The sequence below is a fragment of the Trichomycterus rosablanca genome, chromosome 7, assembly GCF_030014385.1.
Source record: "Trichomycterus rosablanca isolate fTriRos1 chromosome 7, fTriRos1.hap1, whole genome shotgun sequence".
In the NCBI taxonomy this organism is placed as follows: Eukaryota; Metazoa; Chordata; class Actinopteri; order Siluriformes; family Trichomycteridae; genus Trichomycterus; species Trichomycterus rosablanca.
Genome location: NC_085994.1, coordinates 28,719,914 through 28,973,541, shown reverse-complemented (window position 1 = coordinate 28,973,541; position 253,628 = coordinate 28,719,914). Strand labels below are relative to the sequence as shown.

General features: G+C 38.5%; 4 protein-coding genes across 5 annotated transcripts; 1 reads left to right on the top strand and 3 right to left on the bottom strand.

Moving 5' to 3' along the window:
- Positions 1–14,734: 14,734 nt before the first annotated feature.
- On the bottom strand, positions 14,735–38,117 carry LOC134318337 (transketolase-like). The gene is made up of 14 exons (XM_062999202.1): positions 37,947–38,117; positions 32,079–32,196; positions 30,946–31,059; positions 28,035–28,132; positions 27,203–27,394; positions 26,663–26,781; positions 24,500–24,696; positions 23,084–23,248; positions 21,891–22,047; positions 19,584–19,714; positions 19,385–19,468; positions 17,928–18,021; positions 16,853–16,975; positions 14,735–16,365 (listed from the first exon to the last, which is right to left on the bottom strand). The coding sequence occupies exons 1-14, from the start codon at positions 38,051–38,053 to the stop codon at positions 16,178–16,180; spliced, it is 1,887 nt and encodes a 628-aa protein (XP_062855272.1). The 5' UTR covers positions 38,054–38,117; the 3' UTR covers positions 14,735–16,177.
- A 5,133-nt stretch (positions 38,118–43,250) lies between these two features.
- dcp1a (decapping mRNA 1A) lies at positions 43,251–57,997 on the bottom strand. Of its 2 annotated transcripts, none has more exons than XM_062999199.1 (10): positions 57,860–57,997; positions 57,269–57,309; positions 55,789–55,916; positions 53,033–53,099; positions 52,319–52,448; positions 50,836–50,940; positions 47,589–48,029; positions 46,444–46,503; positions 45,459–45,659; positions 43,251–44,262 (listed from the first exon to the last, which is right to left on the bottom strand). In XM_062999199.1, the coding sequence occupies exons 1-10, from the start codon at positions 57,989–57,991 to the stop codon at positions 44,182–44,184; spliced, it is 1,386 nt and encodes a 461-aa protein (XP_062855269.1). In that variant the 5' UTR covers positions 57,992–57,997; the 3' UTR covers positions 43,251–44,181. The 2 variants fall into 2 exon arrangements, with proteins under 2 accessions (XP_062855269.1, XP_062855270.1); XM_062999200.1 differs by lacking the exon at positions 57,860–57,997 and adding an exon at positions 57,489–57,546.
- A 7,637-nt stretch (positions 57,998–65,634) lies between these two features.
- On the top strand, positions 65,635–193,599 carry cacna1db (calcium channel, voltage-dependent, L type, alpha 1D subunit, b). The gene is made up of 49 exons (XM_062999201.1): positions 65,635–65,764; positions 68,509–68,857; positions 71,855–71,960; positions 103,953–104,092; positions 108,960–109,099; positions 111,640–111,792; positions 113,438–113,634; positions 121,723–121,826; positions 124,458–124,627; positions 131,564–131,651; positions 134,931–134,957; positions 135,242–135,402; positions 135,684–135,909; positions 136,302–136,509; positions 142,759–142,879; positions 143,602–143,716; positions 145,424–145,484; positions 146,977–147,031; positions 147,126–147,252; positions 147,360–147,489; positions 150,769–150,828; positions 156,857–156,963; positions 157,939–158,026; positions 158,881–158,988; positions 159,110–159,162; positions 159,826–159,972; positions 160,058–160,259; positions 161,348–161,506; positions 162,308–162,418; positions 164,336–164,413; positions 165,295–165,297; positions 166,209–166,295; positions 168,171–168,299; positions 169,024–169,089; positions 169,269–169,360; positions 173,638–173,797; positions 174,022–174,149; positions 174,232–174,328; positions 175,196–175,298; positions 176,033–176,134; positions 177,222–177,355; positions 177,522–177,638; positions 181,887–182,275; positions 182,567–182,593; positions 184,492–184,635; positions 186,468–186,628; positions 188,930–189,048; positions 190,143–190,451; positions 190,706–193,599. Exons 1-49 carry the CDS (start codon positions 65,737–65,739, stop codon positions 190,991–190,993), a joined length of 6,474 nt encoding a protein of 2,157 aa, XP_062855271.1. The 5' UTR covers positions 65,635–65,736; the 3' UTR covers positions 190,994–193,599.
- Positions 193,600–200,659: 7,060 nt separating this feature from the next.
- On the bottom strand, positions 200,660–231,269 carry chdh (choline dehydrogenase). Its single transcript, XM_062998562.1, has 8 exons — positions 231,222–231,269; positions 228,112–228,973; positions 226,669–226,820; positions 221,774–221,903; positions 219,473–219,607; positions 218,460–218,602; positions 216,409–216,511; positions 200,660–202,142 (listed from the first exon to the last, which is right to left on the bottom strand). The coding sequence occupies exons 2-8, from the start codon at positions 228,827–228,829 to the stop codon at positions 201,724–201,726; spliced, it is 1,800 nt and encodes a 599-aa protein (XP_062854632.1). The 5' UTR covers positions 228,830–228,973; positions 231,222–231,269; the 3' UTR covers positions 200,660–201,723.
- Between the last annotated feature and the right edge of the window lie 22,359 nt (positions 231,270–253,628).

The following is a 253,628-nucleotide window of genomic DNA, read 5'->3' as shown; positions in this document are numbered from 1 at the left end:
TCCACCACCTAAATAATACCTGCTCTGTGGTGGTCCTGTGGGGGTCCTGACCATTAAAGAACAGGGTGAAAGCAGGCTAAAACAGTATGTAGAGAAACAGATGGACTACAGTCAGTAAGTGTAGAACTACAAAGTGCTTCTATATGGTAAGTGGAGCTGATAAAATGGACAGTGAATGTAGAAACAAGGAGGTGGTTTTAATGTTATGGCTGATTAGTGTATAGAGGTCTGTAGTGCCATTGCTATGTTGTGTGGTGCATTTGTTGTATGTAGTGCATTTCTTATTTTATAAAACATATTTAAAACATTTTATTTATGTAAAGATCACATTGAAAAATCCATTTTTAAATCATTATTTTAAACAATATGATTTAGCAAATTGCATGTAGTTCATTAACAGTTCTGTGGTGGGAAATATTTCATGCAGTGAGTATCAATCACAATTAAGTAAACAGTTAAGCTAAGCTATGCTCAAAAACCATCAGACTCCTCTTTGTGGCTCTTATAACAGCCTGTCTGTAAAAAAATGGACCCATACTGTCAAAAGAGCATTTGGGTGGTCAGACGAGAAGGTCCAAGTCTCAACTGTCATTCCGGTTAATCCTGGGCTCAGAGTAGTACAACCCCTGGCAAAAATTATGGAATCACCACTCTTGGAAGATGTTCTGTCAATTGTTTAATTTTGTAGAAAAAAAATAAATCACAGACATGCCACAAAACTATCATTTTTCAAAATGTCAACCTTCTGGCATTAAGAAACAATAAAAAAAAGAAACAAATATAATAGTTGTGGTCAGTCACAATTGCTTTTTTTTAGATCAAGTAGAGGAAAAAAATATGGAATCACTCAAATCTGAGGAAAAAAATATGGAATCACTGTAATTTGCAGTTTAAAAACAAAACATCTGCAGCAGATTAGATTTGCTAATTATTCTTCAGTTTAAAAAGAGTGCTTACACCTCGGAGAGCTGTTGCACAAAGCAGATTGTCATGAATCATGGTTCCAACACAAGATATGTCAGTTGAAACAAATGAGAGGATTATAAAACTCCTTCAAGAAGATAAATCATTGTGGAATGTCGCAAAAGATGTTGGTTGTTCCCAGTAAGCTGTGTTTAAAATCTGGACCAAGTACAAACAAAATGGGAAGGTTGTAAAAGGGAAGCACTGGTAGACCAAGTAAGACATCAAAGCATCAAGATAGAAAACTTAAAGCAATATGTCTTGAAAACAGAAAATGCGCAACAAAACAAATGAGAAACAAGTGGCCGGAAAGTGGAGTCAATGTCTGTGACTGAACTGTAAGAAATCACCTAAAAGAAATGGGATTTACATACAGAAAAGCCAAACAAAAGCCACCATTAACACCTAAAAAGAAAAGAACAAGGTTAAAGTAGGCTAAAGAAAAGCAATCGTGGACTGTGGGTGACTGGATAAAAGTGATCTTCAGTGATGAATCGCGAATCTGCATTGGGCAAGGTGATGATGCTGGAACTTTTGTTTGGTGTCTGTCCAATGAAATTTATGAAGATAACTGCCTAAAGAAAACATGTTAATTTCCACAGTTGTTGATGATATGGGCCTGCATGTCGGGTAAAGGCACAGGGGAGATGGTCTTCAATAAATGCCAAAGTCCACATTGAAATTTTGGACGCTTTTCTTATTCCATCAGTTGAAAGGATGTTTGGTGATGATGACTTCATTTTTCAAGATGATAATGCATCTTGCCATAGGGCAAAGGACGTGAAAACTTTCCTTCAAGAAAACATATAATGTCAATGGCATGGCCTGCAAATAGTCCGGATCTCAATCCATTTGAAAATCTCTGGTGGAAATTGAAGAAAATGGTCAATGACAAGGTTCCAACCTGCAAAGCTGATCTGGCAACAGCAAGAGACAGTTGAAGGCAGATTGATGAAGAATACTGTTTGTCATTAGTTAACTCCATGCCTCAGAGAGTTTAAACCATTATAAAAGCCAGAGGTGGTGCAACAAAGTAATAATGGTGCAGTGTTTTCTAATGATTCCATAATTTTTTCCTCAGATTTGAGTGATTCCATATTTTTTTCCTCTACTTGATCTAAAAAAAAGCAATTGTGACTGACCACAACTATTATATTTGTTTCTTTTTTTATTGTTTCTTAATGCCAGAGGGTTGACAGTTTGAGAAATGATAGTTTTGTGGCATGTCTGTGATTTATTTTTTTTCTACAAAATTAAACAATTGAAAGAACATCTTCCAAGAGTGGTGATTCCATAATTTTTGCCAGGGGTTGTAGCTCTTGACTGTAGGTCAGTGGAGGTCCTCCACACTAAACTTATCAATCCATGTCTTTACAGACCTCTCTTTGTGCGCAGGAGCACAGCCATATTGAAACAGAACAGGGCCTTCCCCAGACCGAGGCCACAAAATGAACTGTTATACACAATTATTTTACACACCAGAAGTCTGGGTGCTGCACAGATCCAGGATCCTGAGGACCAGGCTTTGATCCTTGACTTGGTCACGATTTTTGGACAGCATGTTCTGTTCGTCACTGGCTCTGGCACACTGAAGCGTTACCACGTGGAATCAGTGTTGTCAACTCCTCAGTAAGGAAAGTAGCTATTGGCTGTCCTAAAATTCGCTAGAAGTCGCTAAATGACGTCATCGCCTAATTTGCATAGGATCCATTTGCGTGTAATTGACGCTGTAGAAGAGGAATAACGTCGTGGGAGAGACAAAAAGTGGGTAAAAACACCCTAAATATGTTTAGAACTACAAATGAACATTCTTCTTTTGATTCGTGGTTTGTATTTCTTTTTTAAGACAACACTGAGCTACTCTGAGCAGGGTTGCCAGATTGCGACAGTAATTTTCTGCCAAAATGCATGAAAAAACGCCCAAAGCACAGGATAAGCAGATGGTGTTTAGCATTTCACAAAAAATAAACCAGTTAAACCATCATGACCTACAAATTGATATCTTAAAATGTACAGATCAGTAATTATACATTATAAAGAACAAATTATTTTTGCTTGCATGTATTTGAAGTAGCCTACCAAGTTTGTAAAATGCATTATTTATGATAGGACACACAAACCTTTGCAAGTAAATAAAAATAAACTTGCAAGCAATGAAAGTTTAACCTCTCATACATGAGAGGTTGTATGTACGAGACTTGCTTTCCTTCATATTCAACTCAAATCACTTGTCTAACATATGAATCAGTGTATTGATGGGCGTGGCAACAGTGTCTTGGACTGGAAAGAATAACCTGTCAATCAAACTTTTGACAAAGGGTTGGATGTGGTGGAAGAAGGTAGACCTATTTATATTCCACCTGCTTTAGAAAGCAATAGTTTTTTTATTTACATTTTGCCTTGCCAAATTCCAACAAAATCCGCCCATTTAGGTGGAAAACCGCCCAATCTGGCAACACTGATTGTGATATTGACGGCAGCACCCGCTGCTCGCTGAGGACAGTAACTGCAGAATAATATGTGTTTTCACGTTCGAGTCTCCAAAAGTCTCCAATAACACCAGAAAAAGTCGCTAGATTTGTCGCTAGTCGCTTTTTAAAAAAAAAGTCGCTAGAGGGGTCTGAAAACTCGCTAAATATAGCGACAAAGTCGCTAAGTTGGCAACACTGCGTGGAATCCTCATTTCTGATTTTGCACTGTGCTCTTGACCAGAAGGGGGAGCAAAAGCTTCAGATTTAATACTGTGACGAACTCAGATGGCGCCGATATGAGTACGTGTCGCGCTACAGCATGGGATCCTGGGATTTTGAGTCCGATCCTCACTTCCGGTCACTTTCTGTGGGGAGCTTACGTGTTTTTTCAGTCCACATGTGTTTACTGTAAATTTCAGTCTTAATTACAACTGTAAGGATCCACAGACACATTATTTAAATGCCTTCTCATGTTCGACGTGCTTGTTCCATGAATAGATATCAGTTTTTTGTACTGACAATCTGATTGCAATTGATTTACTAAATGAAAATGCATCCAAATATCACTTGTCTTCCGTGCACTCATCTTCTGTAAATAAATCCTTCTCTCTTAATTCTCTTGGCACCTCACACTGCTCTTGTCAGTGACAAGTTGACACTTTTTTTCTAAGTGTTATCTTGATCATGGGGGATAGGGACAAGGAGGGGGGAGAGGGGGGTGGACTCACCTACCAATCAGATGGGTATATTATTGGGTCAAGGGTTCAAGAGGGATGGTCAACAACAAATGGCCATGGTAACTTGACCCAGTCAGGCAGCCACAGTGGCACCAAAACAAACTGTCAATAAATTACCATGGGGGCCATGATACTCCTTAATTAAGTGGTACAGTCCTAAAGTAGCCTGTAAGCATTTGCATTTTAATAATAATATAACTAAATTTTGTTGTTGTTTTGCTTACAAGAAAATATGCTGCATTACTAATCTACTACTACTGATAATAATAATAATAATTCATAATAATAATAATAATAATAATAATAATAGCATGTGCACAAAATCAGCCACATAACGAACACCAGTGTGTTTAACCGCTTGTTTAACTCACCCTGTGTACTTAGCAGCAGCCAGTCAGAGGACTCATAGGATCCAGGTTAACTGAGATCTCGGATTCGGGATTCCTGATTCAGTACAAAGATTTGAATCGGTGGTTCAGGGTGGTCTATTTTTATTTCATATTTTATTTACAGTAACTGTTTTATCATAGGAACTACTACCTCAGTTTTAGAGTGAGACTGAACGAGGAATATTGCTTTGATAACCAGAATCTATTCATACACTCACTCACTCACTTTCTTAACCGCTCATCCAATTATGGTCCCGGTGGTGGGGTTGGGGGTGCTGGAGCCTATCCCAGCTTTTCAATGGGTGCAAGGCACACAGTAACACCCTGGATGGGGCACAAGTCCATCGCAGGGCGCACACACATATATACACACACCCATTCACCTATAGGGCATTTCAGTGTCTCCAATTAACCTGACTGCATGTTTTTGGAATGTGGGAGGAAACTGGAGCTCTCAGCGGGAAAACCCACGCAGACACAGGGAGAACATGCAAACTGCACAGAAAGGACCCGGACCGCCCCAGCTGGGGATCAAACCCAGGACCTTCTTGCTGTGAGGCGACAGTGCTACCCACTGACCCACCGTGCCGCCTTCTATTCATACAGAAAAATTCTAAAATAGCCAGAAGTACTGTATGTGGCCACTAGACTTTGAGCTTGTTGGACATCCAGTTCCAAATGCATTACATGAATAGTTGCCCCCACGTCTTCTGCATAATGTTTAATGGAAATACTTGAATATGAGACAGCAGCTGTTTCAGGGTTCATTCAAACACTCACCTGCAAACTTGGAACAGAGAAATAAAGTTTAATGCTTGACAGGAAGTGGTACAAGTCTTTGGATGGCTACTGGTATACTGGCACTCACCCAGGGAATGTGAGAGACTTAGCAATGTCTAATTCACATGTGCTTGCATAGCTAAATGGTGAACCTAAATAATTAACACACATGAAATATGCACAAGACATAAGAGATGAGAGAGTTTGTGAGTTGATGTGAGTGTATGCCTGGCTTTTAGTGGCATGCATTTATGGATTGTAGCTAATGCAGGGTAATGTGCACAGTGAAGTAAACTGATGGTGAATGAGTGTGGCTGTGGACACTGCTCTTTGCCTCTGTGAATAGAGTACGCATGACCTTATTTGGCTTGTTGGCTCCATTAGCCTTCAGGATTCTGTAAATGTGCTTAGTCACTCTGTCTGTAGTTACTTTGGCTCTTAGCTTGATTTCTACAACCAAGCTGATTAAATGCTCCCTACCAGTAACAAAAGCCTGCTCCAAACAAAAGCACACCTCCCTACATGCCTGTAGTGGTAAGATGGAAACAAGCCAAGTGAGAGGAACTGAACTGACATGGAATTGAATTTTACAAGTTTGCTTTTTTAACCTACAAACTTTAAGGATAGAAATAAGGTACAATGTTAGTCAGTAACAGACATACAGATTAGTTGTGTATTAAATGAAAAATCAAATATACGAGTGGTCAAACATTATGTTTAAACTTACGGCATTTAGCAAACTGGAAAATGATTTATTATGAGGGCATGAATTGCAGGAGTGTTTTAGGGAGCTGTGAAAAGTGACATTTGCAGTTCTGTAGTGACTAGTGTCAAGTGACTATCATGCTCAAGCATTATTGCAATATGTCTTATATTAATGCAATAACACTGTTTTTTCATTGTCCCAGTTTGGATCCTCTCAATTACTGTGTACCCGTGTGACCCCTGCCATTCACATTACACCCAGGCTAACACTTTGTGTGTACAAAGGACCACACTTTACTCTTGTATTCCTCCAGTAACATGACCTCACTGTAGGAGTTGAGGTTGCAGTAGGATGGACGTGACTCTCCATTTGGCCTTCCCTCCTCTAGACACTGCCAATTGAGACCTTTGAGACCCTGACTCAGGACTCGCTTCTTGGCATTGATGGGCTAGCTTATTAGATGGGCCACCCAAGCTAGCCATTGTTCTGGATAGCCAGTTATTATTTTTGGCTTGTGTTGCTTACCTGATACAATAATGCAGGTTCTTCTTCTGCATCATCAGAAGAATTTGACCATTCCCTCGAAAGCCACACAAATTCTTGTCCAGTTCTTTTTTTAAATCTCTAGTCTTCAACCCTTTCTTGCAGATCTTACCCTTATCAGACCTTTGCAACTGATTCAAAATGCACACTTGATTCTCATTCAACCAAAGTACTGCCACATCTGTTGATGTCAGCATTAAATATAAAACAATACACCTACACCTACCTATAATTACTTGTCAAACCCTGTTCAGTACCTTGTACCTTTCGGGTCAGAAGGGAGAGCTCAGGAAAGACAGGTATTAAGACTCTTTTCTGTGCTAGCGCCCAAGTTGTTCTGATATGAGTGTATCGAAAGTAACACTGTTAGAGGCTGGTATTTTAAAGGCCAGTATTTTTTTAACAGTATTTAATGAGTATTTACTGAGATGTTTAAAAATTCCTAAAACACTGTTGCACCTGCTACACTCATAACAGGACAACACACACTACCATGTGTACAATAACAGAGACATAACCAAGAATAACTGAAGCTGTAATTGCTGCCAATGAAATTTTTTTTAAATAAATTGTTTGAGTTTTGAGTAATAAATGAGTTTTGAATAATTTTTGAATTGATTTCAACTGTAGAAACATTTTTACATCATCATTATAGGTGATTAAGTGTAGACTGATAGGTAAAAAGGGCAATTATGAATGTGTTACCCAAACCACTAGCTTGTATATGGGTGAAAGACAAATAGGGTGTTCCAAGTACCAAAAAAATAAAATGGTTAAATTGTATAAGTTTTTCATTTAATATTGTGCACAAATGTGTCACCTATGTAAATATGTATTTTTTTTCTCAGCATTTGGCTTATTTGATAATTTTAGTGTTGTTGACACACAACAAGGGCACAAAAATGTCATTCAGTGCAACGACTAATTTATGACAAAATACACACACAAGGAACAATCTTTTCAAGCCATTTCAAATTTATAAGTTTAGTATATCTCTTACAAAAGATTTAAAACCTCAGAAGAAACTGTACGTACTCTGTTTTGAATTTTCTGTGCATTGTTTGTACTCTAATGCGTCTTGGGATTTTGTTTATTTGTATACAAGATGTTTTTGCTACACATTCTATTCTATTTGAAACCTAATCAAACTCTGTTTTCTATGAAGCAGGCCTGGATTCTCTTGCATTCACATGAAAAAAATATATAATAATTACTTATTACAGTTATTTTAAGCAAATGTTTTTGTTGCACTGTATGATGATTTTATGTTGCACTGAATGACATATTCCAAATTATCCTGTTACATCAGAATATTCATGACTTAATTTGTTTTTAAGTTCTTTATTGATTAAAGTAGCAGTAGTAGAATGAAAATATGCCACACCAGTGGCAAGTATGTGTTATAATATTACTACATCATGAAAAAAGTAAGGCAATGAAAAACATAGCTAATGAAGCCATCATAACAACTTGTAAGGCACCAGAACACAAAAAAAAGTTGCTGCAGTAAATCTAAATTCATTCAGCAGTAAAAAACATTTGAAGTCGCATTTTATTTCATGAACTGAACAAATGTTTTCCAGTCTTTTGTTGTTAACCTCGAGGTTCTTGCTGTACATGGCTTTGGTGCTGCGATTATGATTTTGACATCAGACTTAAGGTAGTAAATTTCATCAGGTGGATTTGGCCACACAAAATAATTTCTGTTTCAATTTTGTAGCATGCAGCTAACTTGCACCTCATCTCCTACAGACAGCAGTACCTGCCCAACGAATGGCAGGTCATCGTACTTGACAATAACAAAATCTCAGGGACCACTTCATCAAAAAGATAATTATTTAATTATATAATTATTAATAATTATTAATATTCATTGTAATTACTGCTCTTATTAAGGAAGACTAGAATGGAAAAAAGTGGTTTTAATATTTAAAAATAATTTTAAAACATTATAAAGTCAGTATAACAATGTCATTGTCAATTTAGTGCAACAGCGAAATTCTGTTTTACTTTAGCACATTTTACAGTTATCCCAGTGGTTAGCAAAAGCTAACATTGACCTTAGCTCAAAGACATTTCTACACATATTCACATTTAAATGTTAATAACCTTGTTTGTTTACAAGAGTAACCGTAATATTACGTTTTCTGTGTTGTACTGAATGACACTCAGTTTTGTTCTTTAATGTACTGTGTCAGTAAAAAGACATTTTTATCAAATAATGTTAAAATGCATTGACCTCGTGTGTGTGCTGAAGGGTCCCCAGGAGTCTTCTTTTGTTGTTATAATTGGTCACATGACTGCAGTAGCTTGATTGCATATTAAAATAAGGCTTTTTATTATTGTTGTACTGAATGACAACTGAAGATTGGGAAAATGGGGACTGAAAGTATCCTGAATATTATTAATATAAAAAACACATCTGATTGAATATTATTTAAAATGTCACACATGACATTTGTACAATTATGCCAAAGCAGTAAATTTTAAGTTTTACTTAAGATTAATTAGTTTTTTCTTAATGTTTTATTACTTAAAGAGGTAGGGGGACCGTTGCACTGAATGACATTTTGGGGGTTTCAAGGGTTATTTTTTCAAAAATCATACATTTTCCGTAAAAATTACTTTAGGTTTCAGTAAAGATGTACAAATGGAGTAGATTGAAGGTGTATCCACTTATATTAATATAATTGTATATTATTTATCAAGTGGGGACACTAAAAAGTTACGTCTCGTCTTTGACCCATATACAGTAGTTTTAGTTCAAATTACCCTTAATGATTTATGTTCTATTAACCTGGTTTTGTGGTTCTGTTTGATAATACATTGGCCAATAATCAAAAAGCGAAACATGTAGACTATAGCTTTGCAAACAAAACCATAATAGATACATAATTATTAAGCAATATATACAAACACAAAAGTGGGGCCAGCTGTAGCCTAGTGGTTAAGGTACTGGACCAGTGATCAGTGGGTTGCTGGTTCAAGCCCCACTACTGCCAGGTTGCTGCTGTTGGGCCCTTGAGCAAGGCCCTTAACCCTCAATTGCTTAGACTGTATACTGTAACTGTAATGTAAGTCGCTTTGGATAAAGGCGTCTGCTAAATGCTGAAAATGTAAATGTAAACACAACAATTGCTACTAAATCCAATAAACATATTTCCAATTTTGACAATGATGCAATCAAAACTAAGCAATTGATTTAAGTACTTTACATTTACATTTTCTGCATTTAGCAGACGCTCTTGTCCAGAGCGACTTACAGAAGTGCTTCCATAGTGAAGATTTCATTTCTCAAGTTTAAGTAAACAACAGTCGAAGAACACAAATCTGCTGAAACCTGTTAGAACCAAAGTGTATTTTTTTTTTTTTTTTTTTTCTTTGGAAATGGAAATTTTTTTTTAGTAAATAAGTACAAGTCAGCTTAAGTGTTTAGTAAAAAGGTGGGTTTTTAATCCTTTTTTAAAGACAGCAAGAGATTCTTATCATCATTATCGCCATGGTGATGGTGGACGCTGGCGCATTTGGCTGCCGCTACCGTTACCGTATTTTATTGTATTTTATTGTATTTTATTGTATTTTATTGTATTTTATTGTATTTTATTGTATTTTTATCGTTTTTCGTTTTCATCTTTTTACACACCTTGTGGCTCTATTTCTTTTATGTTACTTTTGATACTTTTATTTGTTTTTTGATACTTTTTGTTCTTTCTACTGTACATCGCGTCTGCGGCCGGTGGTGAACGGTTGATGAGTTTTCCTGGGATCGGCACAATGTTGAACTATTCCGTTGACCAGCTGAGGAAGTTCAACAATTGCACTACTCCATCGTGTATTTCAGTCATCAAACAGCTTGGACTCCTTCGCCGGCCTCGTTATATTCACAGGGGCTCCCGGAGAAAGCTTGTTTATTTTCGAAACGGTAACGCTATTCCATCCTTCTGGTCAGCCGTGCGCACTGCCGCTCCGCAAACACATCTTCAGAGCACTGCTGCCTTGCACACTAGTAGCGGTGTAGTCTCCATGACAACGCTGTCCACGGAGTGGGATGGGAAACGCGGAGTGGACTTTGCAAATCTCCATTCTCTTCCTCGTTCCTCACAGCCAACTACACAACAATACCACTTGAAAATGGCATTGCTTAATGTTCGTTCACTCAACACAAAAAGTACTGTACTCAGTGAATTTATATCTGACAGTGAACTAGACTTTTTCTGTCTCACTGAAACTTGGCATAAACCCTTGGATTATTTTACGTTAAATCAGACCACGCCAATGGGATACTCGTATATTGATGAACCTCGTATGGAAGGGCGAGGTGGTGGTGTTGCTGCAGTCTATAGGGATGATATTAAAATAACCACTTTGTCTTTTCCTGCTGCTCTTTCTTTTGAACACCTGGCTTTCAAGTTGTCAGGGCCTACTCCTCTGGTCACTGCTGTAGTTTATCGTCCGCCAAAGCCAAACGCTTCCTTTCTCTCTGATTTTTCAGATTTTTTAACCCAGCTTAGTGCCCTCTCATCCTCTGTACTGCTTATGGGTGATTTTAACATCCATATTGATGACAACAACTGTAAATTTGCCAGGGAATTTTTGGAATTGTTACAGTGTTTTAATTTCACACAACATATAAATTTTCCAACTCATAAAAAAGGTCATACTCTTGACCTTGTCTGCTCTACTGGTGTCCTAGTTCATCAGCTGTCCAGCCATGACCTTACTGTCTCTGATCATTTGACAATCATCATGGACATTGAGGTCACTAAGCCCATCACTAGAGCTAAACATAAAATATCCTTCAGGAATCTTCAATATATCTCTCCCTCTGCTTTCTCAGATTCTCTTGTTAAAAAGATGTCTGTCTGTCCTGTACTGTCTAGTAATTCATCTGACCTTGTCGATTACTATAATGACATACTCGCCTCATGTCTTGATGAGCTGGCTCCTTTGAGAACCAAATTTGTTTCATTTAGTCATTCTGCACCATGGTACACAATTGAGCTTCACCAAATGAAATCCCGTAAACGCCAGCTTAAAAGACTTTATAAGAAAACCGGTCTAACAGTACATTATCAGATTTATTCTGATTATCTTCAACATTACAAAGACGCTCTTACGGCAGCCCGATCCACTTACTATTCCGAACTCATACATGCTGGATCAACAAATCCTAAGACTCTCTTTTCCACAATAAATAAACTTCTCAAACCAGTTGACAATACTACCAATTCCTTTACAGTTGACAAGTGTAACTCTTACCTCTCATTTTTTCAAACAAAAGTTGAGAATATCCAAAATTTTCTGACAGTTTCCCCTGTCATCTCTGTTTCTCCGCCTGTCTCACCTCAATTTATTACCCAGCCTCTGTCTCAGTTCTAACCTGTGTCTCATTTGGACCTATCTGAGATCTTGACAGGGATGCGAAGCTCCACTTGTGTTTTGGATCCTGCTCCATCAAAACTTGTTAAGGGTTGTTTTCCAGTTATCTCATCACTTATCACAGAGATAATCAATTCCTCTCTTAGTTCTGGCTCAGTCCCTCAATCACTCAAATTGGCTGCTGTGACTCCCCTACTTAAAAAACCTTGGACTTGACTCTAACATTTTGAGTAACTTTCGGCCCATTTCCAATCTTCCATTTCTGTCGAAAATACTGGAACGTGTTGTTGCCTCACAGCTCAAAGATCACCTAAATTCCAATAATCTATTTGAATAATTTCAGTCTGGTTTCCGCCCCCAGCACAGCACTGAGTCAGCCCTCCTCAAAGTCACAAATGACCTTCTTCTTTCCTCAGACTCTGGACAAATTAATATTCTCGTCCTCCTTGATCTTACTGCAGCTTTTGACACCATTAATCACTCCATTCTTCTGTCCCGCCTTGAATCCTCTGTCAACATCACTGGTACTGCCCTTTTGTGGTTAAGGTCATATCTCGTAAACAGACAACAGTTTGTTAATATCAACAATTGTAGTTCTGCCATTGCTCCACTGTCCCAAGGTGTTCCCCAAGGCTCAGTGTTAGGTCCCCTTTTGTTTATTCTTTATATGCTCCCCCTTGGTGACATCATACGTCGGCATGGTTTACATTTCCACTGCTATGCTGATGATATTCAGCTTTACATCTCCTCCAAATCCATTAATACTGAGCTTCACTCCACTCTGACAAATTGCATCACTGAAATGAAATTGTGGATGAAAGCTAATTTCCTCAAATTAAACTGTGAAAAATCTGATATGATCATCGTAGGTCCTACATCCCTGGCAAAAACCACAAAAAATTTTCAAATTACCATTGATAATGACACTTTGTCTCCGTCTTCTAACATCCGAAATCTTGGTGTAATTTTTGATAGCAACCTCTCTTTTGACCTCCATGTAAATCACATCACCAAAACTGCTTTCTTTCATCTAAAAAACATAGCACGTCTACGCCCATCACTCTCCTTTTCTGCCGCCGAAATCTTGATTCATGCTTTTATTACATCCAGAATTGATTATTGCAATAGCATCCTTTATGGTACATCTAACAAAATCCTAAAAAAACTTCAGTATATCCAGAATTCAGCTGCTCGCCTCCTTACTCATACTCGCTCCCGTGATCATATTACACCTGTTCTCCAAAAACTTCATTGGCTTCCCGTTGCTCAACGCATTCAATTCAAAATTCTTCTATTCACTCACAAAGCTCTCCAAAGTCAGGCCCCATCCTACCTCACCGACCTGCTCCATCAGCACATTCCCTCCTGTAGCCTTCGCTCTTCTGAGGCTAACCTACTGTCCATACCCTCTAGGACCAAGCACCGGACCTGGGGTGACAGGGCCTTTTCCATAGCTGCTCCATCTTTATGGAATGCTCTCCCCAAACACCTACGAGATTGTCCTGACCTGTCCAAATTCAAGTCACTTCTCAAAACTCATCTATTCAGAGTGGCATTTAACTTGTAACAACACGAAATAAATGCTTTTATTTTTGCTATTCTTTTTAATAGTTTTTATACTTAGATCACGACAGAAATGTGAAGTCCTAGATCCTAAAACTTGTAAAGTTTTCAGTTTCCTGATTGCATGTGAATCTGTCCTGTTTCTGTCTAATTTTAAGAAATTGTTCTATATTTGTTGTTCTCTCTCATAATTTAGCTCATTTTTAATTAACTGTCTTATGCTGCTCTCTTTGTTTTTATCTTAATTATTCTTGATGTTGATGTACTATTTAGATTTTGTACTATGATTTGTATGGTGTATGTATTTGTTTTGATTATTTGTATTATGTAAAGCGTCTTTGAGTATCTTGAAAAGCGCTATATAAATAAAATGTATTATTATTATTATTATTATTATTATTCAGATGTTCGGACAGACAGAACAGAGAAGAGCCTTTAAACATAAAGGCAGCTAAAAAAGTACATGGACACTTCAGCTCTATAAATTTCCTGTAAATAAAGGACTGATTCACTAATCAACCTATCTTTACCTACTATGTTAAAACAAAATGTGTTTTGCCTGGTGAGCAACACTATCCTGTTAACAACCAATAACATGCATGTCAGATGAATTTGATTAAAACAAAAGTTCTCAATATTGTAAGAAAGAAATGCTGTCAAAGCAGCCGTAAATGTTCCTTTTGTTTATATAAGTAACATTATTCCCTCATTTGAATGCATCCAGTAGCCTAGTGTTGACTACAGGTTAAAATACGAGGGTTCTTAAAAAGGTTTCTGAACTTTTTTTAAACTCTATTTATGAAGAATTTCAAAAACAAATTTTCTACAGTCACCTTCCAATGGATTTTTCCCAGCGTTGTACCAACTTTTTAATGCCAACAGAAAAAAATGTTTTGGGTTGAGCACATAGCCACTGATGCACCGCTGCTTTTACATCATCATCACATACAAATCTTCTTCCCCTTAAAGCTTCTCTGAATGGTCCAAAAAGATAAAGATCAGATGGTGCTAAATCCGGACTATAAGCTCTTTCTCAGTCTCTCAGACACGACCAAATACTACTCCCACCTTCATCATTTTCAAACAAAATATAAAAGTGCAAAAACTTTTTGAACATCCCTCGTATTTGCTTAAGGCCATTGAAATATAGAAATTTTCATGTCTATATTTCTTAGCATTAACAAATTAAACTGAATTCTAATGCAGAGTTTTGGAAGCACCAGAGTACTGTCTTTATTGCTTTGACAGAAAAATAGAACAAAGTGCACAATACAAAGATTTAATTGGAATGTTTGGTTTAACATTAGGTTCCTTTATAAAAGCCTGGCTCTATTGAGCTTGCATAGTTATACATCAATAGGTAAAGTGACCAGATTCAGAATTTTCTTAAGTTTAATCCTTTATCAATACTATTCATAATACTTAATACTATTATTATTACTATAAGTGACAAAATGACTTTTATGCTACAGAACCTTTGGAAGCATTAAGTTATCTTACCATAATATTAAACTCTTAATAAAACAAAACTCATTTCTCATGGGAGACAAATCAAGTTCACACTGTAAAGTAATGCTCAGCTTGGTCAAGGCATAAAAATATTCTGGTTAAGTAAAAAGGTTTCAAGGTGACTGAACACAGGGGTTTAATCTTAAAATTATTTTTAAACTTCTATTTTAATAGTATTTTTGCAATTATCTGATGATGAAAACAACTTTTTTTTTTTTACATTTTCAAGAGCAAAAGTTTCAAAAAAAGAGGACACCCAGTCACAAGATAGATGAATACAATTAGATGAACAATGAATGAGACTTTAAGAAGCCTGAAGACCCAAGCAGGATGTTCTGGAGAAGTACAATCCAAAAGTCGGAATAGACTTGGTGTCACTTAATAATAATTACTATCATCATAACCCCACAATATGGAAACATTATCAAAGAAAATACGTTACATCATAGGCTGCTCCTGATCCTACAAAAATATTTAATTCAATTGGCTATTAAGCCACTTGTCAGAATTGTTGGATTTAGTGATTTCCACCAAATATTTGTATTTTATAATGAATCTCTCACTGCACTAAACAGTTGATAGCAGACATCCTTTGCCCCCCAAATAAATTTATCAAAATGTACCAAATAAGCCGCTCAGGTGGCGCAGCGGTAAAAACACACGCTGTTCACCAGAGCTGGGATCTCGAATACATTGTATCGAATCTTGGCTCTGCCTGCCAGCTGAGGCTGAGCGGCCACATGAACAAAGATTGGCCTGTTGTTCAGATAGGGGCGGGATTAAACCTCTGCTGGCTGGTTGGTGGCGCCTGCACGGAGTTGGGAAAGGAGTGTGGTAGAGGGTGATAGATATAAGTGCTTTATCCCAAACCAATTAGCGATAAACTATATAGGATGTACTAATTTGTACACCACTAATGGTTTGGAACACAGCCAAGCTGTTCTATCTGTAGTTATTTTACTGCACTCTAGATTGTACATGTACTGAATATAGCAATTACTACATTAAAATCCTGGTAGCTGTACTGAATGAATGACTACTGATGATGAAACCTAATTGTAATTATAATATAAATATAATTATACCCCACGTCCAGTCACCTTGACTTACTGCTACTAGACAGAGGTTTTTGGAGAGCTATTTTTTGTTAGTGGTAACGTTGACCATCTTCCTCACAGCCTCTTTAATAGCATCACGGTCGATGTTGAACAGTTTGAGCAGCTCGTTGGGTTTCCCGCTGCGTGGCACATGAGATACAGCAAGACGCTGCACTTTAAAATCATGCTCATTTACCACAGCTGAACAAACTGCTTCTCCCAGACCACCTGCACAATCACAAACATACGTTTGATCAGTAATATTTAAAAGAAGGATTTAAATTCATTTACAACATACTTTATAAAGCAGCCTATTCTTCTATTATTCTTAATGCATAAATGCATGTGCATGGACAGTAAGATCAGATTTTGCTTACTGATGTTCACAGTGACCATTTGATTCAATATAAAAAATGTACTGACCAGTGCTTTTTTAAAATAAAAGCACCTTATATGACACAAAATCTAGTACCATAGCTACCTTGTAAACACACAGTCAGGCTCTTGGTACTTTTTACTAGCTTTAAAAGCTGTGTCCCAATTGGTCAGTGGATAAAAATTGCTCAAAATTAAAAAAAAAAAAAAAAAAAAAAAAAAAAAAACACAAGTGCTAATAAATTTAAATATAAATTCATAAAAATTGACATAATATGCTAATAAAATTGCTAATATTATGTATTTTGTGTTGTATTTATTAGCCATTTAAAAGACGCACCCTCATAGTAGTGGTCCTCTACAGTGAGGATTTTACCCCCTGTTGCCTTTGCATTTTCAATGATTGTCTTTGAGTCCAGGGGTTTAATGGTGAATGGGTCAATCACTCGGACATTGATGCCCTCTGTGAAGAGAAAATCTTAAGATTAGTAATAACACCTACCAAGTAATAATTAATAATAATAAGTATGGCAAACAGTAACAAAGAATTGTTTATATTCATTCTAGACTGGTTAATAAGTGAATATAGTAGGTTCAGAAAGTATTCAGACCCCTTAATTTTTTAAGTCATGAAGTCCAAAGAACTGTGTGGATATCCAGCATTGTATTGTGTCAAGCCAAAAACCAGAAGTATAAAAAAATCAAGTGTTCTTAGTGGCGACAATAATTTTGAACTGGAAGACGTTAAGCACAGCCTTATCTAAATTGGGCAGGTTGGCAAATAGGAGGGTAAAAATAAAACCCAACAATGACTCAAAAAAGCTCCAAATGTTTTGTGCAGAGATGGAAGAACCTGTTGGAGGAACAACCATTTCTTTAGCAGCCTTTATGGCAAGACAGAAACCACTGTTGAGTAAAAGGCAGCAGTATGACAGCCTGCTTAGATTATCTTGTCTGTTGGGATGAAGATTTTTTTGTGCAGCAAAGCCAGCACTAAGACAATAAATGTAAGCCTATTAATGTCCTTGACTTGAAGTCATCCATGAAGAGACCTGAAGACAGCAAATCACAAACTTTGGCCATCTGACAATCTGATGGCGCTTGACAGGATCTGCCATGCAAATGGGATATAATTTGCACAGATGTAGATGTTTAACTTTTAGTTTTAATTAACATTAAAAAAATATTTAAGAACATGTTTTCACTTCCATTCACTGCCATTATGGGTGATCAAGTGAAGACTGATGTGTAAAAATGACAATCCATTTCCAGTCTAAAAAAAATTGACAAAACAATTATGGGTAAAAAAGAATATTTTCTGAATCCAGGGTATATACACCACACACACAGGCACAACATTAAGTAGGAGAAGATCCATTAAGTATATTCAATGTCCCACAGTTCGTATTCTGTACCTTTTTTCAGCTGTTCGGCTGCAAATAGTGCTTCATGCAGAGTTACACCTGCTCCAATCACAGTGACGAGGTCCTTGCTGGTCTTAATTACAACCTGCATAAAAACAATAAATGTAAGTTTATCAAGCCAGTTGTACATTGTATTAGTATTGACAAATTATCGACAAACCGCATATTTTTATGTGTAGTTGTCATTTAACTGACATGCAAAATGACCAATCAAAGACCTTTTTGCATGGTGTGTACGGTGGTGGCATGGAAGTGAAGTGCTACTTAAAAAAATGCAAAACAACCAGATCCAGGCTGTTTGTCATCCATGTAATTGAGTTAATACGTTTTCTTTAGTGAAGAAAAGCTTTAACACTTTTTGCTCTGTGGCAAGATGCATTATCATCCAAATCTATTTTTATTGATCAAAATGTTATTGTACATTTGTGCATTGACTGTTGAGAATATGATTACCACCTCACCTGGTCCTTTACCTAACATGGAACCCCATATTTGAGTGCAGACATTTGACTGTTTTCTTTAGGCAATCACTTTCTTAACCGCTTATCCAATTAGGGTTGCGGGGCGGTGCTGGAGCTTATCCCAGCTTTTCAATGGGCGCAAGGCACCCTGGACAGGGCGCCAGTCCATCGCAGGGCAGACACACACACACACACACATACACACACCCATTCACCTATAGGGCAATTCAGTGTCTCCAATTAACCTGACTGCATGTCTTTGGACTGTGGGAGGAAACCAGAGTTTTCAATTGGAATTGGAAATATTCAACCCCCCCTCACCCCCTATAATAGTAAAACACACTATTATGGTGATGTGCTCAATGACAATTTACAAAAAGAAAGAATATGTATTATCACATGCAAGCACTTTTGATAAGATGGTTTGACATCACTTTGAATAAAAAACATCTAGTTTTCTCAACAAATGTCCACATGCACAATTATTAACCTCCAGCCTCAGTACTAGGTGAAACAACCTTTTACATTGATAAACTCTAAAAGCGATTTTAGTAAGTGCTTACAAACTTCTGACACCTTTATTGTACAATGTTTACCCATTCTTCTTGTGCAAATTCTTCCAGCTCATTAAGGTTTGATTAATTTAAATCTGGAAAGTGAGAGAACCACTCCAGGATATTCCAGGACTGGTTCCTTAACCAAGTTTTGACTTGGTTGACCTTAGTTTCATCTAAGACAGCAGAACATTCCTCATAAACCCTTCTAACGAGTGCTTCCATCATTTTTTACAAGGGGTTGTATTTGAGCTGCCATTGGTAAACTAATAGAATACATTTCTGTGGACAAATCTTTAGAGTGCAGACAGAACATGGTACAAACAAACCCAGTTTTGCTCAAGAGCTGCCAAGCACTGGATTAAAATTGAGTAGCAGACCTGTGCAGACCTCCACTATGTAGGATTTTCAACATAAAATTTGTTGCACATACCTTCGCCTGGCCTACACGGAATTCTTCATTGCTGTTGTAGATGGTGGCATTTTCTGGGCGACTAGTTCTGATAAAACAAAGACCCTATAAAATAAACAAGCAGTTTAGCAAAAATACCATCTTTGCAGAGCATACTGGGAATTTATGGTGAATATAGTGATACATAATGTATTCTAGCCTCCTGGAGGATTACGGGTACCTTTGTGTTTGCAGCCAGCTCCACAGCTTTTTCAGTGGACACACTATCACTAGGGTAAAACACAGTAGCTGTGGGAATAGCTCTGAACATTGCCAAATCCTCCAGTCCCATCTGAGAGGCTCCATCCTCTCCTAGGAAATCAACAAACATGCTAATTTAAAGAAATCTTACAAGGGATGAAGTAAAAAGCAAACAAGTCCACAGTGTTGTACTCATGCAGGATGGCATGCTCTGTACCTGACGAAGAAAAATCAGGAGCCCTCGCACCACTTCCATGTGACACAGAGAGAAGGAAGTTAGGGAGAGAGTGAATACCATAGAGTGCAAGCATGAAGAAATGAGGAAGAGACTGGTATGAGGAAACTAAATAGAAGAAACTAAATAAGAGAAGAAGAAGTGAAACAAGAGATGGTCCAGACCGTTAAAGGGATGTATCGAATACTAATGCTAACAAAATTTCACACATGGTTAACAGCAAAAAAATTATATGAGACCATTTATCAGTGTCCACACTATATAGGCAAAAGTATGTGGACACACTTTCTAATTATGAAGTTTAGGTGTTTTAGCTGAACCCATGGCTAGCAGGTGTATACAATTTATTATATGCTTCCAACTTTGTGACAACAGCGTGGACAAGGATCTTTTAAGTTCTAACAAGACTGTGAAAAGTGAGGTCCATAAAGACATAGCTTGACAAGTTTGGCACAAAGGAACTCCAACAATGTGTAGAGGGGATCTGACCGACATTTACATGTACATTTTCAGCATTTAGCAGACGCCTTTATCCAAAGCGACTTACAATTGAGACAGTATACATTGCAAGCAATTGAGGGTTGAGGGCCCAACAGTGGTAAGCTGGCAGATGTGGTGCTTGAACCAGCGACCTTCTGGTTACTAGTCCTAACTCCATATTAATGGTTATAGAAAAATATGTCCAAAAGCTCATTGTCAGGTGTGTACATACTGTTGTCTATAAAATAGTGCATTCAAATAAAGTGCATTATTTATGTAAGGTTGCCTGGAAGTTTGAATCATTATTACTGTATACTGCATGCACTAAAATAAGTTCCTCTTTATTAATACGATTTTGTATTTTTACAAACACTTACATCTTACGGATCCAAAAACAGGGTTCTGGTGTTTGTAGGTTTATTAATTCAATGTTTGTAGGATGAGCTGACAACTAAATGTAACAACTAATATTTATAAAGTAGTTCAAGATATATATTGTGGCAGCTGTAGCTCATATAACATTTCATCATTTATTTTTATCTTCAAAGTTGCCAGTTTATACGTAGTCACCTTAGGTATGTAATTTTCCAATTTTTTCTAAAACGAGATTTCAAGCCAGATAGAAAGTTAGGTGGTAGAAAACAGGTAAATATGGTTGGTTTTTGATAATAGTTTTTGGTGTTGTCAAAAGGAAAACTATACAGTAAATCAAAAATAAAAATTCAGTAAGTATTCAATGATATTATTGTGTAGTGGGTTTGATTTTGAATGGATATTACTGCAATTTTACTCATCAATCTACAATAAATCAGCAAAATGAAAGTTAAAACATATTTTTAGACAGCTCTTATTTACAAGTATTCAGACCCTTTGTTTGCATCCTGTTTTATTTAATTACGCTTAAGACATGTTAATAACGCAACTTAACCAAAGTCAACAAAATTAAAAGACCTTGTAAGAGCTATTCCTAGGAAAACCAGGAGACCTCTGAGGCCTAAACTGCATTCTAGGAATTCCTATAATTTGCATAAACTACAGACAAATCAAGATAAGCATGTGTCAAGGACAAGTCTGACCCCTTTGAAGTATTAGAATCAGGTGTTTTAGTCACACCTATAGCTAACCATGTATAAAATTGATTACGTATATACATGTTATTTTTCAAACTTTACACTTACGCCCATGGTTTTGGAGTATTTGGAGTAGGATGTCCAACAATGGTCAGGTGTCCACAGACTTGTTCATATAGTGTATACTAACATATACATGAATGAAGATGAATTCTATGCTTTTTAATTTTCCAAGAAAAAAATAAATGTCATTTTCAGCTTATTTGTGAGCAATGGTAATTAAATAAAAACTGTAATTGTGCATTAAAATGTTTGTTCCCGGTAAATGAGTTAACTTAAATTCACTTTTTACTAGTGGAACTTAACCAGGAATGTCCATACTTTTGCATAAGACTGTCTTCAAAACCTGCCTCTCACAGATCTTGTAATAATTATTTAAATAAAAAATGTGTTCTATAGATCCATATAACTATGGTTATAGCTGAGGTTGGTGGACACTAACCGATAGATACACCGCAGTGTGAGCCACAAAGGTTGATGTTGCTCTCTGAGATGACGGCCATGCGGAGCTGGTCATAGGCTCTGGTGAAGAACGTGGCAAATGTGGAAGCAAAAACAACATTGCGATCCCGAGTGGCACAGCCTACAGCAACACTTATCTGAAATATAATAACAAATATATGAATTACTTTAGACAAAGGCCAGATTCCCTATTTCCATGCATTTTTGCACCTATTATCAGACATGCACTGGTTGTACCAGTCATAGTTATATAACACCTCTAAGAGATGATCTGGTAATGAGTAAAACAACTGTATTACACAAACATGTTAATTTACATCATGCATTTTGTCAAGAAAACACCACACACACACACAAGGCACTTTAGCAAGATATGATACTGTAAGACCTCAGCTAAACTTCCTTTTTTTAAAAGTTCCTGTTTTGTTTCTTCACAATCTCTACCAGATATATTACTCCATCTGTGAAACTCCATCATTTCTGCAGTTATTGAGTAACACTTTATTGAGAAAAACTATATGTACAAAAGTATGTGGACACTATGGGCCTGTTGAATATCCTTTTTCAAAAACATGGGCATTAATACTGAGATTACCCTAATTCCTTTGCAGTGGGGTTTGTGTTCTTTCAGTCAAAAACTTATGTAAGGCCAGATATTGGAGTGGTAAAAGAAAGCCTGACTACCAATCATTCTTTAATTCATCCCAAATTTGTTTAATGGGGTTGAGATCAGGGCTTTGTGCAGGCCACTTCAGTTTATCAACACCAAATTCTTCAAACCATTTTTATAGACCTTGATTTGTAACTGGGGCAAAGCAAAGTAATGCTAGAGCAATGCTAAAGTAATGATTTATTTTATATAAATGTCATATTAAAAATTCAGTTATTAGAGGGAGTGTTCAAATAGTATAATCATATCTGCATTTTGTTGTACATTTGGGCTTGATACATGCCATAAAGTGTCTAAAGTTTCAGTAAACCATGCTACCCAGAGTGATGAGTTCCTGTTATATAAACGTTCTGAAGAATGCCATGACTTAATAAGAAAATAAAAACTACAAAAATTATTCACAATGTAATTAACACAACCACTAAAGATTTACGTGTAACTTGTGGAACACTTTAGTAAAATGTTTTGACTCACAAACTGAATTTAAAAAGACAATGAAGTACCATGTTCTGCTCGGCGATGTAGCACTCCACATAACGGTTTGGAAATTCCTTCCTGAAGATCTCAGAGAAAGTGGAGTTCTTTGTGTCTCCATCCATTACCACAACACGCTCACTGGAATGGCCAAGTTTTGCCAGGGCCAATCCATATGCTTTTCTTGTAGCAATCTGAAAAACAGTACTTTTAATGACTTTAATGATAATTCCACCAACAACCTGTTTGATATACACTATCAAAAATTAAATCCTTAGTGTGAAAATCCACTATATAAAATCGAGATGTTGGCACTCAGCTGAGCCACCTAGCCAGCTAGACTTTTTAAAGAGGTCTTAATTAATTTTGCATGGTGTCAATATTGGCTCATTTTTCTTCTTTCAAGCTCTAACAAGTTAGATGAGAAGCAGCCGAGTGCAATAATTTTAAGGTAATACCACAGATGTTTGATGGGATTAATATTAGGACTCTGATTGGGCTACTCAGTGACATTAACTATTTTTATTTACCATCACAGTGGTAGCCTAGTGGGTAGTGGGGACAGTGGTAGCCTAGTGGGTAGAGCTTTGGGCTATCAACCGAAAGATTGGCGGTTCAAATCCAGGCCCTGCTATGCAGCCACTGTTGGGTCGTTGAACAAGGCCCTTAACCCTGTCTGCTTCAGGGGCGCCGTACGATGGCTGACCCTGCGCTCTGACCCCAGCTTCCAAACAAGCTGGGATATGCGAAGAAAGAATTTCATTGTACTGTACACCTGTATATGTATATATGACAAATAAAGTATATCATCTTCTTGCTTTGGATTATTTTTATGCTGAAGGACAAACTTTTAAGACCGTAAAACAAAGTAACTTAACCACATGGCCATTGACCACAATGGGTTAATAAACTACCTTTTAGTGGCCCTGAAACCTCTTTCAGGAGAGAATCAGCCCATGAGAGATAAAGGTAAAATTAAATTTAGGCCAACTGTCTTGCTTTTAACCCTTGCATAGTATGTGGACCCTGCTAGACAGTATCCTACTGCAAGAAAACTTTATGTAGTGCATCTATCATTCCTGATCAAATTGCCAGTTCCTGCTGGTAAGAACTATTCTTATAACATGATGCAACCACTAGCAAACTTTACAGTGGGAATGGTGTAACCTGATGAATGTGCCTTGTTAAAATTACTGCCACACATACTACTTAGAATTTAATCCTAAACATTACCCTTTACTCCTATTGGACCAATTTTATAGAACATCTTGGATATGGTTGATCCAATACATAAACTGCAGTTATAGCCACTAATTGTCACAGTAGCCTACTTAACAAATACTCTTCTATTTTCATTGACCAAGTTTTGAGGGACAGGCTATTACATGACTAACCAATCATGCTACTGGACAACCAGGCTTTAAAGTAAATTTCCCCAAAAATACCTTTTCTCCAATTTTGTAGCTGGGAGCGCTGGGCATGCTGATGTTTTTTAGGCTAACTGATGGCGCATCCTCACTCGGAAGCTGAGGGCACAGTTGCTTGCTGCTACTTGTAATATGGCTCTGTAGCTCCTTTATAATGCTCTCAGCCATGTCCTTGGACAGGGGCTTACCATGCCAGCCCATCTCATTCTCTGTCCCTAAAGCACAGATATATATGCTGTAAAACACAAATATTCATTTGCAAAACACAAATGTGCATTCATTTGCCACTATATAAATGTAAAATCTTTAAAAGAATACAATTACTGACTCTCAAACCTATCAATTAATTAAAAGGGACCACCATAAGATCACCCATTGACCATATATTATTTGAGTGATGGATTATTCTCAGCACTGCAATGACACTAACATGAGTGTACCGTACTGGTGCAGCAGTGTTGCTGGGATTTTTAATCACTGTTAAATCTTACTAGGCTTTTTATTAGGAACACATACCGTGTCAGCACATGTTCTAGGTGTACAGTTATAAAAGAGAGACATTTTCTTTTATATACACAATGTATGACAATCCTCCTCAGTGGACATTTTTGGTCACAGGTTGGTGTTATCTTTAAATTTTTGGTTAAAGATTTATACTAATCCAAGTACTGACACTGTGGTGTTTAAAAATCCCCAAAACACTCCTGCAGCAGATACTCACCTGATATATGTATACCAGTACAACACACACTACCATATTATTACACTGTGTCACTGTAGTGCTGAGAGTGGACAAGCACCTAAATAACATCTGGTAAGTGGGGTTTTTATGCAGCCTCTTCATTAATAAATGGGTGGTACAGAGCAACAAGTGGTCTACTGTCATACAGTATATACACCGATCAGCCATAACATTAAAACCACCTCCTTGTTTCTACACTCACCTACCATATAGGAGCACTTTGTAGTTCTACAATTACTGACTGTAGTCCATCTGTTTCTCTGCATGCTTTGTTAGCCCCCTTCCATGCTGTTCTTCAATGGTCAGGACTCTCCCAGGACCACTACAGAGTAGGTATTATTTAGGTGTTGGATCATTCTCAGCACTGCAGTGACACTGACATGGTGGTGGTTTGTTAGTGTGTGTTGAGTGGATAAGACACAGCAATGCTGATGGAGTTTTTAAACACCTCACTGTCACTGCTGGACTGAGAATAGTCCATCAACCAAAAATATCCAGCCAACAGCGCCCTGTGGGCAGCGTCCTGTGACCACTGAAGGTCTAGAAGATGACCAACTCAAACAGCAGCAATAGATGAGCGATTGTCTCTGACTTTACATCTACAAGGTGGACCAACTAGGTAGGAGTGTTTAATAGAGTGGACAGTGAGTGGACACGGTATTTAAAAACTCCAGCAGCGCTGCTGTGTCTGATCCACTCATACCAGCACAACACACACTAACACACCACCACTATGTCATTGTCAGTGCAGTGCTGAGAATGATGCACCACCTAAATAATATCTGCTCTTTAGTGGTCCTGGGAGAGTCCTGACCATTGAAGAACAGGGTGAAAGGGGGCTAAAAAGTATGTAGAAAAATAGATGGACTACAGTCAATAATTGTAGAACTACAAAGTGCTTTTATATGGTAAGTGGAGCTGATAAAATGGACAGTGAGTGTAGAAACAAGGAGGTGGTTTTAATGTTATGGCTGATCAAGTTCATCTGTATGGAAAGTGTGGCTTATAAAATAATCAATTAATGCATACTAGAAAATCTAATAAACTAAACAGTAAGTGTATGTTGCACAGTTTAAAATGTCAAATAACTACATGAAGGTTTATGCATTGCTGATTGTTGGTGAAATTTAGCTGTTGGTTTGTAATAATTCGAAGGAAGACGAGTTTACAAAATTTTCTTCCAAATTAAGATTTATTGCAAATTATTTTACTACTTGGATGATCTATGGTAAAGCACTTTGAGGGAATTATGATAATTTAAATGCTTATTGTAAGTATCCACTAGATATGTTCTGCAATTCCATCTCATCCATTATTTCCAAATAAAAGTACAATTCAGTAATCATTATCTCTTGAATAGAGTGTACAGTGCATATACTTTGCCCCATGTTTATAGATGTGTGTTTGTGTGTGTGTGTGTGTGTGTGTGTGTGTAATACCTGGAATGCCCTTGCCCTTTATGGTGTGAGCAATAATGGCAGTGGGTTGGTTGCGAGGCTGGCACAGAACCTTACACAGTTCCTCCACACTGTGGCCATCCACTACGACAGCATGCCACCTAAACACACAAAGTATAATTATGTTAAAATTTGAATGAGCTGCAGCCATCCAGGACTGGAGCTGTCCAGCTTTTCCACTTTTTCCTCCAAATCCCTATTGCAATGTCTACCAGCCGGCCACTATACGACATGTGTGCATTTGCCAGCTGCTACTTTTCACAGGCCAGTTGTGAACTTTCAGACAATCTCTCTCATACCACAGACAGTCATGCTATGCCCCATGTACATCCTCTCCCACTCATTTAAGCAGCAGCAGAAGAGGAATCCCCATTTAACATCTTCAGACATAATACACTTAATTATTTACAAAAGATTAGATTCCTCTAACATTTTCAGTTTAAGGTTATCTACCCATCCTTACCAAGGGAGTCAATAACTTTGAAGCTGACTGTACATAAAATAAAACCTCATATGCCTTACCCAAAGGCCTCACAGCGTTTCTTGTATGTCTCCACCTGGTGCTGTAGGGGTGTGGGGTCACTCTGTCCCAATCGGTTAATGTCCAGAATGGCAACCAAGTTGTCCAAGTGATAAAGGGAGGCAAAGGCCATGGCCTCCCATACTGAGCCCTCTGACATCTCACCATCACCCAGCAAACAGTACACATGGTAACTACAACCAGAAAAAAATAAACAAAAGATGATACACATACACAGAGTTTCTTGTATTAGTTTTGCTTGCGTGTTACTCTTGCAGGAAATCCACAAAATGTTGAGTCTGAAAACAGCCACATGCACTCACAGTTAGTGTTGAGAGGATTGAATCGGTTTTCGAAATTAGCAGACATTTTTTACATAATCAAATACATAAACGCAGGTGAATGGAGTTCATAAACAACAAACTCATATAGTGATGTGCCACCCAAGGGCCCTAGGTCTTAAATAACTTAGATGCTTGTCTGGGTCATTGATGGGCTATTGGAGACATTTTGGGGCCAGCTACTTATAGAGAGATTTGCAACTGCTTTAAGTCCCCCAATAGTTAATACATTTATAACATCAGGTATAAAAGAAATAATATAAATTATATGCTTCCAACTTTGTAAAAACAGTTAATTTACAAACAGTATTTGTACAAACAAAAATCTGTGATCTGTTCATTCTCTTAATATTTGTACAAAAGTACGAAGCTAAATATTTGAAAACATTTTGAAAAGGGCATAAATTAAAGTTTAAAAAATCTCTTTTGCCAGAGAAGTACATATTCTAATTATTCAGCCAATTATTGTGTATTGATGTGCAGTATAATGTACCTGGCTTTGTCAAAGTATTTTCCAGTGTACGCCATCCCACATGCAGCCCCGAGTCCTTGTCCAAGAGAACCTGTGGCCACATCCACAAACTGTTGTTTCTGTACAAACACACACGCACACATGGTGAAAACCTTTAACAGTATATGCACTGTCTTAGGGGAGCTTTGGGTTATTAGTCAGAAGACGTTTGGTTCAAATACAGGCCCTGCTATGCAGCCACTGTTGGGCCCTGGAACAAGGTCCTTAACCCTGTCTGCTCCAGGGGCGCTGTACAATGGCTGAACCTGCGCTCTGACCCAGCTTCCAAACAAGCTGGAATATGCAGACAATGAATTTAATTGTACTGTACATGTGTACATGTAAATATATAAATAATAAATATGACAAATAAAGGCATTTTTATATAATTTGAGTTTTGCACCTAAGGACTATTCATGGCTAAATGATAAATGCACTGTTTTATTAATTTATTCTTTTATATTTTTCTCTTCATTTTCAGATCTGCTCCAATACTGATCAGAGTTGCCGTGGACAGGGCACCAAATGCTAAGCGGAACGCATGAATGTTCTCTGAAGGCACCCATTTACCCACTCCATTACAACTAGATGCAACTGAGAGCATACTATATACCATTTATCTACCCAGAGGACATTTACACAGACACAAGGGGAACATGCCTGTCCTTGAAAGTAAAAATTTGAAAAAACCTGAAATGATTAGCAATTTAAAATTACAGCTAAAAGTAAAAGTGTGTGCTAAAGTGTGTGTTCATGCAACTGGTGCCAAGATAACAGTGTCAGATGGGGTGATGTTAAGCATACAGGCACTGGACTCTGGAGTGATGGAAATGTATTCTGTAAAGTGATGAATCTTGCTTCTCTATCTGGCAGTCTGATGGACGAGTCTGGGTTTGGCGAATGTCAGGAAAACATTACCTGCCTGACTGCACTGTACAAACTGTAAAGAGGTTGTTTATCAGGGGTTGGACTAGGCCCCTTAGTTCCAGTGAAAGGAAATCCTAGTGCTTTAATATATCAAGATATTTTGGACAATTGTATGCTTCCAACTTTGTGGGCATAGTTTGTTTCAGCATGACTGTGCCCCAGAGCACAAAGCAAGGTCCATAAAAGCATGGTTGGTGAGTTTAATGTGAAAGAACTTGACTGGCCCACACAGAGCCCTGGTGCCCTGTTAACCTTTGGGATGATCTAGAACAAAAATCTTAAGCCAGGACCTCTCGTCCAACATCAGTGTCTGACCTCACAACTGCTCTTCTGAATGAATGGGCAAAATATCCCACAGACACACTCCAAAATCTTGCAAAAAGCCTTTACAGAAGAGTGAAAGCTGTTATAGCTGTAAAGGGGGGGGGGAGGGGGACTAACTCCATAGTAAAGTCTATGAATTTAGAATGTTATAAAATATCCTGTAGGTGTAATGTGATGTCCTAATACTTTTGTTCATATGCTAAATCTAAAGTAGGATTGTATAATTACTGTTTACTGGGCTATGATTAGTGTTAAGTTAAAAAAAACATCATCCAAAAATTCTAACAACAGAGAAATGTGCACCTTTTACGCTAGCCCACCACCGCTGAGATCCAGGATCGAATCTCAGTGGTGCTATCGGCTGGCAGGGTGTCTAGACCAGTGTTTCTCAACCTTTTTTCAGTCACGGCACCCTTTAAAAGTATGCCAAATCTCAAGTCACCCCAGTCAAAAATGTATTAAAAAACTTACACTCTGCATCCCTCGGACTGCTAACACACACGCACACACACCATAAGGTGTCATTTAGGGAGGGAGGGGTAAACGTGACTTACTTTTAATGGGAAACCTGAGCCTGGGATGATGCACACAATCGCCCTATTCTGGCAGGGATGGATGAGAGGCAGACTCGGAGCTCCTGGTCCAGAGCCCTCAGTCGCTCCCTGTACTTGTTCTTGATGTAAGTTAGGCTCGAAAAGCTCAGTTCGCGCCATGAACGAATCAGATTTAACATAATTAAACAAGTTTATAGTTTATTTCTCAATTATTTGTCATTATATTAAGAGCACTGCTTCTTTTCTGCATGTTCTCTCTGTAGCTCGGTTACGGCTCTCTCAACTCAAACTCAAAAGAAGCTTTATTGGCATGACAAATAAAGACATTCGTATTGCCAAAGCAAGTTAGAGAGAAATAATAAAAATAACAGTAAGAAAGAACAAATATATACAAAACAGTTACATGTGCAAAAAAATATAAAACAGGATAAAATATTAATAAAAACAGTGCAAAATAATAACAATAAAAATTATAATATTTACAGTAATGAGGTAGTAATAACGATCAGTTTGTGTGTGTGTGTGTGTGTGTCTCTCGCTCTCTCTCTCTCTGTGTGTGTGTCTCGCTCGCTCTCCGCTCTCCGTTTTCGGATTTGAATTTCGACAATAAACAGCTCTTATTATTATGACTGAATGATTCCCTCTACTGATGTGAAGCTGAATGCGTGGATTACAACCGATAAGAACTGGGCAGAAATCTAAAAAAATATATAGTGGCTCCCAGAGGCGCGACTCGGTTCCTTTGGTTCATTTTAAAGAGCCGTTCAATAGAATCGGATCGTTCGCGAACGACCCATCATTATCAGAATATTTTTGACGGCACCCCTGACGAAGCCAGACGGCACCCCGGTTGAGAAAGGCTGGTCTAGACAGTCGTGATTGGCTATGTCCCCTAGGGGGGAGGTGATCGAAGCTCTGCAATGGATTGATGCCCTGTCCAGGGTATTCCTGCCTTAAACCCAGTGTACCTAAGGGATCCAGACCTACCACAACCGTAGAATTTTGACAGCACATAACAAAAAGTCTTTCAGAAAAAAAAAGAAAACACTTTTAGGTATGTTTGTTCATGTGTATTCATATGCACTTACTGGCACTGGGTGGCCCTCCAGAATAGAGTCAATCTTTCGAAGATTAAGCAACTCACTCTCTTTCAGGTAACCTGCCTCCGCCCAGGCCGCATAAAGCACTGGAGCAGCATGACCCTAAGACACAAAATTACACAGTTAACACAGATATGCATACATAAAATATACACACCAAACATCTGTCAAAGGTTTAACACTGAAGAACAAGGATTAAATAATTACTTTTTTATGGAGTAAACAGACAATTATTGTAGAGCCTAATAAAACATGTACCTAACATTATTGTAAAGTGGCCACAATTTAAACATTATGTGAAAGGTGTAGGCAGTAAAAGACATGCTTTAAAATTATGGTGTCTCAATAAAACAGTGCACTCTGTGTCATTTGTGTAATTTACACTGGAATTATATTTAATAGCAAAAATCAATAATTTCTGGAAATATTTGGCCACTTGCACTATCCTGAAGCTGGCCAAGGAGAGCTGCAGTCTACCACCTACCCCCTCCAAACCGTGTGCAGTCACTGGCCGCCTCATTACACCAGCCAAAAGTAGATTCTCACACTGAGGGACAAGCTGTTCCTTGTGTGTATCTCCATGACCATGATGATGCCTTGACCTGACATCAAAGGTCACTGACCTGTCTGTTAAGCATTGGGCCAGCCTGGTTGCACAGCTGAGATTTAAACTTGAGAGCTTGAACTCTTTGCAGTGGTAAGCTTACATATTAGATTGAAATTTATCACAGATTTAACATCCATATTTGTGGGTATAAAAAATAGTATAGTATAGTACATTAACTAAATCACAACTTGACAAAACACACTGTGTGCAGTCAGAACAAACATCTGATCTCACATGTACTATTATTATTATATCATTATTTGTTTATTTGACAAACTCAATTATGGTACACTCTTGGAATAATTATCTTATTTAGAGTTTAGGGCTCAATGAATGGTGCAGCCTCATAATAGGTGGATGTTTATCTGCTTTCATATTTGCACTATTATTAGAAAGACCCAATTACAAGGCTGTAAAATTGCAATAGGTGTGGCAGAAACCCCCATACACATACTTTTGCCATGCATTGTATGTTAGCCACAGCACTGCTTTGTGGATCTTGTGTGATTGATACCTTAGACAGGACGAATCGGTCGTTGTTGGGATTGCGTGGGTCATCTGTTTTGTATTTCATAGTGTGGAAAAAGAGCACAGACATGATCTCTGCTGCACTGCAACATGATGTCGGATGTCTAGCGAATAGAAAACATGCAAACATTACATACGCACACCAACCTCCTTTACACTCAACAGGCATTGCTTTAACATTTTGGTCCATGTCAACATGATTGCATTACACATAATTAGTCTGTCACGGTTTAGATGTCTCTAGATATGGTGTTCTACTCTACCATATCCAACATCCAGACATTCACATCCAGGAAAATTATGGATGCCAAAACGTGCACATGGTCAGCAGCAACACCTTTGGAATAATAAATGAAATGGCCAAGTCAGAATACAGACTATATCATTTATTTATTTACTTTACTATTTTATTCATGCATTTTCTCCCTTTTTCTCCCAATTTTAGCATAGCCAATTAGTCTTCCGCTGCTGAGGACCACGGTTGTGCCTAAGAAGGGTATATTTGCCTGACACATGCTTCCAGCAACAAGTGCACAGTCCTCCATTTTTTTTGTATGTTTTTTTCCCCATCCAGCAGACTTAGTGGCTAATTTTGTCTGCTGCAGGCACTGCCAATTGTGCCTGATAGGGGGCACCAAGCCAACCAGTAGAAAAGCTAAAATTTGAACTTACAAAGTTTAGAATCCCAACACTGGTGTGTTAGTGAAAAATCCCGCTGTGCCACATGAGCGCCCCTAAGTGCAGGCTTTACGGTAACTAAAATGCTGTAACCATAAATCAGGCTTTTATGGCAGAGTGGCAAGACAAAAGCCACTTTTGAGTAAAAGGTATACAACAGCCTGCTTGGAGTTTGCTAAATGGCATCATAACACTCCGGCAAAACAATGAAAAAGATTCTCTTGTCTGATGAGACAAGAATTAAAATCTTAGGGCAAAACAGCACTATCTATGACAAAAAAACACACAGTTACTGTCTATCAACAGGCTAAAATCATCCCAAAACGAAACAGTGTGGTAGCAGCATCCTACTATGTGGGTGGTTCTCAGAGGCTGGAACAGGGAAACTGTTAAGAACTAAGTGACTGATGAATGCAGCCAAGTACAGAAACATTCTTGAAGAAAAACTCTTTAATGGGCAACAGTACACATTTTAATATGACAGTAAAAACAACACCAGGGCAAGCATCTCAATGTCCTTTTGTGGCTCAGCGAAAGCCCAGATTTAAACCCAATTGACCATCTGTGGAGAAACCTAAAGATGGTAGCTCACTGACACTTGATAAAGGATGAGAGGATCTGCCATAACAATGCAGGTGTGCAAAATTTGTAAAGTCGTATCCAAAAATACACACAGTTTGTGTGTGTGTGTGTGTCCCAGAGGCGCGACTCGGTTCCTCTGGTTCATTTTTAAGAGCCGTTCAATAGAATCGGATCGTTCGCGAACGACCCATCATTATCAGAATATTTTTGACGGCACCCCTGACGAAGCCAGACGGCACCCCGGTTGAGAAAGGCTGGGTTAAACCATGCATGTATTACTAAGGTGCTCTGAGAACACTTTAGGTTTGTAGATTTAGGTTTGTAGATTTAGGTTTGTAGAAGATATCAAATTATTTGGATTTTTAAGAAGGCAAGGTACCTCATTCTAGTGATTCAATATCATACCTCTCAATGTAAACCTGGGAATGTCAAAGATTAGGACAAAAGTAAAAAAATAAAAATAAAAATTTTTTAAAAATTCAACACATGAAACCAATGTTTCACTGACTGAGTTTATACAACCCCTGGCAAAAATTATGGAATCACCACTCTTGGAAGATGTTCTTTCAATTGTTTAATTTTGTAGAAAACAAATAAATCACAGACATGCCACAAAACTATCATTTCTCAAACTGTCAACCCTCTGGCATTAAGAAACAATAAAAAAAGAAACAAATATAATAGTTGTGGGCAGTCACAATTGCTTTTTTTTTTAGATCAAGTAGAGGAAAAAAATATGGAATCACTCAAATCTGAGGAAAAAATTATGGAATCATTAGAAAACACTGCACCATTATTACTTTGTTGCACCACCTCTGGCTTTTATAATGGTTTAAACTCTATGAGGCATGGAGTTAACTAATGACAAACAGTATTCTTCATCAATCTGCCTTCAACTGTCTCTTGCTGTTGCCAGATCAGCTTTGCAGGTTGGAACCTTGTCATTGACCATTTTCTTCAATTTTCACCAGAGATTTTCAAATGGATTGAGATCCGGACTATTTGCAGGCCATGCCATTGACATTATATGTTTTCTTGAAGGAAAGTTTTCACGTCCTTTGCCCTATGGCAAGATGCATTATCATCTTGAAAAATGAAGTCATCATCACCAAACATCCTTTCAACTGATGGAATAAGAAAAGCGTCCAAAATTTCAATGTGGACTTTGGCATTTATTGAAGACCATCTCCCCTGTGCCTTTACCCGACATGCAGGCCCATATCATCAACAACTGTGGAAATTAACATGTTTTCTTTAGGCAGTTATCTTCATAAATTTCATTGGACAGACACCAAACAAAAGTTCCAGCATCATCACCTTGCCCAATGCAGATTCGCGATTCATCACTGAAGATCACTTTTATCCAGTCACCCACAGTCCACGATTGCTTTTCTTTAGCCTACTTTAACCTTGTTCTTTTCTTTTTAGGTGTTAATGGTGGCTTTTGTTTGGCTTTTCTGTATGTAAATCCCATTTCTTTTAGGTGATTTCTTACAGTTCAGTCACAGACATTGAATCCACTTTCCGGCCACTTGTTTCTCATTTGTTTTGTTGTGCATTTTCTGTTTTCAAGACATATTGCTTTGTTTTCTATCTTGATGCTTTGATGTCTTACTTGGTCTACCAGTATGCTTCCCTTTTACAACCTTCCCATTTTGTTTGTACTTGGTCCAGATTTTAAACACAGCTTACTGGGAACAACCAACATCTTTTGCGACATTCCACAATGATTTATCTTCTTGAAGGAGTTTTATAATCCTCTCATTTGTTTCAACTGACATATCTTGTGTTGGAACCATGATTCATGACAATCTGCTTTGTGCAACAGCTCTCCGAGGTGTGAGCACTCTTTTTAAACTGAAGAATAATTAGCAAATCTAATCTGCTGCAGATGTTTTGTTTTTAAACTGCAAATTACAGAGTGATTCCATAATTTTTTCCTCAGATTTGAGTGATTCCATATTTTTTTCCTCTACTTGATCTAAAAAAAGCAATTGTGACTGACCACAACTATTATATTTGTTTCTTTTTTTTATTGTTTCTTAATGCCAGAAGGTTGACATTTTGAGAAATGATAGTTTTGTGGCATGTCTGTGATTTATTTTTTTTCTACAAAATTAAACAATTGACAGAACATCTTCCAAGAGTGGTGATTCCATAATTTTTGCCAGGGGTTGTAGTACACAATATGGTTTAAACTTCTCTGTAAAAGGGGCTCCTCGTGTCCAAACTTTACTATGTTTCCTGTCACTCATTTTCCTCACCTTTCCAGCGTGTAATGTCTGGCTGTGTAAACACTGAGTTCTCTCTCTCTCTCTCTCTCTCTCTCTCTCTCTCTCTCTCTCCCTCCTGTTCGTGTGCTCGCTGTGTGTGTTTGTGTGTGCAACCCCTCCCCTCCTGCTCAGTGTAAACACACAAACGCCACCACGTATCTTGACCAATCACGTGCGGCTTTGACAGAAAAAACCCCCCGGAAAAAAACGAATCGGCTCCCAATGAGGAGCCGGATCCCGTCGTTCACTTTAAAGAGCCGACTCTTAGAGCCGGATCGTTCGCGACCGACCCATCACTAACAAAAACTAGGAATGAGTGCGAGATGGAGAAAGGGTCGAAAAAGCGTTAAGGAGAAAAAAGCCTGTGATAAAACACAGAAAAAGCTGCAAGCAGATGCAGAAAAGTGCAGGAAACTGGACAACCTGTTTGGCAGTGAGGAACTACAGCATAGCCAAAGAGCAGAAAAGGAAAAGTTAGTGTTCAGTGACTCTGCTTCGTTAGTAACGCCGTTTAAGAAGAGACTGTGGGCCCATCTCAAATGTCGCCTATGCCCTACTTAGGGTACTTCCTAACAGTACAAAACATTTCTTTTAACAGTCACTGAATGATTAATAAGTAGTTATCTACTACTTTTTAATAATACCAGGGACTTTAAACCAGCCGTTTTAAGGACGATTTTTGTAAAAGTTCTATGATGTCATGTCCAAGTGCACTACATAGGGCGGTGGATATAATTTGAGACGGTACCATTAGTCTCTGCTCTTCAGAAAAAGTAAACACTATCTTGTCCTCTATAATACAGAAAGGAAAATACAGCTGTTCAGGACATTTTTAGAGTGATTATATACTGTAGCTCACATGGTTAATTTCCCTTGTCAACATGTAAAGTATTTACACATGCGATTTATTTCTTTGCTCATCGGAGCAATGCACTAATTTGGAACAAACGTGAATCACGTGTGAATAAAAGTGCGAAAAAAGCATATTTACCAGTGTTAAAGGTTAAATGAAAGAAAGGTTTAATTTTATTTCTTGCGGTTTAATGAAACAGGATGGGGAAATCCAATAGAACCATTTGAGAAATTGTAAATTTTATGTGTGATAGATGGAAAGTGTTGGAAATATATATATAATTGTTTGTAGTTATTTTTTTATTATTTAAATTTTTATTATAGTGAGTTAATAACTTTAGTGGTAAGATAGATGAAAACTATTAATATCAATCATCTAACATTTGAGTAGGGGGTGATATGTGTGGCGCGATGTGCTTGTAGTGGGCTGGTGAAGAAAAAAGTCCAGGGCTGAATTTTGTTCCCAGTCCAGCCCTGCTTAGGGACAAAGAATACTAATTGCAAGTAGAATTCTTCCTTAATACAATACTTCATCTACTTAACAGTCTGTGGTCTGTGGTAGACTGTTAAGCAACAACAGTTTTCTTAACAGTTAGTATTCCCAAACCCATATAACTATATCAGAGAACTAGAACAGTGGGTATGAGGCAGGAAAACACTGGACACAAATTCACTTACACCTAAGGACAATTTAGAAAAGCCAATTCAAATGTTGTTTTTGTAAAGTGTGATAAGCCAACTAAATTTGATTTGATATAATGTTAAAATCGCCAAATCCTTTTCATGTAATTTTAGAAGAATTCCCCTTGTTCACTATATGTTAGTGTGATGCAGCACCAATCTGCCATCTATTTTAACTAGTGTGGCGGATCGATACACCTAATCCTGAGACCATGTTTCTGCGCATGCGCTCTGGGCTTTTGACAGGTTGCAGACGGTCGAGTTTAGACTCGCTGCAGACAAGCTCCGCACGAGTGGGCGTTTTACCTTCTGCTTTGTGATACTAAGTGTTTAAATTATATAAATTATATACTTTGAAAATCTTAAAACCCAAATGCGGTAGCTGTGTTTTATTTCAGTGTATATAAAGAACTGCAATATGAGATATGAAAGACGGCTGTAACTCTTTTATGTTCATTCGAAGAGAAATATATGTAACTACAAAAAAACACAAAACTTGATTTGTAATTTGTATAAACAGACTTAATTTAATTGGGGAGAACACGTTACGTTACAAAAAATAGGTGATAATGTGCAGCTATGCCAGTGCAATTGCCCCCGTCTCACTCTCGCCACTAACAGTGCTTAAAGACCAACCTAAAACTTAAATAAAATTAAGCTGTTTACACAAAAATGTAATCAAAATAGATATTCAATTATAACATCACTATGAAATCATAGCACAATTTGCAAACATAATAACCCAATGTTATATGTAGTGTGCCAGAATTATTTTCTGTACTTCTTACCCGCTGCCAGCTGCAGTGGTAGCTTTAATGGAGTTAATCCTGAGCCGGTTGGCGATGTTCCTCAGCGCTTGTAGTGTTTGCTGGTCGGGTTTATGATACTGGTCCATATTTTTGGGCTGTCAGACTGCACAGTGAGAGCTTACAAATGAACCTACAGTTGAGCTGTGGACCACTGTAATAGCAATACTGAAAGAACGACTCTATATCGCCACCTACTGTATCAGTATGACATGAGCATTCCGCCGCTTGTGCCAGTTGCAGTGCATTGAGAGGAATTAAGAGGAATACAAAGTGAGCGCTGGTTGTTCAAACTTAATATAATAATGCACGAACCAACCAGATCTGATTTCGTTTTAAACCAGTAAAATATAGAATATAAAAAGACAGTAATGTGCGCGTACCCGTGGTCCCACTTTCCTGTGTTTGGGTGTGCCAGTGTTTGTTCCTGACAGAGGCGGAGTGGAGAAAGAGACATGTCAAATTTAACCTGAGTCATCATGAACACAGTGCCCCAAATGACTCCGGCATTTTGCAATTCAATCATTACGCAAAACAGGGACCCATGGACCTGTTCTTACATAGAGATTAAAGCTAAAGGCTGGTAAATCACTTTGTTATAATGTTTTGCACTCCTGAAGCACGGATTTAAGGTGCCCAATAAAGATTTTAGTGGTCCAAATGCCATAGGCCACTGGTTGCTTCAAGCCCCAGAGTGTTGTGTCCCTGATACAAATGTGATCCTATGTGGTGTGTAGCTGGGGGACCACCACAACAAGAAATCACTGTCATAATAAAATAGGTTTTACCACCTACTCAGGTTTGCGGTTGGTGCAATTCACTGTGCGAAACCTAGGAAACACCCTGGACAGGTTGCCAGTCCATGATAGGGCAAACACACTCTCACACACTCTGACCTAGAGCAATTTTGTATCTCCAATTAAGCTGATCGCATGTCTTTGGACTGTGGGAGAAAACTGGAGTTCCCGGAGGAAACCCACACATGGTGAGAACATGCAAACTCCAAACTAAAAGGACCTGGACTGCTCCAAAAGGGAATCAAGCCCAGAACCTACTGGGCTATCCAACGAGCCACCCTGCCGCTCAAGCAGTTTAAAAAAAGCCACTCAGACTTTTCATTGTTTATTGTTTGATACTTTTTGTATGGTGAATAAGTGATTTTTGAATAAGTGACACAATAATTAACACTGTAACAATATCTGTTTATTGTTTCCTCGTTTCAACATGTAATGTTACAGCTTTTTAAAGTAAGTGGGTTATGGGTTATGTAAACTGTTTCATTTTTCTACGTATAACTTTTCTTTATTCACTGTCCACTTGGGAACCATATCAAAATGGAAAGGTCATGTGACAATACCAGACTTGGCTTCATTATGTTATCCAAATTAAAGATAAATTCTTTATGTGAGCCCAGATCTGTGATGGCAGCCAACCTTTTCCATACTATTAGAAACGTTGATCCAAAACACTGGCTATTTTGAAAAAATTGTTTTCAACAATCTAACAACTACACTTTTGATATACAAATAATAATAATAATACATTTAATTTGTAACGCACTTTACATTTGTGTACATACTAGTACTGTGTTAATACTGGGCTCTTGTGTGGCACAGCAGTAAAATATGCTAGCCCACTACTGCTGAGATCAAGGGATCTGGGGTTTGAGGCATATGCATGAACATAATTGGCTAATTTCCAAGGAGTGCCAGGATCAAATAAGGAGAATTGCATCAGGAAGGGTATCCAGTGTATAAACCTGTGCCAAGCCTGGTTTGCTGACCAGATCTGCTTTGAGGTACTCAAAAGAAAAAAAATATACAAATGCATGGTACCAAGTTTTGTTTTGCCACCATTTTAACCTACCTGTTCAAGATAAAACAGTTCCAGACAATTATTCCTGTTTTATCAAAACCAGATCCATCAGGTTCAGTGTTGCTCCATTTTGGACTTTGAGTAGCGTGCATAGGTTATGTTTTTTCCTGCTCCTGCACACCTGATCTAACTTATTAATTAACAAGCAGAAAGCAGCCAGAAAAACAGGGTATAGGATAATCATAGATCAAAATTGAGAAACATTGGTCTGGCAGAGTGCCAGATAATTACATATGATTTATTACAGCAGAGAATGTTTCCAGTTCAGGAGTCCAATGCTGGTGTGCTTTACCTCACTCCAGCCAACACTTGGTATCTGGTGACTATAGTCTTGTGTGCAGCTGCTCATCCATTCAAACCCAATCCATTATTTTTTTAACAAACAGTTGTGCTGACACTGCATCCAGAGGCACTTTGGAACTGTGCAAACATGATCTTTGACTGCAGCTTTACAACCAAATACATATTTACATATACTAATTCATTTCATGCTATAAACATGTTATGTTCAAATAAAAAATTACAGAAGAGCAGAAGTTACTGAAGAGATTTATTTCACATTAAATTAGTTGAATAGGCCCACCATGAACAGATTGATGGTAAATGACTTTCTAGATCTTTTTGTGTTCACAACTAGGATGGTGCAGCGTTTGCCATTTTTTTTGCTAATTTTGCAATGGCTCAATTTTTTTTACAAGCTATCAAAGCTTCAAATAGTACATGTAATCTGACAATACTGCCAACACAAAAGGAACCAAATGATAGCCATTGATGTACAATGCATGTCACATCACTATAGAACTTAAGGAAAACAAAGAGCCTCAAAGCTGCTCATGGCTGATTCAGTAACATCTCCATCATGAGAATGAAAAGAAATCAGAATTATTGGTTACACTTTTGTTCATTTTAAGCTTTAGGTGCTATTTTAGGTAAAAATACAACACAATGTGGTTCATTGTCAGTAAATGTTACACTTCAGCTCAACAATCAGCCAGAAAACAAGAAAATAGTCAAGACAGTGCTGTAATAAAATATTTGCAGTCTGTAAACTTTCTTATATAAGCTTGATATAGCATAACCAAACCAAAAGAATATGTAGGGCATAGCTTAGGCATTTTGAATATTGTTACACCACAATGATGACATACCCCTACAGGTTTGTTAAATAATCCATTTGGTATTTAGGTTATTATTAAATTCATGTTTATTTAGATCCAGTTATTAAAATCTCATATGATCTTGCACTTGCATTTATAAATCTGTAAATTTATGCCAATCTAATGCTGGCAGCTAAAATTATATTTGAGAAGTGAAATAACTGAAGACCAATGTTTGTAAATGTATAATTAAAGAATTGTATATTACTAAACAGTGACTTGTATTTTCCAGTGCAAATAAAGCATACTGCATTATACACTGTTGTAAACATCAGAGCCCAAGATGCTGCAAACACTAGCTTACATTATCCCATTAAGGCAGGAATACTTAGCTTTTTGCTTCAACTATTACTTGTAGATTCAGCCCACTGTTTACATTTAAATAGGAAGACAAAATGATTCTTGGGATTAGTTGCACCAGCAGGACTTTACCAAGTCATTTTTAGAGGCTAAATGTGTCATACCTGAAACATTTTTTGCAGATCTTTGCACCAACCATGTTAGCCTAATTAATATATATATATATATTAAGCAGTCTGTACAAATTCCTATTAACAGGTAAGACAAACAACAAAATGAAACAACACCAAGTGACATGGAAACAAAACAGATAAATATCCATTGTCTAAATTCATGCTGACGTACCAGTATTATTAATCAGGTTATGATCACCAGCAATAGGAGGAAAATTGGAAAAGTTAGATCCACAAGGAATTTAAGCAAAGCAGATGAGACAAAAGAAGAAAACGTTTTTTGTTCTTAATAATCGATATGAATAAAAAGCTAAGGTTCTGCATATTTTATTTCAAACTCGCAAATTACAATGCTAAAACAAAATTCCTGTATGTGCAAATATTAGAATTTACTTATTATTTAAATGCTTGTTTGTTTGTTTATTGGGATTTTATCATCATGTTTTACACTTTGGTTACATTCATGACAGGAACGGTAGTTACTCATTAAACAATGTTCTTCAGTTCACAAGGTTTTATTGAACACAGTCCTGGACAATTTTGTATCTCCAATTCACCTCACTTGCATGTCTTTGGACTGTGGGAGGAAACTGGAGCACCCGGAGGAAACCCACGCAGACAGAGGGAGAACATGCAAACTTCACACAGAAAGGATCCGGGCCGCCCAACCTGGGGATCGAACCCAGGACCTTCTTTCTGTAAGGCTACCCACTGAGCCAATTTAAATGCTTGTCAGTTACCCTTGAATCTGGATATACTAGAAAATGCCACAAATAATCGAGTTAGTGCTCCCAAGACAAAATCTAGATTACATGTGATGTGACTTATTTTTAATTATTATTATAATTGTAAATCATTTTAAATAAAGTTCACTGTCCAACCAGAACCAAATTTGATCACAGACCCTGCAAAAATACTTTATTAAATAAAGACCATTAAGTGAATGGATGACAAATAAACACAACACAATTTATAACCAGCACACTCAAGTCCAAAATTACATTTACATGCAATTTCTTTCTTCCTCCCCTCCTAAAAAAAGTGTCCCAATTATTCACTATTAAAAAATACCAGTGTTGGTCTGTGATATTTCTTTAATTGGGGAAAATTGACCTATTTTGTCAGCTAGAGCATATAACCATATTAAATACTTTCAAAATGCCAAAAGGATGCTTTGGAAAAGTTTCTTGTGCACATAGTTATAGGGGGTGAATTAGTTTACTCTTTACACTGGGAACTTATTAGCATAAAAAAAGAAATTAAAAAGAGCACAGGTAATCCCACAGGCCAAAATATAAGTATAAATATGCCACAACTTTTGCATTGCCGTCAATTTAAAAAAAAATCTAATCTAATACATTCATTTATGCTGGCCCTTTGGTCTTTACTAGAACATTGTGATTTTGTGTACATACATCTGTTAACTGTTCATAGTTTTTCCTTACCATCTAGTACCATCCATGTTAGAATTAATGTAACCTAAACTATTCTGCTTTTTTATGTCTAACATGCAGTGTAAACTGTCTTGGCTTCTCTTTCTTGAAACTAACTGACTCAAAAATCTACATTTTAAACGATGAACAGATAACTGCTTGATTGTACAAGTGGGTGTGAATCCTTTGTACATTAAGATAATAAAATGTGTAAAGCATAGTGGAAAGTTTGTTAGAACTAGGTGAAGAAAATGAAGATACTGTACCCCACTTTTAGGCGTTCAAACCAGCTACGCATAAACCACAACACTTACTTCCTAAAGTAAAGAAAAAACCATAAGCAAAATATAGAATGTATGGGCTCTTTTCTGAGGGCTTTATTTAAATGTACACGATAAAAAAAAAAAAAGTTGGAACATACCATTGCCGTTCCCAGTACGGTAGACGTACTAAACAGATGAAGGAGCACTAGAGCAACAAACTCACTTAACCCAGGTTATATTTATATCCGTCTGATTATACACAGTTCATTACAAATTGAGATGTGTAAAATGTTATTACAGACATATTCCTAAGAATATTATAGTCAGAATTTGACTCTCAGATGATTGATGCAAAGATCTTAGATTTATGCCCAGAAAAAACAACAACTTGTGAGCAGGTATAGGTCTGTTGGTGCGATCGGCCCCAGAAATTTGACTAACCATGTTAAAAGTAGAGCAGTTACATTTAGCTATTTCCTAATATCAGAAAAAGCTCTTTAATGTCAAATCTTTAATATCTATTACTTTCCCTGTAACCATTTGCGAGATAAATCCAAATACCTAAACCATTGACATTAGTTCACAACATAGCATTTGCTTATATTAATGTTATAAGTAGTAATAAGAAGCTAAAGAGAGAATAAGTGAGAGATGGGAAATGACCTTGAAGTGATGAAAAAGCTAAAAATCATAAAGAGGACTGGACAGGGCAGGACAGAAAATGACACTGGTAAAGGAAGACAAAAACTGAGCCAGGTTCCCCTGACACAGACCAACAAAAGCTTCATTTGCACATCATCTGCGGTGAGGAATAGTTGGGGCAATAAACTGGCAGTGCATTAATCATCCCGAGGCTCATTTCCAGCAGTGCAGCTCTCTTAGACAGGACAGGTGTGAGCAAGAGAACCAGTGCAGTTTGAACAATAGCAGTGGTTCTGTCCTAAATGCAGTTCCTGTAGAGTTTGCCCTCTGGGCCAATTAGAGAAGCGATCAGTCCAGGAATAAGCAGTCCGTGGCTATAGCTTGACATTGTTGAGGTCTTTGGAAAGGGTCTGCATGTAGGCCTCGTGGATAGTGCTGAGAAAGCGGGCATCATTCTTTAGGAGACACAACAAAAAGAAAACAAAATATTATTTATTCTAACATTTATACCTCTGAAACAATCACAATTCCAATGTAATTTGTTAAATTACAGAACTAGTTAAAATTAGAGGTCTCTATGCTCTCAATGAATTCTCAACTCTGATTGGTTGAGACAGTTTGTGTAATTCCAGCTGACAAAGTTAATTACTGGGTTATACAGTGCATTCAGTAATTATTCAACCTCATTGCATTTTTTCCAAAAATTAACTTAAAACTAAAAACTGAAATATCTTATTCTTAGTGGTATTCACACTTGCTGTAGCACTCCAAGTTATGGTCAGGTGCATCCTGTTTGCTTTAATTATACTTGAAAGGTGTGTAAAACTCAATTGAAGCCCGTCTGTTGCAATCTGAATCGACTGGACATAGTTTGCAAAGGTCTAGAACAGCCCACAATTTAAACTGCATTCAAAGTCATAAAGTTCAAGGAACTCTCTGTGGATCTCTGTAATCAAATTGTGGCAAGACAATTCACAGCAAGGATCTAAGAATCTAGGGCTCTGGCTATTCCCAGGACCACAGCGGCATCAATAACTTTGGAATGGAAGAAGCATGGCGCAAACATGACACTTCTTGGAGTTAGCCGTCTGGACAAATTGGGCATCAGGGCACATAGGGCCTTGGTCAAGAAAGAAAGAATCGTAAAACTCTAAAAAGAGCTCCAAAGTCATGCTTAAAGTTAAAACAACACTGTAGTGGCTTAAAACCCACACTAAAAAGGGGATCTTCAAGAAAATGTATTTCCAATACGTTGAAATTAGTGCATGTAAATTGATAAATAGCTTAGTAGGTTTTAATAGGCTAAGAAAGCAAAACACTTCTTCCTTATTTAAAGTACCAGAACCAATGTAAATAAAATTCAATAATTACAGCCCAATAATTTTGAGTTTATGGGAGGTAAATTGATTTTAGCATTAGAGGAGGTAAAGTAAAAAGAGAAAGGTACAAATTGGTGAGAAATCAACTATTTAAAGCACAACTCAAAGCTGCCTTTTAACATCTATTTTAAGTTAAAAAAAAAAAAAAAAAAATTCATGTGTGATAATCTAATAAAGCAAAATAGTTTGTTGCTAAACAATGTGCAAAATCTGCAACTATCTAAACAACAAGCCCTGATTACTACTCAGTGTTTAAGTGTAAGTGTGTATACCTTTATCAAATGTATAAGTACGTCTTGTAGCTGTGACTTGCTGTACACTGGTGTTGGCATTTCTCCACCACTCATGGAGGCAGGAGGAGACGGAGGAGCAGCAGGGTTTCTCTGTATTTCTGTTGCCTTTGTGGTGGACTGCTGGAAAACACTGGGGGAAAGAAGCAAGGAGAGCTCCTGCCCTGGCACCACTAGTCCTGCCTTTATTGTCAAAAAAATGAGACAAATACTTGTTTAACAAAAGGTGAATTTCTTTTAGCCCTATTTACTCATCTTCTGTGAAATGGAAGACACAAAGAAGGAAATGGGATACTCATAATGAAACACAAGCTGTGATAAGACTGCACCAACCTGATGTTTAATCTTACCACTAATGCTCTGTTTACTAATTAATTGCAAATATTTCATTAAATAAACAGCTAGTGAATAACAACACCTAAAAATCTATATCTGGTTTAAGCTGTCTTTTTATTTTATATTGAGATTGCTTAAATGGTATTTCATCATGAGTGCATGTAGCAAAGCACAGAAACTTTTGTGCTCCATATCATAGAAGTTAGTTATCCTTGGAACAGAGTAGAAGCCATGGCTTCATTTACTCTAATTTATCTGGCTTTGATGAGTGAAAAGAGATAGATAGATAGATAGATAGAAAATATAGAATATAGCTATATTCCAAATACAATATTAACCTTTTTATATAATGAATCAGTAATGTTGGTAAGGGATTTTACAGAATAATTCACAGGTGTCTCACTTTCTTGTACAGTTGGAAAAAATAAGTTATAGTGGCTGTGTGTGTGGACATGCCAAATGCACGATTAAGACCCTACACCTAAAGTAATGTGATGTTAAAAGGACTTAAGGGGACTAAGCAATGTCATCTCCCTTGAGCAGTACTTTGCTGATTTAACTATCAGCCAGATTAATAACATATTATATGGCTGCATGTAAACGTGGCTATTGTGCGAGTGCATTTACTTACTGGAATGGGTTTGACGAGACTCTGGGCCTGTGGTTGTGAAAAAGTATCTGTTTCTTTAGTCTACAGCAAGACAGCATAAGCATGAGACAAAGAAAGATACAGAAAAAGTTCATATTAAACAAATAATAAATGAATGTAATCGGAATACAAGAGAACAAACTCAACTTTTCCATCATAGCAAAGCTTTAATGACCCTCTATTTTTATTTAAACAAAAATACAGGAAAAAATTAACACAAAATAAAAAACTGAACAAAATATTGGTTAAAGTCAGTATTTTATGTGACCTCCCTTGACTCTAAGCACATCTTGAACTCTTTTGGGGAGACCGTCCTAAAGTTTTCTAAAGTAAACTTTTGGTATATTATACCAGGCTTCTTTTAACACAAGAATTCTTCTTCAGATGTCTTTTTCTTTTCAGGTGATCCCATATTGCCTCTGTAATATTTAGGTCTGTTCTCTGTGGAGGGTAGTCCATGACCATGACTGCAGTTTTTTCACTGCATTAAAAGTGTGCTTGGGATAACTATCATGCTGAAAAATAAAACCATTACCAATCAGGTGCTTTCCAGAAGAAATGGCATGATGAATCTAATTCATGATCCCATCACCTCAGACAATACCGCCAACACCACTGTTGGAAATGCAGTCCCAAACTGATACGGACTGTCCACCATGTTTCACTAAAAGCTGCAAGCACCTACTCCTCCCTCTCTCCCGAACTCTTCTTCTCACATATTGTCGACATTCAGTAGAACATTTTCAAACTTGGATTGGTCACTCCATAGTACTCTTGTTCACTGATCTTTAATCCAGTACTTGTGAGTTTAGCATATCTAAGCAATTTCTTTCCATAAAAGTGGTTTCCTGGACTGCTACCCTTCCAAAAAGACCATTTGAGATTAAGCTTCTTAAAACTGAATTTACAGTAATGATTAATGCAATGTGTATGTAATTTAAGTGTATGTACTAGTACTGGCAATGATTATTGATACCAGTTATCTTAAAGATATGACAAATAAAACTAACACTTTATTGGAAAAATCTATAGCCTAAATGCTCAGTTTACTAAAATCCTACATCACTTGCATAATAGTTTGAAACATGGTTAAACTGTAAAAAAAAAAAGTTGAGTCAACACCATACCTGTGCAGATGTTGCATTTATGCTAGTGAAAGCTGTCGGCACTTTGGGTGTAGGTTCTCGAAAACTCTGTGGTGTAACCAGTGCACTCGGCAGGAAGCCTGGCACTGCCACTGGCTTGGGTATTCCATGGCTGTCGTTTTTGAGCGGGTTTATGTAAGGAGGTGGAGGCTGAGGACCAGTCTGCCCACAATGCCCACCAAGTGCTTGAACACTCTCAGACCCACTTGAAGCCATTAGCACAGGAGAAATGGAGTGCTGAGGGAGGAGAGGATTAGCCGAGAGACGTGATGTGAGAAGGGGCTCCAGGGGGAGGGAAGGAGGACCATAGCTCATTCCACGGAGAAAACTGTCACTCGGGGATGGCTCAGGAGTTGGGTCTTTGGGTAAGGAGCTACCGAACAGTTCCTCCACAGTAATCTGCTTCACAACACCATGGGTTTGCTGTAGACACAGAGCATGATAAACAGGTTAAATGTGAAAATGTAGAGTGTGCCCACTTTTTATTTCTTTAAAGTTGTTTCCACATCCCACACTAATTACCATGGTTTTTATATTTTGCCCAACCAATACGGTTAACTGGGTAAAATAAGCTATTCAGAAATGATTGGCCTTGATCTTGGTTGTATAAAAGATGACAGACAATCTGTGTATGTAAATGCTGAAGTATAAATAAGGCCTTTTATTACCATTCAGAAGAGACTGTTTAATGCAATGGCAATGACAAAAATCCCAGACAAAACAGGACCAATTACATCACTGTGTTAGTGACACTCAGGAATTGAATGGCCTTTGACTGAAATCATAAGAATTCAAATAGAGGCATAAACTACTTGGTCCTATTTGGTTGAGTGGAGGAATATACAGTGGGGCCAAAAAGTATTTAGTCAGCCACTGATTGTGCAAGTTCTCCTACTTAGAAAGATGAGAGAGGTCTGTAATTTTCATCATAGGTACACTTCAACTATGAGAGACAAAATTAGAAAAATAAATCCAGGAAATCACATTGTAGGATTTTTAAAGAATTTATTTGTAAATATGGTGGAAAATAAGTATTTGGTCAATAACAAAAGTTCAACTCAATACTTTGTAACATAACCTTTGTTGGCAATGACAGAGGTCAAACGTTTCCTGAAAGTCTTCACCAGGTTTGCACACACTGTAGCTGGTATTTTGGCCCATTCCTCCATGCAGATCTCCTCTAGAGCAGTGATGTTTTGGGGCTGTCGCTGGGCAACACGGACTTTCAACTCCCTCCACAAATTTTCTATGGGGTTGAGGTCTGGAGACTGGCTAGGCCACTCCAGGACCTTGAAATGCTTTTTACGGAGCCACTTCTTCGTTGCCCGAGCGGTGTGTTTGGGATCATTGTCATGCTGGAAGACCCAGCCACGTTCCATCTTCAATGCTCTCACTGATGGAAGGAGGTTTTGGCTAAAAATCTCACGATACATGGCCCCGTTCATTCTTCCCTCAGTCGTCCTGTCCCCTTTGCAGAAAAACAGCCCCAAAGCATGATGTTTCCACCCCCATGCTTCACAGTAGGTATGGTGTTCTTGGGATGCAACTCAGCCTCCAAACACGACGAGTTGAGTTTTTACCAAAAAGTTCCATTTTGGTTTTATCTGACCACATGATATTCTCCCAATCCTCTTCTGGATCATCCATATGCTCTCTGGCAAACTTCAGACGGGCCTGGACATGTACTGGCTTAAGCAGGGGGACACGCCTGGCACTGCAGGATTTGAGTCACTCTCGGCGTAGTGTGTTACTGATGGTAGCCTTTGTTACTTTGGTCCCAGCTCTCTGCAGGTCATTCATCAGGTCCCTCTGTGTAGTTCTGGGATTTTTGCTCACCGTTCTTATGATAATTTTGACCCCACGGGATGAGATCTTGCGTGGGGCCCCAGATCGAGGGAGATTATCAATGGTCTTGTATGTCTTTTCTTACAATTGCTCCCACAGTTGATTTATTCACACCAACCTGTTTGCCTATTGTAGATTCACTCTTCCCAGCCTGGTGCAGGTCTACAATTTTCTTCCTGGTGTCCTTTGACAGCTCTTTGGTCTTGGCCATGGTTGAGTTTGGAGTCTGACTGTTTGAGGCAGTGGACAGGTGTCTTTTATACAGATAATGAGGTCAAACAGGTGCCATTAATACAGGTAACGAGTGGAGGACAGAAGAGCTTCTTAAAGAAGAAGTTACAGGTCTGTGAGAGCCAGAAATCTTGCTTGTTTGTGGGTGACCAAATACTTATTTTCCACCATAATTTACAAATAAATTCTTTAAAAATCCTACAATGTGATTTCCTGGATTTTTCTTTTTCTCATTTTGTCTCTCATATTTGAAGTGTACCTATGATGAAAATTACAGACCTCTCATCTTTCTAAGCAGGAGAACTTGCACAATCAGTGGCTGACTAAATACTTTTTGGCCCCACTGTAGTTAAGTTCTTATTATACACTGATGTCACTGGCCCAGCTGTCACTGGCTTTTTTCCTTACTAATGGTTTAAGAAAACAAATGCAATAAAATTTTTCCAATGTTACACAATAGCCAAATATGACTGTTCCCCTTAACCTTAGCCAGAATTATACTTGCTATTAATTATGCAAATTGTGAACACCCAGGCATGTGTTAGTTTAAGTTTTATATTAAACATTTAAATCTTTTTATTAATATATAAGAATACTATTTAAGTGAATTTTCCTGGTTCTCAGCTTTTTTCCAAACCATTAACTGCAGCAAATGTGCAGTGACGAGCAAATGGTAGCACAGGTCTCAGAGGGCATTTTCTGAAGTTATTGCTAATTTTCTGATCAATGATTTTCTGTTAGGACCATTAAAAATTCTGGGTTAGGCCCATGAGTACACAGTGCCTATAATTTTTTGGGAGATTTTGTGTCTTTGCTAAAAAGAACATGACACATGCATGAGTTATTTACCAAAGTTTGTCATATAATAGGATTTAATTAGGACATCAGCAGATGTTTATTTTTCATTGAACACTTCAGGATCTAGGATTCACTCAGATTTTCCATTCTATATTTATTTTATTTTAAATCCTCCCGCCCCCACCGGTCCATGAAATTATATCTTATATGAAACCAGTCCGTGGTGCAAAAAAGGTTGGGAACTGCTGCCCTAGAGTACATTTCTTTTAATTCACAGAGGGCATGAATGTCACTGCTTCTACATTAAAAAATACAAATGAAAAAGCTGGAAATAGGGGTATAATTAGAGTGGTACCTTTTCTTGTGGAGCAGCAATAACTATAGGCTTTGTGTTCTCCACTTTAACTGCTGGAGCTTTAGTAACCTCTGAGCTTACTTGTAAATCTGATTCTGATTGACTCTATACAGAGAAAAACACAAAATAGGCACATTAGAAAATGTAACTGTTTAAAATTCATAAAAGACATAAAAGCAGGCTATGTTTACACTGCAGGATTGAGTGCTCAGTTCTGATCTTATGCTTACATTTTCTCCTGAACTAGTCACATCTAGTCATTTCCACACAGAAACAGAGCTGTATCAAGTACAGAAAGTCATGCTATGCTGTGTCTTTGTCACCTGACCAGGTTTGGTAGCACTGCTGAGATTCAAACTCAAAAACGATTTAATATAACATCATGGGTCATAATGCCATCATGTGATCTGCTTAATAATTAGTACTTTTTGGTATATTGCACTGTCTCTATTTTTTGCCCTGAAAGGCACCTTCAGTGGTAGATAGATGTTAGCATAAGAATTATGACTGTTCTGCAAGTATGTTTAATGTGTTGTGACACCCTCCTTTTAGCAGTATTAAAATCATCTGCACCACAGCAGTTCTTCTGTTGGTCCATACCAGGCTCCATAGCCTTCATCTCCTCTGCCGTAACATTTAAAATCTCTGACTGTGACATGCACGTCATGTCGTGTTATGTTATACACTGCCATTTGCAATTAATGTGTTCATAACATTTTGCCTCATCAATTTATATTTGAAATATATATCTTTATATACAGTAGATCGAGTAAGTATTTGGATCCCTTGACTTTTTTTGCATCCTATGCTGTGAATGTCATTTTACCCATCAATCTACACTTAATTATTCATGATAAAGTGTCAAACATGTTGTTAGAGCATTTCAAAAATTAATGAAACAGAAGCATTTAGAGCTTTACATCTTCTTGGACATGTCTCTACAAGCTTTGCACACCTGGATTTGTGTCTCTCCACATGTTTGATGGGGTTTAAGTCTGGGCTTTTACTCAACATGGCTTTTACTCGAAATTGGCAGATCGACAGATAGTTCCTTAGACTTTATGACTTGTTTTAAGTTCTGACAATGCAGGGTAAATAACAGATCCTTCCAAACTACTGTACATCTAATCAATTCAGATTGCAACAGTTGGACTTAAATGGAGTTCTAGACTCATCCCAAGTGTTAAACCAAACAGGATGCACCTGAGCACAACTATGGCAAAGGTCTGAATACTTTTCTTAATGTGGGCCTATTAATTATGGGTGAAAAAAAGTCACAGCAAGTCTGAATGCTGTCTAAATCCAATGGACGATATTTATATTCACAGCCTAACCTACTCCAGCTTAAAGTTTATGTGTGAAAACAACCTTTAGTAAAACATTAAAAATAACTGTCTCAGCTCTGTGTCCTCTCTCATTTATGCTTTCTGATCCTAAATGAACTATATGACCATTAATTAGAAATAGGATGTCACTGGTTTACCCTGTTGTACTCTTCTTTAGCTTTGCTGAGCAGCTCCAGGATATCCATTGGTCTTGTTTCCACACAACCATTTGTTCTGCCCTGATTTGGAGAGGTCTGCTGAGCGCTCAATGCCTTCTGTTTGACTATTCTGAAATACATAAAAACACATGCAAAAACTCAGAATAAAAAAAAAACAAAAGTGTTTGTAAATTTGTGATTGCTGACTTTCACCATTAAATGGGAGTGGTGTATATCATAAATATTTACAATATAAACTAATCAACTGCTGGTGTATTAATATACAGTATTTTAAAATTCAAATACTTCAAATAACTGGTAAACATCCATCATATTGAGGGACCATGACTAAATTTTTTAACCCACACTTAGCTTACAGACTACCAAGCTTTCTCTCATTTTCAAATCTATCAAATCTTGAAATAAATAGAACAAATAAATAATATTCAAAAAAGAAAATCAGCTAATTTGTAGCTTTTATAGCCAGACCAGTATGAGTGCCTTATACCCAGATGGCACATGTGTGTAATCCTGGTCTGTATGGTAACGAGGGCCCATGGCAACAAGCTGTTGCTAGGTTCCCGTGTGGGTTTCTCAGTGAGGGCTAGCAGATGAAGGCTGCTTTTATCCAGCACCTCTATTCACATGGAAGGTCATGTCAAATTTGACCTGAATTCTAAACAGCACCGAGATTTTTAAACATCTGATACTTACTGTACCATCAGCTGAGCTATACGCTGACAGTCTGCCTTGTCATAGAACCAGATACTGTAGATGCCCACTAAAAAGACAAAATGAAAAACTGTCAGAGCCACTGATGTAGTATGTCTGTATCTTTCATTACACTTTTATTTGAAATGCATTATTATGTACATCTCAACAGTCTGACTGACTCAACAGCTGATCATTCTCCAGCTGATCTTTGCACACTGATAACCCCGATAACCTCTCCAAAATAAATTCTTATTGGCACTTTCTTTTGGAGTGATGAAAAGTACAGAATTGTGCTCTGCCTTTTTTTACTCTGACAGCGCTGAAAAATTCTCCTTGCACATGATGCTTTTAGAAAGTACACTGCTTAACATGTCACTTTGCAGCTTTGCTGTACTTCACCCCTACTCCACCACTTTTTTTTGGTCATATTTGGTCCCTCCACTTAACAAGCATCTTTACTGACTGTCCGAGTATCTCAAGTGACCATGAAACTATCTGGATATCTTAATTTAAAAAAAAAAAAAATAAAGAGCTGGATTAAAGCTTGCTATCTCTAACCTCAGGCTCTCATGCCAGGATAAAAACAGAATGGAATTTTCGTGCCATGTTTCTCATGGAGGAAAATGGATCACACCTCAGGTGACTGCACTGAAAGGATGCGTCTGCTCAGGGTGGCCTCAAAACCTCACCATGACCTCAGTCATAGAGGGAAGGCTGTCTTTTAGAGAATGCTTGGGAGATGTTTCAGTGGTTCAAAAGGAGTCTTAAGTTCAAATTGGCTTCAAATATAATATTTCCTGTCAATTAAACTACAGCATTAAACTAGACTAGCAGCAGATTAAAAAATCTGGTCAACATTTTAAAAATTCAGTTGTGTATGAGTCAGTAAAAAGATTTAATTACAGAGAATGGAGGGCCTTAAGTATCTAATGTTTTGTAACAAACTGTAACATTACATTCTCAACAACTTACTCAACAGTAGCCAACATTTTAAAACAGAGTTGGGCAATACAACCATAAATAGTATAGAAATGTTTATATATAAAGTTTAGATAGATTTGAACTGTAAACTGTCAAGTCAGTGCTATTTATCTCAAACTGACATTAAAGACATGATCAATATCATTTAATAATTGCAAGCACACTTGATCTTGAGTGGATATAGTTATTATAGAAAAATTTCAAAACTACCTTCACTAGGAATATATGTTAACTGGGTTAAAAGAGCATTTGCAAGGTCAGACACTAATGCAGGACAAAAAAGGTCTAGCTTGCAATCAATGTACTGATTAATTCCAAAGATGCTCAGTGGGGTTTAGGTCAGGACGCTGGAGTTATGAGAGTTCTTCTACACACAACCCACAACCCTTTAAAGCTTTATGTTTTTATGGCCTTACTGTGTTCACAAAGGTACAGTCCTGCATGTACAGGAAATTTCCCAAAAGTAAACTGCATAGTTTACAAAGCTGAATTTAATTCACCAAAGCAAAACACCCAACCAAAATCATCTCTTCAAGGCCTCGTCAGTTTACATTACAGTGGTGTAGAACCCATAAACAAATAGCAAAACCTGTACGTGAGAAGGTAACTACTGATTTGGTTAAGTGGATAGCTAAAAACTGCCACCTAATTAATATAGCAGAAAATGAAGGACTTAGAGAAAGGACTTAGCACCTCCAAGTGAAATTAAAATTCAGCAATGCAACTTATTCTAAATAAAGTTTAACTTTCAAGAAAGATTCAAGGAGTTTCAAGAAAGTTGTACTTTAAAAGGCACCTAATAGATGAGAAAATTAGAGAAAACAAAAGTAAACTGCATAGTTTACAAAGTTGAATTTAATTAACTAAATTTAATTTTAATTAATTTAATTAACTAAAGCAAAACACCCAACCGAAACCAACTCTTCTGGGCCTCATCAGTTTATATTACAGTGGTGTAGAACCCATAAACAAATAGCAAAACCTGTAAGTGAGAAGGTAACTACTGATTTGCTTAGGTGGATAGCTAAATCTGCCTCCTAAATAATGTAGTACAAAATGATGAACTGAGAGTAATCATTAAAATTACATCAGTAGACACCTCTTATAATCTATCCTTAGGAAGAACAGTTTAAAAAAATGCACACATGCTTAAGCAAGCAAAGTGTGTCGCTGTCACAGGGGACCACTGGACTTCTGTGAGCAATTACAGCTACTCGGGTGTAAGTGATAAAGAATGGAAAGGGAACAAAAGTATCTGAACTTAAATAGAATTCCGTTACATTACAGTCATAATGTGCATATTTATATGCGTGTATGCAAGTATATAAACAAACTTCTACAACAGAACAAGGCCTTCCCAAATTGTTCCCACAAAGTTGGAAGCATACGATTGTCCAAAAATGTCTTGGTATACTAAAGCAGTAGGATTTCCCTTCAGTTAAAGAAGCCAGTTTGTGTGCTGATGTTAATGTCAGAGGATACTGGAAACTCTGCAGTTAGAAAGTCAGCAGAGCATTGCTGACTTTTAGGCATCACGTGCCTCAACACTTGGCACCCCCACGTGACGTTAAAATTCTAATTAATATTCTAACAAACACTGCACAAGGGAGGCAACAATTTGGGTGAGTTGATTGATTGATTGATTTACTTTATTGATCCCCGAGGGGAAATTGCGGTTGGCAGGTTAATGAATAATAAACACCTTCTAAGACAATCTAAGACAACGAATTTTAAATATATGAATCTGGATGTCAATCAATAAGTCAAAAACTTACAACTGGCATTCCTGTATAGAAGAAAAGGATCCTGAAGCTGAAATTCTAAATCTTTGTTGATTGGCTCCACCAGGTTTTCCGTGCTCAAACGGTTCATGATGGTAAAACCATGATGAGGTGATGCAGACCTGTGCAAATGATAGTTTTAGCAACCTTAAATTACATTCATACACACAAGACTACCAAAAAAATTGGGACAGGGCAAAACAAGAATTAAACGATTATAGAATACTCTCTGTCGTGAAACATTTCACAATAAGCAGGTAATTTGGCAAAAGTTGAGGGAACCATGATTGGGTATAACAGGAGGATTCACCGAAGGCTCAGTCTTCTTAAGGTTGCAAACATTTTAAGTCTTTCACTATCTCTCGTACATACGAAGGAAAATCATTCAGGAGATCCAAAAAGTCTTAGTCTGTGTAGAGCAAGGCTAAAAGACATTGCTGAATGTGCATGATCTTCGACGGCACTGCATGAGAAACATTCATGCTACTTTAATAATTAAAGCCACATGGGCTTGGAAGTCTTCTACTTTAAAAAGCTGTCACTTGCCACAGTCAGCTGCTGCATCAAGCAATGTGACTGGGAAGTCCACAATAAAAAATATACACATAATTTCTATGAAGAAACACTGTTTTTTTTCTGGACCCAAGCTTATCTGAGATGGACCAAACAACAGTAGAAACATGTCCTACAGCCAGAGGAGTCCATGTTTCAGGTTGTTTTATAGAAAAAAAAATTCTATATTTGTTTATATCAACTAAGTAACAATTAATTTGGTCAGTAAAAACATTAGACATTTTACTTTTGTTTGTTACATAAAAGTTTAGAAGACATTTTTATCGCATTTTATACAATGCCTTAACCTAATTTTGTGCCTATTCAGTCAAAATAACATATTTAAGGTCCGGCTTTGATGTTTGGCAAGATGGCCTGGGACACTTGACATTTGGATGGCTTTCCTTCCTTCACACCACACTCCTGAAAGCAAATGCACACGAGTGCGCAGTCATGCAGGAACCGGAAAGGAACCTTCAATAACTGTTGCCACAAAGTTGTGTGCTTATGATTACGTTTATATACATTATTTTACACACCTATTCGCAATGGGTGTGGCTAAAACACCTTTACTTCATAATTAGTAGGAATGTTCACTCATTTTGGCCATACAATGTACGTAGTTAACCAAGACAAACTATTTAGCGTTTGTCAATCACTGCAGTACAACTACTGACTGACATTCCATTAATTATAAGTGGTTAGAAAAACGACATTTGATTGTATTCCATCTCATAAGTGAGTTAGTGCGCACTAAACTTATAAAGATGTAAATTTGATTGAAACTGTTTCTTGTGGAAGACTTATAATGAAGAATTATTTAACAACCATTTTAGTTTTATTAAACTGGATATAATTTAGTTTATTAAGATTAATTGTACGGTACACTGTAACTTTATCTTACTTGTCTGTGTATATTTACCTTTCATAGACAAATAACGTTCCTTCAATTTCCGTTTTTTCCTAAAACAAAACAAAAATACCCAACAAATCAAACATTAATTTTATAGCATAATAATGAAATCTTTGTGTGTATAACTAGTATTTATTTTACGACCCATTGATAAACCAGACAGTGATACGGTTAAATAGCAAAGCATTTCATTTCAACCAGATAAAACACTATTTGCTTATTTAGTTACCTAGACAATACAAATACAAATATTTTTAAATAAATATACGACTCTAAGAATGCTTTACTGAACAGTAACAGTAGTGTTTATAAAGTCGTGCTGATGTCGCTGTTCAGCTTAGCTTAGCGTTTACTGTTTACAAATTCTACAGTTCGTGTAGCAGTAAACATGCTGTTATTCTAAATGACTACTCCTCGGTCATCAAGGGTCCTATATATCGTAAACAAGCCACTATGTCACACCCTAAGTAGTTTACTAATGTAGTGTGTAAGGATTAATTTGGGACTAAGCCATGTACTTAATAGCATGCCTGCTAGCAGCAAAACAGTGAGGAGAATTCCGCACATAGGGTTTAAAATGAGGTAGGAATTCAGACTCACCCATTCGTTAGCTTTGGAGTTAAACTTGTAAAGAGCGACCTGTCCGGTCAGATCGAGCAGTTTGATAATGTAGGGATCATACTGCTGAAGAGCCGCCAGGCTCATTTGATGACCAGCTTTGTTTGCAGACATCTTCGCTCTTCACTAACACTGCCAACACGGAAACTATTCTGAGCACACGACCGAGTCATTATTCTCTCCGGGTTGTAGCTAGTTAACGTAAAGACAGTTCCGCAGGCTTGTTTTTCACCAGGCTTTGCAATGGACGTTATTTTTACTTGTACATCAAGTTTCATTTTATTTAAGATTAAGGTAAAGTCTCCTATATGTGTTCTGTTACGCTGGTTTTAGAACTGGAGAATTCGAGGGCCGTAAAGACTTATTTAAACTTATTAAAGCATTAAGTGATCCTCCTGTCTTGGTGGCATAAGCATACTGTCAGGGATCAGCAAAAGAGTTTTAACGAGTACACACACACACAGCTAAAATATTCAGTGATGAGTATAGAATTAAATAAAAATATACTACAAATCATTCTGAGTTTAAATAGAAAACCAAGCTTCTGACAAATGCTAAGTGGAACATCTTATTGCCTTGATAACAAGCGATTTTGGTAAGTGCTAGTAAGTAAAAGCTTGGGCAAACACCTTCAGCTCATTGAGGTTTTATGGCTTCTGTGCTGCAACTGCTTTCTTTAAATCCCACTGAGTACGTCATTCCAGGATATTCCAGGACTGATTCCTTTAACCAAGCTTTGGTTGACTTAGAAGTGTGTTTCCACCACATCATTACTGACCCATCTTCATGCTTGACCATAGGGATGGTATTGTTCTGTTAATAAGCCTTGCCTTATTTTTGCCAGACAAACCACTGATTCACATGGCCAGTTCCAGTTTTAATACTCTGTACAATTGTGTCCCAGAATTCAAACTTTACTGGTGTATTTTGTGAATGTGTATATTGGGATATTAGAGAACTGTATTCTGCCATCAAGGCAATGTCTTTTTCGAAGCATGCTCATTTCAGCAAGGCAGTGCCCAGTCCTCATTTTTCATGTACTGCAATAGTAGGGTTTTGTAGACACAGAGTGCAAGTGTTTGACTGGCCTGCCTGCATAGAAAAATCAAACAATGGCGACCACTGATGGTTAAACAGTTAACGTCTTGTATCAAGCAAGAATGGGCAAAAATTCTACTTGCAAAACTCTGAAAACTTTAGTTCTCAAATGATTAAAAAGTATAATTAAATAGTAAAGGTGATTTAACACAGTGGTAAACATGCCTCTGTCCTAACATTTTTAATTTGTTTATATTTACAAAATACACTTAATAAAAATCATTGCAAAATATTTACTTTGCACTTACTTTGCTCCAAACCTTTTTAAAGAGATTAATTTGAAATTAACCCACCTTTTGTATCTGTATCTGTAACTTTTTCAAAAAGTGTCTACTTTTCCACTTTCAAAAAGTTGAGTGTATGTGAATTTGTGGCACATGGGGGCCAAACACACTACTGAGTCACATTATGAGTTGCCATGAATAAATTCGGGCAAATTGGACCTTTTGGATTTTTGTTTAAAAAGTAAACTTGAATCTTACATTTGATATTTAGGTGTCCCCTTATTTTTTAAGCAGTGTAAATACGTAACATATGTTGTACTTTGAATTGTATTTCTTTAAGAAGGTCTATAATGAAATAATTAAGATAGAAAACACTTTTAGATTTGACTGTAGATTTATACAAAAGCCTACCACAAGATGTCACTATAAAATTATAACCTAGGTTCAATACTAACCTCGAGTCGCTGGACTAGGTACTTAAGGTACTGGACTAGTAAGCAGATTGTCGCAGATGGTCCCTGGTTCAAACCCCACCACTGCAAGGTTGCCACTGTTGGGCTCTTGAGCAAGGCCCTTAACCCTCAGTTGCTTAGACTGTAAGTCGCTTTGGATTTATTAAAAATCATCTAATCAGCATAACAAAAGTGTCTATACCACTTTAGACACTTAAGGGCCTTCAAACTGCCCTCCAAAGTGCTGCACAACTTTTACACCTGCACCATTAAAAACACTCTTAAGGGTTGTGCTATCAGCTGAGCACATCATCTGGACCAGGCTCCCTGATCTGCAATCCATCTGAAGCAAACAATGCTGGTCCAAGACCAGGAAGATAATAAACTCATGTGACCACTTTATTACTCATGTGACCAGGCAGTTGTAAAAAAGCATTTCACTAGTAGTTGTAGCATGGGACATTGTATGTGACAAATAAACATAGATTATTTGACAATTCAAGTGAGAGTACATAAATAGATTTTCATAGATTCTTTATTCTTCAACAAAGATTGTCCAAAAAAATTGCAAAATAACATCAGTTTTACTACTGGTCCCATACTTTTATACTTTAGACTATAATGTAGTCATGTGTAATACTAAAGGTTTTCCTTTATATTTAGTGTGAGTTTAATAGTTAGCACTTGTATGAGACAGACGGCTGAAGCCCTGTGGCACTGTCCAGGGTGTTCCTGCCTTGCGCCTAGTGTTTCCTGGAGCGCCCCTGCCATGACTCTTGCCAGGATAAAGCGGTTGATGAAAATAAAATAAAACAAGTTTGTTCATCTGAATAGTTAAATACAAAAAATCTAAAGTAGTAAATACCTTAATTATTTTTAAATACTAAAACCACAAAAATAAAGCTGGTATTTTATATATTGGACATGTTTTGGCACTAAAGATGATTTAACTTAGGGTTCAAGTGTTTTTACTCAATTTTACTTTTTTAGGTCTCTAGTGTTGGTAAAGGGGATACACCAAGTTGCACATGACATATAAATAATGGATTTCCATAGTTTAGGTTTGGGAGAGTGTGTAATGCCCTCAATAAATTGGTGCCCTGTACAGCTTGTATTACTGCATTGCTCCCAGTATTTTATGTCCCATCTTGACTTTGACCAGGATAAAGTGGTAAGTAAAAATGAATAAATAAAAATGAGTAAAAATGAATAAATTACTTAGAAACTAAAATACATGAAATATTATTATAAAACAGTATTATTATAAATGAGTGCTCAGCTGCAAATTATGCTAGCCCACTAATACAAGGATCAAGGGTTTAAATCCCTAGCAGTGCTATCGGCCAGCTATTGATACTCCATTGGCCGTGCTATCGATACTCCATTTGCTGGCACCTTGACCAGATAGTAGGAGTCGTGACAAGAAGGTAGATTCCCGTTCTACCTCCACTCCCTGAGACACTGTCAGTAGTGACTATTCAGAGCCATACCAGGTGCTTTGCACTACCAAGACTTAATCTTGTGAGCGCAAGCCTTTTTTATCCATGAATAATTTTAATTATCACTTTGCATGTTCCTTAGCTTCTTGTTAATAATACCTCGTAAGGGTTTCCACTATTAGTCCATGTCTTTTTTGTAAGTAAAAATAGCAGGTTAACATGAAATAAGTGTAGAGCTGTGTGTTAATGTAAGTGATGTTGATTGACACATGTTCCACTCAGCTTGTTGTTACAATCTCCCTTTTTAATGACCCCAGTAACTAAGTCCACCTACATAAGAGTATCTGCCTCCTTTTGAAAGACCCTCCCATCTAGAGGTCTATGGTGTGCAAAGATACAGTACAGTTTACTAATGGGGTAATTGCATGAGAACTGTAGCTTTCTGTGTGCTAGTCGAATGCAGGTTTAACACACAATATCCAGCCTATATGGATCTATAGAATTATACTGTATTAATTGCATTTTATCCTTTTATTTTTAGTAAGTCTGTTATAATTGTGACAAATTGACTAAGCTATCAGATAATTTACATAGAGAAAAATCTGGGATGAAATAGGTCAATGACAGCCGGTAGTGAGGATTATTATTGGCAGATTATCACACTGTCACTAGTGTACCTGTTAGAGTAGATGATTCATGCATGTAGGCTACATCTCCACATGAGCTGTTCTATAAATTACATAGCATAATGTGGGAAAACTAATGTCATGCTTTGGTTACAAATCAACACCAAATGAATGGCATTTATACATTGGACACCAGGACATAGAGGTAAGAGTTTGACTTATGTATCATTTTGTTTACCTGAATTTTAATGTAGACATGTAGTTAATAATCAGAAAGTTTAAATAATTACCAGTTGATAATTATTAGATTATTAGACATTTAACACTCTTCCAATTCTTCAAATTGGGCAGCTACAGATTTGTTTATTCATCTTAACGATAAAAAAGTTTAAAAACACTTGCCTCATTGCGGCAGGTATTGACTAGATAGGATAAATCCAATATGCCTTATGCTTAACCAATATTATGGCTTAAAGGACACAAACAAAAATGAAACTACAAAATAATTGGTGGCTACAGAAATAAATGAGAAAAGAATCCAAATAAAATCTGCAGCATAAAGTGCAGATGTGATAGAACAAAGCATTCGTGGAGTAGGGGATATCACTTACCACACACTCACCTAGAAAAGAAAAGTGGAAATCTTAAGTGACCATCTTAGGCTCTCCTCATAACATGCTACATCAGCAACATGCTACCAGCACAGAGAAAAGTAGGAAAGGGGTGAAAACTGAGTTACCACACTTGCTACTCAGTCCAACAGTGCGTGTGAACTAAGTTTTCAGAAAAAAAACAGATCAAAGAAAAAATAACTCAGTATATGCAGGCAGTAACATGGAGTTGATTAAGGTTGCCTCCGCTGGTGATCCATCTGTCATAATCCATTTTTGCGATAATGCCACATAATATAAAACTACAATGAAGCTCTGCAAACCCACCTTTGTGGCAACATCCTTAATTTTCTTTGTTTCAAATTTTCCTGGCTTTAAAAGTTAAAATGGCATTCTGGTGCTAGATACACTAAAAATTTACCTGGTTTAACACATGTGGACTGCCTTAGTAAATCACTTATCACCAAATGTAATTCATTGATAGACAGAGGTCAAAAATCTATTGTTATTATCAGAGAGGTTATCAGACCTTATTAGTGTAGGTCTTAAGTAAACACACTAATCTCGAGCTTCATGGTAGCTTTTTTGCTAGAAATTCTTATCTGGAAGTCTCAGGCCTTAATTTAGAAGAGATAGTTTGCTAGACATTTGTGCTTTTTTAACCTAGTAACCTAAAAATAAACGTACCAGAACATGCTCCTATAAAAGAAGCATTTTGGTTACCAACCCTTTAAGTTATGGTTGGTACCACAATGAATGGAGTAATTGTTTTCCACCAAAGACCCTTTTATAAAACAATGGGGATAGGGAAATACGTTTTTTTGTGCCTGATCTCTTCATAATAATATAAATACATTATGTATGATATTATATTACCTACTTATTTTTTTTACATAACCACATTATCATTGCATGAAAATAAAGTTTAATCTGGCAGCTTTTGCATTCCAAACATCCAAGGGGGGTTGACTGTCTAACCATATATTCAGATAAAATAAACTATGACTGGTTAAAATATTTTGCTATGTTTTAAAAGTTGACATTTTAAAAATAAGTACAGCTTTATAGTATCCCACTCATTAAAATCAATGTCAAATGGCACTGTGTGACAAACAAACTGAAAGGACAATAAAATGTTTTTATCATATTATGTTAGGAAACGATTGAGCAGGAAAACAAGTGCCAATTGTGGTATATTGTAAAACAACAACAATTTGTTTTAAACTTCAGTTAGATTAAACATTTAGAATTATTATCTTTTAATGTGTATAATGCAACACATGACAGCTGGTAGATTAGGACATACACAGTAACATGAGTGTGTGGAATCCTGTTTTCTCTTTCATGTAGAACAGGGGTCATCAAACTACGGCCCGCGGCCCGTATACGGCCCGATGCTTTCATTTGACCGGCCCCTTTAACCACAGTAGCAATACATGTTGTCTGGCCCCTGTTCATCTTTAAACTCACAGTATTATAGCGGAAAAAAAATAACAGAAAAAAAACAAAAAACGGCCACCTGGAGTCTCCGTAGATTATACGGCAGCGATCCAACGGGTGGCGCTCCAAGCATGGTGGGTTCGGCGAGAGGAGTGATTGTGCGTATCGTGATTGTGTGAATATAATTTCCATGTATAGTACATTACTTAAAATAGTGTTCAACCAAGTTTGTACTTTTTCTTTTCAGTGGCGTATTAATATGGAATGATGTGAGGTGGTGACAGGTGCGCTTATATCGGTGATTTTACAGCGGCTTCGAACGCGGCTCAGCCAATCAGATTTTAGGACCGGAACTATCCGTTTTATATATTATTTTATACAACCCCATCAACGTGTAATATGCCAATAACAATATGATTTTTTTTCATGGGAACGGATTAATCATTTTCCCTTTATTTCTAATGGGAAGAATTTGTTTGGTATACGTCCTGTTTGGTATGAATCCAAGGATCTGGAACGGATTAAGGACGTATACCGAGGTACCACTGTACCTGTGAGCAGACTTTATCGAAGTTTAAACACCTTAAATCTCCAACCAGATTCAGACTCATTCATCAACACTTATTACCTATTATGACTGGCAGTAACAAATATGGAACCTGATGCTTACTGTCTCGTCAGGCAAAAGCAGACTCACAGTTCACACTGATTTTTGGGGAAACACTGTATGAGTTGGGATAATGGAAATGATTAAAATAAATAAAATGTCTGCATTATCATTATGAAGTAAAATTATACTACAGTTATACACAGCAGACAATACATCCAGTATACATAGTAAATAGCTTTTTTTGGGGTGTGTTTACTGTTTCATCTGCGGTCCGGGCCCCCGAAACACTGAAGAACAGTAATCCGGCCCTTAAGTTAAAAAGTTTGAGGACCCCTGATGTAGAAGGTAAATTGGCTATTCCAAATGTCCACTAAGTGTATGGCTAGAGGTGTGAAACCCTGAAACTGATAGTGCAGTGTGTTAAAATGACCTTAACAGTTCAGGCTTTCTGGCATCAGGTTTGGTCAGTTTTTATCCAAGATCTTTTCAGTACTGTGCACCTTTAATGTTACTACCACCTCATTTTACAGTTAGGATGTTCTTACCTAGCTGACCCAAATACAACTTGCAGCCACACACACTGAGAATTCTTAAATATTTTAAGGAAGGCCTTTTATTGTAATTCCTCTGTAAAAGCTTTTCGGTGTAAAATCTCTCGTTTGTTCATGCCTCTGTCTATCCAGTATCTTTTGATTTGCCTTCCTTGAGGTTTTAGCTACAAGCTTACAGATAAACTTCATTCACTGTACAGTATAACGGGATTAAAGATTGTGCGTGGGGAGACGGCGGCGCTGTGGTTCACTCATCGTCTCTCAGGAATAACTGTTGCCAGGGCCGGCGCTAGGGGGGGGCTGAGGGGGGCATTGCCCCCCCAAATTGTGTCTTTGCCCCCCCAAGCAAAGCAGTCCAGAACCGGGGCTAGGGGGGGGCTGAGGGGGGCATTGCCCCCCCAAATTGTGTCTTTGCCCCCCCAAGCAAAGCAGTCCAGAACCGGGGCTGACTGTTGCTCATCGCTTTACAAATTACTCATTATGTACTTGTGCTTCTTATAGAATATTTTTAATCCACTGCAGTGAATTGAAATACGTATTTCAAAGAGTATGAGTTCAAAGAGGATAAATAAAGGTAAAAGTCAAGCTTTAACGCTGTTTGTGAATTATCAGTAGAAGCGCGGATGTGAGGAGAACTGCAGCACCCGGATGTTACAGCCACAAGCGCTCCATGGCGCTCAGGGAACAAACTGCGCTAAGCACTTTCTAACGCATCAATTCATGGCTTGAACAGTGTGATTAAACTCGAGTTTACTGGTTCCTGTGGAAGAACTGGCTCATAAAAAGGACTTTCAATGTGGAGGAAGGCATGGACGAGCCAGAGGAATCGACTGAAGGTAATGTTAAAGGGACTCCGGTGCGCGGCTGGTTGTGATAATGGAGCGCTCAAATCATTTCACTTGTTTCTCAAATAGCAAACGATAAATAAACACATATGCCATAACATAATAGTTACGTATAATGCCTTTATTAACGCTTTTAGTGTACAAATAATTAATTTAGAGTGATCAAAGAATTAAAATAATGCCCTTTGAAACAATATAGGATTAGAACAGCCATAGTGATGTCGATATTTCATTTTCGATATTATAGGTGATGCAACAATAGTAAACTAAACTCACACGAGGTGATATTAGTGGCAGTAAAACAGTTTGGAAAATCTTATTTCTGTTTATTTAAGTCTTGTATTTTGCACTGCTTTTATCTCCTAAGGGAATGTATTGAGTTACATTTATTTCAGTCTGCACGCTGAGGCATCAGACATTGTACACAAATGCTTGCAAGTGGTTGAGTGTTTTATGTCCAGGTTATTATCAGATAGAAACAGATTTGATGATGTTATTTATGCAGTATGTTGTTTGCTGTCCCATTGCTGGGGCATGAATGTGTCAGCTGTATGGGTAAAAATACTCAAATGTAGCAGTAAATGTGAGATAGGGCAATTCTGTATTTCAATATCAGTTGCTAAAAGTTTACATGCACATGAAATAAACATGTATGTCATGGCAGTCCTGGAACTAATAATTTATTTACCCTTCTTGAGATTGAATGATGAGCACGTAGTTCTTTGCTCCCATAAACTCCTTTCATAAGTACATTGTTGGTGTTCTGAAAATGTACAAACAGCACGCCTAATATCTGGGTATATTACCCTTAGATTTTATTAACCTTGATCATCTGCTTTTGATAGCCATCAGTAAGTATCTGACCCAACTCCATAAAAGTTTATCATAAAGCTTTACTTTGCAAAATAGGCAAAGTTAATTTGAATTTGCTTTACAGACTTTACAGACTTGACTTTTCATATATTCTAGGTAGGGTTAGGTTTAGAATTTAGCCCTTCTAAAACCAGTTTTGACATTTCACCCAATTTCAATCTCAACCCAACTAAAATGTCATTTGTATTAATTCATGCCCTAACATAATATTATAAGTTGTCAGCAAAGCAAGTTTCTAATTTATAATTGTTATACCAATTATATTAATTAGCCAATGTCTTAGCCAAATACTTGACTTTTGTGCAGCTGCATATTTGACTGTCCTGTTTTAAATGTCATTGTTATTTCTTCTATGTCTCCCACACAAGTACATGCTAAATTGCATCATTAATAAGTGAATCTATGGTGTGTGAGCTCTCATGGGCACAGAAACGCAAAGGTACAGTGCTTAATCTACTGGAGGATCAGACCTCTTATAATACAGAACTACTGCCATCTAAAAGCAATGTTTGCCAGAAAAACCTGTAAGGAGAAACACTTTAAGCTGCTCACTGAGTCTTGTTTACTGGACAGAGCACTAACAACCCAGACAAAAAATATACTTGTCTAAGGCATCATGGCCACAGATTTGCCCACTCCTGTTTATATCACCAACATTTCTTTGAAAAGGAACCGCAGAATGACTTACATTTCTGATTGTTGTATCATTTTTAGTGTGAAGCATCATTTCAGTTTTACAGTGCTGCTGTTTGCCTGTGTTGTCAAGGAGATCTACATTGTCTAAACATTTCTTTCGAGATGATATTAATAGTCTTTCAACATGCTCTGTGTGTGCCAAGTACATTTTATACAAAATGTTACTGATTTCATTTACATCATAAAGTGTACCTGAGTGAAAGCTTGATATTCTGCATGCTGTGGTGTCCACACAGAAGTAGTGTTTAATTACTGCATAATTAAAACGACTCTCTCTGCACCTAAAAGACAATATTAAGCATTAGGTTGTGATTATTATACCTGGTGTGAAAAGAGAATGTGTAATAACTCTTTAAAGACACAGTATGTCATTTAGCCTTACATTCTGAAGCAGCAGCTGGCAGATCAAATGACCTAGATTGTGCTTTGCCACATGACAGGTTATTGATTCTCTGTATCTCTCAATTTAGTTTAACATGCTTTATTGGGATAAATGCTTAAAATACAATAGTACCATTACATGTTGGATATTTCCCGTTATAAAGATAAAACTATTTATATGATTTATAATGGCTTTAATTGTTACCAATGATGGACACAAGTAAATGTGTAGATGTCAAATAAATGTGTTGCCACATTTAACCACATATGTAATCAGAACTGTACAGCTAAAATGCCACAGGCCAAGGTATTTTTGCATAAAAATGTGAACGATTTTACATTCTATTTCACACATTTCTATGAAGCATGTGCTAGCTGCTTTGTTGAATTTAAAATATGCTGTCAAACAAAATTGTGTTGTGTAATCTGACATTTTTACTAGGCATGTAGGGGCGGCACGGGGTGTCCATAGCACTGTCACCTCACAGCAAGAAGGTCCTGGGTTCGAGCCCCAGGTGGGGCGGTCCGAGTCCTTTCTGTGTGGAGTTTGCATGTTCTCTCTGTGTCTGCGTGGGTATCCTCCAGGAGCTCTAGTATCCTCCCACAGTCCAAAGACATGCAAGTGAGGTGAATTGGAGATACTAAATTGTCCATGACTGTGTTTGACATCAAACTTAAACTGATGAATCTTGTGTTACGAGTGACTACCATTTCTGTCATGAATGTAACCAAAGTGTGTAAAACAAGACGTAAAAATCCTAAAATATGTTTTCTTTAATCCTTAGGGGCAAGCTATGCTATCGACACAAGGGCTCCTCCTCCTGTTGATGCTCCTCCCCCTTGGCTTGGAAGCTCCTCCTGCTCCAGTCACTCACTCCCTCAGTCTGGTGCCCTGTCCTGGCAAGCTGCAATCCATGCTGCAAGGCATGCCAAGGGTGATTGCACCCAGAACGTGAGTGGGAATTTGGCATTGGACACCGTTCCTGTGGGTTCGCTGTCACAGAAGAAGAGGCAGCAGTATGCTAAGAGTAAGAAGCAGGGCAGTGCCACCAACAGCAGGCCCCCAAGGGCACTTTTCTGCCTCACTCTTAATAACCCTATACGCAGGGCGTGCATCAGTCTAGTGGAGTGGAAGTATCCTTTCATCAGGATCAGAAAGTTCTGTAAATCTAAATATGTCATCAAAGTGTATAGTTTTTATTCTTTTTTAATATATTTATGTATTTTTATCTAATTCTCCAAATGTATTTGCATCAAATGACCCGGAGGTATCTATTCTCTACTGCTACTGCTCGTTTTTAACATATGGCCTCATCAACATACAGTGGGGCCAAAAAGTATTTAGTCAGCCACTGATTGTGCAAGTTCTCCTACTTAGAAAGATGAGAGAGGTCTGTAATTTTCATCATAGGTACACTTCAACTATGAGAGACAAAATGAGAGAAAAAAATCCAGGAAATCACATTGTAGGATTTTTAAAGAATTTATTTGTAAATTGTGGTGGAAAATAAGTATTTGGTCAATAACAAAAGTTCAACTCAATACTTTGTAACATAACCTTTGTTGGCAATGACAGAGGTCAAACGTTTCCTGTAAGTCTTCACCAGGATTGCACACACTGTAGCTGGTATTTTGGCCCATTCCTCCATGCAGATCTCCTCTAGAGCAGTGATGTTTTGGGGCTGTCGCTGGGCAACACGGACTTTCAACTCCCTCCACAAATTTTCTATGGGGTTGAGGTCTGGAGACTGGCTAGGCCACTCCAGGACCTTGAAATGCTTTTTACGGAGCCACTCCTTCGTTGCCCGAGCGGCGTGTTTGGGATCATTGTCATGCTGGAAGACCCAGCCACGTTCCATCTTCAATGCTCTCACTGATGGAAGGAGGTTTTGGCTTAAAATCTCACGATATATGGCCCCGTTCATTCTTCCCTTAACACGGATCAGTCGTCCTGTCCCCTTTGCAGAAAAACAGCCCCAAAGCATGATGTTTCCACCCCCATGCTTCACAGTAGGTATGGTGTTCTTGGGATACAACTCAGCATTCTTCTTCCTCCAAACACGACGAGTTGAGTTTTTACCAAAAAGTTCCATTTTGGTTTCATCTGACCACATGATATTCTCCCAGTCCTCTTCTGGATCATCCATATGCTCTCTGGCAAACTTCAGACGGGTCTGGACATGTACTGGCTTAAGCAGGGGGACTCGCCTGGCACTGCAGGATTTGAGTCCCTCTCGGCGTAGTGTGTTACTGATGGTAGCCTTTGTTACTTTGGTCCCAGCTCTCTGCAGGTCATTCATCAGCTCCCTCCGTGTAGTTCTGGGATTTTTGCTCACCGTTCTCATGATCATTTTGACCCCACAGGATGAGATCTTGCGTGGGGCCCCAGATCGAGGGAGATTATCAATGGTCTTGTATGTCTTCCATTTTCTTACAGTTGCTCCCACAGTTGATTTATTCACACCAACCTGCTTGCCTATTGTAGATTCACTCTTCCCAGCCTGGTGCAGGTCTACAATTTTCTTCCTGGTGTCCTTCGACAGCTCTTTGGTCTTGGTTGAGTTTGGAGTCTGACTGTTTGAGGCTGTGGACAGGTGTCTTTTATACAGATAACGAGGTCAAACAGGTGCCATTAATACAGGTAACGAGTGGAGGACAGAAGAGCTTCTTAAGGAAGAAGTTACAGGTCTGTGAGAGCCAGAAATTTTGCTTGTTTGTGGGTGACCAAATACTTATTTTCCACCATAATTTACAAATAAATTCTTTAAAAATCCTACAATGTGATTTCCTGGATTTATTTTTTCTCATTTTGTCTCTCATAGTTGAAGTGTACCTATGATGAAAATTACAGACCTCTCTCATCTTTCTAAGTAGGAGAACTTGCACAATCAGTGGCTGACTAAATACTTTTTGGCCCCACTGTATGTGCTATAGCCAAGCGCTTCTTTTTACCTGCGTGAGGCATGTTCACATAGGGATCAGTATCATGTATGGAGAATCATGCACTGATTTCCATTATTCCTCTTCACTGCACAGTTAGCAAAGACCATAACCCTTCGGTTCACCCTTCCTCAGACATAGTCAGTCATGTCTGTGTAGGCGCCCATCTGGCCGAGAGTTCGAGATCTCACAGTGGTGTGTATACTTTAAATGAATTATATGCACAAACAAGTGATAATAATAAAGAAAGCATACACCGTACATGTGTGTATTAGCTTGACTTCACCATTACATTTCTGGGTTAAGTTTTTCGCTTCTGGATATACACATTTTCAATAAATCTGGGTAAGTTAAACAGACAAAGCTTTTATAATAAACAAAAATGAAGTATGAAAAACTTAGGCCATGATAGCTGAAGGTTTGCATGTTAAAAATGTGTATACAGATTTACTATCTGGTTTTGTATACGAATAGCAAATACATTGAGTCTAGTCTAGTCTAACAAAAACATATAGACATGTACATTGCCATTCATTTTGCGTAGTCCTTTTGATTAAACACATTTTAAAAGCACAAGTGCATGTTTACAATCCAACTTACACTATAATCATCAGTTTATGTAACAAATGATGTGTAAATACATTATATAAACAATCATACAACAGTAACACTATTTTAAAAGAGAAAGTCTTTTTTGCGACAGACTCTCTATTCTTAAACCGTCCTCTGTAGTTATTGAGAACATTATCAATATCATTTTGCAGTTACTCTTTGTTAGAAGAATGCTTTTATTTGTCATTTATACATATACAGGTGTACAGTACAACAAAATTCCTTTTTCGCATATCCAAACTTGTTTAGAAGCTGGGGTCAGAGCGCAGGGTCAGCCATTGTACGGCACGACTGGAGCAGAGAGGGTTAAGGGCCTTGCTCATAGGCCCAATAGTGGCTGCATGGTAGAGCTGGGATTCAAACTCTCAACCTTTCAGTTCTTTCAGCTCTAACTCTTCAAACTCTCAACCTTTCAGCTCTACCCACTAGGCTACCACTAACCTGCAGTGCACCTATTAACTGGACAAGGCAAATCTTCAGGGTCTTAGCAAACGAGGGCCTAATTTTTTTATGAATGAACACTGTTAAGCATACATATCATAGTTACTTCTGATTTTTCCTTAACCCTGTGGTTTTCAGACCTTTTGATGTCTTTATATTGCTCTCTATTTTTGCCAATTGTGTGGCCTTAGCTATTTACATCCCATTTCCTGAAGATGATTCCAATTCAACTAATCATGACCTGGTAAGCACCAGATTTTTTGTGTGTTTTTTTCTGCCAGCTAGTTTGTAAAAATGTTTAAGCACTTCCAGCATAGATTCAAAAATAGCTGTAATACCTTTCGCCATTAATTATGTGGTTTGTATTTACTTAGGTATTTTATAATTGTCTTGTTCTTTAAGGCTTTGACTGGTTGCTAAATGTGCTTTGCAGGGTTGTACTCATTGTGTTATGACATTGTTTTTGTCTGTGCATTGCTGTTAAATAGCTTGTATTCATTAGATGACATTTCTTGCTTACACTTCCATTACAATCTACGTAATGTTGTAAATAAGAAGTCTCACAAGTCATTATTTACCTGTATTTGTTAGTGATCATAGTTATGGTGTTAGACTAACAGTTACATTCCAGTATTCCAGTGTTGTATTTACAATCTACTCTTCATCGCAAAGGTGGCCAGTATAAACAATTCTGCAGGAGTGTGTTCTGTGTTATAAGCACAATACCAAAATATTTTCCCTATTTTTGGGAAGTTTCAAGTTCAGATCCCAGTGAAAAAGTATCATTTTCTCTGATTTCTTGGTGGAAAAGCAGTTCATGTTTTGTTAAGCGCACTGACCCTAATCATAGTTAACATTTTTTGGATGAATTGCAAGTTTGGACACCTCTGGCCAAATTCCATGTTTAAAGACATGCAGTCAGACCAATTTGACATAGTAAATTAGGTGTGAATGTGTGTGTGCGCGGGTGTTTTATGCATTTCACCCAGTGAACTGTACCCACCATGACTCTGAAGTAGATAAAGAGGTGGTAAAACAGACAATGAAAATTGAATGAATGAATTAAGTGTTGCAAATAAATAGCAATGACAAAAATGACACTAAAATGCCCCCACAATTACCAGAAGACTGTATTTTGAGAAGCTGTTCTGTTTCCTTTGTACATACATACTGTATTCAAGTAAAAGTAGTGTACGTGGGAAGCTTTCTCACATCCACAAACATAGGCATCACAGCTTTTGTCATTGGCTCATGACTGATTACATGTCTGCTCTCACACTGGTATTAGTGGTGGAGGCCGTGTTTGTGTATGTGTATAAGTGTATTTGTGTGTGTGTGTGCACAATGTACTGCATCTGTGTGTACCTACAACTTATGAGTCTGATGTGGGTCAATTAAACTTAATCAGTTCCTATTCTTATTTTATTCCATTAATCAGTGTAAATAATGATTACTACTAAAATGCTGTCAATGTTGTTGTTTTTTATCAAGGGGGATTAGCATCTGCTCTTGGCTTACACAAACAGTTACATCATCCATATATTAAAGACAGATTAAATATCTTGATGTGGTCTGTGTATGTGGCACTTCTGCTGGGTTTTGATGCTGCTCTTACTGCTGGCTAATGGATTAAACCCTGCTGTGGATTAGCAGTCAGTCAAAGGGAGGGGGTAGTGCAGAGGTTAATATGTGTCATAGGGCTGTCGGCTAGTTTATTGGTGCAACACCTTAATGTGTACATGCTGTTCTTAGTGTGGTCTTTCTTATTTACTTAAATATTCATCACTGAACCACTGTGTCACAATCAAGGACACAGATACTAAGGTGCTCTTAACAAAATTTGAATTGCCTTTATAAAAGAAGACAGTGATCCTATGCCTATGGCAGCCAAGCACTATTTTGTAAAGCTTATATTTGAAATGAATTTATTTGTGTTAGTAAAATACATATTTTTAGTTGCCAGGTCAATCTATGCTGTAATGGAGCTCATGACAAACAATGACTTAAATATCCAACAGTGTGCTACCACATTTTACACAGCTGAAATATGCCAACCCTTTTACCAATGGGTCGGACTGCATCTGAGAAAAAGAAGCAGAATCATGTTCTTTTTTGGTGCAATTCATGTTCATTTACACATTAGTAATACAAAAACAGATGTTTGGAAAGTTTATTACCATTCTTAAAATCCTTAATCAACTATTTAAAGGATTTATGTAGTCAGAAATCAATAATATTTTATATAAATAATATCAGTACCATTTAAAATGTAGTTCACATATTTGCTGTAAGAGCTTTACTGTTAAGCTTATAATATAAGGAAAAATAATGACTAAAATAGTAAGTGGATACATTAAAATAACTAAACACAAAAGAAAGCAAGCCATACACTGCATAGAACCATAACTGGAGAGAAGACAGAAAACATAGCCGATAGTGTAGTTGGAGTAGAGACGGTTGTACTCCACACTACTCCACACTCCAGACGATTGCCAAGAAAGAACTCAGAGAGAGGCTTTCGCCCCACAGGGACATAAACATAACTGACCCCAGCAAACGATACGAAACGCACGTGGCCATGTAATTGCCTTGCAGCGAGTGACAAGCTAAGCTCTTGAAAAAGAACAAAGACAGGGAAGTTGGGAACAGTGGCTGAGTTGAGCAAAAGAGCTGGGCAGATACAAACCTAGCGAATCAGTCTTATAAATAAAGCAGGTAGTAAGAGAAGCCAGGGAAAAGCTGGACAATAAGGCCAGTTTGCAGTCCTGCAGCAAAATAAAGCTGAGACACAAAGGCTACAGATTAATGGAACCAGCAATGTTAGTCATCTGAGCCTCCAACAAATAAAGTGTAGTGTATTAAAACTTTTACACATACTTTTAAACAGCTGCAATATTTGAATAATTACCTATCAACCACTATATTCTAATAGATTTACTTTAAAAAAATAAGAAGTTTTGATAATAAAATAAAGTTTTGTGATGTTAAAGAAAAAATCTGATACAAATAATGTTGCCAACAAAAATGACCACTTCAGGTGCCTGTTAACTCCAGATTGTATGTGATCATAATGGGTTATGTGCCTACACTAAGTTCTAAAAGCTTTCTTCATCATATCCATTCTGTGCATGTCAGTGCACATAACATGAGTTTTTCTATTATTTCTTCCTTATATACTGTATATATACAGTGTATCACAAAAGTGAGTACACCCCTCACATTTCTGCAAATATTTTATTATATCTTTTCATGGGACAACACTATAGAAATAAAACTTGGATATAACTTAGAGTAGTCAGTGTACAGCTTGTATAGCAGTGTAGATTTACTGTCTTCTGAAAATAACTCAACACACAGCCATTAATGTCTAAATGGCTGGCAACATAAGTGAGTACACCCCACAGTGAACATGTCCAAATTGTGCCCAAATGTGTCGTTGTCCCTCCCTGGTGTCATGTGTCAAGGTCCCAGGTGTAAATAGGGAGCAGGGCTGTTAAATTTGGTGTTTTGGGTACAATTCTCTCATACTGGCCACTGGATATTCAACATGGCACCTCATGGCAAAGAACTCTCTGAGGATGTGAGAAATAGAATTGTTGCTCTCCACAAAGATGGCCTGGGCTATAAGAAGATTGCTAACACCCTGAAACTGAGCTACAGCATGGTGGCCAAGGTCATACAGCGGTTTTCCAGGACAGGTTCCACTCGGAACAGGCTTCGCCATAGTTTTCAGAACTTTGTGTAAGTGGCAACTGGTTTAAAACTCAAGCTCTGAGAAAGCAGGCATCTATGGCCAGCTGTAGCCTAGTGGTTAAGGTACTGGAGCAGTGATCAGAGGGTTGCTTGTTCAAGCCCCACCTCTGCCAGGTTGCTGCTGTTGGGCCCTTGAGCAAGGCCCTTAACCCTCAATTGCTCAGACTATATACTGAAACTGTACTGTAAGTCGCTTTGGATAAAGGCGTCTGCTAAATGCTGAAAATGTAAATGTAAATATGACAAGTTTTGTAGCCGAAGTGTTTATGGTTTATGACAAAACCTGAAAACCCAAAACTCTCTGCAGTGTTGAGATGACTACAGGGGGATGGACAGTGATGGAAAAGTGAAAAAATAGAAATCATACAGACTGTATAAAATATTTCACTGAATTTCAGTGTGGTAATGTAATAGGATGCCACAGTTGCATCTTTTTTTTCCTCTCAGATATTTCAAATGTTTGCTGTATTTTTTGAAAGTGGAAGCATTTAGGAACTACACCAACTCAGCATACTGGCAGACTATGTAAAGTCACAGCGTGGGGTCCTAGTGCCGAGTCGCATAGTGGATTAAACATGTGCGGCATTTAGCAAACGCTTTTATCCAAAGTGACTTACAATTACCAATGAATACAATTCAAGCCAATTGAGGGTTAAGGGTCCTGCTCAGGGGGCCAACAGTGGCAACTTGGCGATTACCTCATGATTACTAGTCCAGTACCTTAACCTCTGAGCTACCACCGTCCCATAAAAGTCACCAGCACTCTGCTGACTCAGTAACCAGGTTTCAAACGTCCTCGAGTTTTGTGGCATGGTTTTCTATTGCTGAGTAGCTGCATGCAGACCGTACATCACCAAGCACAATGCCAAGTGTTGGATGGAGTGGTGTAAAACACCCACCACAAGACTTTCAAGCAGTGGAAACATGTTCTTTGGAGGGACAAATCATGCCTCTCTATCTGGCAGTCTTATTAACGCGTCTGGGTTTGGCAAATGCCAAGAGAATGTTAACTGTCTGACTGCATTGTGCCAACTGGAAAGTTGGTAGAGAAGGGATAGTGTCATGGGGTGGTTTTTAATTTCAATGGGGAAAATCATAATGCTTACCAAGACATTTTGGACAATTATTTGTTTCCAACTGTGTGGGAACAGTTCCAGCATGACTGTGCTTCAGTGCACAAAGCAACATCCATAAAGGCATAATTGGATAAGTTTGGTATAAAAGAGCTTTTTTAAAATCATTTTTTATATTTCTCTTTTTCTCACACCGTATGAGAGCTTTGTAGACCATTTGTAGGCTTTTTGAATGGGCATGTAGTGATCAACACTCATTTACTCGGACACTGACACACACACAATTTCATTGTTGACTTGTCTGGGACTTTATAAAGCAGAAGCGGTGGCTTTTGTTAATAGGTCAATAGGTTGTTAATGTCAATCTGAAAATACATAGAAGAAAATTGTTTAATAAATCACAACTGTATTTGGGCACCATAAAAGATCTTAAATATGTTTGTATGTATTTTGTTAACTTACACTATATGCCCAAAAATGTAAAAACCAGACACATGAGCTTTCTGGACATCTAATTCTCAAACAATCAGCTTTAATAGGAAATATTTTAAAAAGAGATTTACATATTTTTAGGCTAAAAGTCTCACAAACTTGAGCTAGAAATAAATCCACCCACACACACACACACACACACACACACACAGGAACAACTTATTAGAAGCTCCAATGAGCAAAAAGCCATTAACATCTGGCTACAGAGCTGCATTACCTGAGTGTGGTTTTCTGGTTCCTATATAACACTCCATTGTCATCTACTTGTTTTTCCATGCTATTTGCTGAATTCTCTGATCATGCTTGTGTGTTTAAGACGTCAGCAGAGGCCCATTACACTGCATGAGTGTGGATCCATGCGTGTACGGATCCGTGCATGTGTGTCCATGCGTGTGTTTGCATTAGATCAAAAGTCAACAGCTTTTCGTCACACGTGTATCAAGAGTGTCTGGCCTGAAGAGATGTCAACAGTGCCTGACCTCACAGGTGTAAGCACTGGTGTGGTGAGTGTGTGTGTGTGTGTGTGTGTGTGTGTTAGTGTGCATTTATGTTTGGGTTGAGTCAGTTGTTAACACTGGTGATGATGGGAAACAGATGGGAAACAATTTGTTTTAAATAAAAAAATGTAAATAAAAAAATAATAATAATAATGATATGTACACCACATATGCCAAAAGTCTGTTGATACCCTAATTATTGAGTTTAAGTATTTCAGTCATGCCCATTGCTTAGAGCCCATAAATTAAATTAATTAAAATATTCTTCTGACTTTGTGGCAGTAGTTTGGGGAAGGCCCTTTTCTTTTCCAGCATTACCTGGCCTCTGCAAAAACTGAAGTCTATAAAGACATGCTTTGATATGCCTGGTGCAGTGGTCTGCACAGAGCCCTGACCATAACCCCTTTTGGAATGAATTGGAATGTTGATTGTGAGCCAGACATTCTCAGCCAACATTATAACATGACCACACAAATCCCTTTTTTACTGAATGGGCATAAATATGTACAGACAGATACTCCAACATCATGTGGAAAGTCATTCTATATTAATTCCATACTAATTCCCATGTTTCTGAAATGGCCACATGTTCACATATTTTTGCCCATATGGTTTACATCAGTTTGCACATCCATCCACTGCCTACAACATCCAGACATTTACAACTGTTTAAGTGACATGATAATCCAGCTTCCCATTCATTCTACAGTTTATCCATCCATCTGTCTATTCACATATCTGTTGCTTTTCAGTTGATATAAGCTTTGCTATGTGGAGTTGAACTAAAAATGTACCACAGTAAACACAGGCTGGCATTTATTTGTGTACTGTACTGCTGATAATGCACTTTAAGTGAAAAATCTAATATTCTCCAAGAATAAATTTAACTTTAAATTAAATTTAGCAAACTTTTTTTTACTTGTTTTTGTCCTTTTCATTGCTTGATTCCTTCATTTCTTATTTCTTAATTCTTATTATTTATTTTGTGTTACTCAATACATATACTTATTGTAAACTTTCTGTTTGTGACCTTTTTCTTACAATTTACAGAATTCTGTCTAAACTCTGTGGTTTGTGCACAACAAAGTTGCCAACCATGTACAACTTGGGGAGTTGTGGTATACAGAGTTCAATGGAAGAGATACTTTGTTCCTACTTATATCAGTAAATACATAATGTGGGAGCTGTCAGGTGGCACAGAAGTCTGTTACGTCAGCCCACCATCGCTGAGATTCTGGGTTTGAATAGCAGAGATGAAATCAGCTAGTGTCTACACAGACATGGTTGGCCTGCCTTACGTCCATTTTCAAGGTGAAACTGAATTGGTTGGATATCTAAACTTCTAACCATGTTAAATTGATTTATTTTGTATATGTTCTAAACTGAATTAGATCAAATCAGCAGTGTATCAAAAATATATTTGATTTGCTTCTATTGTTCTGTCATCTAAAAGGGATTTTAAAGATTCCCATAGATTGTACAGAGTTTTAAAAGTAAAAAAAAGCAAATTAAAGAACATTTTAAAGAAAATCCAGAGATATTTTATTTGGGAGTCCAGTGTTTGAGGCTAGGAGTAATCTTAGTCTTTAACCTAAACTAAATATACTCATGAGTACAGCTTGGTGTCTTTTCTCTCTAATTACATTTCTTTTTTTTTTTTTCAAATATGCCCAATTTGGACAACTTGGGAAGGTTCAAGGTTGTGCAAATATTTTTTATTTCAAAATTATTGAGGCCTTGGGTATTTGTGAGAGAGAACGAATGAAAAATTTCAGTTTTTGAATTTTAATACAAATTTAATAAAAATTCTAAAATGTTTTTACGTCATTATGGTGATTTAGATTGATGGGTAAAATTGGCAGTTGCATCCATTTAAAATTTAAATCCCTACTGACATGTGACATACATCTTGTATTATTCATTTGATTTGAAAGCCTGCATGGAGGAGCGTGTACATATATTGTGGATTTGTATGTGGCTTTATTTGTGTGTGTGAAGAGAAAAAAAAACATGTGGACACTCGGCCATGAGCTATTGGCATCCCTTTTCAAAACCATACATACCAACAGAAAGTCATGTTTATTACCTGCTTTGCCATCTGTGTTTCATGTATCCTAAGGCATGTAGATGCTTATTATTTCAAAACAATACCTCCAAAATGGTGCCTCAGTGATGTCACAGACACTAAACACACGAGACTGACAAAGATCGATAGTAACAAAGTGCTAGGAGAGCTAACAGGACACAAGTGACAGTTTCTTTGGTTTCACAAGTGGCAGGAAACAAGTGACTTTAGTGTCTTACACAATTATTAGAGTCAGTAATTCTTGGAGCAACCAAGAAAACTCTTAGTTTCTTACCTCTTAGTGTACAGATAACTGGAACAACATAAACAAAGGAAAACAATGCACATAACCAACATAGGAACAAGAAGCAGGAAGAAACAGGGACAAAGAAACTAAGCAGGGAGTTAGACAAGTGAACAAGGACACGTAGAACTAACCCTATGCTATACTAATGCTAATGCTTACTACATGGAAACAAGAAGGGTCCTAAATTAACCTTAAGCTGTAACCAACAGGAAGTACTAATCCCTATGCTATGCTAATGGATAATGCTAAAACTACTAAGAAACTAGAATAAGATCTCTAAACTAAACTAATCTACCAAGAAGATTAAAAAAACAGGAAGAGCAAAACTATGCTAATGCTATGCTACTTCTAACATTTTTTCTATAGAAACTAAAAAGAGGTCCTTAATCTAATCTACCCAAATACACAGTTAAAAGACATATGCACAATAAAAGACCAAAGTCTAGACTAATAGGAGCAAAAGCAGGAAACAGACCAACACAGTTAGAACTACCCATGAGAAAAATACAAACTGTGATGCACTGTGTGTTCTGACACCTTTCTATCAGAACCAGCATTAACTTTTTCAGCAATTTGAGCTACAGTAGCTACAGTCAGCCTTTCACTCCTCACATGCATCAGTGAGCCTTGGCCGCCCATGACCCTGTTGCTGGTTTACCACTGTTCCTTCCTTGGACCACTTTTGATCAGGAGACAGGTGAAACTACATGCATAGACCAATAATTAACAAAAGAGAAATACTGTAGCTGTGAGTCATAAGACTGGGGACCAATAAGTAGAAAGGGGCAGAGACTGAGGTCTCTGTACACACAGTGAAGATCTGCACACACAGTGAGCCAATGTATCAACAAATGCAAACTGAAACTCTGTTATGCAAAAAGAAAGCCCGAGCTTATCTCAGATTTACCAAAAGACAGTTGAAATGCATGGTGTGGTTAGATGAGTCAATTTCAGCTTGTTTTCAGGAAAAATTGGTGTCAGGTTCTCTGAGACAGTGACAAAAAGAATCATCCAGTTATAATTAAAAGGTACAAAAAACTAAATGTGTCGTGGTATAGGGCTGTAACAGACGTCTATTGGGATTTTAGGGAGGCATATGTTGCCATCAGGGTGACTTATCTTCTGCGAAGTTCACGGTCATTTCAGCAAGTCAAGCCAATTCGACCCTGATCGCATTATTTCTCTACTCTGTGCCGACGCCACCAATCAGCCAGCATATGTCGTAATTGCATCAGTTATGAGGCCCCTATCCGGGTCCCTCCAATGTATGAACAACAGCAAATCATTGTTTATATAGCTGCCCAGCCCATCTGGATGGCAGAGCTGAGATTCGATACGATGTATCCGAAATCCCAGCTCTGGTGTGCTTGCGTATTTTACCACTGTGCCACCTGAGCAGTGTACCATTTCTTAAATTGATTACAAACCCTATTTCAAGAAAAGTTGGGACACTTTCTAAAAATTCAATAATACTGCTCTGGATAGACTTTTTCATGTTTGGCACGAAGAATCTGACGTTGACTCGTTTGACCACAGAACACATTTCCACTGTCTTATCGTCCATCTCAGATTACTTCAGGCTTGCTGACGTTCTTTTACAAATGGCATCCTGGCATATATGGCATCCTCTTGCATAATAAAGTTTCAGGTTGAATTTCTTGATGCAGCAGCAGTCTGTTTTAAGTGACAATGATTTTCCTAAGTACTCTGAGCATAATGAAGCTATGTCTATTATTTGAGAACATTTTATCCTCAAAGTTGATGTGTTAGAAGCAGGAAAAATTGGCAAGTGCAACTTTGACAAGGGCCAAATTGACGACTGGTTCAGAGCATCTCCAAAACTGCTGCAGCTCTTGTGGGGTGTTCCCGGTCTGCAGTGGTCAGTATCTATCAAAAGTGGTCACAGTGGTAAACTGGCGTCAGGGTCATGGGCGGCCAAGGCTCATTGATGCACGTGAGGAGTGAAAGGCTGGCCTGTGTGGTCCGATCCAACAGACGAGCTACTGTAGCTCAAATTGCTGAAGAAGTTAATGCTGGTTCTGATAGAAAGGTGTCAGAACACACAGTGCATCACAGTTTGTTGCATATGGGGCAGCAAAAGGGGAACCAACACAATATTAGGAAGGTGGTCATAATGTTATTCCTTATATATAGTCATTATAAACATATAATAAACATACATTACTAATGCAGGCCAACAGTAAATTTTTATAAGATAGTTACATTTTCCAGCATCTCTCTTGCCTCACCCCTGCTTTTCTCAAACAGGGGTTTCAATGCCTGCCAGCCTTGTTCAAACTGTCATCCTTGTATGTATGAATGTATGTAGTTCATTTGTGCTTTTATGCAATGAAGTGGATGCAATTAGTCTGGTTAGAGAAGTGTGTGTTGTTTCATATACCTAATGATTTACTAATAAACAGTTAGAATTAAGATTTCCACCTAGTCAAAATAGATCTTGTTTTGCTAAAGCCAGCATTACACTGTGCAGTAATCGGTCCAGATTTAGCTGTCTTAAAATTGCTCATCATAAAAGATTTTCTTTTATGCACAATGTGACATGCTCACCAGCAGCCGGATTTAGTGTTGCTGTGACTAAAGACAGCTGATGAAAACCTTCTGGTGGTGTCTGATATTTGGATCAAAATCTCAGTTTGCTGCTACGAGGCTCATCTAAAATCCTCTTCAAAAGGAGTATGACTGAGGATGATGCAAAACTAATATATGGAGCCCTGACTTTGTTCTATTGTTTTAATGAACAATCAACTTATGGCCATTGTATGGTGCCCCTGGAGCTGAGAGGGTTAAGGGCCTTGTTTAAGGGCCCAACAGTGGCTGCATGAGATTCAAACACACAACCTTCCACTTGGTCTACATATATAGAAATTCTGCTGGAGAATGCGGGCATCAATCTTTTGCATGCGAATTGGAGCACACTACCCTTTGAGCTAACTCCCCACAAAAAATGACATGTGATTAATGTTATGTTGGTTTATTCGCAAATCTGTCATTGTGGAATCTAATTCTATAATCTAAGTACACAATCAGTCAACATATTTTTGAATAATCTCATATAGTGTGACAAGTAATGGTTCAATAAGACCACTAAAATCATACAGTGTAAAGCAGGCCTAAGAAAAATGACTGGGGTTATGCAGTATCATTCTGTTAAATTGGTCGCTTTTTCCAAGTTAAGTTTCGGTGAATTGCAAATTCTGACAGAACAATGATTATTAAAACAATACCATGTGACACACTTGTAGGAACACACAGTATAAACTGGGACCAGTTCAGCACTGTGGCTTTGGTTCTTACATCAATCATTTTTTCTACTGACAGGTACCACAACTTACACTATATGGACTGTATGCATCCAACTTTGCAGCAACAGTTTAGGGAAGGCCTTTTTTCTGTTCTAGCATACCCTTGCCCCTGTGCACAAAGCTAGGTCTATGAAGACATGAAAATGCTTGCTTTAAAAAACTTTAAAAAAAACAAAACAGCCCTACTAGAACATTAATTTAAGCTTTCTGGACCAATGTAAAGTTAATTTTGTGATCATTAAAAAATTTGATTAAAAAAGGCGTATTAATAAGTTACTGGCCTTAGTTAATCACATACAGATTGTATCTGTATTAAACAGTTTTGAACTGTAAAAACTGGAATGATTGGCTGTCTCTTAACCATTTTCTTGGCCTGGGTAGTAAAACTAGGTAGTGCATTAACTAAAGAAAAAAATTTATTAAAAGATTGTAATCTTCTAGACTGATTAAAGATGTGATAATAGCTACATATGGTTGATGCATGGCCACAAGAATGTGTGTAAAGCACTATACTTTTAAAAGCGCAATACCTTTGATAACTTTGAATAGAACTTTTGTCTGCTTTTTTATTGTGAGAAAGTCAGTGGGGGTTTGGTATCATTATCAGTTAAAATTCAAAGTCTTAATACAATTGACCTGGAAATGAAAAAAAAAAAATAGGTTAAAGGTTTTAGATAAACATTAGGAGGATGTGTATATTTTCGATGATTTTGCCAGTTTACGTTGCCAATAATGGATACAGCCCAATGTGCTTACAGTTTGTGCACAGATTATATAACAGTAATCATATACAGTATTTTACATGATACTTATTCTTCTGTTCAATGGATTCTATAAATGATCATTCACCTTGTTTAATAAGATTTTTTTTAGAATTGGTCTGTTGTCTGGTTAGGAGAGGTAGCATTCCGTTGTTCGTTCAACTTGACATCATAGGCATGATCTGTGAGTTTAAGTATATAGAAAAGGTGCTTGGTGGCTTTAAGAGTCTTTGAAAAAGCAAGTGTTAGCACCCAACTCCCAGGTGATGGATGGAACTGGCTATGAGTAAATTGGGAGAAAATGAGGCTAAGGAATAAGCGGCGACATTGAGTGCTTTTTGTATTTTGTGTGAAAAAATTGTAAACTGTAAACTGGAATCTGTTTTTAGTAAATTGTGTTTTGTCTTGTGTTTAAAATATCTTTATTCTAATCCTTATTTCACATAAATCTACGGGTGTTACTGTGAAAACCGTCTCCATGGAGATTTGTGTGTGTGCAAGAAAGAAAGAAAAAACAAGAGAAAGAGAGAGTGGGGGGGAGGGGGGATATCTAGAGAGTCTAGTGAATTTCAAGGTCCACGTTTTATATGGTTATTTCTGAACAGGGCAATTCATTGCAGGGGTTCGACCACCCTAAGCCTAACCCTCCGCAACGTAGCAAATCAGGTCTGTGTAGACGGCTGGCCAGCTGATAGCACCCAGGTGGTGGGCTAGTGTAATACACCTTTGCACCAAATACAGTGTATCACAAAAGTGAGTACACCCCTCACATTTCTGCAAATATTTTATTATGTCTTTTCATGGGACAACACTATAGAACTAAAACTTGGATATAACTTAGAGTAGTCAGTGTACAACTTGTATAGCAGTGTAGATTTACTGTCTTCTGAAAATAACTCAACACACAGCCATTAATGTCTAAATGGCTGGCAACATAAGTGAGTACACCCCACAGTGAACATGTCCAAATTGTGCCCAAAGTGTCAATATTTTGTGTGACCACCATTATTATCCAGCACTGCCTTAACCCTCCTGGGCATGGAATTCACCAGAGCTGCACAGGTTGCTACTGGAATCCTCTTCCACTCCTCCATGATGACATCACGGAGCTGGTGGATGTTAGACACCTTGAACTCCTCCACCTTCCACTTGAGGATGCGCCACAGGTGCTCAATTGGGTTTAGTCCATCACCTTTACCTTCAGCTTCCTCAGCAAGGCAGTTGTCATCTTGGAGGTTGTGTTTGGAGTTGTTATCTTGTTGGAAAACTGCCATGAGGCCCAGTTTTCGAAGGGAGGGGATCATGCTCTGTTTCAGAATGTCACAGTACATGTTGGAATTCATGTTTCCCTCAATGAACCACAGCTCCCCAGTGCCAGCAACACTCATGCAGCCCAAGACCATGATGCTACCACCACCATGCTTGACTGTAGGCAAGATACAGTTGTCTTGGTACTTCTCACCAGGGCGCCGCCACACATGCTGGACACCATCTGAGCCAAACAAGTTTATCTTGGTCTCGTCAGACCACAGGGCATTCCAGTAATCCATGTTCTTGGACTGCTTGTCTTCAGCAAACTGTTTGCGGGCTTTCCTGTGCGTCAGCTTCCTTCTGGGATGACGACCATGCAGACCGAGTTGATGCAGTGTGCGGCGTATGGTCTGAGCACTGACAGGCTGACCTCCCACGTCTTCAACCTCTGCAGCAATGCTGGCAGCACTCATGTGTCTATTTTTTAAAGCCAACCTCTGGATATGACGCCGAACACGTGGACTCAACTTCTTTGGTCGACCCTGGCGAAGCCTGTTCCGAGTGGAACCTGTCCTGGAAAACCGCTGTATGACCTTGGCCACCATGCTGTAGCTCAGTTTCAGGGTGTTAGCAATCTTCTTATAGCCCAGGCCATCTTTGTGGAGAGCAACAATTCTATTTCTCACATCCTCAGAGAGTTCTTTGCCATGAGGTGCCATGTTGAATATCCAGTGGCCAGTATGAGAGAATTGTACCCAAAACACCAAATTTAACAGCCCTGCTCCCCATTTACATCTGGGACCTTGACACATGACACCAGGGAGGGACAACGACACATTTGGGCACAATTTGGACATGTTCACTGTGGGGTGTACTCACTTATGTTGCCAGCTATTTAGACATTAATGGCTGTGTGTTGAGTTATTTTCAGAAGACAGTAAATCTACACTGCTATACAAGCTGTACACTGACTACTCTAAGTTATATCCAAGTTTCATGTCTATAGTGTTGTCCCATGAAAAGATATAATGAAATATTTGCAGAAATGTGAGGGGTGTACTCACTTTTGTGATACACTGTAAGTGTCTGTTTATGATTATGGTAAGATTAAAAGGTGTGCAAGACTTTCTTCTAGCACAACTTAAAAGTTCTTTGGTGGCTTGTTAGAGACTATATTTCTATCACACACGTTAGAGACTATAGTATCACACACATTTTTCTGACCTTTACAATTGATACCCATCTTTACAGTTGTGCAACTTTTCCCAAAAAGTTTTGTCTACCAGTTCACAGAACATTGTTCTAGAGCAAGGGTGAGAAATTAAATTTTGCAGGGGGCCGCATGAGAAACTTGGACTGTTGTGGAGGGCCGGACCAATAGGCTGATCTTAATTCTGCTCAATATCAATGCTGTTTTTGGATACACTGTTACTGGTAAGAATACATGTTAAATCAGGCAATAAAACTAAGAAGCTGGCAGAGTAAAAAATCATCATCATTTAACTATTTATTCAACTTTCACGTAAACAGTTTTGAACAAAATCTGCAGGTTTTTAAATTTATTTGCAGGTTGTAAACTTTACACAAAGGGCTATTGCTATTTTGTTTGCAGTCTAATTACTTCATTTTATGTTTTTAGTCCATTGTTCTTGCTGGATATTGTTTCAAGGTATCACAAAGCTAGTCTTGACTGCTCCAGTCCTGAATGTGTTGAAATGTGACAGCTCTGTATTGTACATGTTCTTGTAATTCTCTGTGTCTGCGCCACAAACTAAACACAGAGCTTTACATCTGAATTAAATACGTAAATACTTAGAAGTCCATGTCTTGTTAAAAACACTCACAGTTCTATTCGCCAACACGTTACGGTGAAGCTGGATACACTTGCACACATGCATGAACATAAATGGAAAAAATGTCTCTTCAAAATAAAAAACAATGCTATTGAATTGCATGTGTGATGTACACTTATTAATGACTTATTTCTAATTACCACTGACCTCTAATTACCACTGGCCATACAATACCCAGGTGTTTCCTAGACGAACTTTGTCAGTACTTGTTAAACCATGACTGAGAAATTAAAACCTGTTCAATGCCTGTACAGCAGTGGTTCCTAAACTCACGGTAATGTGTATGTAATGTTAATGTTGAATTATAAAAAGCTAAGTTTAAAGCAATATGGATAAGGTGTAAAGGTAAAATCTCAGAAAAATGTGCGTGTGGTGGTATTTAAGGTCATCAGTTTAACAATTCTATGATTAAATGGCACTAACATGCCATCAAAGTACTTTTAAGGTGTCCAAGAGAAACATTTTACCATAATCATAAACATGGGTTTGTTTGGCGCAGCGGTGTATTACACTAGTCCACCTGGCCAGCAGTCACAAACCTGATTTGCTGGTTGTGTGGGCTGGTTGAAACCTTATCCATGTTCTTTTAAACTTAGCTTTTCATAATTCCTGACCTTTAATCCTAGTACACATTCCCTCACACATGTTTTTTCAGTTCTGTTTTTTCAGTTTTTTTATGTAATTGAAGTCATGGCCTATACAGTGCCTCAGTTTTTTGTCCTTTAGTCATTTTGCCACTACTTTGGCATTATGTTTGTGGTCATTGTCCATTTGGAAGACCTATTTCTGCCCAAGCCCTTACTCATAATGCCATCTATTTTGTGAAGTGCACCAGTCCCTCTTTTAGCTAAGCACTCCCACAACATGATGCTGCCACATCTGTGCCTCACAGTTGGGATGGTGTTGTTTGGCTTGCAGGCCTTTCGCTTTTTCCTCCCTACATAATGGTCATTATGGCCAAACAGAATGATTATTATTACGTTTCATTTTATCACACCTAAGGGCAATCCTCCAAAAAGTAAGATCTTTGTCACCACTTTGTCTTTTTATGGCCACTTTGGAGCAGGGGCTTTTTATTTTATGGCCCTTTAGGTCATGTCAATAAAGGACATGTTTTACTGTTAATATACGTAGATACTTTTGTACCTGTTCCCTCAAGCATCTTAGCAAGGTCAGTTGCTGTTGCTCTGGGATTGTTTTTTTCACTAAAGAACATTTCTCGCTCTTCAAAGTTATAAAGGCATTGTGGTCCCATGATGTTTAAACTTGCATATTATTATTTGAGTGGTATATGATTGCATATTATTATTAGTGTGGTAAATTGCTCCCAATGATGTACAATGCTCTCAAGGACTTATGGAGGTCCTTTTCTTTTGATTTCAAGCATGATGTCAAGCAAAGAGGCAGGTAGGCCTTGAAAGTAAGCCTGACAGTACTGCCACAAATAAACCTGTAATTAACTTAAATTATGTCAATTAGCCTAACAGAAGCTTCTGAATACACTATATTGTTTTCTGAAATTTTTTTTAACCACAGCCACTTTGGTATATGAAACCTTCTTACCCATTGGAAGTAAAATGATCAGTTTGGAAAGATTTCTTTGAAAAATTGCTTGTGTCTTGTACAAAGAAGATATCAAAACCAACTTGCTACCACTATATTTTGTTTATATGGAATCTGTGGATGAGATAAATAAAGGTTTTAATGACTTTAACCTACTTAAACCGACTTCACAGATGTGCTAGTCATCCATGCCATTGTTACTCACACACTCTCATACCCTGTGGGCCATTGCCCCACTTAAGAAGATTTCCTAGCCCAAAGTGGATACCTGTCCAATCAGAAGCACATGCCCTATCCCCTCCTGCCTTTTCTTTGAATGCTAGGGTCCTGGCTTCCACGAAGACATTTCACTCTGATTATTTGGTGGGATTTAATACATCTCAAAGGGTACTCTATTTTGGGGCACTCTGTTTAGCAGAAATGTTTTAATTTGGCTACAATAGAAAGTTTTTGAGCATCATATAAGTTGAAGTGATGCCTGCAGTTCTTTTATTGGGTTCTTTTATTGACCTCCTGGATGAGTGGTCGATGCATTCTTGGTAAAATTTTGGTAGGCTCCTGAAAAAGTTGACCACTTTTCCTAGTTCACTCCATTTGTTAATATTGGCTAATATTGACTTTGTTTCACAACTTTATTTGAACATGGCTTTCTAGCCTAACATCTAAAATCTAGTGATATTTAGATTCAGTTGAGTTTATTTGGTTTTGTGGGGGGCAATAACCTTTTCACATACAACCAGGTAGGGCTAAACAGCATTTTTCTGCAATAAATGAAATTCTCATTGAAAATCAATCTATCATTGAACATCTTCATATAATATTAAAAGTAGATTTATGAACTGAAACATATAACTGTGACAAATATACAAAAATAGAAGAAATTTTTGTCTTTACTGACGATCACATGGAATGCAGCATTTCTTTTTCCGCTTCAGACAGCTCCTTATGAATTTAATTTGTCTCACGTTTGTCTAATCAGTTAATTATTGTTTTCTTTCTTTTCTTTTGATTATGTGCCAGTTATTTTGAGCCAGAGTATTGTTCTGTCTTGGTCTCCTGCAGTTAGGTTCAACACCTATTATTTTAGATGTGGGCTTCCACCTAGCACCTCTGTAACAAGGTGCACACAACCCTGTGATAATACCCAAACTGAGACAAAGGGAAAAAAAGAGAAGATCATAAAAGTATTTATGTTTAATTAGCATTTGCTAAAGCAAGAGGTACGATTTGAATGATTACTTAGGGCAGACGCTTTAATCAGCACACTTGAACACATTGCAACATGGTGTTTAAGACTCTTGCTTGTGAATTAAATAAATCCTTGTTATGTAAATGAATAGCCAGTGCTTGCATAATGGCCTGGCCTAGTAGTGATCTGTTTTTCAATTGTGAATGACTTTTAGATTTGAAGCAGGTACTCTCTTTTATCTGTGTAATATAGGTAGGGAGCAGAACCCTGTTTGCTGTTAGAGCTTTTATTAATCTGGTTAGGCCAGTCGGTCACCGTGCAGATAATAGCTGAAAATAAACCCCACACATTGGTGCTGGATTATATCAACTAGATAGACAGGCAGTGAGTCGTTCTCTACCTGCTGTTTTTCTCTATTAACACAGACAGATAGACAGATAGATAGATACTTTCATTTATCCCAAAGAAAATTATTGATGCAGTAACAAACCATACAATAAACTTAATATACTAGTGTTTGTAATATTTGAATATAAATAATGGTCTGAAAGGGCTCAGGTACATTTATAATACAACCCCAAATCAGAAAAAGTTGGGACAGTGTGGAAAATGCAAATATAAAAACAACACAAAGTTTCTTACATTTACTTGACTTTTATTTGATTGCAGACAGGATGAACCTGAGATATTTCATGTTTTATCTGCTCAACTTTATTTCATTTATGAATAAACATCCATTCTTGCATTTCAGGCCTGCAACACATTTCAAAAAAAGTTGGGACAGTAAAGCATTTACCACTTTGTAATGTTGCCATTCCTTTTCACCACACTTAAAAGACGTTTTGGCACCGAGGTGACCAAGCGATTTAGTGTTTCAGCTTTTATTTTGTCCCATTCTTCCAGCAAACACATCTTAAGATGTGCAACAGTACAGGGTCGTCGTTGTCACATTTTTTGTTTCAAAATTCTCCACTCATTCTATATTAGGGACAGGTCAGGACTTCAGGCAGGCCAGTCCAGTACCCGTACCATCTTCTTCCGCAGCCATGCCTTTGTAATGTGTGTAGCATGTGGTTTTGCATAGTCTTGTTGAAAAATGCATGGACGTCCCTGGAAAAGATGACGTTTTGAAGGCAGCATATGTTGCTCTAAGATCTCAATGTACTTTTCTGCATTAATGCTGCCATCAAGTGTAAATGACCTTTGCCAAAGGCACTGACACAGCCCCAAACCATAACAGACCCTGGCTTTTGGACTTGTTGCAGATAACATTCTGGATGGTCCTTTTCATCTTTGGTCCGGAGCACACAGCGTCCATTTTTTTCCAAAAAAGATCTGGAATGCTAATTCATCTGACCACCATACACGTTTCCACTGTGTAATGGTTCATCCTAGATGCCTCCGAGCCCAGAGAAGTTGACGCCGCTTCTGGACATGGTTAACATAAGTCTTCTTTTTTGCACAGTAAAGTTCAAGTGGCATTTGTGCATGTAACTCCGTATTGTAGTGCTTGACAAAGGTTTGCCAAAGTAATCCCTTGCCCACGTGGTTATATCGGCTGTTGTTGAGTGGGGGTACTTGATGCAGGCGGACTTTATTTGCATTTCCCATACTGTCCCAACTTTTTCTGATTTGAGGTTGTACATTGTTACACACAATAGACATTCCATTTTAAATACAAATCCTATTTAGGATTTAGGAATACTAGGAATAAAAAACAGGTAACACAGTCACTTAACAGGTCATATCAGTTCTATGTACAGTAGAAACACTGTTAAGTGCATGTGTGGGCAATAGTGTAAAATACAACACATATACATATACACAGATATGATTTTAGAGAGACAGACATCAAGACAATGCAAGGCTATTTTCTTAAAAGTTCATGGTTATTTCAATAAGAAAGTGTCATCCTGCATGCACTACAATAGTGTGACTTTGTAGACAGAGAGCATGTGTGTTAACTAGGTTGCCTGCAGTCCAGTTACTCTTAATAAAATAGATTAAGTAAACCTTTGAATATAAGTGATATATTTTAATTTCAGGTTGGGAATCCCTTTAATTTCTAAAAGGACAACAAGCTGGTCTTTTACATAGAGGGCATTCAGCACCTTCTCGCTGTGAGGCAACAGTGTTACCCACCATATTGCCTCGTATAGAATATTGCTTAAAAGAATTTAATTGGAAGCAATAATATAATCACTTTTTTTGTTTTTGTTATTTATTATACTTTCATATCTACTACAGATTTATGCACATAGTGTATTTGCATTTTGTATTTACACATTAACAATATACTAAGTAAAATAAAACAGAATACAGAAATAAATGGTAAAAATAATTAGCTTTTTGATGCAGATTGGTTTTACATTTCTCCTGTCAGCATATTTGATATACACTGATCAGCCATAACAAATGGGCAGAGTCCTGTGACCATTGATGAAGGTCTAGAAGATGACCAACTCAAACAGCAGCAATAGATGAGCGATCGTCTCTGACTTTATATCTACAAGATAGACCAACTAGGTAGGAGTGTCTAATAGAGTGGACAGTGAGTGGACACGGTATTTAAAAACTCCAGCAGCGCTGCTGTGTCTGATCCACTTATGTCATTGTCACTGCAGTGCTGATAATGATCCACCACCCAAATAATACCTGCTCTGCAGTGGCGATTTCTCTAAGACTGCAAGGGAAGCTCAGCTTTCCCTAAAATGTCAAAAATTAACGCTGAGCTTCTGCAAGATGATTGGAGGATCAGTCGAAAGGCTGAATCCCGTTTTGATTGACAGCTGTCGCTGGGAGCTTCAGTACCATCACGGATTTTGCGAGTGAAGTCGGAAGACAAACTGCAACCCATTTCATGCCATTTTCTTGAAAACTAACAAAGGGGAGAATTTATACATTTATATATAAATAAATTGACAAATGTTATGATGTAAGCCGACAATGAGCTTCCCCTCTTTGAAAGACCAGCAGCCGCCACTTCTGCTCTGTAGTGGTTCTGTGAGGGTCCTGACCATTGCAGAACAGCATGAAAGGGGGCTAACAAATGTTTAATGTTATGACTGATTGGTGTATGTATCAAATTTTGGAAAATATCATACCAAGTCAGCACCCATGAGAAAAAGGTTTTTAAATTAAATAGTTAAGAAAGAAAAATATGTTTTGATAATCAAGTTAGTTGACCACAGTCAGTCATCTTTTCAGCAGCCTAAAAAATAAACCCAGCACATTTCTAACCTTAATATTTAAATCCAGAAGTTATTTTTAAAGTTTCTATAGAAACACTTTATCATTTTATTGTTTAAATCATGTTTAAAAACAATTCCAAAAACAAACACTGAAAAAAACTTTTATCAGTTGGAGAGGGGTAATTGCTTTTTTCACAACACTGTAGGAGTCTTTGTTAAAGGTTTTCCACTTCACAAGGTGCTGCTCTCTGTTCAGCACTGCTCATGCAAAGCCCATTTGACCTGTCCACAGTTATTAGCCTCAACAAAGTCAGTGACACCAGCAACCTCTTTCACTCTCTAACTCTCAAACTCTCTTGCTTAGTGCATGTCTTTTTGGCTGCTCATATGTGCTTATTGATCACACTCCATTAGTGGCATGTACAGACTTTGCAAGAACAGGAACTGAAGTCTGTCGAACTTCCAGTGCAAAAAATGCACTTGTCTTTTAAATATGTATTTATAAATATGAACACCTTTTTCAGCATTAATACAGAAATTTCCTTCGGGATTAATAAAGTTTCTATCTATCTATCTATCTATCTATCTATCTATCTATCTATCTATCTATCTATCTATCTATCTATCTATCTATCTATCTATCTATCTATCTATCTATCTATCTATCTATCTATGAAGAGAAATGATAGCATTACATAAAAAACAAACAGCACTTTTTAGACACCACATATTTATAACATTAATTATGCATTTACAGGTTCAAGGTGTAAACGATGAGAAAAATTGGCTTTTTGTAGCAAGGTGCTTTAGACTGGCTCATTCCTCTTGGCAAAGCATGTTTAATTTTTCAAGGTTCTTCTTTAGAAATCAGTCTTATTGAAAAGTCAGTTTTCTGTCCAGATTTAGTTTCTAGGCCAATGAGATTAAATTTTTTTTCGTTACATCCTAGTGCATATGTGTGATTCATCAGTACTGTTTTCATAGAAGTAGCCCTATTTTGTTATGCTCCTACCTCCATGCTGTGAGTATGGTGGTCTTAGGGTCATACACTGATCAGCCATAACATTAAAACCACCTCCTTGTTTCTACACTCACTGTCCATTTTATCAGCTCCACTTACCATATAGAAGGACTTTGTAGTTCTACAATTACTGACTGTAGTCCATCTGTTTCTCTACATACTTTTTAGCCTGCTTTCACCCTGTTCTTCAATGGTCAGAATCCCCACAGGACCACCACAGAGTAGGTATTACTTGGGTGGTGGATCATTCTAAGCACTGCAGTGACACTGACATGGTGGTGGTGTGTTAGTGTGTGTTGTGCTGGTATGAGTGGATCAGACACAGCAGCGCTGCTGGAGTTTTTAAATACTGTGTCCACTCACTTTCCACTCTGTTAGACACTCCTACCTAGTTGGTCTACCTTGTAGATGTAAAGTCAGAGACGATTGCTCATCTATTGCTGCTGTTTGAGTTGGTCATTTTCTAGACCTTCATCAGTGGTCACAGGTTGCTGCCCACAGGGCACTGTTGGCTGGATGTTTTTGGTTGGTGGACTATTCTTAGTCCAGCAGGGACAGTGAGGTGTTTAAAAACCCCATCAGCGCTGCTGTGTTTGATCCACTCATACCAGCACAACACACACTAACACACCACCACCATGTCAGTGTCACTGCAGTGCTGAGAATGACCCACCACCCAAATAATACCTGCTCTGTAGTGGTCTTGGAAGAGTCCTGACCATTGAAGAACAGCATGATAGCGGGCTAGCAAAGCATCCAGAGAAACAGATTGACTACAGTCAGTAATTGTAGAACTACAAAGTGCTCCTATATGGTAAGTGGAGCTGATAAAATGGACAGTGAGTAGAAACAAGCAGGTGGTTTTAATGTTATGGCTGATCGGTGTATATACAATATACCTTATTTATTTGCACATAATGAGCTGATTTTTTGCCAAAGAGTTTTAAATTTGTCACTGTGTTTGACAGGAATATACTGATCCTAAAGTGTTCAGATTTGTCTAAATGCATTTGTTCACATTTTAGATGTGCAGATATTCACAAAAGTGAATTACACAGTCGAGTTACATTATTATGACCACTTCCTACTTTCGACGGCTGGCAGCGCGGCAGCTGCAGTCAGCATGGCTCCAGATACCTGTGACAATCTTCCAGGGCCTTATTGAGTCACTTCCAGCCCATCTAGCTGATAGTTATAATAATGTGACTCGACTGTGTATTATTATTATTCAGATTATTGTTCTTATTTATTATTTATTGTTATTATTATTTAAGAAACAATACATATGTACATGTGTGTGTTACATATATAGATGTATGTGTAAATATGACTGTGCAATTGTAGCTGTGATAAAATGTTAATGGCATTGTTACCACAACACAATGGCAACATTAATACAAAGCCATAGTATAGCACCTAAACAATTTTGGAGTCAGACTAAACATGTTAGGTGGGTATAATGATTTTGTGTTTTTTATTTACCCTTTAACAGGTAAAACTTTGTTAAAAAATGATTTATTATTTATTTTACATAAATTAGGAATTGTGTCTGTCTGGTGGACTTCTGCCACCCAAGCATCCATAAAAAACTGTAATTACTGTGAGGGCTGTCCACATACGTTTAACCATATATGGTATTTAATATTTGTTTGTAGGCAGTGTATATATGCTATGCCTCTAAAGGCATATGTATGGTATCTCAGCCTAGCTAAAAGCTGGTTGTATGGCTAAAAACCAGTCAGAATAGACCATGTTAGAGAAGGTACGTCTGTATCTGATATATGTATTAAACAGCCTTTAATCCATTACCTCTCTAGGATTTTTTAAATAGTATCATATCTTAACAGAGCTGTTAGCTGGCAAACAATAATATAAAAGCATAGTTAGAGGGCATTCTGCACGAGCTTATGTGTATCAGATGCAGTTAAAGGCTTTGAAGGAGCAGGGGGGAGGATTTGCATGGTAAAATGTCAGTATGAGATCATAGTAAACCAGATGCGATCAGTTAATGAGATTCACTGACAGTTTTTACAATTTTCTCAGCCGTTTGAAATGCAGGTGTTAAAAAGTCCTGTTTATGGGCAATGAAAATAAACAAAACAAACACATAATCATACTAGCCTTGCAAAAATGTGCACCCTCTTCATTTTAAAAGACCTGGTCACAAAAAAGCCCTTGGTTTTTGTATTTCAATATTTATGTGTGAAATACTATTTGTTTCCTTGTAATCTACAGCCATCAGTAGTTTTACAGTGTGAACTTCTGATATATGGTAAACCTTTTAACATTTTAAACTAACAATGAGGGCAATTGGCATTGAATTTCACCTCAATCATCTTAGTTCCTACTCGCCATGCAAAACACCTGAAAATGAAGGCCGCTCAGGTGGCACTGGGATCTCGAATACATCGTATCGAGTCTCTGCTCTGCCTGCCGGCTGGGCTGAGCAGCCACATGAACAACGATTGGCCTGTTGTTCATATAGGGGTGGGATATTGAGCCGGATATAGACTCTCTCATGACTTATGCAACTACGACCTTTGCTGGCTGATTGATGACGCCTGCACAGGGACATTTAGAGAGTGCGGATCAGGGTGTGTCTCTCCGTACACAGGGCTGGTCTGCAGCTGATCTCGTCTGGTGTAGGTGACAAGATGCATATGGCTGCTGCCCACATGTCGGAAGGGGCGTGGGTTAGCTTTGTTTTTCTCAATCGGAGTATGAGCTCATAGTAAACCAGATGCGATTAGTTAATGAGATTCACTGACAGTTTTTACAATTTTCTCAGCCATTTGAAATGCAGGTGTTAAAAAGTCCTGTTTATGGGCAATGAAAATAAACAAAACAAACACATAATCATACTAGCCTTGCAAAAATGTGCACCCTCTTCATTTTAAAAGACCTGGTCACAAAAAAGCCCTTGGTTTTTGTATGTCAATATTTATGTGTGAAATACTATTTGTTTCCTTGTAATCTACAGCCATCAGTAGTTTTACAGTGCGAAAGGAAGCATGACGCAATCTGGCAATTGGACACACTAAAAGTCAGGAGAAAAAAGGGGAGAAAATGCATAAACAAAATAAAAAAAACTCCTGAAAATGTAAAACAAATCAGAAGTGCATAAACATGTAAAACAAATCAGAACAGTGGTTGTATTAAACAAAAATAGACAATTTTGCAATTTGGTGGTGAGCGCCTCATGACATAGGCACCAGGTTTAACCCCGAACCTGTGTTATTTAAGAGTGAACATCTTAAACTGCTAGAGGCTTAACCAAGGCAGAACAAAACTATGGCTAAAGGCCACAAAAACAGAAACAGGAAAGTAATTGAATCTAATAAAACTTGAGTAATGAACAAAATGAAACCAATCCATAATACACAGCCCAAAGCAGCCTGCTGACAGCTCCATGAGCAAAAACACAGGTACAGCCTCAGAGAAGAAACACACAGAAAGCTGTCATGCCACCTATGTACAAATCTTGTGACCAGCAATGATGCCCTAAATCACTACAACAAAGGAATACCACTGTTTACTAACAGGACCCCAGGAAACAAGAACAAAAGAACAGCAGCAAAAAGTCCTACTGTCAGAGGTTAGTGACTGTCTCAGGAAAGAGATGTTAGGTTTAACCCTGTTTCTGCAACATATGTGAGTGAACACAATACTTAACCATGGCAGAACAATACTGTCTAATGTCTAAAAAATGCAAAAACAGAAAAAATAATAACACAATAAATGAAGTAATAAAAGTAACATAATTTGAGAAATAAACAAAATAAAACCCCAAATCAGAAAAAGTTGTGACAGTATGGAAAATGCAAATGAAATTAAAATCCTCACATTTACCCAAGATATTTCATGTTTTCTCTAGTCAACTTCATTTCGTTTATTAACATACCTCCATTCCTGCATTTCAGGCCTGCAACACATTCCAAAAAAAGTTGGAACAGGGGCAACTTAGGGCTAGTAATGAGGTGAAAAAACTAAATAATGATGTGATTTCAAACAGGTGATGTCAACAGGTAATTGTAATCATGGTTAGGTACAAAAGCAGCATTCAGGAAAGGTTGAGTCTTTGATGAGTAAAGATGATCAGAGGATCTCCAGTTTGTCAACAAATGCGTGAGAAAATTATTGAAATGTTTTAAAACAATGAACTTTGAAGAAAGATTGGTAGGGATGTGCATATTTCTTCCTCTACAGTGCATAATATCATTAAACGATTCAAGGAATCGGGAGGAATTTCAGTTGATTGCCCATGATCTTCAATCCCTCAGACGGCACTGCATCAAGAACCGCCACTCAACAATAGCTGATATAACCACATCGGTGAGGGATTACTTTAACAAACCTTTGTCAAACACTACAATACGGAGTTACATGCACAAATGGCACTTAAAACTTTACTGTGCAAAAAAGAAGCCTTATGTTAACCATGTCCAGAAGCGGCGCCAACTTCTCTGGGCTCTAAGGCATCTAGGATGGACCATCACACAGTGGAAACGTGTATTGTGGTCAGATGAATCAATATTCCAGGTCTTTTTTGGCCGTGTGCTCCGGACCAAAGACGAAAAGGACCATCCAGACTATTATCAGCAGCAAGTCCAAAAGTCAGGGTCTGTCATGGTATGGGGCTGTGTCAGTGCTCTTGGCAAAGGTCATTTACACTTCTGTGATGGCAGCATTAATGTAGAAAAGTACACTGAGATCTTAGAGCAACATATGCTGCCTTCAAGACGTCATCTTTTCCAGGGACATCCATGCATTTTTAACAAGACAATGCAAAACCACATGCTGCACACATTACAAAGGCATGGCTGTGGAAGAAGAGGTTACGTGTACTGGACGGGCCTGCCTGCAGTCCTGACCTGTCCCCAATAGAGAATGTGTGGAGAATTTTTAAACTAAACGACAAATAAAACAAATCAGTACAGCCTCAGAGAAAAAAAACAAAAAAAAACACTTGGGTGCAACTTCACCAGCCACTCAGTCCAACAGCAAGTTACAAACCAAACGCTCACCACACAACCAGACAGATAAACCCAGCAAACCAACAGCGGCAAAAACACTGTAAGCCAGCACACCACACATGGACATATTAAGAACAGAAAAGATGCTCATGACCACTACAACACAGGAACGCCACTGTTTAATGGCAGGGGCCACAGAAACCAGAATGAAAAAAAGACATTGAAAAGCAGGAGCAGTCAGGCAGGTGATTAAATTAGTGATAAAATGTTTAGTCATGCTGAATTGTTCACTGTGCTTACTTTTGTCTGTAATCCTTAATTTTCTGTGTGACTGGTGATAATTTAAAAGTGATGCAAATAGGTTTTGGTGTGACCGTGGGCTTGAAAATATGAATCACTGTTGAAAGACATTTACTTTTTCCAGGCAAACTTGATCCTTACCTGTCAGTTACACACACACACACACACACACACACACATACACACACACAAACTCTCTCTCTTTCACTCTCTCAATTCAATTTGATGAGCTTTACTGGCATGATTGTTATGTTGGTTACAATATTGCTTTTACATACAGACTATTACCAGTGAAAATAAAAAAATATAAAAGATAATTACAACAGAATATTACTAGTACAGTAATAGGATGTAAAACTAAGAATGTAGTGCAACTTTAGACAGGGTGTGTGTGTGTGTGTTTGGGTGTTTGGGTGCATCACTTACTGTCCTTATGATTTTGGCAGGCTGTTATGTGCTGTGCAGCCATGATGCTGCTCTACCCTCTGTTCTCCTAACAGGAAGTTCAGTTTCTCAGGGTTGGTAATGGAGCAGTACTGGGGATTAGTTTTTTGAAATGTTTTAAAGTATTTATACCAAAGGGGGGGGGGGGGGGGATTTCCCAAAACATTCGTAATGCTAAGTACTTCGTAACCTTGTACTTAAGAACATTACATAAGAACAAGAGTGTTTCCTAAAACCCTTCATAACAAACATAGTACTTAAACTCATTTGTAAATTAAGAGTAGTCTGACCCATTCGCAACTCACTAAGAACGTCTTAACTCGAAGTGTGCGTGCACAAAAACGATAAATGCAACTACTTAAACCTTCTTCGTAGTTTCAAAAACTCAACAGGGCTTTTGGGAAACACTCAGTTAATACATTTAGTTAAGAAGTGCAGCTCAGCTTCTACCTCTATCTTACAACTTTTATTTTCTGCCTTTATGTAATCACAATGTTTTTTTCATTTTCAGAAAGTATTTACACCCTATATGACTTTCTGCACATTTTTGTACAAGTTTGATTGTATTGTGAATTACATATTTTAAGAGTTTTAGAAAATTGATTAAAATTCAAAAACTCTTTTATACAATTGTACAGCCTTGTAAATCTACATTCGGGCAGTTTATCCAATTTTTATGGCCGATCCTCTTAAGCTCCAACAAATTTGATGGCAAGTGTAGGTGAACTGCTATCTTAAAAGTCTCTCCATGGATGTTTGATTAAGTTTAGGTCTGGGCTTTAGCTGAACCACTCAAGAATGTTCAGACACTTGCCCCGAAACCACTCCAGTCATTTTTTGGCTTTATGCTTTGGTTCATTGTCATGGTAAAAGTTAAACTTTTGCCTCAGTCTGATTTTGAATGAGCTCTGGAGAAGGTTTCCTTTAGGAATGTTGCTGAATTTGGCTGCATTTATCCCTCCCTAAAGTCCTACGAGTCTATCTGCCTTCTATCTGCTACATGATGCATGACGTAGCATGATTCTGCCAGCATCATTAGGATGGTACTAACCACACACACACACACACACACACACACAATCATACTGTAGTTTTAAATCAAAAGCTAGTTCTATTTTCCTGCACTTTACTCTTGAAACACATGTTGAGCTGTACACTGGAGTGTGGTATTTAAGATTGTTACTAAAACCAGAAATGCACTATTCTAATTGCAGTTTAATTGCCTGTGCTCCTAAATATAGTTGTACGCTCCCTGTCTTTTGAAAAAAGAAGCAATTGTGCTCAAGAACACTATCTGGACTTTCTCATGCTTTAATGTAGTAGTAATACTTTAGTAAAATGAGATTGTGTTTACTCATACTTGATTTAATGCAGGTGGTGGAAAAGCAACTGTCCTCAAAACACTACATGCGTCTTTGTACTGTACGGTACAGCACTGTATGTATTCATCATGCAAAGAACATGGACAAAAAAGACAAAAACAAATTAAAGACCAGACCCTTTATTTGTAGTATGACTTTAGACATAAATTCCTTTGATAAAGTTTAATGTACAGTACAAATGAGGCACAATAAAAGATTAACAACAATACCTAATTTTAAAAATCTGTGGATAGCCGCCCAGGTGGCGCAGCAGTAAAAACACACGCTAGGGCACCAGAGCTGGGATTTTGAATACATCTTATCAAATATCAGCTCTGCCATCCAGATCATAAGGGTGGATCTACTGTACACCAGTAAATTTGTGTATATGCAGAAATTTGTGGAGATTATTGTATGTGCTGTTTATTTAATGGCAGATCCTCTCAAGCTCCATCAGATTAGATAACGAGCATCTGTAAACTTTAGGTCTCTCCACAGATGTTTGATAGGGTCTAAGTCTGGACTGCTCTTTTGAGGTGATTTTTTTCAAGGGTTTCCAGTTTTTTTGTGCATTCATCTGCCAGTCTCCCTGTCCCTGCCACTGAGAAGCCCCTCTATAGCATGATGCTGCCACCACCATGTTTCACTGTAGAGATGCTTTTAGAAATTGCATACATTGTATGCACAACAAGTTCAGTTTTATTAAAATCTTTGTCCTTATTTTGCATTTTCTTTGTTGTTTGTCCTTTACATGTTGTTTAAACTTCACTGCTGTTTCTCTTTTATTTACATTTACATTTTTAGCATTTAGCAGACACCTTTATCCAAAGCGACTTACAGTATACAGTCTAAGCAATTGAGGGTTAAGGGCCTTGCTCAAGGGTCCAACAGTGGCAACCAGGCATTGGTGGGGTTTGAGCCAGCAACCTTCAGATTATTAGTCCAGTACCATAACCACTTAAGCTACAACTGCTTTATTTAAAAGTGTTTTTAGTTATGCCACTCTGCCATAAAGTGCTGCAGAAATGAAGTGCTGCAGAAATGATTGTTCATCTACTGGGGTCCTGGGAACACTCAAAGCTTAAGATATTGTTTTATATCTTTGCCCTGATCTGTGCTCTGCCAAATTTTTACACTGGAGATTTAAAGATCAATAGATTTTGTTTTTTTTGTCCTGACAATGCAGTGGAAATTGTGTGGTTTTTTATACCCAGGTGTGTCCATGCAGTATCCAGTCAGTTCAGATTGCAACAGGTGGACTCCAATTGAGTTCTGACCAATCTAAAGGATAAAACGATGATGCAGCTGGCCACAGTTTGGGGTGCCACAGCAAAATGTCTTAGTACATTTTAATTAAGTGTGCTTGAATGTATTTTGGCATCATATGTGAATAATTGTGGATTGACAAACTCAAATCATTCAAAATCAAATCCAACACCACAACACTTTAAAATGTGCAAAAAAGCAAGCAGTCTGAAAACATATAGTGTTTTTGCAGGTAGCAGAGGCAGCTGTCAGTAAGTGAACCAAACCCTTTTAAAGCTCCTGAAGATAAATCGGGTTTAGCTCAGATAAATAAACGCACAAGCTTCTCTGTGTTGATTATTACCATGACCAGAACACCACAGGTTGCCCAGGCAACCATGGCAATTACACAACGGAGAGGAGTTGCTTTTCTGTCATGATGTAGTTTAGACTTAAAGCTGGCTTTCGTTTAACTAAGAAAAAATACATTTGTGGTTAATGACCTGTACTGTTTCTGTACTGTAGAATATAATGAGCATTAATGCAAGGTAATGAATTAATGTAATTAAATGTAAAGCTTTACCAAAATATATCAGAATATAGTTACTTATATACATGGAAAGCTAGAAGCAAAAAAAAAAAAAAACTGTTTTTGTTTATGCTTGTCTCCACTTCCTAGGAAATTAGATTTATTTAATCTTTATATAATCTCCTGCTATTATAGCCTTATCAGCACATTTACTCCTCTTAATGATTGAGATTTGGTGTTCCAAGCACACTTTTAACTTTAACAATACAGTGTAAATGATGGGCACTTAAAGACCCAATTCTGGTCTGTTCCAAACTATTTCCAATCAATTCAGATTGCAGCAGGAGAAGTCCAGTTGAGTTCTAGTCATATTTCATTTTAGTGTTCTACCACCACTTAATCCTGGTTAGGGTCATGGTGAGTCTAAAATCAGTGGGCACAATGCACTACCACACCTCGGGCAGGACGCCAGTCCATTGCGGTACATGATCCATAGCCATTCTTGTCTGTATGTAGGCGTCCAACTGGTCGATAGCAATGCTAGGAATTCAAACACTGGGTCCCAGGGGTTGTGTGCTCCACTTGAGCGCTTTGTGTTAGACACAAGGATAATTAAAGCAAACAGGATGCACCTGACCACAACTTGATGTGCTACATGTGCCTCAGCAGAGGGTAAAAAATAGCAATTTTCAAGTCAAAAAAATCAAGTCCACAACACAGTAAGGCATGCAAAATTTTAGAGAGGTCTTAATATTTCACTACTCTATATAATTGCTGATCATATAATTGCTTACCTCTTTATGTCCATGATATTCATTCAGCATTATAATGCAGTCTTATCAAATTGGTTGCATAAACATGACAGTGGGTTCAATGTACTTCAGTGGCCTCTGCAGTACTATGAACGATTTACTGCTTTAATGTGCAGCTGACAGTTAATCTATTAAGCTATTAAAACTACACTTATGCATGAGATTACAACTTCTAGTTCTAATTTGTATATTATTCATTATTTTAATCCCCTTTTTGCTTTTGTCATTAACAGGAGACAGTAGAATATGCCTTCCTGATCATTTTTACTGTTGAAACCTTTCTGAAGATCATAGCCTATGGACTAGTAATGCACCAAAACTCCTATGTTAGAAATGGATGGAACATGCTGGATTTTGTTATTGTCATTGTTGGGTAAGTACATCTATACTTGAATTCTCACTCTCACACAATGTGGAACTGTGGTTGACTTTAAGAATTGTTACTTTAACATGGCCAGAAAGAATGATTATACATAAGACTTCAGTGTTGGGTCTCATTGATTGGTTTAAGATGGACGGGCAATCAAACATTATCTTTAAATATGTTTTGTTTTTATAGGAATATTTGACATATTTATAAGTCAAATGGACTATGCTGATGTCATCAATACATTTTGTTCATTCTGTGAATAAACCAATGATGTAACTGTATCAATTAGCAGTAATTTACTACTGGCCAATTTTCATCTGCATGAAAATTCATATAAATTCAAATCATTTTGAATTTGTGTAAAGAATGTCTATTATTTGACTATGTGCTTCTTAATATGAACAAAAGGCATGTATTTACAGTATAAGCTAAATAAAGATGTACTTGAAAAAAGTATTAAAATGGGTATATCTAAAAATGTACACACAATTACATTAAATGTTCAATATTAATGCTGCAAATGAAGAACATTAAAATGTAAATTGCATTTGGTTGCATTTGATTGGAACAATTGTAAGATTAAAAATTATCATGGTAAATGTGAAGATTTTAGGAGTTCTTAGAAACAGAAAATTATTAAACATCCCTCACTTTCTTAACTGCTTATCAAATTAGGAGCTGCTGGAGCCTATACCAGCTTTTCAATGGACGCAGGGCACACAGTAACACCCTGGACGCGGCACCAGTCCATCGCAGGGCAGACACACACAAACACACACACACACACATTCACCTATAGGGTAATTCAGTGTCTTCAATTAACCTGACTGCATGTTTTTGAGGTGTGTATGTTGATTTTTGTGCCTGTTCAGTTAAAAGAGGAATTTAGAAGATCAGGCACTGATGTAGGATAAGAGGGTCTAGTTCTTAATCGACATTCAAATCCATCCCGAAGATCTATAATGGGGTTGAAGTCAGGGCTCCGTGCACTCCATTGGAGTTTCTTTACACCATATGGTATATATAAATATCACAACCTATGACCTGTGTAAATCCCACTACTTGTGACAGTGCCTCAACCAGACAGCAGAGGTCGCATTTTGCAGCGGTCAGGAGAAACCCTGATGACCATTTTATCCCCAGGCATGCTTGATTCTTGGCCTGGTCATTAGCACCACTGACATTTGAACTTAGGCGCTTAAGCTCTTTGCAGTGGATGGTTAGTGTATTAGACAACTGTGCCACCCAAGCATACAGATTTGTTTGATTTTGACAGTGGTTCAATTTTTTACCATTGTCTATTATTTTATATACAATGTTTAAATATCAGTATTAAAAATATTACAATGAGAGCAGGTCACAAACAAATATCAATAATACAAATATCTAATACTAAAATCGTTAACATGAAAAGCACCATTTATAAGCATGTAATTGGGAGGGATAGATAAACAAATTGTGTATAACATGTGACTTTTAAACTTGCCAATATGTCAATAAAACACACAGTGTAAGATTTTGTGACAGACATATGACATCATATAAAACTTAAATACAAGGTATTAAATACAAGCTAAAAATACAAATACAAGGTCTGTTGCACCAGGACATGCCATCTAGTATATTTAATTTCATATTGTCATTACCTTTATGTATGGTGGCATAATGGATTAGTGGGTTGAGTGGGTGCAGTATAGCACCAAGGTCATCGAGACCAGGCTTTTATCCTTACCTGCATCTTCTTCACTTGTCTTTGTTGATTTTCTTTATGTTACTGAACATGCTGGTTACTCCAAAGATTACCTTTGGTGTGGAAATAATATGAAACATGAAAGTGTGTGATGCCCGTGATAATTGGACACTCTGGCCAGGTTGCATTTATACCTTGTCCCCTGTGTTCATGTATGAATGGAGTCAGACTTACATTAATTACTTGGCACATTAATTTGCCTATATGATCCTGTAATACATACAGTATATATCATTTGACAGACTGGGTGTATTACTCTAGGTCAGTGGTTCTCAAACTTTTTAGACCGAGTACCACCCATTATCAAACCGAAACTTCCAGGTACCACCTATGTTTCTCATCACAGAACCACATAAGGCTCACATTAATTAGGTGTGTGTGTGTGTGTGTGTGTATATATATACTGTATATATATATATATATATATATATATATATATATATATATATATATATATATATATACAGTATATATTAGTGATGGGAATTATGGCTTCTTGACGGGAGCTGGATCTTTTGGCTCGGTTCCTTTCAAAGAGCCGTTCAAAAAGTGACTCTTCACGCTACTAGGTAAACTAGGTAAGACACCCTCGATATTAACATCAAATTTGCATTAAATGTAGGGCTAATTCAAACATCACTTAAATGAGAAAGATTAATTTCAAAAGGCAAAAACACTATAGGGAAGAGGCAGACTGTGGTTGCATTTCATTAAGTTTCAGAAAAATCCTCTCTTGTACAGAGATGTGACTGTGTTTGTTTCTGCTTTAAAACATAAGCACATTGAAATAATCAGATTTAACAGAATTAAACAAGTTTATAGTTTATTTCTCAATTATTTGTAATTATACTACCAGCTCTCTCTCGCTCTCTCTCTCTCTCTCTCTCTCTCTCTCTCTGTGTGTGTGTCTCGCTCTCCGCAATACTGAAAGTGTTTCGGATTTGAATATCGACAATACACAGCCTTTATTACGATTTACGATTAATTCCCCTTTACTGATGGAAGCTGAATGGGTGGATTACAGCCGATAAGAATTGTGCAGAAATAAAAGATTCGGCTCCTTTCGTTCATTTCAAAGATCCGTTCAATAGAATCGGCATGTGAGTGAGTGGGATGCGTCTTTTTAGCGGAGCAGCCAGGAACGAGATCAGTGAGCTTCAAACGCAGATCTGATCTGATAAAAGCGAGAGATCTACTGATAACTTTACTGATAACGTTTCGGAAATTTCCAGATGGAAACCGCGAACGTGAAGTATAGACGTAATGAAGTACGGTGTCTGCGTAGCCCCGAATGTTTTAAATAACACATTAGTTTGAATACGATTTGTTTTAATTAAACTGATTTTATTAAAACAGAATTATAAGAATTTTATTAGTAATTTACACATTTTGTTATTTTTTTTATTTATTATTATAAATTTTTTTTTTCGGTGCATGTAATTACTTTTCCGAGATTATCTGGCGTACCACCTCGTGCTGCTTCACGTACCACCAGTGGTACGCATACCACAGTTTGAGAACCACTGCTCTAGGTAATTAATTAATTCAATTTTATTTTCTTATGCAGAGCCTAATCTATGCAGTCTGTATCTGCATAATTTTGCTTCTTGAACTTCATGATATCAGGTTGTCATAGTGATACCACCCACTTATTTAAGTCTATATTTTTATTTTATTTTTTTTCTTCATAAAAGCTAAGCATATCTTATATCAAGCATCATGTTCTGCCGCATGTTCTGCTGTTTGCTGTTATGACCACTAAAATACACTTCATTAGGAACACCATAATTAAACATGGGTATTTCCTTGTGGTATGTAGTTTTGGAAACATTTCTTCAACATTAGGGTCAGCTGAATTTCTCATCCTACCAGATCCCAAAGTACTGCGTTGGAATCAGATCTGGTGACTGTAAAAAGTCTGTTCTGGATGAGTGAAGGTTATTATATATGCAGTTGGTTGGGTCAGGGTGATAAAGTTCATGGTTTTAAGATAGGATTTCCAGCAGTGCTTCTGAAGGTTAAATGAGCAAACATAGTTGCAACATGGAAAAACATTTATTCCTCAACAGGCTTTACTTGCCTATTTAAAATCAATAAATCACTGAAAGTGACTTCTCCTCGGATCACATATTTTTTTCTACCAGTGAGAAAAAAGAAATTAACATAATGCAGTCAGCCAACAGTAATTCTCTACAGCATTTACCAGCCTCTTGAGTGGATGGATGTACACAGAGTGAGTTCACTTGAAACACAGATTCGTTGTTTTTAGATAAACCAGATATTGGTAAAAATGGCTTCAAACAAGTCAAATTTATTTATATAGTGCTTTTTACAATGGACATTGTCTTAAAGCAACTTTAGAGAATCCAGGACCAACAGACAAAAAAACCCCTATTGAGCAAGCCGAGGGTGACAGTGGCAAGGAAAAACTCCCTTAAAATTAAAGGAAGAAACCTTGAGAGGAACCAGGCTCAGCAGGGACCTGCCTTGGAGGATACTTTAAATAAATAGCACAAATTTACACAAATCATACAATCACAAAATTTAATTGAACTTAAAGTTATAACTAGCAAAAAATAATTGGAGTTCTTTATTGTTCAGTCCAGTCTGTGATAAAGTCCGTTGTAAGTTCTGGACATTTTGGTGCAAACACACCATGTACCCATCCCATCTAGTAGGAGCAGCATTGTTGGCACTGCAGTCTCAACTTGCAGTCTTTAACCTCGAGAGGGTAAACAGGTTTCCATCAGAACCACCTTGGGGTAAAACAACAGAGGATGTATTTACAATGTGAAATTGTTAAGAGCTTTAGACTCCGGCACCCCTAATTATAACAACAACATAAGTTGTGGAGCTTCTGCCACCAGCCGTGATCTTTTTCATTCTAGGAACTATAAGTTATTCTGCATCTTGTGAACGAATTGAACGTGCTGGGTTGTAGTGATCAATAAGTTCACAAAACAAACAAAACAAAACCTCAGGTCCCAAACATATGCTCATGTACAAATATTGGTGTAATCTACAGACTTTGAGCCAACAAGCACCACACATTCAAAAATTTTGTTCTGGTCTGTTAGCTTGTTTGATAAAACCTATGTATTGATTTTTGTGGATATGCAGACTGTTCAGCGTGGTCCTGGAGCTGATGACCAAAGAGGGCGATTCAGGTCAATCAGGAGGGAAGCCAGGCGGGTTTGATGTCAAAGCTCTGCGAGCTTTTCGGGTGCTCAGACCCCTTCGCCTTGTCTCAGGAGTACCCAGTGAGTCAACACCACTATACCTCCATACTGTTCACACTCATCTGTGGTGTTCACACTATGTTTTTTTTTTGGTTGTAAAATGTGACAGCAAATTTATGCATGCTTTAGATGGCTGACTGTAATGTCAGTTATTGTATCGTTTATATATAGGAACACTCTTTACAGCATCTGTATGTGAAATAACCTAAATAAGTGTAATGATCTTCTTTGCATTGTTTTCTCACAACTGAAAATAATTTAATTACTGGACAGAACACTGCTGTGGCAGCCATTGCAGTGTTTTATTCTTTTAGCAGCAATTTATATACAAAACAAGGCCATTCAGGTGGCGCATCGGTAAAATACACTAGCACACCTGAGCTGAGATTTCGAATATATCGTATCAAATCTCAGCTCTACCATCCAGCTGGGCTGGGTGGCTATATGAACAACGTTTGGCTGTTGTTCATCCAGGGAGGGAGCCGGATAGGGACCTCATAACTGATGCAATTACGACCTCTGCTGGCTGATTGATGGCGTCTGCACAGAGTAGAGGAATAATGCTGATCAGGGTGTGGCTCTCCGTGCACAAGGCTAATCCGCTTATGAACTCACCCCGTGCAGGTGAAAAGATGCAGTCGACTACTGCGCATGTGTTGGAGGGAGCTTGTGTCAGTTCGCTCTCCTCAATCGGGGCAGGGGTCAGCACCAGTAGAGAGGAAGCATAATGCAATTGGGTTAAAATTGGACGTGCTAAAAATCGGGAGGAAGAGGTAAAAAACAGAGGGTGTGGCACCAGAAATATTCATATAATGTAAAGGCCGGGGTCTTTTTGTGTGGAGTTTGCATGTTCTCCCTGTGTCTGCGTGGGCTTTCCCTGGGTGCTCCAGTTTCCTCCTACAAGTCCAACACAAACAGTCAGGCCAACTGCAAATACTAAACGTTACTCTTAGTATGTGTGTGTGTGTGTGTGTGTGTGTGGGAGAGAGTGTGTGTGTTTATGCCCTGTGATGAACTGGTCTATGATGGACTGTTTCCTGCCTTGCACCCAATGAATTAGACCCACCACAACCCTGACCAGAATAAAACGATTGTAAAACAGTGAATTAATGAATGTAGGGTATGGTTGGCATCTCATCTAATCTGTGTTTCATATATTATTAAACAGTGCTGCACCAGTAGTTTATTAGTATATATAAACAAAACATATAAAGAAAGCTAGAAGAGATTAGTCACGCTAAGCTTATGCTCTCTGTAGTTTTCAGCACTGCATAATGTTAAGGTTTTCCTTTTTTAGCGCTTGTAAATCATCTGTCACTCATTGTAAATAGTCACACTTCAAAATGGGAAGCTAAAAAACCTCAAGATAAATATCTATAGCATTAGTCATCATAATATTAGATCATATTGTAAATCATGATCTGATCATTTGTCATATTTAGTATTTCCTGGAATTACTGGGCGCATTGCAAAAACACACCCCAGACAAGATACCAATCCATCGTGGAGCCTTAGTCATGCCCTCTCTTATTAGACATAGCCAATCATGTCGGTCAATAGCACTGCCGGGAGAATTAAACATTATTGCTGCTTTTATTGCTGCCTGAGAGCCTGTCACAGCTGTCTCTAAAATAATTTTCATGATTTTTGCATTTGTTGTTTTGTGACTTTTAATGATGTGTATATATTTAAGTTTATTGTGGGTTTTTTAAAATTTGCCAGGATGAAACTATAAATACAACAATATTTAAAACAGGATTTAAAAGTCAATGTCATTTAACTTTGTAGCATGGCCTCATAATTGTTTGTTAGTGATTATAATCAAATAAAGCTGTCAACTTTTTTCCCCCCATATATACATAATACAGCTATTGTGACATTGCTTAGGCATTGCTTATTCCTTTGGCTTAAAAGTCCAGCAGCTCTAGTCAATCTTCATAATTACTAAAAATGAATTAAAAGGACATGTCAGAAAACAAAATAATACAAATATCAAGGCCAACACAACATACATGTTTTTTATCTGCGTAAGTGAACTTTTGATGTCAAAATAATTTTATAAGGAAAGGCAGTGGTATTTGTAAATTGTGCATTGACATTTACATCAAACTTTTATCTGTGTAATTTAATCAGCTGTGTCAAACTGGGTTCCTGCTGGGCCACGGCTTTACAAAGTATGTTTTTTCTCTTTTTTTTTAGAATACCAGAATAAGCCCTTGTTACTGAGCTGACAATCTAAGTCAGGTGTTTTAAATAAGGTGGAATGCTAAACTGTAAAATATTGTGACAATATACTCTATATTCATTGCACATTTTCAAGTCAAAGCTTCACAAACTTTTAGAGTTGAACTGAATGCTTTGGTGTTCTAATGAGTGATGAGCAGCTTTTAGGGGAGGCAGATGTTAAGCTTTTACTTTATCTGTTTAAAAGCGTGCTTGGTATTGGTGGTGGAAATAATTGGCAGCAACTAAAAAAAAACTTACCAAATAACTACAAGTGCTGTTTTTTGATGATGCAGATATGTAATTAATGCATTTTGTATGTTTTGATGTGGTTGCAGGTTTACAGGTTGTGTTGAACTCTATTATTAAAGCCATGGTTCCTCTGCTGCACATTGCTCTACTTGTTCTCTTTGTTATTATCATCTATGCGATTATTGGCCTGGAACTTTTTATCGGGAAGATGCATGCCAGCTGCTACATGGATGGCACAAGTAAGTGTTCTTGTGTGTGTGATGTTTGTCTCTTCCACATGTAATGTGTTTTCCACACTTGCAACACATAATTTGACACTTAACTGCCATTTATCTGGTGTTTTATATTCTAAAAACCATAGTTATTCCAATAAAACAGCATGAGTGATTATTTAATTAAACCTAAACCACAAACTATACTACATAGTATGTAATTGTACCATTTATAGTGCACACATTTGCATACTATTTAGCATAGTAGTGTAAGGTTTTTACATGCAGTCTTAGTTTAGTTTCAGTTTTGTCTTGTTACTTATTACTACCATTGGACTGGCTCATAAGTTACAAGCTGTGGTGGTTCCTGCACTAATAACACTTTTTGCACGTCCACATTTAATTCCAATTCTCCAGATGTGTATTCTCTGGAATTTTATGTCTAGTCCTGTGAAAGATTTTTTCTGCATTGACTATTGAATATTTTTGTGCTGAAATTAATGTTAATAAGTTATAAAAGAGCTGACTTTAATATTACTCATAGATCTAGAGTTTGGTGTAATACAAAATTGTAGTACCTTAATAACTGGTGTAATACAAAAAGTGTAGTACCTTAATAACTGGTGTAGTACAAAAAGTGTAGTAACTTAATAATGCACACTGATTTATCTAAGCTGTTATGAAATATTGTAGTCTTGCAGGCCATGACATTATGCCTTACAGCGAATACACGTTTGAACAAGCAGAAAGAATTGGGTTGTATTAAAGAAGAGTGCCTTTACTGTCATATATACTGTACACAATGCTGTAAAAAGTATTTGCACCCTCCCAATTTCTTAATCAATTAAACTACCTTTAAAATTAAATAAAGATAACTCAGTCAAACACAAAAGCTTTTTTTATTTTAAATAATAATTTTTTTATGAAAGGAAAAAAAATAACAATTTAACCACAGTCATTTAACAGTTGGGTTTAATTTTGCCAGCTCCACCTAAACATGATTACTGCCAGACCCGTTACATGTAAACGTTACTTAAATCAAATGTCTGACAATGTGAAGCAGACTAGAAAGTCTCAAAAGATTCAAATACAGATGTGAAACTAAATCATTTAAATCTACTGGTCTGGAATTATTAAGGTTCTGAAATGCCAGCAAACACATTTTCTACAGTGAAAATATATACAGTATTACTCTTTGCAAAGGATTAACTTTTGCATCAAAGCATCAAGCAGTAAGCTTGCACTTTCACTATGCTGGCAACAGATTGGCATTTACTGAGGCTTGTAAAGTGAATACTCACAGCAAGCCCCCTATCATATGTAGAGGATAACAATGCCGGACCTTGACTAGACAGAAGGAGTCACTGTTTCAGTGAAGAATTATTATCTGACCATGTCATTCTCAGACCCTGGCAATTGTGTTTATTGAGCCCTCGGCCAGGTAGGTAGCACCAGTCAGACTTAAACTCTCAGCAGTGGTGGGATAGTGTATTGTACTTCTGCACCACCCAAGTGCTCCAAGGATGGGTTTTTGTTAAACTTGAGTGCATAGCCTTTTTTGTGCTTTTGCAAAGGCTTTTCCCAGTATATCTACTCATGTTGCAAGACCACGCCTGGCCATATGAGACAATGCCATACTGTTAAACTTCTCATTAGTTTTCCCTCTTTTTAGGTACGTTAGCAGAGGAAGAACCTGCTCCTTGTGCACTGTCAGGTCATGGCCGGCACTGTTCAGTAAATGGCTCTTCATGTAGAGATGGCTGGCATGGGCCCAACAATGGCATCACCAACTTTGACAACTTCATGTTTGCTATGCTGACAGTGTTCCAGTGTATCACCATGGAGGGATGGACTGATGTGCTGTACTGGGTAAAAAAATTCAGCTTACTATAAATCATAACAAAATATTTTTTATTAATGGAGCATTTTTGTCAAATGTTAGTTGGTCTTCAGCTTCAGGGTCAAAAACGTTGTGCTTGGAATTTAGGGTAGTCTGTGTAACAACAGCAGCAGCAATCTTTTTAGTAATGTATTGTTTTATAAAAAACACTTTAACTAGATTTTAATAGTCCTTTGTATGAATTGTATGAATGATGCCTTGTCCCACAACTACCTTGTTATAGCAAAGGTGGTTACTGAATGTAAAACCAATATTTTACAACTACTAATCTTTAATTAACAGTAACAACAACGATAATAATAATAATAATAATAATAATAATAATAGTAATAATAATAAAATGAATGAAAGTGAAAGTGAATGTGTAAGTAGCCATGTTTACATGCACCCTGATAATCTATTAATAATCTTACTAATAGCTCAGTTGTAGAATACATCCATATACCTAAATCTGATTACACTAGTCCGATTGAGGTAATTCTGAATGCCATTTCTGTTCAGTTAAACGTAGGGTAAATATATTAATATGGGTAAATATATTAATAATAGCCATATAAACAACTGTATCAGTGCCTTGGATCTGTATCTGGCTGTATCAGGTTGCTGGACATTACATCTTCCCCTCAACCGTTCTTTTATAAGTGAATTTGAAGTACATTTTGCTGAGTTCACCATAATTTAAGGTAATTAAAAAACACCAACTGTAAACTAAAAACTCAGATAACATACTGCTGCTTGTCTTTCTTTGACTGTACTTACGTAATGCTCATTGTCATAGTAATAGGTGTGCATGTAAACTGAGAGTCCACTTATCCTAATGTAAAGGTCACTGCAAAACAATGCAAATATTCTTATTGATCATCTGATTAATCTAATAGAACATTTTTATCTTGCTGGTAATGGACAACTTCCAGGACAGCTTTGCTCATATCCACAGGGCATAACAGGTTTCTAAATATATAAAGAGTATTAACATGATTACATTCTTAGGTTTTGCCTACGCAGTTACCACAGCTCAAGCCAACAGAAGACATGGCACTCCTCCATCATTATAAAATCACCAACTAAGGAAAAATCTTCCAGAAAAACAATGCACCATATGTTCAGTATAGTATGTCAAGGTGCATTCGAGCGTTTTAATTATAGTTAGATATTACAGATTGCTGCTTTCTGCATTAAGCTAATTAAAAAACATACACTGATGAATACAGGATCTTATTAAAACCTTCTCTGCAGTAAGGTGTAAAAGCAGCATGTTTCATGATTCTAATTTAAAATAAGATTCACTGTTCTTTAACTGCCTACTATAACATAGCAGCTCCATGGTGTGAGTAATGACTAATTAGCTATAGGATTACCTTTTTTTAGTGCATCTATAGCAACCACTAATGACCATGATTATCTTGTCAGTCAGACACTGTGAAAAAACCTGTTTCTGTTCAGCTTTAAAAATAAAAAAATCTGTGCAAAAATGCTACACACAAGCAGTTTTAGTTACAAATACTCCAATAGTGTGCTGACCTACACATAGAGCCCTGACTACAAGTTCACCCTATTAAACACTGCAACGTTGATCGTAATGCCAGGCCCTTTCAGCCAAAATTATTGCCTAACTTTACCAATGCGCTTTTGGCTGAATGGATGCAAATATACACAAACCAACTTCATATTAATGAGCATAGTTTTAGAATGATGTCCAACAAGCTCATGGTTAGAGTTTTACATATTTTAGGGTGCATTGTGTCACTTTTAAGCATACAAAATTTTAATGAATACAAGCAAAATGGTATCAGTTGACAGGAATGTTCTTTGTTTAGGTTAGAATGAATTCTTTGTTTACTTTAATGAGAGGTTATGGGTGGGAAAGCAGTATTGTATAAAAGATATTTTATGATAACTTTTCCTTTTCACTGGTGTTTGTACACAATGTCAAAAAGATCAGAAGTTAAACTCTGGTATGGTTTCTCACTGTAAACTAAGTGAATAGCAATGAAACATCAAAATATACTTACAGTTTGAATACTGATGTACATTGCTTTTAATTCCTTGGACTAGTAACTGTACTGCTTACTATGTATTTGAACAGTGAATACGATTTTTAGTAGCCATGTGACAACTGAGACAGCAGAAAAATCAACCTATCCAAAGTGACTATTCACCTCTTTTTATATTGCATGAATTAAGGACAATGCAAGTGCAAATATCAATTGTCACTTCCACCGTTTGCTCTTCTCTTGCTTTTCTCTTGCTCCCTCCCCCTCCTTCTTTCATCTGTTACCATGGTAAATGCTCCACATGCAAATGAGCCTGTGAAAGTGACTGAATGTATGAGTCTGATATAGTGCTGGAAAAAAGGCTTTGGCCACCCAAACGGGTAAAAAGAAACACTAGAAGAGAGAATGCAGGTGAAAAGATGCAATTGACAATTAGCAGACCATCTGTCTCTTTCTGTCATGTTTTTTACCTCTACTACCTCTTCCTCTTTTTTCCTTCCTGCTTCTTTCTCGCTGTGGATTTTAAAACATTGTTTTGAATACTTTCAGCATCACTGATTGATAGTCATTTCCAAAATATATGCATGATAAAACCGACCTATTTTCTGAGTTATTATTAGCGTCTTTTTACAGATCTTTCCCAGCACAAAACCTGTTAACACGTTATAATACCTCCCACGTAGCCTAGCATAAATAAAACAAATTTTATCATAATTATATCAAAGAGAAGAACATTATGATTACTGTATTTACCATGTAATCTTCACTAATCTGCACAGCTAAGATGTCAGTCAGTTTTGCCCAGCCACATACATACTGTGCAAAAGTCTTAGGCCACCATTAGATTTGTTGTTTTACAATGGTATAATGACCATACAGTGGGGCCAAAAAGTATTTAGTCAGCCACTGATTGTGCAAGTTCTCCTACTTAGAAAGATGAGAGAGGTCTGTAGTTTTCATCATAGGTACACTTCAACTGTGAGAGACAAAATGAGAAAAAAAATCCAGGAAATCACATTGTAGGATTTTTAAAGAATTTATTTGTAAATGATGGTGGAAAATAAGCATTTGGTCAATAACAAAAGTTCAACTCAATACTTTGTAACATAACCTTTGTTGGCAATGACAGAGGTCAAACGTTTCCTGTAAGTCTTCACCAGGTTTGCACACACTGTAGCTGGTATTTTGGCCCATTCCTCCATGCAGATCTCCTCTAGAGCAGTGATGTTTTGGGGCTGTCGCTGGGCAACACGGACTCCACAAATTTTCTCTGGGGTTGAGGTCTTGAGACTGGCTAGGCCACTCCAGGACCTTGAAATGCTTTTTACGGAGCCACTCCTTCGTTGCCCGAGCGGTGTGTTTGGGATCATTGTCATGCTGGAAGACCCAGCCACGTTCCATCTTCAATGCTCTCACTGATGGAAGGAGGTTTTGGCTTAAAATCTCACGATACATGGCCCCGTTCATTCTTCCCTTAACACGGATCAGTCGTACTGTCCTCTTTGCAGAAAAACAGCCCCAAAGCATGATGTTTCCACCCCCATGCTTCACAGTAGGTATGGTGTTTACTCAGCATTCTTCTTCCTCCAAACACGACGAGTTGAGTTTTTACCAAAAAGTTCCATTTTGGTTTCATCTGACCACATGATATTCTCCCAATCCTCTTCTGGATCATCCATAAGCTCTCTGGCAAACTTCAGATGGGCCTGGACATGTACTGGCTTAAGCAGGGGGACACGCCTGGCACTGCAGGATTTGAGTCCCTCTCGGCGTAGTGTGTTACTGATGGTAGCCTTGTTACTTTGGCCCCAGCTCTCTGCAGGTCATTCATCAGGTCCCTCCGTGTAGTTCTGGGATATTTTGCTCACCGTTCTCATGATCATTTTGACCCCACGGGATCGAGGGAGATTATCAATGGTCTTGTATGTCTTCCATTTTCTTACAATTGCTCCCACAGTTGATTTATTCACACCAACCTGCTTGCCTATTGTAGATTCACTCTTCCCAGCCTGGTGCAGGTCTACAATTTTCTTCCTGGTGTCCTTCGACAGCTCTTTGGTCTTGGCCATGGTTGACTGTTTGAGGCTGTGGACAGGTGTCTTTTATACAGATAACAATGTCAAACCGGTGCCATTAATACAGGTAATGAGTGGAGGACAGAAGAGCTTCTTAAAGAAGAAGTTGCAGGTCTGTGAGAGCCAGAAATTGCTTGTTTGTTATTGACCAAATACTTATTTTCCACCATAATTTACAAATAAATTCTTTAAAAATCCTACAATGTGATTTCCTGGATTTTTTTCCCTCATTTTGTCTCTCATAGTTGAAGTGTACCTATGATGACAATTACAGACCTCTCTCATCTTTCTAAGTAGGAGAACTTGCACAATCAGTGGCTGACTAAATACTTTTTGGCCCCACTGTATATAATTACTTCTCAGTCTATTTATTAGAATACAACCAGTAAATACAGGAAATTTGAATGCAGAATTAAAAACACAAAAAAAAAAATCAGAAAAAACAGCTTCTATAATCTAAAGTGGTGAGTATATAGTGTGACCTCCGCAATAGCAAAGCAATAGCAGGAACCTGTCTGCCTTAAACCAAAATGGAATGGAACCCTAATTAATGTCATTGCTAACACGTTTGTCCTACTAGTTCAAGTCAAAAATGACTGCTGTGAATAAATCTGTTACACCAGGTTTGTGCAAGACATGCTTGAGCATTATGTACACATGTTGTATGAGTTTAATCCACTGGAAGCTTGCTAATATGACCAACTTTTAATCACATATTTTTCCAAAGAAGGCAAAATATCTGGAGCTCACAGAGGACTGTTAAACGAATGGGTGGAAGAGCCGCTGTGAGCCCATTGAAGTCGGCTGCAGGGGCTTTGCAGGGCAGTCTCTGCATCGGATGCTCAGCCTCCTTGGGATTAGAGGTTTGCAGGAGAGGAAAGCCACCAAAAACAACACTGATGCAGCTGAAAAGGCATCACGGTGGCTGTGGATTAAAAGGGGTGATCCATGGTGTAGCTTGCTGCTTGGACACAAGTCGGGGGCTGAACAACCCCAACTGAGTCGCCCAGGTGAGGGTGTCTGATGATCTAAGATGCGAAACACCCTATGACCCTGGGTTCATCACTGAAGATGTGTCCAAGTTGCACCACACGGTGTTTTCAGAACTGGAAGACTTGCTTGAGCATAACGTACACATGTTGTATGAGTTTAATTCATTAGAAGCTTGCTAATATGACCAACTTTTAATCACATAAATTAATTTAAAATGCCAATGATCATCAGTGAATCACGATAATTTACAAGGCCAATCTCAACGGGAAATCAGCAATCAAACTGGGTACACAAGATGTTGTATTCAGTCTATTATAAAAAATTGACGAATCAGGAGAGGTCAAGGATGAGAAAAGACTGGAAGGCCAAGAAAACTTTCAAAATATGATGAGTTTCTTTTTTGAGAGACCGAAAGAAGTCTTGAAAACACCTGGCTCAGCATCTGGCAGCTTAATCAGGCCATGTTGACCGTTCTGCAGTCTTCTGCAGAAGCATGATCAGGAATGGCCTTTTTGGAAAAGTCACAGCCAAGAAACCTATTTTACGGAAGAGGAACAGGGTGCATATATGCTAAAGCTTATGGAATAAAGATCAGTGGAAAAGAGTATTATGGAGTGATAAATTCTGGTTTGAAATTTGTGAGTTTAGTCATTGACATTATGTGAAAAGAAAAGTTGGAGAGAGATGTAAAAAATGTATGAGTGCTTGTAGCCTTCAACATGAAACATGGTGTAGGGTCTGTCTTGATTTGGTGCTGCATGTCTGCCAGTGCTGTTGGCGATATTGTCTGAATTGATGGGATAATAAATGCTGACAATACAGACAGATTTGAATTTATCATGGCATTCTTGCTGGAAGGCGTCTGAATGGTAATTGTTTTATTTTTAAGCATAATAATATCTCAAGCATAGGGTTAATGCAGTAAAATCAACATTAAAACAGCTGATAAAACACTGACAGTCATGGACTAAACTATAGACCTGAATATTATAGAGGTAGTTTGGGTTCACCTTGATGGAGAAAGAAATGAAAGACAGTCCTATCCAAAAAAGCTGAAGATATGTTTAGTGCCAATAGAAGTCACACTAAATACTGAATTTATCCAGTTGAATCATTTGTTTTGAAAATTGTGGTTTTGTACATATTTTCTGTATTTTCTGTTTCTACCTTAATTAAGAGACTGAAAAATAAATATAGATAATCATTAAATGTCATTAATAAAATTTTACTATCATATTATTTTCATGTTTTTCCACTGCTTTATTCTTTATTCATAACATTTTTATTATGAATGAAATGCTCATTAAATTTTTTATGTTTCCATATGTTCTTTTTTAATACTACATTCTTTGTAATATTTCCTATTACTGTTTACAGTTTTTGTATGAGGCTCTAAAACCATTTAGTGTAACACATACAAAGGAGTAAAGTGTATTGTGGCAGCTGCTAAATGAGTTTGGAGTTGTGTGCTTCTGCATTGCCATGTTGGCTGGCAGAGGGGGCACGGAGTCGCACATGATTGATGTGTCAGTTTCTCTTGTTTGACAGTCAATCAGTCCACCTGCACCTTGTGACTATTAATTTGCTTCAGCTATAAGTTTTGCTAGCTGTATATATACATATATATACACTTTATTGCCAAAAGTATTCGCTCGTCTGCCTTCACACGCATATGAACTTAAGTTACATCCCATTCTTAATCCATAGGGTTTAATATAATGTCGGCCCACCCTTTGCAGCTATAACAGCTTTAACTCTTCTGGGAAGGCTTTCCACAAGGTTTAGGAGTGTGTTCATGGGAATTTTTGACCATTCTTCCTGAAGCGCGTTTGTGAGGTCAGACACTGATGTTGGACGAGAAGGCCTGGCTTGTGACCTGTGCAGGCCACTCAAGTTCTTCCACACCAAACTCGCTCATCCATGTCTTTATGGACCTTGCTTTGAGCACTGGTGCACAGTCATATTAGTCATGTGAAAGGGCCATCCCCAAACTGGTCCCACAAAGTTGCGAGCATGAAATTGTCCAAAATCTCTTGGTATGCTGAAGCATTAAGAGTTCCTTTCACTGGAACTAAGGGGCCGAGCCCAACTCCTGAAAAACCACCCCACACCATAATCCCCCCTCCACCAAACTTTACACTTGGCACAATGCAGTCAGACAAGTACCGTTCTCCTGGCAACCGCCAAACCCAGACTCATCCATCGGATTGTCAGACGGAGAAGCGTGATTCGTCACTCCAGAGAACATGTCTCCACTGCTCTAGAGTCCAGTGGCGGTGTGCTTTACACCACTGCATCTGACGCTTTGCATTGCACTTGGTGTTGTAAGGCTTGGATGCAGATGTTCGGCCATGGAAACCCATTTTTATACACCTGTGGCCATGGAAGTGATTGGAACATCTGAATTCAATGATTTGGATGGGTGAGTGAATACTTTTGGCAATATAGTGTATATATTTCGGTTCTCCCTTTCACTCTTGCCAGCTTCTTTGTTGGCACACCTGCGTTTCTCTGAAGCTGTGATACTGGGTCGCTTGATCTGGTCCAGTCTCCTGCTGGCATACAATGCAGCATTCTATAGTTTTTTGGGAACTCACCCGGTGTGTAATGTATTTTGTGTTGTGTAACTTTGTACTTCATATATCCTATATTAAACACATTAGACAGGAACAATACATTATTTTAGGCTTCAGACTGGGGGAAAAGACTTAATCTTTTTCTCATTCTGGGTTTGGGTCTTATATTTATACCCTGTATTGAAAGACCTTTCAAGGCTGTTATCAAAGCGTACTTCAATGCACTTTAATGTCTGCAGAGAGTGAACATCAGCCTCTTAAAGTCCACTACCATTTCTTTTTTTAAGATTAAGCTACATGTCTATATTTATTCTCTGGCTTGTGGCTGAGCCATTAAAAAATTCTAGTTCAATTTTAATGTGACTTTCAGTTCAAGTAATTGTGTGTGTGTGTGTGTGTGTGTGTGTGTGTTTCCACAGATGAATGATGCAATGGGGTTTGAGCTGCCATGGGTTTACTTTGTCAGTCTGGTCATCTTCGGTTCTTTCTTCGTCCTCAACCTTGTTTTAGGTGTTCTTAGTGGGTGAGAAGCTTTTTTTAATGTCAGAACATTTCCTTGATTTGTGTCTTAGGGGTATTGAGCTTATAAATATGGAAAAACAATAGGATATTGAATGAAACATATATACATGTACATACATATTGTACATGAACCAATATGTATGTACATTTTGGTTCCAGATGCCATGGATTACTTGCAAGCACCTAACAAATGCATTGGTCATTTTCACCTTTTTCTGTCTAGACAAATTATTTGCTTATAAAAAGAAAAATTAGTGAATTCTACATTCTCTGGACATTATTAATGTTATTTTATGAGTAGTACAAAATCATGGCAGAGTGTTTTACCTTATGAACATTACTGTTAATATTTCAACACCTTTTCTTTCACCTTTCCACATTTTTGTAATAATGCTCAGGGGATTGAAGATACCAGTTAATTAATGTATTCTTTATTTATAGAGTAGCACAAATTAACATTGAAGGAGATGAATGTTTGACATTTAACAACCTATAAAATAAAATATTAATATCACAAACCTAATTAATAATCCATGACCCACCCTCACATCTTTCCCAACCCATAAAGCAAGACAGAATGATGCAAAATAACAGCCATTAAAAGTACATACATCAGTGAATGTAATGTGCATTACAGTATATTAGAGAGAGAAATAACAATACTAATAAATAGTGATATCAATAAGGAAAACACAAAAACAAGTGACATATTATTGAAAAGAAATAGTCATAGAAAATAGACTAATAAAGAAAGATAAATAAAAGCATTTCATTTAGGAACGTCAAGGAAGTCAAGCTCAGAAAAGAATTATAAAAAGGTGTCCCAGTTGTGATCCAAGTAGATCGGCATAAGTCAAGTTTTATGGCCACCCATGCAGGAACCCAGTCACTAAGGCCGTCGTGGCCCTTACAGTAGGGGTATTAGCAGCTCAGTAGCAAAGGAGAAATTTAAGTCCACCAATACTTTTTAAGGATTTTAAAGACCTAAAAATTCTTTCAAATAACACTGGAGATGAATTAGTCTAAGGTTTGAAAAAAGACTGGAACACACTGAAAGAGACTTTAGAAATGTGAATAAATTATTCATTTTAACCAAGTTTACTTCTACCACAAACAATAGGAGAGAGGACCACATGGAAATACTTTTCAGCAGGAAATTAAAATTTCATTAAATTTTTATTAAAAAGATTTAAAATAGTCTCAAAGTACTTTGGGGAATTAAGCTAGTTGGAATTGTCACGTACAAGAAGGTATGTCAGACTCTGAGATGTTGATGGGAGGGCGCTCACTTCTACCAAATTTTAAATTATAGCCAGATAAGGAAATAATGAATACTGAATGAGGAAACAAAGAATACCAGGTCATCAGCATAGAGAGAGATTTTATGCTTCACTCCATGATTATGAATATCAATAGCCAAAGGCACCATTATTATTGCAAAAAGGGCAGCCCTGTCTAGTACTATGGATTAAAGACAAATAATAACAGTGTAGTTCATAGGTGTGCGCAGAGGCCTGTGGAGATGTTTAAAGCCAAATCACCAAATCTGAATTTATGCAGCATGTAAAATAGATTGACCCCATCAAAGGCCTACTCAGCTCTAGTAAGAGCAGAACTTCAGGTGGACAGAAGTCTGAACTAAAGTTGATAATGTTCATTGTCCTTCTAACATTAAAGTAAGAGAGTCAGCCTGTAATAAAATCTATTTGATCTGGATAAATTGTTTTAAAAAGTACAGATTCAAGGCATCTTGCCAGGACCTTAGTCAATATTTTTATGCCTGCATTTAGAAAAATATTTGGGCGATAGGACAAGCACTTAAGTGGGATTTTGTCCTTCTTTAAGAACAAAGAGATAAAGGCCTGTTAAAGTAGAAAATAGCTGACTTTGGTTATGCGCCATCGAGTTAATCTACTGGCTGGATTCTTTTGTTACAAGGTGGGTCACATCTTGCAACAGAGGCTCCAGATGAAGCACTTGCAAGGCTGAAAAGTATAAACTTAATTTCAGGATTCTTAACCAAGGCAGAACAATGCTGTAACTAAAATGAGATGCAACTAATAATGAAATGCAAAAAATTTTTTTTATATATATATATATATATATATATATCAAATTATATCAAATAAAAATATGATTTTACACTTAATTAATGAAGCACAGAGACTTCAACTTAAGGGACCCAGCACTGGCAGTCATCTGCGCCTCCATGCCCTGCTGCAGGCCATTAATGGCAGGTAGGCATGATAGGGTAATCCATACCCATTACAATTATGCCCTGTAGGTGATAAAATATCTAAAAATCCTTGTTGAGGAATGTTTTGAAATGGTTTGATTATTCACTGCTAACACATATTATTTAAAAGAATGCTTTTTAACCCAAGCATAATAGCATTATGATGTTATATTTAACATTATATTTAACATTTAACATTGTCTCAACCTTTTTGGAACATGTTAGAGGTACCAGTTTCATATTAAGCATATATTTCCAAAAACAAAAGCTGATTAGCTACACCTTTAAACATCTTGTCTTTGTATTGTTTTTGTTCAAATAAATTTAAGTACATTTACAACTTAATGTGTGTAGTGATTTGGATCTGTGTGTATGTTTGTGTGTGTGTTTGTGTAGAGAGTTCTCTAAGGAACGCGAGAAAGCAAAAGCACGTGGCGATTTTCAGAAGCTGAGGGAAAAGCAGCAGCTGGAAGAAGATCTGAAAGGCTACCTGGACTGGATAACACAGGCCGAGGACATTGAGCCAGAGAATGAGGAGGATGGAGACCAGGAGGGCAAACGCAACCGTGAGTGCATACTTTAGTATCATGGATTTTTTCTTGTGGCCTCAGCTTATTCACATAGCTTTTCAGTGGGATTTGGGTCGGTAGAGTAAAATGGCTATGGCAAGGCATGGTTCTGTGGTCAATGAACTAATGGATGTACATTTTGTATAACTGTCCTCTTATAGGATTTCACCCTGAACCAGTTTTAGCTGTTTGGCCGAGACAGGCAGATTTTAATTATGATTACATCATAATGAAGGATTGATTACATGATAAATCTATCATAATATATTTTTTAGAGCCTTTAGGAAAAACAGCCCCAGATTATCACAGATACTTCAAAATATTTAACAGAGGAGATTGGGCATTTTTTTATATAATTATTCTTTCATCTATCTGTATTTTTTCTTTTGGCTGGTATGTATTTAAACACTGTGTTACCATGGAAATGGCATCAGGTGGTAGATTTGGAGACTTGTTAACACCAAAATGCTCCATCTTTTAATAATCTCTAACCAAAACTCTTGGAGAAAGTTTAGCCTCTCCGACTATCCTCACTGTGTATGTGTGATTGTGTGTGTTGGTAAAATACACATCTTTTAGTCAGTCATTATGGATGCAGTTTATTTCAACCGTTAAGTAAACTTAAAATAATGTTTTAGTTACATTTTGCTTACAAGATTTTTTAGGGGTCCTAAATTTGTGACATGTCTGGGTTTTTTTTTTAATTCAAGCAGTTTTTTATTTATAATTTACTTCAATCAAAGGTTAAATTTTTGTTAAATATTAGTGTGCAGTTGAGTTATTTTACCACAACAGCATTAACAAGTTTTATTAGCCATCTTTAACTCGAGTGCTATAAATTATTAAGCTTACCTAACATATAACCACCCCTTGCATTCTTATGACTAAACAGATGTACTTGGGGTTGCAGAATTCATGGTGCCCTTTAAGCAAATACATTCATTTAGCACCAACTGTGTAATTTCCTAAAAATATTATTTAAATAACATGTAGTTTTCCAGTTTTTTTTTCCTAAAAAAGAGATTGCATGTATGTGTGATCACTTTTAAAAGTGTGTACTAATCTGATGAATGTTCACCATGCAGTAGTTTTGGTGACAGGGTAACTGCAAGAAATGCCATGTGTTAATATTGCTAATATATTGATCCTTTTTTGTTTTAGACATAAGGGACAGGTTTTTTTTTTACACATTTCTAGGTTCGACTGTCCTATACCCATACCATTGCTGAATTATTCTATAGGTACCTTGTTGTACCTTGGTGTTGTTGTACCGGTTCTTGCAGTACATTTTGCTCCTTATGATCTTGATTACTCCATTTATACAGTACGTGTTCAGTGATTTAATGCAAAATTCAAAAAGAAGTTTTAGTAGAATTTCACCACACAATCTTAATTTCAAATCAAGTTGTTTTTATGATTAAGCATAAAAAACACCCACAAATATATTTATTTCTTCATTTATACTTTTGTGTTTTATGTGTATCGTAATTATTGTAAATAAATTATTTTAAAAATTATTTAAAAATTAAAAACAAACGTAAATATCTACATTAAATACATCAAGGTAATAGCTTAGAAGAAGCTTAAATAAAAATATTTTTGTAATTAAAACAGATGTGCTAGTCTAGGCTGTTATTTTGTATTAGTTAGTGTAATTCTTTAGAAAAAAGCTTAGTTCTTGTCTGGATTTACTTATAAGCAAGCTGTTTTGTTTATTGAACTGAAGTCACTTCTGAAATAAAATAGTTGTTTGTTATTCACTGTTTTATAAAAGTTTTGTGGTTTTGTTAGTGGTTTTGTTAGTGTATTTAACCTTAAGCTGTAATCTTCAAATAGAAGACCCATGCTTTATCTCACTGTTTTAATACCCTTAATCCGCTTCCTCTCCATTCAGTCCTCTGTTTCCACCCAGCCTGACATTACATTCCCAAACTGTCCTCTTATAATCTGTTTTCTTTATTTTTCATTCATGCTACTTATTTTCATGTATCGTTCATTCCACTGATCTTGTCTACTTTGACACACTTGGCACACACATATACTACACTTGCTGTTTCTTAGAAGTAATTCATCTGTCAATCCAACTAAGTAGACACACTGCATTTAAAGCCTCACCAAAATGCTACAGGAAGGACAAACATTAGACCATCTAGCTAATCAGTAACCTTGGCCATCTGAATAAAGCTAATTTAAATGTATAGTTTTACTGTCAGTGCACAAATATAAAAGCTATTCTTTTGTAGACCTTGGTAATAATTGATTATGCAAATCTCATCCTGCTTAGTTTATTATGAATGGCTACAACAAGTGTACAAACCCCATTTCTAGAAAAGTTGGGACATTTTTTTAAACAATAAAAAGAAGATTCTGTGATTTGTTAATTCTTTTTTTATGCATTTTCTCCCTTTTTCTCTAAATTTTTAGCGCGTTCAATTTTAACCCAATTGCGTTATGCTCCATCTCTACTGGTGCTGACCTCCGCCCAGATTGTGGAGTGAAAACTGACACACGCCCCCTCTGACAAATGTGCAGTACCGACTGCATCTTTTCACCTGCACGAGGCGAGTTTATATGCAGATCAGCCTTGTGCACAGAGAGCCACACCCTGATCAGCATTATTCCTCTACTCTGTGCAGACGCCATCAATTAGCCAGTAGAGGTTGTAATTGCACCAGTTATGAGGTCCCTGTCCGGCTCCCTCCCTGGATGAACAACAGCCAAACATTGTTCATATAGCCGTACAGCCCAGCCGGATGGCAGATCTGAGATTCGATACGATGTATTAGAAATCCCAGCTCTGGTGTGCTAGCGTATTTTACCGCTGTGCCACCTGAGCGGCTGATTTGTTAATTCTTGATGTCTGTTTTTCACGAAAACAAGCTCAACCATAGATTCATCTGACCAAAGCATACATTTCCACTCTTTTGGACCACCTGAGATTAGCTTGAGCCAAAAGAACTCAAATGGATGTATGGCTTTCTCTTTGTGTAGGACCATTAATAAATCACAGATTCTTTTCCTTTTTTGCATTTTACAAAACGTTTAGTTTTGTTTTGGAAACTGGGTCTGTATATTATGCCTGATGAAGCAGAATCTTGTTCCAATCATGTAGTTTGTCTTTTAGGCGAGTGACAGGATGAGGAAAAGTAATCCCAATCCTCTTTATGTAAGAGGCATGTGACGCACTGAAAACACCACTCAACTCTTCTCCCTCTTTTTCTAATTTAATGTTTCTTTTTTTACAGTCCACCCACACATGCTTCTGTGTTAATTATTTAGCATTACATGCACAAAGTGTCCCATGTCCATATAACGAACACAAAAATGATAATAATTATAATATTTATTGTGTATACCTGTTTATGCTTTTTTAGTAAAAAGTAGGGTTAGTGACAAACATATTATTGACTTAAGCTGTCTCGTAAAAGGAAAGGTTGCATTACACTGATTTTAATGAAACTGTTTGTTTATTTGAAAGCCAACTTTGCAATGCCCACAAACTGTTTTCTCAACTAATAAGAGCAGGCTTGTCTCTGTTTGATTTAAAAACACATATATAACACCATAACCAACAAAAACCAGGCATTTTAATAACATATTTATAATCACTGGTTAAAAGTAGAATGAAACTTTATATTTTTTGGGTCTTTTAAACTCACATAATACAATATTTGTAATTTATGCTACTACATTTTAAGACATGGAAATAGGAAATTGTATCTTAGTTTTTTGCTGGAGTGACACCCTCAGATTCCCCTTTTTAATGTTATGTGTAAATTACATGAGAAAGTATATGTAGTGTATTTTAAAGTCATATAAGGTACATTTTACCAATTTTATCACGTCTTTTCAATGTAAAAAATTATTCCCCCAATAAAAAGATATGAAATTGCAAGCGTGGCACCCAGGTGGTGCAGCGGGATATTTTTCTAGCGCACCAGCACCGAGATTCTAAACTCCTCGGTTCGAAACTCGGCATTGCCACCGGTTGGCTGGGTGCCATCTAGCGGGCATAATTGGCAGTGCCTGCAGCAGACACTTTTCTGCTAGGGCGGGATAGCTGGACTACAAGGGTGGGTAACACGCTGTGTTAAGGACCCTGATTATCATATAGAGAGGCGCCTGTGCAGAATGCGTGGGTGATAAGGGCGTGAGGAGGCGTGAGCAGCAATATACCCACCTCGACTGCAATCAGGGATCCCCCAGCAGCGGAAGACAAATTGACTACGCTAAATTGGGAGAAAATGGGAGAAAATGCAAAAGTACATTTAAGCACTATTTTTGTACTTATGCAGAAGTTAACAGTTGTTTCTACCCAAGGAAGAGGCAGTTCCCAAATGACTTTATGCTATTTAGAAAGCACACTACACAGGATATAACATAATAGCTTCTGCACCCTAGGTAGTTCATTATGTAGCCAATTATGGCTGGGCAATACAATAAATACAATCTGATGATACAGGTATTTGGCTTGACACTTATAGTGTGGTGTAACTAAATCATCAGTTATGCTGTAAATGTAATGATTACATTATGGAACATTATATTATATTTTGTATTACAATGTATTGTGTTATTGTCTTACATTGAATCCACAACGGTATTTTATAAAATTTTTATGTGACAAAAAAATAATGAAATAGCTGAGAAAATTAAGATTTTAATTGTACAGGACTCCAAATTAAGTAAGTTTAAGGCAATCTAATGTTAGCTCACCACTGTAGAGAGCTCACGCTATTGAGTTTGAATCTCATCAGTGCTAGTGAGCTTGGCAGGTGTGTAAGAGACTTTATTTGCTGTGTTTGAGATAAGGAAGGTCAAATGGGATTTTTCCTTTTTCCCATTGCGAAATGTGACCTCAGAATCTTGTTGTGGCACTGTTACGATTGGTGGCGGATTAACATGGGACATGTGTGTCTGCTAGTCTATGACTCTAACATTGTAAGAAACAGCACAATTGCAACAGGGCATAAATAACTCTTGTAATAAAAATTGAAAATCCAAAAATAAAATAAATAGCATAAAAATCAATTAATATAGAAACAAAAGGCTTACCAGATTTGTCATGGTAAGCCATGACTAGCCCACCACTGCTGAGATCTTAAACTCTTGAGTCTGAATCTCAGCTTTGCTATTGGGTAGGACCTAAACTTACATTGGCTATGTCCAAGGAAGAATGAGCAGAAGGGTTTCCTCATTGCTGATGCAATTGCGGCCTCTGCTGGCTGGTCGATGGCACCTGCACAGAGGCGAGAAATAATAGATATCAGTGTGCTATGACAAACATATCCCCTGTTGCTCTCAACTGTAATTGTGGGTTTATTTTACATAGCTCAGTAATTTGCATGTGAGTGTATTGTCTAAGAGTATTGTGAGAGTATTTAGGTAATTATGGACATCTTTGCTGTGTCTCTTAAATGTAGCTAAATCACTACATAAATAAGTGCACCCCTAAATCTTGCCTGACAGCATGCTGTTTTTGCTATGTAATCAAATCTGTTTGCTTGTTGTATTACGCTCTTGCATTTCTCCTATCTTTAATTTTTCCTCGTTAATGACATTTTTATTAACATATCCTGCATTGTTCCTTCTTTCCTAATATTTTATTTTTCAGCCCCCTTTGTACTTCTCTTTCTTCCTGAAGAGTGTTGTAATGCTGCGTGGTGTGTTTAATCTGTAGATGCTGATAGTGGCTTTTCTTTCCTGCTCTTTTGTCTCTGTGTCTCCCCCCACTGCCTGCATGCATGAACTGCCTGTAAACTGAAAGGGGTGACGATGGCCAATTTCACCCTGGAGAAGAAGGCAGGAAAGTCAGGCTGGTTCAGTCAGTCCACAGAGACTCAGGGTAAATCTTGCCAACTGAGTTTGTATGTGTATTTACCGCATGTAATCCAGAAAAAGGAGGTGGTTCTAATAGAAATTAAAATGAAATAATTTGCAGACAACTCCAGAGTTATTACAACTTTACAAGCAGAATTATTATCTAAAATGAATAACACATGTAGTAACTGATAGTGAAACCATTGGAACCATATTTAAACCATGAATCCCTATGAATTGGGGGTTCTGCTGGGGTGTGGGCAGTTATTACCAAGTGGAAATATATAAAATAGATCAACTTTTAAATGTTCATGCTGCCCACGTGTCGAAGAGGGCATGGGTTAGCTTCGTTCTCCTCAATCAGAGCAGGGATTGGCATTGGTGGAGAGGAAGTATGACACAATCGGGCAATTGGACGTGCTAAAAAGGGAGAAAAAGGGGAGAAAATGCATAAAAAAAAACTGTAAATGACAGTTGGTGCATGTGGGATATCAGCTTATGAACAGAATGTGGAAGAAAGGTTTGCCACAGCTTTACTCTCTGCAAATAAGTATGGTTACCACATGTTAAGCCAAATAGAAGACTTTTGTTTAACCATAACCAAACCCAAACAAACTTAGTAGACATGTTCAGCAGTTGCGGGCAGAGAGAGGCAATGTGGCACTTGGCAACCAGAGCAGGCACTGGTTGCATTTTCTTGTAGTTTTCTTTGAAAGGGTTCTGATCCAACTAAACCCTTTAAATGGGAAAGGTTCTGTATCTACATGGATACTTATGAAACTTTTTTATGACCCTGATTTGTGTATTCTGTTAAAATGTGAATAATTCTGGAGTTGTAGTTATAGACTGTTCACTATCAGTGGTTCCTGGTTATTTACATTTATTCTACTGGCATGTTTACTGATTTTTATACTGATTTTCATCTGAACTTTGAACAAATCATTTCTCATATCATTATCACTGAGGTTATTTTGTTAATTCGGTTTAAAATATGCATTGCAATATAGTGCTTATTGTTTAAAGTACTCATTTTGAAGTGTTGTTATTTGGCATGCTAAGTTTAAAGCCTGGTTTAGACTGTACTGTGATTCAGTGTGTGTATATTTTCCACAGCAAGCATGCCCACCAGTGAGAGTGAGTCTGGTAACACCGACAGCCCGAATGGAGAAGATTACAGGAGCCGCTGCTGTGGACCCATCTGGTGAGATCAGCTGGCTTCCCGAGTGGTCACTTAATCATGAGTTTTGTTACACATCCATTTTGTACTGTTTAGTTCCTGTGCCAGTGAATGGGCTTTATATAAAACATTTTATTTAAGCTTTTAATAGTGTTTTTAAAATAATAATACATTCATAGATTTACCTGCCATTTAATTTACCAGGCAAAAGTTTGGACACACCTAAGCATTAAAAAGGTGTTTGTCATTATATCCTACCTTTTTGGAATATTAAGTTGCAATTGAATGTTTCAGCAGTACAACACAACATTTTGAAATAACTAAATCATGCTAACAGTGTGGCTAAACGATCTAACCTAACAAAGTTTAGACTTCAGTCCTAATTAATACAAAAAAGTACATTGAGATCTTAGAGCTACATATGCAGCCTTCAAGACAACATCTTTTCCAGTCCTTGCATTTTTTAACAAGACAATGCAAAACCTCAGGTCTTTTAAGTGTCATAAGAAATAATTGCAACATTACAAAGTGGTAAATGCTTTACTGCCCCAACATTTTTGTAATGTGTTGCAGGTCTGAAATGAAGGAATAGATGTGATTTAACAAATGAGATTATGTTGACCAGGGCGGCATGGTGGCTCGGTGGGTAGCACTGTTGCCTCACAGCAAGAAGGTCCTGTTTTTGATCCCCAGGCGGGCGGTCCAGGTCCTGTCTGTGCAGAGTTTGCATGTTCTCCCCGTGTCTGCGTGGGTTTCCTCCGGGAGCTCCAGTTTCCTCCCACAGTCCAAAAACAAGCAGTCAGGTTAACTGGAGACACGGAATTGCCCTATAGGTGAATGTGTGTGTGTGTGTGTGTATGTATGTGTGTATGTATGTATGTCTGCCCTGCGATGGATGTTACTGTGTGCCTTGCGCCCACAGTGCCCCCCCCCCCCAAATAAGAAGAAAAAGACGAAGAAGAAAAAACAATATTATAAACGTAATGATAACAGAATGAACAGAATAATACGACCATCAGATAACAATATTGTGATAGCTTACTGCAATCATTTGGAAATGGGTAAAACTTTTGCATGGGTGAAAACTGTTGCAGTGGAATTTTTGCCCATTCCTGTTTGATACAACACTTCAGCTGCTCAACAGTTCATGGTCACCATTGTCTGATACATCATTAATACAAGACAAATCTGGACTGCAGGCAGGTTGGTCAAGCACAAGCACTCTGAGTCTGTGAAGCAATGCTGTTGTAGTGTGTGCAGAATGAGGCCTGGCATTGTCTTGCTAAAATGTTCATTTTCTGGAAATGAGGTATATAAACAATCCACATTAAATTTAAAATAGACAAAAATGTAAAACATTAATTGTACAAAGAAGTGAGTGTTTTAATTTAATTATTCGGTAAAAAGAAAAAAGAACAATTCTGAAAGTCATTAAAATCTAACGGACATAATTGGCAGTGCCTGCAGCAGACACGGTTCTGCTAGGGCGGGATGATCGGATTATGTGGGTGGGGTCTTCAAACGCTGTGTAAGGACCCTAATTGGCAGATAGAGAGGCGTCTGTGCATAGGTGGTAAAGTGTTCCACAAATGGCTGCGCGCGGGTTGGAGGTGGCGTGAGCAGCAATATACCCATCTCAACTGCAATCAGGGATCCCCCAGCAGCGGAAGTCAAATTGACTACACTAAATTGGGAGAAAATGGGAGAAAATGCATAAATAAAATAGAAAAAAAGCCAAAATTGCAATAATATACACCGACTAGGCATAACATTATGACCGGTGAAGTGAATAACACTGATTATCTCTTCATCATGACACCTGTTAGTGGGTGGGATAAATTAGGCAGCAAGTGAACATTTTATACTCAAAGTTGATGTGTTAGAAGCAGGAAAAATATGCAAGCGTAATGATTTAAGCGAGTTTGACAAGGGCCAAATTGTGATGGCTACACGACTGGGTCAGAGCATCTCCAAAACTGCTGCAGCTCTTGTGTGGTGTTCCTGGTCTGCAGTGGTCAGTATCTATCAAAAGTGGTACAAGGGATGAACAGTGGTAAACCGGCGACAGGGTCATGGGCGGCCAAGGCTCATTGATGCACGTGGGGAGCGAAGGCTGGCCCGTGTGGTCCAATCCAACAGACGAGCTACTGTAGCTCAAATTCTGAAGAAGTTAATGCTGGTTCTGATAGAAAGGTGTCAGAATACACAGTGCATCACAGTTTGTTGCGTATGGGGCTGCATAAAGTCAAAAGCGCCAACAATAGACACGTGAGCATCAGAACTGGATCGTGGAGCAATGGAAGAAGGTGGCCTGGTCTGATAAATCACATTTTCTTTAACATCACATGGATGGCCGGGTGCGTGTGCGCTGCTTACCTAGGGAACACATGGCACCAGGATGCACTATGGGAAGAAGGCAAGCCGGCGGATACAGTGTGATGCTTTGGGCAATGTTTTGCTGGGAAATCCTTGGGTCCTGCCATCCATGTGGATGTTACTTTGACACGTACCATCTACCTAAGCATTGTTGCAGACCATGTACACCCTTTCATGGAAACAGTATTCCCTGATGGCTGTGGTTTCTTTCAGCAGGATTATGCGCCCTGCCACAAAGCAAAAATGATTCAGGAATGGTTTGAGGAGCACAACAATGAGTTTGAGGTGTTGACTTGGCCTCCAAATTCCCCAGATCTTGATCCAATTGAGCATCTGTGGGATGTGCTGGGCAAACAAGTCCAACTTACAGGAGTTAAAGGATCTTCTGCTAGCATCATGGTGCCAGATACCACAGCACACTTTCAGGGGTCTTGTGGAGTCCATGCCTCGACGGGTCGGTGTACATATCCCTTACAAGTCTATGTAAACTTCTATGTCTAACTGCAAATAATAAAAATTTGGTCAGTGGTTTTCACTTTCAATCGATAAAGATGTACTGGGAAGCTGACAAATTATGATACTCTACAGTCAGTAACAAAAATATAAACTGACACCTGAGTGCCTAATAATTGAACTACACTTAACAAATATATATATATAACTAATAATGTCAGTTCTTTATCATTTGGTGTATCATCAAATCATTTTGTTCATTCACTGACATGTATAAGATTGCATGTGATCACTGCATTAAAACATAAATAACATTGACAGTTTACCTTTTAAAGTAATTATAAAATTGATTGTAATGATCAAAAATAGCAACGGACTCTGTGGTTCAGTAAGTATAAACTGAAAAAAGTGACCACAGTCCTTAGTGATATTTTAGAATTGTATTATAATAACTGCCTTATGTCAACTTTTCAGTCAAAAAATTACAAAGTCAAAGTTCAGGTCAGTAAAAAGTCATTTTTGGTTCTACATTTAACCTTATACTTGCATGGCTCATCTTTTCTTTACCTGCAAACATATTTAAGTGTCGTCCTTTTGCATGCCTCTGTGTTTGTGTGGTCTGTCATATTATATATATTAAGCTGTGTACATCTGCATAATATTTGTTCATATCCATTTGAATGTTTCTCACTCAAATGTTTATCACCTTTACTCATGTTAAGTTAATTAAATATATCTCCTACTTTAAATGAAGTATTTAACTGATGGCAAGTCTTTCATTGTAGTCGTAGCTGGCGTCGCTGGAACAGATTCTGGCGCAGGAAGTGCAGAGCAGCGGTAAAATCTACCACCTTCTACTGGCTAGTTGTTGTGCTAGTGTTCCTTAACACCCTTACCATATCCTCTGAGCACTACAACCAGCCGGACTGGCTTACTGAGGTGCAAGGTAAACAAACATAAACACATTTACAGCATTTAGCAGACACTTTTACAACCAAATTAAAGTAAAAATGAAAAAGTGTAGTATAGTATATTATTGTACTGTACAATGGGTGATTAATAAGTTCATACACAGACTAAATGACTAATTATAAAGGTCTGTTATAGCTACAAACAGAAAATATTAATAAAACTACCATGTCAATAGTAATACCATGTTTCCACTTACTATTTTTTGAAGTAAAACTGTAATAACATCATATGTACTCTGTATCATATTTTTTACAGATGTGGCCAATAAGGTGCTGCTGGCCATGTTTACCTGTGAGATGCTGATTAAGATGTACAGTCTAGGACTACAAGCATATTTTGTCTCCCTGTTTAACCGCTTTGATTGTTTCGTGGTGTGTGGCGGCATTGTTGAAACCATCCTCGTAGAGCTGGAGATCATGTCACCTCTCGGCATTTCTGTCCTACGCTGCGTCCGTCTGCTCCGCATCTTTAAAGTCACACGGTGAGTGTCAAGGAACAATCTAAGGCTGACTGATCAATCTAAAGAAATTATTGGCAGCCTTGCACTGAGATCTTTTTAGAGGGTTCTCTTTCCACAACACAGGTGTTCATTGGCAGAAAGCTGAGGACATATATTTTAGATAAAAGATAGCAGGGCTAGTGTTCAAAATAAAGATGTCAGTTATTTTACACAGTATTTATAAATCTCAGCAACACTGCTAAATATGTACATAGTGGTTGGTGAGTGGATATTTAAATCTAGATTCATCTCATGTTCAGTTGATTGAGTTAAATTGAGCTAATTACCTCAAATACATTTTAATAAGACGTAATTGTAGTGCATGTCTTTTTCCTTATGTTTTCTAATTAAAACTTAAATTTTTTTTTCTATAGTCACTGGGCATCTCTGAGTAACTTAGTTGCATCCTTGCTGAACTCCATGAAGTCCATTGCATCCCTGTTGCTGCTACTATTTCTCTTCATTATCATCTTCAGTCTGCTTGGCATGCAGCTGTTCGGTGGCAAATTCAACTTTGATGAAACAGTCACCAAAAGGAGCACCTTTGACAACTTCCCGCAAGCCTTGCTCACTGTCTTTCAGGTTTGTTTTGCTGTGTGTTTGTTTGACTGTCTTTTTCTGTGATAAAAATTATTGGATCATAACCCCCCTTCACTGCCCCCTTCCAAAAAAATCACAAATCTTATTTTTATTAAATTAGTGTATTGAAATTGAATTGAAGTACTTACTCAGAAATAAACTTTCTGAACATTAAGATTTATTGAAATTACCCAAACAATAGTCAATAACGGTGGTTGCAGTGGGTAACGTAACTAAGTAATAAGCAAGGTAACAAAGGGTGCTAGAGGTAAAGACAACAGGAATGGACTGGGAACAGACAGACAATAACTTGAGGCACATGGACTTAACTATGAATACAGAAGACGAGGGGAGAAGCCTCCTGGGGGACCTCCATGAGTCAGCTGCGAGAACCCTGAAAAAATGGCTGGAAGTGGTGGCAAGGGCCTTGGGGAGCCACTTAGAAGCGGTGGTGAGAGCCATCTGGAAGTGCCGACGAGACCTCTGTAGAGCTAGCTTGAAGCAGCAGAGACCTCTGAAAAGCTGTCTGGAAGCAGCAAAGAGACCTCTGAAGAGCCATCTGGAAGCAGCAAAGAGACCTCTGAAGAGCCTTCTGGAAGTGGCAGTGAGACATCTGGAGAGCTGCCTGGAAGTGGTGACGAGACCTTTGGAAGTACAGTGGGGCCAAAAAGTATTTAGTCAGCCACTGATTGTGCAAGTTTTCCTACTTAGAAAGATGAGAGAGGTCTGTAATTTTCATCATAGGTACACTTCAACTATGAGAGACAAAATGAGAAGAAAAAAAATCCAGGAAATCACATTGTAGGATTTTTAAAGAATGTATTTGTAAATTATGGTGGAAAATAAGTATTTGGTCAATAACAAAAGTTCAACTCAATACTTTGTAACATAACCTTTGTTGGCAATGACAGAGGTCAAATGTTTCCTGTAAGTCTTCACCAGGTTTGCACACACTGTAGCTGGTATTTTGGCCCATTCCTCCATGCAGATCTCCTCTAGAGCAGTGATGTTTTGGGGCTGTCGCTGGGCAACACGGACTTTCAACTCCCTCCACAAATTTTCTATGGGGTTGAGGTCTGGAGACTCCAGGACCTTGAAATGCTTTTTACGGAGCCACTCCTTCGTTGCCCGAGCGGTGTGTTTGGGATCATTGTCATGCTGGAAGACCCAGCCACGTTCCATCTTCAATGCTCTCACTGATGGAAGGAGGTTTTGGCTTAAATTCTCACGATACATGGCCCCGTTCATTCTTCCCTTAACACGGATCAGTCGTCCTGTCCCCTTTGCAGAAAAACAGCCCCAAAGCATGATGTTTCCACCCCCATGCTTCACAGTAGGTATGGTGTTCTTGGGATGCAACTCGGCATTCTTCTTCCTCCAAACACGAATGAGTTTTTACCAAAAAGTTCCATTTTGGTTTCATCTGACCACATGATATTTTTCCAATCCTCTTCTGGATCATCCATATGCTCTCTGGCAAACTTCAGACGGGCCTGGACATGTACTGGCTTAAGCAGGGGGAAACGCCTGGCACTGCAGGATTTGAGTCCCTCTTGGCGTAGTGTGTTACTGATGGTAGCCTTTGTTACTTTGGTCCCAGCTCTCTGCAGGTCATTCATCAGGTCCCTCCATGTAGTTCTGGGATTTTTGCTCACCGTTCTCATGATCATTTTGACCCCACGGGATGAGATCTTGCGTGGGGCCCCAGATCGAGGGAGATTATCAATGGTCTTGTATGTGTTCCATTTTCTTACAATTGCTCCCACAGTTGATTTATTCACACCAACCTGCTTGCCTATTGTAGATTCACTCTTCCCAGCCTGGTGCAGGTCTACAATTTTCTTCCTGGTGTCCTTCGACAGCTCTTTGGTCTTGGTTATCTGTATAAAAGACACCTGTCCACAGCCTCAAACAGTCAGACTCCAAACTCAACGTTTGGAGTCTGACTGTTTGAGGCTGTGGACAGGTGTCTTTTATACAGATAACGAGGTCAAACAGGTGCCATTAATACAGGTAACGAGTGGAGGACAGAAGAGCTTCTTAAAGAAGAAGTTAAAGGTCTGTGAGAGCCAGAAATCTTGCTTGTTTGTGGGTGACCAAATACTTATTTTCCACCATAATTTACAAGAAAATTCTTAAAAAATCCTACAATGTGATTTCCTGGATTTTCTTTTCTCATTTTGTCTCTCATATTTGAAGTGTACCTATGATGAAAATTACAGACCTCTCTCATCTTTCTAAGTAGGAGAACTTGCACAATCAGTGGCTGACTAAATACTTTTTGGCCCCACTGTATTTGGAATTGGGACTGTCTGTAACCAGCAAAGAATTAGGAAACTGGCTGGAACCAGCAGAGTCTAGCTGGGACAGACAGAGGAGCTAGGGAACTGGCTGAAATGGGCAAAGTCAGGGAGCTACCTGGGACAGACAGAGTGGCTGGAAAGCTGGGTGGAACTTGCAGAGTCAGGGAGCGGGCTGGGATAGACAGAGGAGTTGTGAAGCCAGGTGGAACAGATAGGTAACCAAGCTAGCATGTCAATGGTAACGTACTTGTTTGCGAGGGTTTTGACTAATAAGTTAATTTAACTTAATGTAATGTTCCACCATTGATTAATAAGTACTAATAAACATACAAATAGCAGACACAGATACCATTCCTGATGGAATTAAGTAATTCATTAATTATTGGGTCACCTGCTCCTTGTGATAAATCAATGAGTGTCCTGGACTAAAATGCTAATAGGCTTGTTATTATTATTATTATTGTTACAACCCCAAATCAGAAAAAGTTGGAAAATGCAAATAAAATAAAAATGCAGTGTTCCTTACATTTACTTTGACTTTTAGTTGATTGCAGACAGTTTGAACCCAAGATAGTTCATGTTTTGTCTGCTCAACTTCATTTCATTTGTTAATATACCTCCATTCCTGCATTTCAGGCTTGCACCACATTCCAAAAAAAGGTGGGACGGGGGCAATTTAGGGCTGGTAATGAGGTGAAAAACCTATATAATGATGTGATTCACAACTGTTGATGTCAACAGGTAATTGTAATCATGGTTTGGTACAAAAGCAGCATCTAGTTAAGGCTGAGTCTTTGATGAGCAAAGATGGACAGAGGATCTCCAGTTTGTCAACAATGTGTGAGAAAATGATTGAAATGTTTAACAACAATGGACCTCAAAGAAAGATTGGAAGGGATTTGAATATTTCTCCCTCTACAGTGCAAAATATCATTAAACCATTCAAGGAATCGGGAGGAATTTCGGTGCGTAAAGGCCAAGGGGCATTTTGCATTTGCATTTTCATTTTGCATTTTCAGCATTTAGCAGACGCTTTTATCCAAAGCGACTTACACAATGAGCTGAACACGATGAGCAATTGAGGGTTAAGGGCCTTGCTCAGGGACCCAACAGTGGCAACTTGGTGGTAGCGGGGCTTGAACCGGCAACCTTCTGTTTACTAGTCCAGTACCTTTTTTTTTTTTTTTTTTTTTTTTAATTTAGCACGTCCAATTTCGTCCCATCTATCATCCTCTCATTAGTGCGGATTCCTGCTCCTGATTGGGGGTGACGAGGCCGTTCCACGCCTCCTCCGAAACGTGCACAGCCAATCGACCGTCTTATCACCCACACTTGACGAGTGTAGCGTGGCAGAGTACTGTGCACGGAGGATCACACACTCCGCCACACCCCCTTCCGTCTCCATACAGGCGCCACCAACCAGCCAGTAGAGGGCGCAACCACCCCGTTCCTGAGAGAGCATCCCCTACGGTCTCAAGTCCTGCCCCCCACCCGGACAACAGGCCAATCGTTGTCCATAGCCGCCCAGCCTCGACCGTGAAGGCAGAGCTGGATTCGAAACGACGCTCCTTCAAAATCCAGCTCTGGTTGCAGCGCGTGTCTTTTACCGCTGCGCCACCTGAGCGGCCACTAGTCCAGTACCTTAACCACTGAGCTATCACTGGCCCCAAGGGGCCAAGCTTAAGCTGAACGCCCGTGATCTTTGATCCCTCAGACAGCACTGCATCAAGAACCGCCACTCAACAATAGGTGATATAACCACATGGGTGAGGGATTACTTTAACAAACCTTTGTGAAGCACTACAATACAGAGTTACATACAGAGTTACAAATTTCACTTAAAACTTTATTGTGCAAAAAAGAAGACTTATGTTAACCATGTCCAGAAGCGGCGTCGACTTCTCTGGGCTCGGAGGCATCTAGGATGAACCATCACACAGTGGAAATGTGTATTGTGGTAAGATGAATCAGCATTCCAGGTCTTTTTTGGAAAAAATGGACGCTGTGTGCTTCGGACCAAAGACAAAAAGGACCATCCAGACTGTTATCAGCAACAAGTCCAAAAGCCAGGATCTGTCATGGTATTGGGCTGTGTCAGTGCCATTGGCAAAGGTCATTTACTTTTCTGTGATGGCAGCATTAATGTAGAAAAGTACACTGAGATCTTAGCGCAACATATGCTGCTTTCAAGACGTCATCTTTTCCAGGGACGTCTATGCATTTTTCAACAAGATAATGCAAAACCACATGTTGCCCACATTACAAAAGGCATGGCTGTGGAAGAAGAAGATACGGGTACTGGACTGGCCTGCCTACAGTCCTGATCTGTCCCTAATAGAGAATGTGTGGAGAATTTTGAAACTAAAAATGCAACACGACCCCATACTTACACATTTTAAGACGTGTTTGCAGGAAGAATGGGACAAAATAAAACCTGAAACACTAAATTGTTAGGTATTTTCTGTGCCAAAATGTCTTAAGTGGGGTGAAAAGAAATGGCAACATTACAGAGTGGTAAATGCTTTACTGTCCCAACTTTTTTTGGAATGTGTTGCTGGCCTGAAATGCAGGAATGGATGCTAGGCAGTGAACCACTTTGGAGTCATGTCCTTCTGCATTGCCTGCATTTTTGGCAAGGCAGAGGGGGCACAGGGGCACAGATGATTGATATGTTGGTTCCATTGAATTGACAGTCATCTGCCCTTGTTGGTGTTAAGTTGCTTAAGGTTGGAGTTTTTCTATATATCACGGTTTCTCTTTCAAAGATTTGCCAGCTTCCCTGGTAAACATACTTTTTTCTAGAACTGCGATGCTGGGCTTGGTCCAGTCTGGTTTTGTGTTAGCGTATAAGACCAGCACACTTTACCTGTTTTTAGGGAACACACCTGGCAACATGGCAGTTGGGGGGATGTCATCTTTGGACCTGCCATTTTTTGCCAGATCCTGCTTGGGTTTAGGGTTTCCCTTTTTTCGAGAACTGGGTTGTCGCGGACATCCAGAGCAACCTGTCATATTGTGACAACCAGTTCTCACTTCTGTACCTTTTCTATCCACTTTGTTTATTGCTGGTTGCAGATGTTTTTGTTACTTGCTTTTGCTATTTTGGCCACTGCTTTTATTTTTGATTACTCCCTTTTTTGTTAGTGGCTGTTTAGTCACAGTATTGTTTTACCTTGGTTAAAAATCATGCACTTGGATTTTCCAATTCTTGTTAAATGGGGCTTCACCTCCACTTCACTCGTGAGGCGTGACCCACCATGTTACACAATAGTCTATCAAATTACTATACCACCAAGTGTATTGCAACACACTGTGATTTCAAGCGATGAAGTGTTCAAGGTGTTAATTTGCTCCAGTCTTCCTGCAAACACGTCTTAAGGTGTGCAAAAGTATGGGCTTGTCACCGTGACATTTTTTGTTTCCAAAGTCTCCACACATGCTGTAATGGCTAGGGTCACAAGACAGACTAATCCAGTACCTGTACCCTCTTCTTTTACAGCCATGCCTTTGTAATGTGTACAGCATGCAATGGACTGCATGGACGTCCCTTGAAAAGATGACGTCTTGAAGGCAGCATATGTTGCTCTTGAATCTCAATGTACATTTCTGCATGAATGTTGCTATCACAAAGGAGTAAATTACCTTTGCCAAGGGCAAAATACTAATACTAGCTCTAAACTGCCCCAATTCCACCTTTTTTGGAATGTGTTGGAGGCATTAATGCAGGAATGGATGTATATTAACAAATAAAATGAAGCTGACCAGGCAAAACATAAAATATCATACTGTCTGCAATAAAATAAAATTCAAAGTAAATGTAAGAAATGCTGTGTTGTTTACATGCATTTTCCGTACTGTCTCAACTTGTTCTGTTGTATATTTTTCCCATATACATGTTAATATTGACTATATAAACACTAAGGTTGGTGGTGTTTGTGTGTGCTTTCAGATCTTGACAGGTGAGGACTGGAACACAGTGATGTATGATGGTATTATGGCATATGGGGGCCCTTCCTCCTCAGGCATGGTGGTGTGCATCTACTTTATCATACTTTTTATTTGTGGAAACTGTATCCTTCAAATTATGCAAAACATTTGTTATTTCTGAATGAAGATGTTGAATGTGGTGCTGCAGGTATCACAGATGTATGTGAATTACATTGCCAGTATAATTGTAAACAATATACGGCCAAAAGTATGTGAACACCCACTGCATACTGGCACATTGAATTACTCATATAAAATCCAAATTCCAAAATTGTGGTAATTTTGAGCTTTGTTATCTTTTTAATTATAACCCCATGTGTATATATACCCCTGTGTACAAAGTAAGGTCCATAAAAAGAGAGTTCAAAGAGTTTGACTTGGAGGAATTCTAGTGGTCTGCACAGAGCACCTACTTTAGTTTCTTTTTTGGAATGAATTGAAATGTCATTTGCAACATCAGATCCTGACCTCACATATGCACAGACACAACATTTTTAAAAGCCTTCTCAAAAGAGTGAAGACTGTTGGCAACCTGATAATAATGCCCATATTATGTCCAACAATCTCATGGTCAGATGTCCACATACTTTAGATTTTTTTGTGTTTAATGCTGTATAGTTAACTGCAAAGGTCTTTCCAGATCTGTTCATTTCCTAAATCATTTTTGGTTAATGTTTGTTTCTGTGGGCACTTGGTTAGCTGCATAGTTTCAGCCAGGTGGTTGCTTTAGAAGGTACACTGGGGTTAGTCTAAGGGGGCAGCTTTTATGTTTAACCTTTATGTTTAACTTGACCTTTTTGATCAGACATCCTGCTGAATGTATTCTTGGCCATTGCTGTTGATAACCTGGCAGATGCAGAGAGCCTAAACTCAGCACAGAAAGAGCAAGAGGAGGAGAATAAGAGGAAGAAGAAAGCCAGGTAATCATCTTCACAATATAAAGTCTACATCTGCTCCTTACTGGATATTGGTCAACAGTTCATAAATATAGTACGTCATTGAAAGTAAATAAACACAGTTTAGATTATTTTTGATGAATTATTGACATTCATTTAAATGTTCATTGTTGAATACCTCTCTGAAATACTACCAGACACATTTGTAATGAGCTATTTAATATTCAAAGTGATATTAAGTAACAATCAGAGGTATTAAAAAGATGAGACATTTAGCACACTAGGCTTTGGTGCTTATGTTTGCAGTACTTCTTGTTCGCTAAATAAAGTGCAGTGTTCACTTTGACCCTATACGTAAAAGTAATGATTGCATTGTTTCTGGAGATTTAGCCTGTTAATCATCAAATTAAATAAAACAATATAAAACTAATGTGATCTGTAATATTATTCAAAGATATGTGGACACCTGACCAAGAGCTTGTTGAAAATCTATTCCAAACCATGGGCATTAATAAAGAGTTGGTTCCCCACATTGCAGCAGCAGCTGCCGCCACTCTTCTTGGAAGGCTTTCCACATGATTTTCCCAGTTTCTGTGAATTTCTGCCAATTCAGTCAAAAGAACATTTGAATTCAATGAGATGTCCAGCTTGGCAAATTAATCTTTATGTATATTGCTATGTATGCAAAAGATTTCAATAATCATAATTAGCCATTCAGAAACTTGATTTAAGTACTGCATTTCTGAATACCAGTGAGTTCAGAAAGTTCTCAGACCGCCTGATGTTTTGTCCACGTTATTGTGTTAAGAAGTTGAAGGTAAATCATTTGCCGTTGTACACCTCATGTTACCCTTAATTAACTATAATGAAAAAGCAAAAAACATCTCTTATTCACAAAAGTATTCAGACCATTTATTTAATGCTATATGAAAGCCCCTTTTACAGCAATTACAATTGCAAGATTTCTTGGATATGTCTCTACTAGTTTTGCACATTGGGATTTGGGCAGTTTATCACATTCTTGCAGAACCTCTAAAGCTCAGTCAGATTGGATAATGTGTCTGTGATCTGCACAAATGGCTGTGAACTACATTTTGGGTCATTGTCTTGTTCAAAATTGAAATGTTGTCATACATTACTCAATTCTTACCAGCCTTCCCGACCTTACCAAGCCACTTAGAGGCACCCCAATAGCATAATACTGCAACCATCATGTTTCACCACTAGGATGGTATTAGCCAGGTGATATGCAGTGTCTGTTTTGCCACATACAGATTGTTACCTCCCTGACCAAGGCCCTTCCTGCCCAGATGCCCAATTAGGCCATGCTGTCAACTCATGGAAAGTTCAAGGTTGTGCCATGATTTCTTAATTTCCAAATTACTGAGGCTACTGTGGTCCTGGGAACACTCAAAGTCTTATATATTTGTATGTCCTTCCCGTAATCTATGCTTGGTCCCAGTTTGATTTTAGAGTTCCATAGTCAGTTCCTTGGACAGTTCCCACATGGCTAGCTTTTGTTCTGATAATGCAAACCAAAACTCAAATGTGTGCTGTAGGCTGGCTGAGCCTATATATAGACACGATTGGCTGTGCCTGAGGGAGAAAGTGGGAATGGTGTATCTGGATGCATTAGAATAGACAATTTTGTAAAACTTTATTTTGGTTTGGTTGTAGCATATGTGCTGTGTTAAAGAACACTTTCACATTCTAAAGTTTTGTTTTCTGAAGGAGGGGAAGTACTGACAAGAAAGAGGAGGAGAATACGCAGGGTAAAGAAGGAGAAACCAAGGTAAGCTGTAGCTACATTTGGGACATTCGCAAATGAATGAACTTCAACTTAAAGCTTCTGATACTTAGATCAAAATCCTCTGAGCATGTGCTATAAATGGAAGGATGACTTATATGAATTAATTCATAGGATAAGGATATGATATATTCAGTTACAATCAGTTCTACAAAGGAATCAACATGGTTAGTTTTACAAAATGTGAGCATTAGGGGGTCTCCTTGAGTCTGGAATGACTCAGTCTATTATCAGAAGTGACACCTCAACTTATTTTACAATCACTTTAGAAGGGGTAGGAACACAAAAGCCAATCCACTGGACTTGATTCAGCCTACAAGGTAGCAGTTCACTGTTTGTGGTTACACCATTATTCGCATTTATCCTGGTCAAGTTTAGTGTGCTGGTTGCATTGTGCTAACTCCAAGTTTAGATTCAGGTTAAATCATTAGCTTCTGGATTAAGTAAAGTTTTTGACCCTACAATTCCAATTCGGCTGCACCAACCTCTTCACTCGGCTAAACATTGTGTAGTGACCTGTTGTGCCTTGCATCTGCACATCTTCTGAGACAAAGAAAAGAGGGTGCTTCAGTCTGATTAAGAACACTTCAGAATCGACAACGGTTGTTGGGTAGAGGTTTCTGAATGGCATGCTGCAGACACCAAAAGCCAACTTTTCTGCTAAAACAGGGTCCAGACAACAAAGTAATTTAGCTACGGCCTTTTTTCCATCATCAGACAGATACATGGCTCATATGCTCACAGTGAAGAGCCTTGGTTATTACTTTTATTATTCAACATTTCAAACTGGTTCTAAACTTTCCTGGTTCCAACACCAATAAAAATATACATTCAAATCCTGAGAGTATTAAACCTTGTGGTTGCTTGTTTATTCTACCATAAATACTACTTAGTTGATTTCCAATAATTTATTGGTTATCACTGTATGTTATATTTTGGTGTTCATTTGATTTTGTAATAATCAGTTTAGTGCTGTAAGTTTAATTGCCAGTTGAAAAATTATTGACTTAAAAGAACATTACTCCATTTTAAAATGACTTATGATAATAATCTGGCTTTCCTGCATTTTCCATAAAACCCATGTGGTTCTCTGTAATGAATTGTTAACTATTAATTAATAAATTTTTAAACTGCCTTATTCTAATGAGAAATAAGGAAATCCCATTGAAATAAGATCATTCTGCTACACTTTTAAATAATTTACCCAGGAGTAGACAGTAGCTTTGAAAGAACTGGCTAATGGATGGTCTGGGCATGGTGGGTTGAGACGTTATAAAATCATATGGCATGCAGTTTCAGTCACCAGATCTTAACCCAATTAAAACATATGAAATATTTTAGTCTGACATGTTAAACAGCTTGTGGTGGCCCAACATTTTACTAAGTTTTTTTTATTTATTTATTTGCCATCTGTATGTCTCTTCATAAAATATTTTTACATTCCCCTTTTTGTGTGTTGACACATATATAATCGCAGGTTCCATTAGAAAATGAGGAAGAGGATGAGGAGAGAGAGCCAGTTTATTCTACAGGTGCACCATCTGCTTAAATATTGCCCATTGTACACTAATGATCACACTTATACATATTAAGAGTAATGTTGCCTGCCACTGTTTGTGGATACAGGGGAAGATACCAAGGCTGATGGTCCATCCAAAACCCGTATTCATCGGCTTTCAAACTTTAGCATCAAAGAGAAGGCTCAGCCCATTCCTGAGGGCAGTGCCTTCTTCATCTTTAGCCACACAAATCCGTAAGTTCACACACACACACACACACACACACAGCCACACACACATATTTACTGCTGAGGCCGTTACTACTTAACATTAACTTATCTTCATGACTACCTGCCCACAGATTCCGTGTTAAGTGCTATCGTCTGATCAACCACCAGATCTTTACCAACATTACCCTCGTCTTCATCATGCTTAGCTCTGTCTCGTTGGCAGCTGAGGACCCCATTCGAAGCTACTCAGCACGTAATATTGTAAGAGCATTCCAAAAGTATTCCATTTTACTTTTTCAACACAGACAGGTTATGTTTTGTATGTTGTACTAGTTAAAAGTTTGGGCACACCTACAGTCCCCTCCGCAATGCCACCCCTGGTAAAGATAAGTAAAAAAGGTTATAAGAAATTTACCGTATGGTGAATTAGCTTAATCTCACAAAAAAAAAAAAAAAAACTCACCCTCACAATGTCACAGACTCTCATACTTAACACATCAGTCTTTTGAGTATAGTCATCTTTCTTTATATGCCAAACCCACCTTGAGTCTTTGTTTCCAAAAAGTTGTAATTATAGACTGTAGCAGTATAGGTGTTTTCTCAGGAGGTAGGTCTCAGCATTTTCTGGCTTTTAAATAATAATAGAATTTTAAATTAGCTATAAAGCAAGAAAAAAGCCATTTCTTTTAGACCAACAAATAGCCAGACAGGACCTAAACATATACTATCACTAATACTGTGGTATATACACTTATACTGTCATGGGCATGAAAATATTAGATACATGAACAGTACAAATGGCTAAAATGCCTGTAAACCTTCAAATGACTTTATCACTTAGCTAACATTCTTTGAAATATGTGTTTGTTTATAGTAATGCAACAACAGCCCAACAACCCATCGATAGCCTATGAAAAGATGACAGTAAGAAATGTGGTTCTTATTGGGTTGCAAAAATTTTAAGCCTTCGAAATTGTATCACAGGCCTAAAAGGTGGTAAAGAAAGTGTCTTTAGTACTTAGTAGAGCATGTTTGCTATTATGACCTGCTGCAAACAGGCTTTATAGCCAGACACCAGCTTATGCCAGCAGTCTTGAGGAATCTTAGCCCAATTCTAATAGGCAATGGCCTCCAGTTCACTAATATTCTTGGATTTTAATGCTGAAAATCCCACCATAGATTTTCTTTGGGGTTCAAGTCAGGTGACTGTGGTGGCCACTCCAGAATCTTCCAGGACCTCTTCTAAAACCAAGCCTTGTTGGACTTCAAGGTATGCTTGGGATTATTATCCTGTTGGAAGTTCTGTTGACACCCAAGCTACAACTTCCTTACAAAAAGCATGACCGTTTTTCCTAGGATTTCCTTTTTAAATTACAGTTTTGTTTCCCCTTTGACTAAAAATCCTGGGAACATTTAAAACTAGTTTTGCCTCCTGCACCTTTAAGACCCCAATCTTTTCTCATTGTATGTTTGTTAAGCTGCATTACCACAAAAGGCTATATAAAAACAGGCATAAAAATGCCAAAATAAAAATGTAAGTTTTCATTTACTTACATTATGGGTGTTACAAAGCAGAGTAGTCCTACAGAGTTTTGTTCTTAGACCAAAATCAGTCCATATAAAAGCTTTGCTAATTACCTAATATGTTGAATCAGGTGCGTTAAATGACGTAAACTCTTGCCCTTAAGGTACAGGGTCTGACACCCCATCTGTATAGTTAGTCATGTCATGACTATGCACATCGAATTAAGATTGAGTTATGATATAAAGGTAGGAAATTATTATTATTTTATATCATATCTCAATCTTAATATATACTGATCAGCCATAACATTAAAACCACCTCCTTGTTTCTACACTTACTGTCCATTTTATCAGCTCCACTTACCATGTAGGAGCACTGTAGTTCTACAATTACTGACTGTAGTCCATCTATTTCTCTGCATACTTTTTTTTAGCCTGCTTTCACCCTGTTCTTCAATGGACAGGACCCCCACAGGACCACCACAGAGCAGGTATTATTTAGGTGGTGGATCATTCTCAGATCATTCTTCACTGCAGTGACACTGACATGGTGGTGGTGTGTGTGTTGTGCTGGTATGAGTGGATCAGACACAGCAGCGCTGCTGGTGAGTGTCACTGCAGTGCTGAGAATGATCCACCACCCAAATAATACCTACTATGTAGTTAATTTCGTTGACGAATAATTTTCGTCATAGTTTTCGTCAACTAACCTTTTTTTCATGACAAAAACGAGACGATAACTAAATAAAAACTACAGAAAAGGATTAAAAACTATGACGAAATGAATTGACACTTTCGTCAACGAATAAAAACGAGACGAAAATGTTTGGCAGGGAAGACATCCAATCAGAACTGATTTAGTTTTGTGGAAGATAGGGACAAGTTAAGAAGAGATCCAATCATAACTACTTTAGCGTATGTGGAGAGGCGGGACAAGCCGGGTAGCCATCCAATCAGTACTAATCTCCATGTAGAGCGACGATCTCGTGTAAAAACACAACAAATCTGAAACAGCATCTGGCACTGCTGGCAGTATAATAGATTAGATAGATTCAACTTTATTGTCATTGCACAGTACAGGTACAAGGCAACGAAATGTAGTAAAATAATGGCAACATAATGGCACTGCTGCTTTTACAGTACCCAGTTTTATAAACAAAATGCAATTTGTTATGAACAATGCATATGCTTTTCAGGTAGAGCAGGCCTACTGGTCATTAATATTTTGTTATTGTTATGCTTAATAAGCAAGGTCAGGTAAATAAAGATGTTTGAAATAAGTTAAATCTGTTTTTGTGTGTATTGCACATTCAAACATTAATAATATTCCATAACTGGTTAAAAATGTTTCATTTTGTGTAAGTGTATATAATGACTTAAATAATTCAAGGGAACTGATGAAAAAGCATTTACATTTTACACCCTTTATATTTTAGTCGACTGAATCGACTGTAGATTTAGTCGACTATATTCTTATGATAATTAGTCGACTAAAACTAGTTCAGATGACAATTCAGATGACTAAATTATGACTAAAACTAAATTACATTTTAGTCAAAAGACTATGACTAAAACTAAATCAAAATTTGCTGTCAAAATTAACACTGCTCTGTAGTGGTGCTGGGAGAGTCCTGACCATCGAAGAACAGCATGAAAGGACAGAGAAACAGAGCAAAACATGCAGAGAAACAGATGGACTACAATCAGTAATTGTAGAACTACAAAGTGCTTCTATATGGTAAGTAGAGCTGATAAAATGGACAGTAAGTGTAGAAACAAGGAGGTGGTCATAATGGTATGGTGTATATACTGTATATATATATAGTATATATATATATATATATATATATATATATATATATATATATATATATATATATATATATATATAAACATACACACATTCAGTATTATGTGATTAAATGTGACACCTATAGTAAGTTTAGTTGTATATCAAACAATAAATTGATTTACTATAGTGTGTAAGTGCTAAAATGTGATGTTGCCCTTTTACAGATTCTTGGTTATTTTGACTATGCCTTCACAGCTATCTTTACAGTAGAGATCCTGCTGAAGGTAAATGCTTTCTCCATGTCTTGACGTAGTGTACTAGCTCCATGTTGTTAATGCTATGACCATCTTGCATCCACAGGTCCTAGCCTATGCTGATTATGTCTTCACTAGTATATTTACATTTGAGATCATAATGAAGGTAAATCTGTTTCTATAGCATGGCATGATCAGCCTTGTGGCATCATCCGTTTGTGTCAGCTCGTTTCACAGAATCCATTGCATTGTTACGTGTTTGTTTCCGTTTTCGAACTCAACCCACCAGCACTGTAGGTACAGGTTAACATGTACGATGCTGTATTGTCTTTATTGTTCTTACATTTTTTGCTTTTAAATTTTCTCAGTAAAAAGTACAGAGATTAGAGTATTGTTTAAAGCAACTAAATTGCTGTGTACAATAAGACAGCATTGAAAAAAGTAGTAAATAGTAAAAAGTAATTAGTAACATTTTAATTGAGAGGTACTTACATTGGGTCTAAATAACAAAAAAAATGCAAATAGTAAACAATGCTGGATCATTATGAATGTAAACTTGTAGGTGGATATTTCATTGTTTTAGATGTTTTAAAATTAGGTACCATTTATACATTTTATCTGTTTTGAACATTTGTATTACATTACCTTCACCTAGATAATTCATTTGTGTAACTATATATATATACTGGTGCTGGTCATAAAATTAGAATATCATGAAAAAGTTGATTTATTTAAGTAATTCCATTCAAAAAGTGGAACTTGTATATTATATTCATTCATTACACACAGACTGATATATTTCAAATGTTTATTTCTTTTAATGTTGATGATTATAACTGACAACTATGAAAACCCCAAATTCAGTATCTCAGAAAATTAGAATATTACTTAAGACCAATACAAAAAAAGGATTTTTAGAAATGTTGGCCAACTGAAAAGTATGAACATGAAAAGTATGAGCATGTACAGCACTCAATACTTAGTTGGGGCTTCTTTTTGCCTGGATTACTGCAGCAATGCAGCGTGGCATGAAGTCCATCAGTCTGTGGCACTGCTCAGGTGTTATGAGAGCCCAGATTGCTCTGATAGTGACCTTCAGCTCTTCTGAATTGTTGAGTCTGGCGTATCGCATCTTCCTCTTCACAATACCCCATAGATTTTCTATGGGGTTAAGGTCAGGCGAGTTTGCTGGCCAATTAAGAACAGAACCTGAAGGCGGTGCTGTGTATCAGGATGACAATGCACCAATACACACAGCAAGACTGGTGAAAGATTGGTTTAATGAACATGAAAGTGAAGTTGAACATCTCCCATGGCCTGCACAGTCACCAGATCTAAATATTATTGAGCCACTTTGGGGTGTTTTGGAGAAGCGAGTCAGGAAACGTTTTCCTCCACCAGCATCACGTAGTGACCTGGCCACTATCCTGCAAGAAGAATGGCTTAAAATCCCTCTGACCACTGTGCAGGACTTGTATATGCCATTTCCAAGACGAATTGACGCTGTATTGGCCGCAAAAGGAGGCCCTACACCATACTAATAAATTATTGTGGTCTAAAACCAGGTGTTTCAGTTTCATTGTCCAACCCCTGTATTTATATATATATACCGATCAGCCATAATATTAAAACCACCTCCTTGTTTCTACACTCACTGTCCATTTTATCAGCTCCACTTACCATATAGAAGCACTTTGTAGTTCTACAATTACTGACTGTAGTCCATCTGTTTCTCTACATTCATTTTTAGCCTGCTTTCACCCTGTTCTTTAATGATCAGGACCACCACAGAGCAGGTATTATTTAGGTGTTGGATCTTTCTCAGCACTGCAGTTACAATGACATGGTGGTGGTGTGTTAGTGTGTGTTGTGCTGGTATGAGTGGATCAGACACAGCAGCACTGCTGGAGTTTTTAAATACCGTGTCCACTCACTGTCCACTCTATTAGACACTTCTACCTAGTTGGTCCACCTTGTAGATGTAAAGTCAGAGACGATCGCTCATCTATTGCTGCTGTTTGAGTTGGTCATCTTCTAGACCTTCATCAGTGGGCACAGGACGCTGCGCTCTTGGCTGGATATATTTTTGGTCAGGTGGACTATTCTCAGTCCAGCAGTGACAGTGTGGTGTTTAAAAACTCCAGCAGCGTTGCTGTGTCTGATCCACTCTTACCAGCACACCACCACCATGTCAGTGTAACTGCAGTGCTAGGAACGATCCACCACCTAAATAATACGTGCTCTGTGGTGGTCCTGTGGGGGTCCTGATCATTGAAAAACAGCATGAAAGGGGGCTAACAAAGCATGCAGAGAAACAGATGGACTGCAGTCAGTAATTGTAGAACTACAGCAAAAAAACTGCAGCACAAAGTGCTTCTATATGGTAAGTGGAGCAGATAAAATGGACAGTGTGTGTAGAAACAAGGAGGTGGTTTTAATGTTATGGCTGATCGGTGTATAGTAACTTAGATATTACATAGAAATAGTGCCTTTCAGCTAATTAGTTGGCACATAAAGTTTTGGTTTACACAAAGTTGTAGAAGGTAAAAATTACTGTTTCATAGCAGTGTTATGAGTACAGAAATAGTGTGGGTCATTTATATATAGAGTCGCATAAGCTATACATTATGTAAAAAGGGTGTCATATAACAGTTACAGTATGCACTCTGGTGACATTTGCCGGTTGCACAACACCCTTGTTGGTCAGAGAGGGCAGCAGAATAGCACACGCATCCTCCCACATGTGTGAAACTGCCACGGATGCGCCAGTTAGAACCCCATTCCTGCTGTAAGTCCTACTAGTTACAGGCTGTGGATGTTTTTACTTTTGATTCTTTTGATCTTTTGACCTCTATAGCGAGGCGTGACCCTTTGTGTTACACTGCCGGATGCTTCTTTAGACTGGCAAGTAGCAGAGCTTTACCAAGTACAAACAACCATTCTTAAGCATTGTATTCCTCTGCCAGACTTATTGTTGCCTTAACCATACAGCAGGAGTAAAACAGTGCTGGTAGCACTTCTTAGACTTGAACCTTAGACTCAGGTCTTGGTTTTATCTGTGTTCATGCCATGTACTGCACAAAAGCTCTAATGTTAACTAACAGATTTTAACCTAAGGTCTTTTTCTTTTGCTTTATTATACAGTAGTTTGATCTAATTGATAACAGCATTAAAATACATTCCACTCTCTACATGCTAGCTTAGTGATATGCTAATGTTAGCAGTAAGTGTTTGCATAGACACAACTGAAACCTACTGCAACTGGTTTTTCCAGTTAGCTGTTCTTAGCTTTAAATCTTCGGAGCACAAATATAGAAACATATTGATTACCTATTATGTGTAACTTCTGAAAGGAATACAGTCTTTCATTATAACCACATAAATTGCAGGTTTCCTCTACACATTTGTCTGTTTCATTAATTTCAGATCTTACTGTGACGGTCAAAGTTAGGTTTGAATTATAACAGTTATTTAAATAAATAACAGAAAAAGGGAATATATTTTTTTAATTAAATGTGAGTTATAAAATCATTTACAGGTTTAATTTAAGGAACTCAGAAGTTAAAGTTATGTAACGATATTAAATGCAATGTGTCATTAAATGTAAAATAAAATGTGTTACTACCAATTTCTAATACTATTGGCAGTTACATATGAGGGATCTTCAAAAAGTTTCTGCACTTTTATATTTTCATTGGAAACGGTGAGGGCGGGAGGAGTAGTAATTGGTTGTGTTTGAGAGACTGAGAGAGAGCTTATAGTCCGGATTTAGCTCCATCTGATTTTCACCTTTTTGGACACTCAAAGAAGCTTTAAGGGAAATAGAATTTTAATGTGATGATGATGTAAAAGCAGTGATGTATCAGTTGCTACGTTCTCAACCACATCAAAAACATTCTTTGGCATTAAAAAGTTAGTACGACACTGGGAAAAAATGCATCGGAAGGTGACTGTAGAAAAGTGATGTTTTTTTATTCTTAATAAATACGTAGAGTTTAAAATAGTGCAGAAACTTATTGAAGAACCCTCATATTTTTGTCCATTTTCTAATCCAAAAAAAGATTCCAAAATTGTTTAAGGATTCTGTACATGTAAATGGGTAAATTGTATTCTTTGTAAGCATTGAGCCTTACATCACAAAATTTAGCTTTATGTCTAGACAGTGTGGAATGTTTTGTTAAGTATTAAATTAACTACAGATTACCTACACAGATGATGCATGACCTTCAAACCCATAAGCATCTGCACTCTAACCAGTTTTTTCATGCACGGATCACTTCATCTGCAACTGTCTGCATTGCAACACATCAACACTAAAAACTGAAGCCAAACGCCACATATTTAACAGTATCTAAACAATTTTTTAGGCAATGTTTTTTTTTCCTGAATGCTTAAAACAATTTACACCTATTCATTTGTTGTGTTTAATATTTGATTAATTATTACACAACATCTTATCCCATTATCCTATCTTATACCATCTTAACCATTCCTCTAATTCCAAATTCTTTCTAGTTTTTCTATAGGTTAGTGTGGAGTTTAAACAACAGTTTAAATTTGAGATTAAAATTAGGATTTAGTTTACAAATACATGCATTTTCTTAATGTTAATACATTACTGTGGTCAGATGGTTTTCACAGCTGATCTCTCTGCATTTTCTTTCTATTGTCCTCCAATTGATTCTGACCATAGTCTGTGCTGCTTAAAAAGCATCACTATAATTTAATACTACCGCCACCATATTTTACATTGAGAAAAGTGTTATCTACCTTGTTTTTCATATCTAACATATCTATCTAATGTTTTTAATGTATTTTTATACCAGTGATTTAAATTATTTAAATAATTGTTTACCTGATAGTTTTCATTATAAGATTTAAAGACATTGCTTTGTTATATAATAGTAATTGGGTTTTGTCTGGTGGAGGTCAAAGATATTGACATTTGTTAAATCTAAAACAGTGCATTGTAGGGAAGATTGTAGGGAATTGTATGAAAGTATTTGGTATTTTTATTTTCTAGAAGATACATTTGTTTAGTATTTTTATTTCTAACACTATATATTACAGTGCACTGAAAAAGTGTTTAGCCTCCTAAACTATTTTGCTGTCCTAAACTATGTATTTCTTGTATGTAGTAAAATTTTATAGTTAATTTAAAAAACAATGTTTGAGTCAAATTTTAAAAAGCCCAATGTCTTTTAAGAATTGATATCTACTTTAATAGTAGAACCAGATTAAAACATATGAACAAGTTACCTTGCTAACTCTCTTTGTTTGTTAATGATCTGCACTTAACTTGACAAGAACTTAACTCTTTTAATACTAAGAACCATGTAAAGTGTAAATCTAACAAGAATCATCAGACAGGTAACACTTTCTTACTGTAATATATAGTGGTGGTAGCAGTTTGTTATGACTGGCAGACAAAGAAAGTCGCCTGACTGTGCAATTGTTGAAAATGTCATTTCAGAACCATGGACAATAATATTGAGCAGTTTTCTGTGGGAGTCTTTGCTAATTCAGAAAAAAACACTTGTGAGGTCAGAAACTGATGTTGGAGCTCAATGCTTGGCTCACAATGTTCCAATGAATGTGTTTAATAGGGCCTAGGCCAGGGCTTTGTGAAGGCCACTGAAGTTGTTCACATAGTGCAGTGTACATCCACATAATACATTTTAAGTAGATAGATTTGTATGGTCTTTAGTAAGTAATTGAATATCTGATTCAAACATTTAAGTTGCTAGTTAAATTGTTAAAATGGTTGGAGCTTTTTTTTATTTTTCAAGGCACTGTACAACTTAGAATGAACTTTTGAACTTGCACCTTACATTACCTGTTAAAATCTAAACTTTAAATATAAACCAGTATACACTTTATGATAGAACTGATAAAGGAAATGTGTGTTATATATATATATGAACTATGTTGCATAAGGATGCAGTAGCATTGCTGCTCTACTGATGGCATCAGTTTCTGGTCAGAGCTCAGGGCGCTCCTTTATATGTGTACAATGGGCTAACTGTTATCCATAACAACTGTTCTTTGATGTTTTTAGATGACAGCTTATGGAGCATTCCTGCACAAAGGAGCATTCTGTAGAAACTACTTTAACTTGCTGGATCTGCTGGTTGTTGGAGTGTCTTTGGTTTCATTTGGCATACAGTACGTATCAGAGTGCACAGAAACTACACACATGTTCAGCATACATTCTGGTGGGTTGGGCCAGTCCATTACAGGGCAATACCTACTCACAAGACTTACTTACCTACTCATACTCTGGGCCACTTTAGTCCACATTGTTCATGCTTTAGAAAAGTGGAAGGGAACAACAGAAACTACAATGGAACAAAATATTACACCCTAAAACCAAAACAATTAGATTCAATTTTTTATTGACAGTTGCATTTTTTTATTAGTTTTTTATTTAATATAAAACAGGGATTTGTTTATTTCTTAAATTTTTTATTTTTAGATGATTTAATATGGTTTTTCCTCAGTGTATTTAACTTTTTGTTTTAATAATTTTATTTCTAGATGCAGTAAAGTAGAGCTCATTTTTGTGTGATACTGCAGAAATACACCGTACACTGTAACATCCTTGAAACAGGCACTTATCTTTTTGCTAACTTGTTTCAGCTTTATAATACTACATTCATAGTTTATATTTACTTTTCAATTTCTGTAAATTATTGTGATACAGTTTAGTTTACTATTTTATTAATTTGTAGTTTTAGCTTACCTTAACTATGACATTTACATTTTCGGCATTTAGCAGACGCCTTTATCCAAAGCGACTTACAATTATGACTGAACACAGTTTTGAGCAATTGAGGGTTAAGGGCCTTGCTCAGGGGCCCAACAGTGGCAACTTGGCGGCGGTGGGGCTTTAACCGGCAACCTTCTGATTACTAGTCCAGTACCTTAAGCACTGAGTTATTACTGCCCTAACCAATCTGTGTTGAATGCACCATAAGATGTCTTTTTAAATATCCATACATATGTTTTCTTAATTAAGTTGCTTATAGATGTCAAAGTATTTTATTACAATCATTACAAAATATGGATTGGTTGGCAGTGGATGTACATTTTGAAATACCTGTTACAAAGGAGTTTAAGTAATGTTCTATGCACCCACAGGTCTTCAGCCATTTCTGTGGTGAAAATTTTACGAGTACTAAGAGTGCTCCGGCCTCTGAGAGCCATCAACAGAGCCAAAGGACTGAAGGTAAGACTGCTTACATTTACATTTTCAGCATTTAGCAGACGCCTTTATCCAAAGCGACTTACATTACTGTGACAGTATACAGTCTGAGCAATTGAGGGTTAAGGGCCTTGCTCAAGGGCTCAACAGAAGTAACCTGGCAGTGATGGTGCTTGAACCAGTGACCTTCTGATTACTAGTCCAGTACCTTAACCACTAGGCTACAATGTCCTTACTTTGTATTAGTATTAGTACTTTGTATTAGAAAGAGAAAGAGCTTTGAAAAAAGGGTTTCCTCTCTGTCAAGAAGCATCTCATGGGCACCAAGACCACACAGCCATAAAAATATTCACCTTGCTCTAACAATGCAATAGCTGTTTATGGCGGTGGCATTTAGGTGGTAGCATCTATGTTTCCCTTATGGAGAGTAACCAGTCATGCACATTTTGAGGCTTACATACATGGAATAGTGCAGACAATAGTTTCAATAGTAAATGACAACTATTTAGTGAACTTTTAGTACTCATAGTTATCTTCTGAATATATTAAACCAAGGTAAAAACAGAAATGTTTCAGGCTGACCATGTATTAAACTCTTTGACTAAATATAATGCATTCAAGATACTTTATGTTAATAAGGAATTTTTTAATAGCAGGTGTAGAAAAGTAATAATCTTATTTAACTAAGAAGCAACAACAATAATTACAATGTAACACTATGGTCGAAATTTTAAAGTAATCTAATAATAAAAAATTTATTTACTTTTCAACAATGGTTTCCTTTTTTAGCATGATTTATGGTAAATACATACTGTTTAATAATTTTCTGATGTACTGAGCTTTCTTCTGAGCTTTTGACTTTATTTGATTTTTTCTAGCATGTGGTTCAGTGTGTGTTTGTGGCCATCAGAACAATTGGCAACATCATGATCGTCACCACTCTCCTGCAGTTTATGTTTGCCTGCATTGGAGTGCAGCTCTTCAAGGTATTCATTCCCCCCCTCAAAAATATACTATGACACATTTTCAGTATGATTATGAAATTGAATCATATTTAAATAAAATGCTTATATTATATTTATTTATTTATGTTTTTGTATAATCTAGGGAAAGTTTTATTGCTGCACAGATGAGGCCAAGGCAAGTCCAGAAGAATGCAAGTAAGTATTAAAGCTTGTGTTATGTAGCTTAAAAGGTGGTTGACAAGCAAAATGTATTGATTATTAGAACAAAAGGTTTGATCAGTAGTGAAAAATGGGCAGTGTTAATAGGCAACTGTTTTCCAAATGTAATACAATGCTTAATTACCAGTCATTTAAACAGCATAACATTTCGGGAATTAAGTCAAATCTTAAAATAAAAATGTCAGAATTCTTTTGTGTTTGACTGTTTTGTGTACAAACAGTTACATTTCTTCAAATTTTACCTTTTCATTAAAGCATATGATTAGACATGAGGATGTGGATTTAATCTACTCATCAGAAGCTTATTTTATTTATTAACTAAGGAAGGGAAACAATGCTTATGTTTTGTGTATTGACTTCATTTGCTTTTTAGAAGAACTCATTAAAAGACTTTGGAAAATTTTAAGAATAACCAAACTAAGCAGTGAAGTATTCAAGTACTGAAATAATGATGTGAATGTAATCTTTTTGAAGATTATAATACTTTAAAACATATACAAAGTACTGCTGCTGTGCTGGTTATAAATTAACCGCTACATGATTAAATTAGACAAAACAGATTTTTCATCAAGTTGAGGCCATAAACCAAGCTTTGTGTAATGTATTTGTGTAAACTCACTTTTGCTGTTTTCTCTTTAGGGGAACATACATTTTGTATAATATTGGGGATAATGCCTTGCCACAGATTCGAGAGAGGATTTGGTACAACAGTGACTTCAACTTTGACAATGTCCTTATGGCTATGATGGCTCTCTTTACTGTGTCCACCTTTGAGGGCTGGCCAGCGTAAGAGCAATTAAAATGTTTACCTTTTGTCAAAACAGGTCTTATGCATTTTTTTTTTTTTAACATGTATCTGTTTTCCCTTAAGACTCTTGTACAAGGCCATAGATTCAAACCGTGAGAACATGGGACCCATCTACAACTACCGTGTGGAGATCTCCATCTTCTTCATCATCTACATCATCATCATTGCTTTCTTTATGATGAACATCTTTGTGGGTTTTGTCATCGTCACTTTTCAGGAGCAGGGAGAAAAAGAGTACAAGAACTGTGAACTGGATAAAAATCAGGTCTAAAATGTTTTCAGTTTGGACTCTTTTGAGTTACTTTGAACTTAATTGAATTTTGTTTGTTTTTGTGCTTAGTGCTTAGAATCATAGTAGCATTATTGGTATTAGAAACACAATCAGTAGTTTTCTAAGTTATTTAACATTTAACATTACTCAATAATTAATTAAATAATTGAATAAATGCATCTATAAGTCAGTCATGAATTTCACAAAGGTGTAATTCAGGACCAGGCTACAATTCTAAACACTTATTTTTCTAGAACAATAGCTCAAATATTCATAATATTCACAAGGAACACATTACCTGTACTATGAACAAAAAAAAAAATACTGTTAACATTTTACATGTCTTATGTAAGACTGCTGGCAATTGGTGAGTATGGTAGAGGATCAGTAATTGTGTAGGCAGTGACGAGGTTACAATAAATAGGTCCAGCCATTGTTTTTGTTGATGTACCACTAGATTCATGGAGTTTTGCTTAGGTACCTATTACAAAACCACTAACCTTTGCTAATGCAATAGAAATCTGCAGATTATTTCTCGTTCTGGTTAAGTTGTTGCTTAGCACTTAAGAAAATATGATCCAAGCATCCACTCCTGAATGGATTCACTGCTGTTTTGTACATTTAAAAAATGTGTTTTAAGACATGGATTTATAACACATTTTACACGTTATTCTTAGCTCTTATGTACTTTCCATATATCATGGCATAGTGTTCCTGTAAAAACTAATGTGACTGCTTGATTATAATAAGATTCAAGATGTACCTGTGTACCTGTATATGATAAATCAAACCTGACTGTCTTACCCTCAATCGACTTCACACAGTTTTTTCACTCCACTGTGTGCAGTAAGAACTTTAACACTGAACACCCTTATTAGATAGAAATTTAAACATAAAAAACTCATGTTCACAAATTATGTATTTTACACATATATAAATCATTTCTTTTACTTAAATGCAGAAAAAAAAGCATTTTACAAGGTCATCTAGGGTTGCTTTACATACCACAAGTGGTTCTTGTACCACATCTTGAATACCTCAGATCTAAGGAATTAATTGTTGCACTCTTTTTCTTTTAACAGCGTCAGTGTGTAGAGTATGCTTTAAAAGCTCGTCCTTTGCGGAGATACATCCCGAAGAACCACTACCAGTATAAATTTTGGTATGTGGTGAACTCCACTGGATTTGAATATGTCATGTTTATTCTCATCATCTTCAACACACTTTGTCTGGCTGTACAGGTGAGAAACGTGAAATGAAATGATTTCCAATATAAAACTGAAGGATTATCTTTAAGTACATCACCTCATTTTTAAATTATTTCCTACCCAGTACCAATAACCAATATGTCAGTTTTATTTATGTCACTATAGGTTGTAATAAATAAAAGGTTGACAGAATATGTTAGAGATCATTTTATACTATAGGACAGTAATTACTATACATTATGCATGTTTGTGGCCTAAGAGACTGCATTTTGGCAGCTATTGCTGGTGAATCCCAGCTAATAATAAAAGCTTTTGCATCCCTTTCATTTACCAATTAAGTAATTTGGTTCATTATTTGTTTATTAAAATGCAAAGAGTGCAAAAACTGCTATATATATATATAATATATATATTAATGTTTTACTTCTCAACTTCTCTGGGCTCAAGCTCATTTAAAATGGACTGCTCCTGCAGTCCCATCCGTCATTAATTCACAATTAGTTGTGCATTAAAAAGTGTGTAGTTTTATAACTACAGCATTTAGTGTTCTTAGTTTCCAAACAAATACAGAAAGTTGTTGAACAAGTTAGTGTAACAGTGGTAAAATGCCTCTGTCCCAAATGTCCTGCAGCCATAAAATGTAGAATAGCTTTGTTATAAGAAAATAATAAAGTTAATAGTGAAGTTGAAAGTCTTTGTACTTTGTACTTGTTTTTAATTAAATTAAGGTAAAATGATTTGCAAATTATTACTGGCTTTTTTTATACTGTCCCTTTTTTATTGCTGGGTTTGTAGTGATTTAAATTAACACCCTTATTCTTCATCTCCATACAGCATCATGGGCAGTCTCATCTTTTTAACTATGCCATGGATGTTCTCAACATGATGTTTACAGGAGTCTTTACTGTGGAAATGATTTTCAAACTCATCGCCTTCAAACCCAGGGTATGAAAACTTCATTTCCATCTAAGAAATGTCTCATTTTTTTAGATAGCATCTACAATAAAGGTAGGTACTAGGTACTAAGTCTGCAAACAAAATGACAGTGTGAGACTATTCCAGAGTGACTGTGTAATCCTGTTACACATATATTATATGGCCAACAGTATTTGGACACCTGACCAAAAGCTTGCTGGACATCCCATGATGATTGTGACCGATTTTTAGCTATAATAACAGCCACTCTTCTGAGAAGGGAGATGTCTGGGAATTTGTGCCTATATAGTCAAAAGATGTTGGTAAAGAAAGCCTCAATTGATGTTCCAGTTCATTCCAAATTGTTCACTGGGGCTGAGGTCAGGGCTCTGTGCAGGCCACTCGAGTTTCTTTAATCTAAACTTCATGTATTTGAAGAACTGTAATGCACAGTAATGCTGGAACAGGAAAGAACCTTCCTTAAACTGTTGCTGCATAGTTAAAAGCAGATAATTTCCTTTATGTAATTGATTTATTACAAATGTTAATGCAACTGCTGTGGCTGAAACACTTTCATTTAGCTATTAAATGGGTTGTCCTAATACTTGTTCCATATAGTGCACAAAAGAATTTGCTTCTAGGCCTTTTAGAATGTAGAGCAGATAAATTGTAATAAATATGTATGAACTAACTTAGTTTTTGTACACTCAATTATCCTGTGTACTAACAAAACTCTGCTAGCTGTATGGTATTTTTGCATGAACAACATGCTTTTGCATTTTTATTAGAGCAAGAGGCATCTTTTTGTACTAAATTTTGTCTTTAGGCTTATGCGCAAGTTTTATACATAGTTTTTTGAATTGTATCTAACAGTGCCTCTAGCAATGACAGCTTTGAATTTTGAGTCTTTAGTTTTTTTTTTGTAAATCAAAACTAAAATAATTTTTTTTTTAATTGTATACACTGATCAGCCATAACATTAAAACCACCTCCTTGTTTGTACACTCACTGTCCATTTTTTCAGCTCCACTTACCATATAGAGGCACTTTATAGTTCTACAATTACTGACTGTAGTCCATCTGTTTCTCTGCATACTTTGTTAGCCCCCTTTCATTCTGTTATTCAATGGTCAGGACTCTCACAGGACCACTACAGAGTAGGTATTATTTGGGTGGTAGATCATTCTCAGCCCTGCAGTGACACTGACATGGTGGTGGTGTGTTAGTGTGTGTTGTGCTGGTATGAGTGGATAAGACACAGCAGTGCTGATAGAGTTTTTAAACACCCCGCCCTGTGGGCAGCGTCCTGTGACCACTGATGAAGGTCTAGAAGATGACTCAAACAGCAGCAATAGATGAGCGATCGTCTCTGACTTTACATCTACAAGGAGGACCAACCAGGTAGGAGTGTCTAATAGAGTGGACAGTGAGTGAACACGGATTAAAAAACTCCAGCAGCGCTGCTGTGTCTGATCCACTCATACCAGCACAACACACACTAACACACCACCACCATGTCAGTGTCACTGCAGGGCTGAGAATGATCCACCACTCAAATAATACTTACTCTGTAGTGGTCCTGTGGGGGTCCTGACCATTAAAGAACGCAGGTGAAAGCAGGCTGAAAAGGTATGTAGAGAAACAGATGGACTACAGTAAGTAATTGTAGAACTACAAAGTGCTTGTATATGGTAAGTGGAGCTGATAAAATGGACAGTGCTTGTAGAAACAAGGAGGTGGTTTTAATGTTATGGCTGATCAGTGTATTTAGCTTTTTTACTGAAAGAATTCAGAATGTTTTTTTAAGATCCAAAGGTTCCCTTACATGTTCCTTATTTTGTCCTATGGTCTATTATGTTACCCCCTCCCTATTCCTGTACTTATTCTCCTGGCTTTTCTTCCGACCACTCCCCCCTATATGGACGGATGTTAACCCACTTTATCTAGGGTTATTTTGGTGATGCCTGGAATATGTTTGATGCCCTGGTGGTGATTGGCAGCATAGTAGACATCATTCTGAGTCAGGTAGATATAAGTACGACTTTTCTGTCCCTCGCTCCTCTCATCCTGTGATCCCAGTCTCCTTTCTCCCTCCTTCACCCACTCTATGTAGGTCACATGGCTCACCTCTGGAAAAATTCTGTGTACACTGAGTCTGACCACCAGAGTGGACTCCATAGATCCAGGTGCTAGGCTCTGTAAAGTTGAAAAAATTAAATCTGTATCTATGGTTGTCATGCTCTGCCAGGGGGTACTGTGGTCAAAAGAATTAAAACAGAGTAAAACAGATAAAAATTTTTTTTATATACTGCTAGATTAATATGTGTTAAACTATATACACTACATGACCAAAGTTTTGAATATGAATAATGCTATATAAGGCTCTTTTTTTAAGAACATGATTGCAAGCATTTACTTTTAGTTAATCATAAGCACATGTAATATGGCTGGGCACTAAAACTGGATAATGAGTTCCTCCAGTAGTATTCCAGTTAATCTCTAAACCATTATTTCTCCATCATTAATCTTTACAAACGATCCTTTTGTATTCAGACAACTAGCACTCTTCTCTACCTAAAGCCCAATTTGTCCAATAGATTGGACTGTCACATGATTTGTAATTACTTCAGAGAAGGCATTTCACATCCAATAACATCCATTGGTGGTGTTTTTGCACCACATCCTCTAATGCTTGGGAACAAATCATGATAATCTCGATGTAAATTAGTAGCAAGTATTTACTTAGTCATAAAAAATTCAGCTAATGGCAGACAGGTTGACTGGGTACAGCACATACTGGTCCTGCTTGTTTGACCAGGTGGATTGTGAGTTTTTGTGAGGTATTTCACAGTTCCCAATAGCTTGCTGTTTAACAGGGCAGTTGTAACAGGGCAAAAACTTGACAGACTGTCTTGTTGGAAAGGTGGCATTTTGGTGCCATACTGAAAGTCAGTACCTATGTTTCTGCAATTTAGGTATTATAAAAACAAAATATGTGTAGGTAGCATTTGCCTTAATAATTTTATGTGAGCTAAGCTTCTTATTTTTCTTATATTATACTGCCTAATGAAATTTAAGCCAGTTACCCTGACCCACAATTTCACAAGGCAGCTGTAGCCTAGTGGTTAAGGTACTGGTTGATGGTTCAAGCCCCACCACTGCAAGGTTGCCACTGTTGGGCCCTTGAGCAAGGCTCTTAACCCTCAATTGCTTAGATTGTATACTGTCACAACTGTAAGTCGCTTCGGATAAAAGCGTCTGCTAAATGCCGAAAATGACAATGTAAATGTCACATAATGGTGCTAGAAACACAAATACTTTACTGCTGCCACCACATATCAAAGAAATGATAAACTACTTTCTAACTTCTCCCAAAAACCAAATACTAGTAAAGTATAACAGCAATTAAACAAACACTGAGAACATACTGTAGATTTTAAATGTAAGATTGTGGGGAAACATATTGTTGCCAGACTGATATTTGGATATTTTGACAGCTCTGTTTTCTTGACCAGCAAATACCTGCCCCCCATCTACTGCCAATGCTTGTCTAAATAATGAGTATGTTTGGTCATGTAGTGTAGTACAATACATTCTTAACATATGCACATGCATTCTTCAAGAAACATGACACTACACTTCATTTCTACTTTATTAATATTACCCTGCAGTATTTTGCAATAGGTGTATACACAGTGCTCCCTTTTCAACACTTCTACGATAGCATCATCATAACTGTGTCTCTTCTTTGTGTCTCTTCTCCTCTCCTCTTTTCTACCTCTCTTTTTCTGTCTTCCATCTCTCATTTGGTGTGTGTGAGCAGCACTATTTTGCCGATGCATGGAACACGTTTGATGCCTTAATTGTTGTTGGTAGCGTCGTTGACATTGCAATCACAGAAATCAATGTAAGTAGTGATGCACTTGTATGCTTTGCTGAATCCCTCACCCTAAGGCTCTCGCAGTTAACACATTTGAATGACCTGGTTATATGGCATGCACACATGCAGCTTTTTTGTCATAATTTACACAATTTTCCATTAGACAGATTACATCCAGTTTGTCATAACACTTACACAGTGTTTATCAGCAGTGTCTTTTGCATGTATGTCCAGGCAGTCATATGATTTTAATGATTACTGCAACTTTTCTATGTACCTTTTTTAATGTATCCTTCCTAAATGTATCCCATTAAATGACAAATTAATGCTCAGGTAAAAGTGCATGTGGGTGAATAATTTGAAAAACATAGATTTTTGTTTTTATAAATCTTTAAGAGCAGTGCTCAAAGGTAAGGCTATACTCACTTATAGATGTAACCTGTAAATGCTCTCCTGCTTTGCTTTATGCTAAACTAATTTTTGTGTGTATTTGCTATTTTATACTTTGTGTTTTCTGAAGTCACACTTGCTAATATGGAGTTGCAATCCCATGTCAACATATTATTATATCCTTATTTTAGCATATGCTAATTATCATTATGGAACCATGTTGCATAACAGTTTGAACCAATTTTTAAATAGGGTTTTTCAGAAATGTATAGGGCAGAGACAGAGGAGAAACTACCCGGTTAAAATGAATAAGAAACAACAACTATATCGTTCAAACGATAAACATGGGTGTATGTTTGTAGGCTCTAAATGTCATTCTACTTTGTGCACCCATACATACACCGATCAGCCATAACAATAAACCCACCTTCTTATTTCTACACACACTGTCAATTGTATTAGCTCCACTGATCATATAGAAGTCCTTTGTAGTTCTACAATTACTGACTGTAGTCCATCTGTTTCTTTGCATGCTTTGTTAGCCCCCTTTCATGCTGTTCTTCAATGGCTAGGACCACTACAGGGTAGGTATTATTTGGGTGGTGGGTCATTCTCAGCACTGCAGTGACACTGACATGGTGGTGGTGTGTTAGTGTGTGTTGTGCTGGTACGAGTGGATCAGACACAGCAGCGCTGCTGGAGTTTTTAAACACCTCACTGTCACTGCTGGACTGAGAATAGTCCACCAACCAAAAATATCCAGCCAACAGCACCGCGTGGGCAGCGTCCTGTGACCACTGATGAAGGTCTAGAAGATGACCAACTCAAACAGCAGCAATAGATGAGCGTCCGTCTCTGACAACATCTACAAGGATGACCAACTAGGTAGGAGTGTCTAATAGAGTGGACAGTGAGTGGACACGGTATTTAAAAACTCCAGCAGCGCTGCTGTGTCCGATCCACTCATACCAGCACAACACACACTAACACACCACCACCATGTCAGTGTCACTGCACTGCTGACAGTGATCCACCACCTAAATAATACCTGCTCTGTACTGGTCCTGTGGGAGTCCTGACCATTGAAGAACAGCATTAAAGCAGGTTACAAAGATATGTAGAGAAACAGATGAACTTCAGGCAGTAACTGTAGAACTACAAAGTGCTTCTATATGGTCAGTGGAGCTGATAAACTGAACAGTGAGTGTAAAAACAAGGAGGTGGTTTTATTGTTATGGCTGATTGGTGTATGTGCACCCATATATCCATGCCAATGCAAATTTCCTCAAAATTTTTTAAATAGTAATATTATTATATGAAAACAATAGTAAAAAAAATACTAACTTTTAGTGGGAACCCGGTGGCTGTGGTGTCCCAACTAATTGCTTTGCTTATACTTTATTGCAAATAACAGGTTTAAACTTTGTCTAGTGTGACCTTTGAAAATATATTATTTATTTATTTGGGGTTTTTTTTCTGAAAATTCCTTGAAATACTAATCTTTGATTTTAGAATACAGAGGATAGTGCACGAATCTCCATCACGTTCTTTCGATTATTTCGAGTCATGCGCCTGGTCAAGCTGCTGAGCAGAGGAGAAGGCATTCGAACACTTCTCTGGACCTTCATTAAGTCATTTCAGGTGTGTCTATGTTTTTCCTCTCAACTATCTTAGCTAATACAATATTATATACTTAAATATATGTAGTATACAGTCATGATCTATTTGAGTTTATGTAATGTTGCTCACATGAAATACTGATTCAGTATTTAATTAACTAAATGACTAAATATATTACCAAAAAAATCTAGAGTTAAATACTGAAATCTTACTTAAGGGCTTGGGTGTTGGAGCGGTTTAATAGACCCTGTGATTATATAGGCCCTGCAATTGATTGATGCCTTGTCCAGGGTCTTTCCTGTCTTCTTCCCAGTGTTCCTGTGGAACCAGGCCACCCGTGACCCTGACCAGGATAAAGCGGTTGACGAAAATTAAATTAAAATCCCAGTTTTATTATATGTTGGTATATTATATTCATTCATTCATTCTAATTAACCACTTTATCCTGGTCAGGGTCGTGGCAGGTCTGGCATAGCTAATCATGTCTGTGTAGACCCCCAGCAGGCCAGTATCACTGCTGAGATTCAAATCTCCCAGATCTCAGCGGTGGTGGGCTAGAGTAATAGACCACAACACCAGATCATTTTTATATTCTGTTATTATTATAACTTTAAGATGTAATTATTAGTGTCTGATTCCACACCTGTCCTGTAGTGAGTAGTCTTACAAGTTTGATAATTGTGCTTCAATTGCAGAAAAAAAATGGATACTAATAAGCTATGCAATTTTTTTTTTCTATTTCCAGGCTCTGCCGTATGTTGCTCTGCTGATAGCCATGCTCTTCTTTATCTATGCTGTGATCGGGATGCAGGTTAAAAACATGTTTAAATATTTTAATGTTGTTCATGTGCAGTGTCTTAGAATGACATACTTGATAGAATTACTCATATGTATGACTTTTTGGCTAAGTACATAAGTTAAAATTAAAGTCAAGATTGCTAAACTGAGCTGATTCCTCATAATATTCTCTCCTGCTTATCTGTGGTTTAGGTGTTTGGCAAGATTGCAATGGTGGATGGAACGCACATTAACCGAAACAACAACTTTCAGACTTTTCCACAATCTGTGCTCTTGCTGTTTAGGTAAGTATGTGCAAAGTGCAGTTTGTTTTAAATGTGTTGGTTCATATAAAGTAGAACAGTAGTACTTAATGAGTGCTACCTCACGATCAATGTTTTACGTAATGAATACTTCAGTAAAGTGAAAAAGCCTCAATACACTAAAACAACAAAATCAAAATCAGAATATTGATTAAAAGTCTGTTGACACTATATGGACAATGACACTTACACTGTGATATTAAAAATGTTTTGTGATGTTAAAAAATAGGTTCTCATGTGGTGCAGCTTTAAAACATGCTAGCACACCAGAGCTAACATTTCGAACTCGTTGTTTCGAATTTCAGCTCTGCTATCCGGCAGGCTGGGTGCCTACATGAACAGCGATTGGCTGTTGTTCATACAGGGTGGGAGCCGGACGAGAATTCCTCATAACTGGTGCAATTACGACCTCTGCTGGCTGATTGAGCATGCCAGCACAGAGTTCAGGAATAATGCGTTGATCAGGGTGTGGCTCTCTGTACACAAATCTGATCCGCATATAAACTCGTACAGGTGAAAAGATGCAGTTGGCTACTGCACACATCTCGGAGGGGGCGTCAGTCTTGGCTCTCCTCAACCAGCATGGAGATCAACATCAGTGGAGAGAAAGCATAATGCAATTGGGTAATTGGATATGCTAAATTCGGGAGGAAAAAGGGGAGAAAATCCATAAACAAAATAATTAAAAAAATGTTCTGACTATTTTACTGCAGCAATTTATTGTCTCTAATACCTTTTCTGTTTATTTAGTAGGATAGCATATTCTGTTGACTCGTTATTTTTGTCTAATATCAAAAGAAGTGGCTTGATCTGACACATACAAGTGTGACAAATATGCAAAAATGGAAGAAAAAGAAGTAGGGTGCAAATACTTTTTCACAGAACTGTAGTTTGGAAAGGCAGTGTTTCAATTTAAATTGATTAGACATAGTTTGGAAAGGCACATACTTGAGTCTATAAGGGCCCCACAATTTACACTGTATTGTCAGTAAAAAAAAAAACTCAAGCCTGGAAGTCCGAAAACTGACTTTGAATCATTTCAATTAAACTCTGCCACAGACCAGGGTAAGGATATAAAACGATGTCCAAAAACCCTCCCAGGACTACAGTAGCTTTAATAATTGTAAAATAAAAGAAGCTAGGCACAGAGATTAAACTAGAGTGGGCTATCCAGCCAAATTTGGTATCCAGACAAGAAAGGCTTTGGTCAGGGAAGTAAGAAAAAAACAGTCACTCAGAAAGAACATGAAAAAAGAGATGGGAAGAGATGTGAGAACCTGTTGGATCGACTACCATCTCCGCACTTCGTAAATCATACCTTCATGGCAGAGTGTCAATACAGAAGCCGCTATTAAATAAAATGCATATGACAGCCTACTTGGAGTTTGAAAAATGGCAGGTAAAGGATTCATGAGTAGCATGAGAAAAAGTTGATGAATGCTCTTGAGTAACTTAGTTAAAACCCCAACTTAAACCTCATCAAACATCAGCGGAAAGAGTTAAAGTCATGGATGCTTGACATCAAATCTGACTGGTCAGAGTCGTGGCAGGTTTGGTTCCACTAGGAAACACTGGGTGCAAGGCAACAATAACTTGGACTGGGAAGGACTGGTCACCTACCCACCTCTGACATAGCTAATCATGTCTGTCTAGACCCCCAGCAGGCCAGTATCACTGCTGAGATTCAAATCTCCCAGATCTCAGAGGTGGTGGGCTAGAGTAATAGACCACAACACCAGAGCATTTTTATATTCTGTTATTATTATAACTTAAAGATTTAATTATTAGTCTGATTATTACTGATTCAACATCTGTCCTGTAGTGACCAGTGTGAGCTATTTTCAGAAGCAAGATATCCAGCCTGACAGCCAAACTGTATACTACATAGTGTCCTAGAGTAGTAAACTTTGTACTGAAACATCAGTATAGCAGCACATACAAATGTGGTTAATAAATTGTGCTAAGTATAACTACTGTACTGTTTTATTGTACAATTTCAGACTGGGCAGGAGAGCCTTGACTCTTGATTTGCATAATTAATTATTTTAATAATGAATTATTATAGTCAAACCTGTCCGATTTTACCACAGAGACTGTGGTTCATTATGTACAGTGGGGCCAAAAAGTATTTAGTCAGCCACTGATTGTGCAAGTTCTCCTACTTAGAAAGATGAGAGAGGTCTGTAATTTTCATCATAGGTACACTTCAACTATGAGAGACAAAATGAGAAAAAAAAAATCCAGGAAATCACATTGTAGAATTTTTAAATAATTTTTTTGTAAATTATGGTGGAAAATAAGTATTTGGTCAATAACAAAAGTTCAACTCAATACTTTGTAACATAACCTTTGTTGGCAATGACAGAGGTCAAACGTTTCCTGTAAGTCTTCACCAGGATTGCACACACTGTAGCTGGTATTTTGGCCCATTCCTCCATGCAGATCTCCTCTAGAGCAGTGATGTTTTGGGGCTGTCGCTGGGCAACACGGACTTTCAACTCCCTCCACAAATTTTCTATGGGGTTGAGGTCTGGAGACTGGCTAGGCCACTCCAGGACCTTGAAATGCTTTTTACGGAGCCACTCCTTCGTTGCCCAAGCGGTGTGTTTGGGATTATTGTCATGCTGGAAGACCCAGCCACGTTCCATCTTCAATGCTCTCACTGATGGAAGGAGGTTTTGGCTTAAAATCTCACGATACATGGCCCCGTTCATTCTTCCCTTAACACGGATCAGTCGTCCTGTCCCCTTTGCAGAAAAACAGCCCCAAAGCATGATGTTTCCACCCCCATGCTTCACAGTAGGTATGGTGTTCTTGTTTTCTTCTTCTTCTTCCAAACACGACGAGTTGAGTTTTTACCAAAAAGTTCCATTTTGGTTTCATCTGACCACATGATATTCTCCCAATCCTCTTCTGGATCATCCATATGCTCTCTGGCAAACTTCAGACGGGCCTGGACATGTACTGGCTTAAGCAGGGGGACACGCCTGGCACTGCAGGATTTGAGTCCCTCTCGGCGTAGTGTGTTACTGATGGTAGCCTTTGTTACTTTGGTCCCAGCTCTCTGCAGGTCATTCATCAGGTCCCTCCGTGTAGTTCTGGGATTTTTGCTCACCGTTCTTATGATCATTTTGACCCCATGGGATGAGATCTTGACCCCAAGGGAGATTATCAATGGTCTTGTATGTGTTCCATTTTCTTACTATTGCTCCCACAGTTGATTTATTCACACCAACCTGCTTGCCTATTGTAGATTCACTCTTCCCAGCCTGGTGCAGGTCTACAATTTTCTTCCTGGTGTCCTTCGACAGCTCTTTGGTCTTGGCCATGGTTGAGTTTAGAGTCTGACTGTTTGAGGCTGTGGACAGGTGTCTTTTATACAGATAACGAGGTCAAACAGGTGCCAATAATACAGGTAACGAGTGGAGGACAGAAGAGCTTCTTAAAGAAGAAGTTACAGGTCTGTGAGAGCCAGAAATCTTGCTTGTTTGTTATTGACCAAATACTTATTTTCCACCATAATTTACAAAAAAATTCTTTAAAAATCCTACAATGTGATTTCCTGGATTTTTTTCTCTCACTTTGTCTCTCATAGTTGAAGTGTACCTATGATGAAAATTACAGACCTCTCTCATCTTTCTAAGTAGGAGAACTTGCACAATCAGTGGCTGGCTAAATACTTTTTGGCCCCACTGTATGTAGCATTTGCATAGTGGCTTCTGTATTGGCAGAATGGCAATACAGAAGCCACTATTAAGTAAAATGCACAACAGCCTACTTGAAGTTTGAAAAATGGCAGGTAAAAGATTCATGAGGAACATAAGTTGATGAATGCTCTTGAGTAACTTGGTTAAAACCTCAACTTAAACCTCATCAAACATTAGTGAAAAGAGTTAAAGTCACGGATGCTTGACATCAAATCTGACTGAGATTGAGAGGATTGGCTAAACTGCCCAAATTCCGTTTTGCTATGAGATGCTATTTTTGAACACTCTTGTCATTATGGGTGAGTATAAGTATAGATTTCCCCCCAATATTTTACCCAATCTAGTTGTATCTAATTACACGATTGCAATCTGGTTCCTTTACTCCTTCTGACTTAACTTTTGACTGAGGAGAGCCGTGACTAATCCATATGAAAATTCTATTTATTTAGAATTAAATCCACAACAAAATAAAGTGCACACAAAGTCAATGGGTCTGAATATTTCTTAATCCACTGTGTTTGTTTTTGTTTCTGTTTTTTTTATTTTCTGTAGATGTGCTACGGGGGAGGCATGGCAGGAGATCATGCTAGCATGTTTACCTGGCAAACTGTGTGACTCAGAATCTGACTGCAATCCTTTAGAGGAGAAAACCTGCGGCAGTAGCTTTGCCATCATCTACTTTATTAGCTTCTACATGCTCTGTGCTTTTCTGGTATTTAACAAAACATCCTCTAATTTTTACAGCCTAATGCAAAAGTTGACACACCCCAGTCAAATTTCATGTTTTGTGGTGAAAAGATATGGGATATTTAACATTTTATATGTTATGCTAAAATAATGTACTTAATAATGTACTTACATTTGCATAAATGCTATATTTAGGTTTTTCATAAGACAGAAATGTCATTTAAAATTTCATTGTGATGGACTTTTCAGATCATTAATCTGTTTGTGGCTGTCATTATGGACAATTTTGACTATCTGACACGTGACTGGTCAATTCTGGGACCCCATCACTTGGATGAATTTAAGAGGATTTGGTCTGAGTATGATCCAGAAGCAAAGTGAGCTACTCAAACATCTGCTTTTATTTAAAACAGTGTGCTTGTGTGTTGTGTGTAGTAACAGAATGTGTGTGTTTTTCAGAGGCAGGATCAAACACTTAGATGTGGTAACGTTACTGCGTAGGATTCAGCCGCCACTGGGCTTTGGCAAACTGTGTCCCCACAGGGTGGCGTGTAAGGTGGGAACAAGCACACACAAATACACAAAATATTTTATGGTTTATGGTCCTGCATCTCCTGATTAATGCGGTATTTGTATTTTACATTGAAAACTGCAATTGCAGTGGTGGCTCAGATTATCCTTGGGGAAATAGTGGGTCAGATTAACCTCAGGGCAGTGGCAAAACAATATGGGAAAAGTACTTTAATCCTCCTTATGTGGGCATGTACAAATTAAGTGCAAAGGGGAGGAATAAAAAATGTAAATACAACTGAATTCAGTAATTGCACATAAAAATGTCATGCAGATGACATTCATCTCTACAGACACCTTTTTAAGCTTATCATCAGCTTATACATTCTTCCATTCTCTCATACACAAAAACTCAAACAAAAAGGCTTTATACTTCTGCCATCCGGCTAGGCTGGGTGGCTACAGGAACAACGATTGGCTGCTGTTCATACAGGGTGGGAAGCCGGATAGTGACTTCATAACTGATGCAATTACGACCTCGTCTGGCTGGTTGATGGCGCCTGCACAGAGTCGAGGAAGAATGCGTTGATTAGGATGTGGCTCTCCGTAAACACAGCTGATCTGCATATGAACTCGCCTCGTGCAGGTGAAAAGATACAGTTGGCTACTGCACACGTGTCGGAGGGGGCGTGTGACAGTCTCGCTCACCTCAATCAGAAGTGGAGATCAGCATTAGTAGAGAGGAAGTGTAATGCAGTTGGGTAATTGGATACGACTAGATTGGGAGAAAAATTGGGAAAAATGCAAAAAAAACAAAAAACGAAGGCTTTCTTCTGATAATGACATAATCTAGAACCCTGGGCCTGTTTGTGCTTAATCCTGATTTAAATTCTGCTTTGTTTTTTTTTTTCAGAGGCTGGTTGCCATGAATATGCCACTGAATAGTGATGGTACAGTCATGTTTAACGCTACACTTTTTGCTCTGGTCCGAACTGCTCTGAAGATCAAGACTGAAGGTGAGAGGTGCATTAGTGTATACTATATAAGGAAGCTTCAGCTACTATGTAGAATTCTGGTAGGGTATTAGGCAGTTCTTGGCATTTTGTGGCTTGTCTCTCCTTAGACCATTTATGCTGTCCATATCCAATGCATTCAGTGGGTGTACTATGAGAAAGAACCATGACATGCTAAGTTGTTATTAATTTGGCACAACCTTGCATATTTTTAAGGGGTGGTCCTTCAGTGTATGTATGTATATGACACCCCTCCTTATTATTAAATTCAAATGTTTCGGACACACCTGTGATAACATAGTTTGGAAAGGCACACATTTGGGTCTATAAGGGCCCCACAATTTACACTGTATTGTCTAAAAAAAAAACTCAAGCCATGAAGTCCACAAACTGCCTTTGGATCATTTAAAAAAAACAGTGCCTAGCACAGACTAGCACATGTATCTTTATTTATGGGATTGTTTGGATTGTTTCTTGCCATCAAATGTTGCCCAAAACAAAGTAGGCATTAAATAATTACTAAAATTGCATCCAACATAAAAATTTCACATTGACAAACACAAGCATATACAGTATTCATTCACTCACCTACTCATTAATACACACACCCTATTGTTTTACCAAGGATTTGAATAATTGTAATGTTGCCTGTGTCAAATGTATTTGACCCTGTATCAGATTTTTTGTTTGGGTTATTTGTATGTCTGTTTGAACAATTATGTATGTGTGTATATTAGGAAATTTGGACCAGGCCAACGAGGAGTTGAGGGCTGTTATCAAGAAGATTTGGAAGAGAACCAGTCCAAAGCTTCTGGATCAAGTGGTACCACCTGCAGGAGGTTAGAAACAGAATTTAATTCTAACACACACCCACATGCCTGCACACTGCCTTAAAAAAGCAAGTGTCCTAACATTTCCTGGAGTCCAATTACAGCTATTTCTCCTTACCATTGTAATTGTGATTAATTGTTAATATAAGATTATTTGATGCAGAAAGCCAGGTAATTCCAAACTCGCAAATATTTACTTGTAGCTGTATTTCAATTAATATGATAACAATATCATACAGTTACTAATGTGCATTTACACAATTAAGTAGGTAAATATAAAAGCATACTAAATAAGTAATTTTAAAACTTATTCTTTAAAATAACTTTATATTTTAAAAAATTACAAGAGTAAAATAAATTGGGTTTAAATTTACTTCCAGAAAATTTCCATTCACTCAAAATAAGTGACACAAAATCAAGAAATGCAGCTCTGGAGCATTATTTCTCCACTAACCTTAATGTAGACATCCTTAGCTTATTAATGAGTTTAGATTTTTTGGCACACCATTAGATAACGTATAAAATCAATCATATAAAATGAATTTTATGCTTACAATTTTGTGGCAGCAGTTTGTCCAAAAATGTTATCTGTTCCAGCATAAGTGAACCTCCATGCATAAAATGAGGTCTATAAAACCATGGTTTGACAGGTTTGGCATAGAGGAACTCCAGTGGTCTGCACAGAGCACTGACTTCAACCTTATAAAACACCTTAGGGCTGAATTGGACATTAAATGTAAGAAGGTTTTCTCATCTAGCATGAGTGATTGACCTTACAGATCACACAAACAGTGAGAGACACCCCATCCAATTTTTTCCCTTAATTACAACCAGATGTGTCTGTGGAATGCCTGGCCAGGTTGGTAGTACTGCTGAGATTCGAATTCGAGAACTTGAACGTACATCCACACTAGCGTATTAAACCACTGCGCCCTTGAGCGCTTGCCGTGTAGATTTTGACAGTGACAAAGTGTTGTATATAACTAAATTTAGGATAACCTCAGCTAATTAGATACATCTCTTAATACAGACACGTAAACTTTATAGTGAATAATTGTGTTGATTCAGAAAGAGATTGTGTGCTCTGTTCACTCAGATGACGAGATAACGGTGGGAAAGTTCTATGCCACTTTTCTGATACAAGACTACTTTAGAAAATTCAAGAAACGCAAGGAGCTAGGTCTCGTAGGACGCCATCCAACCAGTCTTAATACCACCATTGCACTGCAGGTAAGATCATACTTGGCCTTTTTAAAAACCTTGTCATTGATTTTTCACTAAAACTGCAGATACCTGACAACAGCAGCTTTTGTGACAGTGTTGTTTAAGGCTTTATTTTCTGCATGTACCTTAAAATTATTGTATGATGGTATTAAATTCATATCCCTCATGACAGGCTGGTCTCCGGACTCTACATGATATTGGCCCTGAGATTCGCAGAGCTATATCATGTGATTTACAGGATGAAGACCTGGTGGACCTTAACCCTGATGAGGAAGAAGAGATATACAGGGTAAAAAACTGATTTTCATCCAGTTTATCAATTATGTAATTAATGAACTTTGTGGCAACAGTTTGGGAATGGTACTTTTCTGTTCTAGCATGACTGTGCCCCAGACATGGTTTGGGAAGTTTGGTGTGAAATTGAAATGTTAATTACTAACCAGAGCTAGTGTCCGACCACACAAACATTCTGTGACTGAATGGACTATATTCACACAGACACACCAACAATTGATGAAAAGTTTTCTAAAAACAGTGGAGGCTTTAAGAGCCAAAAAGAAGGGAGGGCAATATATGCCTATGGTTTTAGAATGGCATATTTAACAAGCTCATCAGTAGGTGTTCACATAATTTAGACAATGTAGTGCATTATGCAGCCACTACTAAATGATTAGGATTCAGTCTGACATGTGCCGTCCCCAGAGGTGGAAAGTAACAAATTACATTTACTCGCGTTACTGTAATTGTAGTTTTTTGGTGTACTTGTACTTTTTAATAGTAGATTTTACAACCTGTAATTTTACTTTTACTTAAGTATGTTTTGTATTAAGAATTGTAATTCGCTTAATTTTAAATAACATCTGTTACTGAGTAAAAAAAAAAAAAGACAGTTTAGTGAACGAATCACCAATTTAAGCTTTTTACCGGGAAAGCCGAGAGAGTTTTCATTAGTTAGGTGGATAAAACAGTTGGGTATGGATTTATATATTCTGGAAACATACAAGATGGTCTTATATAAAGTGGACTATATCCCTAATGGAACAACACATGGATATAGATCAGGTAAGCAGATAAGTGGTTATGATTTTCTGTTGCTGTGTGACTGATGTCGCGGTTCTGCTGTTTACGGTTGGCTTTCATTTTGCAACGATAGCAAAGCATTATGAAATATTGTAATTTTTTAAAAAATATATTTTTGAGTATTTATTTAAGTAAAACGGACAGCATAAATGTGATAATCTGCTAATATGCTGCATGGCTGGTGAGCTGTGTGTAGTCTGCTGTATCATTCATCTATCAACTTCTGTTGGAAAATGACGTCCCTCCTTCTGTTAAAAAAGCAACGAAGTAACGTTTACTCATACATTTTAAATGAGTTACTTCTTACTTTTTACTTCAGTAGGTTTTTAGACTAGTAATTGTACTCGTACTTAAGTAAAAAATCATTAAAGTAATAGTACTTTTACTTGAGTACAATATTTTAGTACTCTTTCCACCTCTGGCCGTCCCAGATGAGATGTACAGAATGTACAGATGTAGATGATTTGTAAATGTTACTGTAAATACATAATATGTTGTGGAATTTATGTCTGATAAGGTAGAAATGTTAAAAAAAGTCTTTGAGATTTACACCAGTGAGCCAAAACATTATCAGGACCACCCACATAATATGCGGTCAAAACAGCTTTATGACCCACCGAGACGTAGATTCTACAAGACAGCTGAAGGAGTCCCGAGTACCAGGGTGTTCCCAGCAGGTTCTTCTGTAAGTTTGCAGGGTTGATTGTTGTTTAGTGCATCCTGGTGCCATGTCTTTTGTGGGTGCACGTGTCTGGCCATCCATTTGCTCATAGAAAAATCTGAATTTGTCTGACCAGTTGACTTTCTTCCATTGCTCTAATGTCCAGTTTAGAGGCCCATGTGACCATTAAATGTGCTTTTGACACTGGACAGAAGTTAGCATGAGTACTTTGGACATGGTCGTGTTTGATGAATGTGTTGTAACACATTCCACATTGTCACCAGTATTGAAATGATTAGCAATTTTAGCCAGTGTAGCCTTCTGTTAGTTTGCTTAGCCTTTGTGCCATCTGGCATCAGTAAGTCTTGGCTGCCCAGCAATCTGTCAGCAGTTTGTGGCTTGTCTCTACTCGGACCACTGCTAGTGGGTATTTACCACGACTGCCTTTCTGTATACTCTTTTTTTTTTTTCATTGATTTATTATCACTCAGGTCTTTAAACCTGATAATAACTTCCGAATTCAACTTGTGTAATATGGGTAAGTACACTCAGCCCAACACTCATTATATCCCTGATTATGAGATGCACAATTAATAAGAAATAAGCATCGTCATGCACATTTTTGCGGGCTTGTCCTATTATTTTTGAAACTCATAACCTACAAACAGCTGTCTTAATCACCACAAACTCCATTTGCATGATTAAACAGTAAAGTCACATTACATGTTTCATTACAAGGACACTTTATTACTAATACCTAGAGAGTTATTTTATAGCAGATGGTGCTCTTTTTGTGTGAGTAGAGAGAGAAACTTCAATATAGTAATTTGTGATACCCAGAGAGCTTGAGCTGTTGTTTAGAGCTTTGATGTTTGAATCTCAGTGATACTACCAGCCTTGTCAGATACACAACATACACAATTGGCTGAGTCAGTTGGAGGGAAGGTTGGATAGGGTTTTTCCTTACTGGCACTGCAAAAATGCAACCTCTGCTGTGTGGCTGAGGTGCAGACATGGGTAGTTTGAGGATCTTTATAAGGCACAGAGTAACTTTTTGATCACTTTTAATACAGTCATACAAAGTGTTGGCTTAACTATGAGGGTGTCATGCAAGCAGAAGGGGTAATAAAAAAAAAAAAAAATATATATATATATACATATACATATATATACAGTGTATCACAAAAGTGAGTACACCCCTCACATTTCTGCAAATATTTCATTATATCTTTTCATGGGACGACACTATAGACATGAAACTTGGATATAACTTAGAGTAGTCAGTGTACAGCTTGTATAGCAGTGTAGATTTACTGTCTTCTGAAAATAACTCAACACACAGCCATTAATGTCTAAATAGCTGGCAACATAAGTGAGTACACCCCACAGTGAACATGTCCAAATTGTGCCCAAATGTGTCGTTGTCCCTCCCTGGTGTCATGTGTCAAGGTCCCAGGTGTAAATGGGGAGCAGGGCTGTTAAATTTGGTGTTTTGGGTACAATTCTCTCATACTGGCCACTGGATATTCAACATGGCACCTCATGGCAAAGAACTCTCTGAGGATGTGAGAAATAGAATTGTTGCTCTCCACAAAGATGGCCTGGGCTATAAGAAGATTGCTAACACCCTGAAACTGAGCTACAGCATGGTGGCCAAGGTCATACAGCGGTTTTCCAGGACAGGTTCCACTCGGAACAGGCTTCGCCAGGGTCGACCAAAGAAGTCGAGTCCACGTGTTCGGCGTCATATCCAGAGGTTGGCTTTAAAAAATAGACACATGAGTGCTGCCAGCATTGCTGCAGAGGTTGAAGACGTGGGAGGTCAGCCTGTCAGTGCTCAGACCATACGCCGCACACTGCATCAACTCGGTCTGCATGGTCGTCATCCCAGAAGGAAGCTGACGCACAAGAAAGCCCGCAAACAGTTTGCTGAAGACAAGCAGTCCAAGAACATGGATTACTGGAATGCCCTGTGGTCTGACGAGACCAAGATAAACTTGTTTGGCTCAGATGGTGTCCAGCATGTGTGGCGGCGCCCTGGTGAGAAGTACCAAGACAACTGTATCTTGCCTACAGTCAAGCATGGTGGTGGTAGCATCATGGTCTTGGGCTGCATGAGTGTTGCTGGCACTGGGGAGCTGCAGTTCATTGAGGGAAACATGAATTCCAACATGTACCGTGACATTCTGAAACAGAGCATGATCCCCTCTCTTCGAAAACGACCCCAAACACAACCTCCAAGATGACAACTGCCTTGCTGAGGAAGCTGAAGGTAAAGGTGATGGACTAAACCCAATTGAGCACCTGTGGCCCATCCTCAAGTGGAAGGTGGAGGAGTTCAAGGTGTCTAACATCCACCAGCTCTGTGATGTCATCATGGAGGAGTGGAAGAGGATTCCAGTAGCAACCTGTGCAGCTCTGGTGAATTCCATGCCCAGGAGGGTTAAGGCAGTGCTGGATAATAATGGTGGTCACACAAAATATTGACACTTTGGGCACAATTTGGACATGTTCACTGTGGGGTGTACTCACTTATGTTGCAGCCATTTGGACATTAATGGCTGTGTGTTGAGTTATTTTCAGAAGACAGTAAATCTACACTGCTATACAAGTTGTACACTGACTACTCTAAGTTATATCCAAGTTTCATGTCTATAGTGTTGTCCCATGAAAAGATATAATAAAATATTTGCAGAAATGTGAGGGGTGTACTCACTTTTGTGATACACTGTATATATGTATATATACTGTATATATACATGTATCTAAATGTATATATTTATTTGTCTCTTCCAGAGAAATGGTGGACTTTTTGGAAACCACGTCAATCATGTGAATGGAAATCACAGAGGTCCTTACCGCTCCACTAATGTCACTGAGCGACCGCTTCAAGTTCCACCACCTCCCTTTTATGTACAAGTGGAGCCCTCTCCACACCCGCTCCATGCCCAAAATCAGGGCTCTCGGCCATATTCAAATTCAAACCCTAACGCTTACCTCAAGTCCCCCAGGTCTTCAAACTCCAACCTCAACAACGCCAATGTGCCATGTGTGCCCTCAGTGGCCAGAGAAGGGCAGCGTCACTATCACGCAGATCGGCCCTTCAGGAGCCGGGTGTCTTCCCTGGGCTCCAACCTCAACCTTAAATGTGATGCAGAATCACATAGAAAGTCTCATTTTAAGGGGTAAGAGAAGCCTTGGCACACTTTATAGTGTAATCTCTCTCTGTAATCTCTCTTTCTCTACCGTTATGAAAACAATTTAACTGTACCCTACTCCTCATATATACAATATATATACTTTTGAGATGATCCTCATTTCTAAATTTCAACTTGAGTAAATACTTTTTTTGTTGTTATTTATCATATGTAAATTATGTACCAGATATTTATTCATGACTTGTACTTCTCATTTTGTTTTATTTCTTGTTTTGTGAAATTAAATCATCCACTCAACCTTTTTGATGGGACGGACAGACCGGAATACAATGAGACCTATATTAGGTAAGCCATTAAAATCACTCTATAAACCTTTTAATCATGCATGAAATAGCTAGAAATCAATAGGACAAATGAATATGCCCATTAGTTTTTAATCAGGGAAACCATATTTTTAGTAATATCCACCTTTAAGTCCATGGAAATGTAAAATTAGCACATTAACACAAAGTATTAACACTCAATATATACATAATGCATTTTGCTTTTTAGCTAATTATATACAATGTTCAGTTACAGTGGGGCCAAAAATTATTTAGTCAGCCACTGATTGTGCAAGTTCTCCTACTTAGAAAGATAAGAGAGGTCTGTAATTTTCATCATAGGTACACTTCAACTATGAGAGACAAAATGAGAAAAAGAAAATCCAGGAAATCACATTGTAGGATTTTTTAAGAATTTATTTGTAAATTATGGTGGAAAATAAGTATTTGGTCACCCACAAACAAGCAAGATTTCTGGCTCTCACAGACCTGTAACTTCTTCTTTAAGAAGCTCTTCTGTCCTCCACTCGTTACCTGTATTATTGGCACCTGTTTGACCTCATTATCTGTATAAAAGACACCTGTCCACAGCCTCAAACAGTCAGACTCCAAACTCAACCATGGCCAAGACCAAAGAGCAGTCGAAGGACACCAGGAAGAAAATTGTAGACCTGCACCAGGCTGGGAAGAGTGAATCTACAATAGGCAAGCAGGTTGGTGTGAATAAATCAACTGTGGGAGCAATTGTAAGCACCATTGATAATCTCCCTTGGGGTCAAGATCTCATCCCGTGGGGTCAAAATGATCATGAGAACAGTGAGCAAAAATCCCAGAACTACACGGAGGACCTGATGAATGACCTGCAGAGAGCTGGGACCAAAGTAACAAAGGCTACCATCAGTAACACACTACGCCGAGAGGGACTCAAATCCTGCAGTGCCAGGCGTGTCCCCCTGCTTAAGCCAGTACATGTCCAGACCCGTCTGAAGTTTGCCAGAAAGCATATGGATGATCCAGAAGAGGATTGGGAGAATATCATGTGGTCAGATGAAACCAAAATGGAACTTTTTGGTAAAAACTCAACTCGTCGTGTTTGGAGGAAGAAGAAAAACCCAAGAACACCATACCTACTGTGAAGCATGGGGTTGGAAACATCATGCTTTGGGGCTGTTTTTCTGCAGAGGGGACAGGACGACTGATCCGTGTTAAGGGAAGAATGAACAGGGCCATGTATCGTGAGATTTTAAGCCAAAACCTACTTCCATCAGTGAGAGCATTGAAGATGGAACGTGGCTGGGTCTTCCAGCATGACAATGATCCCAAACACACCGCTTGGGCAACGAAGGAGTGACTCCGTAAAAAGCATTTCAAGGTCCTGGAGTGTCCTAGCCAGTCTGCAGACCTCAACCCCATAGAAAATTTGTGGAGTCCGTGTTGCCCAGCGACAGCCCAAAACATCACTGCTCTAGAGGAGATCTGCATGGAGGAATGGGCCAAAATACCAGCTACAGTGTGTGCAAACCTGGTGAAGACTTACAGGAAACGTTTGACCTCTGTCATTGCCAACAAAGGTTATGTTACAAAGTATTGAGTTGAACTTTTGTTATTGACCAAATACTTATTTTCCACCATAATTTACAAAAAAAATCTTTAAAAATCCTACAATGTGATTTTCTTGAATTTTTTTTCTCATTTTGTCTCTCATAGTTGAAGAGTACCTATGATGAAAATTACAGACCTCTCTCATCTTTCTAAGTAGGAGAACTTGCACAATCAGTGGCTGACTAAATACTTTTTGGCCCCACTGTAGATTTTTTAATTAAATATCTTAATATATTTAATATATCTTAATATATCATTATAAGATACAAGTAACAAACGTTTTTGAGGTTCACATTGCCTTCATCCTCCTGCTTTCAGGTCAGACTCGTCAGCTGGTTTCTACCCCACCATCTGCCGAAATGTTTCCCCCTCCAGTAACATCAGTGATGAAGACAAAGCTTCAGGGGAATATTACAGTGGAGAGGAGTTTCAAGAGGATGACCCAATGCTTGCTGGAGACTGGTAAAACTGCAACATCAGGCATACTTTACATCACTTACAGTATAAGTACAGTATAGTAGGTTATATTCAGAGCAGCTTTATTTGCACAACAATATGCCATCACTGATCAAACAAGAGCCTGCATTTGACACGCAGGAGGTGGACACAATAACAGCAACCCATAATGATATTTTAATATAAAAGAGCTAAAAATTATTCAGTAATAATCTTTAAACATCTTTAATGCTTCTTTAAACACTGTTATGCACATCCTGACTGATTTATGGTGAAATGTTAAAGTATCAAAAAGAAGCTCTTTCCGTTTATTTTAAGATTTTAAGATAAACACACTTGTGCTTCAAATACATCCCAATATGCAGATGCAGTATCATCCTTAAATATGGAAGTGTGGCATAGTGGCTTTATGGGTAGCACTGTTGCCTCACAGCGAGAAGGTCTTGGTTCAGTTCCCAGGTGAAGCAATCTGGGTCTTTTCTGTGTGGACTTTGCATGGTTTTCCTGTGTTTGTGTGGGGTTTTTTTTCTAGGAGCTTCAGTGTCCTCCCACAGTCCAGAGACATGTAAGTTAGGTAAATTGGAGCTACAAAATTGCCTGTGATGGCATTTGGCATTGAACCTGAACTGATGAATCATGAATGTAACCAAAGTGTAAACGTGACATGCAATGAACATGCAATCCTAATAAATAAATGTCCTGTATTGTGGAAGCATTATCAGGGCAGAGGGTTTGTACCATGGGGTGCACCTTGTCCAGTAAATCTGTAAATCTCATCCCTGATTTCTGTTATGTAATGCAAAAGAATAATTTGAGCCACAGATTACAGAGCCCTAGATGGCCGCTGTAATGGATCCTACTCTGTAACAAGCTGTTGGTAGGGCACATTGTGAGTTACATTCTTCTGCTTTGTACTGACATCCAGGAGTAGAAATATGGTGGAGATTTACTCATTCAACTGCTTAGAAGTCCAGACTGTGTGCTTTGTACACCAGAAATACATATTTTTATCATTGTTTTAAATACTACAGGTTTTCATGAATTATAGTCTTGAATCTCAATGTACAGCTTTTGTTGAGACTGGCTGTTCTAGGTGTAGGTGCTTCTTTAATTTTGTGGGTGATTTGATGGCTATAACATTGGGGTGTTTAGCAACTATCATGTGTATACCTGTCAGTAAAATTTCACTTCATAAACACTGTTTTCATTTGTTAATACTATTTATTAATGTTCTTAAATTTTTCCTTCTAAAATGCTTCGACTTTTTGGGACGGATACAGATGCGATTCAGCTACACTAATGCCTGTTTTGTTTATTTATTTGTTTTAATTTTTCCCAATCTGGTTTTATCAAATTACCCGATTGCATTAGGCTTCCTCTGTACTGCTGCTGACCTCCATTTCTGACCGTGGAGAGCCATGAGTAACACACGCCCCCTCCGATACGTGTGCAGTAGCTGACTGCTTTTTTTCCATGCACGAGGCGAGTTCATATAAGGCTCAGTATCGCTTACGGAGAGTCGCACACTGATCTCCATCCACCGTATCTACATAGGTGCCATCGATCAGCCAGCACAGATCATAATTGCATAATTTATGAGGAATCCAGCAATCTAACCCAATGGACCAGCCAATTATTGAGCCTGTAGGCACACAGCCTGCCAGTAGCAGAGCTGAGATTCTAACTCACGAGTTTGAGATGTCAGCTCGTTTGTGCTAGTGTTTTTTTACCACTGCACCACCTGATCACTTTTGTTTGTATTTTCATTTAGTTACTTAAGTCATTGAACTCCTTTTCATATAGTTCTGTTTCTTTTTTCTTTTTTCCTGGGGTGCCAGGGAATCATATAGGGAGTATCAAGATGTAACAAGCAAGTCTGAGTCAGACACTGCTCATGAGTACCAGCAGTCTGAGTGCTTTTATGATGATGATGAGCAACCTATTTGCCAGGAACCTAAGAAGTCACCAAAGAGGAGGCTCCTTCCCTCTACACCTCAGGGTAAGATGGTTCACAGTTTATAATCTATTGTTTGTAGGTTGGCTTCCCTTGGAAACTTGCTATTACACATTCAAACTGAGTTTTTGGCTTTTATCAATAACAACAAACCAGACAAACAAAACTTTTAATCACAGTTTTTATTAAACAATATTATCGTAACCTGTTGATATTAAGAGCAATTGGCAAACTTGGGAAATATAAACTTTTACAGATTTTTTTACTATTCGCATATTACTATTACTATAAGCATATTGTCTAACAAGTACTTAATATATAATGATAAGGATTTTAAAATAGAAAATGGCGTTAAAAATCATATACTGTACACTACTCACAAAAAGTTAGGGATATTTGGCTTTCGGGTGAAATTTCAGGATGAACCTAAAATGCACTCTAACCTTTACAGGTGAACTTAATGTGACCTTCTCTAAACTTTTGAATGCACATGTCCAACTCTTCAATGTTTCAGTACTTTTTGCACAACTTGCTGTTCTCTAACAAGGAGCTTAATGGCAAAATTCACAACAGGTGTTTGATCCATGAATCGACCAATACATTTCCTGGTTCAATTAGAATTGGTATTTAAACAGTCCTCCTCATCATGCTGTTCACATTTTGACATCATGAGACCAAGACAACACCTAACAATTGATCAACAGTACCTCGCCATTGCGAGGCTTCAAACAGGATGTTCTCAGACGGAAGTGGCCACTGAGCTTAGAGTGTCACAGAGTGTCATCAGCAGGTTGCAACAGAGATACAGAGAGACTGGAAAAGTCACAGAAAGGCATAGGAGTGGACGTCCCTTGGCCACATCCCACACTGATGACCGCTTCATTGTGAACAGTGCCCTGCGGAACCGGATGATGAATGCCACACAACTCCAGGCACATTTAAGGGAGGTGAGAGGCACCCAAGTGTCATGTCAGACCATTCGAAACCGTTTACATCAGCGTGGTCTGATTGCTAGACAACCTGCAAGAGTATCTGACCACACCACCAGGCACAGGCGTCATTGTCTTGCATGGGCCAGGGAGCATTTACGCTGGACAAGGGACCAGTGGGCCTTGGTGCTTTTCACTGATGAAAGTCGATTCACGCTGAGCAGAAATGATGGCCGCCAACTATGTTGGAGACGTCAAGGAGAGCGCTATGCATCAGCCACTGTTGTCACCAGGCGAGCCTTTGGTGGTGGTGGTGTTACAGTGTGGGCAGGTGTGTCTAGTCAATACAGAACTGCCCTACACTTTGTGAATGGTACAATGACAAGCCCATACTACTTGAATAACATCATTAATCCAGTCATTGTGCCTCTGCATGAACAACACAGGCCTAATTTCATCTTCATGGACGACAATGCTCCAGCTCATCAAGATCGCATCATTAAGGAACGGCTGCTGGAGACTGGGGTACCTCAAATGGAGTGGCCTGCACTTTCTCCAGACCTGAATCCCATAGAAAACCTATGGGATCAGCTGAGTCGCCGTGTAGAGGCACGTAACTCTGTACCCCAGAACCTCAATGACCTGAGGGCCGTCCTTCAAGAAGAGTGGGATGCCATGCCTCAGCAGACAATAAGTCGACTGGTGAACAGCATGAGACATCATTGTCAAGCTGTAATTGAGGTTCAAGGGCACATGACAAATTATTGAGACATTTAAATTTTTTGTTGGGGTATACCCACCACTGTTGTTGGCTTTTGTTTCAATAAATTGTTTGAGATGCGGAAATCACCATTGCATGCTTCTACTTAAATGCCCGACTTTCATGATATATCACTGTAGCATGAACTTTTTATGTTTTCCATAAATTTCACCCAAAAGCCAAATATCCCTAACTTTTTGTGAGTAGTGTATGTGACGTTAGAAGAAATTGCTACATTTCTCTAGTCCTTTGTATAATTTTTGCTTGCACAGATTGTTTTACTACTTTATTCCCATCTGTGATCCTGCAGAAACTATTGTTAGGCTGAAAATTACAGTTTAGCTTTTGGAGCATTGTAGTTCAGTAAGTCTTAAGTTATTTTCAGATTTATATTTGGGGTTGACGTCTCATTGAAATGTCAAGATTTTTTTAAATGGAGGACACCAGAAAATATGAAATATAAGTAATGTATGTACTCAAAAGTGAGGTAACCTTTTAATCTGTTCCATGTTTTTGCATATTAAAATAGCTTAAATTCATCTGTGTACATTTGTGTATGTTTTGAGGATCAGAATCCTTGTTCCTTGATATTTTATAATAATCTGAATTTAGATAATTATTTAAATATCCTTTTCTGTCTGTTTTACTTCCACACAGCTCATACAAGACGTTCATTCAACTTTGAGTGTCTGTGCAGACAAAGCAGTCAGGATGAGCCTTCACAATCTCGCTTTCATCATCACACCGCTCTACCTCTACAACTAATGCAGCATCAGGTAATGTAAACCTTAGCCCTTAAGCTAAAAGTCTTTCCAGTTAACTGCCATTAAAACAGCCCCTGACCAATTATTTACAGTCCTACAGAACTAGAATCTCCATCTATTTTAATGCGGTGGGACCTCTTTCACCACAACTGCTAAGTCATTCATCTTCAATAAAATAAGACCAATATGAAGTCATTCATATATACATAAACTACTTCATTTGAAACACATGTACACTTGCTCTTTTGTGCAATTATTGCATGAGCTCATACAGACAAGGGTAAAGAGCTTTACTTGATGTTTTTAGTGAAGAAAGAGAAAATTTGATCTATGTGAACTGGCTTATGGTAGACAGGCTGGTTTGAGTAGGTCAGAAGCTGATATTTTCTAGATCTTACACAAAATATTTTAGAAAACAAAGAAACATCCAGTGAGTTGCAGTTGTGTGGCTAGAACCTTATTAACTAAAAAGGAGATTTTTTTAGGACAAAGTCCTGTGGTGATTGGTTTTATATCTCCAGGAGGAAGGCATAGGCTCACTAAAAGTGGACAGTTGAAGATTTGGCTTGTCGGACAAATCTTAAATTTGTGCTGATGGAAGGAGCCTGTGCCTAATGTAGCCTTAGACTCCTGATTTTGGCTGACAGAAGGGAAATCCAACATTGTCTGTTCCAGTTCTAGTCCATCCACCAAGTGTTCTGACAGGCACTCTGGGACGCCCCCTTTTTTAGGTAAACCCCCTTTCTTAGGTAAAGGGGCTTTAGCAATAGCACATCTTCCTTGAAATAGCCTCATTCATTTTTAATTCTGTTTAATTCTAGTCAGCGTTGTGGGGCACCACACACAAACACTTCACTATGGAGCCAGTTGATCACAGAGCATTACACACTACACTCATATATGTATACAATCATATACTTACCCCAGTCTACCTACCAGCACATGTTTGGATGGTGGGAAGAAACGTGAGAACCTGGGCAAAAACACATGCAGACACAAAAAAATTAAAATAACTCTTTAGACAGCGAAGGGCAGCAAGGGGGGAACCCATCACAATAACTCACCACCAGATAACCCAAAAATCATATCACATTTTCTTTTCTTAGGTCATGGCAGTGGCTGGACTAGACTCCAGCCGGGCGCGAATTTCTCCAACTCGCTCAGTCCACTCGTGGGCCACACCACCAGCCACACCTCCATGCTACACTCCTCTCATTCAGGTGGACTGGCACGAAGCTCCACCAAGCACCAGCAGCAGTCCGGCACTGGTTCGCCGCAGTTCATGGTACACACAGCAGAGTCGTGAATGGTCACCCAGATCAGCCACACCCACTTCCTCACACCTACAGATCCCTCCCAGATACTGCAGTCAGTACCTGCAGCAAAAAGGCAGCGCTCATAGCTTGGTGGAAGCAGTGAGTAAAAGCTCATTCATGTCATTGAAAATACTGTGAGGAAACAACAGCTTGGAAAATAAGTTGTAGCCTAGTGGTTAAAGTACTGGACTAGTAATCAGAAGGTCACTGGTTTAAGACCCACCACTGCTAGGTTGCTGCTGTTGGGCCCTTGTCTGTATACTATTACATTATACAAAGTGACTTTGGATAAAGGCATCTGCTAAATGCCAAAAATGAAAACACCATTTCATTCTTTCATCTTTTTTTTCTAGGTGCTGATATCTAAGGGCCTGGGAAAATATGCGAAGGACCCAAAATTTGTTGCAGCAACCAAACAAGAGATTGCAGATGCATGCAAAATCACCATTGATGAAATGGAGAGTGCAGCCAGCAACTTGCTCAATGGAAGTTTGAGCAACGGTGTGGTGTCAGATGGCAGTGGAACGTCCCAGAGTATCATGGACCACAGTATGCATGACTTTAGTGATGAGGAGACAGAGCCAAGCAGCAAATATGAGGAGGACCTTACAGATGAAATGATATGCATCTCAAATTTATAGCATTTGTTTAAAAATAAGTAAAAACTGATGATAGGAGAAATAGTGCCTTCTGGAAGCGAAGAAGAAACTCTCTGGGCTGATCAACCAAGCAAAATTCTTTACACTCTCCAGCTTAATGGATGATAGGATTAGCACAGAAGTAAGACACAGGAAATGTGAGGACTATTCACAAATGTATTTTAGCTTTCCAAAGGTATTTTCCACATGCATTACATATCAACCAAACTGTGTCATTTGCAGTCATCATCCTTTTTAAGAACTAGGAATGCCATTGACCATCTCCCCTTCTAAAAGCTAGCACTGCTGTTAATCTCACCTTCTAAAAGCTAACTAGCACTGCCATTGACTATCTCCCCTTCTAAAAGCTAGCACTGCTGTTTATTTCCCCTTCTAAAAGTTAGCACTACTGTTTATTTCCCCTTCTAAAAGTTAGCACTACTGTTTATTTCCCCTTCTAAAAGCTAGCACTGCTGTTTATTTCCTCTTTTAAAAGTTAGCACTACTGTTTATTTCCTCTTCTAAAAGTTAGCACTACTGTTTATTTCCCCTTCTAAAAGCTAGCACTGCTGTTTATTTCCCCTTCTAAAAGCTAGCACTGCTGTTTATTTCCCCTTCTAAAAGTTAGCACTACTCTTTATTTCCCCTTCTAAAAGTTAGCACTACTGTTTATTTCCCCTTCTAAAAGCTAGCACTGCTGTTTATTTCCTCTTTTAAAAGCTAGCACTACTGTTTATTTCCCCTTCTAAAAGCTAGCACTGCTGTTTATTTCCTCTTCTAAAAGCTAGCACTACTGTTTATTTCCCCTTCTAAAAGCTAGCACTGCTGTTTATTTCCTCTTTTAAAAGCTAGCACTGCTGTTGACTGTCTCCCCTTTTAAAAGCTAGTACTGCTGTTTATTTCTCCTTCTAAAAGCTAGCACTGCTGTTTATCTCCCTGTTCTAAAAGCTAACAAGCACTGCCATTGACTATCTCCCCTTCTAAAATCCAGCACTGCTATCTCCCCTTTTAAAAGTTAGCACTCCTGTTGTCTATGTCCCCATCTAAAAGCTAGCACTGCTCGATTGTTAATTCTAATTTAAACCCTTTTAACATATGCCTGTTTTGCTAGGTATTAATGTGCAGTTTACAGAGTAAGCCATATGTGTAAAAAGCACCTCAAAGTCTAAATGCTGAGAAAACTGACAGCAGTTTACATGGCTGAGTACAATTGCTGGGTAGGTGTGAACTAAGGCCAATAGAAATACAGAGATGAGTAAAGTAAAACATTTGTTTCTTCTGTTTGTTTGTTACTGAGGTAAACAGATCAACATGTACACTATAAGCCAAAAGTATGTGGACACCTAACAATGGGTTTGGACATCCTGAATCAGACTTTAAAACAGGAGCCTACAAAAAATTGTAAACATAACAGTGTCAAATGGGATTATAATATTGAAAAGACCCACATCATCATGCTAAACTAACAACAAACAAAGAATTAAGAAATTAAAGCATTGTTGTTTGATTAGAAATGAAGAATCATTTTCGAGTGAATTCTCGCTGAAAGTTAATAATGGACTACTACATTCTAGAATCCACAAAATCCACCTGATAAGATTACTGAGTAAGACCAGAATGAGTGAATTATAAAGTTGTCATTGCTGGTATAGGCAACCCAGTATTTACATATGGGCACAAAAGAAGGCTTTAAAAAGACACACAAAACAATAATATATGACACCCTCTCTGTAATATAGAATTTATTCTGCTGGGTTGCCAGTTTCTTTCTCCTTCATATACAGTAAGGTCCATTATTGAAAAAAAAGATTTTTTGTTGTTGTTGTTTAATTTGTATATTTTGTTTTAGTCATGCAGAGCGGGTTAAATGTGAAATTTAGATGTTAGTGCATTACAACTTTAAAAGGTTGAAAATGGATCAGTCCTACTGCTGATGGATTTCTGAACTAATTTCCTATAAACTGAAGACAACAGATACATAATTTGTAATAAGTTGTTATAGGTAATAAGATGATATTGAAAGTGTGGGTTGTAGAGGTGCTCTGCCCTATAAAAATGCCCCTGACCATGCGTTTTTAAAAAATTGTAGAGATACAAAGATTGTAAAATACCTCTTTACAAGTGGGGTGCACATCACCATGTTTACCACAACACCCCTGAGACAAAGATCTGTAATTTGTATCTTTAATCAACTGAAAGCCTCTTAGGAGTAGAGAACAGTATCTATATTAAAGGAGTAAAAAACATTTCTATAAAAACCCTTCAGCATCTAAATAAATTCAGGAATTGATCATATACTGTACTGTAAAATAGTTTTTAAATGGCTGTAAATTTTTTATCAACCAGTGACAGGCGAACTTTATAAAGAACTTTATAAACCACACACCTTATCCCAACTGTGAAGTATGGTAATTGAAGCACTAGCACCATCACTAAAAAAACTCCAAGGAGGTCTATCAACTAAAGCCTAAAAGAGGTTGGACACAGTGACCTAAAATGAGTTAAGCAACAAAAGAAAGTTTGTAAAAGCAGAGGTGTGTGTTTTGGAATAGCTAAGTCAAATGTAAATCAGGCTGAAACAATAAAACATGACTTAAGAAATACAAGAATTGTGTAAAATTTCTTGTTATTATTATGGAAATCTAACAGCAAACACTGCTGCTAAAAGAACTGCAACCCGTTGCTAAACCAGTTGGTGCAAATACTTTCTGTGGCCAGGCTGTGAATAAATAATCAGTGTTTAGTATGCATGAAAAGTACAATTACTCTTGTGTTATTTGTTGAGGAAGAATGATATTATGTGCAGTCAGCTTCAGAATAACTAATTAAAATCAAATCAGATTGTTTCAGCAATTAAAACATTTCATTTCAAAAGTTGGGACAGTAGGTCAAACATTTAAAAAGCAGAGATTTTAAAAATCCACTTTAATCCACTTTTTTTAACTATACACTTAATCTGACATTAAGATTGGGTCAAAAATATGCCAGTTAATAATCCATCAGTTAATAAACGTTCCTTAACAAGCATTTGCAAGGATTCTACATTACATAAGATCTAATCTGCCAAAAACTACAAGTTAACACTACTTTTGAAGCTAGTCATGCCAACAACATTAGTTGGGCTTGAGCGCAACTGAACTGGACTGGGGTATAAATGAGTTCTCTTTACTGCTCAGATGTAAAGTTCGAAATCCAGGGTCTGACGTGATATAGTGGTGTAGCAGTGCCTATGACATAGGTAACCTGTACATCTGTCAGGACACCATTCATGATAAGATATCTAGTTTAAAGATATCTATCTTTAAAGGCAACACATGCTGCCTAATGCATCTTGTTTTGAGCCCTCTATGCTGATTATATGATGCTGATGCAAAGCCATATTCTGCATGCTACAAAAGCATGACTTCATAATGAGAAAGTGCAGATGCTGGACTTGCCTGGCTGCAGAACAGACCTGTTTCTCATTTAAAATGTGTAGAACATTATGACAACACTTCTTTTATTAATGGTACATACTGTCTCAAGTTTTTTGTTTTAATTTTAAGGTTTGTATAATGTGTATTTTTTTGTTTTATTTTTCGGAATGAAGCCATTGATTAGTCTGCTTTTGTAAACATTATAAAACATCAGTTGTAATGCATAAATTAACATGATTTATATGCAGATGATTCATTTTCTACTTAGAGAAAAGGTCCATTTAAAAACCACACATTTCCATCATCATGTTTATCTAGAAAAGCACATGCTGGGTATGTTGCAGAAGCATTGTGCTAAAAACTCCCGTAATAGTTGTAGAATTTTTTTCTGTGGATTTACTCTGACTCCTCAGGTGATCAGCCATAAAAAGTTCTACCACCTACACCAGCTGCTAAATCCACAATGCACCTCTGCTACCTCTACCAATCAGGGTCTAATTTCATGTCAGTTAAGAGGAATGGAGCAACATCTAGTACACAGTGGTGAAATAGCTGATGATTGTACGCTCTTTACATCCTGTAGATTTAGTAAAAAACATCAACATCACATCATTACTAGTTTACTGCAATCCCTATGCCGCTTGGCCGAGGAGAGCCTCGGAGTAGCACCTGCTCCTTACAACACGTGCAGTCACCAGCTGTGGATTCTCATAAGTGCCCTATGTGAATCCCCCACTCCTGCAGGCACCTCAAATAGACAGAGATCACATTTTTGCAGCAGCAAAGATAAAAATAATCCAAACTTCCCTCCCTCAGACTCGACCAACTGTGGTCTGTTCGACACCTGCTTCCAAATGGCCCGCAAAGACTGCTCTTTAAATAACAAAATACTCAGAAACTGCATTAAACACAAGTACTTCAATTAAAATATAAAGTGAGTCCCAGGGCAGTGGTAGCTCAGTGTTTAGGGATTGGACTAGTAAACAAAAGGTTGCTGGTTCAAACCCCACCACCACTCAGTTACACTGTTGGGCCCCTGAGCAAGGCTCTTAACCCTCAATTGCTTGAAGAGTATTCAGTTATAGTTGTAAGTTGCTGTAGATAAAAGTGTCTGCTAAATGCTGAAAATGTAAATGTACTGCACTACTTGGCAAGTCATCATTGTTGGAGCCCTGAGCAACGGCATTAACCTTCAGTTGCTTGCACTGTAATTGGTTACAGTTGTAACTTGCTTTGGATAAAAGTGTTTATTAGATTTCGTAAATGTTAAACAAGAGTCTCTTTAAATTGATGGATTAGGTAGAGTGGGGCAACAAAGTGCACACAGCAACAGATGGGCTACAGTCAGTATTTGTATAGTCACAAAGTGCATCTGTGTAGTTGCTGTAGCTTATAAAATGGCCAACATGCAAGGCAGTTAAATATAATAAAGAAGTGTTATATGGCTATAAATAGGTATAATTATGGTTTTAAATTAGGATTTAAACATTTATGAGTTAAAATAGGAGTAAAAATATATGCAAATTTTTTTTAACTATACACTTCATTCTACATAAATAAGTGCATAATTTTGCATAAAGATGAGTTTGGTGTCAAGGGATGTCACTGGCTCACACAGAGCCCTAACCCCAAAGCCATTGATTAATTTTAGGATAAACCAACAAGATGAATGAGAAAGCACAGCTTGCAACTGCCAACATTAGGGGCTGAAATCACGATTGCTCTTTTGACTTAATGGGCACAAATACCCAAAGGCACACTCAAAACTTTGAGCAAAGCCTTTTCCGATAAGTAAAGGTTGCAGCAACAAGTTCTACTAAATAAATAAATGTCATGGAGATTGACTTTAGCAGTACAGGACATATAGTGGATGTCATAATGATGTTGGGGAACCTTAGTACTACTGCCAATTCTTATGTTCAAAGGGTATGAATTTTTTAAGTGTAACCTGTTAGCAGATCCACAGAGCTTTCATTAAAACACTCACCCTTGACTACAGAATTTCCATAGTATGACTTGCTTATTGCACTTTCATGTAACTGCACACAACAGACAATCTTGATGAAACAGCCTGTTACATCTTGGTGAGAACATATCACATATCATTGCTAGGTTGGTTTATAGGCTTCATTTTAAAAAGGCTCATTATCCCTGTAAATGTATTATCTTGTAAAATGACATAATGAACGAGATGTAAAAAAAACGACATTTTAAAATGACTTTTTTAAATGGGTACTTTCAGTACTAATACACTATTCCACCATGCATTTATTACATGGTAAATGATGCATCACATAACCCTAACAATGAATGTCTGAAACTGCTTTGTTACACTCTTCATACTAACACAAGGGCTCTTAAACTTTAGTTTTTCTTGGGGATGTACTCTGCTCTGTCATCAGTGAGCTCACTGCCAGATTTAGTTTCTATTTATTTTAAATGTATTATATTAGACATTCATAGTTGGCAGAGTACAAACCAAGAGGCTGTATCAAATATGCATTTGTTAAGAAAACTCAAGCTCTTGTACAGCCAACAGAGTAAAGAAAGCATGTATGTAAACAGAAAACTCTAAGTAAATTTTAATGCAACACTGGAATTTAAAGTCTATGTGTATTTTTAAACTACTGACTTGCCAAAGGGTTTGTTTACTCTATTCAGGTCCTTTCAGGTTATAGGGCATTAAGTACAATTTCAAAATCTTTGACATTCCACAGAAGTTTATTATAATATGTGTCAAATTCTGTTAAAAGATGATTTGCAAGTGACAATGTAAAATAAAATGAAAACGGTATTTATGTAGTAAATGTATACCATTCATGTTCTAGTTTGAATATTCCTATATCTGCCTGTAGCTACCTGCCCAAAATTGTCAGTTTTGTACAATCTGATGGACAGTCTGTTTTTGTACATCAACTTTTCTCTCTTGTTCTTGGCCTGGATTATTTTCTAATCCAATAAACATTTTTAAAGAGTTGTACTTTTGTGTAAGCTCCAAAAACACACAGATCAGACATCACACATGTAAACGAAAAGTAGTTTTCATGTTCCCGTTTGCACAGCTTATTTCACTTTACCCACATTATCTATATTTTACAATACATAAATAATTAAATTAGTTGTTTCAGTTGTGTAATATGCAAGACTATGTAACAAGTTACAGATCCTTATTGTTACTTTAAACATCATTATGGAACAGCAGCTTGGAATTAAGCATTCGAATTATGAAATTCATTATGTAAAATTAACATTATGCTCCAACTTTGTAGCAACAGTTTGTGGAAGGCCTTTTTCTGTTTAGCATACCTGCGCCCCTGTGCACAAAGTGAGGGCCATAAAAACACTATAGGACAAATTTGGTGTGGTGGAATTCCAGCGGTTTGAACAGAGCCCTGAACTTAACCATATTAAAACACACTGGGGTGAATTGATAGGTCATGCTTGCTCATGGTTTTGGATTATAAATACTACAATCTCAGCTTCTGGCCACAAAGTGTACAAGAACAATGCAAAGAAAAACTGTGGTCTGTGCTGTTAAACACTAAAAAAACAAAATAACTGGGGTTTGTGCCATAAGGCATAAAAACTGTACTGAATATTGAACTATGGCATAATGACTAAAAATGTGCTAATTAAAAACTAAATACTTTAAAGTGACGGTGCAAAATGCAATCAGAAAAGATTAAAAAAAAACGCTTAAAGCATATGGGGCTGCAGAATCACAGGCCAGTTAAAGTGCTCATGCTTACTCCTTAATTCATTCTTGGAAGCACCTACAATGGACAGCTGAACATCAGACCTGAACTGGACATTGGCACAGTGGAGCACTGTTTTCGTTTTTTTCCCTTGATTATGTGAATGACCAGGCATCTACACCCAGTGGAGAGACGAACTGTATGACTATTCACCACACAATGTATAAAAGTTCTGTTTGCTGGCAGGAGAGTGTGCACAATGCAGCTGAGATGCGTCCTGTGAGGGATGATGCAACAACAGACCATGCCATTGACAATGTTGCAAACTGTTGCAAACTCACACACACTGAGTCATTTACAGTTTATTTTAAAGCACTGTTCTTAATATTTCTTAAAATTTAATTCTAAAAAGCAGTACTGCAAAAGTAAAGCACAATTGTGTAGCCCTGTTTAAAATACTAAATTCAGTTATAATTTTAGAATCATGGAATGATGAGACAAAGGACAAACTACTTAAAAAGACAAAATGCTTAATCTTCTTAAATGTATCATTTATGCAGGGTATCACATGGTCATATGTTTAATGTCAACCCTTAGATCAATGGTGCCATAAACATCATCAGTTCAGAAATGTGTAACATCCTGTTGAGTAGGGTGCTCTTTTCCTCTTTTTTTCCAATGTAGTTGCCCATTTGTGATTTCCTCTGTTGCTTGCCCTGACCCAGATCTAGCTGAGGAGAGCCGAAGACTATGCTTTACCCACCATTTATATATATACCAGAAAACTTCCATCCTGAGGCATGGCCAATAGTTCCTGTTAGACTGACCAAGTCAAAAGAACCCGCCAAGACATTGGAAAAAAACTCCAACAGTGCATAGTGGTGCGACCTTTTTTTCGGGTAAATGATGCACACGTGCTTGACCATCCACACGATCTTGAAGAAAACAGGGTTTTGTCTGACCAGTCATCTTTCTTCCATTGCCCCAATGTACAGTTTTGATGGCCGAGTGCATATTGCAGGTGCTTTCCATGGCAGACAGGAGTTAGCATGAGCATTCTGATTTGCTTTTGTCTATGCAGCACTATACAGAGAAGAGTTTGATGAACTTCGTGTTGTGACAGATTCACCTAATATTATCACAATATTACTACAGTTATCTGCAGTAGCTCCTCTGTTGGTCTGTACCAGAGCCCAAAGCATTCCTCTGGCATTAATAAAACCTGGCCATTCCACAAGCTGTTGGAGGTTCATGGCTTGTCCTTCCTTGGACCACTGTTGGTGGGTATTCATGATGGCTCTAAAAGTGAGTACCCTGGCTGTTTTAGAGAAACTTCAAACAAGTCGTATAGACAGAACGTTTTTGCCTATGTCACTCAGTTGTTTATGTTGCTCATATGTGGTAATTCAGCTAACACAGGTAACATACACCGATCAGCCATAACATTAAAACCACCTCCTATTTCTACACTCACTGTCCATTTTATCAGCTCTATTTACCATATAAAAGCACTTTGTAGTTCTACAATTACTGACTGTAGTCCATCTGTTTCTCTGCAGCGCTGATGGAATTTTTAAACACCTCACTGTCACTGCTGGACTGAGAATAATCCACCAACCAAAAATATCCAGCCAACAGCACCCTGTGGGCAGCATCCTGTGACCACTGATGAAGGTCTAGAAGATGACCAACTCAAACAACAGTAATAGATGAGCGATCGTCTCTGACTTTACATCTACAAGGTGGACCAACTAGGTAGGAGTGTCCAATAGAGTGGACAGTGAGTGGACATGGTATTTAAAAACTCCAGCAGCGCTGCTGTGTCTGATCCACTCATACCAGCACAACACACACTAACACACCACCACCTGCTCTGTGGTGGTCCTGACCATTGAAGAACAGGTTGAAAGCAGGCTAAAAAAGTATGTAGATAAACAGATAAACTACAGTCAGTAATTGTAGAACTACAAAGTGCTTCTATATGGTAAGTGGAGCTGATAAAATGGACAGTGAGTGTAGAAACCAGGAGGTGGTTTTAATGTTATGGCTGATCAGTGTATTTATCTTTTTTTAGGTGGCAAATTTTTTAAGAGGAAAATTTTAGTAATTCTGCTAATATCAAGAGCAGCATGTATATCATAAAAAGTCCAAGTTCCATTTTTACTCACTGATATATAAAGCACTTTAAGACTTTTAAGTGTGCACATAGCACAGAAAGTACACGTCATCCCTAATGCCCAGCCTTTGTTTGCAGCTCAACCCTAACAAGCAGAACATCATAAGCTACTAAAATGTACAGGCTGAATATTTGGTTAGGCTGATAAAATAAAAATTTATTTAAATAAAATTAAAAGCCTTTTTTAAAACAGTTAATTAAAAAACAGATCATACGGTATTACCGCGGGGGGGTATTACAATATTACAATAATATTACAATATTACAATATTACAATATTGTAATATTACAATATTGTACAATATTGTAATTGAGTGTAATTACAATATTTCAGTGTTTTACTATAAAAAGATTTAACAATCTGAACGTTAAACATTGCTTATCTTATCTGATCTATAATAAATACGCATAAGTATAAATGCATGTGTATCAATTACACTTTAACACAAACATTAACACACAACATTTTGGCATTGTAATCTCTCTCTGCCCACACAAAACAGAATAATAGCAGGCTAAACACTTCAATATATTTCAAAAGTTAACTGCTTAGTTTATAGTTACAGAAATTTCTTAAAAGTGTATGAACGTGTACGATTAGTTATGCCTGTAATCCAGAATTAAGTTCTATACCGTAACAAAAAATATGAATGTAAATGTTCATGTTGCGATGACGGTGATGTAAAGTAATGTTAAAATAATTCAAAGTCCAAACATTTGAGTGGTTAACGAGAACGCTACTTTACATGTCACACAAGCTCAGTGCAAAACACGAGCACAGAAACGGTACAAATCCGATCTATTCCCTACACACTCGCTCCCTACGCTTAACTTTCTTAAAGGGCCAGACAATAAATTTTATAATTCACATTACACGACAGGTGAGACGTTCTTTTTTCTTAATATAGCGCTTTTATTTAGGAAAAAATAGTTCTTACATAGGCAGGAAAATCTATGGCAGACAAGAGTCAGAACAGCGGATTGGGCGTAACGTTATTATTACTGTTTGCTCCTTTTTCTCAACACTTGTGCTCGATTTACACTGAAGATATATTTAGTAAATAAGTACATGTCCGCGCATGCACGCGCTTGTGTTCATTTCCGGCTGAACTGATAAAAAATGTTGATTTTGAAAAATTAAAAGACGAGCCGTTTTTCAGTTTCTACTTGTTAGCTCACAGCTAACGCTAGCCAGTGTGGCTCTTCACTCGTCTCTCTGTGTTATCACCAGTAAGCACCCCACAGCCAATCAGCGAGCTCCAACCGCCTACCCCTCCCACCCCTCCCTCACTTACTTTTCAAGGTAAACCTGAAGCAGAAATTCGCCGCTTCACATTTAAAATATACCGTCACCATTTTTGAATACCGTCACCATTTTTGAATACGGTAATATCGTCATACCGCCCAACCCTACCCAATATCCTCCCGCTTTCTTTGCAAGCTCACTCATCTCTGTGTCTCAAGACTTTTTGGCTGGTAAACAGGGACTCCTTGGTCTCGAAGTGAAGGAATCCCTTTGATTGCATCAGCAGCTTTCTCAGCAAGCATGATAGTGGGGGCATTCAGGTTGCCACTGACTATGCTGGGCATAATGGATGCATCCACAACTCTAATGCCCTGTAGGCCATGCACACGAGTCTCTGGGTCCACGACAGCCATGGGGTCCGAGGCTCGGCCCATCTTGCAGGTGCAGGAGGGGTGGTAGGCGCTGTCGGCTTTCTGTCGCACGAAAGCGTCGATCTCAGCGTCAGTGTTGACAGAGGGGCCAGGCTGAAGCTCCTTACCACGGAACGGCTCAAAGGCTGGCAGAGCAAAGATTTCCCGAGACAGCTTCACACACTGTCTGAACTCCCATACATCAATGTCTGGATCAAACAGAAAAGGTGAACTTTAATAACATTTTTAATCCCAAGTACAAAATGTCAACCAAATACTTTTTCTAGTGAACAGTAAATCTCATTTTGTATTATAAACTGTTCCATAATCACGCTACTGTAAAACTCTTAGTCAAGAGCTAACAGTGGCTCTCTGACAGCTTAAAACCTGTTAAGCTACTGCTGTCAAATAAGATTTAGTATTTGTATAACTAAATGACTGAGGTCTTAGCTATATGGGTGGGTCCCAAGCCTGGGTAAATAGGAGGGTTGCGTTACAAACACACCATAAAAACTGTACCAAACTAAATATGTGGGTGAATGATCAGTTGTGGCAACCCCTTAATACGGGATGAGTCAAAAGGAATACTGACATTTTCAGCAGATGCTCTAATCCTTACAACTTACAGAAGTGCTCAGATGTTCGAACAGACAGGGGAAGTTCTGACGGGTGCTAGAACAGAGTACAGCCTTGATGCTCGTGTACCTGGTTGAAAACCAGACAGGCAGCTGCATTTCTCCAGTAATATAGACCAGCTTCATCTTGCTTGGGTTTAGTTTTAGGTGAAGAGCTGACATCCATAGTGAGATGTCTGCCAGACATGCTGAGATGCAGGCTAAGACTTACATTAAGGTTTTTTTGAGTTGTGAAATGTTTTCCCATCAGGGTCATTCCAGCTCCACTCATTGAATGGTACCCAAGTGAAGGTGGCTTTTTTTTACTTTTTTTATTCATTTTCTACCAGTGGCTATACAACCTGGTACAAGCTGCAGACTTATTTCTTACAGCTTATGAGTTATTGGACCTAGAATATAACATCAAAAAAATGCATTTTTGCAAAAGTCTCCAATGTTAGATTTAAGAGCAAATGGCATACGAGTTAAATATATAGACTTATCTACACTTGGGACTTAATACACAGAAAATTCAGCCCTGTAGCTCTTCTCTTTTCTGAGATAGTAACCTGACAATTTCATGAATCATGAATCATGCATTTTTGGAGTAAAGTCATGGCAAAAGCTGCAAATCTGAAACTATTCAACAGATTTGCAAAATACGCTGGATCTTTCGATGAATGGGTCCCCTCTACATATGGAAAACATTCAAGAGATTCTAAGATAAAGGTGGGGACCTTTCTGAATTTTTTATTTTATTAGTTGAGCTAGAATGACCAAACAGTCCTGACCAGACTGCCTGTTCATGCTGCTGAAAATCTTGTACATAATATTATGCTATCATCACAGTGTTATCACCACCACTGATGACTGCACATGTGTCAGCAAAAGTATGGAGGTAGGAACATTTTAATATGAGGGTGCCTCTCTGTAAACAGTACTGGAGAATTACACAGCATCAAAAAAACTAGTGAAGCACTGTACCAGGACATATTAGAAAAGAATCAAATCTCATCTGCCAAAAATTGCATCTGGATATTTTATCAAATTAAAGGCAAATAAAGAATGTGAAGGGGGGCGCTGTTGGGAGAGGAACATGTAAGACGTGTCTAAAGTAGCTCCTTCGAAATGTGATACTTTTAAATACTTTACTTGCACTAAATATATATTTTTTTGTCGATAGTGAACGTTTGAACTACGAGTGATTCATTCCGTTTAATTTATTTTAATTTTGAACTCATTGCAATGGCGGGCCGAGGTAAATCCGAGGTGGCTAAAGTAGGCCGCGCTAAACCAAGGCTTTCACCTGAGCCTAAACTTAAACAGCCGCCGGACGCTAATGAAACTTTGTTGTCCAGCTTGAAGCAAATGATGGACGAAATGCGTGCGGACATTATTAGTAAATTTGAAGATACCATCTCGACAGCTGTAAAGAGAGAGATAGCTGCAGCCCTGACATAGTTCGAAAATAAGATTGCATCGCATGCCGAAACCATCGCAAACTAACCAATCTCCAAACGCAGGTTACCACACTAACTACAACGAGGCTGAAGTTAGTTACTTATTTGCGGCTTCCGATTCGTTTGGTTACTTATTCGCAGCTTCTTATTTAGCGGCTGAAGTTGGTTCCTTATTCATAAAGGGAGCGTTCGCCATGGATATTTGCTGCACACTTTATATTTTACCGACATAAATCAACTAAATGAAGACGTGAACATAATTTTTTTGGCTGATTCTCATCGTGATATTGTCAATGTAAAAATGTGATTCAAATATAATTCAAATATTTACTTTGTAAAATATTTTTTCAATTCATTCTTTCAGGCTGCATTTCCACTGTAAGGAAAACCTATTTTTATTCAGAAGCATACTGGTGGCATAATTCATGTCGGGCCAGACAAATAACAAATCCATCATACAGAACTGGTCCCTCTCTGTAAGAAAAAGTTGATTTTAGACTGGCCCAAGTTCATTCTATACCTAAAATCTAACTGCCAACATGGCACACTCAGCAATGGTGCACATGAAAATTGATTCAAAGGGGCAATTTCAGAAGCATACTGGTGGCAAAATTCAAGTCGGGCAAGGCAAATAACAAATCCATTATACAGAACTGGTCCCTCTCTGTAAGAAAAAGTTGATTTTAGACTGGCCCAAGTTCATTTTATACCTAAAATATATAGCCAACATGGCACACTCAGCAATGGTGCACATGAAAATTGATTCAAAGGGGCAATTTCAGAAGCATACTGGTGGCATAATTCAAGTCAGGCCAGACAAATAACAAATCCATTATACAGAACTGGTCCCTCTTTGTAAGAAAAAGTTGATTTTAGACTGGCCCAAGTTCATTTTATACCTAAAATCTAACTGCCAACATGGCACACTCAGCAATGGTGCACATGAAAATTGATTCAAATTAACTGGCAACATGCTACATCTAGTGCAAGTTAAGATTGTATTTTAAAGACGTTTAAAAGCTATACTGAAGGCATTATTCATGCATAGACAGACAAACAATAAGTCCGTCACGATCAGGTTTTTCCCTGTACAAAAATCTTGTTTTACACTGACCTGCCAATTGTGATTCCATTCATCAAAAATGTATTCCTCAAACTCAATTTCCATTGGTATTTTCAAAGCCTATTTCAGCATCTAGCCAGATCTAGTCCTCTTCTCTCAGGAAGGACAACTAATTTCATACCTCCAAATCAGATATCTTGTGCAGAGGAATATTTTTTTTAATTCTCTTTGTAGGTTGAAACAAATGTGAAATATTTAATACATTGTTTATGTATCCTCTTTAATCATCTTGTTTTAGACAGACCGCTGTACCTCAACATGTTCTTACCTAGCATTGGGAAATTGTCTGGTAGTTATGGCTATTCTTTTTGATCGTTTTCTTCCCCTATACAACAATAGAACTAGCAAATGACTACCAATATTTCTTCTAAAGCAGGCTTTACACAGTTCAACTTTCCAGTAATTCTGGTTGCTTGAAATGTACCTTAAATTAAATTGCACTTTAATTTAAGACTGTAAAGCGCAATGTCAAGTTGCACAGAAATTATGCTACATGCAAGTAGTTGCATGAAAGTTTCACCATCCAAGAAACGTCTAACCATCTTTGCTCTTCACTCAAGTTCACTTCCTAAGTTACTACTGAATAAGAATATTTAGGGTACAGCAAGACAACAGTATACTTTAACTGTTCATCAGCAATCATTTTTAAAATTCTAATTCTAAAATATACACTGTTGGTAAATAAAACAGTAAATAAAAGTATTAACTGTCAATACTGTACAAAGAGGCATAACTCCCCTTTTTTTCTCTTTTCGATCCATGGTACGTATGGTTCGACTGGTTTATGTTTTGGACACGGTTATTACAGGTTTATTATTATAAATATAAATAGAAGAAATTAAAGATGTGATGCTTCAGGCCAGCATGTGGAAGAGTCCTAAAAGAGTTCATCTGTTGATGACCCTATACACATGGACTGAACCAAACATTAGGGTAACATCTCCCGATTTGAGATTTGTTTTAATATATATATATATATATATATATATATATATATATATATATATATATATATATACAGTGTATCACAAAAGTGAGTACACCCCTCACATTTCTGCAAATATTTCATTATATCTTTTCATGGGACAACACTATAGACATGAAACTTGAATATAACTTAGAGTAGTCAGTGTACAGCTTGTTTAGCAGTGTAGATTTACTGTCTTCTGAAAATAACTCAACACACAGCCATTAATGTCTAAATAGCTGGCAACATAAGTGAGTACACCCCACAGTGAACATGTCCAAATTGTGCCCAAATGTGTCGTTGTCCCTCCCTGGTGTCATGTGTCAAGGTCCCAGGTGTAAATGGGGAGCAGGGCTGTTAAATTTGGTGTTTTGGGTACAATTCTCTCATACTGGCCACTGGATATTTAACATGGCACCTCATGGCAAAGAACTCTCTGAGGATGTGAGAAATAGAATTGTTGCTCTCCACAAAGATGGCCTGGGCTATAAGAAGATTGCTAACACCCTGAAACTGAGCTACAGCATGGTGGCCAAGGTCATACAGCGGTTTTCCAGGACAGGTTCCACTCGGAACAGGCTTCGCCAGGGTCGACCAAAGAAGTTGAGTCCACGTGTTCGGCGTCATATCCAGAGGTTGGCTTTAAAAAATAGACACATGAGTGCTGCCAGCATTGCTGCAGAGGTTGAAGACGTGGGAGGTCAGCCTGTCAGTGCTCAGACCATACGCCGCACACTGCATCAACTCGGTCTGCATGGTCGTCATTCCAGAAGGAAGCTGACGCACAAGAAAGCCCGCAAACAGTTTGCTGAAGACAAGCAGTCCAAGAACATGGATTACTGGAATGCCCTGTGGTCTGACGAGACCAAGATAAACTTGTTTGGCTCAGATGGTGTCCAGCATGTGTGGCGGCACCCTGGTGAGAAGTACCAAGACAACTGTATCTTGTCTACAGTCAAGCATGGTGGTGGTAGCATCATGGTCTTGGGCTGCATGAGTGTTGCTGGCACTGGGGAGCTGCAGTTCATTGAGGGAAACATGAATTCCAACATGTACTGTGACATTCTGAAACAGAGCATGATCCCCTCCCTTCGAAAACTGGGCCTCATGGCAGTTTTCCAACAGGATAACGACCCCAAACACAACCTCCAAGATGACAACTGCCTTGCTGAGGAAGCTGAAGGTAAAGGTGATGGACTAAACCCAATTGAGCACCTGTGGCGCATCCTCAAGTGGAAGGTGGAGGAGTTCAAGGTGTCTAACATCCACCAGCTCCGTGATGTCATCATGGAGGAGTGGAAGAGGATTCCAGTAGCAACCTGTGCAGCTCTGGTGAATTCCATGCCCAGGAGGGTTAAGGCAGTGCTGGATAATAATGGTGGTCACACAAAATATTGACACTTTGGGCACAATTTGGACATGTTCACTGTGGGGTGTACTCACTTATGTTGCCAGCCATTAAGACATTAATGGCTGTGTGTTGAGTTATTTTCAGAAGACAGTAAATCTACACTGCTATACAAGCTGTACACTGACTACTCTAAGTTATATCCAAGTTTTATTTCTATAGTGCTGTCCCATGAATAGATATAATAAAATATTTGCAGAAATGTGAGGGGTGTACTCACTTTTGTGATACACTGTATATATATATATATATATATATATATATATATATATATATATTAAGTTACTGTAAGTCGTGAATGAAAGTAAAAAAAAAAAGAATGAAAATGAAAATAAATTATATATTTTTATATACTGTATATTTAGTTAAAAAAGATTAAAACACACTTTGAAAGGAGGTGAGATCTCCTTCATCTCACTCAAAGGGGTGTTACCAACCATAGTTGTCATGACAACCTGTGACCTTTGTGACCTGACTTGAACAGTTCTGAACTAATGTAAGAGACTTAATAGACTTAAACTTAAACCATAGACATGCTTCAAATTAACATATAAGAACATCGCTATACATAATACATAAAACATAAACAAGTTTCATTCACTGAAAATCAGTACAATCATTTAATAGTAATACTATGCTAGTAATTTTACTTACTAAAAAAATAGTGTCTGAACAATGTCCAAATCAAACAACATGCAGTAGATGTTGTGAAACATACCTGTTTACAAATTTTTATACAACAATGAACAATCAGTATATTCTGTTCTATAAATTCTACAGTACTGTTTAAAATACAAATTTGTGCTGACATTATCTGAAATGTATGAATTAACATGAATTTTGTACATGTTAAGTAATGTACATTGTGTTATTTTAAATGTGTTTTAAATGCATTTTGAAAGTTGCATGGATTAAAGTAAGAATATTTTTAAGGAAATTCTGTATTTTTGCGCGTTTTTGTTGAAGTGCTTGAAGCATTTGCAGTGCTTTAAATGAACAATTTGATATCTTGCAACAATTGTGTCTGTGTGGATTAAATAGTAGTATTGTGTAAGATATAATTAAAATAAGTATAATTTACTGTTTCTAAAATTTGAATTAAATAATAAGAATTTAACAAATAATTACAGTACTGTACAGTTAACCTAAGTTTTTACTGTGATGTTACTGTAAATGCAATTACAGTAAGATCAAGTTACTGAAAAAGTAAAATACAGTTATGGTACTATAAATTTGAACTACAGTAACTTACTGGCAACACTGTTTGAAATGTCTAAAAGTGCACAAGACTTTATATTTTTGCTTTCTTCTGCCAGTATGTCACCGTGTGCTGTGTGGTTACACTCTGTTGCCCTCGTTGCCACGCCCCGTTGTTAGCGCTCTTCACTTTACCTGTGTGTCCAAATAGGCCTACTCCTCTATCCTGTTTTTTCTTTTGCTACTTACTGTGGTGGTTTCCGTTTGTGTTTGTTTGTACTGGTTATTGTTGTGGTCTACATTTGTGCCTATTTTTAAATTACTGCTAGTCAGTGTTCACTAGTCCATGTTTGTTCGTGGTTCTGCTCATTAAAAGCTGTTTAACGCATATGCGACTTGCGTTCGTCACATGAACAAGTAGGCTGTATAGTGAAGGGCCCCCAGGAGACAGTGGCAAAGATTGCAACTTCTTAATATGATTGCCATGTTCTCTCAAGTAATAAAATTTAAAAATAGCTTACAGGGAGAGAATTCTTCTTTTGGGTTAACTTGGTTGTCTAATTTGTTTTCTCTTTGAATAAATTTACATGTGCACCATTACTGAGTGTGCCATGTTGCCAGTTCGATTTTAGTTAGAAGATGATCCTGGGCCAGGCTAAAATCAACTTTTTCTTACAGAGAGGGACCAGTTCTGTATGATGGATTTGTTATTTGTCTGGCCCGACTTGAATTATGCCACCAGTATGCTTCTGAAATTGCCCCTTTGAATAAATTTTCATGTGCACCATTGCTAAGTGTGCCATGTTGGCAGTTAGATTTTAGGTATAAAATGAACTTGGGCCAGTCTAAAATCAACTTTTTCTTACAGAGGGGGACCAGTTCTATATAATGAATTTGTTATTTGTCTGGCCCGACTTGAATTATGCCACCAGTATGCTTCTGAAATTGCCTCTTTGAATCAATTTTCATGTGCACCATTGCTGAGTGTGCCATGTTGGCAGTTAGATTTTAGGTATAAAATGAACTTGGGCCAGTCTAAAATCAACTTTTTCTTACAGAGAGGGACCAGTTCTGTATAATGGATTTGTTATTTGCCTGGCCCGACTTGAATTATGCCACCAGTAAGCTTCTGAAATTGCCCCTTTGAATCAATTTTCATGTGCACCATTGCTGAGTGTGCCATGTTGGCTATAGATTTTAGGTATAAAATGAACTTGGGCCAGTCTAAAATCAACTTTTTCTTACAAAGAGGGACAAGTTCTGTATAATGGATTTGTTATTTGTCTGGCCCGACTTGAATTATGCCACCAGTATGCTTCTGAAATTGCCCCTTTGAATCAATTTTCATGTGCACCATTGCTGAGTGTGCCATGTTGGCTATAGATTTTAGGTATAAAATGAACTTGGGCCAGTCTAAAATCAACTTTTTCTTACAGAGAGGGACCAGTTCTGTATAATGGATTTGTTATTTGTCTGGCCTGACTTGAATTATGCCACCAGTATGCTTCTGAAATTGCCCCTTTGAATCAATTTTCATGTGCACCATTGCTGAGTGTGCCATGTTGGCTATAGATTTTAGGTATAAAATGAACTTGGGCCAGTCTAAAATCAACTTTTTCTTACAAAGAGGGACCAGTTCTGTATAATGAATTTGTTATTTGCCTGGCCCGACTTGAATTATGCCACCAGTATGCTTCTGAAATTGCCCCTTTGAATCAATTTTCATGTGCACCATTGCTGAGTGTGCCATGTTGGCAGTTAGATTTTAGGTATAGAATGAACTTGGGCCAGTCTAAAATCAACTTTTTCTTACAGAGAGGGACCAGTTCTGTATGATGGATTTGTTATTTGTCTGGCCCGACATGAATTATGCCACCAGTATGCTTCTGAATAAAAGTAGGTTTTCCTTACAGTGGAAATGCAGCCTGAAAGAATGAATTGAAAAAATATTTTATAAAGTAAATATTTGAATTATATTTCAATCACATTTTTACATTGACAATATCACGATGAGAATCAGCCAAAAAAATTATGTTCACGTCTTCATTTAGTTGATTTATGTCGGTAAAATATAAAGTGTGCAGCAAATATCCATGGCGAACGCTCCCTTTATGAATAAGGAACCAACTTCAGCCACTAAATAAGAAGCTGCGAATAAGTAACCAAACGATTTGGAAGCCGCGAATAAGTAACTAACTTCAGCCTCGTCTAACTACACTGGTCGATTCCCTCTCTAAGAAATGCGATGACTTAGAAGGATGCTCGAGGTGGAATAATGTCCGTCTGGTTGGCTTGCCCGAGGGCACAGAGGGTCCTCGCCCTACCGAATTCATGGCCCAGTTCCTTCAAAATCTATTTGAGTTTGACGAGGTGCCTGTGTTGGACCGGGCTCACCGCACTCTTAGCGCTAAACCTAAAGATGGAGAACGTCCACGGCCACTTGTTATTCGAGTTAACCAGTTCCAAGTTCGGAACCAAATCCTGCGCAAAGCTGCTGAAAAATCTCCGCTCTCCTATATGGGTAAGAGGATTTCCATTTTCCCGGACTTTTCCCCGGCAGTGGCTAAGAAACGGGCAGCTTTTGGTAAAGTGAAAAAGGTGCTTCATTCTTGCGCGAACGTTAAATTTGGACTTATGTTCCCCGCAACCTTACGCATCACTTTGCCTGATGGACAAATTTGTACATTCGAGGACCCGACATTGGCACTGGACTTTGTGGAACAGAACCTAAATAAGTAGTTTTTCTTCTTTTTGGACAATGCTTTAGGGTCGTGTAGGCGGCTGTGTTTGAGTGGCGCTGCTATCAAAGACCAGATTGGTCCCTTTTTTTTCAGCAGACGGTCTGATCACCGTCGCAAGTTCACGTTGTTTATTCGGACTGATTATTGACGTATGTTTTATATCATTTTACAACTTTGGTCCCTTTTCTGTGTGCAGGTATTTTTAGGTGCATTGTTTATTAAATACATATGTCACGTTTCATTGGAACGCCGAGTTGGTAGAGCTAGTTGTTTGGTTAAGCAACGTAGAGGCGTTATGGTTCATTGTGTAATTGAGAGGTGGGAGGGGGGGGTATATAATGTGGTGGGTTTTTTTTTGTTTGTTTGTTTTTTTTTTTTTCCTTCTCTTCTTTTCTCTTTACCTTTTCCCTTTGGTCAGCTATCCATGCAGAGGGCATTCAAGGTCCATAAGATCTAGTCATGACTCAACCTAGCTTCATAGCACCAACCACAGGGGGTGACATTAAATTTATTAGCTTTAACTGTAGGGGGCTTAATAATCAAGCAAAACGTGACAGGGTGTTGAATTATCTTCGTCATCTGGGAGCTCATGTCATCTTTCTACAGGAAACCCATCTTAAAGCGGCGGACCATCTAAAATTGAAGAGGGGATGGGTTGGTCAGATCTTTCATTCTCCTTTTCTGGGTAGAGCGAGAGGAGTAGCTATCCTGTTGCATAAGTCGGTCTCCTTTTTGCAGCCAAAGGTAATATCTGATCCCAAGGGTAGATTCATTATAGTCACTGGCGAGATGTATAACACTCGGGTGGTCTTGGCTAATGTGTATGCTCCTAACTGGGATGATGATGCCTTTTTTAAACGTTTTCTTTCAACACTTCCTGATTTGTCTGCACACTATTTGCTAATGGGAGGGGATTTCAATTGTTGGCTTGACCCTCACTTAGATCGCTCTTCTTTAGATACTCGAGCAGTTTCAAAATCAGCAAAAGTAATTCACTCCTTTATGCAAGATCTTGCCGTTTCAGATGTATGGCGTTTTTTGAATCCTTCCAAAAGGGAATACTCTTTTTTTTCCCCAAGTCCACCATACTTTTACCAGCATTGATTACTTTCTGATTGACAATAGATTACTCCCACGTGTGTCAGCTTGTAAATATGATGCTATTGTCATCTCTGACCACGCCCCAATTTCTTTAAATGTTCATTTTAAAAATTTGGTCAATACTCGTGCCCCATGGCGTCTTAATTCCAGCCAACTGTTAAATGAGGACTTTGTTATCTTTGTGTCCCAACAAATCGACCTCTTTTTTGAGTCTGAACAAAACACCGGGGGTTTCCGCTTCATTATTATGGGAAACCTTAAAGGCATATATTAGGGGGATGATCATGTCATACACGCGTCATGATAGAAAATCTAGAGAGGACCAATTGGACAAGTTAATGCGGCGTATCTCTCAACTAGATGATGCATATGCATCAACCCGATCCCTGTCAATATACAAGGAGCGTCTAGCCTTACAAGCTGAGTTTGACGTCCTTATGACTCATCGCACCACTGAACTGTTGCTCCAAACAAAATCTCAATTTTATGAACATGGTGATAAGGCTAGCAAACTATTAGCACATCAGCTACGCCAAAGTTCATCTTCTCATCAAATTTCCCAAATTCAAACTAGCTCAGGTAATACTGTTGACCCTCTGGAAATTAATAAAGCATTTAGAGATTTTTATGCATCTCTTTATTTATCTGATCAAACTACCAATCCATCTGATCGCGATAAATTCTTTGATAAATTGGATATTCCCACTATCGACCTGTCTGTTGCTGCAGAATTAGAGAAACCAATCACTTTATCAGAACTTAAAACTGCTGCATTTTCTTTGCAAAGTGGGAAATGTCCTGGGCCAGATGGTTACCCATCTGAGTTCTACAAAAAGTTTTGGGATAAACTAGCCCCCCTATTATTTGACATGTTCAATGAATCTCTAGAACTTGGACACCTTCCCCAAACTCTCTCTCAGGCTTCTATCTCCCTCTTGTTAAAGAAGGGTAAAGACCCTTTGGCTTGCTCCTCTTACCGTCCAATAAGCTTGCTGAATGTTGATTTTAAAATACTGTCAAAATTGTTGGCCCAGCGTATGGAGTCTGTTCTCCCAACTATAATTTCTACAGATCAGACAGGGTTTATACAAAACAGGCATTCATTTTCCAACCTTAGATGCTTGTTTAACACAATATACAACATCCCCTCCTCTAACACCCATGAAGCCCTGATTTCTCTGGATGCAGAGAAAGCATTTGATAGAGTGGAGTGGGACTACCTTTTTCATGCATTGGAGAGATTTGGCTTTGGGAATGGTTTTATCAATTGGATAAAACTTCTCTATTCCTCTCCGCAAACCTCAGTTAGGACGAATAGTGTTCAGTCTGAATATTTTCGCCTTCACCGATCCACGAGACAGGGGTGCCCCCTGAGCCCCCTGCTTTTTGCAATTAGCATTGAACCCCTATCCATAGCCCTCAGACTAAATTGTAATATTACTGGCATACTTAGAAATAATGTTGAACTGAGGGTTTCACTCTATGCAGATGACCTCCTTTTATACGTTTCCAATTTGCCTATATCCATTTCTGCTGCTCTGGATACTCTTCAGTCTTTTGGATCACTTTCAGGATATAAATTAAACTTAAATAAAAGTGAAATATTCCCTATTAATAAAGCTGCTAGGACCTTTACTTTACATACTTTTCCCTTTAGAATAGCTCAAAATGGCTTTACTTATCTGGGCGTCCATGTTACACGTAAATTTGGTGATCTTTAAACAGCCAATTTTGCCCCTTTGTTGACCCGTATTCGGGAGGACTGTGAACGTTGGTCTACACTCAATTTATCTCTGGCTGCTCGAGTCAACTCAGTTAAGATGAACATTCTTCCTCGGTTCTCCTATCTTTTTCAATGCATTCCATATACCCTTCCTCAGACCTTCTTCCGTAAGGTGGATAGCCTAATTACTGAATTTATTTGGAATAAGAAAATTCCCAGGTTGCGTAAACAGTACCTGCAAAGACCTAGACCTCTTGGTGGACTAGGACTACCAAATTTCAGATTTTACCACTGGGCGGCTAACATTAGAATTTGCAAATACTGGCTTTTTCATGAAAACTTTGGACCCCCTCCTGCCTGGCTGGCTATAGAATCAAACTCTGTTAAACCGGTATCCTTGAAAGCACTGGTCTATTCTCCTATTCATTCTTCCACTTCACTTTATACAAAAAATTTAATTGTCAAAACTTCTCTCAAGATTTGGACCCAAGTTAAACGTTACTTTGGCTTGCAATCATTCTCAATTTATGCTCCTCTGGCTGCTAATCACTTTTTTCCTCCCTCCCTGGTGGATGGTGCCTTTTCCAGATGGGCGAACCTTGGTATAAACTCCTTTAAAGACTTGTATTTTGATAATGTCTTTGCTTCGTTTCAGCAACATTCAGATAGATTTTCTATACCCAGATATCACTTTTTCAGATATCTACAGGTTCGTAGCTTTGTTAACAATACGTTCCCCACATTCCCCAACTCACCTGGAGACTCAACAGTAGATGGTCTCCTCACACTAAGTACAACTCTTAAGGGTCTGATTTCCAAAATTTATAATCAAATCTATGCCTTACGGTCAGAGTCGTTAAATACCATTAAATCCCTCTGGGAAGAGGACCTGGGGATAGTGATAACGGAGCCAGTTTGGGAGGAGATTTTACAACGTATACATAAGTCTTCCATTTGTGCAAGGCATGGACTTATCCAATTTAAGCTGGTTCATCGCACATACTATACCAAAGTCCGGTTGTCTAAATTCTATGAAAATGTATCTCCATTGTGTGATATGTATAAGATTGGCAGGAGCCTGTTGACACCTATGTTCTGGCTTTGCCCTTCCCTCTTTGCTTACTGGACGGAGATTTTTGGCACCCTGTCAAAGATAACTGGAGAGGAGATCGAACCAAATGCCTTGTGTGCGCTGTTTGGGGTTACTCTGTCACAATCTCTCCCAACACCCAAAAAGAATGTAATAGCATTTGTCACTCTATTAGCTAGGAGATTAATTGTGATTAATTGGAAATCCAAAACTCCTCCTTCCTACACTCTTAGTGGCTTTTCAAACAAATTTGAGAGGATATGGGCCCCATTTTTCCAATTTGTGGGGGGGACAGATCTTCCACTCACTCCAGACTAATCCTACTTGTTGGTTGGTCGCTTGGTTTACTGGTTATCGCTGAATGTTGCTGTTTCTGTCTGGGTATTAATGTTTGTATATGTGTTTTGCGTGGTGGGCTGGCCAATAGGGGTTTTCTTTCTTTTCTTTTAGAATTTGAATCGTATTTTTTTTCTTGCTATTTATTTATTTATCTGTTTTTCCCCTTGTTTTTTTTTTTTTTTCTAATTATATGTATGTGTGTATGTATATGTGTATGTATGTGTATGTGTGTATATATATATATATATATATATATATATATATATATATATTTGTATTTTTCTTTAATGTTTTGCGTAGTGCTTAATATGTTATTGCTTAAGTATTTGTTATGAATACCTGTAAGACATTTGTATGTTGTCTTTGATTCAAAAAATTCAATAAATAAAGTTGGGAAAAATAAAGAATGTGAAGGTGTTTGCGTGACCTATAAAATTCCCTGATTTGAAAATTTAAAGGTATAAAGAAATGTTACAGTATATTAGTCAATGAAAGGGACTAGTAACCTTGATTAATTAAAAGACAACTATGTAAGAGTAATGGGTCAACACTAAACCACAATAATAAAAAATTGTATTTTGGACTGCTAAAGGATTCATTTGGTGGATTCAAAGTGCTAACAGGATTCATTTTCTAATATTAATATAACACACCTGTCTGTGCAAAGTTAAGCAAAGTTGTGAGCTGAAAACACTGTTTGAATTGGTCTTACCAGTGGAGAGATACTTGGGTTCAATCAAAGGATGATCAAGGGGGTTCCTGCTCTTCAGTTTTAACCACCCTACACTTGTACTCCTCATTGGTCCAACATGAACCTGCCACAAATAAAAGAATGAGACTCCAAAAACTGCTAAAAACTAAACGTCTTACACTGCTCGAGTTGTGAAAAATGATTCCTTATTCTCAGTGTTTTTTTTTACATATTTATGACCCACATTTTAAATAAGTAAAGACAAACTACATAAACATCACCAATACATTTTTACATTTACATTTTTGGCATTTGGCAGCAGCTTTATCCAAAGTGACTTACATTACAGTTACACTATACAGTCTGAGCAATTGAGGGTTAAGGGCCTTGCTATAGGAGCCAATAGCAGCAGGCTGGCAGTAGTGGGGCTTGAACTAGCAACCTTCTGATTACTAGTCTTGTACCTTAACCACTAGGCTACGGCTTGCCCTAACATACAATACATACACACACAATTAATTGCAATTTTAAAAAGATATTAAACATAAGAGTTACAAAAATAAAAGAAATCTGCAAGGTGCATACTTTTCACTGTACACTGTACGTCTACCCACTACAATAATTTCATTTTTTATGTTATTTTCATCAACAACTTTATTCTGGTCAGGGTCGCAGCAGGTCTGGTTTTACTGGGAAACACTAGGCCCAGGGCAGGAATACCCTGAACAAGGCCCCAATCAATTTTCTGGGCTTCACCAATCCACCTTTTCCTAGCACAAACATATCACTGTTTAGACGCCCAGGTGGATGATAGCACCTCTGAAATTTGAACCCAGATCTCAGCAGTGATGGGCTAGAGTTTTAATATTGACGAAAGAATAAGGTATTGTTTCCTTATTTACTATGATGTTATAAATGTGCTTTCAGTCTTTCAGTGTCTTTTAATGTTTTGAACATTTGTAGTCTTTGTCTTTCTCTGCTGTATTCAGCCAGGATTATTGTAGGGGGTTCAAATGTGGGCGTCTTGAATGCCTAAAGACATGCTTTGGAGTCTGTACACATTAGGATATTGTGTTAATGCATTGATTTAGGATATTCTGGTGCCACAAGAATGGTATAAACTTCTGCTGAGAAGATAAGAGGTGAGGAAAGGTAAGTTTGTTTTGGCCTTGTGTTGGTCTGTAATTATCTCAGCCGATTTCTGGGTTGCACCATAAATGATGCTTCTGAAATCCAACTTTTTTCTTATAAATGTCCGACATAGGTGGATTGGCGGGAGAAGGTCGGCACCCTTTTTCATAGTGGCAAGGATTTTTATGTTAAGCATTTTGAGACATTTGTTTTTTACTGCCATAATGTGAGCGATGAAGAAGGGAATGAAGACAAGTTCTAATGTTAATCCCAGGTGTTTTTGCTTTGTACAGTTTTAATTAATTCACCAACTAGGCAGAGTTCTGGGTTAGGATGTTCCTCCAGATGCTGCCAATATTTGGTCCTGGGTTGTGGTATGTGGTATATCCTCTTAGCGTTATATTGTTGTTAGGTGTTAGTTGGGTTACCTGTAAGCAGATTGTTGTACTGCATTGCAAGTCTTTAGAACTCGATATAGTGTGTTCTATGGTCACCACAACCCCACAATCCATATGGGGTAATTTGTCACTTTGATTTAGATGGGCTTTACAGAGTTCTATTTCTGTTTTCGATTTTTCGTTGATCCCTCTTTTCTCATTTTTGTGTCCTTAAGTGTACGTTGTGTGTGCATTCTGGTCAGTGGAAATTGGTTTTGAATGGGGTCTGTCTTTGGTGTTTTGGCAGTTTATGTATTTGGTGTTTCTTGTGCTTTGCTTGCATGTCACGGTTGGACTATCTGTGAAAGAACTCTTGTTTTTTTTTACTGGGGTTTGCTCATTGGTTGTGTTGACGTGTTGTGACAATAGCACACAGGTATAGTATGGATAGTGCTAGATTTGGATAATGCTGGATTTGGACATGTATTGCATTGTACGACAGGGTCCTGTACAAAGATGCATTACTTATCTACATACACAACTGTAAATCTCTTTAAAACTGACCTGATAGGCCTCTATTGTGGGGCTGACACGGCCGTGATCAATAACCTGAGATGGCAAGAAGTGGAACTGAATGTCGGGATGAGTGACGCCAGGGCGACTGCGAATAAAACCACCACTCTCCAGGTGAGCCGTGGCACCATAGCCTGTAAAATAGATTATGTTAAGGGTAAAATATTATCAAACCAAACAAAGGAACATAAAGCTAACATTAAAACTAAATGTCAGATATAGTGAATTGAAAAAAGTGTTGCAAGAAAGTACCAACACTCCACAATCATCCTGTGTTAACCGAAATTCAAGCACTTGGCTCCTGAATGAGATCAGCTGATAGCCATCTAATTGTGTTTGTGAAGAAACTGAAGAAGCAGGATGTGACATACAGTGGTCACAGGCTTCAATTCTACTAGAACTTATCAGTTGAAGTCCGAAGACGACGAGGACTTAATAAGGTTAGTAACGCATTTGAAGAGCACCAGATGCTTATCCAGCAAAACCGCAATGCCCACAACAAGGAGGTCCTCCTGTTTTCGACACCAGTGAGGGCAAAAGATTATATTCTTAGAGAGATGTGTACTGACTAAGGCTTGGTTAATACTGGGAGTGAGCTAAATTTAAATAGTAAAGCAGTTGCCTGGCTGCTTAGTGGCACTTGAGAAATGCTGTAAGGGCCAGCTGTAGCCTAGTGGTTAAGGTACTGGACCAGTGAACAGAGGGTTGTTGGTTCAAGCCCCACCACTGCCAGGTTGCTGCTGTTGGGCCTTTGAGCAAGGCCCTTAACCCCCAATTGCTCAAAACTGTATACTGTAACTGTAATGTAAGCCGCTTTGGATAAAGGTGTCTGCTAAATGCTGAAAATGTAAATGTATACATTGATACTTGTTACTAATATTTTCTCCACTTTCTATATATATTACAAATAAGTGTTATACTGACGGTCTTTACTTTTAGTGTTGAAACTATTTAGCTGAGCTTTTTATTGCACGCAAAAATTTTACATTTTATTGTTTCGCTACCTGTGAAGCGCAGCAGCCATTCGAGGCCGATCTTAACCATGTGAAATGGTTCCTGGGCTTTAAGCAGAGTGATAGGCTGGAGACACTGCTGCTGGACATAAAGTTCCAAATGATCCTGAAGATTGCTGCCCACACCTACATACACAAAACAAAAAATATATAATAATCAGGAGTCCAATCATACATTATTACACATAGATCAAAAGTTTTCTGCAGTCCATCCGTCCAGTCAACCATCCAAAAACTGAGAAGATTAATCGCTAGGGTGACGCAGTGGTAAAACACACTAGCCTGCCAGTGCTGTAATCTCGAGCTCTTAAGTTTGAATCTCAGTTTTGCTATCTGCTATGGGAGGGGACAATGGCTGAAACAGGATTTCATGTTGCTGGTGTAAGTGCAGCTACTGCTGACTGTTCAAGGTGCCTGCACCTGGGGGATTCTTTTGATCACGGATAGCGGTGCGTAGCTCTCTGCAATGTGCTCTTTGAGACCCCGTCCCTGGATCGGGGGTAGGGGTGGTGTCAGCGGCAAGAGAGAGAGGTATGTTCAAATTGGGCACTGCTAAATTAGGTGCAAAAGGGGGGAAAATTGAAAAGATTCATCATGAATATTTTTTCCTTTCTAATAAACACTGATCAGCCATAACATTAAAACCACCTCCTTGTTTCTACACTCACTGTCCATTTTATCAGCTCCACTTACCATACATAAGCACTTTGTAGTTCTACAATTACTGACTGTAGTCCATCTGTTTCTCTACATACTTGTTTAGCCTCCTGAACCCCCACAGGACCACCACAGAGTAGGTATTATTTGGGTAAATCATTCTCAGCACTGCAGTGACACTGACATGGTGGTGGTGTGTTAGTGTGTGTTGTGCTGGTATAAGTGGATCAGACACAGCAGCGCTGCTTGAGTTTTTAAATACCATGTCCACTCACTGTCCACTCTATTAGACACTCCTACCTAGTTGGTCCACCTTGTAGATGTAAAGTCAGAGACGATCGCTCATTTATTGCTGCTGTTTGAGTTGGTCATCATCTAGACCTTCATCAGTGGTCACAGGACACTGCCCACGGGGTGCTGTTGGCTGGATATTTTTGGTTGGTGGACTATTCACAGGTCAGCAGTGACAGTGAGGTGTTTAAAAACTCCATCAGCGCTGTTGTGTCTTATCCATTCATACCAGCACAACACACACTAACAAACCACCACCATGTCAGTGTCACTGCAGTGCTGAGAATGATCCACCACCTAAATAATACTTACTCTGTAGTGGTCCTGGGAGAGTCCTGACCATTAAAGATTAGCATGAAAGGGGGCTAACAAAGCATGCAGAGAAACAGATGGACTACAGTCAGTAATTGTAAAACTATGAAGTGCTCCTATATGGTAAGTGGAGCTGAAAACAAGGCGGTGGTTTTAATGTTATGGCTGATCAGTGTAATCTTACGCTGTCATAGTCTTCATAGCCCATAAAAAGGTCATAAGTATATTTTTATTACATGAAGAACAGGGCTTTGTAGGTCAAAGTACAAATCACGAGAAAAGTCAATAAAACTGAATAAATAAAACAAAACTAAATAGGTGCCACAGCTGAGACAACAACCTATTATGAATCAAATTTATGTTATAATGCTCCTTTTAATATTTAGCACTGAGCAGTATTGAAACATGATTATATAGAATGCTTAAGTATTTTAAAAAGACTGTGTTGTCACATTTATTATTTTATTAATTATTATTTTTATTATTTTAAGTAAATATTTAAGTATACTTAGCCTAAAGTATATAGGAAAAAACAAGCACAATATCAGTGTAAATGTTCACATAAACTTTCTCCTCACACAGCAGCTCTTTTTCCTATGATGCTCCACAGAGAAATTACAGAAATAGAGACGGGTTCACACAAGGATCTCATATGAAGAGTCGTACACACTGATATCTGTCTTATTCTCTGTCTTTGTGCAGGCACCATCAACCAGACAGCAGAGGCTGCAATTACAGCAGCGATAAGGAATCCCTTTAGCCGGCCCTCCCTTAGAGGGCCAATCTTGTCTGTGTAGACGACCGGTGACACTGCACCACCTCAGCGCCCTAATCTGTTTTTCTGTATCACATACGCAATAATGGAGCCAATGTGTGTAAAATAAGCTGAAATATCATCGGTTAAAAACATCATCTACACAATTTGCTGGGTAAGGGTAGATCCATGGTAGAACAGGTTTCTGTACAACATTTTACTCAAAAATTGGCCTTAATTCATTTTCTGCAGGAAAGTCTTAAGATTTAACAGCATACCTGGTAGATGCTGAACGATGGGGATTTCTAATTTGCGCAAGTCATCAGCATTTCCCACTCCAGAGAGCATGAGTAGTTGTGGGGAATTAATAGCCCCACCACTAAGAATGACCTCTTTTTCAGCATATACCTAAAACAATAATGCAAACACACACACACACACACACGTTTATATTTCAATAAATGAGCAATTCTTTGTTATTCAAATAACTTAACAACAATACAACAAACAATAAACATATACATAAACAGTGATATGTATTACTTGTTCACTATATGGCCAAAAACAGGTGTACACCTGACCATGAGCTTGTTGAAAATCCCAAAACAATGAGCATTTATATACAGTGCACCATTATTTCCAATGCAGCTATAACAACCTCCCCTTTTCTAGAAGGGTATTACAAAAATGCTGTGGGTATTTGTGCATCTAGACAACAGAGCATTTGTTAGGTGAAGCACTGATGTTGAATAAAAAAAACCTGGTTTACCAAGTTAATTACATGTGATTAGGTCAGGGCTGTGTGTATGCCACTTGAAAACCTTAATAAGGAGTAGTGTCCACATACGTTTGTCCATATAGTGTTTCTGGCCTCTGTGATAAAGTGTGATAAATTTAGCCAAAGACAAAGACCAAGATAATATAGTAAAAATCTGCTTTATTTTTTTTTTCTATCAGGTTTCTAATAAGCTTTACTTATTTTAAGTAACCTACTTCATGTTTCCATTGCTTGCATATTAATCTGAACTAAAGCAGTTTTTAGCCCTCTGCTATCATCAAAGCCCTATAATAGAAGAGTGGGTAAAATTGTGTTGTTCTCTAGTCACATACATAAAAAGGTCACTGCTGCAGCTGAAGACCACACAGCTCATTACATTAAACACCAAAAAGTATAACCCAGTAAAGGTCAAATGTGGCAGAGACAGAAAGAAATCATACAAACTACACAGGCCTCTGCAACACATGCAGAAACATTTACCTTTAGTACAGTCAACCAAAATACACATAAAAAAGTTAGATAACCGCACTATAAAATCATCACACAATGGTAACTGGAAAGAAATGCAGATAGATCTTAAAGATGCAAGCATTACTCAGTAAGTTTAAAAACTGGGTCCAATTATTGGTTTCTGGACACTTTCATTGTAAGGGTATCATAGCACTTATTTTGTACCAAAGCTCAGCCTCAGCTGTGTAACTTTAAGATACTTGTGCTACACATGAATCTTGAAAATCAAGACATAAAAGCAGCATCTTTGTTTTTATTAAAGTTAGCTGCTCACTTGCATAATAAAAATAATAAAATAATAATATAATTTTATTTATAAGCACCTTTTAAGGTACCCAAGTACACTATACAGTTATATAAAAGCAAATTAAATACATCAAGAATAAATATAAAATAGAATTAAATTTAGGATTAAAAGATAAAAATAATATAAAAGAAGGAATAAAAGATAAATTCAAATGTTGTATGAATATGATTAATTAAAATGTTTAATTAATTAAAATGAGTGATGTGTTCCCTCTGTCTAGTGTTGGTAAGAACCCTAACAGCAGAGTTCTGCTCATATTACAACCTGTTCAGACTGAGCCGGGAGTCTGTGAAGAACAACATTGCAATAGTCAGATCTACATGTGGCAAACATGTGGACAAGCATCTTTGCTGCAGAGTGTGTAAGGAAGGGGTAAAGTCTGGTAATGTCCTTGAGGTAAAAGAAAGCTGTTTTGGGAGTGTTTAATGTGAGAATGCAATGTGCTGAGTTGAAGGCTGGGATGGTCAAGAATTGATGTTGTATTTTCTTTCATCTGGCTGGGGATGCATTTATTAACGCCTCAGTCTTATTATTGTTTGGTCTAGAACTGAGCCTTGAAGAACATCATAAGACGAGAGATAAATCTGACCTAAACCTACCTAACCTGACCACTTTCTATTAAGACACAATGCGGCCTGTCTGAGAGATACTATATGACTAAGAGCAGGACAGAACAGTACCAGATATGCCAACAACTTTTTGCAAGTCAGTGCTTATGCTGTATCAAAAGCAGCGGTAAGGAAGGTGTCGCAACAGTCAAAAAAGTGCTTCAGGATTGCCCTGACCATTACTTATGACATTGGTGTAATGGCCAGACTTGGTTTTCTTAATTGGCTTCTTGTAATGCAAAATATAATCTTTGCAGGCAAGACCAGGCTTTTTTTTCAGGCACTCTAGCTGGCAACCAGTAGATTTCATATGGCAAAGCTCGGGAGAAAACCAATGTGTAAAGGTCACAGGACATTCTAAGGGAAGAGAGGAAGTTATGCAAAAGCTTTTAGTTATAATGGCTGACCAGGGCCTCCGGCATTAACATTGTAATTTTGTGAAAGGGAAACTGGTCAAGCGGGTTCATTTAAATAGCAAGGCTGATTTTTTTCTTATGTTTCTAAAAGTGAAGCTACATTGAATAGGGTGTGTGAGAAAAAATAGGTCTATCAAACAACCTTATGATTCGAGATTCCAACATATATTCTGAAGAGGTTGACAGCTGGTAAACAGAGAGAACAAACAACATCCAACATATTTCCTTTAGTATAGGTCAAATTACATGCTGAATAAAATCAAAGCACCGCAGGAGATTAAAAAAAGTCAGCAGCAAAAGCACATTTTGTGGTGCTAACTTTAAAATATAAAATGTTCTAGGAGCACCACAGCAAAATACAGAGCCAAAGACATGCATAGCTCAGATGGCTCATTGACAAAAACAGGGGTCAGCGCAGTGATAGCTCAGTAGTTAAAGTACAGGACTAGTAACTGAAAGGTCACTGGTTCAAGCCCCACATCTACCCGGCTGCTACTGTTGGGCCCCTGAGCAAGGCCCTTAACCCTCAATTGTCTGCAATGTATAGCAGTTGTAGTCTAGCAGTTAAAGTACTGGAATAGTAATCATACGTTTGCTGGTTTGAGCCCCAGTACTGCCAGGTTGCCACTGCTAGGTCCCAAAGCAAGGCCCTTAACCCTCAATTGCTTAGACTGTATAATTATTACGGCAAACTTAGTACTTGCATAGTTAAACATAGTTAAGTCAGGCTTAAGTTGATGCTTTCTGACAGTTCAGAGCCAAGATTTATTTATTTATTCATTAGGATTTAAGGTCATGTTTTATACACTTTGGTTACCTTCATGTCATAAAAGGTTACACAAGATTTATCAGTTCAAGTTTAATGTCAAGGACAATTTTGTATCCTTAATTCACCTCACTTGCATGTCTTTGGACTGTGGGAGGAAACCAGAGCTCCAGGAGGAAACCCACGCAGACACAGGAAGAACATGCAAACTCCACACAGAAAGGACCCGGGACCAAGGACTTTCTTGCTCTGAGGCGACAATGCTACCCACCGAGCCACCCTAACGAGCCAAGATAAACCCCCTGACATGCTTGAAAATGAAAATGACAGTGATCCACACTCCAGATGCATGGAATACTTTTTACTGCTAAGTATGGCAAACTATGTCCAGTACAGCCCAGAGATTAAAGGAATCAGAAGTAAGCTGGGTGATACAGTTCACGTTCAGAAGTAAAAGTTCAGAAGGAGTACAACAGGTAAGCAAGAGGCAAGTGGAATACCAGGCTAGACAATTTTCCAGTTCTACAGCGAGGAAGGAGCGACTGGCACCAAGTTTATATCACAAACACAACTACCTAACCTTGATAAACCACTGATATCGACATTCGACAGCAGAAAGCAGTTCTGCTGTTATTCTGCTCTCAAACTATTATTCAGTGTGACAATCCCGCTTACAAGTAGAAACTAGCTTGATAAAAATGTGAAATAGTTGACATAGCAGCAGATAAAGTCCAAAAATCCAGAGGTTGCACAATGAGAGTAAAAACCAGGATGGAGGTAAATCTGTTTAAGGCTTACTCAGCAGTTACAGAGAACTGACCAAAGTGATTAGTGACAAGTATATAACATGACAAATAATAACAAAGGGGAATATTATAACAGACTGATAACTGGTACCAGAAAATTCTAAAATATTTATTTACCAGTTTAAGTAGTAGTTGCTCATATTTAATGCTTTAATTCTTCAAAGCACCACCCTGATCCACAAACTATCATATGTCCCCTCCGACACACGCACACACGCACGCACGCACGCACGCACGCACGCACTATTGTGGAACTTTAACAGAAAGTAGCATGAAACGTTCAGCCAGTCACATCATTTAATGCCTGGCTATGGGAAAAACTGAATTCTCAGAGTTCACTTTAAGCCTAGCATAGATCTCAGTTAGACCAGAGACCAATATTCTAGAATGAAAACTGCTCTTAAATGTATCATGTTACATGTTAAACCAAGTAACCTCAACATATTCAGGTCAACAAGTGTAATTAAAAAAAAAAATACAAATAAAGATTAAACAAAATAAAGCAATTTCCAAAAATGTAACACACACCTAGGAGAAGGACTAGGGTGCTGGTAGTGGAGCTTTTGGTGATTTAGATTTAGTATATATTAGCTATAGGGTGAAATTTTTGCATTTATCTAGATACGATTGATAACACCCTGCTGTAACAATCACACAGCAATAATACATACATACACAGTGCCATACATTTTCAATACAAGACAGATATTGACTGCAGGCAGGCAAGTCAAGCACACATACTCTATGTCTACAAAGCCAAACTGTTATAACTCATGCAGAATGAAGCCTGGCATTGTCCTGCTGAAACAGACATATAGTTCCTGGGAAAAGGCCTTGTCTTAATGGCAGCATTTGTCCCTGACTCCCTGAATCTTTTCATAATATTACGACCTATAGATTGCGAGAGACCTAAATTCATTGCAATATTGGTTTGTAATGTAACTGCAAAATAAAGTTCTCAGGGTTCTGACCTGTGACTTACCTTTTTCGTCTCCCCGTTCTGCTGGTATTCAATTCCTACAGCTCGAGTCCCGTCGAACAGTATGCGTGTGACAAGGCATCGGACCTCTGCCTTCAGGTTGTTTCTGGACAAAGCAGGCCTTAGGTATGCACTTGCTGTGCTCCATCTCTTGCCTATGGAAGAGTTAGGGTTTGACTCAGGTTAATTATGGACATATGAGTACATTTTATTTTAGATTTTTTAGATAAGCATAGGTCTAGAATCTTCAATAATAAGTTACTGTATTTATTTTAACAAAAACTAAGGCAGCATTAAATCTGATGAAGCTGATCTTTTTAAAAGAACAGTAAGTGTTTCATCAGTAAAACTAAAACTGCAGGAGGACATTTACATAAATATGCTTTTTGAGTTTAGCAGCAAGCGCTGTTTTTGCAATAGTCTTAATTTCCTCAATCACTAACTAATACATCAGTAAATGTGTTTGAAAGTTGTGGCAGGATCATTTTGAGTATGTTTTACATTTACATTTCACTAACCTCATGATTTAGTAAAAGGTAAGTTTATTACATTACATCAAAAGTACATTTTGATATTGATTTGTTCATTCTCTTAATTTACCTATATTTACGGAGAAAAATACATAAGATATTAAATACAACTTAATTGTATTTTGTAAACTGAAACAAATTTTTAATTTAATGCCTGCAAACAAAGGTGGGTTGTAGCAATGCAATATTTTAAATAAGATCATTCCCCATCTACCATACATAATATTGCATAAAGATTCAAAAAGGGCAGGGGCAGAAACTTGAATGCCCATGACTTTCAAGCATGCAGGTGGCACTGCATGAAAACCATCATGCTACTATACATCACTTAACAGTCTGACACATTAAGAATTGCAACCTGAAAGCCCATGCTTTTTTCAGAAAGACCAAAATGAGGCTGCGCTTAGCTTGTTTTTTGGGGGAAAAAGTGTCTCATTCTCCATGCCAAATACAAAAAGGACCACACTGTTATCAGCAAAAGGTGGAAAAGCCAACGTCTGTCATGGTATGAAGGTCCATAAGTGGCCATGGCACGGGTGACTTGCATATGTGTGAGTACTATTAAAGCAGAGGTTTATATTGCAAATTTTGCGATCCTTTCCTAGGAAGTTCATGAATATTCATATTCATTAAAAATAAATATTCTATAATATTCTATAAATGGTCTATAAATATTTCAGCAAATGGTCTAACCTACCTTAGTTAATGATATAGAAAAAATAATAAATGTCCATCTATTTAACCTGACAAGGAGGAGTAGAGCAGAGCAGCGTGTAAAAGAAGCTTGTATGGTAGCCTAAGCTAAGTATTGCTTGTTACCTTATAAAACATTTCATTTCTATTAAAATAAAATTTTAATTAATGCACTCAAAACATTTAGATCAACTCTTTTACAATGAAAAAGGTAGAAAATCACCTTTGTGAATGGTCATATCCATCCAGCCAACGCCGTCCTGCTGGTATCCATTCATGTCATTAGTAAAGGGGTACCCAGCTTGTTGAGCAGCCTCAATAAATGCATGATGCAAAGGGTGATCTGTTTTGCCACGGGAAACATGCAGGGGTCCACTGCCACCCCGATACCTGTCTGCTCCCAATTCATGGGTCTGTGCTTTACGAAAATATGGGAGACAGTGCTCATAGTCCCAGCCCTCAGCACCCTCCATGTGCCAGCGGTTGTAGTCCTCGGCATGTCCACGGATGTAGACCATGGCATTTAGTGAGGACGAGCCACCCCAGACACGTCCTCGAGGCCAGTACATTACCCGTTCGTTCATTCCTGCCTGGGGCAACGTGTGATAATACCAGTTGTACTTATCATTGCACAGATTGTAGGTGAGTGCCGCTGGCATATGGATCTTCCATGACAGACGGGTACACCCAAGCAGCATGTCCTTGGGGCCTGCCTCAATAAGGAGAACAGACTCAGATGAGTTCTCTGATAAGCGGTTGGCCAGTACGCATCCTGCTGAGCCCGCTCCCACGATTACATAACTGTAACTGGGGTCCTTCTGACTGACTGAGGTAGTGCTATAGCAGGCAACTGGGCTGCATTGGGAATGTGGTAAGGCTGCCTTGCTGGCATACTTGCCAAGGCGTAGAGCATGCCTTGCAAACAAGAGGGGACGAACCATGTTGAGGAAGCTAACAGAATCCTTTATGACCTAAACATCCAAGATGATTGCTTTGTTACTAGGCCGTTTCAGCCCCCCTTTACATCTAAAACATCCAAAAGCAGCTTAGTTACACCAAGCAGCAATTGTGTTTCAATGACAGCCCTGCAAAATAATAGAACGAGATTTCAGTTTAGTTTGATAAAGCATTTTTTCCTTAATTTGTCATTCGAACAACACCGATTAAAGTAAACAGTTTGTCGTTTCATGCTTTTTAACAATGACTATCAGTATTAAAATTAAATTAATTGGGTTTCTTTACACTAATGAGCCAAAAAATCAATTTGCATAATAGTTGTCAAAAGATCTTCCACCCACAGAGACAGGACTCCACTAGAAATCTGAATGAGAGCTGTGGTAGCTGTTACCAGGAACTTTATTGGGGAAAACCATTAACCATTTTTATAAACCTTGGCTATCACTCAAGCTGTCCACTGCTGGTGGGTACTCACTATGGCTGGCTGTTAGAAGCGCAAGATGTTTTGCAAAGATACTTATACAGAGTCATTTGTCAACAACAATGTATTCATTGTCAAAGTTACTCAGGTCTATAGGGCGGCATGGAGGCTCGGTGGGTAGCACTGTCGCCTCACAGCAAAAAGGTCCTAGGTGGGGCGGTCCGGGTCCTTTCTGTGTGGAGTTCGCATGTTCTCCCCCTTGTCCGCGTGGGTTTCCTCCGGGAGCTCCGGTTTCCTCCCACAGTCCAAAGACATGCAAGTGAGGTGAATTGGAGATACTAAATTGTCCAGGACTGTGTTCGATATAACCTTGTGAACTGAAGAACCTTGTGTAGTGACTAACTACCGTTCCTGTCATGAATGTAACCAAAGTGTAAAACATGACATTAAAATTCTAATAAACAAACAAACAAACAAACTCAGGTTTATATAATGCCTTAACTTCATATTATATTGTAGACCGTGACTTGCACAGTTGCTATGAAATAAGCATTGCCATGCACAATTTGAGGGTATGTATGTGTATGTATGTATAAGTATGTATGTGTATTGCCCTGATCCTGATCACAGAGATACATAGGCAGTTCCTTAACCTTACGACTTGTTTTTTGTCCTAACAACACCATGTAAATTTTGGGCCATTACAGACCCAGGTGTGCGTACCTATTCAAACTAATCCAAATCCATTCAAATTGGTCCAGGTGCAAAAGGGTCCAATTTAAATTTCAAATTTATTTGTGTAGCAGTTTTTACAATAGACACTTTACAGACCAAAAACCCCTGAATACCATGAATGAAAACTTATGTGAAAAAGATTTGTAGAAGTCCAAAAACATTTTTAATTTATTTAAGAAAAATATCTAATCTAACTATCTACTTAATGAGTTAAGTATAAACTTCATGCTCTAAAATTCCAAATAAAGTGACCTACCATTCCCTAGATGTAATAAAAACATACAGTTTATTCAGGACCTGATAATAGGTCTGTGGAGTTTAAGGTTAGAGTCTAAAATGTTGATAGAATCATTTACAATAATAAGGCTGACAATGCATTAGGTTTGTTTTGTTACTGTGTTCTTTCTGATCTATGTTATCACTAAACAAGCATTTAAAGTCCTTTTTCTGCAGCAGGTCAATAGATAACGTCTTTTACTTTTACTGATGGAATCAGCAGAAAAAAAACATTTTTTACTGGACAAATCATGTTTTTGATTTTAAAAAGGCTTTAAAAGCACACAGATGTAACAAAGACTTTGTATTGATGCAGAAGCTGGACTAATGGGTTCAGTCACTAGAGTATTATCTTAATTACTTTTTTAGTTATACCAGTAAGTTTAAAATACAAGCCAATGCATGACTTGTTGCCTGACAGACCGAGTCAGAATCATTAACATTCAACCCATTCGTTACAGATATGGTGCCGCTTACACTGGCATGTATTGTTTAAGCGCAATTACAGTGATTAATATCAAACGTGTGCAACACTCAGACCGTACGGAATATTTTACGCTTGCTATATACGCTTATGGACTATCACACAAAACCGTACACAAACGCACAATGTTGTGTCAACAGTGGCCCATTCATTCTGTATGGTGTCTTCGCATTTAAGTTTTTCCATTACGTTTTTTATTACAAAAAACTAAACATAATTAATTAGACTTAGACTCTGGTAATCCTATTCAAATACTGCAAACTGGTACAGAATCTAAGTTTGAGCCCGTGACTGAACTAAAAACGCAGGCGCTATTCACAACCTTAAAGCCTAAATAATTTTGTTAAAATTCAAAAACCTCAAATATAAATAACCTCGACAGCTGGACTGACTTATTTGGTCTTATGAAGTGTGTGTCAAAAATAAAATAAAACAATAACACAAACAAACTACAGCTTACCGAATGGCACGCTCACATCAGCCACCGTTCCCTGTAGGATTTGCTTTTGCAGGGAATAGGGGGGCGGAGTCAGTCCATATTTCACTCAAAGTGATAGAAACGCCCACTAACATCCACTGAGCCCAGTTTAACCCTCACATCTCACATACACCCACTGAGCCCAGTTTAACCCTCACATCCAACACAAACCCAATGCCCAGTTTAACCCTTACATCCAACACAAACCCACTAAGCCCAGTTTAACCCTCACATCCAACACAAACCCACTAAGCCCAGTTTAACCCTCACATCTCACATAAAACACGCTAAGCTCAGTTTAACACTCACATCTCACATAAAACACGCTGAGCTCAGTTTAACCCTCACATCCAACACAAACCCACTAAGCCCAGTTTAACCCTCACATCTCACATGAACACACTGAGCCTAGTTTAACCCTCACATCTCACATAAACCCACTGAGACCAGTTTAACCCTCACATCCAACACAAACCCACTAAGCCCAGTTTAACACTCACATCCAACACAAACCCACTAAGCCCAGTTTAACCCTCAAAGCACACATACGCCCACTGAGCCCAGTTTAACCCTCACATCCAACACAAACCCACTAAGCCCAGTTTAACCCTCACATCTCACATAAACCCTTTGAGCCCAGTTTAACCCTCACATCCAAAAAAAACCCCACTGAGCCCAGTTTAACCCTCACATCCAACACAAACCCACTGAGCCCAGTTTAACCCTCACATCTCAAATAAAGCCCACTGAGCCCAGTTTAACCCTCAAATCTCACATAAAATCATATGAGCACAGTTTAACCCTCACATCTCACATAAACCCACTGAGCCCAGTTTAACCCTCACATCCAACACAAACCCACTAAGCCCAGTTTACCACCTCACATCCAACACAAACCCACTAAGCCCAGTTTAACCCTCACATCCAACACAAACCCACTAAGCCCAGTTTAACCCTCACATCTCACATAAAACCTACTGAGCCCAGTTTAACCCTCACATCCAACACAAACCCACTAAGCCCAGTTTAACCCTCAAATCCAACACAAACCCACTAAGCCCAGGTTAACCCTCACATCCAACACAAACCCACTAAGCCCAGTTTAACCCTCACATCTCACATAAAACCTACTGAGCCCAGTTTAACCCTCACATCCAACACAAAACCACTGAGCCCAGTTTAACCCTCACATCCAACACAAATTCATTAAGCCCAGTTTAACCCTCAAGTATAACATGAAATCAAATGAGCCGAGTTTAACCTTCACAGTTTACATAAAACCACTGAGCCCAGTTTAACCCTCACATCTCACATAAACCCACTGAGACCACTTTAACCCTCAAATCTCACATGAACCCACTGAGCCCAGTTTAACCCTCACATCTCACATTAACCCACTGAGACCAGTTTAACCCTCCCGTCTCACATGAAACACTCTGAGCTCAGTTTAACCCTCACATCTCACATAAAACCCACTGAGCCCAGTTTAACCCTCACATCTCACATAAACCCACTGAGCCCAGTTTAAACCTCACATCTCACATAAACCTACTGAGCCCAGTTTAACCCTCACATCCAACCTAAACCCACTTAGGCCCAGTTTAACCCTCACATCTCACATAAAACCCACTGAGTCCAATTTAACCCTCACATCCAAAACAAACCAACTGAGCACAGGGTAACCCTCACATCCAACACAAACCCACTGAGCCCAGTTTAACCCTCACATCTCATATAAAACCCACTGAGCCCAGTTTAACCCTCAAATCTCCCATAAAATCATATGAGCACAGTTTAACCCTCACATCTCACGTAAACCCACTGAGCCCAGTCTAACCCTCACATCTCACATAAACCCACTGAGCCCAGTTTAACCCTCACATCCAACACAAACCCACTAAGCCCAGTTTACCCCCTTACATCCAACACAAACCCACTAAGCCCAGTTTAACCCTCACATCCAACACAAACCCACTAAGCCCAGTTTAACCCTCACATCTCACATAAAACACGCTGAGCTCAGTTTAACCCTCACATCCAACACAAACCCACTAAGCCCAGTTTAACCCTCACATCTCACATAAACCCACTGAGCCTAGTTTAACCCTCACATCTCACATAAACCCACTGAGCCCAGTTTAACCCTCACATCCAACACAAACCCACTAAGCCCAGTTTAACCCTCACATCCAACACAAACCCACTAAGCCCAGTTTAACCCTCACATCTCACATAAAACCTACTGAGCCCAGTGTAACCCTCACATCCAACACAAACCCACTAAGCCCAGTTTAAACCTCACATCAAACACAAACCCACTGAGCCCAGTTTAACCCTCACATCCAACACAAATTCACTAAGCCCAGTTTAACCCTCAAGTCTCACATAAAATCAAATGAGCCGAGTTTAACCTTCACAGTTTACATAAAACCACTGAGCCCAGTTTAACCCTCACATCTCACATAAACCCACTGAGACCAGTTTAACCCTCACATCTCACATAAACCCACTGAGCCCAGTTTAACCCTCACATCTCACATAAACCCACTGAGACCAGTTTAACCCTTACGTCTCACATAAAACACGCTGAGCTCAGTTTAACCCTCACATCTCACATAAAACCCACTGAGCCCAGTTTAACCCTCACGTCTCACATAAACCCACTGAGCCCAGTTTAAACCTCACATCTCACATAAACCTACTGAGCCCAGTTTAACCCTCACATCCAACACAAACCCACTAAGCCCAGTTTAACCCTCACATCTCACATAAAACCCACTGAGCCCAGTATAACCCTCACATCCAAAACAAACCCACTGAGCCCAGTTTAACCCTCACATCCAACACAAACCCACTACGCCCAGTTTAACCCTCACATCTCATATAAAACCCACTGAGTCCAGTTTAACCCTCAAATCTCACATAAAATCATATGAGCACAGTTTAACCCTCACATCTCACATAAACCCACTGAGCTCAGTCTAACCCTCACATCTAACATAAACCCACTGAGCCCAGTTTAACCCTCACATCCAACACAAACCCACTAAGCCCAGTATAACCCTCACATCCAATACAAACCCACTGAGCCCAGTTTAACCCTCACATCCAACACAAACCCACTACACCCAGTTTAACCCTCACATCTCATATAAAACCCACTGAGCCCAGTTTAACCTTCAAATCTCACATAAAATCATATGAGCACAGTTTAATCCTCACATCTCACATAAACCCACTGAGCTCAGTTTAACCCTCACATCTCACATTAAACACGCTGAGTTCAGTTTAACCCTCACATCTCACATAAAACACGCTGAGCTCAGTTTAACCCTCACATCTCACATAAACCCACTGAGCCTAGTTTAACCCTCACATCTCACATAAACCCACTGAGCCCAGTTTAACCCTCACATCCAACACAAACCCACTAAGCCCAGTTTAACCCTCACATCCAACACAAACCCACTAAGCCCAGTTTACCCCCTTACATCCAACACAAACCCACTAAGCCCAGTTTAACCCTCACATCCAACACAAACCCACTAAGCCCAGTTTAACCCTCACATCTCACATAAAACCTACTGAGCCCAGTTTAACCCTCACATCCAACACAAACCCACTAAGCCCAGTTTAACCCTCACATCCAACACAAACCCACTAAGCCCAGGTTAACCCTCACATCAAACACAAACCCACTGAGCCCAGTCTAACTCTCACATCCAACACAAATTCACTAAGCCCATTTTAACCCTCAAGTCTCACATAAAATCAAATGAGCCGAGTTTAACCTTCACAGTTTACATAAAACCACTGAGCCCAGTTTAACCCTCACATCTCACATAAACCCACTGAGACCAGTTTAACCCTCACATCTCACATAAACCCACTGAGCCCAGTTTAACCCTCACATCTCACATAAACCCACTGAGACCAGTTTAACCCTCACGTCTCACATAAAACACGCTGAGCTCAGTTTAACCCTCACATCTCACAAAAAACCCACTGAGCCCAGTTTAACCCTCACGTCTCACATAAACCCACTGAGCCCAGTTTAAACCTCACATCTCACATAAACCTATTGAGCCCAGTTTAACTTTCACATCTCACATAAAACCCACTGAGTCCAGTTTAACCCTCACATCCAAAAGAAACCCACTGAGCCCAGTTTAACCCTCACATCCAACACAAACCCACCACGCCCAGTTTAACCCTCACATCTCATATAAAACCCACTGAGCCCAGTTTAACCCTCAAATCTCACATAAAATCATATGAGCACAGTTTAACCCTCACATCTCACATAAACCCACTGAGCTCAGTATAACCCTCACATCTAACATAAACCCACTGAGCCCAGTTTAACCCTCACATCCAACACAAACCCACTAAGCCCAGTTTACCCCATTACATCCAACACAAACCCACTAAGCCCAGTTTAACCCTCACATCCAACACAATCCCACTAAGCCCAGTTTAACCCTCACATCTCACATTAAACACGCTGAGTTCAGTTTAACCCTCACATCTCACATAAAACACGCTGAGCTCAGTTTAACCCTCACATCCAACACAAACACACTAAGCCCAGTTTAACCCTCACATCTCACATAAACCCACTGAGCCTAGTTTAACCCTCACATCTCACATAAACCCACTGAGCCCAGTTTAACCCTCACATCCAACACAAACCCACTAAGCCCAGTTTAACCCTCACATCCAACACAAACCCACTAAGCCCAGTTTAACCCTCAAAGCACACATACGCCCACTGAGCCCAGTTTAACCCTCAAATCTCCCATAAAACACGCTGAGCTCAGTTTAACCCTCACATCTCAGATAAAACACGCTGAGCTCAGTTTAACCCTCACATCCAACACAAACCCACTAAGCCCAGTTTAACCCTCACATCTCACATAAACCCACTGAGCCCAGTTTAACCCTCACATCTCACATGAACGCACTGAGCCCAGTTTAACCCTCACATCCAACACAAACCCGCTGAGCCCAGTTTAACCCTCACATCCAACACAAACCCACTAAACCCAGTTTAACCCTCAAATCTAACATAAAATCAAATGAGCCCAGTTTAACCCTCACATCTCACATAAAACACGCTGAGCTCAGTTTAACCCTCACATAAACCCACTGAGCCTAGTTTAACCCTCACATCTCACATAAACCCACTGAGCCCAGTTTAACCGTCACATCCAACACAAATTCACTAAGCCCAGTTTAACCCTCACATCCAACTCAAACCCACTAAGCCCAGTTTAACCCTCACAGCACACATACGCCCACTTAGCCCAGTTTAACCCTCACATCCAATACAAACCCACTAAGCCCAGTTTAACCCTCATGAAATCAAATCACATAAAATCAAATAAGCCGAGTTTAACCTTCACAGTTTACATAAAACAACTGAGCCCAGTTTAACCCTCACATTTCACATAAACCCAACACAAACCCACTGAGCCCAGTTTAACCCTCACATCCAACACAAACCCACTAAGCCCAGTTTAACCCTCACATCTCATATAAAACCAACTGAGCCCAGTTTAACTCTCAAATCTCACATAAAATCATATGAGCCCAGTTTAACCCTCAAATCTCACAAAAACCCACTTAGCCTAGTTTAACCCTCACATCTCACATAAACCCACTGAGCCCAGTTTAACCCTCACATCCAACACAAACCCACTTAGCCCAGTTTAACCCTCACATCCAACACAACCCCACTAAGCCCAGTTAACCCCTCACAGCACACATACGCCCACTGAGCCCAGTTTAACCCTCACATCCAACACAAACCCACTAAGCCCAGTTTAACCCTAACATCCAACACAAACCCACTAAGCCCAGTTTAACCCTCACATCCAACACAAACCCACTAAGCCCAGTTTAACCCTCACATCCAACACAAACCCACTAAGCCCAGTTTAACCCTCACATCTCATATAAAACCCACTGAGCCCAGTTTAACCCTCACATCCAAAACAAACCCACTGAGCCCAGTTTAACCCTCACCTTAAATCTCACATAAAATCATATGAGCCCAGTTTAACCCTCACATCTCACAAAAACCCACTGAGCCTAGTTTAACCCTCACCTCTCACATAAACCCACTGAGCCCAGTTTAACCCTCACATCCAAAACAAACCCACTAAGCCCAGTTTAACCCTAACAGCACACATACGCCCACTGAGCCCAGTTTAACCCTCACATCCAACACAAACCCACTAAGCCCAGTTTAACCCTCACATCTCACATAAACCCTTTGAGCCCAGTTTAATCCTCACATCTCAGATAAAACACGCTGAGCTCAGTTTAACCCTGACATCCAACACAAACACACTAAGCCCAGTTTAACCCTCACATCTCACATAAACCCACTGAGCCCAGTTTAACCCTCACATCTCACATAAACCCACTGAGCCCAGTTTAACCCTGACATCCAACACAAACCCACTAAGCCCAGTTTAACCCTCACATCTCACATAAACCCACTGAGCCCAGTTTAACCCTCACATCTCACATAAACCCACTGAGCCCAGTTTAACCCTCACATCCAACACAAACCCACTAAGCCCAGTTTAACCCTCACATCCAACACAAACCCACTAAGCCCAGTTTAACCCTCACAGCACACATACGCCCACTGAGCCCAGTTTAACCCTCACATCCAACACAAACCCACTGAGCCCAGTTTAACCCTCACATCTCACATAAAACCTACTGAGCCCAGTTTAACCCTCAAATCTAACATAAAATCATATGAGCACAGTTTAACCCTCACATCTCACATAAACTCACTGAGCCCAGTTAAACCCTCACATCTAACATAAACCCACTGAGCCCAGTTTAACCCTCACATCCAACACAAACCCACTAAACCCAGTTTACCCCCTTACATCCAACACAAACCCACGAAGCCCAGTTTAACCCTCACATCCAACACAAACTCACTAAGCCCAGTTTAACCCTCAAATCTCACATAAAACACGCTGAGCTCAGTTTAACCCTCACATCCAACACAAACTCACTAAGCCCAGTTTAACCCTCACATCCAACACAAACCCACTAAGCCCAGTTTAACCCTCAAATCTCACATAAAACACGCTGAGCTCAGTTTAACCCTCACATCTCACATAAAACACGCTGAGCTCAGTTTAACCCTCACATCCAACACAAACCCACTAAGCCCAGTTTAACCCTCACATCTCACATAAACCCACTGAGCCCATTTTAACCCTCACATCTCACATAAACCCACTGAGCCCAGTTTAACCCTCACATCCAACACAAACCCACTAAGCCCAGTTTAACCCTCACATCCAACACAAACCCACTAAGCCCAGTTTAACCTTCAAAGCACACATACGCCCACTGAGCCCAGTTTAACCCTCACATCCAACACAAACCCACTAAGCCCAGTTTAACCCTCACATCCAACACAACCCCACTAAGCCCAGTTTAACCCTCACAGCACACATACGCCCACTGAGCCAAGTTTAACCCTCACATCCAACACAAACCCACTAAGCCCAGTTTAACCCTCACATCCAACACAAACTCACTAAGCCCAGTTTAACCCTCACATCCAACACAAACACACTAAGCCCAGTTTAACCCTCAAATCTAACATAAAACCCACTGAGCCCAGTTTAACTCTCAAATCTCAAATAAAATCATATGAGCCCAGTGAGCCAAGTTTAACCCTCACATCCAACACAAACCCACTAAGCCCAGTTTAACCCTCACATCCAACACAAACTCACTAAGCCCAGTTTAACCCTCACATCCAACACAAACACACTAAGCCCAGTTTAACCCTCAAATCTAACATAAAACCCACTGAGCCCAGTTTAACTCTCAAATCTCAAATAAAATCATATGAGCCCAGTTTAACCCTCAAATCTCACAAAAACCCACTGAGCCTAGTTTAACCCTCACATCTCACATAAACCCACTAAGCCCAGTTTAACCCTCACATCCAACACAAACCCACTGAGCCCAGTTTAACCCTCACAGCACACATACGCCAACTGAGCCCAGTTTAACCCTCACATCCAACGCAAACCCACAAAGCCCAGTTTAACCCTCAAATCTAACATAAAATCAAATGAGCCTAGTTTAACCCTCACATCTCACATAAAAAACGATAAGCTCAGTTTAACCCTCACATAAACCCACTGAGCCTAGTTTAACCCTCACATCCAACACAAACCCACTAAGCCCAGTTTAACCCTCACATCCAACACAAACCCACTAAGCCCAGTTTAACCCTCACATCCAAAACAAACACACTAAGCCCAGTTTAACCCTCACATCCAACACAAACCCACTAAGCCCAGTTCAACCCTCACATCCAACACAAACCCACTAAGCCCAGTTTAACCCTCACCTCTCATATAAAACCCACTGAGCCCAGTTTAACTCTCAAATCTAACATAAAATCATATGAGCCCAGTTTAACCCTCACATCTCACAAAAACCCACTTAGCCTAGTTTAACCCTCACATCTCACATAAACCCATTGAGCCCAGTTTAACCCTCACATCTCACATAAACCCACTGAGCCCAGTTTAACCCTCACAGCACACATACGCCAACTGAGCCCAGTTTAACCCTCACATCCAACACAAACCCACTAAGCCCAGTTTAACCCTCAAATCTAACATAAAATCAAATGAGCCTAGTTTAACCCTCACATCTCACATAAAAAACGATGAGCTCAGTTTAACCCTCACATAAACCCACTGAGCCTAGTTTAACCCTCACAGCACACATACGCCCACTGAGCCCAGTTTAACCCTCACATCCAACACAAACCCACTAAGCCCAGTTTAACCCTCACATCCAACACAAACCCACTAAGCCCAGTTTAACCTTCACAGCACACATACGCCCACTGAGCCCAGTTTAATCCTCACATCCAACACAAACCCACTAAGCCCAGTTTCACCCTCACATCCAATACAAACCAACTAAGCCCAGTTTAACCCTCATGAAAATCAAATCACATAAAATCAAATAAGCCGAGTTTAACCTTCACAGTTTACATAAAACCACTGAGCCAAGTTTAACCCTCACATTTCACATAAACCCACTGAGACCAGTTTAACCCTCACATCTCACATGAACCCACTGAGCCCAGTTTAACCCTCACATCTCACATAAACCCACTGAGCCCACTTTAACCCTCACATCTCACATAAAACACGCTGAGCTCAGTTTAACCCTCACATCTCACATAAAACCCACTGAGCCCAGTTTAAGCCTCACGTCTCACATAAACCCACTGAGCCCAGTTTAACCTTCACATCTCACATAAACCTACTGAGCCCAGTTTGACCCTCTCATCCAACACAAACCCACTAAGCTCAGTTTAACCCTCACATCTCACATAAAACCCACTGAGCCCAGTTTAACCCTCACATCCAACACAAACCCACTAAACCCAGTTTAACCCTCACATCCAACACAAACCCACTGAGCCCAGGTTAACCCTCACATCCAACACAAACCCACTAAGCCCAGTTTAACCCTCACATCTCATATAAAACCCACTGAGCCCAGTTTAACTCTCAAATCTCAAATAAAATCATATGAGCCCAGTTTAACCCTCAAATCTCACAAAAACCCACTGAGCCTAGTTTAACCCTTACATCTCACATAAACCCACTAAGCCCAGTTTAACCCTCACATCCAACACAAACCCACTAAGCCCAGTTTAACCCTCACAGCACTTATATGCCCACTGAGCCCAGTTTAACCCTCACATCCAACACAAACCCACTAAGCCCAGTTTAACCCTCACATCTCAAATAAACCCTTTTAGCCCAGTTTAACCCTCACATCTCAGATAAAAAAACGCTGAGCTCAGTTTAACCCTGACATCTCACATAAACCCACTGAGCCCAGTTTAACCCTCACATCTCACATGAACCCACTGAGCCCAGTTTAACCCTCACATATCACATAAACCCACTGAACCCAGTTTAACCCTCACATCCAACACAAACCCACTATGCCTAGTTTAACCCTTACATCCAACACAAACCCAATAAGCCCAGTTTAACCCTCACATCCAACACAAACCCACTATGCCCAGTTTAACCCTCAAATCTAACATAAAATCAAATGAGCCTAGTTTAACCCTCACATCTCACATAAAACACGATGAGCTCAGTTTAACCCTCACATAAACCCACTGAGAATAGTTTAACCCTCACATCTCACATAAACCCACTGAGCCCAGTTTAACCCTCACATCCAACACAAATTCACTAAGCCCAGTTTAACCCTCACATCCAACACAAACCCACTAAGCCCAGTTTAACCCTCACAGCACACATACGCCCACTGAGCCCAGTTTAACCCTCACATCCAACACAAACCCACTAAGCCCAGTTTAACCCTCACATCCAACACAAACCCACTAAGCCCAGTTTAACCCTCACATCTCACATAAAACCTACTGAGCCCAGTTTAACCCTCACATCCAACACAAACCCACTAAGCCCAGTTTAACCCTCACATCCAACACAAACCCTCTAAGCCCAGTTTAACCCTCACATCCAACACAAACCCACTAAGCCCAGATTAACCCTCACATCTCACATAAAACCTACTGAGCCCAGTTTAACCCTCACATCCAACACAAACCCACTGAGCCCAGTTAAACCTTCACATCCAATACAATCCCAATAAGCCCAGTTTAACCCTCATGAAATCAAATCACATAAAATCAAATAAGCTGAGTTTAACTTTCACAGTTTACACAAAACCTCTGAGCCCAGTTTAACCCTCACATTTCACATAAACCCACTGAGACCAGTTTAACCCTCAAATCTCACATGAACCCACTGAGCCCAGTTTAACCCTCACATCTCATATAAACCCACTGAGCCCACTTTAACCCTCACATCTCACATAAAACACGCTGAGCTCAGTTTAACCCTCACATCTCACATAAAACCCACTGAGCCCAGTTTAACCCTCACGTATCACATAAACCCACTGAGCCCAGTTTAACCCTCACATCTCACATAAACCTACTGAGCCCGGTTTAACCCTCACATCCAACACAAACCCACTAAGCCCAGTTTAACCCTCACATCTAACATAAAACCCACTGAGCCCAGTTTAACCCTCACATCCAACACAAACCCACTGAGCCCAGTTTAACCCTCACATCCAACACAAACCCAATGAGCCCAGTTTAACACTCACATCCAACACAAACCCACTAAGCCCAGTTTAACCCTCACATCTCATATAAAACCCACTGAGCCCAGTTTAACTCTCAAATCTCACATAAAATCATATGAGCCAAGTTTAACCCTCACATCTCACAAAAACCCACTGAGCCTAGTTTAACCCTTACATCTCATATAAACCCACTGAGCCCAGTTTAACCCTCACATCCAACACAAACCCACTAAGCCCAGTTTAACCCTCACATCTCAAATAAACCCTTTGAGCCCAGTTTAACCCTCACATCTCAGATAAAAAAACGCTGAGCTCAGTTTAACCCTGACATCTCACATAAACCCACTGAGCCCAGTTTAACCCTCACATCTCACATGAACCCACTGAGCCCAGTTTAACCCTCACATCTCAAATAAACCCACTGAACCCAGTTTAACCCTCACATCCAACACAAACCCACTATGCCTAGTTTAACCCTCACATCCAACACAAACCCAATAAGCCCAGTTTAACCCTCACATCCAACACAAACCCACTATGCCCAGTTTAACCCTCAAATCTAACATAAAATCAAATGAGCCTAGTTTAACCCTCACATCTCACATAAAACACGATGAGCTCAGTTTAACCCTCACATAAACCCACTGAGAATAGTTTAACCCTCACATCTCACATAAACCCACTGAGCCCAGTTTAACCCTCACATCCAACACAAATTCACTAAGCCCAGTTTAACCCTCACATCCAACACAAACCCACTAAGCCCAGTTTAACCCTCACAGCACACATACGCCCACTGAGCCCAGTTTAACCCTCACATCCAACACAAACCCACTAAGCCCAGTTTAACCCTCACATCCAACACAAACCCACTAAGCCCAGTTTAACCCTCACATCTCACATAAAACCTACTGAGCCCAGTTTAACCCTCACATCCAACACAAACCCACTAAGCCCAGTTTAACCCTCACATCCAACACAAACCCTCTAAGCCCAGTTTAACCCTCACATCCAACACAAACCCACTAAGCCCAGATTAACCCTCACATCTCACATAAAACCTACTGAGCCCAGTTTAACCCTCACATCCAACACAAACCCACTGAGCCCAGTTAAACCTTCACATATAATTCAATCCCAATAAGCCCAGTTTAACCCTCATGAAATCAAATCACATAAAATCAAATAAGCTGAGTTTAACTTTCACAGTTTACATAAAACCTCTGAGCCCAGTTTAACCCTCACATTTCACATAAACCCACTGAGACCAGTTTAACCCTCAAATCTCACATGAACCCACTGAGCCCAGTTTAACCCTCACATCTCATATAAACCCACTGAGCCCACTTTAACCCTCACATCTCACATAAAACACGCTGAGCTCAGTTTAACCCTCACATCTCACATAAAACCCACTGAGCCCAGTTTAACCCTCACGTCTCACATAAACCCACTGAGCCCAGTTTAACCCTCACATCTCACATAAACCTACTGAGCCCGGTTTAACCCTCACATCCAACACAAACCCACTAAGCCCAGTTTAACCCTCACATCTAACATAAAACCCACTGAGCCCAGTTTAACCCTCACATCCAAAACAAACCCACTGAGCCCAGTTTAACCCTCACATCCAACACAAACCCAATGAGCCCAGTTTAACACTCACATCCAACACAAACCCACTAAGCCCAGTTTAACCCTCACATCTCATATAAAACCCACTGAGCCCAGTTTAACTCTCAAATCTCACATAAAATCATATGAGCCAAGTTTAACCCTCACATCTCACAAAAACCCACTGAGCCTAGTTTAACCTTCACAGCTTACATAAAACCACGGAGCCCAGTTTAACCCTCACATCTCACATAAACCCACTGAGACCAGTTTAACCCTCACATCTCACATAAACCCACTGAGCCCAGTTTAACCCTCACATTTCACATAAACCCACTGAGCCCACTTTAACCCTCACATCTCACATAAAACACGCTGAGCTCAGTTTAACCCTCACATCTCACATAAAACCCACTGAGCCCAGTTTAACCCTCACGTCTCACATAAACCCACTGAGCCCAGTTTAACCCTTACATCTCACATAAACCTACTGAGCCCAGTTTAACCCTCACATCCAACACAAACCCACTAAGCCCAGTTTAACCCTCACATCTCACATAAAACCCACTGAGCCCAGTTTAACCCTCACATCCAACACAAACCCACTGAGCCCAGTCTAACCCTCACATCCAAGACAAACCCACTGAGCCCAGTTGAACCCTCACATCCAACACAAACCCACTAAGCCCAGTTTAACCCTCACATCCAACACAAACCCACTAAGCCAAGTTTAACCCTCACAGCACACATACGCCCACTGAGCCCAGTTTAACCCTCACATCCAACACAAACCCACTAAGCCAAGTTTAACCCTCACATCCAACACAAACCCACTAAGCCCAGTTTAACCCTCACATCCAACACAAACCCACTAAGCCCAGTTTAACCCTCACATCCAACACAAACCCACTAAGCCCAGTTTAACCCTCACATCCAACACAAACCCACTAAGCCCAGTTTAACCCTCACATCCAACACAAACCCACTAAGCCCAGTTTAACCCTCACACCTCACATAAAACCCACTGAGCCCAGTTTAACCCTCACATCCAACACAAGCCCACTAAGCCCAGTTTAACCCTCACATCCAACACAAACCCACTAAGCCCAGATTAACCCTCACAGCACACATACACCCACTGAGCCCAGTTTAACCCTCACATCCAACACAAACCCACTAAGCCCAGTTTAACCCTCACGTCTCACATAAAACCCACTGAGCCCAGTTTAACCCTCAAATCTCACATAAAATCAAATGAGCCGAGTTTAACCTTCACAGCTTACATAAAACCACTGAGCCCATTTTAACCCTCACATCTCACATAAACCCACTAAGACCAGTTTAACCCTCACATCTCACATAAACCCACTGAGCCCAGTTTAACCCTCACATTTCACATAAACCTACTGAGCCCAGTTTAACCCTCACATCTCATATAAACCCTATGAGACCAGTTTAACCCTCATGTCTTACAAAAAACCCACTCAGCCCAGTTTAACCCTCACGTCTCACATACACCTATTGAGACCAGTTTAACCCTCACGTCTCACAAAAAACCCACTCAGCCCAGTTTAACCCTCACGTCTCACATACACCTACTGAGACCAGTTTAACCCTCACATCTCACATAAACCCACTGAGCCCAGTTTAACCCTCACATCTCACATAAAACCCACTGAGCCCAGTTCAACCCTCACGTCTCACACAAACCCACTGAGCCCAGTTTAACCCTCACATCTCACATAAAACCCACTGAGCCCAGTTTAACCCTCACATCCAACACAAACCCACTAAGCCCAGTTTAACCCTCACATCTCATATAAAACCCACTGAGCCCAGTTTAACTCTCAAATCTCACATAAAATCATATGAGCCAAGTTTAACCCTCACATCTCACAAAAACCCACTGAGCCTAGTTTAACCCTCACATCTCATATAAACCCACTGAGCCCAGTTTAACCCTCACATCCAACACAAACCCACTAAGCCCAGTTTAACCCTCACATCCAAAACAAACCCACTACGCCAAGTTTAACCCTCACAGCACACATACGCCCACTGAGCCCAGTTTAACCCTCACATCCAACACAAACCCACTAAGCCAAGTTTAACCCTCACATCCAACACAAACCCACTAAGCCCAGTTTAACCCTCACATCCAACACAAACGCACTAAGCCCAGTTTAACCCTCACATCCAACACAAACCCACTAAGCCCAGTTTAACCCTCACATCCAACACAAACCCACTAAGCCCAGTTTAACCCTCACATCCAACACAAACCCACTAAGCCCAGTTTAACCCTCACATCTCACATAAACCCTTTGAGCCCAGTTTAACCCTCACATCTCAGATAAACCCAATGAGCCCAGATTAACCCTCACATCCAACACAAATCCACTAAGCCCAGTTTAACCCTCACATCCAACACAAACCCACTAAGCCCAGTTTAACCCTCACATCCAACACAAACCCACTAAGCCCAGTTTAACCCTCACGTCTCACATAAAACCCACTGAGCCCAGTTAAACCCTCAAATCTCACATAAAATCAAATGAGCCGAGTTTAACCTTCACAGCTTACATAAAACCACTGAGCCCATTTTAACCCTCACATCTCACATAAACCCACTGAGACCAGTTTAACCCTCACATCTCACATAAACCCACTGAGCCCAGTTTAACCCTCACATTTCACATAAACCTACTGAGCCCAGTTTAACCCTCACATCTCACATAAAACACGCTGAGCTCAGTTTAACCCTCACATCTCATATAAAACTCAATGAGCCCAGTTTAACCCTCACATCCAACACAAACCCACTAAGCCCAGTTTAACCCTCATGTCTCACATGAAACCCACTGAGCCCAGTTTAACCTTTGCATCTCACATAAATCCCACTGAGCCCAGTTTAACCCTCACATCTCACATAAACCCTATGAGACCAGTTTAACCCTCATGTCTTACAAAAAACCCACTCAGCCCAGTTTAACCCTCACGTCTCACATACACCTATTGAGACCAGTTTAACCCTCACGTCTCACAAAAATCCCACTCAGCCCAGTTTAACCCTCACGTCTCACATACACCTACTGAGACCAGTTTAACCCTCACATCTCACATAAACCCACTGAGCCCAGTTTAACCCTCACATCTCACATAAAACCCACTGAGCCCAGTTCAACCCTCACGTCTCACACAAACCCACTGAGCCCAGTTTAACCCTCACATCTCACATAAAACCCACTGAGCCCAGTTTAACCCTCACATCCAACACAAACCCACTAAGCCCAGTTTAACCCTCACATCTCATATAAAACCCACTGAGCCCAGTTTAACTCTCGAATATCACATAAAATCATATGAGCCAAGTTTAACCCTCACATCTCACAAAAACCCACTGAGCCTAGTTTAACCCTCACATCTCATATAAACCCACTGTGCCCAGTTTAACCCTCACATCCAACACAAACCCACTAAGCCCAGTTTAACCCTCACATCCAAAACAAACCCACTACGCCAAGTTTAACCCTCACAGCACACATACGCCCACTGAGCCCAGTTTAACCCTCACATCCAACACAAACCCACTAAGCCAAGTTTAACCCTCACATCCAACACAAACCCACTAAGCCCAGTTTAACCCTCACATCCAACACAAACCCACTAAGCCCAGTTTAACCCTCACATCCAACACAAACCCACTAAGCCCAGTTTAACCCTCACATCCAACACAAACCCACTAAGCCCAGTTTAACCCTCACATCCAACACAAACCCACTAAGCCCAGTTTAACCCTCACATCTCACATAAAACCCACTGAGCCCAGTTTAACCCTCACATCCAACACAAGCCCACTAAGCCCAGTTTAACCCTCACATCCAATACAAACCCACTAAGCCCAGTTTAACCCTCACAGCACACATACACCCACTGAGCCCAGTTTAACCCTCACATCCAACACAAACCCACTAAGCCCAGTTTAACCCTCACATCTCACATAAACCCTTTGATCCCAGTTTAACCCTCACATCTCAGATAAACCCAATGAGCCCAGATTAACCCTCACATCCAACACAAACCCACTAAGCCCAGTTTAACCCTCACATCCAACACAAACCCACTAAGCCCAGTTTAACCCTCACATCCAACACAAACCCACTAAGCCCAGTTTAACCCTCACATCTCACATAAAACCCACTGAGCCCAGTTTAACCCTCAAATCTCACATAAAATCAAATGAGCCGAGTTTAACCTTCACAGCTTACATAAAACCACTGAGCCCAGTTTAACCCTCACATCTCACATAAACCCACTGAGACCAGTTTAACCCTCACATCTCACATAAACCCACTGAGCCCAGTTTAACCCTCACATTTCACATAAACCCACTGAGCCCACTTTAACCCTCACATCTCACATAAAACACGCTGAGCTCAGTTTAAACCTCACATCTCACATAAAACCCACTGAGCCCAGTTTAACCCTCACGTCTCACATAAACCCACTGAGCCCAGTTTAACCCTCACATCTCACATAAACCTACTGAGCCCAGTTTAACCCTCACATCCAACACAAACGCACTAAGCCCAGTTTAACCCTCACATCTCACATAAAACCCACTGAGCCCAGTTTAACCCTCACATCCAACACAAACCCACTGAGCCCAGTTTAACCCTCACATACAACACAAACCCACTGAGCCCAGTTTAACCCTCACATCCAACACAAACCCACTAAGCCCAGTTTAACCCTCACATCCAACACAAACCCACTAAGCCAAGTTTAACCCTCACAGCACACATACGCCCACTGAGCCCAGTTTAACCCTCACATACAACACAAACCCACTGAGCCCAGTTTAACCCTCACATCCAACACAAACCCACTAAGCCCAGTTTAACCCTCACATCCAACACAAACCCACTAAGCCAAGTTTAACCCTCACAGCACACATACGCCCACTGAGCCCAGTTTAACCCTCACATCCAACACAAACCCACTAAGCCAAGTTTAACCCTCACATCCAACACAAACCCACTAAGCCCAGTTTAACCCTCACATCCAACACAAACCCACTAAGCCCAGTTTAACCCTTACATCCAACACAAACCCACTAAGCCCAGTTTAACCCTCACATCCAACACAAACCCACTAAGCCCAGTTTAACCCTCACATCCAACACAAACCCACTAAGCCCAGTTTAACCCTCACACCTCACATAAAACCCACTGAGCCCAGTTTAACCCTCACATCCAACACAAGCCCACTAAGCCCAGTTTAACCCTCACATCCAACACAAACCCACTAAGCCCAGTTTAACCCTCACAGCACACATACACCCACTGAGCCCAGTTTAACCCTCACATCCAACACAAACCCACTAAGCCCAGTTTAACCCTCACATCTCACATAAACCCTTTGAGCCCAGTTTAACCCTCACATCTCAGATAAACCCACTAAGCCCAGTTTAACCCTCACATCCAACACAAACCCACTAAGCCCAGTTTAACCCTCACATCCAACACAAACCCACTAAGCCCAGTTTAACCCTCACATCTCACATAAAACCCACTGAGCCCAGTTTAACCCTCAAATCTCACATAAAATCAAATGAGCCGAGTTTAACCTTCACAGCTTACTTAAAACCACTGAGCCCATTTTAACCCTCACATCTCACATAAACCCACTGAGACCAGTTTAACCCTCACATCTCACATAAACCCACTGAGCCCAGTTTAACCCTCACATTTCACATAAACCTACTGAGCCCAGTTTAACCCTCACATCTCACATAAAACACGCTGAGCTCAGTTTAACCCTCACATCTCATATAAAACTCAAGGAGCCCAGTTTAACCCTCACATCCAACACAAACCCACTAAGCCCAGTTAAACCCTCACACCTCACATAAAACACGCTGAGCCCAGTTTAACCCTCATGTCTCACATGAAACCCACTGAGCCCAGTTTAACCTTTGCATCTCACATAAATCCCACTGAGCCCAGTTTAACCCTCACATCCAACACAAACCCACTAAGCCCAGTTTAACCCTCACATCTCACATAAACCCTTTGATCCCAGTTTAACCCTCACATCTCAGATAAACCCAATGAGCCCAGATTAACCCTCACATCCAACACAAACCCACTAAGCCCAGTTTAACCCTCACATCCAACACAAACCCACTAAGCCCAGTTTAACCCTCACATCCAACACAAACCCACTAAGCCCAGTTTAACCCTCACATCTCACATAAAACCCACTGAGCCCAGTTTAACCCTCAAATCTCACATAAAATCAAATGAGCCGAGTTTAACCTTCACAGCTTACATAAAACCACTGAGCCCAGTTTAACCCTCACATCTCACATAAACCCACTGAGACCAGTTTAACCCTCACATCTCACATAAACCCACTGAGCCCAGTTTAACCCTCACATTTCACATAAACCCACTGAGCCCACTTTAACCCTCACATCTCACATAAAACACGCTGAGCTCAGTTTAAACCTCACATCTCACATAAAACCCACTGAGCCCAGTTTAACCCTCACGTCTCACATAAACCCACTGAGCCCAGTTTAACCCTCACATCTCACATAAACCTACTGAGCCCAGTTTAACCCTCACATCCAACACAAACGCACTAAGCCCAGTTTAACCCTCACATCTCACATAAAACCCACTGAGCCCAGTTTAACCCTCACATCCAACACAAACCCACTGAGCCCAGTTTAACCCTCACATACAACACAAACCCACTGAGCCCAGTTTAACCCTCACATCCAACACAAACCCACTAAGCCCAGTTTAACCCTCACATCCAACACAAACCCACTAAGCCAAGTTTAACCCTCACAGCACACATACGCCCACTGAGCCCAGTTTAACCCTCACATACAACACAAACCCACTGAGCCCAGTTTAACCCTCACATCCAACACAAACCCACTAAGCCCAGTTTAACCCTCACATCCAACACAAACCCACTAAGCCAAGTTTAACCCTCACAGCACACATACGCCCACTGAGCCCAGTTTAACCCTCACATCCAACACAAACCCACTAAGCCAAGTTTAACCCTCACATCCAACACAAACCCACTAAGCCCAGTTTAACCCTCACATCCAACACAAACCCACTAAGCCCAGTTTAACCCTTACATCCAACACAAACCCACTAAGCCCAGTTTAACCCTCACATCCAACACAAACCCACTAAGCCCAGTTTAACCCTCACATCCAACACAAACCCACTAAGCCCAGTTTAACCCTCACACCTCACATAAAACCCACTGAGCCCAGTTTAACCCTCACATCCAACACAAGCCCACTAAGCCCAGTTTAACCCTCACATCCAACACAAACCCACTAAGCCCAGTTTAACCCTCACAGCACACATACACCCACTGAGCCCAGTTTAACCCTCACATCCAACACAAACCCACTAAGCCCAGTTTAACCCTCACATCTCACATAAACCCTTTGAGCCCAGTTTAACCCTCACATCTCAGATAAACCCACTAAGCCCAGTTTAACCCTCACATCCAACACAAACCCACTAAGCCCAGTTTAACCCTCACATCCAACACAAACCCACTAAGCCCAGTTTAACCCTCACATCTCACATAAAACCCACTGAGCCCAGTTTAACCCTCAAATCTCACATAAAATCAAATGAGCCGAGTTTAACCTTCACAGCTTACTTAAAACCACTGAGCCCATTTTAACCCTCACATCTCACATAAACCCACTGAGACCAGTTTAACCCTCACATCTCACATAAACCCACTGAGCCCAGTTTAACCCTCACATTTCACATAAACCTACTGAGCCCAGTTTAACCCTCACATCTCACATAAAACACGCTGAGCTCAGTTTAACCCTCACATCTCATATAAAACTCAAGGAGCCCAGTTTAACCCTCACATCCAACACAAACCCACTAAGCCCAGTTAAACCCTCACACCTCACATAAAACACGCTGAGCCCAGTTTAACCCTCATGTCTCACATGAAACCCACTGAGCCCAGTTTAACCTTTGCATCTCACATAAATCCCACTGAGCCCAGTTTAACCCTCACATCTCACATAAACCCTATGAGACCAGTTTAACCCTCATGTCTTACAAAAAACCCACTCAGCCCAGTTTAACCCTCACGTCTCACATACACCTATTGAGACCAGTTTAACCCTCACGTCTCACAAAAAACCCACTCAGCCCAGTTTAACCCTCACGTCTCACATACACCTACTGAGACCAGTTTAACCCTCACATCTCACATAAACCCACTGAGCCCAGTTTAACCCTCACATCTCACATAAAACCCACTGAGCCCAGTTTAACACTCACGTCTCACACAAACCCACTAAGCCCAGTTTAATCCTCAAATCTCACATAAACCCACTGAGCCCAGTTTAACCCTCACATCTCACATAAAACCACTGAGCCCAGTTTAACCCTCACGTCTCACATATACCCACTGAGCCCAGTTTAACCCTCACATCCAACACAAACCCACTAAGCCCAGTTTAACCGTCACATCTCATATAAAACCCACTGAGCCCAGTTTAACTCTCAAATCTCACATAAAATCATATGAGCCCAGTTTAACCCTCACATCTCACAAAAACCCAATGAGCCTAGTTTAACCCTCACATCTCACATAAACCCACTGAGCCCAGTTTAACCCTCACATCCAACACAAACCCACTAAGCCCAGTTTAACCCTCACATCCAACACAACCCCACTAAGCCCAGTTTAACCCTCACAGCACACATACGCCCACTGAGCCCAGTTTAACCCTCACATCCAACACAAACCCACTAAGCCCAGTTTAACCCTCACATCCAACACAAACCCAGTAAGCCCAGTTTAACCCTCACATCCAACACAAACCCACTAAGCCCAGTTCAACCCTCACATCCAACACAAACCCACTAAGCCCAGTTTAACCCTCACATCTCATATAAAACCCACTGAGCCCAGTTTAACACTCACGTCTCACACAAACCCACTAAGCCCAGTTTAATCCTCAAATCTCACATAAACCCACTGAGCCCAGTTTAACCCTCACATCTCACATAAAACCACTGAGCCCAGTTTAACCCTCACGTCTCACATATACCCACTGAGCCCAGTTTAACCCTCACATCCAACACAAACCCACTAAGCCCAGTTTAACCGTCACATCTCATATAAAACCCACTGAGCCCAGTTTAACTCTCAAATCTCACATAAAATCATATGAGCCCAGTTTAACCCTCACATCTCACAAAAACCCAATGAGCCTAGTTTAACCCTCACATCTCACATAAACCCACTGAGCCCAGTTTAACCCTCACATCCAACACAAACCCACTAAGCCCAGTTTAACCCTCACATCCAACACAACCCCACTAAGCCCAGTTTAACCCTCACAGCACACATACGCCCACTGAGCCCAGTTTAACCCTCACATCCAACACAAACCCACTAAGCCCAGTTTAACCCTCACATCCAACACAAACCCAGTAAGCCCAGTTTAACCCTCACATCCAACACAAACCCACTAAGCCC

Bases quoted from the DNA above. Each gene is read 5' to 3' on its own strand.
- LOC134318337 (XM_062999202.1), bottom strand. From the start codon at position 38,053: ATGGACCAGTATCATAAACCCGACCAGCAAACACTACAAGCGCTGAGG. The intron at 16,976-17,927 runs GTACAGAATACG...TTCTCTTCACAG, and splicing joins AGCCGAACAGCTGAAAAAAG to AGGGCATCAATGTCCGAGTG. The intron at 16,366-16,852 runs GTGCGTCTTTTA...GTGATTGTGCAG, and splicing joins AGAGGACCACTACTATGAGG to GTGGTCTGGGAGAAGCAGTT.
- dcp1a (XM_062999199.1), bottom strand. From the start codon at position 57,991: ATGTCTGCAAACAAAGCTGGTCATCAAATGAGCCTGGCGGCTCTTCAG. The intron at 48,030-50,835 runs GTACCACTCTAA...CTGTGTCTACAG, and splicing joins TTGCTGCTCCACAAGAAAAG to CAAACCCATGGTGTTGTGAA. The intron at 46,504-47,588 runs GTATGGTGTTGA...GTCTTGCTGTAG, and splicing joins TAAATGCAACATCTGCACAG to ACTAAAGAAACAGATACTTT.
- cacna1db (XM_062999201.1), top strand. From the start codon at position 65,737: ATGGACGAGCCAGAGGAATCGACTGAAG. The intron at 113,635-121,722 runs GTAAAAAAATTC...GTGTTTCCACAG, and splicing joins GGACTGATGTGCTGTACTGG to ATGAATGATGCAATGGGGTT. The intron at 135,403-135,683 runs GTAAACAAACAT...TATTTTTTACAG, and splicing joins CTGGCTTACTGAGGTGCAAG to ATGTGGCCAATAAGGTGCTG.
- chdh (XM_062998562.1), bottom strand. From the start codon at position 228,829: ATGGTTCGTCCCCTCTTGTTTGCAAGGCATGCTCTACGCCTTGGCAAG. The intron at 221,904-226,668 runs GTAAGTCACAGG...TTATTGTTTTAG, and splicing joins AGAACGGGGAGACGAAAAAG to GTATATGCTGAAAAAGAGGT. The intron at 218,603-219,472 runs GTAGCGAAACAA...TCTATTTTACAG, and splicing joins ATGGCTGCTGCGCTTCACAG to GCTATGGTGCCACGGCTCAC.